Source organism: Columba livia, chromosome 18, assembly GCF_036013475.1.
Source record: "Columba livia isolate bColLiv1 breed racing homer chromosome 18, bColLiv1.pat.W.v2, whole genome shotgun sequence".
NCBI classification, from domain to species: domain Eukaryota; kingdom Metazoa; phylum Chordata; class Aves; order Columbiformes; family Columbidae; genus Columba; species Columba livia.
In genome coordinates, this window is record NC_088619.1 from 12,273,297 (window position 1) to 12,561,654 (window position 288,358).

General features: G+C 47.2%; 1 protein-coding gene and 1 long non-coding RNA gene across 9 annotated transcripts; both read left to right on the forward strand.

Moving 5' to 3' along the window:
• Nucleotides 1–25,011: 25,011 nt before the first annotated feature.
• LOC110365819 (uncharacterized) lies at nucleotides 25,012–183,729 on the forward strand. 8 transcript variants are annotated; one of them, XR_010467091.1, is made up of 11 exons: nucleotides 25,012–25,299; nucleotides 72,312–72,452; nucleotides 173,204–173,318; nucleotides 173,923–174,027; nucleotides 174,513–174,696; nucleotides 176,920–177,657; nucleotides 178,079–178,262; nucleotides 180,258–180,412; nucleotides 180,780–180,931; nucleotides 181,129–181,258; nucleotides 181,657–183,729. It is a non-coding gene; the product is annotated as an uncharacterized LOC110365819 (long non-coding RNA). The 8 variants fall into 8 exon arrangements; XR_010467094.1 differs by having other exon boundaries at nucleotides 176,920–177,216; nucleotides 177,473–178,262; XR_010467090.1 differs by having other exon boundaries at nucleotides 176,920–178,262.
• Nucleotides 183,730–229,502: 45,773 nt separating this feature from the next.
• Nucleotides 229,503–234,638, forward strand: SOX9 (SRY-box transcription factor 9). Its single transcript, XM_065035048.1, has 3 exons — nucleotides 229,503–230,288; nucleotides 231,303–231,556; nucleotides 232,046–234,638. The coding sequence occupies exons 1-3, from the start codon at nucleotides 229,858–229,860 to the stop codon at nucleotides 232,828–232,830; spliced, it is 1,470 nt and encodes a 489-aa protein (XP_064891120.1). The 5' UTR covers nucleotides 229,503–229,857; the 3' UTR covers nucleotides 232,831–234,638.
• Nucleotides 234,639–288,358: the final 53,720 nt, after the last annotated feature.

Here is a 288,358-nt window from a genome sequence, read left to right on the forward strand (position 1 = left end):
TTGCAGGGAGTTGGTTGGTGTTCTTCGAGCCGAGCTCTTGACTAAACTCACCAGCGTGATTCAGATCTGCCAAATGACACATTAGCATAATGCATAAAGAGAGGGAGCCTCCATTCCCCACTAACGCTGATTTAGCTTGGCATTATGTATTCCCTTCCTTAAGCTCCCTTCCCCCAGTACAAGAAATCCATGACTTCTGAATTTCTTTTGGTTTTCACCCTCTGAAATACGTGTGCTCTTCTCATACTGACTCTCCTCTTCTCTATGAATGATGGGGAAGGTCTCACCTCCTCATCTGGTCACACCTGAGTCTCCTTCTCCTGATGCCACAAAGGTGAGAAATAACGAAATAAACAAAAAGGAACTCAAACCAAACCAGAGCACGTTTTGCCTTCTGCATTTGAAGGGGAAAAGAATGGCCTCGAGACAAGAAGACTCCCTTACGGCCAAGACGACCGACAAATTCTTGTGGTTTTCTCCAAAAAGTCAAACCAAAATCCAACTGCCAGCCAAGCCGAGTTCTGGCAATCTTGCATTGCCTGGAAATGAGCGCAATCGTATCCTAATAGCTATTTGGATAATTGTCCGTATGAGTGATCTGCCAACCAGTGTTGGAAACAAGTCTTTATTACAAATATAGCATGAAGTCTAATCTGGAATACATTAAAATGTTATTTCTGTAGCTGCCTTTTCCCGAACTTTAAATAATGGCTAAACCATTTATCAGCTTTTGAGGAGAAAGGTTGTGTGTACTGGACTTTTAGAGCAGAGATGAAAAACAAAAAAAAGTCTTCAATAAAAAAATATTCTCCACACAAACTCTGTAACTTCTGGTCCCTGATACATTGCTAAAAATGATGACAAATCCATTTTAGATTTGCTAAAAGGGGCACGGTATGAACATAATATAACAACCAAACCAGCTTTCCAGGCACCTGCTACAGACCCATACTGGTATCTCCAGAAGGTGCGAGTGGTCAAAGCGGCCAGACCCACTCGGGTTTTGTAGACGATGAGTAAATAGCACACAGCACTTACTAAGACATGCCTGGACAGCCCACTCTATCGGCAATGTAACAGACAACGGCCATCGGATGAGGAGGATCTCCATCGCTTTGGGATCTACTTGGCTTTATGAGATCCCATACACATGCATTTTCTACTTGCGTCCAGTTCAGGAAGCTATTTTATCCTCAGGTTTCATGTGATACCCACAGGAGTTTTCCACCTTGGACAACATGGTTGAGTAGACGATCTTTAAAGGTCCCTTCCAACCCAAACCATTCTATGATTGTATGACCTTTGTCGCCATCTTCAGAGGTCAATACCTGAGATGGGGCTGAGTCACTCTCTGGAAAGACTTGTCTTTCCCCAGGCACAACAGAAATGGTCCAGGTGGCCGAGGTTTTTGTAGCTGGGCTGGATCCACATCCACACAGCCCTGAGTTCGATGAGGTAACTCCAAGTTTTGTAAGCTTAATGTTATGTGATCATAGTTAAGGCACATGGAACATTCCTTAGCATCACAATTTTGAGAAAATATCAAAATATGGGTTTTGTATATAAATCTGAATGGCATCTCAGGCATCAGAACATAACACCATAGCAGGTCTACACTTTATTCAGTTGGTGTGTTCTCCTGTAGCTCAAGAAGAGTATTCTGTGGTTGATGGATGTGCTGAGACTGCCAGATTTCAGTCCCTCCATTTCTCTGCCTTCTTTTTTTGCTTCTTGTTATATCTATTAAAGTGATTTATTCCTTTTTCATTGTTCTGCCTGGAGCTCGGCCAACTCTTGAGATCAAAACCCAAAAAATTCTCCTCAACAAAACATGAGGGTGACCAGGACCTGTGGAAAAGATTCGAATTGCTGGAGAGGAAATAACTCCATCTCTGTGGAAACGCATTCACGTTTTCCAGTTGCTCCTGAACAAATGAAGTTTGTGTTCTCTAATTCCTAGACTTCAATTTCAAGCACACCTTGCCTTAAAGTACCTGGGAAGCCTCTCAAAAGCCCAGGGTTTCTCTGAGCAGCATTGCAGTTTTCCAGGAAATCACCATCCGAGCTCTTCAGAAAATGTCTGCAAAACACACACAACCCACAAGGCACTTATAAGAATTAGCTGCAGCGGCTAAATTTCTACTCTAGAGTTGCAAGGACTCCTAATTCCGTAAGAATCACTATAGTAGCCAGTAATACTTAACGAGCCCCACGTGTGTGACATTATTAACAAAATGGTTAAAGCTTTCAAGCTTCAATTTACATAATACGAGCACCCAGCCAAGTGTTTCACTCCACTTCTCCTTCCCAAGCCGTTCCTGTCTCTCCGCAGGAGGACACCGCGCTCTTTGATTTTTGCATATACAGGAGCACAGATCACTGCAGGCTTGTGACTGTTTCAGCCCCTGCAATATTCCAACAAAACAGGGGGGCGGGATGTCCTCTGTCCCACGCCGTTGCCCACATGGTGATGGGTGTAGACACTCTGAGGCTCCACAACGTTCCCAGTGTATATTGTTGAGCTCCAGGCTGGGATGAGATTGAACTTGCAGGTTGCGTCTGGTAGAATTATTCCTGCCCTTCAGCAGGCCATGGAAATAAATCCAATCTCAGAGCACCTGTGTTGGAGGTTAATTATTTCATTGCGTCATCTGAGAACCAGGATCAATTCCTGTTGGGTTCAGTCTGAAAATTGTCATTATTAGCAGTATGTATTAATTGTAACTGCTCATGGCTTTAAATAAATGGGTCCTGCTTTACTGTATTGCTTTGCTCCTTTTGTGTAAACTAAGAGATCTCACTGGAACATCTTCATTCTCTCATTTAAGAGTCCCCTTTGCACAACTGGTCCACATTCCCCACTTCTCCATTAGCACCTTTCTTTCCCAAACCTGTCACCCTTCCCATGTATCATTTACAGGGGGAAAAGAAAAATTTATGGAAAGAAATAATAAAATACTTCAATTCTGAGAAAATAATGGTTCTGTTCTGCCACAGAATTCTTTTCTGAGCTTCAGGAAAGTACTTTTAGCCTTTTACGTCCTAGTACCAACCTATAAGCCACAAAGAAAGGGAATGGTTCACTTTCCTGATGAGGTTGTGAGTTCCCTGCTCTGCAGCAGGGATCCCACAGCTGGATTTACAGACAAGCAGGTCTAAGAGTCTAAGATGCGAAACCTTTTCTACTTAGTAGATACGATAAGATGCAACTGTGATTAAATCTCTACTGTGGGGCACATTCTGGCCTATGGACGTGACTTTTTAAAATCATGGTCACAACAAAAGAGAGCGTCTAAACAACGTCGTTTTACCAGGAAGATTTTTGGGGATGCTCAGCACGTGCCTTCCCTGTAGATCAGTAGGAAATAAGGTTGCTCAGCACTGTCAGCCACATTATTTGGGGTCACCATACATAGGTGCTCAACGTGAGACATCTAAGCTTGAAATCCTGGCTGCGTCCCGCTGACACTTTTCATTGTCACGGGCCTATCGAATATATTTGTTTTGCAGCACTAGGAATGGTGTAGCTGACACTTCTGCTCTTGCAACGCTTTTTTGGCAGTTCCTGCAAAAGCTTTAAAATGGATTCAACAGCAATGAATTGTCCCTGGCTGCACAAGCGAACAGGTAGAAGGTGTCTGGTCTTCTTTCAGTGTTACACTGCGCTCGCACAGACCCAATAGCTGTGGGGATCAATAACCCCTGTGTTTTCAGGCCGTGCTTATTAAAGGTGGTGCATGGAAAAAAAATAAGAAACTTTCTCTATTTATATCTGGAAGTTAATGAAGTGAAATTATCACAGCCGACAGGCGCTAGTGTTGTAATTCAGAGACATGGCTTGGCTTCGAGGGATCTGCAGGCTGTTTTTATTCCAAATAATAAAAAAAAGAGTGAAACCTAATCCTCTAATCAGTTCCAATTTACATATTCACAGGTCTTATTTCCAGCCTGCTGGAAGAAAAAAAAGATAGTGTTGGAGTCACGAAGCGATTATTTGATTAAGTAATTATTAATCCCAGAGTGCTCTGATTAATTCCGAGCAAGTTAAACAAACGTATTGGAGCTGGGCTGGTCACCTTCACACCATTGTACACGGAGGGGCAGAACTCGTGGCGATGTATTTTTACCTGCTCTACACTGAGGAGTTTTGTTCACTGAAGGTCTCCCATTCGCTTCCCAAGGGGTTAATACTCTGCTAAATGAAGTGTTACAAATTTGAATTTTATCTGTGGCTAACTGCAATACCAAATGTTGATCTTTATTTTCAGGCTGGAAACTCCACCCTGGATCTGTGCACAATTCATTTTTTACATGTTTAAATATTATATTTTTTTTAAAGGAAGAAGAAAAACTCTAAATACATTTTTAGCAACTTTTTGCCAACTGCCCTGAATCTATCACGTAGATAATGTTGTATCTGCGGGTGCCTCAAAGCAGAGTATATCCACTTATTGCAAGAGAGCTGAGACACGCATTGCAAAATATTCATTTTTCTCCTGAAAAAAATCAAAAAACACCCAGAGAAAGTGAGCCTGGAACTTAGGCTTGCCAGTTGCATTGGAGTTTATGTATTTTATTCTAACGCACTGAGATCCCTTGTAGTTGGTTGCTGTATTTCTTCAGACCCACACACACAGCTCCTCCTCAAATCAGCAGGCTGTTCAGCTCAGCTCAAGCTGCCCTTCAAGCCAGGCCTTGCTCAGGCTCTATTTTCCCTTTGCTTACCCCAGATCCAGAAAAAAAAGCTCAGGAGAAAAGAAAGATGATGTGTAACAAACTCACAATACATCGATCTGCAGTATCCTGTGGCAAAGGCCAGAGCGCACTACGGCCCACCAGGCCCAAACCAGCTTCTGAACAGCTTGTTGCTACAACTCAAGTCAATTTATGTCGCAGGGATACGTTGCACTAAAAAGCAGAGTTAAGTAAATGTTGCAGATGTTCTAAAAATGCTGATAAAAGGACCAAGTTACTGACAAGGGACAGAGGAAAGCAATTGGACTTCAACATGGTGGCCGTGTCAGATCATGGAAGGGTATGTGTTATTCGTTGCCCATTATTTTACTGCTTAACGGTGTCTTCTCATCTGATCCTGTGTCCAGATCCATCTGGTTAACCACACCACACAAGTGAAGAATATTTGGAATCAAGAGTTTTGAAGCAATGTGGAGACTGAGATTGGCTTCGGAATGATTTGTTAATGAAATACAATATTCATAACAAACAACTCTTCCCATGGGCATTCTTAACAATGCAAGTCTTTCCATCAGCACGGTCCAGCATAATGTAACCAATCTCAAATCCCCTGGTTAAAATGAGTTTTAAAATTTCCCTTACGATTTGTAAATCAGAAATATGAAAATTATTTTCGCTGAAGATTTTTGTGGGTGGTGGTGATTTTTGGTTTGGTTTGTTTTTTTTTTCACTATTGCTTGTGGATTAGAATAGAGAGATCCCAACTCGGTGTAGTTTGAATATTCATCGTGTCTTTTGGGGGAATCACGCAAACTGTACATTGCTGCAGTGTGAGGAAATGCCTGGTCCCAAGCAATCCTCACGGCTAGAACTTTCTTAATGAGATCAAAAATACTGACCCGAGCCCATTGCCCTCGATCCAGGCTCCTGTATTTCAGCTGAGCACATGGAGGGATGAAAAAGTGTCAGATGCCCCATCTCCTGGGGAATTCAGCACGGGTGGAGCAGCAGAGATGGGAGCAGTGACTCCAGGCTACAACCCAAATAGCTCCTCAGAAGCAATAATGAGCAATAACGTAATTATGGCAAAGGACACTGTGCAATGAGTGGTGCACACAGGCCCAGCTCTTGCCGGTCTCTCATGGTGGGATGTGAGGTTGGAACAGCTCAGCTTTTGAGGGAAGAAAATATTCAGAGGTTGCGTTTGAGAAAGATTAAAGCTTTTGTTTTGAGTGACATGGAAAGTTTTGCTTCTCCTCTGTTCTAGAGACGTCTTTGCCTCAGTCATCCGTGCAGCATTTTAGCATCTTATAGCACAGCATTAACTAAAAGCAACCACAGCCAAAATAATTAGTTCAGACTTATTAATCAAAAAATAGTCTGAAGTGCCTTAGGAATGACAATAAACACACAAGATCAACCTTCTTCCTGGAAAATATTGATTTTGATTTCTCTTCAGAAAATACTTCCTCCAAAATCTTTTGGGCAGCAATCTGCACGGCCACTGCCCCCCAGGCCAGACGGCAGGAGAAGCCGGGAGCCACCGCTGCTGCGGGAATCTGGGCTCCAGGAAGGTTGCAGGGGATGTAATTTAGGGCAGAGTGTGGCCACGACTGTAACGTGCTACAAAATCTGTCTGCAACACCCTGGAGAACGTATGAGCAGGGCTATAAGAATGTAACCAACAACCTCATGCTCTTTCAAAAGTTTCCAAGTTTAAAGGGAACTACTGGTCAACGCAGAGATCTCCAAAAAGAAAATAAGTGCTTAAAATGTGGTTTTATTTTATTTGTTCTGAGATCATGAAATCTTTCTGCTTCTTTGATTTGCAGTCACGCTCATGAGATGCCGTCAAACGCAGTGAAGAAACCTCACTGGCCTCTGGGCTGGTATTTCATCCTCCAAATGTTTGAATGCTCCTGGAAGCAGATGTAGAAGAGCGGAGCTGAGTGTGGCTCCGCTCCAGAGCTGAGGCATCACATCATCCCTGTCACACGTGTCCCACGCGGGGCGGGACCACCCACTGCTTTCCGTAGATCTCCAAACGCAAATCTTCTTTTATTTAGGGTTTGAAAGGATGTTTTTCAGCTCCTGATCTGGCAACAGCTCCCTCAACTTAGTTACCGTGAACCTCTTTGTGTCTGATAAGTGAAGGTGGCCAAGTGACACAGATATTGATTTATAAATATTTTCCTGAAGAAGAACATGGAACACCGTGTATTTTGTTAACCACTGGATCAGATAACTGACTGTTCAGAAACATTTGAAAGCCCCTTGAAAACTCTGCAGTTGAGATAAGCCTTGGAAAAGGCAGGTAGAGCAGCCACTAACCACCTCAGGGAATACAAGAGTAGAAAACTTCAGTAAAACATGGGCACATGCTACCATAAAGTTTCATGTAAGAACATGGCGGCATCCAAAACGTGTGCAAAGGACTTGGACAATACAAGGTGAAATAAATGAGCTTGACCACAGGTACTGCCAATTAGCAGGGTGACATCTCAGCTGACGAGACTGTGGCAGCTTGACACTTAGAGAAATCAGCTGAGAAAAGATTTATATTTGTTTAGTGCTCCATAATAACCAGAACTGGGAGGTTTCTTTCAGCCCAGTCCCGGAGTAATGTGTGTGCTTCTTTAACCTTTTTAGTTTAAAATCACCTCATACCTAATGGACCAAAAAAGAACAACTAATAATCCGAGAGGGCGGAATAGAAAATCTGTCAGCCTGAGTCAGACTATTGGACCATCAAGCCCAGTATCCTGTCTCTGAAATGCTGTCAGTATCTGACACTTCAGGCTTAGTTGGGATAATAAAACATTTTCCTCAACCTTATGTAACATCTTGGGCTGGCAAAGAGAAGATTTAAACATGGATTGCTTTCCACTCCCCTCTGTCCCATGAATGTGAATCTGACTCTTTTCCAAAATGAACAACTCTGATGAGCTGGAATTGGTTTCTGGGCAGGATGGGAAAAGCTCCTCTCTCGTTACTCATTCCTGGATAGATCTGCTAAACCTTTGCCTCCGAAAAGGGGGACTTGAATTACGATACATAAAACTTCATCCGCAAAATTCTGGGTGCCCAAGGACATCTTTTCATGGAAGGTGGAAATGCACGTCGTAAGACTTCATGTCTAGTCACTTTATTTTTCCCCCATCATGTCTACTTCCTTTATTTTTTTATTTGTTTAAGCTCTCCATTAGTTTATTAGCCTGACAGCAGCCCAGTTAATTAGACCGTCTTCCCTCCCACAGCATTAGCGGTATATTAGGCTCCCCAAATGCACACAAAATTTAGTGCTGCTGCTGGGGCACTTCTCAAAACAAATAAAAGATTTGCAAACCAGCCACCAAACATCCAACGTAATTAAACTGCATTTGTTACTTTTTCGGCACTCGCACACAATCGAGGCCTTGTATGAAGCAAGCACTCCCCAATCGGGCTGTTTTTCTTTCAGAGGGACGAGTGCCAGGACTCTTACCACCCCAGGTAACATAAGATCCCAACCAGCAGCAAATGGACAGTTGCAGGCAGAGTGAATGGACTGTGGGGAGATCTACATGAATGTGAATATCTAGAGAGAGAGCTTTAGATACACGCAGACGCACACATACAGGGGAGTATAGTTCTTTAGGGGAAAAACGAAAAAAAAAGCAGTGGAAAGCGTCCTAGAAATTACTGCTCCATGCACAGGTATGTAAATGACTCTGGAGTCTTGCTGTCCACCACCTCAATCAATTACAAGGTTATTCAAGATAAAACAAACACCATTTCAATTAGCTGCATATACAGCAGTGGTTAGAGGCACAGGCAGGGAAAAGGAAGTGGGAGGAATTTTTGGAAAATTGAACTTTTTTTCTTCTTCTGTAGATACACACAAATAGAGGTGGCCTTGAAGTGCTGCGAGTACAGCCATGAATGGCCTTAAATCCCAACCTACAGACGTCATGCTCTAAACTAAACGGAAAATGAGGAGACACAAAAAGCAGAAAGAGCGAGCCTTAAAGCTTCTGTTGGGTTTGTAGTGGTTCAAATCAACTATTTGTGAGAGGCAGTGGGAGCAGAAAGCGGGACAGACGCTCCTGTATCATTGATTCTGTCGGAGTCAGGACCCAGGTAACGTGTTCCTCAGCAATTCCCCGGTGCACTTCTGTGCGAGTCCGGCTTTTTTAGCTTGGATGCATGGGAACACTTGAAGCCTTTTAGGATTAGGACACAGCTGGGTGACAATCTGAAAACAACATGCAAATTTAGCAGAAGTTTGAGAAGATAGAGCGGTGATGAAGACATGGAGACCAAACATGTAGCACCAGGGATCATTTCCCATCTCTGCCACATGCTTGCCTAACACTGAGCAAATAATCTTGCATATTTTCTTCATTTTTTACACTTCTGTGCAATGGGCAACTCTCTCAACCTTTATCTGTCTGATGCATTTACAATATGATCTTTTCAGTCCACCCAGCAGAGTTCCAACTCAACAGAGTCTTCATTCTCACTTGGGTATGTGTCGCTGCACGATAAATCAGGTACTCTGATCACCATACATCACGGTCTACATGAGCAGAGACATCCGTTCGCCAAGGACACGGCTGCTTGAAAACAGGCACAGAATGTCTGGCACGTTATTGATTGAACAGAATTTCGTTCTCTGTCTTTCTGAGCATTGGCCATCATAATATTTTTATTGCTATTTGTCAACTGAAATTATGGACTAAGAATTTCTCATCGAAAGTTTTGTCTTACAGACCATTCACCTGCAAGCACTACAGTATTCAGCATGAGATTTACATGATTTTTTCTACTCTTTTGGCTCATGTAGTAGAACAGTTATGATAACCGGCTTTTTGAAAAAAAAATGATACTTTATTAAACAAATATTGCCTTCTAGATGAAATACACCCAGGCCAGGAGATAGGAATAAAATTTATAGCTGCAACACCATAAATCACCATCCAGTCTCTTGCAGCCATGCTCATGATCATAAGCAATAAATTTATTGCAGTTGAACAGTTTTCATTGATGACTTCAGACACAATAGTTGACTGTGAGCCTGGGCCAGTGCAACAGCACGGTGAAGCAGGTATATTTGAGACACCTTCACATTAGTTTTGTTCACCCCCATATGGAGGGTATGGGAAGTCTGTTAGATTTCCACGCCTCCTTTCACGTCACTTTAATTTATATTTGTGACAGACCAGAAACACCTACTTTCTCACTTCTCGTGGTCCCACCTAATGGGCAGTAATTTCTTAGGAGCAAACTCCAAACTGAAGCCACGTCAACCTCCTTGCCAACTACAAGGAGTAAAGAAAATCTTGCGTTTGAGGAGGAACTGAATCAAATCCAGAGCAGATAACTAGCACTCCTTCTGTAAAGTTTCAAACTTCAAATCCCTGAAATGTAAAGAGGTAGTTGCATGGTAGACATATTTAGGAACAGGAGGTCCAAATCCCGGCCTTGACTTCAGTGCCTAATTCAATACAGAAAAATCAGCTCTTCCTGATCCCTTTTCCCTTTGAAAGATGTTTTTTCCTCTTTCCCAGCAGACTGACTTCCAAGAGCCACCCTACACACCAAGTCAGAGATCCCTGCTGGGGCACACACACAGCTTGGGAGTTTTTGTGTATTTCCCAGGACTATTAACAGAATAATATAATGAGAAATGAACTGAGGTTAAAGAATTCAGTACCTCATGTATTTTCACTAAAAACACTGACTGCATCAGGGGACCTGCCAAGAGGAGAGTTTAATATCGTATGAAAAGGAAGAATTTTCATAATGGTACTTGGCAGCACCTGCATCCCCCCCATGAATGAGAAGCTGCTGGTGCTTTCTCTCCTCCTCACTCTTATTGTCTCTCTCCCCTCAGCCCAATGGCCGGACAAGTTATTTTCATTTTGAAGTAACTGGGAACTGAGGACCTGAGCTTGTTTCCAGCAGCGGCCTGTTGGGCAGCCTTGGGCAACCATTCAAGGGGACGGGGGGACTCTATATTTAAACACCTCAGTTAGGAAGGTACTTTGAGAAAGCAGCTTTCCAGGCTACACAGTTTCTGTGTAATCAAAAGGGAGAAAGTGGATCCAAAAAGTCTATTGGGGTATCTATGTTTTAGTACGCTGTCGGCACTAGTTCTCAATGAAAAAGTACCGACTGCAGCAGAAACTGGGCCCACTCACTAATGATGCACTGACCTGAAATGGTTTTATCATTTTTATTCAGGCAAAACTGTTTTGTCTGATTCCAAAGCCAGCTAAAAACTGACAGGCTGCCCCAGTGTAGCTTTTAGAAGGAACAAGTCATAAAACAAAACTCTTGTATGAAAAATGCCCAGCATCAGTAAAACAATTCCTTGTGGTGACACGAAGAGAAGTGGGCAAATCCTGATTGCTTCAGATAACGTGTGCTAATTAAAACAACCACATCAAGATGTCCTGGGCTTAACAGCCACACTCAGGGAGTCACTCCAATCCTGCGGCAATACAACCGAATGCAGTTCGTTTTCACCGAGACTCCTGGTACAAAGCAAGCAGAAAAGTGCCCTGGAATAGGATTACAGAAGGGAACTCTTTGAGATGACGGTAGGGCCCTCATTTACAAGTGATAAATGTCAGTGCCTTTCCATCTGCAGCCTTTTTAAACCATTTTGAGGGGCTACGCCACGAGCAGGGAGACAGGGGAGACCTGAGCTTGAGAGAGTGTCTCATGGGGCAGTCCTTCTTCTTTTTTAACAAAATGAGGTGCCCCAGGGGAAAGTCAGCAGTTAGAAGCGGCCCCACCTGAGTGTGTCTTGGGAGGAAGCCTACTGCCTCATGTTTTTTAAAAGGAAAAAAAAAGATTATAATAATAGAGCTGAGCCAAAAATACCAAGCAGTTCATAGCTGTTAAAAAGCCAGGGAAAGCTGAGTCGCACCCGTTCAGTGTTGTTCTTCCAAACAAGCTGACCACCCTCCCTTCATAACATTTTATTTATTAAAGGAGAAGTTGCCCCAGTAGCTGCTGTAGTCATATGGATATTCATATGTGTAAATGTATATATGCATAAACACATATACATATTTATGACTGTGCTTCCCTACAGCTTTCAGCCAGAAGCTCCCCCTAGATTTTTTTTTTTTGTGTGCGAACTGCTGAATTTGTTAAAGAGCGAGCAATTAAAATGCTGTGGAAGGGAACGATGCAGCGCAGGCCCGGCAGCCCAGGCCGCCGCAGGCCCCGCCGTTGCCGCGGCAACAGGGAGCCGGCCTCCCATTGGTGCTTGCTCCGCGACGTGACGCATCAGCCAATGAGCTTGCCGGGTTTCGCTTTCCTCAGGAGAGGCGCCACGGCCCCGTTAATGGCGGCGCCGGGGTAATGGCGGCCCCAGGGCTCCTGAGGGAGAACCGGGCGGGAGGCGGCCGCCGGGAGGAGAACCAGCGCTGTGGCTCTGTGTGCGCAGTACAGCGGCTGCCGCTTCTGTTCGTAGCTGCGAGCTCTCTAGCTTATTGGTTTTTATGGAGCTGTTTTAGTAACTTCATCCCTAACCAGCCCTTCAAAGCATCCCGCACTTTCTCACACCGAACAAAACCATGTCATGCCTTTAAATATCTGACCAAATGCTTTAGAGGGTCAGGGCAGCAGAAGCAGTATCTTAGGTATTTTCCTCTGGCTATTTTTTTTTTTTTCTTTTTGCTCTGTGTATTCATTCCCATTTTAAAGTCCTCTGTATTTACCTGCTGGACAGTCTAGACAGCTAATGAAATAGTAAGAGCCCAGTGGGTTTTTACAAGAATGTGAGCACAACACCAGAAGTTGGTGTATGTTTGAATACGGATCGCAAGGTCCGTGTCTGGGCACTGAGTGCCACAGTAAGGCTGTCCCTTTATTATTAGTGTCAATCCTAAAAACCCCCAGAGGAATTGCCCCATTGTTCTAAGGGTTGTACAGGAACAGCAGGTCACATCAGTAAAATGTATTTAAAGATGCAGATAAGATCCCAACGGGATTTTTGCAGACAGTTCATAAAACCAGGTTGTGAGTCACCACTGGGAGCTAATGGGAGTCAGGCCTGGAACTTCTCTAGGTGCTTTTAATAAATCCCACTCTCTCCATATTGACATGCTTAAATGCATAATATGCTTTTATAAAATCTGACCTAGTGTTTATACAGTGCCAAGAGCAGCAGTCTGAGCACTAACATACTCCGTGTTTCTGGAGAATAGTGCCTACCCTGGAGATCTAAAGTATTAATGAACAGGGGAGCGTGCAGTCAGACTCGAGACAGAGAAATGAAGCTGCTTCCTCAGTGTCTCACAGCGGGCTTTTAATCTTATTTTATGGTGATACTTATCTTTAGACCCTAAATTTCAGAACTGTGGAGGCCAGATTTGCATCCCTTGTGTTGACTGAAGGTAATTTCTTATCAATGTCCTGACAACGACAGGTGTTGCCTTGTGACTTTCATCACACAAAGTGTGAGAAAGTGACTGAGGGATCTGCTGGAAAAGCCAGTTCTTACATTCCACCCTCTCACAGAGGACAGAGGTAGAAAAGGATGAATTTCTCCACTGCCATGACCTGTTTCTTTTCTTGCTCATCGCTGACGCTCATCAGTCACCTTGCTGCCCATCAGTTTTTCCAGAGCCGCGCAGGGTGTTGTCGTGCGGTCCTTCCCGGTGTTCCCGCTGCGTGTTGTTTCTGGAGAGCCCTGTACTACTGCTTGGCACGGGCTCTGGCGAGCGGCTCGGAGGGGGCGGCAGGCAAATTGAACCGTGCCCAGCACTTTCCCATGAAGGCCTGGCTTCCTCGCAGGGGAAAATCAGCTCCGCCTAGTGAAGCATGTCTTCCAGTCTATCGAGAAGAAAATAAAAAGTGATTCAGCTTATTTTCATTTCATGCAGCTGTCTTGCAGCTAACATCCCCAGTGAAGTGGAGCTGTTGTGTTTTTATTTGAAATGTGTTCTTCACTTACAGCAGTGATTTTCTTTGAATGTTAATTGTTTATTTATTATTCCCTTCTACATATGTGGCTGAATAAAAAGCCCTTTTCTTTTGAAGCATCCCATTAACTGCCTGAGGAACAGGGGAAGCTCAGTAACTTGTGGTGGGCTGCTGGAATCTGAATAGAACACATTCAGTGATAATGAAATCAAATAAGTTTGGAGCCAGAAGGAAACTAAATAGATCGTGTAGCTGGACTTCCCGCACTGAGCCGGGATGAACGACACCTGGACTTGGCTTTTTGCCTGCCCTATTCTTAAACATTTTTAACATCTCCAGGCAGTTTCCACAACATTGTCAGATGGATCCTCTGATGCATTTCTTCACCTCTATGACAGCTGTTGACTAACTTGGCAAAATTAAGCATGGAGGAAATTGAAATTGCTCTGAAGTGCCTGGAGGATAACTGAGGATCAGGAAGGAAGTGGGTACATCATGAAAACAGTTGAGCAATAGCATGTGATGGAATCCTGGATGACAAGATTATTTCCTCCACATTTCACAAGCCAGATACAGAGGAAGAATTCAGGCCCAAAATCAAGTCTCTCTTACCTGAGCTGAACATTTTTCACTATCAGATGAAAGTTATTGCGTCAGATCTGATTGAGACTCAGTTGATACGCCATAAGTGGCTAGAAGAGGAAATCCCAGTTTATGTGACTCACGATTTTTGTGCAAATATTAACTTTGGCTGATACAGATTTCTCCTTGTATCTCTTTTCCAGATCTGAGCAGAATTGTATCATGTCTCACAGTAAGCTGGCTTGGCTATATTCAACTATAGCCTTTGGTTATTTGAATAGCTCCCATTTTTAACTTTTATCTGTTGATTGTTTCTGAAAGATAAAGAAAGTATAATTTTTTTTCCCATGATTCTGCTTCCTGTGATAGAATCATAAAATCATTTTGGTTGGAAAAGACCTTTAAGATCATTGAGTCCAACCATTAATCAAGCACTGCCAAGTCCACCTCTAAACCATGTCCCTAAGAACCGTATCTACATGATGCAGTATTAAATTCTGCACCATGGAAAATCTTAGAGTTAATGATGGCAAAAAGCACAATGCTGAAGGCTCCTTTTGCTGTGCTAAAACCAGTGGAAAATCCTAGAAGCTGACAGCCTTGGCACAAGAGACGTTGGTGGACACTGGAGTTCGCCTTTCATTTTGACAATTGTTCATCTCCTCTATCATCATGCTTTTTAATGCTACCCCTAACCAGCTTGTTGTTTCTGCTCAAAATTAATGACAGGTGACGAGGAGAGAGCAAACTCATTAAGGATATTGCTTGTGCTTTGATTCCTGGTCATGCAAACCAGATGGTCGGACCTGCAGTAGAGGAACACAGGGCTGCAGAGTTTGAATCTAGAACCCCCGGTGTCTGGGGGTGATGTCTAATTTGGAGCATTGTGGGGAAAAACAACCCATATGAAGTTAGTGAGCCATGGCTATTAAGCATGGTTAATGCATTTGTGCCTCCTGAAAACAGGCTGGAATTGAAATCAGTCTCTTCTTGATTTCTTTTTAAGTATCTTTCAGTCTGGGGGTGTTGAAGTGCTGATGCAAGACAGTAAAGGAAACTATCTTCCCAGCGCTTACCAGCCACGGGGACACGGTTCCGCGGGCATTCCGCGTGCCACCATTGGACCTGAATCATCGCGCGGTTCCGGACAGAAAAGCAAAAATTAACTTTTCCAGTTGCAACTCCAAGCAGTATTTTAGGGAGGCTGCATATAAATAGCCAAGATTGGATTTGGACAGTGTACCAGAGCTAACACCCATACTCTTGCAAAATGCGCCCTGGGATCTCGAATGACCACAAGTGGTCAGGAGCTTGGTTTTGGCATCCTATATTGGGATATTTGCTTCATGACGTCAACAGTCATCCCCTCGCGGGCCTGTCCTGTCTTCCTCTCTCAGCGGCAGCTGCCGACTGATGCCTGTGACTTGGGGAGGCTCTAAATAGCCGACATTTTTTTCACCTATTCTGTAATTCTTTTACAAAATGGATAAAACAAAGTGCCAACCAGATAAGAAACAATAGCTCCAAGCCAGTAAGGAAAGGAACTGGGAAAGGTTCCATGAGCAGAGTTAAGTGAGCAATGCAGAATTTCCAGGGTATCACCTGGTAGCTCTGTCATGTTTTGCTAGTTTGCTCAACATGGTCAAGTTTTGTTTTGTTTTGTTTAATTTTGGGTCCTTATATCTTCTTAATTTTTGACTTCTAGGCTGTTGCAACCTTCATAGTTACCAAGTCCCTTTGCACTTATCTTATCTAGGCTCCCTGATTTCCACCATTAGGTGATGTCTGACACCTTCTTTGCTCAGATCTGGCAGTCTGGACACACAGTGAGTCACTCTGCCCCCACATCCTCCCACCTCCCTCATCCCCACATTGAGGGTGGAACAGTTTGCAGTGTGAGATAGGCAAAAAGCATTGAAGAGAATTTCAGAAGGTGGGTGACATTAGTTCTTCTCTGTGAATACTACAGGCAGCAAACCCCACAGAGAGGACAATCACATAAAAATGTCCCTAGATTTTGAACTGAATTCTAAAATTCAGTTCATAAGCACTCAGAGCCATAAGATATACAAGAGGACAGCTTTCACTTGCAACAAAAATCTGTAGTATTCGATCACTCTAACAGTGAAACAATTAAATAATTATGCCTGTATGATTTTTTATTCAGATTCTTTATCAGCATCTCTAACCAATCCCAGCAGTTGGATTCTGGCTTGAGGGAACTGCCATAATGACAGTGAATTCCTAAGGTGACATTATTCTGTTAAAATGAAGGGCACAGCCACATAGAGACAAGTGGTTAAGATAAAACTGTCATTGCTAGAAGGTATTGTCACTAATTCTTCAGGAGGGAATGAAGTCTGATAATGTAGCTTTGGACATAGAGAATACGCACGAGATGTTTTCAAATTGCTGGAAGGGTGATTCTGTGTTGGAAGGGTGGGTTTGTAGCAAAAACACGCACTCTAGAATGCATGACACTGTCTGCGGAACAAGGTTGCCACTCCAAATACTTGGCAAAAAGCTGTGACAAGGGGGAGGACAGAAATCCTGTGAATCCATCTGTATTTATCTGCTCAGGTGTGACTTCTGGTGGTGGTTTGCTCAGCCCTGGACACGGTGCCACACTCACCTTCCTCTCCACTTGCTGGTGTCCAACATCACACAAAGCAAAGTGACCTGCACCCAGCAACTGCTCGGTCCCAGCTGCTGGAGTCGTGCCTTGTGTTGCTCACCAGTAGCTTTGACATCCCACGAGCTGATCCCACGGGCAGCCTGGGTTTTGTAATTGCATTCCAAGGGGTATCTCTAATTCCCCCAGAGTGGAGAGAACAACCCGCTGCAGTCAGTCGCCGCTTCCTTTGCATTGTAACTACTGGCTGATGACCAGTGTTTACTGACTTCCAGTGAGTCATTTGCAAGTGTGATGCTTGGCTAAAAAAAATTGTTTCCAAGAACCCTATCATCATTAATCAGTAATTCACGCATTGGTATTCTGCTGCTAGATATGATTACCCAGGGTTCGAATTGAGATGGTAATGAGGCACCTACCTCAGGCTGGACCAGAATTGCATGTGGTAGATAGAAGATCTGGGTTGCCCCCGTTCACATCCCTGCCAAGGGATCCAAGTCACTCAACAATGGCAGAATTTGGCATGTTTCCCTGCCCCAAGGAGTTTGCAATTTGAAGAAGTGCTGCTTTATTCATACTGCTTTTATAGCTGTTCCCATGTCAGTCAGTGGGATGAATTCCCATCTTACTTTTATTGAAATGTAAATGAAGTTTGTCAGGACTTTACCTAACCTGTGTGAGTAAAGTTTCATTTACCAGAGCGTGCCAGGTCACTGGGATGTGTTCACGGCTCTGTTCTTCCATCTCTCACCCTGGTTTGGGGGGCTGAGAGGGGAAGAAGAGAGGAGGATGAGGGAGGCTGCCAAATGCCAGCACTGAGATCAGAAGGCACAATGCCAGAGTGGGGACCAGCGCTCAACCAGTCCGGGGGAGAAGCCGGTTTGGAGGGGCAGCGGTGCCTCCGGGCAGAGCTGATCGCACGCTCGGCTCCGGGGATTAAAATTAGAGCTGCACAAATGACTGGAAAAAGTGTAAAAGTGTTCCTCACACACCCGCTGCTCTGAGCACTTGCTGGGGGATTTATGTTGGATTTGAAGAAGCATTTAGTATGTGAATAACAACTACCAGGTTACTTGGTGAAACTTGCAAAGTGGACAATTAAATTATAATTGGTATATTGAGGGGAAGACAATTAGCAGGGACGAACTGATGGATGGTTTGCTGCTTCACTGGAGAGCCCCAGAGACTTTGTGTTCTGAAGCCCCTCTTAACACTTCCCACATAGCTGTTAGACCAGAAGGAAAAATTGTTAATGCATTAAAATGCACTTGGCCTCAGTGTATTTCCTCATACAATTTCCATTTTATTTATTAAGCAAAATAAAATAATACTATCTATATTCACAATTTCAGCCTTTCAGAACATTTTTACTCTGATATCAAGGGTGATGAAAACATCTTCTGGAGAAAGAGGGTGATGGAAGTGTTTAGTTCCCATAAATTTAGTTCCTTTAAAGTCTGGACACCCTGGGCGGATGCCTTGGCTCCAAACTGACCTGGCTCCTCATTTTCATCTTGGTTTTTAATTGGAGCCAGGAGAAGAATCCCGGCATTTGCCAGGTGGATGCGAGCTGTACCCTGGCAGGATGCCTGCAGACCCATTACTGCTTTGTAGATTAAAATAAGGGCAAGCAAAAGGGGCGGAGGACAGCTGGGGGGAGGGAAAGAGAAGAGAGCAAGAGGATAGCAAAACACTTTGTTCTAGTTCAGGTGAAAAAGTTAATCTCCATACAGACACTCTGCCACGTACAGGGTGGAGGAGGGAACATGTTCTTTTAATATATGTGTTATATTCTCTAATTATCCCTGTGTGCCAGCCTCTAGGAACACTTGAAAGCTGCTGCCAGAGCCTGTGGCTGCTCAGCCATGGGTCTGGTGGGGACACTCTGGGGAGGGTCCGGCTGCCCCAGATGAGCCAGCGGCTCCCAGGCCGGATGGGGGGTCAGCGGGGAGGAGGGGGTGGGATTTGGGGGTTCTGTTCACAATGTTGGGGCTGATCCACTGCAGCTTTGGCCCCGACGCTTCATCTCTGGCTCGCTTTCCTCAGCCCTAAAATGTGGAGGATGCTGATAAGAATATTGACTCAGCTACAAGGAGCTTATGCATCAAGTGATTTCAGGTCCTGGGTTACAAAGCAGAAACAAACAGATGCTATGATCCCGTTTTTTACTGTGTGGTCCATCCTAGTTTTGAATGAACAACCTTTTTTTTGCAGTTTTAAATCTAATGGACTTCACAATGAGGACCAAATTTCCTCTTTTAGTAGGCAATGAATTTCTATTCCTAAGCCTCTTGATTCTCAGCTTTACTTGGGCACGATGGGGAAGGCTCGTTCACTCTAATGGCAAAAGCAGCCTTACAACAAGCCTACCTGAAAGACTCTAACTGCCTATTTAATGTTACCGCACACGCTGAATAGGTCTGCTGGGCAATCTTCCATCAGAATAATTTTCTGATCGAAAATGGCTCTTTGGAAAATCAAAATTTGTCCTGGAGAATACTGCAGTTTTGCCAAAAAAATGCAATTCACCAGTGGGGAAATGGACGTGACAGCTGCCTGGCTGCCCACCCTGAGCCTCACAAGGGTTTTCTTGCTCTCTATTGAAGACAAAAACTGAAATCAAATAAATCTTTAAAACAAACAAAAAAAAAAAAGCCTTAACAGTGCTTGGAAATCCCTGCATACAAATTAATTTCTATTAGGTTTGTTGTTGCCATTTTATTCATTGTTTGTCCATGTCAGAATAATCGCCATTGTTATTTTATAATGAAGCTGGGTTTTCTCTAGAAAGAGAATTCCCTTTTCAGCCAGGTTTTGTACTGCGGAATAGAAACTAAGGGGAAAACGAGATAAGAAACAGAGAGAGTGGGGTGGGAGTTGGAGGATATTTTATTATAGGGGTAGTTTACCTATATGTCAAAAATGATCTTTTGGCAAAGACAGAACCATTTGCCCAGGAAACTGAAATGGTTTCTAATTGATTACATGCAAAAGCAACTCAAATGTCTGCAAATCAATGCTGTACATTTTTATAGTTTCTGTTATTGAAGAGTTCCATATTTCAAACTATAACATTCTGGGCGGCTATGTTTCCCATCATCGTGCTCATCAATTACCTTGAATTCTATTCTGGTCCAAATATCTGAGCTGGGAACCTCAGAAGAATTTAAGTTCTTAATAACCATTAGGAAACACTAAACTAGGGTTTCATCTCCTGAAGTGGCTCAGACACTTCAAGCCCTGGGAGGGGAACAGTGTATTTTACCCGTCTTTTGATCCCATCATTATCTCAGCTGTAGGACATCCACCTAAAATATAGCAAATTTCACTTTAATGTCCAATATATTCTATAATTTTATGAATGGCTTTGTCCAATGTCTTATGAGAATTATGCCATCATAAAACCCATCCAAAATTACCTAACAGATGTATCTATATTCTGATATTTATGAAGCTTATTGGAGAAACACTAACTCTCCCAGGGCTGCCGTGTGGTTATGTGACATTGTTTATGCTGGATAAACTCCTTGGAGACAAGGGGCGAATTCCTCTGAGATCTTGTGGTCAGATCAATTTGTAGAGCTGTTCCCATGTTTTCTGATGCAATCGAGTGTAACAATGTTGTATCCCAGTAAACATGGAAATGGAGCAAGGAAAACATTTCTCAATCGACTTCCTAAAAATACTGCTCTGGGTGGGGAGGGGCTCCAGTTTTATTCCGGGAGCTCATTCAAGCCCTCATCGGTTTCCACAATGTCTCAGATTTTACTTAGTCTTATATTTCATGTACTTATAGGTTGGGAACCAGAGTGCTCCGTGGGCCAAATGCCCGTGAGCGTGACATGCTAGAACCATTATGCCTTCAAATGGCCATATGCAGGGGCGGAGGGTTGCCAAGCATGGCTGGAAGCAAATTCAACATTTGGCAAAGGGGGCAGATCATCAAGGGTGATCCTGGGAGGGGCTGGCTCGAATTGCCTTTTTGGTCTTTACATGTTCTAGTGCTTCATTCTATAAGAGGAAAAAAAAAAAAAGTGATGTCTTTATTGTGTTAGTTTGGCATTCTGTGCTTTGTTTTGTCTGGGTTTGTGCTTTGTTTTAATGCTCTTCTTTCCCCTTGTTGCCTGGTGACTAGTGTTAAGCTTTCAGATGCAACCTGGTGAAAATACAAATTCTATTGTGTTCCTGGGGACTAAGGAGAGAACAAGACAGCGTACCCAATTTCAGTGTCCAGCTGAGGGCTGGGAAAGTCATTTGTGCTGTTCCTGTGTCCATCATATTGTAAGACACCATATTTAAAGACTTAGCCTATTTAGGACCCTATTTTCCAAGAAGCTATTCATACAGTGACATTCAGAGAGGAAGACAAGCACGTGTATTCCCTCATCCCCTGCACTCTCCAGAGCTCAGGCCAGGCTCCCAGCCCTCTGCACGGTGCTCTTGGCCTCATCCCATTTCAGCACAGCAGTTGCATCTGTTTTCTGACCCCGACGCTTTTCTTCCTGTTTTCAGGACACTTGAAAGTGAGCGTCTCCGAATGGCCAAGATAAGAGGCCATGTCCTGCGTCTTCCCGCATCCTGTGGCTCTGCATTCGCTCCCACAACAACCACAGCAGGGAGGTGATTTGGACATCTGCGACTGATGCGGCTAATCCAGCTTCACCCTGGGTGATTCTGTGAAGTGACATTCAAATCTGAGTGGTTTCTCTAGACACAGAGATGATTACACGATGAAGAAAGTACACGAGCTGCTTTCCTCCCCACACGGCTGTAGTGCTGTCTAAAAATAGCCCTAAGCAGTTGAAAATGTGCCTTAATCTTTTGACGGGGAAGTGGATGATGTCACGAGACTGGGAAGGGACTCGTTTGCTGTCAGGAGAACCCTAACTTGACACGTCAAACAGAGCTGAGCGCTGCCGAGGGTGAAGAAAGGCAGGGAAACGGGTCCCAGCATGCCCTTTTTCCAGCGTTTTTTGTATCCCTCTTTGGTGCATGTGAAATGCTGAGGGTTAAAAACCCTTTTGATATATAGAGGGCAGGATGCGACAGGATCAGCTGTTCTATTTTCAGTGTAGCAAGCTGCAAGGAGCTGATAAAGAAAAAAGACAAACCAGCATATTCAAGCACAAAAGCCAATGGAGCCGTGTCCAGGGCGCAGCTCTGCTCAGCTCCTGGGACAGCTCACGGTCTGCATTCAGAACTTTGGGATTTCTCCTTCTACACGGTGAACCTGCTCCAGATCAAGTTCATTCTCTTTGTTTTTGGAAAATACGTTTTCTTAGTTGATACTTGACATTATCTCAGATCCTGACCTTCCTTTGTTACTGCAGAGGTGCTCAGGGTCTATGGCCAGGGCAGTAAGCTTATGAGTACAGGGAAGTTAAATGTGAAGACGTCCTGCCTCATGACAGCCAGCTCCATCTGGGCTCTGGGTTCTCATCAGAGTTAATGAAAACAGTATTAAGTATCCTGCCACCCCAACAGAGATCGCATGGGATAAGTATTCTCCGAATTCTCATTTCCTGCTTCTACCAAACAGAGCGGGGCTATCGAAGTCATTCCTGCATGAAACGCTTTCCTACACATTTGCAGCCCAAGAAGAGCAGTTCTATTAGAAGTCTAGTATTTGCATAATTGGGTGCTAACAAAAATAAAGCTAACAAATTGCTGATAATTGCAAAATGTCAACTATATTGGAATAGGTCAGAGGTGAAATATAAGGGTGAAATCTCCAGGTGTGTTGAGGTCAAAAGCAACTTGTTATTGAGGGGAAACTTGTTAGGGGTAATAGCTATCAGAAGAAACTCGACTGAATAATGTTAAAGCCAACTAAATCTCCAGTACCTTGTTGCTGCAATACTCCAGGAGAGAGGGACCATTGCCAACATGAGTCATTGGTTAGTTCTTCAGATGTCACTTGTGGAGGGGCTGAAAAGGGACAATAAAGAGAACTATCAACACTCTGGTTGCATAGCAAGAGGTACAAGACAACGACACAGGACTTTACCCCCAAAATGCTATGAAATAGAATGGAGGTGCCAGCATCAATTTAGTACATGAACAAGTTGAAAGTTGCTTCCCAGAAAAATCCAGGTGGATGCGAAGAGAAATCTCAGTTGCTCACGGTAAGACCTGGGAACCAGGGGGCGAAGGGAATGAACTCGCACTGGTGCTGTGCCCGCGGCACTCAGCTGCCTCTTCCTACCCGAGCTGCAAAGTCCTCTGGTATTTTTCGGAAGATGAAAAATTATGGACAGCCGGAGGAAACGCAATTCTTTATAAAATGGCCTTGGTTTTAACTACCATACTGGATTGTTTCAAAATCCTCTCAAGGACTTCCGTATGTAAGTGAAAAACAGCCTCGCAAATTGCCAGGGTGGTTTAAATCAACTTGCAGTGCAATAAAAGGTGTATGCGCTCCTTAGTCAGGGGAGTTGGAAAAAGAGCCATCAATAACAGTGTGTCAGATCAACACTGAGGGCAAAGAGAGGACTTTGCTGGGACACGACTCTTTTCATTCTCTCAGGGATTCTCTTTCTTTTCTGTCTTCAGTTGCTTTTATATCTTTAACCATGGAGCAGCCAAGGCGGGAGAGGAACTGCCTGACAAAGGTTTCATTGACAAAGGTGTAGCATTTTTGCTAGAAAGCACTTCCTTCTCTGCTGAAGGCTTTGAAGTCTCGTCTTTGTTCTTTCAGGCTTCTTATGTTTTTTTCTCTTTAAAAATGATAGACAAAATACTTGAAAGTCATCTTTTAGTACAGGCAGAGCAACAGGAGCAGCAACAGAAACCCTTAATTTAAAAAGGTGTCATCATGCGAAAATGACATATTTGAAATATCATTTCCAATCCTTGTTAAGAAAACCGTGCCTTATATAATTTAAAGCTGCTTGTTGAATTTTAAAACATGTATAATTTGCTCTTCAAGTTGTCGTCTTCCTTCACTGACTATCTCGGCGTGCCCCGTCTCTGCTGTGATCTTTGGAACTCTTTCATGTGGCTGGTTGTGCTATCTGCGAAATGGATTAATGGCAATGACCTCCTTTGTGAAGTGTATTGGATCAGCATCAAAAAGTGCCATTGTATGCCAAGGGATTATTAGTGTAGTCTGCTTTTTAATATTTGAACAGTGTGATCGATTTTGCTTTCCTAAAACCTGAAATCCTAAACAATTTCTTCTTTTGCTTGTTAGCGCCAGGTAACCCCTTTCAAATCTATACCAACCTACATTCTAGATCCTACATCCCGATACCTAAACCTAAGATCCTGTCATTGCACTCACTGCAGTTTAATAGATAACTTCAATTAACCCAGTGTTGTTCATTCCTTTGTGTGAAGACCTGATTCTCCATTCCTGAGTAAATAGAAATGTCACCCTTGACTTGATTGGTAGCATGGCCAGATGTTTCAGGCACTGCAGGACCAGGTCCTAAGGCAAGTCTGTAAGGATCCAGGTGAGGAAAAGACACACGATAACACTGCCAGTGAAGGGACTGTTCCTGATAATGTCAGCTTAGGGCACAGAGATCAGCAACCACCAGAGCCAGCTTCCAGTGGTTTGACACTGTAATCCTCTACTGAAACATGGCTGGGGGAACAGCTTTTATTTATTTATTTTTCCCTCCTCTCGATTAACTCACTTTCTTAAGGCAAGTTTTAAAGCCCATGATCTCCAGGTTATTACTGTCCACCAAAGGGCTTCCTTGGCGTGGGCTGGGGAATGAAAGTTTCTTGGCACATCGGAATGGCTGATGTGCAGAGCAATTCCTTTTGGTGCTTCCAAAGCGTCCGGATGAAAAGCGATTCGTTGCTCTTAACAGTGTGTCCAAAGCACAGCAAAGCCCCGCGCTAGGGGAGATGATGGGGCTTTTTACTCCCCCACCCCGCGGACGAGCAGCCCTTCGGTGTGCGTTTCTGCAGGAGCGCCGGGTGCTCTGCTCAGCCTGGGGAAACTGGACTGAGCTCAGAGCCGAGTGGAGCAATAGCAGGACACACTGCAGCCGGACAGACTGCAGCACGCTCAGACCCGCGGGTTTAGGAAAGAAACGGCAAGAAAAACACGAGGCCACGTGAAGCCACGAGTGCATTAGCCCGCAGATGCTGTTTTCTGTCTCAGGTGTTTCACATCATTGGGAACCCGCCGGTTTGCGGGGCTGGTGCTGCCCAGCTGCGCACCGCCCCCCCGTGAGCGCAGGTGCAATCAATGAGGTTGATGGCTCGTTAGCAGCTTTTGTGCTCCGTTATCGTCCCATCCCTCCCCCCTTCCGCTCGGGTAAACGGTCACTCCTCGCGGTCACCTCCCCCGGCCACGGAGCTCAGCCCTGGGAGGGGGGGGGCAGGCCTGGAGAAGTTTCTGGAACAGCTCCAGGCGGGTCCCCGCGCTGGAAAAGGGTCTTTGGGGAGCGGAGCCCCCGGTGAACAGGGACTGAGGAGACTCCCCGGGACTGAGAGCCCTCACCTGCCCCTTGGTGAGTGATTTTCTGCTGGAAATACCCCTGAGTATTTGCCTCCCCGCCCCGGGCAAGCGGTTATTTCTGCTGGGTACCCTGGGGTGAAGGGGCCGCCTCGTGTTGTGAGTGCGGGTGGGATTCCTGTGCGGTCGGGCGGCAATAATATCCCCACTGGTACCTCCAACCGGCGCTTTATTAAATGTTGCCAGAGTGTTGAGTAATTTTGGATAAACCCCGTTTCTAGTTGGTTCTCTGCTAAACAGCTCTGGTTAGAATATAGTCTGTTTGGAGCTTATTGCCTGTCTAAATTGATTCCTGGGGTGTCTCCATGACGCCTATCCAGCTTCTTCTGCAACAGGCTTTTTTTCTTTGGCAAGCACAGACCAGAAGCAGGTTGGGCTCTGGGTGCCCCCCCAGCTGTTTTTTCCCCACATCCCTGTAGTGTCACATGCTGCACATCTCTGTGACACCTGCACATGGACCAGCTTGGTGCCCCAAGGGCCGGTGGTGACACCGACCACACCGGCTGTTCCCAGCAAGCCCAGTCGCTGCACACGTTGTACTGTGTGCTCCCCAGTGTGAGCCACCGTTGCCACACCAGCACAGGACTGTTCCTGCGCTGATAAACCCTCTGAATGATAAGGTAGCTTAATTCAGGGAAAATATCACAATAACACCATAAACTGCCCCTGTGAAAATACCTTAAAATCCAGACGGGCCAACTGTGCCTCGACAGCTGTACATATGTGTCTTGTTCCCATCTCCCTGAGCTGAGCAGTGGAGCTGGGAGAAATATTATAAACTGTGAGTTTTCAGCAAAACACTTGCCCAGAATTTCCTAAAAATTTTATAAATATATAAAAGGAGTATTTTTAGTGGCGGCTATTGTGTTGCAAAGTCCATCCCAGTTCTACTGAGCTGAGTTTTCCTTACATTCCATAATTGGGACAGTTCAGGGGTCATTCTGTATGATCCATAAGGAATTGCAGTTACTGGGATTTACAGGAGAAAAAGGCAATTTTTGCCCCCGTCCCTCCTGCAGCTCCTCCGTCTCCTCCAGGTTTGCAGTAGCAGCATCTTAAGACAAAATAAACCCCAATAAACCAGACGAAATGCTGGTTTTTGTTTTATTTTTTCCAAATCCCCATTGTTAGAATAAGCAATGCTCAGCTGGAAGCCTAATAAAACCTTTGAACCGGTAATTTGCACCCATTCTTTTAAAACCTTTTCCCATTTTAAATATTAGTATAAAAAGGGGATTTGAGGAATCGGTATCGCCAAAGCAAACATTTGACACACTGTTATATTTGAGTCGTATTCTATGAAGCTGAGGCACATGAACCCAAGCTGCTGCTGTTCTGTGAATCAGTGCTTATGAGCAATAAGGGCAAAAGTGCTGGAAAAAGCCCCAGTTTCCCTGTTTGTGTGCAGGCTGGTTTGAAACAGTAGCAGGATTGCACCCAGTTGGTATGGCAACAAACTGTAAAAAGAAAATCCCCTTATTTAAGGCTCTGAAGGATATTGACTAATTTCTATCTTTCATCATGAAAACAGTAACGCTGACACACTTTGCTGTGCCCTAAACATTTCTATTTGGATGTTGTCGTGGAAACTAATCGGGCTGAAATGTGACTTTGGGTTCTGTTTCTGAAAGGATGCTGCACCATACCGGATTTCAAACCCAGACCTTGTTAAGCGTGTGCTTAACTTTATGGACCAGAGCATGTAAAACTAAATCCCCATGTGTTTCTAGGACTGAGCTCCTGGATCTTGGAAGCAGAGAGATGCATCTAAAAATTCTCATAGTAATAAACAAGTAGTTTTGCGTGCAGAGGGTTTAACGAAAGCTGCTTTTCAACATCTCTCCCTCTCTTTTCCTCCCTCTAATGTGTTTTCTGATGCCTGTGAGGCGGGGGAGGCTCCTTAGCATTTGGGAGCTGTATCTCCCACACAACTCCTTGTTTCGTGAAATCTGTTATATAAGGTTTGATACTTGTTTGGATACTTGTTTAATAGGTTTGCTTGAAATCAGTCGGTAATTAAAAACGTTTGAAATAGAAGGGAATGGTGAAGAAATCTGTACAGCTCTAGCACACAAGCCTTGTTTCTTCAGGCGTCCAGCTAAAACATGTAACACGTTGAAGGTGAAAAGCAATGCACTGGTCCAGTGCTCTGTATTTGTCATCTGTGCTTGCAAATCCAACACTGCAGCTTTCTGCTCCTGCTGGAAAGAAAAACAAACTGAAAACAATGGGAGAAACCACAGAGCCCTGTCTGGAGCTCTGGGATTTGTGTGGACGGGGCCGGGGCTGCTGCGGGGGATTCGGTGATTTCCCATCACCAGTTTGAAAGGGACGGTCCCGGTGCTGGGCCCGGGGCTGTGTGAGCTGCGGTGATCTGCGGGCTGTGCGTGGGAGCAAAGGGGTGACCTTGGTTTAGTGTCCTCTCTGCAGTGTGCGCAGTCAGGCCAGCCCAAAGTCTGACAGGAAAACAGAGGTGTTTAAACCCTGAATTGAGCTCCCTCAGTCATTTCCAGGCTCCCTAGGCTCCATTCTTAATGCAATCCTAGCAGTGCGGAGTGAAGATGGGGGAAGGTTTAAATGTGTGTTTCTGAAGACAGGTGGCCTGCAGCACCCAAGAGCGAAAAATATACACAGGAACATCTTTGGTTTTCTGACTCTCCAGAACAAGGAACAAGTTTTAAAGTAAAAAGCTGAGTTTAATGAGTGATACCAAAAATTGCTGCATGTGAATCACACCAGGTTCTCATCAGCAGAGGCACAGATTTCCATGGGAATTGAAAAGAAAAAGCAGAAGAGGGTCGAAAAACCTCAGAGCTCCTGTTGATGTGCTTCCCCGTCCCGCTGTCCCAGCCGCGTCTGTCCTGCTGTCCCCTCCCCAGCAGGACACTGGGACTGCAGCACCGAGGGGCCAAACGAAACCCGGACTCACAAGCGTGTTGCTGTTTTTCCTTTGCTTGTGGCATAAATCAAAAAGAAAGAAAAAAATAATCTGTTAGCACAGAGCTCAGGTTTGTGTATTTTTTTGCCAGCTGCAACATGCTACCCTCCGAGGGGATCACGTAAAACCAGCCATGGTTTAGGTTGGAGTGACATGTCAAACCCAAACTGTAGGTCTGGCCCCTCTCAATGAATTACAACTTTGTCAGGAACCTATTATATATATACACATATATACATACATATATGTATTTTTTTAAAATTAAGGTAGGTTTTTTATCAAATCAAATACCTGCACACTAAATTATATTCCTGGTGCCAGCCTGGCTCTCCCTCTCTCTCCCCTGCTCTCTTTTCCTCAGTGTTACGATACAGGGGGTTTTGTTCCGATGGGGTGAATGGCGAGATCCTGGAACGCTGCTTGACCTTGCCACATGGATTGTTTTTTGGGTATTTACCACAACATGTCCCAGTGCTGTTGCCTTAATGATAAAAGTATTCCGAGTCAAAGAGTGGAGGCGGGGGGTTGTGGGTGAAAGGAAGGAAGGTGAATCAGTAATGGAGTCCAGCCATCAAAGATGTTTACTCATCTGTTTTCTGAAACAAGTTTGTTTTGTTTATTAATAGGGCTTGAAATGCCAAGGGGAAAGTTGAATTAAAAATGCCATATGTTGCTCTGGCATGGAGTCTCCTTTGTACTGGCTAAAATTGGTTGGGTGCTGGCTTTTCCCCTTCTTATCCACCTCGTCTCTCTGAGGAATAGATGCTATTGTTATTTTAGAGGAGGCTGCAAAGCCCAGCAAATGGAAGCAGTAAGAGTTCACTGGAGATGTATTTAATCCACAGCCCAGCAGTTTCTATGGTCAGATACTTCAAAATCATACACGCAATAATTAGAATTTAAGATGCTTTCAGCTCTGCCTACAGCCAGGAGGCGCTTCTGCTGTGATTCTGACCTTACAGGGGAAGAAGTAACACACTGGGAAAGATTAGGCAAATTAAATTGATATACAGCATCCCTATGCCTAATAGTTAGATGGAGTGTATCCTAGGGAAAAAAATCTGTACCTGGTTAACAATACATCCAGCTAAATATTGGCATAAAATCCTTCCTTTGTGCGCTTCCCAGGAGCGTTATGGTTTGGTTTTTAGAGAACTGAATTCAGAGCGCCCTTGGGGGTAGAAAAGGTTTCCTCAAGGGGACCTCCCCAAACCACAACCATTTCTGAGGAGAGAGCATAATGGAAAACCCCTACTAATCCTATGTCACACGTGTCTGGGCATTGGGCTCATGCGTGAACTGAAGGAGGCTCGTGCTTGTAGGATCAATTGCAAAGGTAACACGGTGATGGAATACGCCGGTGTCTGAGCACAGCAACGCTGCGGTAACTCCAGCCCGTGTTTAGGCTGCCCTGCACTCCTGCGATTGTTTGTGATGGGAGATGAGAGGCTGCAGGAATGCTCTGGGGGAAAGAGCACATCTCATGGACCGGTCATGGAAGTGCTTGTGCCGATGGACACATTGAGGCAAAGAACGGAGAAGGACCAAAGATCAGACGTTCTCTTTTTTCCTTCAAGCTCAGGAAGGGCCATTTGGATTTTCATTATTAAAAAGCTGCGAAGGAAATATGTGGCATTTCTTGATATTTTAAATTGGCAATGATGAAATAAGTGGAAGATGAGAGTAGAGCTATGAGGTGAGGAGAGAGAACCTAACAGAAAAGACTGGATGTGTTCAGATAGTCTGTACGTAGTTGGAGGGAGGATTCCACCTCAAACATGCAAAGTTCCAATGGGCTGGAGGTGTCAGGGTGTAGAGGTCCATTTCTGATGGTTTGGACACTCAGCAGTGAACCTCAATTTCTTCCTCTGGCTCTGTTGTATGACCAACCCTGCCCTTCTGAACATTGATCTCATGACCCCAAAAGCTGGGCTTAGAGTCACTCTAGTTCAGGCTTTTATCATCTGAGTAGGAGCTGATGAGGTCAGAGTTGAGCACTGTGATTTTAAATGTCCAGGAATATCAAGGCAACTAAATCTAACAGGATTATGATGTTCCTGTAGGTCTTTTCTGACCACCAGTTCACAATTCAAGAAACAGAAACGTTCTTTAACATTCGAGGTCTTACGTGGTCTCCCCAGTAAGCTGATCTTCAGGACAGGGTCACTGAGGGCAGATGAAATAGGTCCAGCCTTACTCCTCTGTTGCCTTGTTGTACCCACAGCTCTGAAGGGACAGAATCAATCACGCGAGGAAACGGCTCAGACAAATGTTAAATGGATGTAGTCATTTAATTGCATTATAGCCTTTATTAAATAAAGGTACAGGAGAACATAAAGGCGGCCTGCTTCTATTTTTGATGCAGATATTATGCAAATGTATGTACCTGATTATGCCAATCTGGTGAACCCCCGCAGGTTTCTGAACGGTTTCCAAGCTGTCCCCCTCACTCGCTGTGCAATACTTGGTCCTTTTGTTCTGGTTCCTAAGCGGTCTCTGCTAGACCTCCGCTGCGTGTCCGTGTGTGCTCCCTCCCGCAAGCCGCGGGCTCAATCTGGCACTGGCTTTTCTGGCTGGTTGAAGAAAAGTGTGTTTCTGAGGTGAAAAATTTGCCTTTTAAATTTCTGTGTAGCTTAGACCAAGATTATAATTCATATCCAGGGCTGAATACCAAATGACCCTGTTATTCATTTCCACAAATATTCTGAAAGGCGAAGAGTGAGGCAAGGGAAAATACTGGCCTGAATCCAGTGCTGTTAGAACCCCAAATCAATGGCATTTATATGAAGGTTGGATTTGGCCTCCTCCATCTTTCACTTATAGCTTTAAGTTTAGCAGAATATAAATATTGCATGATGCCCCAGAGCTGCACCAGCCAATCTGCTCAAAGACGCATCTTTCCTTATTGAACAAGGCAAATATTGTAAAGTGAAGTCTCTGTAACAAAGACCTCATCTTCTGGAAAAACTCTTAGTAGCTGGTCTTGATACTGAGTGTTACAGGGAACTTGTGGAGACTAAAACTGGGAGGATAAACTCTCCAAATGTGGAAAAAAAGCAAAGCTCCTCTTTGGCAATAACGGAACAACCCGCAGTGGCCATTTACATGATAGATCATTAGTGAGAGTTTTCATCAAACTTAGTCCTTCTGGTTCCATGCTGACAGACCCGCGTATTATCCCAAGAATTTTCCAGAATAAAGAGAAGGAAATATGAACCTTATTGTAAAGGAGATGAACTCACTGGAAAATGTGCTAAAGATTTTTCAAGGATCTTGCAGTCGAACAAGATTTACTTTGACGTCTACTGTGAATTATGGTTTATTTCCACTCTGTGCGATGTGGTGGACAGTGTTGTGGAAACAACTCAGTTCTTAATCATGAGCTAATAATCTTTATATGTGACACCAAGAATGCTCCATCTCTGTGCCAGGTCAGACGCTGATGGTGACTCTTGTTGAAATGCTGAGCAATGTGATGCGTCCTTGCAAAACCTCATCCCACCATCAGTGCTTTTCCATGCCCGGAGCATTAACTAATGACCATCAAAATCTTTGCTCGTCTGATACCAATTGTTCACTCAGACATGAGTCCCAGGGAGGCGATGCAGCAAAATAGTGACCAAGCATGTGTTTAATTCCATTTTGGAATCGTTGCACTCTGGGATTTGAAATATTGAGATAAAACATATGGGTTTCAGCTGTGTCTCTGGGGATGCAAAGTTATAGTCCTTAGAATACATATTGTGTATAAAGCGCGGTTGTTATTTCTCCATTAGCACTGCCAGTGCTGGAGTTGGCTGTTAGCGTATCATTCTCCTGACACATCATTAATAAACAGGTAATTTCATACCCGATTTCCAGAGAGTGTCATGCTGAAAACCACCTGGGTTTCAGTTTTCATCAACATTTAAAATAATAATAATTAAAAGAAAAAGACGCGGACTGAAAAGTGGTGGTTGTATTTGAACTGGGACTGGTCTAATCGAATGACGGATCAATTGGATTTGAACAAGCGAACATACATGGTGGAAGGAGAAAAAGCGCAACTGGAACCTGTGTGCCCGGTTGTTCTGAAGGAGTTTTTGCAGCACTGGTGTCACACTTAGGAACCTTTTACTAAACAGCGATCTTACCCAAATCTTTGTTGCTTCAGTAGGATGTGCATTGATCACTTATGTCTTATCCCATGGATATGGAGAGCAATTTGTTCCCTTTCATAGTAGAATTTCTTGTGTTTGAAGACCTGATGTATGTTCCTTCCATCTTTGGCTGAATAACTCCAGTTCCTTCCACTTTCTTGTGTATCATTTCACGAAAACGCAGACTCACTAATCCCAATTAATTCTGCAATTGATCCTTTTCCAGAGGTGGTTACAGGAGTCTGCGTTTGCCAGCAGGTGTCACCAGAAGAGAACAATAACATCGACCTCTGGAACGCAGCCGCCTCTTGCAGGACCTGCAACTTCTGTCGCTGCACTTTTATATTGCACCCCATTGAAACTCATTTAGTCCATAATGATTTGTCACTATTTTAAAAAATAAGTATGTCCTGAAAGTAAGAGACCCCCCCCCAGCCAAAGGAAAACGCAGCAGGTCTGGAAAAGGAGGTTGGCAAAGTTGTGAGGAATTTAGTGCAATGGTTGCTGGCGGGTCGGGGTTGGGGATGGCACAGCCCGGGTCTGGGTGACCCGTCGCTCCCAGCACACGGAGAGTGGGGCAGCTCCTCTCCATCTCCTGCGTGGGGTTTGGAAGTTCTTCCATCTGTGTTCAGCACATCCAAGTGTTTGCACAACAGCGAAGGGAAACACAGATTTGTGTTACAGCCTCTAACTGAAATTTATTATGTTAATATCCATGATGTGAGGATCTCATCGTTTTACTTCTCCTCATCCTTAGCTTGGGGAGGGATTTCAGAGTCAAACCTCTCCCTGTCCCCCCAGTTTGCACACACCAGTGGGGACGAGTGTCCGTTCAAGTGCCGTATTCTGGTTGTCAGAAGGCAACGAAAACGGGGTGTTTTCCTCCCAAAGGTTCACACTGATGTTCCGCTGCGGGGCCGGGGCAGCAGTGCCTATGGGTAGCTCCGCAGAGGTTTTTAAGGCTGGTCACTTTTGTACAACCTGCATTGTATGAATTGGAACACGCTATTGAAAGGGGCTGGGAAAAATGTTTTGATTTTTCTTTTCTTGATTAAACCAGCAACCGCTGCATAAATTTTGGAAAGAAAACCTGCTGCAAACTGAGGGATTAGTATTTAGCTCTTTATCTAAATAGAGTCCATTCCCCCCGCATCCCCTCCCCAAAAGAAAATAACGTTGTTTGAAATTTCCAGGGAAGCTTAAGGCCTAAAGCATTGGGTGAGATGTAAATTTCTTAAAATATTTATCCATCCATAAGTGGCTACATATTTGACATTATTATAGGGTTTCTCAGTGTTCCATTTTATTAAAAAATATTTATTTGGTTTCTAAGATTACTGCTTCTCTAACCACAGAAAATTCAATTACCGAAAACTGCAGCTATCAAATTGGTTGAAAATAAATAGCCTTTTATCCAAACCTGGCATGGGCTGGTTTACTTTTAATACGTAGCCATAAAAAAAGAAGCTCTTTCCACAGAGAGCCGCTTGGTTACAGAGCAAGAAGCCAAGGAATACTTTGCATCATCAGGTTTTATTTAAAATAAGGTAGAGACTGGTTAGAAAATAAGTCATTATGAGACTAATTAGCTGTTCATTTTTCTCTTTTGTGTTAGCAAGTGACAGGTCTCAAGGTGTTTCCCTTGTTGTGATAAATAAGTCTTGTTGTCTGGTTCATCTGGGTGAACAGAAATGCAGGTAACAGTCCCCAATGGTTCTCGAAGTGCCCGTCTCCTACCTGGGGGGTTTACAACAGGGATTGTGTTTGCAAATGACAAATAACAGAAAATAGTGGTGGAAGAGCTGTTAGGGGTCACCCAGTCAACAGGTTCATTAATTGTTTTCCATCTTCTGTGGCATCAATTCCATCACATCTCCAGACACTGGATTGCAGAGGTTTATTAATGAAGTAGGTGTTTGAATGCAGATAAAGGCTTTAACATCCTTTGTGATGTCCGGGAGCTGGTACACCCGCGGGTTGGGTGAATATCTGCCTCAAACCTTCAACCACCATAATCTAATAACAATGCTTTAGCAAAGGGGAAACAGAACGGAGGGAACAAATTTTAAGAATGACTGTCACTTCAGCGCTTTGCAAATGGTCGGGGATAAAACTTCCCCTCTTTTGATTTGCGAAACAGCCACGTTGCTTTTCCAGTCTGTTTCTTTGCCTGCAAAGTCCCTTTCCGTGGTGTCTGAAGGCACCGTGTCTTTCAGCCGAGGTCCGAAGAGCATCAAAGGCTGGAATGTGAAACATCCCTGTCCTGTGGTACGGCCGGGCTGTGTGAACGGGTTCTGTTAGCGCAGCCCCTGCCCTCGCTGAGAGACGGACCTGCCCCCGTGCAGCGACCGCGGGCTCGGGCTGCACCGAGAGCTGCGGCCCAGCGCCACGATGAAAGCTGCCAGATCAAAGCTGGGTCACAAGCGAAGGGAGATAACGCCACGGGCACGTGGGCTCTCAAAAATGCTGCTTTTAAAGGGAGATTTGCCTTTTTGCTTAGAGAATGAATATCCATTGCGCAAAGGTAAACCTGACGGGGAGTTAAAGGGCTGAGGAGGTTTTTCTAAGCGAAACAGAAACATGTCAGTATTTAAAAAGAATCTCAGGTTTTACTGCTTTGGAAAGACGTTCTAAATTCCCTAGAAGATCTGTGGGAAAATTCGTGAAGTGCTGAGATGGGTAAAACTATTTCAGTATCTCCCGCTGGGCGCACTGAGGGCATCACAGTTACAACCGTTTCCTCGAAAACTGGAAGCACTTTGTAGTTCCTATTTACTGAGTTTTCATGCTTGGAAAACGTGTGGGAGGAGGATTTACCTGGACGTCTCAGAGCACACGGGTCAGGACAGCAACCCAGACCTTCCCGAGCTATCCCCTTTCATTTTCCCATCCCTCGGTCTTTGCAGCTGCTAAATAGAGATATTGCGAAGGGTTTTGTTGCAACGTTTAGTAAAATTAAATAATGCTTGGAAAGGGCTTTGAGAAGATTTTGTGAGGAAAGGACTCACTTAGGCTTGAAGAATAGTTGGCTGGTTTTCCGTCTGTGTGGTTTTGCAGGTCTGTACACACATGTCCCGTTGTACACAAAAGCCGCTTATTTTTTCAAGGCAGTTGGTGAGCGTATTAAATGACATCAAGTCATCCAGAGAGATTTCTTCAGCCAAAATGGCAGGAGAGAAAAGAGGCTGGGAACCTGCACTTTAATCTCTCTTCTGATGTGATTTCCCAATTGCATCGGGAGGCAAAGTCTCCAGAGCTTGAAGTCTGATTATGCCATAAGATAACACACCAGCGGTTATGGCACAGTCTGCTCTCCAGGAGACCTTTTTCCAGCTCCTGTTGTCTCCTTCAGAGTCTGCGATGCTGTTGAAATGTATTTTATGGATAAAACGGAGTTCAGGTACCTGTAACGGATCCTGCGCCCAAGGCCCGTAGAGCAGTAGTGTTGCCATCAGTTGTCAGCACGTAAAACCCGGGCTTACCTTCCTTATTTTTTCTGTTGTTTTTTTGACATTGTCCTTTTTTCATCCTTCTTAAAGTGATGGCACGAGGCAAACTAAAGGAGTTGAAATTACAGGAGCAGCTCCGCAGACTTCTTTAGCATACGACAATAAAAGGGTGTTGCAATGTTCTGTTGACCTGTGTTGGTGCGCACAGGGGTGTCCCCGCTGCCGTTTCCTCCCAGCCTGAAAAGCAATAAAATCCAGCACACCCTGCTGTGGTAACTTATCACTTGCAGCAAAAAACTCCCTGGAAGTGTGTTGATCTAAAAGGCTTTGCATATTTACCTATATTTTGAATGTCTGCTTCTAGATAACGTTGCTTTGCTCATTTTAAAAGCTCTGCCTTGAATAAAGAGCTCCTTTGGAAGCTTTTAAACTGTGGGTTAGTACTTAATGTTGCCTCGGTAGCAGATATCCTTCAGGTTGCTGTATTCATTGCGATGCATACAAACACCACATTGACTATGGTCCTGGTTTATATTCTCACTAAATCAAGGTAAAGGTTGTTTTAAAGCCCAATTCATATTAAAACTTTTCCTGTGGGTGCGAAGTGATTTGGACACGGGCACAGAACCCTCCAGCCCGGCAGCGTGGGGTGGGACAGGAGTTAGAAACAGTCGAGAGGACCCTTTGGTGATGGATGCCGGGTTGTAATTCATGTCAGAAGAGCCCAAACTGTCACACCCTGCTTGTCGCAGATTTATGGATCCCCTATGTTGTTAATGCTTATGGATCTCTTGCTGAACACAACCCCTCTTGATTTCTGGTGTTTTTCATGATCAAGGACTGTTACAGTTCTGAATGTCCCTGGGATGTCTTGAGGTTTTCCTCAGAAGGTGCATTGATGGAACAGTTGGTAGGGTGCTCATGAAGTAATATATTTTCTGTGTATATCTTAACAAGTTTCTGAGATGCGCTTTCATTTAATATATACTGAATGATCTATGCTTTAAAATAACCAGCTGATGAATGTGTATCCTGAAGGACCATTTGTTTGTCATCACTATTACCTGAAATGCACAGAACGCTCACTTCAAAATATTTACAACACTGTATCTTGAATTTGCTCACAAGTGAAGTTTTATGGAGTTGTACCTGTATGCCTGCAGCTGTAGAAGATTTAGACTTATATGAAAATAAAGTATAGCAAGATTTTAATCTCCTGTACATCACGATGTGACAACCAGCTCTCCGCTCCTCCTTCCTCTTAATATTTTTCCCAATCTGAAGTGATGATCTTAATGACAGTGAAGGCTGCAGATGTTGGATCAGCAGCTGCCGCGGTGGGTTCAGATCTTTCCTCCCACACCCCATTTGGGCAGCAGCTTCTCTTTTGGGTCTAACTCTGGGGGGATTTGTGTCTGTGGCAGAAAACAGCTAATTTCTGAGTGCTGCCATAAACTGTACTCTTGTAAACATGGCCTGCAAAATGAAGGATTTTCATTATTCCTATAAAATTTCACATGCGATATTGCATTTCTGCATTCTTGGGCTGGACAAAGCCCTGAGGTGTCTGGAGCTGCAGACTTGCCAAAAACATCGACATTACAAATTCAACGTCTCGTTTTTACCTGAATGTCACCCGCTGAAGGGAACGTCGGTAGCTCTAGTTTTCATTTTAGGAGACATCTGAATTGTTTTAACTTTTGACTTCGCCACTGCTGGTGGAAAGATGTGAAAGTCTGGCTGGTCCGTTCAGCTTTGGGATGTGAGCTCTGCCATGGGTGGAGAAGCTCCGTGACCCGTTGGTGGTGAATTGGGCACCTCCCCATGGGAACACCCCTGGTCCTGTGGCCTGGGGAGATGCGCTACAAGATTCTGAGTGATTCTTGTCATTTCTTGAGGAGCACAGAGAGCAAAGAGCCTTCAGAACAAGTGCATCCCGGAGCAGAGACCCGCGAAGGGAACCGATGGTGCCCAAACCACAGCGGGTACAACTTGGCCAGGCTCCAGACCTCAAACATCCCTCATTTAAGGGTTATCCAGATACAGCTTGTTAGGTTTGCTCATTATAGAAATTAGAGGCTAACAACAGTGTTTAGATACTGGTTTGAGTACTGGTAAAGACCATGGCATTCAGAGGTATTTGGACCACAGGTGTTAATTTTAATCTGTTTTTAGAAAGGCATGATTATTGCTGGCACAGCTATTTAGTTTTAAAAGTTTTAATTACTTGAGAACAAACTGTTTTATACAATTCCCATAGCAGCTAAGCTACACTTTCAAAGCCAAATACTCTGGCAAGTGACAAGATTACATAGTCTTTAGTGAAAGCAGAAAAAGGTACATGCACAGAGCACTTGAGGAAAGGCTGAAGTTGTGGTCCGGTGTCCATTCTGTCAGTCACTAGCAACTCATGTAGAATTTCATTTGAAAATCTGTATTTTAGGTACAAATTAGGAGGTTTTATTGCCGCCTTAAAGTGCGTGCAGATTATTTGACTTTCAAGTCACGTCATACCCAGCCAAGTCCAGTGTCGTTTTACAGGCATGAAAACATGGAAACTCTATTCTCTAGTTCCTTATTATAGGATTGAGTCTGTTGTTTATTGATAGTTTTATTTTAATTTACTGAAAGCAGAAATGGGGCTGAATGCATTGCGTGAGCTATTTGTGCAGTATGTTACTTCTTCAGTGTTTGTCTTAGTGTGAAGTTAGATAAAGAACTTGTACTATATGATTTAAATGGATGGATAGATGAGAAACCAGCTGTAGCATCTAAGCTAATAATTCATAATTAATAGGCTTTTCACATTTCTGAGTCTGGCAATATTCTCAGAGCAGCTGAAAATGTTCATCCTAATTTTCTTTGTTCAATATTCAGTTTTATGTTGAATTTGATTAGACCTTCAGAAAAGTTCACTCATTTATGTTAAGACGAGCCTACAGTTTTAATGTTGCCAGAATGATGGGGCGAATCGATTAAAATATGTATGAGGATGAATAATATTTGGATTACATCTTCTGCATTTTTCATGATGCTATCTGCAAAGCTTGGAGTGCAGCATTCAACTGGTTTGGAGTAAATCAAGGGACGTGGGTTGCTCAGAGCACAGATGGAGTTTCCAACCAGCAGTGAGGAGTTTTTGAATGCTAAATGATAGCGTATCGTACACAGAAATCAGCGACTGTAATGATGCTCAGTGCAATGCTATTGTTGGGATAGCACTGGTGTTTCAGCTCACAGGGTTTGTGTGAGACCTTTGTATTTCTGAAAGGTTTGAATGGGCACCAGCCATTGTCTCAAAGTCACAAACATTCCCGGTAGCCAGATCTAGATAATTCCCTTTGCAATAAGGCAAAGCAAGAAAATCAAATGTATATTGAAATCTGGTATTAACGCAACTGTTTCTCCAGGAATCTTACTGGAATGACTTTAAAAAATGACCCCCAAGGTGTGAATTAGCGGTGGGCTATTGCTTTCCTCTTCAAAGAGAAACATGGAGAAAAGGGAAACGAAACAAATGTAGGGATTCAAAAATAAATATCAGACTTAGAGCGAACTCTTAGAATTTGTTCGTCACAGTGCAAACCAGGATGCTTTGGTGTCTGTTTCCAGAGAACCTCACAATCAAATTTTCAGGATTTTTCATGGAAGTTTTCCAGCGCGGTGGTACAGAGGGGTATGTACACACAGGAGAGGAGGGAGCAGGAGTGATAAACTCCCTAATAAATCTGTCACTAGGAAAGACCCTTGAAAATACCACGGTCCTCAGCTTTCTCCAACTGCCACATCTCGTCTTTTAACAGTATAAATACCTGGGTTTAAAACTAGATTTCTCAACTGAAAATGTTAAATTTGCTGGCGTAAGATGCCAGCTTTTGACATCAGAATATAGGAGCATTCTATTAGATTTACAGTCTTGAAGTCCATAGTCCCTTAAAGATTAAACCTTCATTAAGTTTCCCCCCCTTTTTTTCCCCGTTTATTTCCTGCCTTTTGCTCACATCACGCTATAACTTTCATAAGCACTCTTGGTTTTAGTTCTTTAATAAAACCAGCTTTGGTGGAGGTTTCAAGGCACTTGAGATTCTCTAAGAACCTTTTGGAAATTCAGCCCTAACTCGGTAATTCAACCTTCCTTCCCTATCCCCTTGTCTCCCGTCATACATCTCCATTAAGACGCATCTAAAATAAGGCAGTCTATACTTTAAATAATTACATCAAGGGTTTGATTTTTCTTTCTCTCTTTTTTTTTGTCCCTCCATTGTTATGACTAGACAGAGGATCATACTGAGTACATTAGCCAGGCAGTGACTCAGGACACCTACTGCTTGGAATGCCATTGCGCTCTGAAAGGAGAGGGATAAACCCGTCTGTCCTCCAGCCCTGAACTCCACTACACAGTCATATTTCTGCCACAGAAATACTTTGCTGTCAGCTCCAGCAAGGCAGCGGTGGATAGCTGCGGTAGTTTGTTGTCAAAATGAAAAATGGTTCAGTGCAAAAGGTCTCATTGCTGGGATGCTAACAATCAAGGAACACTAAGTCAAGCATTTGACAAGGAACTTTGGTCTTGCTGTTAAATACCACTTAATATTGTCCTGCCCGATAATCCCTGCTGTTTAACAACTCTGCAATCATGGCTCAGCGATGGCATTATGCCTTTTCTGAAGGGAAAAACTAGGCCATATGTCATGCGTTTGCCTGCAGAAGAAAATACATGTCTCTTAATATCCAAGGAAAATATAGATGTTTCAAAAATAAGACAATTGCAAACACATTATGGTCTTGATTCTTTGGAGTGTGTGTCCAGAGCGGAGAGGAGCATGTCGGTTCCAGCTGTGGTTAGTTGTAGGTGAAAAGCTGAGTAACAGTCCTGCCCTCTAAAAAGCTTGTACGGATTGTGTGCAACCGAAGCGCAAATAAACGCGGCCCAGCCTTCATTCAGCAAAGGGAAACGGGAAGGTCTTGCTGTTACCGCCTTGGTCTCAACAGCTTCTGCCTTAGAAAGGGTTCTCTCAATGGATGGGTTGTCTTTTCCCATTAAGATTTGTTGCCTTCAGGCCACGACCCCTCATGTGTCCGTTTTCTACCTGGCCTCCCCGGATAAACCTCTGAGTTCTTTGGGTTTTCTTCTTGCCTTTCAATGCCTGTTCTCAAGTCATCCAGCCACCTCAGAGCCCTTTCTCCCTGTTGATGTGCCCTTTTGATGGTTGAGTTCTTTGTGCAAATAATATCCTTTGCTTTTGTGGGTTTAGTTCTATTTAATGCTGAACTTATAATTATGCATTATTAATTGGGGAGTGTATGATATGACAAGATTCTTCACAAAGGTGACAGCAGGTGTTGCAGACAATAGACCATCGACCTGAAAGCCAATAGGACATTTCTTCCTTTTAGTTTGGCTACAAGCCCAAGCAAGAAAAGTTAAATCGGCACAACTAAGCTTTGGTTTTGGTCATTTTTTTCTAGCAAGGAATTGTGTAGGCTAACGATGTAAATAATTTGCAATAACAACGTAGAAAATAGTGATCATGATTTTCAGGGAGTGAATTCTTGGAAGGGCAAGAAGCCCAAGCAGTTAAGGAAGAGCTTGGGGAAAAGAGCGGAGACCTGAAACAACTCAACCTCTCTTAGTGATGCTTCTGGGGAAAAGGGAGAGGAGCCGCAAGCTGAGCCCGGGGGCTTTTCTGAGTTCTTGCTGTTGCTCTGTCAGCGTGCTGTCAGGGCAGGCCTGCTTTGTATAGCATTCTGTTTACATATAGACCCAAATGGGCTAAATAACCATGTAGAAAGGCAAAGAAATTGTGGAAGAGATGGCTGATGGCAAATATTTTTCTATGCTTGATGTGTCAGCAGGGTTCTGGCAGGTGCCCTTAGAAAAATACAGCCCGCATTTCTGTGCATTCAACACCCCCTTTGGGAGACGCTGTTTCCTCAGGCTGCCCTTTGGGTTATGTTCAACACCTGAGGTGTCCAAAGCAAAATACAACAACTGTTTGAGGGGAGAGAAGGTACAAAGTTTTGTGTAGATGACATTTTGATCTGGGAAAACCAGTAGAGGAACTAGTCGGCGGTTCCAAGCAGCCTTGGAAAAACCAGGAGTTGGGCTAAAAGCTAAACCAACAGTAGAAGTCAGTTCTGTGGAATGGAAATAACATACCTGGGAGAGGAATGTGTAGGGCGAGGGGAAGTGTGGAGCACACCAAGCTGGAGCTGTGTTGGCCCTGCTGGGTGAAGGAGGAGTCGAAGTTTGCTGAAGTGTAGAGAAATCTCTGCCTGACACTCTTCTTGTCACCAGGTGGACATTCCAGAGTGCTGCCCATTGATCAGGATTTTAGACACAGTGAAAATACACCACATAACACCAAATGTATATGTGCAGTTCCTGTGTTAGGAATTAGCAAATCCCTTGACTAGATCGGCCAGGTGTGTATCCCTAATATTCAGCTGCTGTGACCTGCTGTGGAATATACTTGCTTTGAATCTAGAAACCGATTCCCAGAAATGACAGGAGAGATCGTTCTGTTCTGTTTGTTTCTCAGCGTTTATCTTGGTAAAACAGTTTTCAATGGCTTTATTGAGGAGGGGGGAAAAAAATTCAAAGAGCATTTCAAATCTGCGAAGTCTCAGTCTGGAGAAGTGGCTACTTTTAAAATTACCAAAATATTGGGCAAGATTAAGGTCTCGTATAATCCCTTCTGTCTTTGTGAGGTCACTCCCATGTATAAAAAAAATGGGGAGACCTCTGTCATTATTGCTATTTGTAGTTATTGCAGCTCTCCTTATAAAGACATTGCCTATTGTCATCATTTTAGATACATATTCCAAACCTAAGGTAAAGAAAATCATGTACTTATGTCCCTGTAAATGGAAAACTAGGGTGGTTTGACCCAGTTCTGCCACAGTAAAACTCCATTTGTTCTTTTAATCTAAGCTTTGAGCAAAGCAGCCCTTGGGCTTGCAATAGATGCGAACAGGGCTTATATAAAAAGGAAGCAAGTTAAAATAGTTTTCTCTTTGGAATTTGTCATGCTAGAGCATTAGATATCTCTGTTCTGGGAACAGAGTAAGCAGTGAATCACCAATGAGTTCTTTTGCCATAAAAATAAATAAATCATTGAATGAATTTAAAAAAATGAAGGAACTGTCAGAATTTGTGGTTTCACTGTCATCTCTCCTGAAAATTGTTTTTTTCTTTTTTAGTTCTCTTAAGTAGGTGAAAGGGTATCGTATTCAGAGTGAAGAAAAGGCTAATCTTTACTGAACAGCTATTCCTATGCAATGCATACCTGGTTTTATATAGAGTTGGGGCTTGTGTTTGTTTGTTTGGTTTGCTCTTTGCAGTAATGCAATCCAAACCCATCGGCTCCACGGGAGCTCAGTTCTGCTTCAAGTATCCTTAACTTTATGAGTTAGGCAGCGCTTGCCTTGTTCCATAGCCCCTGAGGGATGCCTTTAAATGGCTCTGTCAGTTTATTACTGCAACTCTGCAAGGAAGCGATAGTCTGCCAGACTGAACAAAAGAGCAGATATTGTGTCAGATATGTCATATCTTGTCAAATGGCAAGTACATGGCTACTGGGATTGGGTTTCTGTTTGCTGTGGATATAAGCTGGTCTCAATTCTTAGGCAGGATTACTCACCCTCTTTACATTCAAGAGATGAAATGGAAAAGAAAATTGTTTCAAGATTTCCAGTGCTAGGAGTTGGCTCTTTGTGTTGGAAGCATCTTGGCCAGGTGACAAAAATGGAGGAATTGTCCCCAGGGTCTCACCTGAAAAAGGGTTTTGTCCAGTCTTGGTATTTTGGCATGTATGTATGCGGGAAGGAAATGACTAGAAAAGATAGAGACAGTCTTGAAACTGGACGTAGAGCTGGAAATACTCCGTATCAGCTGAACTGGGAACTGGGCGAGTAGCTGGTGTGTGACTGGAAGGGTTTTTCATGCAGCCTCGTTCTTCAGGTGAAACTCCTTCCAGCCTGGGAACTGGGCGATGATGGGATGGGATGGGGTGTCACAGCTTTAGACGCTACAAGTATTTCTGGTAAATCAGACGGGGCTGCCTGTCCTTTGTAGATCTGGATTCACCAGCCTTCCAATTACAGAGGGGCTGAAAGACAATAGTACAAACAAGACCGGTGGCATTTCTAGTGCTTTTTAGACACTGATTCCCTAAATAGCCACTTTCAACAGACAGGGAAGCACAGAAAAGCTCCGTAAATTGCAAAGTCAAAGCTCCAAAATTGCCTGTATGCCTACAGCTTACCTCGAAATGCCAATCACTGGAGAGCCCTACATTTAGAAGTAAGCCTGTTATTAAAAGGCATGGTGATGTTCTAGGAAAGCATAAATAACCATTACCATATTTTTACCATTTAGTCTCTAGAATGGCTGTTATATTAGGAGATCCAGGTTTATTAATGGAGCATACTTACCAGCCAGTTGAAATGTCTCACTCTGGATTAAAAAATGAAGTTTCCAGGATCACTCTGGATTTAAGCCAAAAGTTTTGCCTTTTGGGTTGGCGAGTCAAAGGCATTTAGAAGCTGTTCTAGTTGTTTCCTTCTCGTTTGTGTCATTAGCTATGGAAACTAATGTTACTTAAGGAGGTCAGAGCGGTGCCCAGCCAGGATGCAGTGGAACTTTGTCCTCAATTATTCTTCATCAGCCTCTAATCTAATATAGCTTGCTCTTGAGGGATGCTTTGCAAAATTCTTGTGGTATAAGAATAAGACTACAAAATAGTTAGTAAATCAGAGATCTGGGCTCCTACCCTTAATTCTTTCATCTCCAACTATTCTGTCTTCTAATTTTCCTCTAAAGAAGCAAAGAAATGCCTTATAATATACCCCATCAATAAAAAAATCAAACCTGATTTCTAGATCATTCTGAATTCCTCTCCTTGGGCAGTTCACTGTACTACTTTACCATCTGGCCAACTGAGTTAAGGAGAAACATTCAGCTCAATTTTAGTAATCAGTTTTTCAACTGCAAGTGATTGGATCTTTCTCAAAAATGATAGGAAAACCCAAAAGTTAGCTGGGATCACATTCACAGCAATGTGGTTGGGAAGGAACAACTTTCTCCTGTCGTCTTTTTAAAGCTGTGGCACTCTAATGGTTGCTCTGAGTTCTGTACCTCAACTATCTCTTCTCAACCAGATATTCAGGACTAGATATGAAATGAAGCACAATGTTTTGGGCCCATTGCAGTTGTGGGAGATTGTAAGAAGGTTGAGTCACCCAAATCACTCTGCACCTTGGGGTTTTCCTTTACTTCACCAACAAATATAAACCTTATTATCCTGAGCTGCTTCCTGAACTGGCTCCTTTCCAGGGTTTTTCCTTGCCAAAATATTTGGCTGACTGTGGAGACATTCTCCATATTTTAACTTCCTAAATGGAAGTTAATGGGACCCACCTGGTCTGGTTTGGAGATGAGTCAGCAGAAGGGTCCAGCGTATTTAGAAAGAGTCCCTGAAAGTCACATCTAATAGAGACCTGAAGCCAATGAAGACCAAAAGCCAGGATTTACATCACTGAGGTTAAAACTGCATTTGCTTCAGTGCTGTGGTAGTGACTGCACTTCAGTATTTTTTCCTGGGTTTTTATTAGAGTATTTGTCCAGAAATATACTATTTCAAGTCTCAATTGCATTTGTGGTGGCAACAACTTGAGTGGGCAGTTTTGTGTCATCTTTCGTGCTTCATCTCCCATGCAACACTTGAGTGAGCAAAGACCCTGAGCTCGAGGCATCTTTGCTGGTCGTGTCACACAATGGTCTGAGCTGTAATGGAAATACAGTTAATACTTATAATTTCTTCCTCTTCTCGTCCTGCCAGATGAAATTGCTGCTGCTGGCAGCAGTTCTTCAAGACAGGTTTTAGCACCTCTTTGGTGGGTTTCAGAGCCTGTTCTAGGCTGGGGATAAGCCAGGCCAGTGTTACCTAAGCCTTGCAGATGCTTCTTTCCACAGTCAGGGTGTTCATCGCTCTCAGTCTTTCTGTCCCACTGATAACAAGGTTATTCCCACCTGTAGGAAAGACATGTAGCTGGCATTTTTTTTTCGTTGCACAGATTGGCTTCACATACAGAGGCAAATATCTGATTTTGAGTCCAAATATATTTCTAAATGTAACTTATTTGTATGTGTGCACCACAGTAGTCAAAAATAAAGGCAAAACAAAGTCAACTTGCCTTTCTTAGCTGATGTTATGGCCAGTAATGACAACTAACTTCTTTGTCTCTTGCCGGAGAAACCAATCTAACCCTTCTCAGTACACATCAGTCATTCTGCTAAGTACCAAGATCCAAAGTGGCAATCTTTCATTTGTGCCCCTTCCTTTCTTCTCTCTGGTAACTGAAATGCTGAGGCTGAGCCAAGGCTGGATGAACCTCTTCAAATGTATATTTGTGGTTTTCAGAGAATTCCCTCCATCAACGTTCAATGTTTCTAAGGGAGAAGAAAAAACTGAGTTAGTAGTAAGATGCTCCCTTGGAGATGGTGATAGTTTCACCCCCAAATGAACTTCCCCAAGAGGATGAATTAAAAACTGTATGAAGTGGTTGATAACAGGTATGAAGGAATTTTCTATTCTACTCTAAAGCCAGTTCCAAAATCTAAACAGTTTGTCAGGGAAATGCGAAACTGAGCAAGAGAGCAGTATGGAATGGGGCTTCCCCGTCTGACCAGCAGGGTAATCTCTGGGTGTGCTGGGAGCGGCTGCCTCTACTATGGAGCCCTTAATTCCATGCAATGTAACCAGCCATCAATTAATTAGACTCAATCCATGTATGTGTAATGAGGCTAATCTTCAGTTTTGTCTTAACTGGAGATTCTCTTATTTTTTTTTTTTAAGGTTTGTGCTGAAATGAAAGATACTTTTGTGACCTTAATTTCAAGCTAGTAACATTTTCATTTTCACCTGGGACTGTTACAAAACTCCCGCCACAGCACGGTTATTGAGGCCAGCGTCACATACGTATTTCCAGACAAATCCTTGTTTCTAATTAAAATAAACAATGGATTCCTCAGAGCTATGAGATCTTCAATAAACCAAAGTTGAAAACGAGAGAGAGAAGATAATAGCTTAATTAATAGAATCTGGCGCCCTTCCAAAGTACACTATGTCAGTTGAAGTATGTGAGGTGGGGAAACTGGCATGTGAAAAACATCTCTCATGATGAGTCTTGCAAGAAAATGCCGGACACGCTTCAGCAAACAATGTCAGGTGTCTGGTCCCCGCCGCTGTGCAGCGTTTCCATTCTGTGTATGTGCACCATCCTGTACGTTGTCTCTTCCAAATGTAGCAGGATTTGAAATGAATTCTGGTAGATGCTCAGTTAAGAGTCTAATTAATCTCTTAGTGCTGCCTGACTGAGATGAAGGGGGAAGGAACCTCTTGAGAGCGTCTTTGGGGAGTGAAAGGGGCTGTGGTTGTGGTGGAGCCACCACCGCTGTCACTGCTTGGGGCACGTCGGGCTGAGCACCCACCAGCAAGGAGATGCTCTTGCCAAGAGGCTCAAAGCAAAAGGTGGCAGATCTACTTCCACCTTGCTTAGGTATCACCAAGGACTTCCAATGAAAATATTTTCCCTGTTAGACCACTTTCCACGTTTCCAAAGGCAAGAGAAGGGTGCGTTGTGCCAACAGCACCAGTGGTACAAGTAGCCAAGATTTTTCCTCTGAGAAGCAGACATGGGTCAAGTGTCAAAATATCCAAAATGCTCCACTTCTCTCTCCCTGCTTCTCCCCATGTAGATCTAATTTTGTTGGTTCTCACTACCCACCCAGGTGTAACTGGTGCTTCAAGAGCCGTATAGCCTGCAGACCTTGTTTCCTAGAAAATCCTTCTTATTCCTTTCTCCACTGTCTGTAGTGGGAAGTCAAGTCAGTCCAGTTTTGTTTCACACAAAGTCATGGCTTAGCTGGAAACTAAAATTGCATTGGTCTGGTTTTCAGTTTGGCCAATAATAGCCAGGTAATGCATTCACATTACAGAACCCTAAATTTAGACGTGGAAGGATCACAAGGCAGAACTTCAGCTGGGGAGAGGCCGTCACTCCCATCTCCCGCGTCAGGGCAGCGCTGGTCTGTCTGGCCCAGCTTGCAGACTGGAGATGTCAGATGGGCAGGTGGGTCCACCAAGGAGGGTGGAAATTTGGGTCATCTTGGAAACCAGAAGAGCCGTGTCTGCTTCTCATTCCACTGAGCTCTGCTTTAAGGAAGGTGTTTGTGAACGGGTATTTTGCTGGCCAAGCAAATGTAAATGAGCTTGTGACTTCCCTTGCATGTCTCTAGATATTGGTTTTTGTGGATGATTGTCACTTGTGCAGTGCAGGACAGTGTGATGGGGACTCAGGACAGTGGTTTTTGTGCTGGGGGTGGAAGGGCTGTGTGGATTTGGGAGTTAATCATTCTTCAATGGCACAACAAGGCACAGCAGAGCCAGGTGCGTCTGATTTCCCCAGGGCCTGATTATCTCATGATAACCACATCCTCTGAAGTTGACTTTCTGCTATGTTTTCCCAGGTTTTTGTACAAAGGAATGATTTAGGTAAACTGAATTGACCATAAAATTTACCAAGTGTATTCCCCTCCTCCTTTTTTTAAGAACATCGAGTAGCCAGTCTGCTCAGGGAGAGAGGTTTTCAAAATGAAATAACCCCATTTATATTTGTAATTTCAACCATCTCCACTGAAGCTTTATGGACGTGCAGCTCTGTGATCAGCCTTGGGTTTGCTGAGATCAAGCAGGGGTGAAGGAGTTGGGAAGGATCATAAAGCAAATGTCAAAATGAACAAAAAATACAGTTTGTACATAGCTTGAGTTGCTGACGCTTATTCCACTGATGTCTTCTTTAGATCACTTATGTAATTCTACAAAGCAAATTTCTGTAGGTGATTTAGATATGCTATTATTAGTAGTAACACTCATAGTCAAGTTATGGATTCCTCAGCTTGTGTAGCCAACCCTCCTTAATTATTAGTTTTACTTCAAAGCAAGTAGAAAAAACCCTCCCCCTGTGTACAGTCTCCATGCTAACAGGAGAGCCCAGACCCCTCTGTCTCGTAGGAAATGTGACATTGCAGCTAATGTGTCTAAAAATAAAAGGGAAGTGGAGGAGAAAGTGCCTGTTACCTGCAAGCTCAGCCGCACCCGGCGCATTCTTTACCTGCTGAGATCTTCTTGTGACGGGGCCAAGCTCCAGATTTCCAGCAGCTAAAGTGTCAGTCAAAAAGGGTAATTTCACCTCCAGTTCTTGCTCACCACCAGTAATGTCTCAGCAGTGACAGGAGCTGGATTGTTTCCCTTGGAAGGAGTTGGACTCAAAGCAGCGAACTGATTTTTTGGGGTTCTAATTCTACCTGTGGACATGAATTTTGGGACAGGTTATCGCTTCTGTTACCTTGAGCCACTTGGGCCACCCTGAGTGTCCAGTGACAGGATCTGCCCCGGCTGAGAAACTAAGAAGAACCTGTATTTCAGTAAACTCTCAACCCCTATAAAGTCACCCCAGTTCCTACATACATACACCGTTTTGCCTGCTAAGACCCTTGCTGGGAAATGGTGTTTTTCAACTGGATTCCACCCTGACAGAGCATGGAGGGCAAACCCCTGCAAATGGACCAGAGCTCTGAATATCCCACCCCATAAATCTCTGCTGCCCATAAACAACGAAGATCCTAATAATTCTAGATGGCATAGCCATACTGGCAGCTCGTGGTCCTTATAGTGCACGAGCCTTTCCAGTCGAAGTAGCAAGTTCTACAATGAGCTGAGAATTTTTGGAGGAAACATTTCCATTGTGAGTCATCAAACCACAACTTTCTACAGGAATGTATCCATCTTGACCAAAGCTTCCCAGGTCCAGGACAGCTCCTGGCGACTGGAACTCGGACACATCTCGAACAGGCAGAGGGAATATTTGAATTGGAATCCCCGAGGCCGCCAGGGAGAACTTTCACCACGGGGCTATTAAATGTTCTTGGGTGGATCTTTTTCTCTAAAAAATGTATTCCTAATGCAGAGCAAAGATGTTTTGAAATCTCAAGCTTTTGTGGGATGGGAAAACTGTCAGGCATCCTTGGATTTTATCCAGAACCTTTTTTCTCTCTTTTTTGCAGGAATATTTTTCTGAAGCGTCACTCTTCTTGCTTTAGACGTATTTTTAGCTAAAACTAAAAGCAGATGGAGGAGATTAGCTTTTGTATTTTTCTGAGGGAAACAGTGAAATCATCAAATTTTGCTTAGAATTAAATTTATGGAAACGGCTGCAAGAATTGATAAGAAGGAACTTGGATAACTTTGCCTGCTTTCAGTCTCCTGGAGCAAAATCAATGTCTTCACCATCAATATATTCTTTAAAAATCTACTCAAACAATTCCACTTGCTCTTGAACAAAACTTTCTCACTTAAAAATAATTGCAGCGCATTTTTCTTTTACCACTCAGCGCAAAAACCTGATCATCAAGGTATTTTAAAAAAAAATCAGTTAAAATTTTGGAATCGGATTTTGTCTTTAATATAACAGTATTAAAGTGCTTCTCTCTGAGGGGCTGTTTTCTGGATAAACAACCTCCAAACTCTAAACCCTGAGCATCCAGATTCTGGACTTGACCAAATTTTAATGCATTTTAATACACCATCTCTCCTCTTCACTGTGCACAAGCAAAATAAACATCAGGTGTCTGGGTATCTCCTTGCACAGGATGCCAACAGATGGCAATATTTTATTGTCATTACACACCGCAGTCCTTTACTCCCATGCATTGCGGAAAGTTTGCTTTTACTACTTTATTGTGTAACAAGGAGCTGATAAAGCTTGTGCCTGCCTAGTCCTAGAAATACCTCTCTGCTGTGATATGTCTATTTTTAATGGCTGTTGCAACTGTGTGTTGTACTATATGCCTCATTTGAGAAATGTACAGAAGTCTGGTACAAAAGCACTTGGATGTGATATGGTTCTGGTGATGATGTCTAAATAACACTGTTCCTATATAACGAAGGGAATCTTTCCCTTAGAAGGGTACGGATGTGCCTCAGGCAGCCCTGGGTTTCCATCCTCAGCATTCCCTTATCACAGTTATCCCCTCTCCTTTTGGATCAGACGTGCACCCATATGCACATTTACCGTGTGCCAGACAGAGACGTACCAGCTCAGCCGTGGTGCAAACCGGACCATTCGTGCAAATGAAACCACCTCTTCTATTTTCTGTTTGGCAAAGATTTTCTTCCTCCTTCCCAGCCTGCCCGTTCTGGGCTTCCCGTGTTCTACAGCTCGGATGCTGGGACAGTTTTCTGCCTCTCTGGGCAGGTTCGCTGGCTTTGGGGAGGCTGTTTGCACCTCGTGAGCCTCGGAGGTCTTTTTGCTGAAAATACGCCTTTTTCAGGCACACCTGGATGACCTTTACATTTGTCAATGCAGAAAGAAGGGTTGTCTCATGTCTCATGTCACACAAGCTGTGGAGGAAGATGGTGGTGGGGAATGAAGAAATGGAGTCCCCGTGCAGGGGATTTCTGAGCTGCTGGGGCACCAGCGTGCCGTCAGTTCTTCATGCAGTAAGAAAGTGGCCAGAAAAGCCACCTAAGAACAATTTTTGTAATACAACAATTGCCAGTTGCCCAGCTCAGGTTCATCGTAGCATGTTTGATGCTCTTGACAGGCTTTCTCCATTAAAGAAGATGAGCTAATGGGCATGATGAATACCTTGTCTGCACCCTCTTCCATTTGTGTATTTTAACAGCCATCATTGGTGCCATAATTTCTGAAATTTCAGCCAGTTTTCTAGTTTTATTTTCAGGTTTCTCTCGCTCTTATTTTTTTTCTTCCCCCCGCCCTTCATATTATCCAGGAAGAAGCAAAAGATCTTTGTACAATATCAAGCCGTGCAGAACACACCGGTGCCCCCGCAGCCCCCGGGCTCGGAGATGTCAGTGCCAGCAAACAGTCCCATGAGACACGGGACAGGAGGGCTGCTATTTCCGATGGATTTTCAGCCAAACATGCCAGTTTTGTCTGAAATGAACCTCCTCAGTCCCCGTTGGTCATTTTTTCCTCCTTGTTGTGAGCAAACGTTTGGCAGGGGAAGGAAAACAGATGGTCCTTAGCATATTGTCCTGTTTACTTGTTCTTAGTTCACTTTCTGAAGTAAATTGGTCTTTCCTTCTTTCTTTTTGGGCTGCGATCCACACATCTTTACAAAACTATAATGAATTTAATGAATATGCCTTTTCCCCTCCCATTATGATGACAATATTTGGAGCAGATATAAGCCGTGTCTTGTATCCTGTAACAATACACATCAGCTTTGACCTCTGCAGTGAAGGCGAGACTCAGCAGCAAATCAACAGGCGATAAAAATGAGACCACCAGAAAACCAACTACCATTTATTTCTTTTTAAAAGTGCTTCTTTCTTTCTTTCTTTCCCCCAGCAGACTTTCCCCGTGTTGAAAGGGATCCCCTGGTCACAAGTCAGCGGGCGAGGTTGTCGAAAGCTTTGACAGTCAGTCAAGTGGAACATTACAACACATGGTAGCAGCACGTACCGATGGAGAGTCCCTGCGCTGCGTGGACCTCCCTCCAAGACCAACCTCAGATTGTTCTTCATCCAGGCCCCCTCTAGGCATTCAGATCCCTAATTCCGCTAGTCCCGACGTTGCCTGGGTCCCTAGGTTGCCCTTTTCCATAGGTATTGCTAAAGCAAATAGCACACATTATTTACTAGGTGCGACGCTTTAAATCATATTAATCTAGCCAATAAAGTATTTATGGCCAATAAAAATTCCACGGTGGCGTAGCTGATTCGTAAGGAGAAGGAAGGACGGACTCAGGCTCTGCCCCAGACAGACTGTCCCAAGGGGCAGCAAGAGGAGACGGCACCATGAGGCTCAGATGGTCCATGCACCATGGATGGCAGGAGACAGGGGCACATTAGAGTGCTCTGACATTTCTGTTTGCCAGTTTTGACTTGTGAGCAGCAAAAACACATCAGTCATTATGTTGAGGATTTGGCTATGGTGGCCAAACCTCAACACCTCTCCTCTGAAGTTTTTCACAGCACTTATCTTTGCATTCTATCGGTGACTCCAGGGAGGACTTACCTCTTTTGTTGCTGGTACTGGCCTCGTATGGCATCTGGTGTGATTCTTCATCTGTTTGGCTGCTAGTGAATATGGCAGGCTGGGTACCACAGCTAGGTCTTGGAGAATAGTGGAAAGCCAGGTTAAATATAATGTGTGTGAGATTCAGACCTTCGCAGGACCTTGATTTTTTGATAGATGTCACTATTGAAGTTCTTCTGGCTGTTATGTATAAGTGATCACCTTAAGCCTAAAGGGCAACTCAGTAGCTTATTGCTTTGAGAATCTCAGACTTTTCAGCAAATTATGGATGAGTCTGATCTTCCTCTTTTATTGAAGTCAGAAATAAAGAATGAGCCAGTTCAAACGGAAGTCACCCCCTTTATGTATTAGCTCACTAGAGTACATAGCAGGAAAATTAGGCGACCTAATTGCCTAGGCTGATTGACATGTGGGAGTCCTGTGAGTCAATGGGTGTTTCTGAGACTTTTTGGAGACTCCTGGTGTTACTGACAGGTATCCGTGGTGCCACTGCCCAGGGATGTGGGTACGCACTTGCTATTTTTAGGTGGAACACAGAGGAAGAGGAGAAGGTAAGAGACATGAACTCATGGAACAGTTTATGAATTGTCTCTGACATTATGTTGCCTAGTCAAATTTATTTCTGAGCCCGTACTAGTTTTGCCAGCATCTTTCCATGTTGCCATCCAAATTAACATTCTCCCTCTTTTGAGGTTAACGAGTTAGTGTTGTTGAATGCCGTTCTACAACAATGACAGCAGAAATGGGAGGAGAGAGGAGAGGCACACTCACTGCAAAGACAAACATATGAGCTTTTTTGTTTGCTTACTTCTGGTTTTTTTCCATGCTAATTCTTTGGTGACTTTCCATTTGACATCTTGTGCAGCTCTGACGGGAGATTGCTCCAGCAGAGCTTGTGCCCGTAACACCACCACCCTTTAGAACAACAAACCCATCGGTACGTGTCATTCTAAAAGCCGTGACATGGCATGACATAAAGCTGAAGGAGGCACCACCCAGAGCCAGCGCAGGCGGGTTGTGGCACTGGTGTTACCGGTGATCCGTAGGTCCGGTCCCTCCACTGGATAAACTGCATCACTTTGAACCAACAGGTTTGACCCTGGGGAAGCCTCGACTCCTCACGCTCTCCTGCCGTACAGACCACTTCAAATGGCAGAAAAACCAGCTAGGTTGATCGGTCAGGTTTCTTTTGAAATGAAAGGGTTTCAGAGCACGCTGGGAATGCAGACGTCCAGCCCTTGGATGGGCAGCGTGTCCAGCTCCTGTTCCCCTGCTCTTTGGAAGAAAGGAAGCCTGGGGCAAAGAGATGAATTTTCCATTCCTTTCTGAAAGAATTAGGATTCGTTGTAGTCGTTCTTGTCAGACCTGGTCTACAATGAGACAGAGACCTGTTCTCTGTCCGGTTGTGCCGTTGGCCTTTTAGCCGGCTGGGTTTGCAGTTCTGGTTTGTGTTCCTGTGCAGAAGCGCTTGCAGCTGATGGCTGAAAGCAAAGAAACAAAACTTCCCGTGAGCACCAAGTATTGCAGAAGTTGGTGTGTGTCTATGTACGTGCGTGCATGCGTTTATCAGCGTCCGCATATATACTTTGTTTTTTTTTAATCATTTTATATGCAGGCAAAGGATCTTATACTTCATATGTTCTTGCATTGTATGATGTGATGGAAATTAACACCTTAATATATATATATATATATATATGAGAACCAGCTCCAATTAGGGTTTTTTTCTTTGACTGTGTTTCCTGCTCCTTATGACTAAGTGTGGGTAATTACCTTGGCTCACTTTTTCCGCTCCACCCATGCTCACAGAAAACCTGGTGCAAGTTTGCTTGATATTTTACTTCTTTTCTCCTTCACTTCTTCTTTTTTTTTTTTTTTTTTTGGTAGCTTTGTTAATTAAAAGGTTTGCAAATTGTTTTATGTGATAATTATTTTTATTCTGGTTTAGCAACATAAAAGTAGAGACTTGAAATGCTTTAAAGGAGAAGTCTAGCTGCCCAGCACTATTTTTTTGCTTAATAAATTACAAAAAATTTATTCTCCTAAAAGCTTATCAAGAACATCCTCATATAAAAAGGATCAGAGCAAATAATAACAGAAAACTGGGTTGTTCGCTTGTGAAAGGGTTCCTTTCTTGCCACTTGTTTTGTTTCGGTTTGGTCCAAACTCTGCAGCATTCTGGACCTTGTCAGCTTTGTTATGATTGAAACACAAGGCCTACAAATCTACATCATTTTCCCAGAACAGCTTTGCTAGAGGGGAAAAACCCTCTCACCAGAGATTTTCCAGATCCCCATTGTATAACGCACCCAAACCACCATCTCTGCGACTCCTTTGTGCTTGGGCAGAACTGCCCTCAGCAGAAAACGGGGCATGCAAAGAGCACTAAAGGTTTTCTTGCTGTACCATCAGGTGGGTGTTTCCCCCGCTCTCCTCGAGGATGCGCTGGGAGCAGAAAACATGGATTAATCATTTCTTCTGCCGTTCTTCCTTCCACAAATGTCACTGTCTTTCAAAGCATCGTCACGATCTTTGCCATTCCTGCTTCCCACACGGTGCCATTGCTCGGGGAGCCACGGCCGGTCGGCAGGTTACAGCTTATTAAACACAGAGCTGGCATCAAATGCATCACTTGGTCCAACTGCTGGCAAATCTTGGCCATCACAGCAAGTGTTTGGGCACAGGGAAAGCATCATCCCCATGTATCTCCTGCTTCAGAAGAACTTGTCTCAAATGCTTCCTTTCTCGTTGGCTCACAGTATCACAGTATGTTTGGGATTGGAAGGGACCTCAAAAGCTCATCCAGTCCAATCCCCCTGCTGGAGCAGGAACGCCCAGTTGAGGTCGCACAGGAACATGTCCAGGCGGGTTTGAATGTCTCCAGAGAAGGAGACTCCACAACCCCCCTGGGCAGCCTGTTCCAGTGTCTGTCACCCTCACTGAGAAGAAGTTTCTTCTCAAATTTAAGTGGAACTTCTTGTGTTTCAGCTTGATCCCATTACCCCTTGTCCTATCATTGTTGGCCACCGAGAAGAGCCTGGCTCACCCTTTATATATTTATAAACATTAATGAGGTCCCCCCTTAGTCTCCTCTTCTCCAAACTAAAGAGCCCCAGCTCCCTCAGCCTTTCTTCATAAGGGAGATGCTCCACTCCCTTAATCATCTTTGTTGCCCTACGCGGGACCCTCTCCAGCAGTTCCCTGTCCTTCTGGAACTGAGGGGCCCAGAACTGGACACAATATTCCAGATGGGGGTCTCACCAGGGCGGAGTAGAGGGGAAGGAGAACCTCTCTCGATCTACTAGCCACCCCCCTTCTAATACACCCCAGGATGCCATTGGCCTTTCTGGCCACAAGGGCCCAGTGCTGGCTCATGGTCATCCTGTTGTCCACCAGGACCTGCAGGTCCCTTTCCTCTACACTGCTCCCTTCTTTTTGTCTTGTTTTCACCCATGGAAATGAACAGAAACTCCCAGGAGGAAACGTGTTCTCAAGGCAAAAGCTTTTTCAATTGATCTCAATGCCATTTTCTTCACTCTAGACCCAGACCTTTGGAATATACATTTTCCCACCTTTTAGAGAAAATCAGGCAAAATGCAGCAGTAAATTATCAGATAATACCCTTCATTCATATAACATTTCACACATAAATAGCAAAAAATATAAACATTGACCTCCATGGATCAAATGAAATGGGTCTCCCAGGCATTTTCACCTCACCTCAGAAACATCCATAACTTTTTTTTTCTCTAATAAATGTATTCTAACTGCTTAAAGGATTTAGTGTTTGGGTCTGAAGAGAGGCTTATTCTCTTCTGCTCAATGCCTAAACAGCTCTTCTTTTGGCTTCTAGAAGACTTAGAGATTTTAAATGTTTTTCAAAGGATGCTGGTGGTATTAAGTTTATAAACTGAATTATCCCTCTCGTGGTAGGAGGCACGCAGGGCTGGCTGCTGCCTGGGGGGCAGGAATATTGTGCTCCAAACGAGCTAATGAGGAAGGACAGAATATTCAGCGAGGTTTTGGGGTTTGGTGCATTTTTTGGTGCGCTATGAGTGAAGAAGCATCTTTATATGATGATTTCTCACTTTCACTGTTTCCAAATGTTTCTTTGTGAGCTTTCTGTCACAGACGTGGTGGCTTTCTACATATGCATGAATGTATGTCTGTATGTATGTCTGTACATACGCGTGCCTTCCTTTCCCTATACGCTTGCCTGTGACCCTGCAGCACAAGTAGGGAACTTACCCAGGGCCAGAAAGAAACGCAGCATCAAAGCAAAATTATGCAGATCCTCACCATGAGTAATTAACAGATGACATTTTTGACAAGTGCAAACGCATAATTTCCAGGAGGAATAGTCTGATGGTTTTCTGCAATTAATTATCAAGCACAAGTTATAACAAAACAAAGAGGAAAAATACCATGTCCCAAACATAACTTGGACTTCCATAGCAGGATTTTTAGACATTTTAATTTGCAAACAATGACTGACTGGAGAAGCAATTTGGTGTTTACCTTCCTTCTTGTTACAAACGTTCATGCTTCTTCAAAGCATAACCCTTTCAACGTCTTTCTTTTGCAACCTTGAAATGCTGGCACCTTTCTTAATTAAAAATTATAACATGCAAATGCGTTAGAGGATTAGCCAGAAAGGAGGAGGCAGCCGGTAGAGTGTTGAGCTGAGATTGCGGGGTTCTGTTCTTCTCCACAGCTTTGCCACCTGGGTGGAGAGAAGAGTGGGGAGTCCTCAGCACCTTGCAGGATCCAACCCCAATGTCTGCAGGCGACGGTGCTTGAGTGAGCTTGTGGGTTTTCCTGAATGACGTTTGGCTGTCAGCTTTTCTGCTGCAGTCAGCAGGGACTTGTTTTGTCTTGCCTTCCGCCAAAATAATTCCCACAGACTGAGCAACCAGTAAGGTTCAGGTACAGGTTACAGACTTCCAGTCATCCAGAAAATCGACAATCGCAACGGGAGATGGGTTTGACCGTGTCTCTTGGAGAATGTTTTTCCTCATGCATGAGGTGTTATGTAGACATCTTCGAGCAAAAATATCAGATGCTTTTGTTGTGCCCCTTCCCTTGCTGTGTCAGAGGAACCTGCCAGATCCAAGGGAGAGCTGACCGGTGCGTTTGGTGCTGCAGATGCCGTGTGCACAATGAGCTGGATGAACGGGGGGACAAGCAAAAGAGCCCGAAAACAGAGGCTTAGGGATGAAAGTGGAAAGAGGATAGATGCTTGTTCTGGTGATCGCAGACAAAACCCTCATATTTCTATCCCCTGTTTTTCTAATGCTTCCCGCCAGTTCCTGGTGGCCGTTCACTGGAGAGAAAAAAAGTGGGGAGAACACAACTGTAGGTTGGAATTCGATTCCATAAAAGAACAGCGATGGCGTTAGTTATGTAAAGGCAAAGTGCTGTTCTGTTTTAGCTTCCACTCACCCAAAGCCTAAAGGAGGAGATCGCCGTTGTCATTCATTATTCATGTCAGTGAAAAGTAGTTTTTCTGAAAGAGAAATGTCACTTCGGAGTTCATCCCTTGCTGCTGCTGCCCGTTGTGTGCAGTGCCTCAGTCCTGTAATAATGGGGAACATATTCTAGGCTCTGCCACTCTATGCCTCAGCGTGTCCTATGTGTTTTCCTTCCTCTTTGTCTGCTCCAAGTTTTGTTGCATTGCAAGGAAAAATACCGATCACCATGAGATACAGAAGTGAATCCCAGGCCTATATCTCATTTGACTGTGTCACTGAGAATTCTCCTGGCACCGTAAGACTCCGTCTTTGCCTGCGTAAGTTCTGGGAACGAGGTTTAGCAAAGAACAGCTTAGAGCATGAGTTGCACCATAAATAATTGTTCAAGCTTTAGTGCTTTGTTGAATCAGGATGTGGAAAGTCATCTGATAGAGGATAAAAACCGGCTTTTAAACAAAGGTTTGTTGAGGGAGGTTCATTCACGAAGAGCAAACACAATTCTTCTGCAGAATGGAGTATGGTTATTCTATTTCTGAATAAATGAGCATCTCTAGGGATAAGTCACCCACAAAGAGCAACGCTGAACATGTAGTCTTCACTACCAAGCTGATTGTGTAACTCAGAGCGGCCTTATCTCCCTGTCCGATCAGTGTATGATGCTGCAAGGTAGCAAATGGGGCTCGTTTTTGCTCATTCTCCTGTCCAGACCTGCCGCTTTTTGCTCTGTGGCGTATAATGAATGTCAGGAGAAAATATTTTTCAGGGAGGAGAATACTTAACCCCAGCAATTGCTGTTGATGCTGTGAACGGCTCCAAAAAGGGGGTCACCTTCAAACACGTTGCCGCTCAGTAGGTGGCCAAGGAAAAGTGCGGTTTGTTGTCAGGGAGAGGAGCAAAGCTGAGCCCTGATCGGGAGCCAAATGTTGCTGCTTTGGAAGCCCTGATGTGTCATTTTTCTATGATGCACATGGCAGAAGAAAAGCAACTCATGCAAGGACTAGAGGGTTTATTCTAAAAGGTCAGGACCCTGCCAGATGGCATCATGTACCAAAGCCAGTGTTACCCCAGGGGGCCTTCCTGTGACATATAATATTGTATCTCATATAATGTTTTCACCTTTAAATGCAAGCCCAGATGAGGGCCGGTCTCCAGAAGAGTCCATGTGGTTTTCCTTGAGCAATTTTCATCTGGCCGGAGCATCTGGCGATTGCTCAGGTCCCTTTTGAGTGACTGGGATCATATCAGGCAGAATACATTGGGGTCATGGTGCCAGGTGACATGGTGAAAAACCAGAATTGTTATTAGGAGAAATCACTAAACATCAGGTTTGCCTCAGTCTGACCAAGATGGCTGGGAGTTTGAAGGACAGCATGGAAATGTCACCTCTGAGCCAAGAGAAGTACTAAAATTAGAGTAGGAGGAATCTAGTAACTCGTGACAGGGTAATATCTGAAGTCAATCATGATTAAGAACTCCTCTTTCTCTGGCAATGGTTGTGCCATTGTTACCCAGGACCGCAGGTGATGCTGTCCCCTGGCCTATGAACTTCACAGTTAGTCAACAGGAGAGCTGTCCAGTGTTAAACTAGTAAACAATAAGGGATAAATAAATAACGCTTCCCCAGCCCTCTACCTAATCTGGACCCATAACTGACAGCACAGTCTATTTTTAATACGGAAGTCCCAAAGCAGGTGGGTTTGTCTATTCTTGAAAGGATTCAGCAGCGTTGCTTTCATTGCACAGACTTCCATTTTTCTGAACTATACATTTTTTGTGGTCAAAATTCAAAGGGGCAGCGAGGGAAAACCCACTATCCAAATAATGCCAAAGATGAGCAAAGAGAAGTATGTGCAAAGCCTGTTGCTGGGCTGTTTGTTTGGAATCCTCACCTTGGGTTTTGCATCTGCTGAAAAAACAGAAGGAAAAAGATCACAGCCACGTTGGAAACCTCAGGAATTGTTTTAAGTGCATCACAATAGTTGTAATATTGGGTCAAGTTTTGGTGATTGGGTCAATTTTTGATTTGTAGGATGGCAATGTGAAGCATCACAAATCTGTGGCAGGAATCTGGGCACTAGCACTTGCTTGTTACGCCACGCTGCCTTCACTGCAGCAAATCCTTCATACCTATTTGCAGTCATTAAGCTAATCTGTGGCAGGAGAGAGAAGGGAATAGACAGAAAATGCAACTGCAGAGAGCTAAGGAAATTACGCAGACACTGTCCACCCCCAGATCTTACTTTTCCCTTCCATGTGGTTTTGGGATACATGTGGGATTTGAGTTGTACTTGGAAAGCGTAATGCATGTACCAACATCTGGAAGGATCATAATGGTTGCTGTAAGAATTATTACAGTAGTTGTGGATGAAATTTAGCGCTTTGCAGCACATGCAGCATAACAGCAGCTTGCTTTAGTTATTGAAAATACCTTAAGGTCCTGAACCATATTTAAACAAAAAAGGGGGGGGGGAAGAAATTATATATACATATATATATATATATTTATATATGTAATCAAGAGAATAGACAAGCAGGATGGACACAGAGCAATTCTGTCCAGACAGCAGGGGCTGTGGGGACTGGAGCTGGGTCATGAAAAAAAACGAGAGCCAGAAACTTTAGCTCATGAATCAATTTAATAATTGGGTTCCCTCTTCAGGTTGAGTCGAGCCACAGGGGCCAAACTTTCCAACTATTTCCACTAATTGGGAGTGCTTCATATTTTGGGTGCCACAACGGGAATGCACTGGTTCTGCTGTTCTGATGGAAATCAGGAGATAAAAATAAGAGAAGTTTAGCCCTTGGAAGCGATGGGTGCTTTGAAATGCTTCTCTTTGCCTTTTTTATGTTTTATTTGGCTCATCTCTGGGATGGCCACAGGACAATAAAACTCTCGTAGGGATGTCAGGCTCGTTTGCTGTTTGCACATTGATTTTAAAGGCTTGGAAAGGAACTACCGAAACGTGTCTATTTCTTAAATTCAGGAGGAGCCAAAGAGTTTCTCATTGTGGCTGCTTTGCTGCAGAATCCTGGCCCGAGCTTGGCATGGCTGCTGAACCCTGCTTGGGTCACAGACACCCATTGCTGACATCCATTAACACTGTCACGTAAAGTGCTAGTAAGTGGTGTGTATTAGGCGTGGATTGCTTGATCTGCCCTGAAAGCACCAACATCTGGACTTAAGGATGTGATTTGTAAATAAGAAACAGCAAGATATTTTGATGTGATATTTAAGGATGCAGATGGAGATCAGCCCACCTTTGGTTTTCTCTTCCCATCCATATGTTGTCCAGTGGTTCTCTGAACCTTGTGGGCATCTGATCTGCGCTGGAATACTGAGCAAATCTGTTGGATTCCTGGTGGGGGAACTGCAGCCCCTCTCTGAAGCAAACCAAGCCCTGAATTAAAAGAACCCAAATTAAACCTGTTGACAAAGCTCATTTCTGGCCACTTGCCACTTCAAACAGGCTGCAGGCTGGGAGGTGGGTGTTGTTTTATCAGAGACACATCTCTTCAGGTTTCATAATAACTGCCTTTCAGGAAGGGCTCTGGTTAAAATAATTCTTGCTGTATCCCATAGTGCCTCCTTGCACCCTGGGCTCTTAAAACCTGATTCTGGGAATCAAAAAATAACCAAAAAAACCCCAAACCTGTTCACTCAGATCAGCTTGAGCCAAGAATGGAAAATTGTCCTAGAGGTGCTTTGGATCCAGCAATAATAAGACCTGTCATTTGTTACATGTTAATTGCACGTTATTATCTTTTGTAGGTTAAGTCAACCAAAGGTTTCTTGTATAGTTGGAAACAAAATTGTAATCTTTCATATGCTTTGCAATGTCAGGTTAGTTTTGTTGTTGTTTTTCTGGTTGTCTTTCGGAATCTTGCAGTTTGGCTGATTATTTGCAAATACATGAGGTACCTGTTTCTCCGTGGAAACATGTTGTCATTTAAGCTCTCTTCCTTATGATAATCTCAAAGAACAGCATTGCAAACTTGGAGTAAGTGAGCCTTATGGTTTCCCATGGGAAAGGTATATCATAACCCTCATTTTTGAAAGACTACCAGAGTAAACCAGTGATGAATGTAGGAAAGGAAACAAGATTTCCAAGTATTGAACTTGTTCTACCACCGCAGATAAAACCATACGCTCTTACCAAGTACTCTGTAATAGTATTATGAAAGTTTTATAAAACTTTGCTGTATTGTTTTGTTCCTTATATGTCTCGAGCAATTCTCCACCCCAGTCTGGGGCTGGTCGGTAACTGGTGCTGCCGCTCGCGGTGATTGATGGAGACGGGGAATCCCCTGTGCTGATTGACGGTTCCTTGACGCTGTTGATCAATCACATCCTGAGACAAGCAAAGGCAGATACCCAGAGACAGAGGGTTTGGCTGGACTGCAACATAATTCAGTCTTGATGGGCTTCTCAATGTTTATGCCCGAATATTATTTGGCTAAAGCCCGGTGTTGATAGATGGAAGAGAATACCCAGGATTTCTTGCATTCAAAGCTAAGGAAAATTGAGCCCAGGGAAATATGTAAAACACATTGTCCATTTGTTTCTTCCACTTAGGAAGATCCTGGCAAGCTGCGTTAGACTGACTAAATGCACCAGCGTTCCTGCAGGTTACTATATCATGTTATACAGAAGCAACACCACAGCAATCATCCCCCAGCCACTGCTCTCCCATCCCATATTTTGTCTGTTTCCATCTTTTCCTGCACAAATAATGGAGAGGCTGAGATTGCTGGCTGCAGAGAGGACAGTTTTAAAAGCTGAGCAGTGCTTTTTCCCCATTGCCCCATGAATGTAATACAAACCTGAAATTGCAGGATTTGCCTTGTTATCACTGTATTTTTTCCTGCACAGACAAATCTGAACATGCTTTTCCAGTCAGAGCTTCCACATTCATCTGTTGATTTACTTTCTCCCAGGAAAAAAGTAAAATCCCAATGCTTTTAAAGTCTTCCCCGAGCGTCATCCTGCTACCAGAAAAACAGATACTGAGCTGAGAGTCCCAGGGAGAGACTTTCTCTAAAGAAGGGAAGCGTATCGAGAGAGCGACTGGAGGCATCTTCAGAATTGTTTCTGATTTATTTGCATTTTTTCTAGGGGGAGGAAGGACAGGACTCGCTGCTGGTTTAAACCACGGGTGTCTCTAACCTGAGCTCATCCCCTTGGCTGCTTCTGCAGTCACAGGGCTGAGGGGCAGAAGCCACCAAGAGGGTGATTCCTCTTGGCTTCCCTAGTTATTGGTTTTAGGTGAACTCTTGGCAAATGCTTCTTGACTTGAGAGGGAGTCAGATGCAAAATTTAAATTGGATGATGAAGTTTCGGGGATTACTAGGAGAGGTGAATTCCAGCCCTGCTTTCTGGTCTGTAGAAGTCAGTTCTAGGTGTAATCTCTGCCCTTCTCTTTGAGCATCTTCTTTTCATAAGGTCATAAAACTGACAGTGGGTTTGTGATCACATGGAGTTAAAAACAAGCAAACAATCACTGTGTTACCATTCCTTCTTACCCCACACAAATATTTTGTATTTAAAACCCAATTTAATTAACCCACCTGTCCCCTTATCTCCTATCCTCTTTGTCCTCACCTGTTCCCCTATCTGTAGTCAATCTATTTTCACATGTGTCTATTTATATAACCATTAATCCAATTTCTTTAATTTCAGCTGAAAAACGAACACAGTTTAACATGTTTCTCATCATGTGTTATGTTCTGCACCTGGAGCGGTTTGGGGGTATTTGGGGGTTCAGTTTTGGGGGGTTTGTTTTGTCTGCATTGCAGTTTGCCTCCAGGCACTGACAGTGTCTGATTAAAGCCTTCCCCCTCCTGAAGGGCAGCAAAGAACTTTGCAAGAAGGAACAAGTGAGCCACGTTTTCTGGTGGCGGCAGGCGGAGAACAGACCACCGCACTAGAACAAAAGGGAGAGAAGCAGGAGCAGCAGCTCTGATTACACCGTGCAGTGCCGGGGTAGCACCCAGCACATCCGTGTTTGCGCACACTCTTCCAGACTCTATAGAAATGAAGCAGTGGGTTGAGTTTAGTGCAGTCACTTGGACGTTCAGGATGTGATGGGGGGGCTGTAATTCAGGGGACATATTTTGGACAGTGACGATGTTGAACACTCCTTGTTTGGACAATGAGCAGCAGTGGACAGTAATAATGTGATTCTGTGTCTCTTTTCTTCCTTTCACACAGAAGCAGAATCCGTCCCCTATGCACAGCTTAGACAGGCAGGGTCATTTTCAACCCTGCCATTGACGTTTTTTGTGCTTGTCCTCTGCAACAACCAGCCAGTCCCAACGTGAGCTGCTGCCGCTCCTGCTGCAACGTTCCATTATAGCAAGATTGCCCGTAAAAGGATGATTAATAATTATTTGTGATAAACGCCTGCAGTGATTTGGTTGTTTTCTTGTTTCATTGATCAATAGGAAAACTTCATGGGAAGCTTCTTTAGGCTCAGAAGACCCTTGTTTTTTGCTCCGTGTCTAGTGACAGATAAGGGACGGTTGCACAGCTCCTGTTTTATTTCCCTCGTGGGAGGGATGGGGAGTGGAAACACGTTGTCTTGCCCACAGTGGGGTCCAAGCTGCCTGCGGGGAACTCCTTCAGCCCTCAGCAATGTAAATAATGTTTTACTGGGGGACATCTAGTGGGAGAATATTATACTGCAATACAGTGCACAGCCCTGAGCGGGGCTGGAGCTGGCTGGGAGATGCCCAGTTCTGCAAGAACAGCCAGTTTATCATGGAAAAATCCCCACTTTCCAAAGGCTCCCATGAGAAGGAACAGAAAGAAATGTGGTGTAAGTCTCCTTAATTTAATTTGAGAAGTCATTATCCAAAATACTTTCCCCTCCCCCTGTTTTGAAGATTGAAAAAAAACAAAGTAAAATGTTTCGCATCATCTGGGGGAAAATAATCCTTTTTACAAAATTGGAGGAAAGTAATTTAAAAATACAAGTTGGAGAATTTTATTTGATTTTATTTTTTTCAGCCAGAGCTCATTTGCAGATTGAAGTGATAATAAAGTAAATAAGGGAAATGATGAAATTGTTTTGGAAACAAGAGCCTACTTTTTGGCTCGCATCTGTGCAGTGTTACTAATAGGGATGCCTGGCATGACGAGGTCTCCTTGGAATCACCAGTAATGATGGGAAAATATCATTTTTTAAGTTGTGTCTTGTGTTCCTGTGCCCAAGTGCTCAGAATGGCCGCAGGTCCCAGAGAAACCTGAGAAACCTGGAGTTCGTGCTGTTCTTTAGCAGCACATTTGTTACATTTCCAAATGAGCAAACACACGTCTTGCTCTTCGCCGTAAAAGCGAAGTAAGGAGGAGTGTTTGTATCTGATTAGGGACCAAAGGCAAGAGAACTGGTGGTGGAAGGCGAAGGAAGGGGAGAAGCCTGGGCTGTGCCACATGCTCCATGATGCAGACAAGGCCATAGCGCAAAGTACTTTGCTTGTTTATTGAAAAAGAATCTGCAAATGTTCCGTTTTACTGTGACCATCCCTGCAGTGGCCACTCTTGGGTCTCTCTCTTGGGCAGCGTGACCATCTCTGCTAAGTTACAGAAGCCTTCAAGGAGCAGAAGTACAACAGTAGCTGAGAAGGCTTTGTGGGTTTTGTGCTCTTTGACGTGTTTGCTGGGTGCGTGTCCCAGGTTCTCCAACACCTTCTCAGTCAGTGGTTTCAGGTCTGAGGTTATAAAGCCTGCCAGAGGAGTTGTTTCCTTTAATAGATATATCTATTTACAACTACAAAATGGGTGAAGTGGGAGCAATTCCTGTCCATATTCCTCAGTGGGGCATTAGCAAGGGCACTTAACTTGAGCAAATGAGTTCCAAAAGCCCTCGTAGCACCTTGTAGGTGCTTTCAGGGACAACAGGCAGGTAGAGCCCGAGCTGCTGAGGAAGCTGCAGCGAGGCCGAGCTGTTCTGGGAGCTCAGCTTAACCAAAGCAGAGCTTAGCAAAACGATTGCACGACTCTGTGAAAGCTGAGGGATCCCAGCATGTGGGTCGTGGATCTGAAAGTTCTTGTATTGGCTCTGAGGCAGGAGTAGCTGATCTAATAATCATTATGTTCCATCTTGAGCTTACAGGAGGCTGACTCCTTCCAGCTTTTCTTTTTCTCCTTTTGGGATAATGAGGTGGATAAAAACCATGAATGTTCTGCAGCAGGATCCTTTCCTGACCCTCTCACATGCTGCTGAGTATGTCATCAGTTGCACTCAGAGTATTGAGTCCTTGCTGCCAGCACACGAGCAAAGGTTTCGGAAAGAGTTGAATTGGAAAAGAGGTGGGATCAGGCTCGCCCACATCATTTTCTTTTGTGCCAGTGCTAACAGACGTTTTGAGTTAAAGTAAGAAACAGCCAGGAAAAATGTGCAGATGCTTAATTCTCTGCAGGATTTATAATATTATACGGTAAGCGTTTGCACCCTATACAATAAAACCAAGTTGGCTTTACTACATATAAAAGAAAACAAAACAAAAAATCACAAGTTTGACAGCAATTAGGGTGAATAGACATTTATTTTATCCTTTTACTAGCAGGACCAATTGTGATTTTATGCTCTGAAAAAGCTCATTTTAAAGTTTTATGTCTGAAGCGGCCCTGCCAAATCTAGCTTAATATTGTTACATTAAATGGATGGTAAAATGTGTTCTTAAAACCCTCCATCCTGTAAAGGACCTGGAACCAGGGAACCACCGCTAATGAGAGGCAGGTCCTGAACCGCAGCCCTTGTGCCTGTTTGGGAGCCCAGGGGAGCTGTTGGCCGGTCCCTCCCAGGACGTGTCGTCCTCGCTTTGCAGGCGACAGACCGTCCAATCTCCTCTTGATTTCCAGCCCCCCAGACCACTGGCCAACCCACGGCCACAGCAGGAACCCCGACATTCCGGAACCCCGCTGGCTGCAGGAGATGTCAAAGAGATCTTGCACATCTTCACAAGCAGATCTCTCCCTTCCTACACCCCTGACCCTTCTTGCTCTCGGCTCTTCTGGCTTTAACCCTGAAGCCAGTGGTTAGAACCAGCTTCACAAAGGTTAGAGGAGTTCTGGTAACTTGTCTTATTTTCTTCGTGCACCTAAAAATTGTGTAATTTTGTAAAATGTCTCCAAGTATGTAGGAGCTTCAAGTATGCGCTGTTTTGATGACTCCTGTCCTTAATGGTCACCCTGCCCTCACAGCAGCCAATGCAACCAGGTGATTCAGCCCTCACAGCACCCCTGATTTACTTGAGCCTCCAAATATTTGCTTTATCCTCGTGAATGTTGACAAAACACACGAATATTGTGCACCAGCAGCTCTTGTTGGTATGCACACATGCACAAAGATAGTACAAGGAGCTGTGTAAAGAGTTGAACTGGGAAGGAAGTGTCATAATTATCCCTGTTCTAAGCATGAGAGACAGGACTGATTAAGTAACGGGGTTTACTCCAGATTAAATGCCCCTCCTTGTGCACAGAGCCTCTCAAACTGGTGAACCAGTTCTCCAGGTTTGTGTGGAGAGAACTGTGCTTTAAACAAACCGTGTTTAATACTGACTTGTGTCATAAACCTCTGGTCGGTTGTTTAGTGAAAGGTCTTAAATGTGCATTTAAATTCAACATTTATAACTTTTTATGTTAACAAATATTTTTAATGTTCCTATTGTGTTTATTGGAAGTTTAAGGCAGTCAGTAATGTGGATAGTACCCTAATTTCTTAGATGGAATTAAAACATGCTGTTAGAAAATTGGACTTCTTGCTTGCTTGATGTTGGTTACTCCAGGAGATAAATATTTTGCTGATGCCGTGCACTGGGTAGATTATTTCTTCCCCGACTGTTTCCTGGAGTGCGGGGTCAGCTTAATTCCCCCTCGCTGCTGGGTTTAAATAGCGCTTTTGCCCAGCAAGTAAATAGAATAATAGAATCATGGAATGGTTTGGGTTGAAGGACCTTCCCAGCTCCCCCAGTGCCCCCCCTGCCATGAGCAGGGACATCTTCACCAGCTCAGGTTGCTCAGAGCCCTGTCCAGCCTGGCCTGGGATGTCTGCAGGGATGGTTCATCCACCACATGCACATACATCTAAGTGCAGAGGTACCAACATGTGCCAAGGCAGAAAGATCCAGCCCTAAATAAACCTGAGAGCCTAGAACTGGGGTGTCCATCCTCTGGGCACTGAGTGCAGAGCTGAGGGTGAATGTGCTTCTGATTTAGGGCATCTTCAGTAGGTGCCTGAAGCTGAGTGGGATGAACCTGTGCCAGGTGTTGTTCTGTGCAGACTTGGTGTCACTGGGAGGGGAAGGTGCTTCAAGGAGAGCATTAATTTGGGAGGGGCCTAAAATAATTAAATAACATAATGTCACAGCGGTTTAGTTTATACAGGAGGAGAAACTCTGGCAACATGAGTCAGGCCCTCGTCTAAGAATGACTAATATTATAAACAAATGTTAAGATAGTGGCATTAAACTCACTTTTCTAACTGCAGTTCTTAAAGGTCATAAAACCAATTCAGTTTTCCAGTTTCAGCTTTTCCCATCTACTTTGCAGAATAGTAATCAGGTCATTGGGCCATTTCCCTTGGAGACTGACCAATACGTCTTCAGCTTTATTCTAAATATAGCAGTCCTTTTTTTAGCTTTGTTAGTTTTCCCACTTTTTTTCACTTCACTCCTTTAAAGCGAATTTAGTGCAGCAGAAGGGTGCCAGATCGACATCACTGGAAAATGCCGTTGCAGAGCTGCTGTTTGCCCGCAGCCCGTGTTTGTCACCCGCATACTGGCACTGCAAACTGATTTTTGCACCGCTCCACCAACGTGCCTTAACCTTGACCTGTGGAAACTAGACTAGTCTAAGTCTCCATGCCTTGCTGTCCAAACCCACCCTGCGTAGGCAGCCAGCAGGCTTACCAGATCCTCTCATCCAGGTTGCTTTGGAACTCAGCAGTCAGCTAAGATTTGACTTGCACTTTTAATGGCATCAGTAACGTCCTTCTTTGCAGTGAGATTCGGCTTGTCCATCTACATCTGTCTAAAGATGAGGCATCTAGTCCGAGCTGGTGTCTCTATAGTGACCTGAAGAGGGGAAGGGACCTGTGCTGAGAACCTTCATGTGAGGGAGGTGGCCCAGCTCCATCTCTAGCATGGCTTTTCTCTCTTCTGCTGCCTTTGAAACGGGCTAGAGAAACAGCTTAAACTAGACAGGTGTCTTACAGTTGGGTAGAGTTTAGTGAGTTGAATCCCACCCAAAGTGATCGGAGGGAAAATGACATATTGAATAGCCTCGTTCTTCTGCTGTGCCAGTTGCTGTATATTTTCTTAGGCCCCAGTCCTACAACTGGATTCCTGGAGACTCAGGCTTTGGCTGATCCCATTCACAGAGCAGAGCTTTATGTTGCAGAGCTTTACATTGCAGAGCTTTACATTGCCAGCCCTCCAGGGTGCTGTCTGCAGGCAGCTTTGTACAAGTGAAGGTCTTTTGATACCTTGACATCTACAGGTTTGCACAACACCCAAAACAATGGGGGAAACGTGGTCCTGTTGGGAGCCTCTGGTTATGATTGAAACATCAGTTTCTAAGTAAATAGTACTTGAATTTTAATAACTTTGCACTGCTGTTTATTGTGTCACCGAGAAGTATTATATATGGTGTAATCGCTACAATTTGCTCCTGTAATTGCAACTTCATGTTTTGCAAAATGCACGATGCTTTTCACTTCCAATCTGGGAAAAAAACTGCAGATTGACCCTGACATCTCCCAAATTTTCCTTTTTCCCCTGTGTGCTTTGATTTCTCTTGATGATTCTTGGCTCTCTGCTTCGGAAGCCGCAGGACTGTTTGCAGCCCACAGGGTGTGCGTATGAAAAGCCAGTGTAGCAAGATGTCCCCAAATATATTTCTACTCATGATGTTCCATAAATGATTCCAATATGTAGCAGCCACCCAGTCCAAGGAAATAAAACTCTCTTCATGCTCTAATGCTCTTTACGTTCCAAATTTTAGAGATGATACAGCTTAGTTTAAATGATACAGATGCTCCACAGTACAGTGGACTTGAGGTGCAATGTTATACGTTACACTTTCTCATACAGTTTAGCCTTTGTTGTTCAATCTAATGTATGTTCTGGCAGAGGGGAAGCTTGAAGAAGTGAGTTACCTGCTTGGCACAGTTGGTCTGTTGGCTCGCTGGGAAATTCAGGGCTTCAGGAAACACTTTCTCCTCATTTGTGAAGTGAATAGAAGATGAAGGTGCTCAGCAATAAGCAAACCTGCCAGTCTACCAGCATCAGTGGCCCAACCGCGAGGAGGGTCCCTGTGCAAATACACTTACGAAAATGTTACAGTTATGACTGGAGACACTTAACACAAGTTTGGCTTGAAAACGGAGACAAGAGACCAGCAGAATTCTGGTTGCTGGAGGACAGTTGTGTGCAGTGATTAGTTCAGTCTGACAGATAATTGCAACGCTAAAAGAAAAAATGCGGATCCCTATACAGTTTGCCTGCCCGTCTTTTTCTTCTCTCCGCTGGCTGCAGCTGCACTGACCTGAGCAGCAGCAATTTGCCGAAGGCAGCGGGAACTTCAGGTCCCTGCAAAGCCCATCTGGAACGGACCCGCCGTGCCATCAATCACCAAGTGTCCACGCAGAGATGTGGGTCTGACAGCAGCATCTGCAGCGCCTCTGCGCTCCATGTGCAAACAGGGAAAATACACGTTTGTCCCAAACATGCTGGCCGGGGAAACTGGCCTTAAGGATGCTCCTGTGGCATGTAATACATGGATTAATGCTGCCCTGAGCCCATTCCCCACTTTCCTGACACGCACAGAAACCGTGGTTAGCAGTGACTTCCCAACAAACAGTACAAACAAAACAACACACAGAAAATGTTTCTAACGTGGTTCTGTAACCTGAGAGAAGATGGAGAAAAGACTATTTTAAAGTATGTTTTCCAATTTATTGTCTCAAAGCAAACCCAGCTAGTGGGTTTGCCTTCAGATAGACAGATATTTGTCACTCTATTATTGTTTTACAGTGTCAGTTCCAGACACTTAAGTATTGTTGGAATGCAGTAGGGGGAAAAAAAAATCATGTTTTAAATCTCCGATGGGGTAATAAACTGCAGCCAGGAGCTAATTGTCCTGAAACTTGATCCTTTGCAATATGTTATTGCTGTAATGGGACTACCCAACTCTACTGCACTGGGGTTTGTTTCACCATTAGTTAGGTAGTACATACACATTCAAAAAAACCCCCAGATCACAGGTTTGCTCCCAGCTGTAGACTTAAGCACAATTCTCAAAGCGATCGATGCATTTTGTACATTAAGCTAGTAAGGGAGGGTATTAATCCTCATCAAGTTTAATGGCTCTCTGTGGATTTGCTTCCTACCAACTTTCTTCCACCCAAGAAGTCCTGAGAATGTTGCACCCCTCCAATCAGGAGAAAATGAATCATTACCCAGAGTCTGGAAGGCCAGAGGTGAATTGGAAGCCGCACTATGGAACACTCACACTACAGTATTATTATTTTCTTTTTACACTGGCATTAAATAATATTTGAGCTCAGGGTGGTCAGCCCAATGGGTGGTTTAACATGCTGAATGCAACCAAAGAAAGAGTATATCCATCATGTACGCAGTTCTTGTTCAACGATCTTTGTCTTGTTTCATTTTGTCCCAAACTAAGTATTAACCAACCACATCTTAAAATGCAAAGTCCGGCTTCTAAATGTTAACCCCCAGTTTGGATGGAATTTTGACTGGAAAATCTCTTGAAGATCCAAAAAAATGTGATGTTCTTTGTCAGTGTTTTTCTCATCTATGTTCTGGGTAAGGCTGATTTGGGGTCACATTTTCATGGAAATTCACTGCATTTTTATTTTCAGAGTTTTCCAGCTGCAGAGTTGAGTGTGAGAAGAGGTTCTTGTAAGACTTTCACCTAATGCTGGGCTCACAGAATCACAGAGGTTGGAAGGAACCCCCGAGCATCATTGAGGTCCCTGAGGACCACGACGCGTCCTTGGCAGGTGAGCAGCGCGGAACCCGCGGCTGTGGAGTTCGGTGGAGATGCGGTGGAGGGGGAGACAGAAATTCAGGTGCACCAGAAAGAAAAAAGGCTCAAAGTCCAAACACAGAACGAACTGGTTTGTCTCGGTTGCCGTCCGCTTTCTGATGGCGTCTTTATGTATGTGAGGTTTTTAAAATCACTCTTCCGGTTTGAAGAGTGGTGCGGTGATTCTTTTGAACCTCTTGAACCTGAGTCATGAACAGGGATCACTTGAATAGCTCAATAATTCTCCAGCAAATCTACTCAGATTCATAACAATCGCTCTGCCTGTGCTGTTTTATCATACCTGTGCTTCATATGCAGCAATCTTATTCTGAAAGTAGATACTGGATCTAACTTAGGTTTCGCAGAGTATCTCTTGATGTCGGTAGAAGAAGCTGCATCTGAAGTGAAGCTGGGAATGCTCTTTGTCAGTGTTGGTACTGATGGGGAAAAAATGCTTTTCTCCCTAAAGCTGAGATATTTATTATTGTTATATAAGACTCGGGTAACTGAGTAGCCCATTAACACCACGTTGCGATACAGGTAGTGAGAAAGACAGTTGCTTCTTTACACAAGTGAGGATCTGACAAGTAGACAAAATAATTGAAGAGGGTGTGATACTTAATCCGAATGTTAAGAGCTTGGCACTCGCGGGACCCAGGAGCGCGGGCAGCACGTGTGAAGTGGGGAAGCGCCTTACACAATCATTTGTCAGACCAGAGCTGCTCGTTGAACAACGGTCAGTGCCTCTTTCAAAGTAAATGCACTCCCTCCTGCCTAAAGAGGGCTGAGATGTACATGTATATACACCCATAAACTCCTATGGTTCAGACACAGCAATTAGAAACTAATTACATTAAAACACTTAATCCCAATACAGAGAGGGGTGGAAAAAACCCAAACTGTTGAAATTTGGAGTTGTTAATCCATCGTTCTAAGGAGCAATTGCCAAAGTGAAGGAACAGAAGCCAGACCAGCATGAGGAGGTTTTGCTGTTCCCCCTCTCTTTAACCATGGAAGTGCACATTTTGTCACGGGGGGTCTTTCTGTGATTCTGCTTATATTGAGCTTTCCAGGGGCATTTCAGAATGCAAGAGGTAAAAATTTATTCTCAACCCTCTCTGTACATCTTAGTTTAGTTCAACCAAGGCAGGAACTAAAGTTAAATTCAGCTTTGGTGTTAACTGATAAGAAAAACTCACACTAATAAAAAGGGGAGCCTTTCACTTTCAGATACTTCCAAAAGAGAGGCTGTAGTTTATATTAAAGTTGATTTAATTACTGTGTGTTGTATTTTAAGAGGCTGTGTGACACAGTCATCTCCCCTTTGCCGCGCAGCAATGTGCAATGCTGAGAACCATGAATTCCCCGAGCATGAAGCATCCCTGACCATTTAATTTCTCAATGAGTGACAGCCCAACAGCAACAGTAGGTGACTATTAGTGAGGCCAGAAAGCAAATGTGATTGTGTGTTAGCAGTCCTGCAGTACGGGCAGCAGCGGAACACTATAAATGTGCATTTTTCATGCTATAACCCACAGAGCCGCCATCTGAGTTATCGTGCGTGTATCTCCGTTATCTGCCATGTGTATAACAACAACTGGAGCAAACGCTCCTGCTGGTTTACCGTTCAGTTTTACATGTGTATGGTTGAAAGGGATGTAAAATTGCTTCTTCATGTTGTGATAGAACAACAGCTTTCTAACCAAATCAGGATTTTTTGTCAGTTCTGGGTAGAGCTGACTAAAATCACAAATTTCCATTCTATGAGAAATTGCCCTTGATAAAATCAAACTTGATTTTTCCTTCTGAGGTATGACATCGTACTATGCGGTAAAAGCTAATAGAAAGCAAAATGTTCTTGCTTCTAGAAATTGGAAACTCTGATAATTTTTGACCAAAGCCACCAGAATTGATACACACCTTCCAAACATCTGAATTTCACAGTAGAAATCCGTGGCGCCGGAAAAACGTCCATCGGCTCTGCATGAAAGATCATGTTGCGTTTGTGGAGGAAAAGCGAGGGGGAGGCCTTGGGGTGATTCACGTCCCTCCTGTTTCTCCCCTGACTTTGTGATGGGCCAAAATAAGCGTGAGGGTCGCGGTCCCGTGTGGGGCCGGGCGGTTTGGCAGGGCCCGCGGATTCCGCAGACACGAGGGGCACCCGCGGCCGGGCGACGTGGAGCCCACGCTCCGCTCTGCGAGAGAGCTTGATTGTTTTGGCCTCTTTCCTTTGCTCTAGGGTAAAATAGAGGCACCCTTCTTGGGATATTATTGGTGCGAAATCGTAAGTTACAGTTTTATTACCAGTTGCTGTGTGCATGTGTGAGGGAGGGAGAGGAGGAGGTGGCGGGTGTAGGAGAGTATAACCACTCTTTTGTAACTATGAATCCATTTTTTTTTTTTCTTCTTTGCAAAATGCAGGTTTAATTTTAAGGAGAGAATATACCAAATAGTGTCAAACATAGATTGTGACAATCATTTTTTTTTTTTAAGTCTGCTTTTCTTCAGACTTGTTGAACTGTTCAGTTTGCATTGCTGGAAAGTTAGAAATAGGCTGCATGGATTTATCCTCTCTTCTTCTAATGTCCACATTACATCCTACAAAATTTTCCATCCTGTGTTGCAGTTTTTACTTGCAGTGTCTTCAAACGCTACATAAAACCCACTGTTGATGGAGCAGCTGAACAATGCGACAATTTTGGTAACACAGGCAAAATCTGACTTATTAGAATTCCTTATGGACCTAGTGCTAAGGCTCTGCCATGGGCGTCTTTCCTGGTGGCACATCTGGACCGTTCTGTAGATGACAAAGATATTCAGAAATTTTAAAAACAACTCTACTTTTCGGGAAATGTTAGACCCAGCAATGTTAGACTGAGAAACTTCTCCACTGAAAACAGTGGTGAATTATTTTAACCCACCTCACATTGATCTAGAGCCTCCTTGTGTTCCGTGCAGAACATCTCTCTGCATCTGAACCCACCTCACATTGATCTGGAGCCTCCATGTGTTCCATGCAGAACATCTCTCTGCATTTCACAGATTTCAAGGATCCCCAGTCTGTGTTGTCAGTTCTATTCAATGTCTTGGTTTGCTTCCCAAAAAACACGCTGAGAAATTTGGATCTGGAATCAGGGTTGTTGGGGGAGATACTTTTCCCCCTATTCATTCCAGGATATTTTCACTGATTGTTTTGTGTAAAGTACAAATTTATTTACTTTTCCCAGTGTCAGAAGCCTCAGCTGAGATATTTATCATAACAACCATTTAAAAGATCTGCATATTGTTCAAGCATGTTTGGCAAGATAGGAGCTGACCTTAAGCAGCATGGGGCAGCAGGGATGGTCTGTTTTACTTTTGTATGTTCATGATCATCCAGTTGTCTTAATTCCACCAGAATAACGGTGTTTGGGAGCAAGAAGCAGGGGTGGCAAATGACCTCTGGCAGAGGCGACCTCGTGCTGATTTCCATCGCAGGGTGAATTCTTTGCGCTTTGAAGAGATATTCTATAAAATTGCTAAATTTAGCAAACATGAAAGCTACTTTGGTATTTTTTTTTTTAAACGATTGTTACAGTATTTTGTAACTTCTGTTCCCCTCTGGCTGGGATTCGAGAACCCTCTCCCTTCACCCCCTCCCCAACTCCTTGACAGCAATCGCTAGTTGTAAAATAATAGACCATCAGCCAGCAATAATTTGCAATCCAAACAGACTTGACGCTCTCTGACATTTATTGAAACCTCAGACCCTGTTCGCTGGTTTCAGTTTTCCTCCCTTTGCTCTGTTTTTACAGACAGACAAGTGCTTAGATTTGGGTTTAATAATGAGGAGAAATTTCTTCTTGGCCCAGCTTTGCTTGTGTTGGCTGCAGCGGGGCCTTGCAGCAGACGGGCGGTTGGAGTTAATTACGCTAAATGGTGAGAACATTATTTGACCCCACTGGTTCGGCACCAGATGTTGTACGTTGCCTCCGAGAAAGCAGCACAGACGTAACGCTTTCGGGGCTGGATGGGGAAGGGAACGCACTCGGAGGTTCGGCACTTTCTTTTGCGACATCAACTATCTCGGGATAAGCCCGTGACAAACAAAGCACTGTGCGTTATTAGGTACAGATGACAGCGTTCGGCTTTGGCCACTTGGGGCAAATTAGGGTATCACTGTATTTTTGGAATTGAATGCATCAAAAGCTCTCCCCCCAAAAAATCATTTTGCTAAATGTACAGTCAACATTCTGCCAGCACAAGGTATCGACTTTGGTAAATCCTTCCTGGAAAGTGAACTTTACATTTATGGGCCAGACATGATGGAATTCAATGTTTGAAAATGATTAAAGGATTTTGTTCTTTCGTAGTAACAACTGCATTTATCAAGGTGACAGACACGGTGGCCTTAGAAGGAGCTGAAATGTAACCGAGCTGCCGAGCTTACACTGGCTTGGGTCTGGGAATCCCTCTGGTCTTTAAGCGTTGGGGTTGGGGAATTACGTTGGTAGATATGGCAGGCAGGGAGTATAAAGTGTTTATTGACCCCAGTCTGTGTTAATAAAGCATTAGAAGTATTACCTGCTTGGGGATTGTCAGGGCAAAGCAAAGTTGTACTGACCCTCGTGGAAAACTGAAACTCCTCTTAGTCTTTGAATAAACTGTTTGGAGTGTGGAAACGACAACACTTCTGCAGACTTATATATTACAGGAAAGCAAGCTGAAAAGTGTTCTTACCACAAAATATGTGTTCCCATTGCCTTTATTTGCTTGCATGGTAGTGATAAGGTTTTTAACATGGACCTGTAGACAAATTTGAGTTATGTCTCCTTTTCCAGTGGATGACATGACTCACATGTTGTTGAACAGGAGCCCTCCATCCCCGCTCCATCTGGGCACAGGGACCTTCCAGTTACCTGTTGCTGGGGTCGTGTTCTCAACTGGAGCAACTGGTTCACCAAAGTCATCAGAATTCAGAATAACTTGATCATTTTAGTAGTCTGAGGTCTCTAGTATTTTTTTTAAACGTCACCATTTACTTGTAGCGTTATTTCAGGAGCCTAACCATAAGAAATTCTTGCTTCAGCCTTGCTATTCCTTCCTCCTTCTCCCACAGGGGGACTGCAGGGGATGTGCTCTGGAAGACCAGACTACATGATAAGGTGATTCAAGCACTATTACATCTAGATGAAACACTGTAAATTGAATCACTTAGAAGATTCTTTTAGAACTCTTTAATTTTCCTGTTTTGCGGGGAGTTTGGCTGCTTTTCAGCGCAGCAGAAAGGGACTGGGGATGTAACACAAAATCCAACACCGAGCGCTGCAATTTGACTGTTTCCATCCTTTCCTGATTCAGTGAGATATTCTCGGCCACCTTACTCTAACCAAGAAGTCCTGCCGATATGTTGTCTCATTTAAAACTTAAGAACAAGTCTTCTGGAATAAGCAGAGCTGTTCTATAATTACCGCAGTACAAGTCTGAACAGAACATCCTCTGGTTTTTGCTGTGCAAAAGCAAAACCCCCTCCACACAACCACGAGCTGCCTCCCGTGCTGGTGAACTTCATGTAAAGTACATCTTTGGGTGCTAAATAGGTAACTTTGGATGAACTGTACAATTTGCTGTATATATTGTATGCAAAATTGTATGCCTAACATCCACCTGAAGAGTCCTTTATGAAGCTTAACAGTCACGGTGATCGTTTCTTGGATGGAGAAGGACTGGTTTTGAGTCACTGGATTTGTCTAAGATTTAGATTCACTTGCAGACTGCAACATCATCTGTAATTTACTGTGAACCATAAGAGACATTAGCTGAAAATTTCAGGAGCAAGATTATGTTGAAAAAATTTATGACAGCATTTAGAAACATTAGACTTGAGACTGCATGCCAGAGCGTGACAAAATAGCAGGTAATAACAGCGCTCGTTAGAACTGTTTATTTAAATTGAACATTATCCTGTCAGGGATGTTTTCACTGCTGTATAGGTCTTATTTTCATCCAGATTAACTTCTACCAAATACAACACCCAGAGGTGTCTTCCTAGGAACTGCTTAGCATATGCATTCATTCCAATGTGCTCACAAAGTTTCATGTTTTTTTATGTTATTTTTGAATTCCAAGGGCAGTGCTACTTTCTATTCTTTTTTATTCACCTTCTCCATATTTAATTATCTTCATGTATCAAAATGCAGTTAGATTTTCAGGAGGATCTAAGTGATTCGGGCCCCAGCTTCACTATTGCTCAGCAAATTCTGGGCAATTGTTTGGGTTTTGCAAGTGTGGATGTGAGAAGTGCTGCACTTGAGTCTGGTCAAAATAATGTTAAAATCACATTCTATCTTTTATTTTATTTCAACAGATCAAACTGTTTCCTCATACATTAGTTATAAGAATTTGGAAAGATTCAGTCCTAGAATAGCTTTTAGGACTTGTTCAGAGGATATTCAGGGGTGCAGAAAATGGCTGTTTGGGAAGGCAGCACTGGAGGAGGCAACAGATGTTCCTGGAGGCTGTTCAACCTAAAGTATCTCCAGGTGAAAAAAGATGTTGTCTAAAACATGTTGGTAGAAAAGGGGCTATTGCACCCAGGTAAGAGAGGCTCCCTCATGTCCCACTACCTTTAATTTCCATTTGCACACCTCTGTGGCTGATGAAAAGCAGGAAAATGCTATTAACTCCAAGGGAGCCATTTTAATAGGGGCTTTAGTATTCACTTCACATGCTTCAACTCCACCTTTTCCTTACCCTCAAAGCTCCAGTAAAACATATTTTAGCCTATCAGGGTTAAAAGGCATCCTTCTGCCAGAAACCCATCAAATCCGTTTACTAATGACGTATATCCAAGACAATATAATGTTTTTGATTCATGTTTTTTGGAAGGCAATTTGAGTTGACTTCCCTGTAAATCTTGCCACATTATTAATCCCCGCTGAGCAGCTGGCAGACAGCTCACTGCTTTCGTTGGCCGATGGCACTGCTGTCGAGATAATGCCCAGCCCTGCCATTCTCATTAGGGCAATAAGCAATGCGAAAAACGCCTTTCAACAGCAGGTGAAATATCAGAACGGAGTCACCTGGTGGGGTCCCCAGGATCAATCACCAGCCGTGGCTGTGGTGACATTAATTCTTGGAGTTGTGGGGATGAAGCGTCCCCGTCGCTTCTCGCTGAAGGTACCAGACCTTTCCCAGGAATTTTGATTGTCCTGCAGAAATTCTCCTCCTGACAGACCTTGGTTTCCCCTTGGACCAACTTCGTGGTCACAACACAAAAACCACAGAAAGTGGGGAAGAACTTCTGAGTTACGAAACTGCGCACTGTTACACAGAAAACCCTCTCCCCAAATGTATTATTCAACCCCGTTCTTCTATCATGGAGCGACTTCCAGACTCTCCTATTACCAGACACATTCTGGTCTCTTTTTGATTGTGCTGGGTAAATAATGTATATGCTGGTTGTTTTTCATTACTTTTCTAGTTTGCTCTGGTTCGTGAGCTTTTCTCATTTGTTAATATTTGGTTCACAGTGTTTTAATAACCTCAAGATTCAAATACACAGAGGAGAATCTGGATTACTAGATGTGAGCATGAAGATAACTCGATGGACTTGGAGTTAAAGAAATTCAGAGGAATTGTCAAACTTTTTGACAGTAGGCAAACAGCCACCAACACAGTTTAACAGAAGCACTGCACTTCACGCCTTAAATCTTTAAACCATTCCTGCTTGTGTTTCTGAACGATATTAACTTGAAGCCACTGAGCTCAGTTATGTCGTTTTTAGGTAACAGAGAAGAATATTTTCCTTACTTCAGGAAACACAGGGTGTAATTCTGCAGCTGATGTTGCGGCGGTGTTCAGACTGGTTTTCCCTTTCTGGCTAAGCTCTGTGAAATTATATTGTATTTTAAATGGGAATTCTCAAGCACCTAAAAGAAACAAACCCATTGGGGTAGTTCTTCAGCTCCCCGGACAGTCCTGTCCGTGTGTCCTTCACCCGCTCCCCAGGATCCATTGACCGTCTTTGCTGAGCCAGCTCGCCAGCTGCGCTCGTTGTTGTGGTGGGTGACGTACATTTTAAACTCAACAGAATTAATGCTGTGGTCTCGGTGGGAAGCTCACCCCCAGCATTTTTGCTACGTTCTCATGTTGCAAACAGCAAAAAGAATGCAATGGATTTCATGCCGGAATGGTAACGGGCATCAGGCAGGGGTATTGTTTTCACTGAGGACAGTGAGGTACCTCCTGACATAAAGCAAATACTTGGAGATACTGTCACCTCATAAATTTGCAGTCTTCGGGGCATATGTGCTGATTTATAATAAATGGCTTTTCCTCCCCTTCCCCACTTGAACCCAAATTGTTGCTGACTTCTCAAAGGATGATGAGAAGTTGTGTCGTGTGATGTGGTGGCTCCGAGTGCTGGTGGGACAGCCCATGGTGGCCATGGCTCTGGTGGGACAGCCCATGGTGGCCACGGCTCTGGTGGGACAGCCCATGGTGGCCAGGGCTCTGGTGGATCAATGTGTCCCACTGTCCGGGCTGGCAAGCTCTGAAACGGGGGATGAGAAGCGCACATGAAAAGGAAATATTGGCTTTATGGTGCTGCTTTAGTCCAGAGCTGTGCAGTGGAAAATACCACACCAGCAAAGTCACATTGTGGTTTTTCTTTCTGGCTAAAACAAATCTTTGGTTTCTGCTGTATCTTGCCGAAGGAGAAGGGGGAAGCATCTGTGTTATTGCTTGTTAAACAACTCGAGTGTGCCCGGCCAAGCCACATGAGCAAATTTTAAACAGGGGAGAAGGTTCACAAAGATATTCAGGCTCCAAACTTGGGCTCCGCATCGTGTGGCAGCGTCTGTTCCACCTCCTGTCCCACACCCCGACTCTCCGTCACCTGCCGGCAAAACCACCAACTGGGTCCTGATTCTACTGCAAATATCAAGGTGCCATTCACCCTATTGATATTTATGCACCAACTCTCTTCATACCATCTCCACATAGCAGTGTGTACCCATGTGTTGTCTTCCCAGTCTGGATAAGAAGAGAATTCATGTGTTGTCCGTAAAACAGGGGCATTTGTCTATGTATTGATTTTTTAATTTATTGTTAGCCAGCCTTGAAGCCAAGGGGTAGAACAAGTGGTGTGTGAACGCATCGTGTAAAGCAGGGTGGAAAAGATTATGTTCCCTTTAAAAACCAAAAGCCAACTGTAAACGTTTTGATAACTGATATAACTGAAATTGAATAAATTTGCAAAATAGCAAAAACCTGCTAGAAAGCAGCTTTGACCTGCAGTCTGGCATTTTATGCTGGGCACTGCTCAGGAATCATAGTACCTAAAGCAGCGTTTTCAAGCTGCCCACTATGAATTTAAGTGAAACTTTTACAGAAAGAACTTCAATATAAACCGCTAAAAAACTGTCCTCCCGTAGCCTTATTTAAGGCAATAAAGGCTCAAAATACGGGAGGTTCAAATGTGCTGTTTTCAGGGATAGCTCAGTCACATCGGTGGGCAGATGTTTCCAAAGTGACCGTGTACGGGATTCTTGTCTCGCAGGGTGATTCTGAGCAGCACAGTGAGGATGGGACTCTTGGGGCATTTTCAGCAAGTCATGGGAACCTTCAGCTTGTTCTCTGTCTGTAGGAGCAGAGTCCGATGGTCCGTACGCTCCTCCACAGCAGATGTGGTTTCATCTGGTCGTAGCCACCGCTGGGACCAGCCCTTCGCAAGTGAAGAAGTGGCCAACTGGCTAAAAAGGTTTATAAGAAAGTCTCTTGGCTCCTCTTTTAATTAATCAATATTGCAGCAGGCAGAAAAATTACTTGGAATAAAATTGCCCGGTTTTCATCTGGTTTGTTTTCATCTCTTTTCCCCAAAAGATGTCCGCTAGCCAAAACACACCACTTGTTCATATTAATTGGTTAGAACTTCTGTGTATCTAGATTTCTCAATACTGAGCATCTCTTTCTACCTATTATTTTATGCTGCTGAAATTCAAGCAGAAGAAAGGGGTTAGAATTAATTTATAGTCTTTGGCTGGGAGGATTAGCCACAGATGTGGGATTATTATTGTACTGTATTTGGGGATGTGTGGGGACTGGGTAACAGTGATAGTGATAACAAACAGACCTGTTTAGAAGATGAATTAACAGCGCTCCATGTTTTCTGTGTAAAACCAGTCCTCTTAAAAAGTCGCTTGGTTGGACACTAACAAACCAAACCAGAGTTTTGAGAATCTCTGCTCAGTTAAAAAACCTCTTGCCCTGTATGTACAAATGATCTTTTCTACAAGCTAATTCCTTTGGTGGTATAAATTGGCCTAATTAGCAGGGAGGCTTGCCACAATTAAGGACATGGCCTGTGTGTTATTAAATTGCTCTTCTGCCCACTGTAATTACCACTGGCCTTGGCCACGTAACCTCGTCCAACACCTGGGCATAATCCATAGCACCGTGACCTCAGAGGTTGTTTTTCTGTTGAATGAGTTCAATTAGTTTTGCATTTAGCTCTGGTAGTGGTTTGCCATTGTTACAACAAGTAGGGATTAAAAGGAAAGCAAAAAAGTCCAATGTAGACAAGGCTAAAGTGAATAACATCAGAAGCCTGATCATTTGTCACCTATGGTCACTCGAAACCATTATTTCTTTTACACACTGTAATTTCAGATAGACTTGTGTAAACAGTGTAAAGATTTATTTTCTCAAAATATCAGAACCACTTAGCCTGAGTCACAAGCTAGATTTCAGGCAGATAATTTTCTTCTAATAGATTTTTGGGTTAACAAGATAAAAATTAACATGAAAATGATTATGTGCTGACTGAAGGAAACCTGGTTTTATTTTGTTCCCTATTTGTTTTACAAGGGAAGTCTTCAAATATCTTGCAGGGGCAAAAATATTTAAAGTGTTTGCACATGTTTCCCATTTCCATTTTATAAGATTCATTCACAGTCAGCCAAATGTATCTCTCCTTTTCTCTCATTTTTCTTTTCTTTTGATACACTTCTTAATTAGTCTTAAAGGCTCCAAAGGTACTTTTTTCTGTCTGTCTTTTCATTCCAGATGTAGAGAGTGGCGAGCAATGCTCACAGTTAAGTCATCGGGCTGTAAAACCGATGCTGGATGCTCCTCAAAGGACTGTTGGGGTGTCCTATGATTTGCTCTTTCTACTCGGTATAAAGGAGCGAAGTGGAGATCTAAGGCCCGTGCGTCATTGTGAACTGAAGTGACTGCACTTGGGTAATGTAGGTTTGGCTTTCGCTGCCAAATTCTGGCCCCTGTGAAGGTTTTGCCACAGGGATCAGCGTGTAGCTCCGTGTTCAAAGGGCTGCAGCCTGAGATGAATGCGCTCGTCGCGACGGTGGGTGCAGGGAGGACGAGGTTTGGGTTCTTCTCCATAGACAGACTCTGCTGGGTCTCTCTTAGGTGATGAGCAGGAGGACGGGCTCTTCCACAGCCCGTTTCTGTCCCCAGAGGAGCTGTGTCCGGGTCACTGGGCCACCAGGGCCAGCAGGAGGTTAGAGATGCTCTGCAAAGCCGCACAGGGCACGTCTCAGCGGGGCCGTTTGCACTCAAGGGCCAGTCTTTAAAAATACTTAAGCACACGTTTTTTTAGGACTTGGGTAATTTTTTCTCTTTTAAAAACCTGAGCCAAAATGGGGACAGAGAGGGATGATACAGCAGAGACTGGGGAAGGAACGACCATCCTTGGGCTGTCCACCCTGGCCGGCCGCCGGGAACTTTGTAACCACCGGTGCTCCCGATAGCAGATGCAAGGCCAAGGTCTGTTCGCTGGTGAGTGTGTCTGCAGCAGGGCTATCAGCACAAAACCGAACAATTTTAAGGAGAATCTTATCATGCTGATTAAAGTTGCTTTGCATTTTGCAAGGTGATCTTTTTTTCCCATCGCCCGAGTTTCAGCACCACAGTGAATTCTCTCCTCCCGTTTTAGCAGTGCAGAGAAAAGAAGGATTGAAATGCGTCAGGGACTGATTAGTCCGTTCCACCTTCTCCCCTTCGCTCAGCGTTATGGTAGCCTCAGAAATCCCTCAAACCACAATCCATTTAATCCCAGATTAAGTTAGCGTCATTTAAGGCTGGTGAATAAATCTTGGTTGATGTTGATGTAAATGAAATAGATATAACTAGTGCTTCACCGGAACAATGCAAATTTATAGACTCATCACAAAAAAAAAGGAAAGATACTGAGTTAGTCCCAACTAGAGAAAGAATTAAAAAAAAAAAAAAAAGATAAAAATAAAGTGCAGCTGTTTGCAGGAGATCTCTGATGTATTAAGACTTGGGCTGTAAAGTTGCCCCTCTCCTGCTGCTGCAAATCAGCAGATCTCTCTTAAAAGTGGCAGCATTTCAGCAATTTCTGTCCAGAGCAAGGGCAGAAGCCTGAAACCTTGCCTGCCTTGATTCTAGCTCATGATTCGCACAAAGTAGTTCAACTAAAGTTCTGTTTGGGTCAATTCGGAAGAGAAATGGGGCTCCGTGTCCCTCACAGCGGAATGGATTTGAGCTTATACCTACGGTTGTTTGCGTTAAAGAGCAGGAAAGAGCACATGGGCATCCTTGGGGTTCCACATAGCAAAACATTTCAGTGACTGGTAGCCAAGTGTCACAGCCTCACCAGCCCAGCACTCAAGAACCACATTCCTTGGTTCGAACCAGTTTCTCCTTGTCCAGTTTGGAGTCCATCCTACCGACTCCACAACAACCTCCAGACGCATCACCTGAGTCTTTCCTCTCCTCCTTTCTTCTCTTGGAACGTTCTCAGCAGTCGCTGCAGAGGTTTTACTAAACATGTCAGATTAAAGGTATAACCAGACGAATAAATGCAGTCCATCTGAGGGCATGTTTCCTCTCACACGTTCGGTGGCTGTCAGCATTTTGAATGGGATTCAGAAACATGTCCTTGAAGCTGGCTGGAATGTAGCTTAATGTATCAGGGGCAGCATTAGGGAAAGGAGAAAAAAGGATGGGGGAAGCTTTCATGGAAACGTACCCCCCCCGCCTTGTCTCTCTAATACTGCATTTGCTGCAAAGCAGAAATAAACAGTCTGTATTAGCAAGGCGAATGGAAACCTCCGGCCGTCTCGCTGCCTGTGGGCTCCGAGGAGCAGTTTGCCTTGTACCCTCTCTATCCTGGGGTTTTTTCACACTCTTTTCAAAGCTTATTCTCTTTTTTATCAACAATTTATTTATAGCGAGAGGTGGTTCCTCTCACGCACTCGTATCTGCCAGATAGGACACAGCTAGTCTATTAATATTCCTGTTTTAGAGGGAAACTGAGGCACGGGGTTACAAAGCTGTTGAGCAAACGGCTGCTCTCGACACCCAGGGGGGTCCCAGAAGGGAGCTGAGCACAACCCATCGCCAGAAAACAACCACAGAATGAGCAGCATTTCACCTCCCAGACTGCGCGTTATCATCACTATGGAAAATCGGTAATTTCACAAGAGGAGGATCTTTCAAACATCGGCTTAAACATGCAAATATTTACCTGCGCAGCATGCAAATATTTATTTGGTGCTTTTATTTATTTTTTTTTAACTTAAAATGTCCACTTGTTTGTTTACCCTCAAGGCTTTAATTCAAGGAAAACAGTTAATTTCAAAGCCTTTTTAAGGGCTTTTTTAATTCTAGAGCTGGACGCTTGATAGTTACATTGCACCGTCCTTCTCTGAAAGCCAGCTGGGTTCAGGTGGGTAACACTAGAAGTTGACTCAGAGAAGCTCAAATAAATGAGCTATATGGGATGCTTAATGACTTCTGTATTTATCTCATTTCATCCACATGCACTTGTAGGAAGACAAAGTGTTGTGTTACAGTGAAAGAAAAACCATCCGGGCTCCTGTGCATTGTAGGGTACTTAAAATATCCCCTTAAAATGTAGATTTTGACTTTCTGCCCAGCGTTGCCTTGAAAGTTTTGCCATTAAAACCTAATTGCTAAGTAAATGTTCGCTCACTATTTCTCAATGGAGGACAGAGGGAAAGTGGTTCAGTGCTTAGTTTTAGTATCATTTTTGCTCCTGGTAATCTGTTCCTTTTATTTTTTATGTCACATTCTTTCGGTTGTAAGCTACTAATCTTCCATCTTGGAATGGGCTGCACTTCTTTGGAACCAAGGGGGGAAGGTAAAATGTGTGAGCTTTCCAAGAGTTATTTACCATTTCCTAACCAAAAGATGGATTTCCCTTCTCTAGGGTTGCTGGCACCATCTTTTTTCCCTAAATATTCCTGACATGTCACAAATCACCGATGGTTACTGACTTGGAAACGCTCTTTGTGCCTCTCCTGAGCAGACTGGGAACCTGGTGGCTCAAATCCAGAAATGAATCCAACACTGGGGTATAAGAAACACTCCATGCTCAGGGATTTTCTCTTATTTTAGAAGATGCATGGGATTAATTAAGCTTTAATATGATAGTCGTGTTCTGTGACCATGCAGACTCCATACCTGCTGACATCTCCCTGCCAGGGCTGGGGGACAGACCTTGTCCCACCACAAGAGGCTTCTCCCACCTGAGAGATGAGAAGCAAAGGCTTGCTTTGTAAAAACAATGGATAAAGAGGCTTTAATTCCATTTCTTGGTTTACCTGGGAAAGGAGCCTGCATCTCCTATGTCTTGCACAGTTCAAGTAGCCGTGATTTGTAAGCACCGAGTCATCAGTTAAAACTAATAATAACAATGAAGCTCTATTATATTTCTAAGTAGATGCTTATCTACATGAAATGCCTAGTACTCCAAAGCTGCAAGATTTATTATTTGCTATTTATTTGATCTTACAGATAATTGTTTAATTAAAGCAATTAGCAGCTGCTTTCAAACCCCCAAATGGTTACTAAGGTAACACCCAGCGAGCAGCCGATCCAACCACGGTCCCGTTGCATAAAGCTCATTCTGCGCCGTTCGTGGCATCCATGTAACTATTGTCGCTGCAATTACAGTCTGATCTGAGTCTGGCAGGAGGTGGGAAACGGGTTTTAAAGGGGAAGACTTAAATATGTAAAACTGTTTCTGGCGTTTGCCAATAGATTCTACCTCTGAGTGACGTTTTGGCTTTTTTTCTGAGATGAATTCTTCATGGCTGTTGTAAATCCATCTGAGTTATTTCATGCTTCTCTTGAGAAAGTACTAATATATATATGCACATATATATATATTTATATATAGTTAGGCCAGAACCAAGACATAATGCTTTGAAAGGACGTTCTGTGATGGAAACCTGTGTTGAGTATCCAGTGGGGATTACAGAAAAATGGCTTAGTCAGTTGGAAAACTTGTCAGCCAGAATGTAAATAAGCAGAGGGTCCGTATCCACAGTCCTGGAGGGGGAAAAGGAAATTGAATTCATTTATGGCTTCATCTTGAACCCTCCCACAGCACAGGAAGCTGTTGGCCGTGTAAAACCTATAAATAGCCTCCAACTTCAGGTTCCCTCTCAGACAGAGAGCAAAATAAAATAAAATAGAAGTGCTCCCCGGGGAAAAACATGATATTTGCTTCATGTTTGAGTTGTCAGTTTTGACAGAAATGATACGAGCTAATTAAATTTTTGTTAATTTATTTTGTCTGATTCAGCGACTGCCTGTCACGCGAGTCACTCGCTAAGGCAAACGTTTCATTGCCATCGACTCTTCTGAAGCACCATTAAGTCAACACAGGCCAAGTGGACTTGTCTAAGGCAAATAAATAGGAAGAACATTCAAATTTGCTTCTCCCTCAGTGCTTCAGTTTCGTGCGTCTGCTCCAAAGGGAACCAAACTTATTCCCCCTCCAAATCTCTAGTACGGGACAATGGCTGCTCTCCTGGTCAGCCCATTACAGTAGAGTAAAATGGGAAGATGCAGCTGGTAAAGGACAAAAACCAAATTCCATTCTGGAGCTGCCCTGGCACTTGGGTTAAGCCAGGAATCACTGAACAGTCGTTACTCTGGTTGGATTTTTCCCAAGCTGCGAACCATTTTGAGATGCAAGAGTGGTCTCATCTCACATTGGGAGAAAACTGAGATTTGTGGAGTGGGTTATCACGAAATAAGTGCAGGAAAAGACTGCAACACCCAATAGTTTGGGAACGGGACAGCAACCCCTCGACTGTATGATATTTGCTTTTAGCCCAGCAGGCACAAGAGTGCTGCAGGCACCGACCTGGGACACTCCCTTACTTCTGTCTGACTTAAATAGCTATTATTTGGGTCAAGCAGAGTCCCATTTCATTTCTATTTAGATTTTTAGCTTCTCAGATGCCTTTTACAGCGCTGTGCACACTGACTGGTCACAGGAAACTTTGATTTTTGTTCAAACCAACATTACTTGACTACTTTGATAAAATTAATATTAAAGGATCGCTCTATTTTTGACCTGTGACATGAAGATCATGGACCCAACATGTTCAGCACGACTGACCCAGAACATCCCCTCTGCCTCAGTGTTAGAATGATGAAGGAGGCGAAGGTGGGTGGCAAAGGGCAGCTCAGATCTCACTTTCCTGTTCTCCCATGAGAAAACCCCTCTGTGTTCCACAGGGAGATCCATTGGGTCAAGTGGTTGCCCGTGTATTTCGGGATATTCAGCTGTGTCTGTGTGATTCCCGTGCGCTGGGAGCGGTACCTGCTCCAACACGCTGCATCCTCTGCATTCTCCTGGAGCTCTGTAAGGGCAAAGCCAGCTCCAAAAAAAGCACCGTGAAGTCTGATTGTTCCGAGATAATCAGTTGAGGAAACAGGTAAAAGACAAACCCCGGAGGTATTTATTCTTTTCTTTTTCTTTTAACCTGTCATCTGTAAGGGGTATGCACTTTGCAGGCCTTTCACAGTTCAGAACGCTTTTAATAAACGTACACAAGAGGCAAAGTGTGGATGGGTTTGAAGCCGGAGGAGATCAGATTAGACAATGAGATAAGCAATTAGCAGAACCGTTCAAAGTACCAGCTGAAAGAAGAAAACCGTGTCTCCATCACACAGGTGCAGACACCAGTGTAACCTACAGATGTTCCCTTGCTCACGTTCAGTCTGTTTACACAAACACTCGTTCCAGCAGGGCTTTGCTTTGTGTTATCTTGTGTAATGGGTAATTTCTGCATTAAGGGATCTGCAGGTTTAAATTAACGCTCTGATTCTTTTTGGCATTAAAATCCCAATGTACGTGACTTCACACTCAGAAAGCACTGGCGGTTCCAAGCCCGTTTTTGTGGAGCAGGAATGTACCCGGAGCACATTCTGCACATCGGCCTGTGGTGCTACAGCTGAGGGCACAAAAACGCCAGAGCTGGTTGAGCCACGTCAGGGAATGATGGTTTTGAGAGAAGCTCCGCAAGCTGAACCAGGAGCAGTGTTGTTAACAACGCTCAAGCGTGCACACAGCAATTACCCATCAATGCAAAGCTTTCTCACATTTCATAACATTTATATTGCAGCAGCAGAAATTCAGGGACAAATTCACTGAAGACCCTTAGGCACCGAAAGGTGACAACTGTGCTTAGTGGCATTCACAAATCTTCCCATGAAGATTAGTTCATAGGAGCTGGAATGTGATTCACTTTGTGTCCGAACACAAAAGTGCATTTATCTGCATTTTTAACATCTAAACATCTATCTAAACATAATCCGTGTTTTCTTCCAGACTTCTCCATTTTATCATTTTATTTATTATATTTACTGAAAGCGCTTAAGGGAGAGCTGAAAACAGCATTTCACTCCGCTGGCTGCGGTGAAAACAGAGAAGAAACTCTGCTCCCATTCTGAGGAGTTTATAACATAAGTAGATGGGTTGAAGTGCCCTCTTTTCAGTGGGAAACAAGAATGTGCTATTTTGTCGCCCCCATCTCCGCCCTCTCTTTGCAGAGGGGGCTGCTGGCTGTGGAGGGAAGGACTTCACCAGCTCCCCATTTCTTCATACGCTATTTCTGTCCCAAACAGGATGAGGAAGAACATGGGTAGATCTTTGAAGCACTAAAGCAGCGCTAACCTTCTCATTCAAACATGCTGCAGTGGAAAACTGCATGTTGCTAACGTGTTTTCAATAAACATTTAATCATATAATCTAATATATTAATATTATATACGCCCCATAGAGCCAAGTATGCATTACAAACATATGGAATAAACATTTATAATCCAACACGCTTCTAGAGCAATTACCAAAAACAGTAAGAGGAGGTTTTTTGTGGAATAATTGACTTCCGGCTTGAAGCAGATGCCTTTGAATTCCCGGTTCCCTGTATTGTGAGATGACTGTCCCTACGCCATGGGCAGCAGGGGTTTGATCTGGCGGTGGTGAGACACAGACTCACAGTGGCAGAAATGGCAGAGAAGACCCTTGGAAGTGTTTTATTCTTGTCTTTTGGACTCAGATGGCTGCTTCGACCTTTTGTATTCCCAAACATTATAGTACTCGCTTTTCTCACGTGCTGCAGAGATCTGGCTGCTGGTCGCAGTCCCAGCGTGATTGATTCGGGTAGACGGGTGATAAATATGTCAAGGAATTCACAGCACTGGGAAGGTATTTATAGTAAATGGTGACCCAAACCTTCCGTGTTTGCCCTATGAAAATCACGGGACAGTGGATGTTCCTCTGGGAAGAAGTATCTCAAAAGAGCCCGTGACACTCTTTGCCCATCTTATGTCTCATAATTCCCCAGAGTTCCCTCTCTATTCATACTATATGATATGCACAAACAGCACAAAATTGGTGTGTTTGAAAACTCAGCCTTTAAAATACTAAAGCAGTGAGCTGAGCTGCGCCTTGTGTTCGTTCAGATCCGGTCCTGGCGCAGGACAAATGTGATTTCTGCTGTCTGCAAAGAGTCCGTGAAGCTGTATGAGCAATAAAACAAGAGTGAGCTGAAAATATTGTTGAACCCTTGCTTTGCATCTTTCTGCCAACATTTGAGATGTTGACAAAAGATAATATTGACGTTTCAAAGCTGGGGAAAAAAATCACACAGCATTTTCATGATGTCAGAGGAAGAAGGAAGCCAGCTTGAAATGAAGGTCTGCTCTCAGGCTCTAATCTTGTAGACACCTACTTAACTTTAAGCCAATTAAATCAATGGACTACTTAACCTTTGCCTACAGGAGAAAGGATTTGCCAGCACAGTTTATATTAGTGCCCCAAACAAAATAAGCAATCCTCAAAAAAGCACTCTTCTTTCAGAAAAACTGGATCTGCCCTTAGTGTCACAAGTATAAAAATATGGCCGTATACTCTTAAAGAAAATCCTTCCTTTATGTGACACCAGTAAAATCATTGTTTCTGTCAGAGTCAGCCCTACATACTTAAAAACGAGCAGCAACCAAAGCATTTGCAGGGTGCAGGCTTGATTTTACAGAGCAAGCCAGCTTGCTCAGAGCTGCTGTTGGAGTCCATTTTGCTCATGGTTCATATAAATCCACCGACATGTCTCGTGAACCGGGTTCCTGGAAGCACAGGGCAGGTCCAGGGCTCTGGGTCTGACCCGGGCAGGTTCCCTGAGCCTCTTGGGGTGCCCATTTCAGCCTCTACCCTGTGCCCGGTGCTGCTTTGGGAGACGTTCCCCTGCAAACAAAGCCACCAAAGTCCCTGCGAGGCCGTTTGAGAAGAGGATGGTGCGAGAGACACTTCTGGCTATTTGCTTTTGTCAGTTTGTTAATACCTGAAAGTGACTTCACATCACTTTGTGTGCGCGGAGGTGTTGTTGTTCTGCAGGGTTAGTTAGAAAGAAATGTTGCGTGCTAGCTTTAATGAAACCCAGGGCTCCCCTGAAACAGCACCAATGGTCTAATAACACGTTACATCATTTGTCACTGGACACGTTGAGAGTATGTCACTGGAAAACCTTTAAAAGCCGAGATGTAAGTGGTGTGGAGACAACCATGGCCTCAGCAGGGTAAAAAAGACAGTATCATTTATAAATGTTTTTATGTATGCTATTTACATTTGGAACATTTAAATGTAAAAAGGAAAAAGAAAGCCTACACTTAACATCTTCCCAGATGTTAACAACATCTGTCTAGATGTCAGCCCAAGGATCTGACATTTTGTGTGTAAAGGGGAGTATTTCAGTATTCTCTTTTTTAATTTTTCTCTTTTGCCCCCCAGATTAATTGTCCTGCACGTTGGGCCTGTCACTCTTTGCTCTGGGCCATATGATCACGTGTCATTAACCCTGGAGACCAACAACCTAGCAAAGTGGAACCATATGTTCTTAGCAGAGATAAATAGTAAATAGGAATGCGTGCATCATTGGTTTGTGAGGATGGGGCTCATGCGTTGGGGCCTTTTAGTTAAAATGGACACAAATGCGTTTTGGTGGCAAAGCGCATGGACAGACATGCTGGGGTGCGCAAAACCCAGCAGCTCTGCCCCCCTAAAGGGCTCAGGGTCTGTGTCCCAGCTCGGCTGAGGAAGAGGAGGGAGAGATGCTCTTTCATTGCCATGTTGAAACGCTGCTGGACACTGCGGGCAAAGTTCCCCGTCTGTCATCGCAGGGTCACCCGGTGCCACCCAGCTGCAGTGGCCTCTGTCCATCTCTGCCTTGTGCCGCTTGATCTCTGTAATTCTTTTAAATATCTCATTTCCCGTCAATTTAATGTGACAAAAAAGGGTGTATTTTTTCTCTGTGCCAGTTCTTTCTTGGCTGTCATCATTTGGAGCCAAATGAGAGATTTCCTTTTCGTTCAAGGATACTATGGCAGCTCTTTCAGAGGAAAGTAATTCCATGGGACGCAAAGGGGCAGGGAGTCAGTAGTTTGTTCATCTGTCTCTTACCCAACAAAGTCCCCCTGACACCGCAGTGTGTCTGAGGAAAAATGGGAAAACATGCACAGACTCATGGCTGGCGGATGAGACATGCTCCATTATTTCTTCCTTGCCAGGTGTCATTCTTATTTTCTGTGTATTGGCAGTAAAGACAGAGCTCTGATTTCCAGACAAGGGCAGTGTTATTGCACACTAAAAAGCTGTTGTATTTTAACAGCAGCACAGAAAGCCAGTGAATAATAAGTGGGTATGTGTGCCAATGAAATACTTTTATAACAAAACATCCACTTGTTTGGATTATTTATCATGAAATTATAACAACAGCACCTGTAGAGATTTATGTCGTGATGCAACACTGGAAAGAATTTGGGCTGAATATCATGCCTTGCAGATTTGCTCTCATCCCTTTGAACCTCATTGCAGACATGTTACTAAATTTATCTGCTAAAGGAAGAAACTTTGTAGTCCCAAATATTCACCTCCTTTCCGTGCTCAAGCCAAAGAAAGGCCCAGAGACCTATATTTAGAGCAGGTCAGGAGGGAGAACGGGATTGATAAGAAGGTGCTTGAATAAAGGCTGTTTTGTCCTGCCCGAGATGCACAGGATTCCTGAGAGCTCGGTCCAAGTATCGCATGGACAGGCCACCACAGCTCCAAATCCTGCTTGCTGTTTGTTTGTTGCCTTTACATCAGCCAGATTAGCTCAGCCCAGCACAACACACGTTTGCGGTGAATATCTACAGCATGTTTGTTTGGATGATCAGCCCGGTGAGGAAGAAGCACGTGCAGCCACGTGTGGTGCCAAGGACCTACAAAAAGGCACAGCCCGTAGAGGTCCCAACCTGTAAAGCTGCTAAAACAAGACCAGGTTTGTGCGGTATCTCAGGATACAACAACACCATCGCCTTTACTAATCCTGTGTGGCCCCTAAAGGTCGACTCTCAGGCTGCTGGTCCAAGCGACTCGTCCCATCCCAGGTTGCCTTGCAGGCAGTTCTTGTTTTATTGCCATAGGGTGTGATGCTTTACTGCCAACAGATTTGCTATGGAAAGGCAAGATGGATAAGGATTTTCTGATCTGGGTATAACCTCAGGCAAGGTGAAGATGCTGTTGTTGAGCCCCTGAAGGACACGCGAGGTCCCTGTGTCCACCCTTGTCCTGGCTGGTCTGTAGGTTCAGGGTGGTCTGGGATACCACCCAAAATGTCCCTCTGCTTTTGGTGGGAAGCGAATCCACATTTGTTTCTTTGCTTTGGGTGTTTCACATTGCAGACCGGCCAGAGAGGTCCGCTCTCACTGAGAACGTGCCTCTCGCTCTCCCCAAAAGTGTCCCCAACCTTCCTATTGTCCCCAGCATGGCCGAGGATGTGTTACCGTGCTTTGAAATGCCACATCTGGGAAGCAGTGGGGACCTGGGCTTATCAGGTTTCTCTGGGCATTCTGGGTTATCCTCTGTCGACTTTGCTGGGCTGCTGGTTGCTTCTCATAACACAGCTAATTTGATCATATTTAGCGTGCATTCTTCACACATGATCTTATTACAGTTCCAGTGCTCTTGTTTTTGCTTATTCAGGCTGACCTTAGGCATCTCCTGCCATCCTCTGCCATGGTCAAGACCTCCCAGCTTGTTGCCTGGTGGCCCCCAAAGGAAGGTGTGAAGATTAACAGCCTAGAGGATGTATTTAATGAATGGCAACAAGGGATTAGTGACACAGTGTCACCTTTCATGGCCTCTTTAAGCAGGCGAGCTGACACGCGTTTATTTTTGTTTGCACTGTTGAGTAAACTCTGGAAACGGACTGGATTTACAGTCGCTGCTCCCCAGCGAGGAGCCTCCTTCTGTCCATCAGCCTTGGCTTGGGGTGATGAGAAAACCAGTAAGATCTCACCCACCTTGCTCCCAGGTGGATCCTGGACCTTCTCCTTCCTACTGAAGGTGCAGAGGGGAAGAGTTGTGCTGAGGGAGGGATGTTTCGAGACTCAGGAAGGTCTGACTGGCAGCTCAGGTTTCCAGCTCTCCGTGTCCATCCAAAGCCAACCCTGTACTCCCCACTCTTTGCGCCAGCTCCTCTGCCCGATGGAGGCTCCGCTGCTCATGCCAGAGCCCACAGCCCCAGCCTCAAAATCCTTTTGAAAGTGAAGGTATTGGCAATGAACTCGAAGGCTGCAGGATGCACATGCAGAAGGTTTTCTTGCTGCAGAGCTCCCTGTGCTGCACTGGGCAGGAGGTGGTCTGACCACAGCCAGTTACATTGATGTAGTTGCTCGTTCCACTGGTTGACATCTAGAGCCAGACTCCCCAGACTGCACTGGGCTCTGATGGAGCCCCCAGGGACCAATGTGATGACCTTGCTCCAGCAAAGTGTTCATACACCTGCTTTATTTCAAGCATTTTCACGAGACCTCTCAGCTGTGCTGGGATTCTGAATGTGCCTCGAGCTCAGGACGTGTTGTGCTTAGTGTTGGGCTGAACTGGGACATGTGGTCCTCACAGAATCATACAGTGATTATGAATCACAGAATCATAGCATGATATTGGATAAGGTTATCCCCCAGTTTGCCTTGCAGTAACTTTTGAGTGATTTCTACAGCCTCTGCTTTCAAATTATTCTTTATGCTATGAAATTCTCGTGCTTAGAAAACGTTTTCTTGGTGGTTGCCTTAAATTCTACTTTTCTTCCTTTCACGCTTACCAATCCTCTCACCCTTTGCTGATCCCTTGAAGGAATCCACAGGGCAAATTTGGCTGTGACACCCTTAGATTACATCTCAGTGCAGCTGCTGCGGATCCAGAAGAAAATACAGGGATGGAAGGAAGGGGGTCTGTGGAGCAGAAGGCCCAGCTGCAGGGCTGGGGGGGTGAGGGATGGGGGGTTAAAGCAAGAGAAAATGTTTGGAACTCCATGTACAGTGATAATTTTTGCTGCTGACAGTAAGTAAATACATTTTATAGTGCTGGGGAAACTGTGAAGTTTATCTTTTCCAAGCAGCTTTCCGTGGCAAATGTTGCAATTGTATCTGAAATGCAATGCAGAATGTAGTGTTTCCAAATAAGAGGCCAATCAAATGGCCTTAATTTCTCTCCAGTTCAGGGAGTCTCCTGCCATCCCATCTCCCCTCACATCAAGGACAGAGGCTGATCTGTGTCCTTTGCGTAGAGAAGAAAACAAACCCTCTAAAATCCTGACGGAGCAGTGTTTCAGAGAAATGCTGGGCTGGTCTGGCAGTGCCGGCTTTGATGCCTTTTTAATGTATTTAATTTGGGCTCCTGAGCTTAGCTGATAATTTGTATACTCTAATTCTTCTTAATGAATAATTTGTGGTACAGTGGAGATCTGAAAGAAAAACAAAGAAAGAAGCAGGAAGAACGCTCTTAAAGATCTTTATTCTATTTTTATGAATTTTATGCCAAACACGTAATAGATGGAGAGATTAAAATCCTGGCCGACAGCTTCTGTTAATGGAAATGCCGGAGGGAGCTGTGCGTGGTTCAGGACCGATCCACGTCAGCAGTGCCACGTCAGTCTGAAACAGCAGGGCCAGGCTGAAGATGCACCACGATGGTCCATACTCAGAGCAGGGCTGGGAGATGCAGGTTAGGACTGAGCTTTGGGAGATGCAGGTTAGGACTGAGCTTTGGGAGATGCAGATTAGGACTGAGGTTTGGCCGTGGGATGTGTGGGTTGGGTTGGGAGATACACATCAGGCCAGATGCAGAGCATGGGAGGTGCAGAAAGCTACTCCCGGACTCACTTTGCCTGGCTCAAGGCAACGCAATCTGCTCCATTGTCTTACAAATTAATTTCCCCTTCACTTCACAAATTTTTGTCTTTTTATTTTTATTTTTTTTTTAAATCATGCTTGCTATTATTTTTAAAGCAATTAAAACATAGAAACAAAACCCAAGGAAACACCCACTGCATTCCTGAGCTGAGCTGTCTGTGCTCCCTGCATTCCAGCCCAGGCGCAGAGGTGGGAGCAGCCGGGTGCCAACACCACCCTCAATTCCCACAGGGGAAAAAGCCATGGATGGAGTAGGATGATACAACCCAGTTGCTTCCAATGAATACAAATCTGCAAAGAGGTCCCTCAGGGCCTTTTTCCAAGTACTGCTTCAAGGAGAGTGCACAAAATGCCTTCCACTAACCAGGACAAATCTACCTTTAAAAAAAAAAATAAAGCCAATTAACATTGCACAGTCTCCGCACCCAGATTCCTGCCGGTTGGCATTTCTGTACCTTGGATGCTGCGTGTCTTTGCAGCTGGATTCCTGAGGCTTAACACCTTAATTCCTGAAATGAGCCCCAGTCCTAATTCCTGATTTTAGGAAAACAACATTCCTCCCATTGAATGAAAACATTTGTACACAGTTCATAAACCATCTTCCTGAGGAGTGGGAGGGGAGGGGGCTGGAAGAGGAAAGCCTGCAAACGCACGGCCGCGCAGCATAGAAGTGCATTGTCTGTCGGGCTCGGACGCTGCTGGCTATAGGAGCCAGCTGCTGTTTGGGTAAGTGCTCTGTTCAAATATTCAAATCCCCCGCTGGACAGAGCTGTGAGCAAAACACTACGCAAATACTAATAAACACATTGCGTAGAAGTCTCTGGATCAGGTCTTTCATTTCTCTGCACCAGTAACAGACCTGGATTCAGCTTCAGCAGCTGAACCCGCCTCGGCATCACCAGCGTTTTGGGGGGCAGAGCGACCCCAAGTTCTTGGACCGACCCTGTCCCAGCACAGCTGAGACGACTCCAGATCTCGGGTCAAACAACTCTTTTGCGAAGAGTAGAACAAACAAAACCTCATTCCCCATCTGCTGTGCCAGTGGATATACATACGAGTGGATATAGTTGCTCTATAGTTGCCGTGTTGCTTATAGTCCTTGCTCCACCGTGATGGGTTGAGGCTGAGAGGAGCCCATGGTGGGATCCAGCACAGTCATTCTTTGATCTTGTGCTCTGTGTTCTCCGTGAGCCTGTATTAGCCAAGCTAAACCCAGGGTTCTCCCTCAGTGAGAACAGGGTCTCCCCCAATTACTGTTTTCATAAGATCCATAGGAACCGCCAGTACTCTGAGAGCCCAGGGTCAACATGGCCAATGAGTCCAAAAAGTAAGATTTTAGAAAAATGATGTGGACACATGCACATGCATGTTTACCAAAGTCACACCGAGGAAAGGCAGGACTTGGCTTGGAGCTGCAGTTTGGTTTTAGGGAAGGTGGGGGACACACACATCAAAAACATTAAACGAAATCAATATATTGGCAGCTTTTGGGTACTACAGCAAAGTTACCACTTCTCTATTACCTCCTGTCTCTATCACAAACTGTATTATGATTCTTTAAGGTGATCTTTTCATTGATCTTCTGGATATGGTGGCCCTGAAAACCAATTAATGGTGTGTGATGGCTCATGAATTGGTCATACGCAATGAAATGCAATTGGGGGAAAAAAGGAAAAGGGGAAAATAACCCAAATAAAAGATCTGGACAGCTAATTTTTGTATCAATTCTCATCTCTAATGTCAGAGAACACTTTTCTTACACCTCAGAAAGCACAGTGACAAAATAGCTGAGATGGTTGATAGAACACATTGAATGGTGGCTCACCCTTGCCCCAAGGGATCTCTGTAGTGCACCCAGGGCTGTCATCATCACTGCTCCTCTTCTTGTTCTGTTTGTTTTATTCACCGGAGAAGAGCAGAAAAGTTCTTCAGCATAATCTTGATGTGAAAGTGCATCATGCCTGAGAGAAAGAGCCACGAAAGACCTGGGGGTCAGCCCTGGTCCCCATGCGTGCTGCCCAGGGGATGCAAAGCTGGATGGTGACTGCAGAAAGGGGAGAAAAACCTTTCTTAATGATTCTTGCTCTGAGAAACACATGGGTTCATCCCACCTGAGCGAGGAGCCCAGGTGCCGTCAGCTCCAGGGGATTCATGACACATTCATTTTGAAAGATGAAGAGGAGTAAGGTTGGCACAAATGAACTGGAAAGATGGTGGAAGCTCCAACACTTGGTGTCCTTGCTGCAGGATTTGGTCTGTTTTGAACAGTTTTGCTCAAACGGAAATTCTTGGGTGAAACCCTTTGGCCTGTGTTCTGCAGGAGGTTTGTCTGGAGGGTTTGGGTGGTTCCTTCAGCCTTGTGTATCTTGAGGACAATGTAGGCGAGAAGCAGGAGTGCTTACAGCTCGGTGTTGTGCTCTGCTGCCCGGTGCGTTCAGGTGCCTTGTCTCTCATGTCTGGAAGCCCATAATCCACTCATCGTCCTGCCAAGAACCTCATCCCAGTCCTACTGTGACAAACAAACAGCCCTTGTCCCCCTCGGGTCTGGGAGAGCAGCAAGAGTTGACGAAAAGCATCAGAGGAGCCGGAGGGAGCTCCTGTGCCTTCCCAGATATACATATATATATATATATATGTATATGTATATTTTCTAGCACACATTGCCTGTCAAATCGCAGGATCCAGTCGATACAGTGAAATTACAGTCCCAGGGAAAAAAAAAAAATAGAGAAGAGAGAGGGAAAAATTTGATTCCGAATTGGAGGGATTAATGGTCAAAAGAATGTTCTTCTGGGAGTAATCTAAGTGTTATATTTACATTTGGCTTGGAATTATTTGCAGTGAGGAATTTCAAATGCAAATATTTTAAAAGCGTAACATGTAGAGAGACACTGTGGGCACTTCTGTTTTCTCTTTCAAAAAAAAAAAGAAGAAGAAGAAGAAGAAAAAATGGTTTTCTTGACTATTTTTTATTGGAATCTTAATGAGACCATAATTGCAGCAGGAAAAAAAGGAAAAAATGCAGCTCTTAAAGGTTTGCTGGTTCTGTACATACGGGCCTTGGGTTTGAAAAAAAGAAAAAAACCTAAATTTTTAAAAACTTTATTTTCCGAAGTGGTGCATGGGAGGCAAAAAAATGACTTAGCTAAGTAAGTCTTGTCCATTTATGTGCTTAGTCTGTGTTTTCTTTTTCTAAAAAAACATATATGCATAAATGTTGAAATGCGTAGGCATGTTCTGTTTGTCTTGGCTCTCTCCTTTATCTCGTTTTATTGTGTTACCCTCACATGGGGTGCTTTGGGAACCGCAGGGTTTTCTGGATTTCTTCGGAGCCGGCAGTGCAGGAGCACTCGGTGTCTTCGGGTTGTTCTCGGGCTCTGTAGGGGCTCGTCTGTGAAACTCTCAGTGGCTCAATGACAGCGAGAGGACTTAAACTTCTTCTTTTTCAATTATTTCCCCCCCATATGCTGATATTATGCAGACATTGCTCTTCTGGGACTTGCATGAGGGTCCTCAGACCAGAATCAGCTGCAGCATGACCACAGGCACAAACATTTCATATCATATGAGTCCTGTATGTTCTTCTATATTCCCTCAACTCATCTGCGGGTTTCCTTTCCTTCATGGGATGGTCACCATTTTAAATCGCTTCTCATCAGCAGGGTTTGGTGTCTGTAGTTCTTCCGTGTGAGATTTCAAGTTCTCCGACTATTTCCCCGCTTTTTAGTCACATTTATTTATCTTTGGTTAATTTTCTTTGCCTTTAATTTTGCTTAAGTTTTCCACGTCTTCCTTTTGCTTCTTTCCACCTTTATTTCTCTCGCTCCCTTCTCACGGATGCCACTTTAAGTGAGGAGCAAACATGTTAAAATAAGTCCCTTTTTTTCCCAAGGAAGAAAGTGTCCATTTAATATCCCATATGCCCATCAAAGCCAATGCAGAGGCAAAGCATGACAGGCATATTCTGTGATTCAGACCTCCTGGGTATTGGCAGGAGAATAAATCTTGTGTCTGACATAAGAGGACATCGGGAACCAGGGGAACTAACCTGAAGCTTTTGGAAAGGCTCCACGTAGCCGTCAGTCAGGAGGAGATAAACTTTACATGAAATAGGACCTTCCAAAGTCATTAGTTACCCACTTCTGCCAGAACCACTGACGCGCAGCTCTGGAGGGAACGACGAGAGGCAGCCAAAGAGAACAGAAAACAAACCTGAATGGCAATATGTCTCTTAAGAAAGTGCCCGGTACAAATGTGGGAATGTGCCCTGCTCTGAGTAAATCAGGTCTCAAAAAGGCTCATGTACAAATAGTATTGATCCAGGGGAAAACTTTGTTGCCTGGAAGTCCTGCAAAAAAGGAGATTAGATCATCCCCAGGCAGATGGATGTAGCTTTAAGCAAAGGGAAAACACGGTGAGTACCAGTTGTTCAATAATCCCTTTAACTGACTCCAGGAAGATCTGTTGCTTGAGGGAAAAAGGAAAAACAGGGGGTGGGGATTGTGGGGAAAGGACATGGAGTGGTGATATTGCTATGTCAGACATACATTTGGTATATATTAAATATGCTACCACCATCTCCCTCCTCCTGTGACTCTGCTCCTACAAAATGTTCTTTAAAAGCCAGTCCTTAAACCTTGCTGCCCTGGACGATGCTCAGCTGGCTCTGCGCGCCGGGCACCCGGCAGCGGTTTGCATGTGGAATTGTTGTCCACGACACTGTCATCCTTTTGTCAGAGGACACTGTTCCATGGACCGAGCTCCTCGCCCGGCAGAGGGGACGTGGAGTGCGGGGCTGACATGGGGCTGGTGCAGAAAACACCAGCCCGGGTGAGCGGAGCTGCTTGTTCCACATGGCAGATAGCAGGGCAGGCTGGGGGAGTCACGCTGATCTACACCAGGTTCTGGCCCCAGCTATTTTCCTTTGTTATAATATAAATAACAAGCAGTAGTTAAAAGGTGACACAAAGGGCTCCTTAATCTTCACAGCATTCTTCCCATCCTGCCTGGATTCATTTGCTCACGCGTTTCTCGTGATAACCACTCCAGGCGAAAGGCTTTATAATGCAGTCTATAAACTTCCAGGCAGTGGAGCTGTGCCAGTGCCAACCCATGACCCAGCAGGCAGCGAGCACGTGTGTCTGTGCTGACTCAGTGATCCAAGTCTGCTTTTAATTTCCTTTCTTTAGTTTTCCTTCATCCTGCAAGAAATAACTGTGAAGTAAATCAAATGGCCTATCTCCGCGGGCTGCCCCTTGGCTTGGCACGGGACAGACCGGGGGGAGAGGCTGCCAACCCTGTGGCCGCCTGACAAAGTGGGTTCTGTTAGCACAGCATCGCTTACTGCAACAACAATCCGCTCCCGAAGCCAGCGGGGCTTTGCCTGCTATCGCTAACACAGCGGCAGCGAGCGCAGCCGGGATCAGGAATCACTGAGACTCATGGAAAATTCTGGAGGGGAAATAAAAGAGCTCGGGGTGTTGGGGGAAGGCTACCTCTGTGTTTAGAGAAGAGTTTCATTTTATCTACAGCCTCGGGCTAAGAGCCGGGGCAGGGAGGGGAAGGAGAAGGGAGCGATGGCACGGGGAAGCGCTCGCAGCGGATGGCACGTGGGGACAAGACGAGGGTGATGTGCCGGGGAGTTGTTAGTTAACACCAGGCTGGCAATTCGGGTGTCGTGTTGCTGTGAGTGCACCTGGAATGGGAGACCCACGTGTCTGCCAAAGAGCAGGGCAGTCTGGCTACCTTCCAGTGTTGGCTAAATTACCTAAAACTCCCCTCAACATTATGAGCTAAATCTGGTACTATCGACGTCTCCTTCCAAAACATTATTTAATGTTCCTGTGCTGAATGGCCATCATGCTCCATCTCGGTGGTGCTTCACCTGTGCCAACAAAGCCCTCCTAGATGCGCTTTAGAGGAGACTCAATGGGCTGAACCATGTGGTCCACGTTCAGCCAAAGCCCCAGCTATTGTTAATGTAGCTAACACAATATTTGACCTGCTGCTCGGAAAGAATTTGAAATTTTCCAGTGAAAGGTGCTGCAAAAATGCAAAACATAATGAAGTGAACAGGCTCGGCAAATGCAATGGCCATGAAATGAAAGACACCTTGCTGCTGGTTGATGCCATCAGAGCAGCCTCCAATATTTGTGATTCCTTTTCCCTTTTGCTCTGAATCCCTTTAGCTGGAATCTCTTTCCCTATCCAATTGCTGCCCTAATTGTTGAAGAGACTTCAGGAAATGGCAAAGCCAGATCCTGAACTCGCCCTTGTGTCTAATGTCATCAAGGGAAGTTTGATTATTACCGCTAATACAACACATGTGTTTAATAGGCGCTTCAGCCGGCATTTCGTGACACGTGTCCTGGCAGAACAATACTCTGCCAGCCGCCGTGTAACACTATCCGCAATTGTGGAGCTGGAAAATCATCTCCAGTATGACAACTGCCATTACCTCAGGTTTACCAGCTCCCTGGAGGATCCTAAGGACCCTTGGCTTGGTGCTTGTTTCAGTTTGTTACTTAGCTGAATTATACAGCGAAATGAGAGTAAGCTGTCTTGTCAAAACCAATGCGGAGCCATGGGAAGGATGGGAGTTTGTTAAAGAATCAACTCGCGCCGCGGAGCGTTTCTAACCCGCCGACTTTCCGCTGCGTTGGCTTTTCCCTGCCCCTCGTATCGCAGCATTTGCAAGTAAAAATACATCAGCAGAGGGGTGTGTGGGGGACATCTGTGGGCACACCTGTGACCTGTGAACCTTTATCTCTACTGTTACACTGCAGCAGATGTTTTATGCTTTGTTTGCAACAGCTCTCGCCCTGAATTTGTTATTGCCCCGGGTAAGTTCATTTTTAACAGCTGCCTGACAGGCTCTTCTCCTTGACTGGCTTATTGCTTCTAATAGAAATACTCAGGAAAGCTCATCCTGAAGGGAGAGTAAGAGGGAAAGAGCCAGGTAGAAATGGAAAAGCTTACTGTGTATCAAGCTTTAAGATGTCTTTACAGGAAGCTGAATTTACACTAATAGCAAAGGCTGAGTTCTCATCCTAATAGCACTCCAGCCTGTCCTGGGGGCAAGGTGCTTCTAGAGAAGGCTTAGCATCACTCCTTGGGTTGTCAGCACTATGGTTTATGGGTGCACTCTGACTGTAAGTCCAGTTGTTCACCCAAAAGTGAACAACAGCAGCAGAAAACAGTAAGGCAGAAATATGAATGCTGAAAATTTTAATCAGCTTTAATGATGGATCATGTTTTAGCATTAGGTAAACTTTCCGGGAAAACTCTAGGTCCAGTGCTACTCCCAACCGCAAGTCCTCCTTAAGAAATAAGCGATAGAAATATATATTCCCTTTCTGTATCTGTATCTTTCCGTATGATTTTGTTTGCTGCATCTCTTCACACTGAAAACTAATGTCTGTCTTTAGTGGTATTGTCCTGTAGAGAGGATGCAGTGATGATCTCAAGTGGAAAGAAGATGATGACGAATTGTTTGAACGATCCCCAGAGCTATGAGAAGGGTGGCTGGAGAGGGGCTGCTTAGTCTCTGCTCTGATTGGGTTTGCTCTGTTTACAGTGGGATGCTCAAAATAAGCTCTCATGGTGTAATATCTCCCCAAGCCATAATATCATTCTAATAATTTAATTTATAGCCCTGTTTGTTTTCATTTATGGTTTAACAGACCAGCTGGCAATTAGGCCCTAATTATGCTGTTATGCAAAATAGCTCCATTTATTTTTATAACATCGACTGCAGCATAAGCTGTATTTGTTTTTAATTGTGAAATCAACCATGGCAACATTCCGTAACGATCCATGTGTCACAGCTGGGAACGCTGCTCGGCTTGGCCGAGTAAGGTGCAGAAGAGCTGGAGAGGTTACAGCACTCGGGTTCCCCGCTCGAGATGAGGAGTCCAACAGGAACGTTTAGGATTTGCCCTGGATCCAGCACCGATCTCTTGCTATTGCTACTTCTTTAACCTTTAGAATTTCTCACCAGAAGAAACCAAACGGTGACATTCCACGAGAGCATTTCTGGCCAGCCGCGCGGGTTGTTGGACTCTCAAGGACGTGCCGTTAGCAGCTCGGTGAGGTAAACGTTCCAACATAGGGAAACCTTCAGAAGGGCTGGAGACCAGCAGACACATCCTGCAAGTCGTCTTTGGCTTTCGGACCAGCAGGTATTCAGTCCTACCGTAGTGCTGGAGGAAATTAATGCAGCCATACAGACACCTGGAGTGACCGGTGCTGCTTGCAGAGCCCAGTACAAGCTGATTGTCCCCGCAGTAGGAGGAGGCTGCAGAAGACAGCTCTTTCTTCCTTCATCCTCCATCAGTCACATCTCCTCTTGGGATTCCACTCACCCTCAGTCCTAACTTCTCTATTAACTTCCAATTTACTTTGTTTTTTGCCACATTCATATGACTCAGAGGGTTTTTTTGCACTTGTTTCCAGAAAGCCAAGTTTGAGAACTCCCTCAGCTCTCCAGCTGTAGGTGGTTGTTGCCCCCCCAGCTCTCCGCTTGCCAAAAGCACACACACGCTTGCATGTAAGAAGGCAGCTTAGGCTTTGTGATCACAAATGTTTGAGAGATAGGGTGTGACTTGCATATGGCTCCAAATGTTTAAATCTGCATTGGCCAGAAGACATTGGGTCTGCAAAACAAGAATCGTAATAAATCACAAGACAAAAGGGGTTGCAAATAACAGAAGAATCTACAAGTGCCTTGCTTTTACATAGCTGTCTTCACCCATTGGACTTTTTCACAGAACGACTTGTCTTATCTCGTTAGACAGGGACCAAACGGACATGAGTTCAGCTTTTGGCACAGCCACAGTCCTCTTGAATGATCTCAGACAAGTTACCGTGCACGCTGCTCTGGAAATCTGCTCCTGCAAAGTAGGGACACGGTCTCTCTGTCCCCTTTCCCATCCCATCTGCTTGAATTATCCTGACTTGGAGAAAAGGTGGTGTCTTGTAAGGGTCTGCACGTCTGGTGCCTCTGAGCAGTACCTGGTTTTAGAAGGAAGTTGGTGCTTGCGCTTACCTGGGATTTGGGGCAATGGGATGTCTTCCCAAGCTCCCGGGTAGGGGGTAATTAATTCAGGACTTGTAATGTACTGACTCAAAATGTAGCTGAGGCTGAGGCCTCCGTTGTCTCTTCCTGAGGCCCATGTTGCAAACAATACCAGGATAAATGACTCCAGGATTGTTATTTTTATCTAATGCACTGGGAAACAGATATAGAAAGGTGGGCTTGTTCCCTCCAGCTGAGCACATGGGCTGCATCTCTGCTGAGCAAAAAATGATGGAGGAAGAAAAGGGAGCTTCCAACCCGAGAGTGCAGAAGCAAATGAAAATAACCATTTTTCTGCAAAAATGAGTAAATATTTTCCCAGAATTGTTTTATAAAACCAAACCAAAAAGAAATCAACCCCTTTTGAGTTTAGCTTGAACGCTGGTTGTGTGTCCCAGTGCCTTTTTTGTTTGTTTGTTTGTTCAGAACCAGCCTGTCAATCCCTAATGGAAATAACTGGAGACGTGTGCGAATTAACACACATGCACACAAAAATGCAGACAGCAAGAAGAAGTCATTCCACAGTCTAGCCTTGTTAAAGAATACAGGCAGCTTCCAGCGGCAAACCTTCCCCCCTCGCTCTCTCTAGCCAGAGGAATTTCTTTCACCTCCTTAGAAGCTGCTTATTAAAGTTAGGCTGGTGCTGGTTCCCAGGTAATAGAACAGCAGCAAAGCTTAACTAATCTATATTTTTACTACAGTAATTAAACTGTGCACTTGCTAATAAAAAGGTAACACTTTAAATTAAGGCCCCGTTTCTAAATGCTGTATTAATATTTATGAAATGATTACTGCATACAGCCACATTCTTTAAGACTTATTAGAACGTGTGTTATAAAACTCAATTGTAATAAACCCTTAATGGTTATGCTCTGGCGAGCTGCAGTTTTTTCAACCCTACAAGTGGCGTCTTCTTAAAATACGAGGAAAACACTCTTCCTTCCCCTAAAACTCCCCGAAAGTTTCATCCCTCTGTGACTGTTGGTCCTGGCCCAAGTACTTTTGCTCAACCATCTGTAAGATGGGGTGGGGTTTGGTTGCTGGGGTCTTTCTCATGTTCTCCGGCCACTTCAGGAAGGTCTGGAGTTTCCTGTGAAATCACAGGGCTCATACGAACCCTAAATCATACCAGCCATCCCACACACGTGTCTGGGTTAGCACAGGGCTCTCAAAGAGTGAGAGGAATCTGTGTTCTGGCAACAGAATCCTGCCCTCAGCATCTAGACCAAGGTGGGTGATGAGGTTCCTTCCACAGTCAACGGAAGGAGATGGGGCTCCTGATGATATAACCATTGATCGCCTCTCTCCAAGGCATTTTGACATCTCTTTGGAACGTGCCTGTGATCTGGGACGTCACTGGGTCTGGAGCTTCAGGGAGCGCTTGCAGAGGGAACAGGGTGAGGTCACTCACAAACAAATTCAGATTCTCATCACCATGGCCACTCCTTGGGCCAGTAGACACAGAAGACTGAGACCAGTGTTCTATGAGCAGCAGGGAAAGTACTTAAATAGATTATTATCTTCATAAATAAATACATCATAGTGCCAAGGTAATCTTGATGCTTCTTTTTAGGCTTCTTTTTGATAAGCTAGAGAGCCAACCCTTCAACTCTTTCACCCTGAGCTGTTATTTTCAACTTGCAACTTTTGCACTGGAATAAATAATCTTAGAATATTTCATCAAAATGCATTTTGCAAGGGGCTGTACTTTAGGTGATAATTTGCAGCAAAACGTTTTTCTCGTATTGCTCTTGTGATTTTTTTCTTCTCTGCAGTTGTGGTGGGTTGTGATGCCGTTTGTCTGATCACGGTATCCCTACCTCCTGCCTTTCCTGTTCCTTTAGCTTCCTCGAAGGCCACACTTGTGGTCCCAAACTTGAAAAGTCTGAATGTCTATAAAATATTTTGCATCGTGAATAGCTCAGTGTAAGCCAGTGGGACTTCTCATGCATAAAAATATTCCCATGCAGAAGTATTTGACAGTTTGAAGCAGAAGTGATTAACCTCTTTAATTCAAGCTTGCATAAAAAATTCAGCACAGCTCACAGGCAGCATAAAAACTGGGATAAACTCAGAGAAAGAAAAGCCATTTTTGTGAAATAGTCCCTCAAAACAAAGGCAAACTCCACCCCAAACATACAACGTCTTTAAGGGCCAAAATGCAAAGAGTTTGTGCTCAAACTGACCTAAGCTAAAGCTTGGACTTTATGGTCTAGTAACATAGCAACATTTGTTATGTGTAATAACAGCATCCAAAATGACACAATAAAAAAAGAATTATCTGTGATTAGAACTAAACTATTGAAATGTGTCCAGCTGGAGCCAAAATTTGGAAGGGGACAAGGGAGGGGGAAAGAGGAGTTTATTATTTCAGTAGCTGCAGTGAAAATCCCCTCTGGGTGCTCTGCAAACCACCCTCCGCTCTTTGAAACCATCCCCCTCATTGACATGGTAATGGTCTTTGTTGAATTCAGAGACGATTACATCAGAAATGTGTGGCCTCTTGTGGGTTTTCCAAGGCTTATAAAGCACACAAATTATATGAAAATATTGGGTTGAAAAATTAGTAAGCCATAGGAGTTTGTGTTGTTTTAGCCACGCTTTACTGCAGGGAAGGAAAACTGTGGCTCCTCCAGACCTTTGCCCAGTCTTTCAAAGCTACTTTCTTTATTATTTTTCTTTTCTGGTGGGCTCACTTCGGATATACAGCCTGTATTTTTAAAGGACTTTCATACTGGAGCAAACTTTGCAGCATGCAGTGTATAAAGACCAGAGACCAATTCTCCTCCTTTCTGTAGTATAACCAAGGAGAAAGTTCTGTCCCACAACGTTTTATCACATGAACTCTTCAGAGAGATCACTCTGTTGTGGATTCTTGCATCCAGATGACAACTGTACATGTGGAGGGGGAAATCATGGTTGGAAATGATGTTTTAAAAATATTTTTAAGGAATAAGAGGCACGTAGACTTGGTAGCATCACCTCAAGTGTACAACACACCCAAGAGGGGAAAAGCACAGGTTCCTTCCAGCCCCAGAAATCAAAACTAAATCACAACTCACCCCACACCAGTTTAGCTGTTCGGGACATCACCTTATGGAGGCTAAAGCCCAGCCTTAGGAAGAGCACCTACCAAAACCAACCAACCCAATGAGTTGTTTGGGCCAACCTGGTGCGGTGGAGCCATGGTCTCCATCGCCTTGGGCTGCTCCATTGCCAGGCCACCGTTGAGGAAAGCAGCTGAGCCAGGAATTAGCTATTCATACACGGTTTATGTAAAACACGGCGTGTTCACCAGAGAACCCGCTACCGCAGACCTAGTGGGACCTTTAGCTCTGCCTGCGTGTAGGGGGCAGATAAATTTAGAAGTGAGATAGTCTGTTTTGACTACCAATTAGGTGGGTCCGAAGACAGGAGGAGACATAGGGGAGATGATTTTTCCCTCAGTGGCTGCTTGGCACTGCTTGGCTGGCCTACGCACGCATGATTAATTGCCCCATCATTCAAGTAGCTCTTTTTATTCTGGCCACTCACAATATTATTATTATGAGCTACTGTTTTTCCAAAGCCAATTATGGTAGGTTTAAAACACAGCATCTGCCCTTGTATGTGTGTAGATGCATAAATAAGGAACCAGTAATCAAATAAAAGAAATAAATTTAATTATTTCTTTCCTTTTTTTTTTTTTATTTTTCCTCTCTCTGCTTCTAACCTTTCCCATTCATATATAAAAGCTCATGAAGGAAAAGCCTTGGATTTGAAAAGGCAATGGGAGAAAAGTTTGTAAGGGGAAAAATCAGTGGGACCCCGTAGAACAAACATGTGTAAAGGCTTTGTTTCAAAGTGGACGAATGCAAAATCCTGTTGGGGATAATTTTTAGGCTTTGGCTATTTTTAAAGGGTTGAGGAGCAGGAGTAAAGTGAGAAAACAATTCTCTGTAGGAAGCTGTAGCAGACTAAATGGAGCTTGTTGTTATTGGCAGAGGCATTGATGCTGAGGGCAGCAGCATCGTTACTGAAGCTGGAGGCAGCGGAGGTTTAAATAAATAAGGAGTGATCCATGAACCAAGATAAAATGTGATCTAGCTGTGCAGGGTCCTCCTGTTCTCTAAAGCAAGGAGGTTTGGCGGGGTGTGAGTAAAAGGAGATGAATGAGGGTTATCAGATAGGAGACGCAGGAGAAAGCAGAGAATTATTTATCCTGGTTGAGGCACGATGAATTAGTCACAGTTCTTCCTGAGGAATAAGGATTTTATCTGTTCATCTCTCCTGCACTGAGGCACATGTGCACATTGTCCCCAAAGGCAGAATTAGGGAATGACAAAATCAGGAAGCTATTGGGCTCTCAACCAGCCCAGTGCCCGAATCTGCAGCTCCCCTTGTTGGGGAAAGTCTTTCCATTTGGTTTCGGTGACTTGAAAACCCAGAGTTTCCCACCTACTTTTTCTCTGGCCTTACTCAGTGGTAAGATCACATAAAATCGATGGGGATTATTGCAGGCTAAGGCCAGCATTAACACAGGATTTGGCCCAACATCTCGCATGCGGCTAAGTCATATTAGTAACAATAAAAAACCCCCATGAAATACTTGCAAAACCAGTAGCTTGCAAGACTGTGCACAAAGTCTCGCCTGGCAATCTGTCCGGGAAGAATTGGAAAGAACAGATTCCCTGCTTCTGCCCCTCACCAAGCAGAGGATGGGAAGCCAAGGCCGGGTGATAAGAGCTCACGCTGCTGCCTAATGCAGCAAGATCAAAACCCAGCCTTGCAAAGAAACATCTTTGCAGAACCCCTCTTGCTGGACCGTCCTCCCACTCGCAGGCAAAACTCACGGGAGGGCTGGTACGAACAAAATTCCCAGCGTAAGGGAGGGCAAAGCAAGAAAACAAGGGCAGGAGCAACCTGTGAGGAAGGACTGTGGATCTTATTGACCTTCTCACTGCTTACTGCTCTGTCTCAGCTTTTCTTAGCAGCATTATCTCATCTTCTGGGCTTAGCTAGCCCAGCTAAGACTCGGGAAATCTTGGTGTTACTCTGATTCTCTTATTCAAGCATGGTCTGACGTTGAGTGATGCTGCTGAGGGGCCTCTGTGATGGGACAGCCCTCCAGCCCCACCGCGCCGCTCCCTCGGGCGCTGGCAGCCAAGCGCTGCAGCGGCTGCGCTGAAATACATCCAGGCAAACACGGAGGAAATTTCCCCGTGATCACACTTTTCCCTGTTCTTAATGAAAATACTGGTGCTTGATTAAGTGTCTGGTTCATAGAGGTGGAGGTTAAGCAGGAAAACAAAATGGGTTTGATGCGCCAGTTTTACAGTTCATTTTGATGAGACGTTTGCTTCGATCTTGCGATTTAGAAATTAACAAAGATGCCTCTACATTTTCAGACTGGGGAGCATTACCTAAATTCTTTTCTCCTGGAGTAAAGTCTGGGAAAAAAATAGTTAAGAAAATAATTCTTCTTATCCTGGTTTCCTCCTCCAGTCTTTTGACATGGAAAATACATTTTGAAACAGCGAGAAACAGAGATAAAATAGCAAAGAATGGCAGTCCTTTCTACTTTTTCTTTTCCATTTTGGTGGAGTTTGGTTTGGTTTGGTTTGGTTTAAGTTTTCTGGCAATATTTCAAGTGGAAACTGTAATGAGATTTTGAGAGTGTAGAAAAGTCAAAGCATCCTCTCGGTTCTTTCTGAAGGGCACCTTTTTGTTTCATGGGTCTCATTCCCAGGGCTCCCTTTGCTGCTCCAGTGGCAGCTCGTGACCATCCAGCCATCCCAGTGCTGTGGCAGGGGCGAAGCTCCCCCGTCAGCACGCAGCCCATTAACCACCCCAGCTCATCTCTGCACGACACATTGACCGAACGGCGGAGCCTGCCGCCCTCTTAACGCTCAGTTGTGACCGCAGGGTTTCCGAGCTGCCTGTGAGCCATTCAATACCGGTATTCAGTGCTCAGTGCCGGGGTTATACCAGTGCCTAAGTGAAATAAACCAGTTACAGGTGAGGTGCATCCCAAAAAAACCCCTTTGCCTCCCAGATCAGCCAAGAAGCCGCGCGGTCCCGCGCCTGACGGCCAGCAGGATCGGATCCATTTCTGCATGCCAAAAAAAGTGAACAATGCTCAGTGTCCCAAGAGCGCTGGAGTAGGTGAGGAACAGAGAGCTTTTCTCCTCCCCAAGGTTTTACGTCCAAATAGGCGCTGCGGCTGTTAAAATCGCAGCTTTTTGCACCATAATAAGGGTAAAACCCACCGCCACGCACCTGATTCCTGTCGCCAGGATCAGCAGAAGCCCGGGGCTGTTTGAATACACAGGATCAAAGAATCGAGAGCCTGTTTGTAATTTCTCCATGTAAATAAGAGCAGCATTTGTGCACTCGAAGGCTGTATAAAGAAGCTTTGGTTTAGCAGTAAAGTTGAACTATTTTAACAGAAGCCAGTGAGAGAGGCTGGAGCCACCGATTTAGGATGATTACAATGAACAAAAAAAGTCGAGCCTGGAACTGTTTATTTTAATTTCAGGCTTTTGGGGGCATGGTGAGCTGGTGGGGTGGGAAGATATTATTTTTATGGATCTAATCAGATGGACGGGATTTGCGGGCGTTGCTAATTGAATGGAGAAAACTGAGAAAGCCGTCTGCTTTGCCTTGGAGTTCTCGCTTTCTTTTCTCTCTGTGTTTGGGAGTCAGAAGAAAAGCAGTTCCATCACCTTGTGTAGACTAGGGAGGGCTAACAGGCCTTGAGAAGAAGTATACAAATAAAAAGGGGCTTCACATTGGAGGGAAGCGTTTAGTCTGTCCTGGGTTGAGCTGCCCATGGGAATCAGCTCTGGATCTGTTTCCCTGCCTGTTTCCAGGCTGGTGGAAGGAGCCGCTCGGGGTTTCCAGAGGATGCTCAGCACATCCTGGTGCCTGGAGCGGTCCTGGAAAAGCGTGTCCTGAGAGTGGGGGAGAACTGTTCAGTGATGCCCGGGACTTGGCCTTTCCCTTGGAATCTCCTTGTGGATGGCAGGTAATGGATCTTGTAATCCTGAACCCTGAAACAGAGAACACCTCGTTGTTTCCACTGCACTGCCAGACTACTAAAGATCACATTCGTGGTGCAAGGCACAGGAAAACGCAGCAGCAGAGTCCCCAAAACCGTCCATCCGAGCTGCACGCTTGGTGAGATGTGAGCTTTACTGAAATACGTCCGCTCCAGGTTGCCGTGTATGCTTTCCCTTGGTGATTTTTGCAACTCCACACACCAGAAAACACAAACGAGGGGAAAAAAACAAAGACCAAACAAAAAACGAACCAACAAACCAAACAAAAAAACCCAAACCAAATCAAAACAAAACAGAACAAAACCTGCATGTGGGTGAGCTGAGGATTTTTAGGGGTGTTTCTTTCCTCGGTGGTTTGTTTTGTTTGTGGCAGAGGGAATTCCAAACAAAGCAGGTGATGAAGAACAGCCCCAAAGCTGCAGCTCCTTGAGCCTGCTCAATGATGTCACCGAAAAGCCATCAGGGTGTAAATATCCCGGTGCGCACCCCGCGGTCCCCATTAGGGCAGACGTGTCAGGCTCACGTAGGAGGCAGGACTCAACAGCACATTAGTTACGGTCCAAAAACACCATCTACAAATATTTTCTATATCATAATTATACAAAATGAGTGGAAATTTCTCCCCCCTTCCCCAAGTCCCAAAAACATAGCCCATTATGAACACAGAACCATGCTGCCAACTCTACAGGAACATAAATATCATTTAAGTCTTTTTGTACTGTGTAGTAGCTGGAAAGTGGAAAAATGATTGAGGGACAAGTGGTTTTTAAAATCCCCCCGAGGCTTATAACTTACCTGTTTATTTCAAGAAGAGCTGCAACTGCCAAAAGGAAAGGAGTTACTTGAGTTGCTATCATGTTCTGTTTCCAGAGATTATTTCAAAATAAACACGGATTGAATCGCTGCTTTTCTCTTTCACTCAGCATTAATGTAGATGGTTAGTACAGGACTAAGGGCACCGGGTACCCCGGCACGGGCTCTCATCGGACTCAGACATGGGCACAAGAAACTCCGGGTCACAGGCACATCACTACCAGGGATTGCAGCAAAGTGGGGTCTTCGGAGCCAGGAACAAACAAGATCCTTCCCCTTGGCCTCAGGAGATGCTCAAAACCAAGAGGATTTGGTGATAAAAGGCCACGTTCAGAAACCCAGTGGGTAGGGAGCACAGCAAAAGCCAGGCTGTAGGAGACAGGACCGGGCGGAAAACCCCACACATCAGTATGGCTTCGGCTCCTAGGTGTAAATTAAAATGATCCTCTTTTTGCTACATAAAGCAACTCCATTGAAAGTTAAATTCTCAGGTTATTCCAAATCGACTTGCCAAATTGGAATGGAAAACTATCATAAAGTCATCAGGGTAATAATAATGCATCTCACGCAGATAAAAGCAAAGTGACATTGGAAAGCGTATTGTAATTCTTTGGTAATCTTTGGGCAAGAAGGAGAAGAGAATTAGCTTAATCTTCATGCTTCACGTTAACCTCCATTGGAGTTTGAATTCAGTGTTGACTGGTGAGAAATTTTCCCCAGGTTAGCAGATGACAGGAGTAAGTTATTTAACAGCCTATTCCCTTTCCTTTATTGGCGCGAGTGCTCCTGATGGAGTTGCGCAACAACACGCAGTGACATCGATCAGCAATAACAGTTAAGGACACAGGTTACAGACCAGGGATTGTGGGAAATACGGCTGAGACCTGATACCACATCTGGCAGCAAGCCAGCGGTTAATGCTCAACTTCAAAGCAAAGATAGGGATTTATCACCGATCTATACCACCCCTAGCAGTTCTATAGCTCTAAGAGGACTCCATATGTGCTTACTCTGCATCGTTTTTTGTCTATTTGCATTTTGATGCCACTCATTGCTATGTTATTGAGCTATTTTTCCACGGTGTTGCCCAATTTACGAAGGGCAGACATATAACAGGGTAATGACCCTCCTGAGGACGTTGCCATCGTCTGTGACAGCCATGGGAAGTCTGAACTCACCGCTAAGACCCGTAACCCAACTGTGATGAGGATTTTGTGTGGACCTTGGTGCAGTGAGGTAGATGTAAAAGAATGAGGAATAAAAGAAAAAGATATTGACTGATTGCATAGAACATATTGAATTATGGTAATGATGCTTAATCTCAAACCACAGGTGGCCAAGGAATTGCCAAATTGAATATCACGTGCCAGCTGAGAGGAGAAAAGACTCAGCAGTGCTATAAATAGCCTTAGAGAATGGCTCCCTGAAAACCCCTTTGCCCAGGGAATCCATAGGTACCCCTGAGACCTCCTTCTTCTCGCAGATGTTCTGCCTTCCATGAGCAAAGCCTAATTCCCATGTGACTCTCCAGCCTTGAGTCCCTGGTTCCACCACGCCAGTCTGAGGACACATCTCCAAGGGTGAGGACAGCGGAGGAATTATCCATTGTTCTTGTGCAGGGCTGTGATAAAAGCGTGATGGGCATGTGGTTCCTTTAAAGCAAAGGAAAATAACTGCCCTGAAATATGTCTGTACACACTAGAGCTGCTATAAAGGTGTAAAAATCCTGGAATCCTCGCTTGCACAATGCAACTGTTCTGCGTAGGCTGGCAGCTCGCTGAGCAGCACTGCCCATGCAGACCGAACTAATAATACAGGTAAAGAAAAGATTTGAAAATGTGAAGGAAAGAAGGTGAATTTGGTTCCCCTCTTCTTCCAGAAAGGGCGGCAGCACCAGATGTGATGGATCCTAATTCCATCCTCTGCTCAGCAACGGCCTTTCCATATGATTTGATTGAAGTGACTGAATCTCTCCGGTCTTTAGTTCATCCTCTCTCCAGTACAGGCAAAACAGTTCCCTTCTTCACAAAGTTAACGCATGGAGAAATGGTTTAAAAGTTGCAAAGTGTTGTTTCAACCTTTTTTTCATAAAAACAAATATGTATTTTAGACCAGACTTGTTTATAGGCGCTGCACGACTGCTATCTGTCACGGAATGCATTGCTGGGAGTATTTGAGCAAATATAAAATTATGTTTTTCAAATATAGTCCAGGTGCCAGGCACAAGTTATGAAATCTATGTAATACAGATCATGATGAGTGACACTGTAATTGCAGAAGATACCTAGTTGTGAAAGAGATATTTGAGTTTTAGCAAAGAAAACATGATACCAGGAAAATAAAACAGAAAAAAAAAAAATGCCAGTCAAATTTAACCACTTTCTTCGTCCTGAAATTACAGAAAAAGGCGTTCCAGGTGAGCTGCCGCAATATTAAGAAAGGAAGAACCTAACTGGACGTTTTAAGTATAATCACGTATTCTTCTAGCCACGCTTTATTGCCATTATAAACCATCACCTGCAGATCTCTGGTGTGTCCAAGTAACTTTCATCTGGCATCAACGGAAGCTGTAAAACAAGTTCATGCATAATTTGTGCAGACCAGGTGTCTGCAATTCCCATTTACTGATCCACTCCAAACCCCCGGCTGGTTTCAACTGACTCGCTTCATACCTGCAGAGATGGCAGTGGTGATATTCCCTTTAATAACCTCCACATCTTTGTGCCAACTGAGTTAAAGAGTCACCAGATTCTCATCTAATGAACAAAACTAATGAACGCTAAAAGATCATTAAGAAAACAGAGGCACCAAGGAGGGGAATCCAGAGCCAGCTGAAGGCTTCTCAACAGCTCAAGGAGGTTTAAATACAGGTTGGAAGGTGCACATCTGTCTGACTCATGTATAGCAAGTTGCAGATGTGTGGTGCAGAGGTTGGGTAGGTGACCGTATCCATGTGAGCTCCGTCTATCTTCCCTGCATCCAGATGGCACTGGAAGCCCGAAGCCTCACGTTGGTGGATCAAAACTGAATTTTGGCCTGCAGACTTGTCTAGGAGCGCATCGCTCGCTCGGGTTCCTCGGGACGCGCCGCCGCCTCGGAGCTCGCATTCCCGCTCAGCGTGGCCCCGTGTTTGTCAAAGCAGTGGAAATTTTGTTTTGGAAACGCCGCCGAGAGCGCAAACAGGAAGCAGGAAGGACTTTTTCAGAAATGCAAGAACCCAAAGGGAGCGCAGTTTCCATTTTTTTGGATCCAACCCATGAATTAGTTTTGCAACAACAGCGAGATATGAGTGGTGAGGTCAAGAGAAAAGCAAACATGTAGCAGCCACAGAGAGTGACTTTCAAAATCGCCTGTTGGAACTCTGAGTCATTTAATGTGCTACACACAGCCAGGATGCCTAGAAAAATAAAGAGCGGTGCTGAGCAGTCCCTGCAGCGCAGCTGTGTTATTGACAGATGGGATTAAGTGGTAGGAGCGCTCAAAGTGGGATATTTTTTTTATAAGCGTATTGCCTTTGTTTATTGTAATTTTGATTTTTAGTTATTTCTGTTAAGGCATTTGGGGACCTCTTGCCCTAAAGCGCACAAATGGACGTTTGTTATTGTTTCTGTCGTTGCTGTTGTTTGATTTGGGCACGTTTCTGTGATTCAGCAGTGCCCTTAGCAGGCTGCGGCGTGACGTGCTGCGACACAACACGGCTCATCGGGAGATCCAGGGGTAGCAAGCAGCAAAAGAGAACTGACTTCTGTCCCTTTGCAAGGCAACAGGTTTGCAGAAGGAACGGTAACATCGAGGCTTTTGTCCTGGTAGCAGTGATGATTGGATCCAAAGAGAGAATGATGCCGGGATGTGTTGAAATTGCTGGTGTGTTGTTGCATCTACATGAACCTTTGGTTTCTCAGTGCAAATCTGACTCTGCAGAGCTCACCACTGAAAAATTGAGCAGTTTGTGTGTGTGCTTGTGCACGTACTCGTTTATCCCTGCACTTTGTTCCAGGCTCTCTGATTTGATAGTCAGCGATGCAATTGGGTGGCTTTAACAGACAAAAATGTCGTTCTTCAGACTGGACTTGGATTTAAAGAAATGATTAGCAGCTAAACAAGAAACTTCTTCATCTCCTCCAATCTTGTTTGTCTTCTTAACAGCTGCGCCAAAACATTCCCTTGACCGGGTTTTTATAGCTGGTAGATTAGGATTTTATCACACACAATTGAGTGGGATTGCTCAACTCTGGGAGGTGTAGCCGAGCCCTTGGGCTGCCCATTGGCCCAGGGACGTCTCACCATCACCAGCCGCCCATCGGTCATGGGCAGCCCGCAGTGTTTGCCTTTCAGGGATGCCGGAAGAAAGGCCGGGAGATTACCGGAGGCACTCCTTGGGTTTTCAGAGTCAGTCAAATCCTTTCCCTTTCTGCCAGTCCTTGGTGATTGGCAAATCACAGCATGAGCTTATCAAACATTGATAAACAATGGATGGCTTCCGCACTCGGGAAAAAAACAAATAACAGGATTAGACAGGTCATTGCATTCCAGGGTGGTTTTTATTCTTTACAGTGAGGATAGGCCTGTGTACCTGGAGGGATTTCTCCAGTGGAACTGAGCGAGTGCGGTTTCACACTCTTTTACACATCTCTACTGGAAAACAGTGTTGATGGAGCAGATCTGGAGGGGATTCTGCCTGACGGAAAGTGTCACTCTGACCTGCTGTCCCACTGCCGTGGGCTCCTCGTGCTGTGACGTGATGCAGAAGACCATGTACTGCACCCAGCAGCACGGTAGGCAGGGAAGAAAGGGCTTTTTCACCCTTTTAGTCCATGAACAGATTGAATTAAAGATTTTTCTAGCACTGGCACTTTACCAAGGCTCCTGAAAAGATGCAGCAATATTTTTTTGTCCCGTTCATAACATACCTGGGGATGGGCTAGTTTTTAATCCTGACAAGGTTTCTTTGTAGCATTCCCAGGCCCCATTTACTCTGGGGTCAGTAAAACCTTTGCTCCAGAGACCATGAGGATCTGAGGTTGCTCCACTGGCATTAGAGCAAGACTGTGGGTTCGTACCCTTAGCAGACCCGCCTCTTTGCACAGGTGGTGAAGATTTTCATTTGCTTTGCTTTCTGGTGAGATGTTCAGTATGAAAGATTTTATCTGCCTGCTTGATATTCCATGACAAGCAGCAAGATGTAAATCTGTTATTGTCCTGGGTCTGCATCCTCATGCATGTGCAGAAGCCGGGGTTCCCCTCTCAATCCCCAGCTTTTCTGCTCTCCCCCTTGGCCCACAGCTCTGCTCTCAGACATTGGTCTCGTTGCTGCAGCAGTGAGGGAGTTTCTTGAACATTTCTCAGAGTATTTCATACTGTGAAGACTGTTCTTGGCTTCTGCCCTCTCTCCCAGGCCCAAACAAAATGTTTCTCCATGGTAAGCTGTCATTAGAGTTCAGAGAGGCAGAGAAAGCAGATCTGATTTCATATCTAATTTGCTGTAAAATGAGAGGCAGGGAAGAGAGGAGTCCTTTTTAATTAGAAAAAGGGTTGCAGGGATGCTTCAGCCAGCGCAGTGTTTCTCTCCAGTGCAAGAGCTTTCATGCGTATAACCCGGCCCTTGCTGTTCCAGAGAACGAAATATTATAAATATCACTCTCTGGTCTGTCTGTATTCCTATTTCTCTTCCGAGTACTTTGGATCACTGCCGTTCTCCTGATTGCCTGACAAGTGAACACTGATGGAAGAGGAGCAAAGGGCCAAAGCCTCTCAGGTGCCAGTTACTGGAAGATGTGAGGACAGAGGGACAGTTGGTTCCTACCAACGTCATCTTTTGCAGCATGTGTACCCGTTCCATACAACAAGCCTGTTAAAGCATGGGCTCCTTTTTCCCCAAATCAGCTCAGGACCATCTCTGCCTCTTGCAAAATTTTGATGAAGCAAAGGAGAAGCCTGTGGCTATTTCTAAGCGTGGAAGGGAAAATTTTAAAAAGGCCAGGAAGAGTCCAGCATAGCCGAGAATGGTCTTTAGGGATTGATGCATTGGATTGAGTGCTTCTCTCATCGGGACAGGGAACACCCAATTTAGATATCTGGGGCATGTCCTATCACATGTGTCACTGAAGGGCATTCATAGGCAGAAAAAAGCAGCGAGGTGGCCAGGGCCAGATGTCCCTGCAGACCATCTTCCTGTGCAAACACTGCAGTGTCACAGGCAGACTAACCCCAGGGCAGGGCCAGTGTCCTTGGTGCCAGAGCAGGGAACCTCCGGGCATCTGGATCTCGTGCTGTGACATCAGTGTGTCTTCAGCTAAGCCTGCACTTCAGGGTCTGTCTACAGAAAAACAAACTCATAAAATGTAGATTTGCAAGAAATTATCGCTGTTAAACCAGGCTACTTTTTCTTCTCGCAAAACTGGGTCTCAATTAATGGAAATATTTATTTGGGTGACTTGCAGATTATGTCTCCAGCCAATTAGCTCCATCTCAATGTTCTGTGTCTTGCCTTTGAATCAATAAACAGTTCAAGATTTCCTGGAGTCAGAAAATGAACGTCAGTGCCAAGAACTGTGGGTGTATTAAAACCATACCTACAACAATAGCCTCGACAAGGGAGCCCTGCTAATCACTCCCTTGTTTGGCTGGGTGTCTGACAGAGGAGCTAGAAAGCTGAAAGTATATAACACCCCCAATAGAGGAAACCACAGCTTACAGAACCCATGAAAAACATTTACTAACCTCCAGGTACCCTTTGTTCTCTATCCCTCCTGACAAGCACTTTTCTTCAGCACTACATACCGTGGATGCCTTTGCAATAAGATTTGATTGTGGGGCTTATAAGGTGGATCAAGATGAGTGAGTCATTATCTGCCATTTATCTTTCATTTAATGAAAGGCAAAAAAAAAAAATCACAAGAAAACAGGACATGGTGTTCTTTTCTATAATTTGGCCAAATTATTCCAGGTTGCTTTCAAAACGGAACAAATCAACCCAAAACTTGTGTGCGTCCATGTGTGCCTGTGCACACAAGCACATTCAGGACTTTGTATGTCTTGTGCGTGGGAGGAAGGACATAAAACCACCCAACATCTCCAGCTGGTGGCAGAGGGTTCTGCAAGGGCAGCACCTTCGCTCCAAGGTAAGGGCGGTTCCTAAGCTGGGAGATCTCCTCCCTCAGCTGAAATTGGATTCCAGCATGAGGAACAGCAACAAAACAGAGGTCTACCCCTCTCTGTGCTGACAGACCCAGACCTAACCGTCAGGCTGTTCCAATCTGGAAGCTTTATGGCCATGTTAACATGGCGTCTCTCCACAGGACTTATTAGTTTGGGCGAGGTGCCACGTTAATGCAGCTACAAGGCAGCTCGAGTGGAGCTGGCTCGGATCTGGCCAGCCTGGAGAGCCTGTAGGCATGGCCTTTCCCTCTGACATTTCCAGATCAATTACCACGCAGGCTGATAAAGCCTGAGATTTACCTACACTGTGGAATGTTATGCACCTAATTTAGACAGTTCAATTAGGAGATTAGTCACGGCAGGTCAGTAGGCTGTTGGGAACAAACACATCAGGGTGATCCAAAAGCAAGGTGGGTTTGGAGATGGTGTTCTCCTTAATCTTTACACGTGCTCCTCTGAAAAGCCCTAGACCAGCATGCTTGGTCAAGGCATCTCATTTTTCTCAGGTCTGTTTAAGGGATAATCAGCAACAGCCTCTGGGTGGGGCAACCTGAGGGTGCTGATGGCAACTTGGGTTGGGATGTGACACCTGCCACGGGACAGGAGTCCAAGATCTCAGCACATCGGGCTGAGAGTGAACGAGAACGTTGTAGGTAAAGATGAGCATGGATTAGCCAAGGTGTACAGATCTTAGCACTGAGCTTCTGCAGGTCAGGGATGGGTGTGTTACTGAGACCTGGGCTGACACTCAAAGTGTGAAATAAGGGTTTTCTTGCAAGGTCCAAGTGACCTCAGAAACACAGCAGCAGGGGAACAGGAGAATTTGGCAACTGAGGAGTTAAGGTGTAGCGCAACAAGTCTGCCATATCACTGACTTGCCATATCACTGCTTTATCGTGCCTAGGAAAATAATATCCTTTAAAATTAAAAAACACAGCAGAAGAGTCAGTGTTGCATGATCCTTCCATCCACAAGCATGTGCAGGCTGGCTCTTGGCCTCATCAGAGGCATTTCTCCATGCAGTACGGTCACCATGTGTCATCTTCTACTTTCCCCTGCCTCTCGCACCTCACTCCGCTCCACGGCCTGAGCCGAGCTGTGTCCGTGGCCAGTTCCATCACTGGCCATTGCCAAGCGCGTCCAGCATCATCCATCTTTGCCGTAACCCCGTGTTGGGGCCGTGCTGCTGGCGGCAAGAGGAGAAGCCTGGGATGGAGAGCAGGGAGGTGACAGATGTGCTGGGACTGGCACATCACCCGTGTGCTGCCTTGGCTGGGCTGTGGTCCTGGGGCTCAGGAGAGCCATGGCTCTGATTGCAGCCAGGCCAGCTGCCTTTGTCCAGATGTGCATCACTTCTGTGTGCCCTATAGAAGTTGCTGTCAGTCACAGAACATTTTGCAGTTCTCAGAATTACTATATTTTAAATTCTTTCTAGGTTTTGTTTTGGTTTGTTTTCTCTGGGACTTGAAACTGAACGCAGTTCTGTAAACGAAGCTGTTTTTTATTTCTTCCCCGGTGACAGCTATACAGCCCCAGGTCGTGATCACATCAAATCATCCAAGCTGAGCAATGTATGAGCTGGTCAGTGCTTGGGTGGGTGGCCTCCAGCTAGAATCCAGATGGCAGTAAGGATTCAATCATCCCCATGAAACTGCACCAAACGAGTGTCCCTTTTTGGCACGCCGGCTCTGGCGGTTGCTCGCAGCCTGCGGACACGATGCTCGGATTGCTCCCGGCCCTGGGGAATCCCGTTGTGCTTCTCACAAACCCAGAGGTCCCAGTGTGGGTCCAGTTCTGCGCTGAAGCATTTTGCATCCCTTAAACAGCAGCGTAGGGGACGAGCCCCAGTGCAGGACAATTCCGGGTCAGGACTATTGTTTTTCATTGGGAGCTGGCAGATCAGCGGAGTCTGGCAAACACAATTTGGATCGCTTTGGAAATTTTTTATTCCTTTTCCTCGCACAAACTCTGTCTCCAGCACAGAGACACACATCCTAGACCTTGTTGTCTAACTCCTGGCAGTTTTGACCAAATCCCCAAAATCAGGAGGGCCCCTTCTTGTGGAGGGAGAGGAGGAGGAGGCGTAGGGGAGCGCTCACACATGCATCAAAATGCAGTTTTGTCCTCTTCCCTGCCGAAGCAAATGGATGAAAACCGGGCAGGCTGGAGCAGCCCGGCCAAATTTTGGAGCATCAGCGCAGAAAGCCGAGCCAAGAAAGAACACATGGTGGTTGTGTGTTGCAGTGACACTTCAAGAAAAATCGCTTTGAGTCGTGAGCCTGATCACTTAACTGCAGCGGGCACCCTCCCAGGTTTCCTGAGTCAAATGTAAATTGCCTGAGGAAACGTCCCCCTCCTGCCCCTCGCCCCGTTCCCCATCGCACACACATCCCTCTGACTGCACACCCTGTGTCTCAAAGCTATTTTACTGTGTTTACAAATTATGAAAATTCTGCTCAGTTAATTATGAAAATATTGGTGAGTCTGTACGGCTGGCTCCTGGATGGAGCCGGAGCAGAAAGCAGGCTGGAAAGCCCTTGAAAAATGAGCCGCTTGCTCTGTGCTCTCATTGCCAATGGATTTTGTTGGTTTAGGGTAGGACTCTTTACAAGCTGCAGCTCCGGAGGCCAGGCCGGCAGCGAGATGGACTCGGCGAGGCTGAGTTAGCGGGGGCAGACGGACAGACAGGAGGGTGCTGGGACGGACGGAGCCTGCTTTCCGTTAGCCCGGTATAAATCTCCACGCATGGGCCACGAGCCAGATCTCGAGCTGCAGAATTCCATGGAAATCCTTCCATTCACTCCACTTCAGTAACCAGTCCTGAATTAACTTCAGGCTCATGTAAATCCGGGTAGCGGTGTGAAGCGCAGAGGGACGGCTCCGATCGCACTGCCCGGGGTTTGCTCTCAGCAGATGAATCGGGCTCTGTGTGTCCATACGAGTGCTGGGGGAACCGGGTCCGGTGTTGTCTGAGCAGTGACTGCGGGTTTCACGTTAATTTGAGAGGAAGAAGGGCAGGTCATGCAGAGCCGACTTCTGAAGCCTATGAAGTCATTTCAGCAGAAAAACTGACCCGTTGCTCTGAACTGATTTTCTCTATTTACCTGATATAAGTAAAAGGAAAAAAATATTTTCCTTCTAGCTCGTTTTCAATACAACGGCATTTTTTTCATCAGCTGAATAGCCAGCTATTGATTTCAAGGGAATTACATCAGGGCACAAAGTTGAGAGAAAGGATCGTTTTCCTGCTTTGCCTCTTTCCTTTTCTCCTCTAAAGAGAACAGGACTTTTTTTCTCAGTATTGGTAGAGTTAAATAAAACATTTCGATTGCTTGGAAACCTTTTGAGTTTCACTTGCTTGTTCTATAGTTTGATTTCTTTTTTAATGGAAAACTAGTTCAGACTTTTAAAGAAATACCAAATTGAAATTTTCCAGGATTTCTCTTTTTTCACAAGGAGAGGTGTATTTAGACGATGTTTCCCATCAACGCTTTCAACCAATGTTAGACTGAAGTGTTTCTGGACCGGTTAAGTCTTTAAATAACCATCCCAACATGAGCAACCTATGAATATTTTTGCCAGAGACTCATGGATCACGTTCTGATAACTAAAATGTTAAACCACTGACTGTCTTTAAGCCTGACAGAGTTAAAAGCAGAGTTCTGGCCTTTTTCTGGTCTTGTCAACAGCTCTTTCAAAGCTCTTTCCATCAGGATTTTATAAGGAAGCATAAGTGGTGTCTTCCTGCAAAACTCCTTCCACATAATGTGTGAGCCTTGCTGGGCTGTGTGTACTATTTGCTGGCAGAATTGCTTATTAGTGGTTGCCTTTTTTTTTATGGTAATATATGTTTTTGCAGTGTTTTTGTAAAAGTGTCCAGATATTTTGTGGGTTATTATTATTATTATTATAAATTATTACACTCGGGCGAATAATATTCATTCCATTCTATGTGCAGTTATCAATTTGCAATTTGTGTGGGATTGAGGGGAATTCTGCCTGCAAAGGCAGTTTAGCAGCGAATAAATCGACCTGGTGCTGTAACCGATGGCCAAACGCTACATGTTCCTGGTGCTGGATTGCAGTGAACACCTCCAGGATTCCTGCTCCTGCGAAAGTACTTGGTGGATGTCGTGTCAAAAATACCAGCTTGGCCCCATTATTCCGCAGCTAAATTGATCCATATGATTGGAGTATTGCCCAGATTTATTTTTTTTTTCCAAACAATCATTTTGAAATTACCATTATCAATACACTAATGCATGTTGAAGGCTTGTTGGGTCTGACATAGGAAGTGATGTAATAAGGGAACCCTTAATACTCGCGGCCCTCAAACAGGAAACATTTTCCTCGAGGAACAGTATACTTGAAAACTGCAGATTACAATTTAATATTAACCAGATTTCTACATTAAACATGATTTCCGAGAACAATTTGATTTCTCCTTTTTTTTTCTTTTCCCCCCCTTTTTTTTTCCTGCTTCTTCTCTAAATGATCCAAACTGCATCCAACCCAAGCGGCTCCTGGAACGCGCTCACGGCTCGTGCAATTTAAATGTCAGCCTCGGCCATTGCAGAGTTGTATTGGATCTCTCTGCAGCTCCTGCCACTCACCACCTCCTGTCAATCTCAATCTGCCTCGATACCCACACGTGTCAGTTTGTCCGCCTTGCCTGGCAATGTCTACTTTGCTCCAGGGGTCTCTGAAGGTGTCCCCAGGGTGTTGGTGGAATTGCCAGTTAATACACAGCCAGGACCAGCTGATAACACAGCAGCAATGAAATCCAGGTGTATTTTCGGAGACAAATGGCAAATTGCATAATCTCCAGAGGAGAATTAACAACTGCACAAATATTTCATTTTCTGGACTGACTGGCTACTTGATTCTTCAGCCGACCGCTGCTGTTGGTGTGTTTGCTCATGGTCTAGGAGTCTGTTCATGAGCGGTCATGGTGGGAAAAAGCGCAGTGAACAGCAAAAGCTGTCTCTGTCTCTAAGAGCTTCCACATCAGGTGCCATCTGCACATCCCAGCACCATCATTGCTGCTGCGGTTGGGTGTCTGTCCCCAGCGGGACGTGTCCCTGCTGCTCCCGCAGAGCTCATTGCCGGGGAGCCCTTCAGGCTGAGCCAAACACAACTCATTGCGCCATCTCTGTCGAAAGTCAACTCAGACCACACCGCTGGTAGCAAGACGTGTTTACCAGGTGTGCAAAAATGACGGGTCTAAATACAGCGCCTGTCGAAACGGTCCTTAAAGATGGGGAAAAAGAGGGATGGTGTGGATGGGAAGAAAGGTCGTGCAGAAGCTCTCCGGCACAAACCTTCTGAACTAATGCAGTTTTTCCCTCAAATTTTGTAATTGATTTCCAGAGGCCTGCTTTCCTGCGAAATAAAACACTTCAAAGAGCAGAAGGTTTCAAAACGAAGGAGATCTCTGCAGTGCAGCCAGCTCCTGAATGTAAAGGTTGTTTATGGAAGCAAAGGCAAAAAACAACAAGGAGGACGTGGCTGCTGCAAGCTGATGGTTTGATGGGCAGCACCAGTTCTGCTGGGTAACGGCTTCTTAAACTCACCTACTGAAAAAAGACCACTTTTTTTTCCAGAAAGGTCTTCAAAGGTCAGAAACCACCAGGTGGCATTTTGCAATCTGTAATCTGCTGCTCTGCAGGCTGAGGAACGAGCTGGAGTGGAATGGAATGGAATGGAATGGAATGGAATGGAATGGAATGGAATGGAATGGAATGGAGAGTCGCACTTTTCTCAAGTGTGGACGGGGAAAGGTCGGTCTCAAAAATGAACTCCCACACTTTGCATTAGGAGTGCACGAAAGGGGTTGGTTCAGCAAAAGATATATAGCAAGGAGCATTCCCTGAGCTGCTGAGGATGGAGAGGATCCACTAGAAACCGTCTCTTGCATGCTTTGAAATGCAAGTGCTTTGTTCCTTGCCTGGTTTGAAATGATCTTCTCTGTTCTCCCACGGAAGAATCAAAAATACGGTGTGCCAGCCAGAACTGAACTGTAAATCAGGATCCCCAAAGAGCAGAGTGACAATGTAACACTAATCCATCCCGTTTCTGCTGAGATGATGCACATGGAGACGGAGGTTAACCGCACTGGAGCCTCCTGCCGTGGGCAATCTCTGTGATGTAAATTGTGACCTTCGCACAATTGCTGGTTGGAAACATTTACATGGAGACGAAATCCCTCCCAGGTTGCATGATAGCATGGGCTTTGTTTTGGGGGCTGTTGTTCGCAGTTTGGCACAGGGTACAAAGCCATGGAGGGCTCTGAAATGCATGGAGCACAAGCTCCGATGACCCACGTGCTGCCAGCAGAATTGACAAGCGTGCAAGAAAGAGGCTCCTTGGGCTGCCAAGTCATGTAGCTGTTGAATGAACCAGCCTCCCCATGAAAGCTCCTCTCTTTCTTGGTCCGCAAGATCCCGATCTGCTGTGAAATTCTCTCACCTACGTTGGTCCTTGGAAGAGGAGCCCACACTGAGGCTCTGTCCCAGCACAGCTGTTGTTCTGTGCCAAATTAAATCCATTCTGGAGCAGTTCTGTGGTGTATGATACCGTGGGCACACACAGCTGGTAGAGGGCAGTGAGAAACCAGAGATTAAAAGACGTGTTGGAAAAGGAAGCCCAAATACAGGTAATGTTTGGTACCTCAGAAAGGTGGTGGCCACTCCGCTGGCTGCTGGCCACAAAACATTGTCAAGGACCTTAAGGCAAGTGACTCCATTCCAAGCCAGTGATGCCAGTGCAGTTGTCAGTCCTACCAGGAATGTACAGGAATAAATTAAAAAGGAAAGAAAAGGGCCATTTTGAAAGTTATATTTTAAATCCCAGCCCTAGCAATCAATTGTTTGAGACAGTATGGTCAGAGCATCAGCTGAGATTCACTGTGGTTTGGGGTTTGCCTATGACACGAGAAATTTGCTTTGGCCAATTACAGTTCAAGATTATTTTGGAATTCTGGTCAAAATCCGTGTTCTAATCCCAAATGATACATGGGAGTGTTCCCTGCCCTCCCCTCTCCAATTTAGTCCCCAGATCTGAAGGCTGTGTGTGTGTTTTGATCCATCTATCCACAGATTTGTTGTTGTCTTATAGATGCAAGAAGGAAACCTGAAATTCATAGAAGGAAATCAGAGTTTTTGTGGCTGCAAGGGACCTACCGAGAATACCTCCAGTATTTTGGGGCAGAAAACAGGCTCCCAAGAAAGCCTGAAAAAGTGGCTGACACCCTTGTTTTTTTCTCTAAACTGGGTGCAATTTCATAATCCCAGTCTGTTCTGTTCTAGTTTTAGGTTTGTGGCTTTGGATAACCACCTATATGTGCCTATTTTCCTTCATTAGGTGTCAGGTAACGAGCTGTTCTGAAACTGTGTGTACCAGCACGGGAACAGCAGGGTTAGAAACCAGTGCCAAAAAGTTAGGACAAATTTCTTTATCCCGATCCTTGCTTTGGCGACAACATATTTGTTAAATGCAGCTAATTAGCGAAGGCTGATAGAACAAGCCCATCAGTGTTGCAGCCTGGCTCGGGGCTGTGTGCTTTCAACATTCAAAAGAGCTTGGGGAGTTGCTGTGTGTATGATATGAGTCTCTCTTTATATTAAGCGTTTCTTAAACAAACATAAACCTCAGGAGGGAAGTGCCTTTTTTTCTAATTTTTATTTTTCCTGTCCCCAGAACCTCAAGATAACATTAAAAGTGCCAGGACATAAAATATCACATTTGGCTCCATTTTACCTAGTTCCCAACAAAAATACTCGTATTGGTTCCTGAGCTGGCACGGACTGGCACAGTTTCAACAACATCCTGTGACCGATGCCAATCCACCAAATGACAATCTGGTTCCATATATGTTTTTAGCCAAAATACTCTATGGCATTTGTTACCGTCTTTCTGGAACCATCTATAGTCTCTGCAGTATCATTTACTACAAGAGAGCTGTAAATGTGCACTTCTGGGCATCAAATAGGAAAGGAAGAAGCAAGGAAGGTCAGACCAGTAGATGAGTCACTATGCAGCAAAAGAGTCAGATGTTTGGGCAATTCCAGAGCTCTCAACATTGGTTGTATTTGGCAACGCAGAACTCGGGCATCCGAAATTATTGTGGATTAAGAAATGACTAGTCATCAACTCACGTGGGGTCACAATCTGTCCGTGCATTGGCTCACACGTGCCGTGTTCCTGTGCGGTGCCTCAGTTCGTGAAGTCGTGAAGATGGGCACAAAAGACAGACAGGGATCCTGGTGTTTCCCTCTGCCACACTACGATAACTCTGCCAAAGTCCATGGAGAAGATTGATTATATAACACAGGGAAGTGATCAAATCACCTCTCTTGTGAGATTTTTCTATTTTCTTGCACAGCATCTTATCTTCCTGATTTCAACATGGGTCTCAAAATGCTGCGAAATGAGAGCAGTACAATTTTGTGACCGCTCTGAACCCAGTTGCTATTGGTATAAATGACTGTGCGAGGGAAGGAGTAACGGAGAACCAACTTCACGAACTTCTTTCAAGGTGACTTATGCTGTGGTTACTTAAATATGGATTTTAGTACACCTTTGTGTGTGTATAGTTTTTCACTGGATAACATGATCACAAAAGCCCAAACAAAAAGGCTTATGGTTGCAATTATCAGAAACACGTTTATGTAATGCAATAGAGAAAAGTTTAATCTTACAGCCTTAAATCTATGTAGTACTTGAAATTCATCAAGAAAACACACTATAAGAGGGGGAAAAAGATACTCCCTTCTCCCTCTTTAAAATCCCTGAAGGAAAAGGAAAGCAAATTTGTGAGGGAAACCTCAACCCTAACACAATCTCCGAGTGATTGGAAAACCATGGCTACAAAATCTGGAGAGTCCGAGGGACTTGCAGGTGGCTGTTGTGTTCTGATCAGCCCGCGTACTCAGAGGAAAAGCACACTGTGTCAATCCCAGACTTCATTATGATGAGCATAATTAGCTTATTTTTGGCAAGTTAGTCGGTTATCACCATTGGAAAGTGCTGAAATACTGATACCCCCAACAATCCTGTCGAGAATGGTGCTGCTAAATCTAATTTCTTGGCCTGGGATTGCTCATTTTGCAAGTGTTGCCGGCAGGAATCCTCCAGCTGTATTTTATTTATGTTTTAATCCCTCCAAGGTATAACATGCGACATTCTGACCGTGTCTGGAGATGCAAGAAATTGTCATAGCTTGCAGGGGCTGAAAAACAAAACAAAGCAAAACAAGAGACTGGTGGATTCTAGCAGCCCCGCAATAACCATCCGTGTCCCAGCTGGCGATGGGTGGAAGATGCTGCTCTGGGCTGGGTCCTCCCACCAGGTGTTTCCAACTAAACAGACTTTGCAGGAAGTCAAATGGGCAAAGGGGGTAGTGCTAAAAGTCAGACTCCAAGGAATTCTCCCTCCTCTCTTAAGATGTGAGTTTGGGTGGTGAAGGGGCAGATTCTTCCCTAGGGCTCTGCAGTTAGTGCCATGGACAGAAGGTAAGAGGTTCCATGTGCTGTTCTGTCTCCATCTCTCCAGTAAGACCAGTTACTCTGTCCCACTGGGAGATGCTCATGCAGATAAAGGTTTTTTAGTTTTGGGGTGTGTTGATCTGCAGCCGTGGGGCAAAGATGAGTTTACTGATACCTGTGGTAAATGTTTTCTGAACCTTATTTCTTAGTAAAATGTTTTGAGGACGTTGCGGGGAAAGTGACTAAATTCTATTTTCATTGGAGCCAGCTGGTTATTATTGTTAACTGAGAAGTCAGGGGATATAATTTTGAATAGCAATGTAACATTGTGACAAAATTATATGTTGTGCAATACCTGCTCTTTCCCATTGTGGGCAGGTGTAATATTTATGTTCTTGTGTTCCTTTGCTCTCACTCTTTCTAAAGGTTAATATCTGTATCTGTGCCTGGTCTGGAAGAATTCTCTTTTTGCTGAAAAACATCTTGGATGGTAAAGGATAATTGTGTTCCTGCTTGTTGCAGAAGGGGAGTGTTTGTCTTGCGGGGCTTGGGCTTACTGCACTTAATTCACACTATGGGTGAAATGTGGATTTTAGGAGGTTTCTCTGGGGCCTCAGCTGTAGGTGATGCTGCCAGTTGTGCACGATGTGGTCCTGTGGAACCGTTTGGAAGGGCTTGTCTGTAGCATCTTGCACTAGTAACTATTTATTTTTACACTTTTATTGTATTTTCTCCTTGTGCAGAGTGTAAATGCTGCTGTTTGCAAAAGCAGGTGGGTGACTGGTTGGTCTGGGTGACCTTACCAAAAGGTGTTATTTGTTCTGCCAAAGTTTCCCATAGTTTTTTCTTCTTTTAATTCCTTTGTGGCTGAGCCTGAAGATTTCACTTTCCTGGAAGCTGGAGGGTGTGACTTGCCATTATTTTCTGTCTTATGATCTCAAAAAGATTAGGAGGACAGGCTGCATTCCACTGGCTTTGCTTAAACCATAGGTGTTTAGCTTGTGTTCTGTAAACACACCATCTGTCTCCAGCTGGAAAAAGGGAAAATAAAGTGCAAATGTGTGTGCAAACTGGTGTTTTTGGTGAGTCCCGGACTCGGACGTGTATGATATTGTCATGGAGGTGGGAAACGGGACTTGCGTTTTGTTATGGAATTGGCACAGGAGGTAGAGTCTGTCCATAAGGTCATTGGATAAGGGACTGGAAAAAGTACAAGAGGGTTTTTTGAGTCTCTCAACCCTTTTTCAGGTTGATTTAGTGGTTGGGGAGTATTGTTGTTTATTGTTGTTTATGAAGTTCCTGGGTGCTGGGCCTCTGCAGTAAATGTTGCTCAAGCAGACCAGATCCTTCATGGGGTTTGTTTTATCATCTCAGATGAGTGGATCTGTCACAGTATGGGATGTTTACGATGTTCAAATTAAACACGTGTTACATATTGATCTCAGTCCCATTAAAACGGAAGAGCTTTTCTTCAGTGATATCCGTGTGTTTTGTGACAGCTCCTCAGATTCACAGGGTAAGGTGTGTATTGACTTTCCCATCAACGTGTCGTGTCTGGAGCGGTTCATAAAGGCTTTATATTCACAGCCAGCCTAAAAGAAACATGACAAGAGGAAAAGCTCCTGTCAAAAGCAACTCGGAGCAGTCCTCCTGTGGCAAATAAAGGAGATCACTACAGGGAGAGAACAGGAAATGTAAATAAGTAGAAAAAATAACTACGAATTTAAATATTTCAGTCTATAGGAGCTTCACTAGATTCTCAAGTTGTGTTCTCCCCAGCACTGTCTTCCCTTTGTGTCAGTGCAGGAGGCTTCTGTACCAGGATTTTGTATAAAAAAGCATTATGATAACCTAAATTTAGCCTCCAAAATGGGCTGTTCTTTATTTAGTAATTTGTTGGGGGAGGATGGCGAAGCAACACGGGGACAAATCCACCCTTTTTGTGTGTGTGGACAGGGCACGTTCCTCTCGCTTGCTCGGAACAGTGAACTGGAATTCTCACCACTTCCGAACCCGGGGATTCCTCCAGACTTTGTTTGAAAGCTGACAAGCGGCTGCCCGGGTACCCGGAGCACAGGTTTGAAACCCCAACGTGTGATAAATTAGACCTTTCACTCCAAGTTTTTCCTGGCAGGAGTACTAGAACAACCCTCTGAATAGCTACTACTGCTGAATTTTAAAATCTCGCTGGCTCCTTGCTCAGCCAAAACTTAAAGTTACAGTCAACTGGAGTTTGGCAAAGTGTAATGTCCTGTAACCGTATCTTCTTATAACAATCGTGTTTATTAGTGTTATATAGTGCATTATAGGGCCCCTCTCTGGAGCTGAGGTGCTGTGGCTGTTGCATCGAGATGTATATTTAGGTAATTGCGACAGTTTTCTAACAGCTGTAAAACCCACCCGGGCAGCTGGTCTGGGGCTGGAGACCCTGCGAGCAGGTCCAGCCCATCCTGCTTGGTCACTGTCTGTAAAGATAACCACACACTCATTAAAGGACCTCAAAGGAGAGCCCAGGTTGTTTTCTTTAGTGGTTTACTCTCATTTTCTTTTTTTATTAAAGTTTAACATCTGCTTAACCCCCTCAGATCATCCTGAGTTTGTGCCTTTTCCCACCGAAGTCCAGTTTGGTTTGATGGCTGAACTTGACCTGATGCATGAAATATAAACTTAAACATGAAGGTGCTTTAAACTGAGCACTGCAATTAGTTTTCTACTCCTTCTACCAGCTGATGCTGAGTTCAAGGCTCTGAGCTGCCACTGAAATGGCTGAGAAGACTTCAAATATCTAAAGTTGCTTGAAATCATTTCAGCATTAACAGCCCAGTTATCAGCTGTCCCAGGAATAAAGCGGGGATCAGATTTGCATCCTGGCAGCACAAACTGCCCAGTCCTGCGCTCTGCCCTTGCTCAGCTCTGTGGAAAGGTCTGTTTTCCCCAACCAGTTGACAGAAGAACCAGTCAAGGTAACATACTGGGGTATTTCTGTAGGATCTTGTCATTTGCACTTTAAACACCTGCAAACACCTTTTAATTTGCTAATTGAGGGTGATTTTGTGGGTGCTCCATAGGAGGAAGGAGATGTTCCTGTTGAGCACGGGTCCAAAGTCTCTAAGTCTGTAGGAAATGATCTGGAGTGGTTCTGGGTTGGCATGAGGTTATTTCTGTTTGGGTTGCACTGATTTTGCTGGGGGGGCTGCTGTAGAGCTGCTTTCTGTTGGAATTGTGATGGGTTGTCCAGGCTGGGCACCTATTCTCCTTGAAATTAAAATGATCATTTTAAGCCCTGGGTTCAGACAGGACAAACCTGCCTTTTTCTGGCCTTCACCTCTTTCAACGAGTTTTCTATCAAGCCAGCGGGTTTGATTGAAGTCTTCCCAAATCCGATCGTCATAATGGGACTCAGTGAATCGCTGTCTTCCTTACTGCTGTGGTCGAACTTGATTCACTATAAGAGCACAAGGACATCATATCTCCATGGGAGGAATGAGGCAGCCCGTAGGTTTTGTGAGGCCTCTTGCCTTGAAAGTGCATCAAGGTATTAGTATCTTCTGAGCCACTAAAACTAAGAAAAAGTTGATCCTTTGGCTTGCCAAGTGAGTTACTTCAGTTTCTTCTTAGAAAATGATACGTCATCACTTCAATGATATTATTTATGAGGGTTTTTTCCTTATTTTTCAAGCACAGAAGAAAAAAATGTCTTGCCATGTTTTAGGAACAAAATGAGTATTTTACACACATACCAATAGCTCTCTGGAAAGCACTTAAATTTACAAGCTGTTCGTAAATTTACTGACAGTTGGCAACACTGCATCCAACACACAGGAACCCTTTTGGAAAATAGATCTATTGTAAATAATATATATTGCAGCTTAATCTGAGCGTGCTTTAGCTCAAAGTAGTTTTAACAAATGTGTTACCTAATATATTTTTTAAAAAACTGTTTGACCTGGGAAGAAGACTTCAGTATCTGAAAAGCTAGATTTAAAAAATGGCATGTAAGCCTCTGAATGCTCCTCAACAGAGCTCTTTTGCAGATGCCTTTTTCTGGGTTTAGAACGGTTTGAATATTTCATCTTCTGCTGTAGTAACATGTAACTGGAATATATAATCTAGCGGTGGTATCACATACAGATGGAGAATCTTGATCTTGTAAGGTCAGTGGTAGTAATTTGCATTTTGATCAGGGGCTGGTTTGTATAGAGGGAAAGGACTTGTGTATGTGACTACTTAGTTGTGCCTTATTACGTGCAGTTGGGATATGAGGTAGTTTGTGTTTATATACATGCTGAGGTGATGCTTTGTCAGGTGTAATAGATGAATTTTGACTGTCTTGATGAAGGTTTGTAACACTTGAACTATGGTGGGTCTGATAGAGAAACCCCGTTGCTGTGATCGCGTGTCCCATTCGAACTTGTGCCGCAGGAGACGCGCTGCCCCTGCATCCCTGCAGCAGAGGGATGCTCTGCCAGCCAAACGCAGCACAGCAAAGACCCTGTGTGCAGAAAGGCTCGGAAATGGTATATTGCTTTTGTCCAGCCGTAATGAAAATAAATGAAGGCTTCAATTTTAAAGTAGTTACTAAAAATTTGTTCTTTCCTCTGCCCTAATTCCAAAACGGACTTGCAGCTAATTAGACTGAGTCAAGCACACTCTTGCTGTGCCGTGTTAGTATAAACAGCAGCCATCTGAGTTCCATTACAATAAGGAAATAAAATAAACATGGGGCCAGCAAACAGTAGTTTGAGCATGGCTCATTACAACACAATGCAGTTAATTTGATTCTGGAGCGGCAGCGGGATTGGACGGGGTGTGAACGGGACTCTCCACGTTTCTGTCCTGAACTTTTCTTCCCCAGAGCATTGCAGCTTTTTTTTCCTCCCATTTCTCTCTTAATGATGATTTTGCATCCGGTGCAGGGAACCCCCTCCGTGCTTCTCGCATGAGATCTTTTGTGTACAGCAGCTGCCGCCTCCTGCGTTTTGTTGCTCTGAGTCCCTGAGCACAGCAGGTTCAGGAGACATTTCCAAGGCAGCATCTTGACCTGCTCCTGGAGTGCCCAAGGGCCAAAATTGGAGCTCCTGGGGATCTCGGGCTGTGGTCCGAGCTCTCAACTCTCCATTCCCATCACCCTTCAGTGGGAGGGGAGGCAGGTCCAAGAGGGACCCTCAGTGCTTTGTCCTCTGCTACATCCCTCCCGCAGCATTTTCCTTGCAGAGGGGCTGGGAATCCTCTGTGCTCCCGTGTGCAAGCTGATGGAGAGCTGGACTGAAAAGCCCCAGGCAGCAGAGCTAATTGTGTCCAAAGCGTTATCCTCCCTTGCATCCATGACCTGCAAGATGTTCTCATCCTCACTGCATTCTGAGTCATGTCTCCAGGGCCCAGCCTGAGCTCATCTGTGCTCAAGCTGTATTGATCTGGCTTTACCCGGATTAGCCCATCGTTAAATACAGATCGGCAAGAGACCGCTAAACCAGATTTTCCAAGGCAAAAGCACTGCTGCTGTTGGGTGAATTAAGTGCTCTCTTTATCTGGCACCACGGCAGGATTTTCTGCTGGCTCTCTGTTCCCGCCGGGCTGTTTGCAGGTGCGCTGGCTCGTGGGGGCTTCTGGTTATCACTAAATGTAGTTCTGTAACTCATTAGAAACTTTTCTTATTGCCAAGGATACAGAGTGGGAGAGATGTTCTGCTTTAAGATACTTGCAGAAAAAACAAAACACAACACCTTTGCATGAGGGAAGGACCTGTCATGACACATGCAGCCTCAGAAATAAGGATGAGCCAACAAGGAATTGATGCTGGTTTGGCTGGTGCGAGCTTAACAACAGGCAAAGGCTGGAGCAGCGTCTGCGCTCTGGAATCATATGGGATCATATGGAATCGTATCTATCATACCCATGGACTCTTCATGTACATGGACATGCAAAAAAAACCACTGGCATTTCTGTATCCAGCGTTCTAGATAAATGCACACAAGGAAAATATTTTGTGACGCATTTCTCCTTCTCTTAGATCCGCTCCAGTGGTATTAGTTCTGCCTCAAGACCCGAATTCATTATAACCCCATTCAGAAAAAAGGTATTCCTGATATTTACGAAGCTTTTACAAGTTTGTTTTCTGTATAGCTGTTGTTTTGAGTGAAGGTTTTTCCCTCGATTCTATGTGCTCTGCAAGAAAACAGTTGACTCAGAAGCATTTAGGAGTGACAAATTTGACACAAGCAAAACAAAACTAAAGGCAACATTGAAACATCTGTCCTGGAATCAGCATTAAAATGAATCTGTAGAAGCAGTCCATAAAAGAAAAAAAGGAGGTGTTTTTCTGCTGCGGAGGTTTATAAACAATCCCTGTGTTTTTAAACAAATGTCTGACAATTATAGTGCCAAACGTGGCCCCTTTGTGTGAGCCGGGCCCAGATTGTGACTTTGAAGCCTTTTTTTTGAAGAATGTCTTGCACGTAACATAGAAAAATAATAAAAAAGCAGCAACATTTGGGAAGGCTGTATACTGGTGTTTGTGAGAGGATTTTAAACCCGCTTTGTAAAACGGGATTAGATGAAAGAAATCAGTGGTCCCTCTATTTTCTCCCATCTAGAGCAGAGGAGAGAGGATGTGCACCAGCATCCCAGAGCTCTGCAGTGACAGAGTGCAGTTTGGACAGTGGGCTCAGACTGGTCGGTGATGCACCAAGCAGAGCCCTGGCTTCCCAGTATTCCCAGCATTTTCCTTTTCAACAGCCGTCAGGAGTTTCCCAGACTGGCCAGTCCCAGCAGGATGCTCTTCCCAGTCAATGCCTGGAGTCCTGTGCTGGTCCCAGTCCCAAAGTCCTCCGGGAAACAGCACTAAGCTCTTCTTGTCCCATCCACCAGCACCGTGTGTGCACACAACCCCATGGGCTGCCTGTGCAGAATCACAAACCCCACCGGCATGAAAATCACCCTTTCCACAGCAATTCTCTTGCGGCCGGCGGTGCCTTTTGCTTCCCCGGCTGCAGCCGTTCACCCGGCACCCGGCGCTGGCACCAAGACCTGGCCCCGGCTCGGGGTGTCAGGGCCAGTTGGCAGCCAGCGTGTGCCGGGAAGGTGTGAGCCAAATCCCCCTCCCATTCTCCAGATCTCCCTCTGACTCTCCCTGGTTTAAATCCAGAGTGGTGCCATGGACCCCACGGTGGGGCCCTCCAGACCCACAGCAACCCAGCGGGGGCTGGTGTGCGAGAGGCAGGTGGGACGATGCTCCCAGCGACGGCCCCTCCAGCTTCATCCTCATCCTCTCAAAGGGAGGAGATCATCGCTTGGGGTTCCTCCAGCAGGGACTGGGATGGAGAAGCCCCTTCTGGTGGGACAGGGCTATGAAAGAGTTATTTGTTGTTGTTGGGAGCTGCTGGTTTATTGTCCTGTGTGTTATATTAATAAGGAGCACCTTGAAACAACAGCTCCAATTTATCCTTATCTCCTTCACCCCCTTTTCCAAAAAAATAAAAAAAAAATTAGTGTTTTTACCACTGTTTGCTTTTCCAGTTTCTTTAATTTGGGTAATTGTTTAATCAATTCTCAAGAATATATTTTCTGTCTTAAAAAAAAAAGCAGAAAAATGACAGATCACCTTCCTTTCCATCCCAGCTTTGGCATGCGGGTCCCAGATTGTGCGTTCTCTCTGCGGCGCCACACCACCCTCCCTGACTTAATTAATTTGCCTTCGTTTGTGCAGTCCTGTGCTTAAAGAGACAGTGTCCCATTTTGATGGTTTGGCTTTGGCAAGATTTCAAAAGTGTCACTTCTTAAATCTTTCCTTTTTTTAAACTTCCCGGTGTGCTGGATGGCAAAGAGTTGGCACTTTTAAATTCCCACCACTCCCACTCTTTGTCCCCGCTCCTGTCTCCCTGTTCTCTCTGGCACCCAAGATCCAGGTCGGGCTGTTTGGAGAAGGACATGTGGCACATGGATTCTTGCCTGGGCTTGTGAAAGGGGAACATGGTTTGGTCTGATTGTGCTTTCAAGTGCTTGAGTGTCCCAGAGCTACAGCAGCTCTTCTGGAGCTGAATCTTCCTGTGACAGTTCACTTCATCAAAAGCTGGTTTATTTTTGCCTTTATGTCAGCACAGTGAGCCCAGGCTCCTGCATTCATCACCTCTGCCATCCTCAATGACAGCAAAGGCTGATCCGAACAGCCCAAAGGATCAGGATGTTTGACTCTGGGAGCAAGACTCGTGCTTGGATCGGCCAGGGTGTTCAGGTTAAAACCCGTTACTTTGGTTCCGCACAAAGGTGATGTTATTCTAGCTCATATCTTTCATTCCAGATTCAGGATTAACACATTTCCTCCCCTTTATTCCATTTCACTCCACACAACTGAAAGGGAAGAACATGCCAGAAGGACTTGGGTTTAAATTATCTTTTTAAAATCAGGTTTATTGTATATTGTCATTCATTGTGCCCTTTTTCAAAAGCTCACTGGGGACTTTACCAAAGGCTGCTGCTGTTGAGCAGCATCCCCCCAAGGCACATTTCCTATTTGTCAACAACTTGCAGGCTCAGCCCTAAATCATTCTCATTCCCTTGCTCTTCCCTTGTTTCTGACTCTCACAGCTCCCACCAACTCTGTTGAACTCTAAATTCATCCAGTAACCCTCTTGTTTTGCTGCAATTGGAAGCAAATGTGACAAAGTTTTCAGATTTTGCTGCTCCTGTGCTATTTCTCTCTGGGGCACTGGATATACAGTTGAATTTTCAGACCTCTGAGATATTCCCCACTTGGACAAGCATCAAACTTACCTCAAGTGAAACTCTTATGGCTTGAGGAGGACTCTTGAAGAACACACTGATGTTTCTTTTTTCAAGCTCAATAAAGAGAACCTGCTGAAACCAAACCAGTTTTCTACTCAGTGGAGCCTCAAGGATTCAGAGATGTCTTCCAGCACCATGTCCAGCTGTCCTGAGCTGCTAGGAAGCCCAGGGATGAAGGCTCCTCTGGACAAACGGACATTACAGCTCCACTGCATGAGCTTTTGGAGTCCCATGGAGACCGGGGACAAGGGTCTGCAAACTCCCACCTCCCACTGTCAGCAGAATGGACCGTCTGCTTCAAAAAGCAAAAGCTGGTGGGATTGAGCCTGGTGCCCAAGGCTCAAAACCCGGTTCAATTCAAACAGTCTCTAGTCAGAACTTATCTCCTCTTGAAATAAAACACACAGTAGAAGAAGAAACAAATTGCTTGACACCTCATTAGCAATTGTGAGCAGACTCCATTTTCACTCCAGGGCCTCGTTGGGGTGATTTGTGAGGCGGCTTTTCCCTCCCTCTGCCTCTCCCCTTAACAACCTACGTTTTGAGGGACTTGGAGGCAACACAAGAACAACAGCGATTATTTGTGTTCCGCTGGGCCGGCCGTCCCGCTGTCTGCTGCCCAGGGCTCCTCTACCTGTGTTGTTTCTGGAACCTGAAGCCCGTTTTGCGTTGCTCCTGTGCGTGTGTGTGGCTGCTTGTTGGGAGGACACAGTTGGCCTGGGAGGAGATAACCAGAGCTCGTGGGTCTTTCCAGAGCTAAAAAGTTGATGAAAGTGAACCAGCTGACTGGATGCTTGATGGAAGAGCCCAGATGTGTGGTGTTGGGTGGATGTTGTTGCTTCAGGGCTTGAAGTGTTATTGGTGGACGGTGTTCTCATGCTGCAGAAGAGCACAGCCCAAAAAGATGAAAGGAATAAAGCCCCCTCCTGTAATGATCAATTTGTTTCTTCTTAATGAAATGTCCAGCCTCATCACAGTTTGATCCCACTGTACTTCCTCCACAGTTTTGCCTTCTCATCTTGGCTTGAAAAGCAGTTTAATTTCAATTTTGGTTTGGTTATTTTCTTCCAAATGCGCCCCCCGCAGCAGGACACGTCTCTCAGGAAACTGCCTCCATGCTCAGTAATAACTTTTGAAATGTAAGCACATCAAAAAGGACTTTGGCAAACACAGGAGCACTTCTGAGGGAACCGTTTGTTGTTGTGTAGGGATTTTTTTACTATATTTTGGTCTGTGTGCCCATTTTTCAATCCACACACAAGCAGATAAGAGGTTGCAATTGTTTTTTCAATTGTCGGGTAGCTGTCCTGCCAGGGGAAAGAATGATGTCACCATATTTAAAAAAGAAATGATAAATTATTCTTCCTACATCAGAAAACAAAAAAGATGTTTTTCTTATTCAGGTAGATACTGACAGTCAAATTAGACTTTATTTTTCAAGCTAATGTAATATTGAAATCAATGTTCGTGATTATAGGTCATCATTCTAATAGAGCCATCAACCTGTAATTCTCAAACCGTGCTCTTACTGCCCTTCAGCAGCTTCGTTAGGTATTTATAAGTTTATTTTTAACAGTGCATCCCAAGAGTCTTCCCTGATAATCTTTTTGTTTCATTGTACTGGATATAATTATTCCTCTCATCAAAATATTCAACTGCTAGGCAGTTTAACTTTGCCAATAGGAATGAATTCTCGCTGTTAAAAAAATAACTAGAAAAAGACCCAGATAAACACCTACCTGTTTGAATTCCTTTTTCCTCATCCCTTCCATGTCCCAGTACTTTGTCTTGGCCGACTACAGCCATGGAACAGGCCCAGGGATCCCTGCAGATCCCTCGTTCTCCCCACTGACTATGGAACAACCGGTGATAACTATTTTAGACTAGACCCACAACTTTTTTAGCAAGCTAGAAATAAGATGGAGCCTGTCTTGTCGGTGTGAGTCTGAAATTAAACTTCACATCTGACAAAATTGTTTGGGGGGAGGGAAATGTTGCTGTCAATTTTCTCTAACATTTTTTTAATGGAGCAGGAGAGTGCGATTGGGTCTGATAAAGGGGATATTGTGTGACTAACGGGCTAAGGGGCAGCGTTGAGCTGAACGAAAACGACTCAAAGGCAGGTACAGTAGCAAAACCAGCACTGCCATGAATATATTATCCAGGGATCTAAGGCAAATGCATGTTGTATTGGATACACGCTGTTGAATGTAAATCCATAGTGCTGAAATACTGTATATTTATTATGCAAGGCAGAGCTGAAGACAGTTTCTGTTTGATGGGCTCCTGGTGATGAATGGATTGTTTCATTCGAGTAAATGAACTGTCAGAAACAATGGCTACACAGTACAATTTCTCTCCTCGTCCCCAAAGGGCAGGAAAGCTCTGCAGCCAAAATAAAGTCAGGGTTTTTTGTTAAGTCTAGTGAGATGGCAGGCTTGGGTAGAAAACGCAGAGGAGTGGATATGGAGAATCTGACCTTAAAAAATCCCCCTTCTCCTGTGCTGCTGAGCGCTGGGTCTCTGCACATCTGGGCAGCCCAGTTGTGTTATGTCTGTGTGTCCTATAGGCACTATATCCTACAGTGGCAAAAATCAGTTTGGGGGTTAAAAACCCCCACACCTCTTGGTTCTATGTGGTTTAAAAGCAATCTGAGGACTGCATGAGTCATCGTTATTACATGCCAATTAGCATTAACGTGATGTTACTCAGAGTTCATCTATTGGTGAGGAATTTTGGCATTGACTGACAGATTTATTTGCAAAATCGGTATCGGGCAGTGCTGCCCTGCAGCACAGAGAGCACGTCCTGGAATTGGACTGTATCCTTCTGGCTGCAAACAGACTCGCACAAACGCTCTCCAGCTCCAGGATGAGCCTAAACATGATCTTCAGCACCAGCATCGCTGGTCCTGCATGTGAACTAACAGCATCCCCATATCCATGCAGGAGATGCAAAGGGTCTGTTAGCTTGAGGGACCTGAGCCACCAGTTGTTGCCTAAGGTACCTTCATTGTGGAGTCCACAGCTGTAAATCAAGGTTGTGAGGTGTGGGCAGGTACAAGCAGAGTGCTTATAAAATACTGAAAAATACGCTTGTCTCCGGGAATGCTTTTTGCTGCCAGCAGCTGGAGTTTCCTGTTTGTGTCAGTCAAGCACCCAGGCCGAGGTGGGACTTTTCGAGCTGCTCCTTTAAATCAAACATCAGGAAAGAGGCATTGAGAAGACAAACGAAGAAAGCAAACAAAAAAGGGCAGTTTCTAAGAAACCCTGGAGATTTATGGCCTCTCCACCTGATCCCATGCCCAGTTTGTTTGATCTTCATCCACTGCTGCCAAAGGGGAGCGTCCGGATGGGGCGCGCTCCCACCTGATGTCAGTCCTATGTGGTTCTTCCAAGCACGGCTTAATCAAACCAGCTCTTCGGGTCACGAGTGAGCTGGTGCTGCCTGTAGACAAGCTGTGTCACTAGTGATGTACTGAGCATTGGGTTTTGCCTGTGGGAAAAGACAAAAAAGCTGCAATGTGTAGCAGGAGGTGAAGTCACCTGGGGTAGGTGTGGAGGGCCGGGGTGCTTGCAGTCCATACCTTCAGAAATGGAGCCTTTGGGTCAAGAGGTCTATCTTAGGTACAAGAGACTGATGCATGAGCAGATGTCACATCACCGACCAAGGGCCTCCTGGAGATGGCTCTCTTTTGGTGGTATGTGCTGCAAGTCATTTCAAACTGAAGTACAGTTGTACAACTTGTTATTTCTAAAGTGGACTTCAACCTGCTGCTCCCTATCCCATGGGAGACACTTTTACTGACCGGCTGGGGCAGCTGAAGCCACATGCTGCATCTCCAGCAGAACAAAAACTGTCACAGGAGACTTTGTCTCAATTACACTTATCACTTCAGTAAGACGCTAACATAACAACAGGCATCCTGTCTCATTTGGGACCCTTCAGAGCTCATAGAGTTTAGAAAAATTATGGAGTTTTGCTTTTGAGATGGGAAGAGACCATTACAGTTGTGTCAGCCGAGGTTTTGTGTAACTGAAGTGGTGACATGGGAAATTTTAGGAAATAAGGAAAGCCCATAAGACCTACATCCAGAAACAGGCTGGAAATGTCTGTGTGATACACACCTGCTTTCCCTCCCAGAGGCAGAAGCCAGTAGAATATTTTATATAATGATTCTTCAATTCAGTGCTACTGTTTTCTGCCCAGGGCTTGATTAAATATTGTATCCCCGTGTGAAAGCGCTGAGAGAATGCCCGTTTGTGTGCACTGGTGTTTAAATATTTGCCTCCATTCATCTTCTCTCGCAGCTCCTGGTAGCTCGAAGGCTTCTGCTGTCCGGTTGCGCTCAGCACAGAGCTGCGGAGCACCCGGGGGGTTTGGATCTGACCCAGGGACCTCGAGGGCTGTTCTGGGTGACACCGAGTCCCGTGGGGCTGTGACCTGTCCCTGCGGGTGGCCCTGGTGCTGCACCCTGGCTGCCGCTGGGAAAGGACGGGGGAGTTGGTGGAAACTGAAGCCGTTTAAATCAGCCCTCCTGCCATATAGCTGGTGGAAATATCCCTTCATCTGACCCTGAAGGACCACCCAGGGGTTACTTAATCTTCCAGTCCATCTTCTGAAAACCCACTGTAACAAGGTGTGTTAACCTCTGAGGTGGATTTGCGATTGCAGCCAAGGCTAATGGCTGCAAACTCATCTCCCTTGTGACCTTCCTCCTCACACATGGAGGCTTTCATCGGGCTCCTTATATATATATTGCAGTTAAATGTCGCTGGCATAAAGAGGAGGGACACCACCTCTCTAAAACAAAATAAATAGGTTGCATTGGCATCGTTTAGGCTTTTCCCCACTCCTTTTTTTTTTTTTTTTAATGTTTTTTTGGAAAGCCTCTACGAGGATAACTCATGTCTTCATCAACAGAGCAAATTTGTCTTTAAGAAAGAGAGCACAGTGAGCAAGAAAAATATTGTGGTCCAGCAAATGACATACGGGTTTGCAGGGTAATTACAGCACCTCTGCTCCTTTGGCTGTTTGAGCGGAAAGGGAGATGCTTGTTGGAGTTCATCAGAACTTAAGGTAGTTCCACTGAAATGCTTGCCCCTTGGTCTCCTTTGCTTGCTGGGACTGGACTTTTGCCTTTTCTCTGTCCTGGAAGAAGCATCCTGAAATGAAGCAAATATCTGATCTTCTCAAAGTGTAGCACTTTGATTAAGAGAGAACCCAAACCGGTTCCTGGTGGTGCATCAAAGGTCTCCTTGGCTGGATATAGTTCAGCTCAGACCTACACAGAAATCATTTGTCTGATAGGAAATCAGCCAGCTCTTGTCTTCCTGGATCAAAATTGCAGCACTGTGGATTGGTATTTAAGTCAGGGTAGATGCAAGTCTGAAATGCTCTTGAACACTATTATTTTTAAAATAAACAAACTAAAGCAACACAAAAACCCCCACCTCATCTTGCTGCTGATTGCAGTATTATGTCCATGTGCAATAACACATACTTCCCATAAACTTTCAGATTTTTTTAAGGCCTGCATTATTTTATCTTTACGATATCAAAAATGTGCTTGTCCTTAAGCCTTTGGGCACATGCACAAATATTACTTCAAGAGCAGTGTATTCAGCTGTGTTCACTCGTTTACACTTTCCTTGAAGTCTAAGCTCAGTAACATTAACTGTAATTGCAGAGGAATAAGAGCAACAATTTCAGCAGACACTGTTGAGGACAGGCGCATGTATCTGTGTTTCAGCTGGGCCTCAGCTCTTTTGGTGCAAATCAAGCTGGCAAAATACAGGTTTAAGCTCCTATGTATGTGTGTGTGTGTGTCCCGCAGTTAATGACACAGGTTCAAATGGCAGAGCTGGAGTTTTGTGAATACAACGTTGTATGCAGAATATGCCTAAGATTTCAGAAGCCACACTCTGTGGGATTTTACAGATCTGCATAACCACCTGAAAACCAACTGGAAACTCATGCAGTGTTAGGATAATAGGAAGAATATGTTCTCTACCATGGACAGCTTTAGAGGAATAGGTGTCTTCTGTTAGCTGGAGGATCTCAGCAGCCTCTATAGCAAACATGCTCCAGTAATTAAACCTTGGCAGGACAAATACCTGGAGGGAGGAGATGTTCTCTTTTGTGTTTCTGGCCAAATTCCAGTGGCCAAGGGCTGTCTACCCGCTGCCTCCAGATACAACTCCAGGATGCATGTGTGATACAGAAGCAAACTGAGGACATCCTGCAGCCCATGGGGTAACAAGGGACGTGAGATGTCAGCTGGGAAGCCAGAAATGCCCATTTTCGAGAAGCAGACTCGATCACACTTCCTTTCTCTGTATTTTAATACATCAGCACTCTCCATGAGGTGACCTTCAGGCACTCTTCTTGACACGGAAGCCTTGAGCCTCACCGTCCACCACCTGGTATCTGCTGCGATCATTTACAATTATGCCAGTGAACTTTAATACACAGCCATTCTCAGCTGGAAGTATTTTGCACAGGTATCTATGACAGAGTTCTGATGGCAGAGATGGGTCAGACCCATTCTCACTGCCAGTGCTATTAGATTTTTAAGAACTGACCTGCTGCTAAGTCTCGTGGAAGGAATGCAGTGGAGCTCGGTTACCTTGAATGGTAGAGTCATCTTCTACTTATGCACAGTGTGTGTCCAAGTATGAAAGGCGTTTCTAAGCCTCCTGCCAGCGGTGGCCCTTTGCTAAACATCCAACCACATTTATGACACCTCTGGCCTGTGGGAATTGCCTGTGTGAGACCTTAAAAGTCCGTTTTGATCCAGCTATGATGCAAGTTTAATGCCTGCCAGAAAAATAAATAATGTTTGGAAGTTAAGGATTGAGGGGTGGAATCTTCAACTGATATAAACCTTATTGACTTCAAGAGAACCACACTGGTCTACACCAGCTCTGCTGGTGGCCCAGGGTTTAAATAAATTGCAAAGGGTAGCTTAAATTCATTTTTATGGAGGAAGGCACTGTTGGCAATATTGTGCTCTTATTTGCATCAATTTTACACTGCTTTGGGGGTTCTGTCCCATCCTTTTGCATCAAAAACTGAAGACTAGCAATGTTGCATTTTAGGGAATAGCAACTCCCCAGCATTTCTGTGCAATCCCCCAAAAAAATGATGATACCTGCTGAATTTCCACCCCCTCCTGCAGCAGAGCCGGCCTGTTGTGGTTACCACCACTTTCCCTGAGCTTTATTCCCATTCTCTTCTGTAACGTGAGGCTGGACCACAAGACGCCATCATGCTGGGAGACACAATGACCAGGGCAAGGAGAACTTCTCTGCATTCTGTAGCGTGGCCTCAGGGTTTGCGATGGACCATCACGCGTGGTCACCCATGGTTACTTAGTCAACTCTTGCAGAGGTTTGTGAGCAACTTGGAGAAATTTGTGGGCAGTTGCCAGCAAAGGGCCTGGATGGCTGAGGAGTCTGTGGCAACACTTGGTGCTGATGTGGAGCTCTCTGGTTTGGTGTCTCACTGTCATAAACCAACAGATCCTATAGACTGCAAGTCAGCAACTGGTTTGGAATGAAGAATGCGAATACTGAGGTTCTGCTTGCTTTAATCTGCTTATTCCTGAGATTGACATGAAACCTTCCTGGAGCAGAATGGACAGGCAGATTTACACAAAACTCCTGCAAAGTAACTGCAAAAAGCTCCCCAGCAGTAGCTGCCCGGTCCCTTCCCCAGAGAAGGAATGGTTTATGCTGGAGTGTTCTAAAGGCACCGCAAAATGCACATGTCCAACCTCCTTAACTTTCCCTGGCTCCGAAGAAGGGTTTAATCAGTGAAATGAAGTGAGGAGTTGTGAGTTCCTTGCAGTAAACAAGTTAAACGTTATTAAACACACACGCGTCTCTTTAAGGAGATGGTTGTGTGTATTTATTTTTATAGCATTATTTAACTGAGTAAGAAAAAAAAGACTCAGAGTTGATGCCAAGATGATATGGCTGAAACAAAGACCAAGAAAAGATTTTTTTCTACTGTGCTCATTTTTTTTTTGTCCTAATAACTGTCTCCCGTATCTGCCAATCTTAGGTCAACAAACACAGGTTGATTGACACGTTAAAATGTTTAGCTTAGCCTGCAACTCATATAAACCAACTTAAAATTTCTAGTGCAGGAGGGAGATGTAAGAGAAACAAACAATATCCTTTCCTTCCTTGCCTCTCCCTCGGGTATAATCTGGAAATGCTTTTGTCATGGGCATTGGGGGGTGGCTGGGGACATCCCCTTGTTCACAGCTCCTCATCCCTCCATGCCCCACACAGCAAAATCATGCGGGTCCTCGTGGGACAGCAAAGTGCTCATGGGCGTGGGAGCGTGGGATGAGGAGGGTGGTTCCAATAGGATGGATTTCCATCCTCACCAGGGGTTGTGCTGTTAAGAAAAGCATTATCTGCTATAATGTGATCCTAAATAATACAACTGATAAGATTTTGCACTGACCGTGTGATGGTCTTGCAATACTTTTGTGGCAAGATTAAGTCTTTAAATAGTATTTTATACGTGAGGAAATTTCAAGAGGAGGAAAGTGTGTTGATCAAAAGCAAAAAGGTTTGAAAGGGTGATAACTCCCAATCTCTATGAAGCAATAGGAAGCATGAGCTGAAGCCAACGACTGGAAACTGCTGCATTTTAGCCATTCCTCTAAAATGAAGAGCCAAACTTCCCTGAAGAAATTCTTTCTTCGCTCTCAAATGTTACCATAGTGAAAGCAAAGCTTCCATATCCCATCCCTTACCTGAAGTAATGTGGATCTTGGTGGCTGAGGAGGTGACCTGGGACATGGACAGTGGCTGCATGTCCATTATCTCCCATCTTCAGTTATTACCTCAGGGAATCATAAATAGATGGAGGAAAATTGAACCTGTCCCAACAGTGATGGGAAACAGAGAATCCGATAAGGACAGGGAAATAGGGATTGGATTTTGAGGTCTTATAGCAGTCACTTGAGCTGTCCCTGCTTTCTTTAGGCTTATGGATACACCTGCAAGGTTCTTGTGCTCCCACATAGAGATGTCAACCACCTCCGCCTCCCACACCAGATGTGGTTGCATATTCTGTGCCTGTTTTCTTATCTTTTGTAAATATTTAGCAGTGAAGTTGTGGGATTCTCAAGATGTTTAAAAGTTAAATCTACGTCATAGTAGCTGTGTCTCACTACTACATTTGCTTAAATTATATGGCAAAACAAATAACCCTTCCAACTTAGCTGGATGGAGAACAATTGCTTGGCTTTGATGGTGGGAGTACAGATGCCTCTGCAGTTGACACCTTTGGTGATTGATGTTTTTTGATGCTATAGGTTTGTTTTGCTCCCTCACTGTTTGTTTTCCCACTGGGCTGACTTGGACGGGGAATGCCGTTCCTCCGCGTGGAAGTGCATATTTGGGCAGCCATGGTCTTCGGGATCAAAGAAGGGAAAGATGCAAACGCAGCGGTTTGTCTGAGAGGTCGAATGCCCTAGAACTAGCCAGGGAAGGCAGATGGGGGTCTCTCCTCCTTGCATATGTTGGTAAAGACATCTCGGAGTTGAAAGAGTAATGTGTCTTGGATCAAAGAAGAGCCCTGATGAGAAAACTAATTAGCTAAGTTGGCTCATTTTTTTTTAATTATTATTTTTATCTATTAGTAAACCTCAGTACTGCCTAATGACTGGCACAGGCACAGTTGGGGATGTCAAGTCAAGCCAGAGACAGTTTTCCTCTTAGACTTACATGCTGCTCTTGCTGATATGAAAGGTGCAAATTGTGGGACTCTGCCTGCAGTAACTGTCTTCTCTGAGATGTTCTGACACTAACCCATCGCTTATCTCATGTTATCTGTGCTTCAGCTGGAGAAAAGTGGTTACATGTATTTATGTGTGTGGGTCTTCTGTGCTTTAGCTTATTAGAACCTTTTATTATGGCTCTGGGTTAGGTGTGGAAGAGCTTCTGGACAGACGCTTTGCTCCATGCTGCCGTCTAACTTGGGAGGTCCATGTAGCAGAAGCTGCTCTGCGTTTGGATGGTTTGAAGCAAGGGAAGGGGGAACTACAGAGCTGAGGGAACCAGCTCATCTCAGCCAACCACCCATGGAACCGCTCTCATCTCTGGTGCTCATGTCGGTAGAGTTTCCAGACCTGGCATAGATTTTTTTGTATCTTCTATTTTTCTAAAATGATATTGTTCTTTGGCTCTAGAGGAGTCCACCCTGACCCAGGGGCCCTTAAAGAAGGTATGTGTGGGAAGAAGGATTTACCGAGGTTTTTTGCCTCTCCTGTAGGCGTGTTGGGCAGGCATCGTGGTTTCTTCAGCCAAGCCAACGCAAGCAAGCGGTGTAGCATGGGTCACTTCACGGTATGCAATGAATCAGCCTTGCAGTGGACTGCGGCACGGCTGGGACGGGTCAGAGCCTCCCCGAGCCCTTCGTGCGCACACCCTGCACCACACACACTGACCACCTTGTTCCTCCCGCTGCCGCCTGCTCGGGATGTACAAGCAATTGTTAAGATGTCACAGGAAAAAATGGTTTAAGCCGAGATGTAGCTGCAGCTGTGTCGTAAGCACCGCTGAACAAAAGTGGACTGTCTCCTCCGGGGTGCATTTCCAGAGAAGGGCTTGCTTTTCATTTCCTTTGGATCTAACTTTTAGAGCTAACTTTTCCTTAACAAAGAGCAGCTTTAAATAAAGATGTATAACTGTAGCATGGATGTTAAAAGGAGAATAAAAATCACTGAACGTATTGACAGCTAGATTTTGGTATTTTTATTAAGATCTGTCTCTGCAGTAAAAATGATCATTGTTGCTTGTGCTGCAGTTGTAAAAAGTCTTTCAAGAACTGCCCCAGGTAGACTTCTTTTATATGGTTTTTGTGTGCCTATAAATCAAAGGTATTATTTGAGTAAAAGCTACAGAAGGCAGATCTGGCTGCAAAGGATAAAATATCTTTAAGGGAAGGGATTTTCGGGGGGAGGCTGAGTGTCAAGGATGAAGATGTCTGCACACCATGGTTCTTTGAGTTGTAGGACACCAAAAAGGAAATGAATTAGCAGTTGAAGAGTTATTGGCTGATGTTCGGTGTAGATTTAATATCCTTAAGAGTGCCATTAAATTGACTGCTGCTGGAAGCCGGAGCAGTCCTTGCCTCCCTGTGCCCGGTTGCTCGCTGTGAACAAGGGGAAAGCCATGGCGGTGTGGCAGCAGCATTGTTTTTGTTGTTTAATTCATTTGGTTTGAGGTTTGGGTCCTACATAACAAACATCTTGTTCGCGGCTTGACAACGAGAGTCGTTTAAAGCCATTTTCTTCTGCCAGCTGCTTTGTGGTCAGCTGGAGGGAACCTGGCCAGACAGCCACCCTGTAATCAGATCGCGTTCCAGTTAGGGCAACCAAGGAGATATCGGCGGGCAGATCCCTCCAGCTGACGTGCCTCAGAAAGCTCTTTGTTAAACAACTGTCTTCTGCCTTCATTCCAAGACGGCTCCATCGCTCTTCATTTCCTCTCCCTATTAAGTGCTTATCCATGGTGAGACATGAGCAGCTGGATGGAGATTGAGTGAAAACTGGACGGGCTGGAGGCGTCGCTCCTGCGCTGGGGGCAGGTGTGTGTTCCTCTCCTTGCAGCTGGGTGATGACCGGGATGGTCAAACAGAGTGTTTGTCCTCTGGCACGGCAGGGACTGACTAGCACGAAAATTAACACTCAGCCTGCAGCTTTCACTCAAAACCCCCAAGCGTGGGCTGCCAGCGGGCAACCTCAGGCTTCGAGTGAAAAATGGGAGAGGAAACGGTCTTGTTTTTCTAACGTTCCACATCAGCAAAAAAATGAGGAGAATCATCAGCTACTGATGACTTCGCCTTGTTTTGTTCCAAGTTCTTTCACTAAACCGCGTTATGAAAATACCCACTCTCTGCCCTAAAGAACGTACCATCTAAATAAGCCAGAGATAACGACTGCTCCAAGGGCCAGTGTTTTTATTAGAGCAACACAGATGATGATTTTCCTGAATCGCACAAGCTGTTTTTATCTTTACCTTGAGTGCCTTGTCTGTAAACAAGAGTCTGCAAAAGGCAAACTCTCACACCAATGTGCTCTTTAGGATTCACATTGATTTTCAAGTTTTTGGGCACATGGGAAAGCCATGAGGTGCGTGGGGACGATTCAGCCATTTCTTGAGCTCACCCAGGAGTTTTAAATTGGATTAATCGCCTTATCTGATCCACACTTTTTTCTTGTGCCAGTAATGGAGCCACAGGGGCTCTCAGCTTTGGAGCTGCCAATCTTTTTTTATGAAATGCAAGTGTTATTTTCAATAATTTGTTACTTTCTGAAGTGGGTTGAATGAGATCAAGCAAAATTAGCATCTTCCAGTTGTGAACTCCAATTTCACAGCAATGATTGCTATTCCCCTTCAGGATTCATTCCTTTCCCAGGTCAAGAGTGCACGGTAGCACTCTGGAAGCAATGGATTAAAGTGCTGATAGGAGATATTTCTCCTTTTATCTTCCTGAGAATGTCTGATGACTATTTTGGCCTGTTTAAATATTGGCTTCAATTTTGTTAGCACAGAGATTGTCCTGAATTGCACACATTTATTCCATTGAGTTTATTGGCATGAGTTGCTCGCAAAGTCTTAGATATTGCACACATTTTTAGCCATGTCTTCCCTTCTCCTTAACTGTGTTGAGGTGAATTTCTGAGAATGACAGCTCTGATTAGAAGATAGATATGAATTTTCAGTCTTGAAGCTGCAGGAAAAACAACCATCTCTGATACTTTCTATTCAATGCAGAAAGCAAAAAGTGATTAAGCAGAGCTTGAAAATAACCAAACCTCTGCAAGACGATTGCAGGGCAGTTGAAATTTCTGTTTTCAAATACGAAATAAAAGCAGAGCTTGGGAAGACATTAGGTGATTTCCTCTCCCTGCCACTGATGGAGACTTAGATGGGATGCTTTGTTCCCAGTGGGAAGGAAAATAATATTCACCGGTGTATTTGTTCAAAGAATGCTACTCTCAGCATTTTCAGAAATCAAATGCAATCCACCAGCTTAAAGGGAGACAGCGACATTGTTTGGAATGTCTCATTATCAATTTGCACTGAAGGAAGTAGCCCCATGCTGTTATCTGCCCCTGTTCTCTTTTGATTCAAGGAGCCTGTTTGTGGATTACGTTGTGTTGCATTTTGGGCTTGCCAGGATACTACCATGGCTTCAGAAAGGTTTTTCTTATAAAAACTGCCCAGTTTCTATTATTGCAGTTTGGTACAAGGCCAGTGGTTGTTAGACATCTGCCTGCTTAGGCTGCTCAGGGGACAAGGTCAGGGCCACGCGAGGGTGCCCAGAGCTGCGGATCAGCCGGTGCCATTGGCAAAGCTTGAGCCCAGCTCAAGTAGCCTGTCTGCTTAGCTTAATTATCATTCAAACTGGGACAGCCGTTGGGTATCAATCGTGGGAATTATCCTCCTTGCAAAGGCAGAGACAAAACATTGACAACAGTGGGCAAAACCCAGCATTATTTCCCCTACAGCACCGGGATCTACCCCTCCTTCCCCAGCTTAGGCTGGGAACTGGAAATCTCTGTTCTGCAGTTATCCTGAGTGAGGACTTGAGTTCCCCTGGACGTGGATATGACCAACCCCAGGCCCTTTGCTAAAGGAACAGTGTGTAACTGGGGAGTTTTAGTTTCACTCAGTCCATCACTGGAGAAAAACAAGCCACATACACTGAGGTTACTGTGTTGAACGTAAGGAAAGTCAAACTTTTTCCAGACACTGGAAAAGATTGAGCATACGTATGGTCCAGCATTTGTCACACAGCAGGCTAAATTGAGAATATGATCGAATATTAGCCTTGTTACCGGGGCTGATCTGCTGAAATATCCTGAAATAATCCAAACTTACAACCGAGCTCATTAAAAATCGATCTTCAGAGACTGCAATTTCTGAGATGTTATCTTTTGGTAATCACAACTAGTGGCCTTTGGTCTTCAATTCCAGCTTTCATTTAATCCCCCAAGCGTTTATGGCTGAGTCTGTTCAGTCCCACCATGCTGAAACCCATGGAGTAATTGGGAATTAGTTCCCTTCCAGCTGAGATCAGACCCCAAGCAAAAAGCGATGCCCACCCTCAGCCTTCGCTCTCTGCAACTCTCTTCCAGGCAGAGTCCTCCATACAGTCTTGCCATTTGCTTCCAGCTTGCTTTACAATATGTCTTTTCACTCGACTGTATTTGATGTAGCCTGGGAGCTTTCCCCACTCATCTCCCTCTTCCACAACATAGAAGTATTTTGAGTCAATGCATTGGTTTTTGCAACAAGCGTCCAATTAACATGTTCAACGTCAAGGAAGAGAACTTAGGCAAGGAATTTTGATCAACAGGTAACGCAAAAAAACCTAAGAAGTGCAAGATGTTGTTCTATCACTATCAGAAGTAAAACATTCGTGCCAGCTGCATGATTCTCTTTCCATCCACCTGGCAAGAAGCATTAAAGTTTCCCTCTAGGGCTGGCAAGGGGCTCTTTTTCCATAGCATCGCTTGACCATGGAACAGTTGGCAGGGGGAATTTGAAGAGTGATGTGGCTGTATCCTCTCCTTCAGACAGTTAAACATGTCTTCTCCAGTGGCAGCTTTGGCAGCGAGTCCCTGAAGATGGGAGCCGCACGAGCAGCCTACCACGGCGCTGAATCCCAGGCAACGAATTCAGGGAATTCCTGTTTATAAACTACACATGCATGCAAATTTGCTGCTTTTTGATATACGTTTCAGTTTGCAAACAGCGAGATCTTAAACAAAATTGCAGCAGACTGGCATTGGCAAGCTCAGCTAATGGAACTGTAAACAGTAGAGTAGCAAAAGGTCCCGTGGGCCGTCGTGTCTGAGCGCTGCCTTGTCCAGAGCAGCTCCGTAATGCTCTGTGTAATCACTTTTGCTGGATCTCTGCAGTGATGAATTCTTGCGCGTGCCCTGGGGGATATTAACCCGTTACCCCAAACTGCTCTTACTGTGAGCATGTGTGTTGTAATTCCCAGCTTTGGCCTGACTCTCTTCTTTGCTCCTTCCTGTCTCACCACCATCTCAGATGACAAACGATTTGCTGTAGCTATTACTATCCTGTAAATTATTTGTAGGAGTTAATGCTGTCTTTGTCAGGCATCTTTTCTTAAATGAGGCAACATCAGTGGCTCCAAAACATCTTGCTGCCCTCTTGAATTGGCAGTAGGAGGGTACTGTTGTTCAAATACAGGGCTCATTCTTAAGGGTTCTGGCTCTGCCACTGATTTACTGGGTGCCTGGGCAAACCACTGCATCTGTCTATGGCTCCAGCCTGGCATGTAAACCACAAATCATTACAGATAATTACAGCACTTTCGTCCTGTCCTGTGTTGTCCTCGGTCACAATGAAACACCAGCAGGAAGGGGGTTAGCTCCTACTGTCAGATGGCCCCATCAGAAACAGCTGGTGCAAGTCGTGTTGAATTTAAACAGCAGTAACAGTTCTGATGTTTCCTATCCTAGAAAGCACAAGCCTAGTCCAGAGCTACGCAGAGGTGGGAAGCAACTGGAGATGAGGGGGAAATATAATGGCGAAACTTCCCTAATACAGTCCAGTACTTCTCAAAATCCCTCAAGATGTGGTTCGAGTTTAACGCAAATGTTGTGAGATGCTTTTATTTTCTTCGCAAGAGAGTTTGCCAGGCCTCTGCAAGAACCGCTCGTGACGGAGACAACGGCACACGAGGCGAAACAGAAGCGTGAATTCCTCCGTCACCCTCGGGTTTGCTGCTTTCCTCTCTCACCCTTCTGTTCTTGCCTCGGGAAGGATGAACGTCTGGTCCGCGGCCGTCGCAGGACACGCTGCTTTGCTGGCTGTCGGGAAGTGCCAACGTGAAGCGGGTGTCACCTTCTCCTCCAGCCTGCCCTCCGCAAGCACATGGAACACATCGGCCCTTGTTGCTTCCATAAGCTGAAAGGAGTTTGTGATTCCAAGTCTACTCGGCTCACAGCACGACATGCCCTGGGTCAGCCCCAGCAATAATGTTTTTAAACAATATTAGGTTATTCTTGGCAATCGATGATGACATTTTCTACCAATCGGGATATGAGAAAAACTTCTAATAATAAGAAGTGATAGAATAACAGAACTGGAGACCGAAATATTCTCAAAAGCAGAGGCTGGTTACACTGTGGGGGTAGAGGGAAGCTGAGACAAGTCCCGACTCTTGATTTGTCTTAAGAGTTTAACCCAAACATACTGTTAATTCCACACTTGGGGAGTCCAAGTCTAATTACTCTGTACTCAAGATCTTCACAGTAGTAGGCAAGGCAAATGCTACATTCGCATTTTTCTGTGCTCCTATGTGTGATCCAGCCATTAGGTACTTAAAATAGAAATTGAAATAATTAGCAAATGTGACACATTAATAACTTACCAGATTCTAAGTCTGGGTTGCTTTTCTGTATCTATGCCTCCACATGGACTAGACTCACTTTTTCCTGGTGAGCCTAAAATAATTTTTGAAGTGTGTGCTAACACAGAAGTTAATTCTTTCCCTCCTTCATATGCTGTTTTAGGCGCTTTGTGCGGTGCATGCAACAAGCCTGGTGATGATGGCAGTTCTCTTTTATGCATAGAGAAATATAGAACCCCCAAAATACACTCAGCCAAAGTGAGGGGAGATTGAAAGCACCCTGGCTTTCTCAGCCATAGGTGTCTTTGAACATGGAGTTACTACTGCCATTGTATAGAGGAGTTAAAGGCAAAATGCAACAGGGCATTTGAAGCTGGAAGTCTTTTAAAGGCATGGATATCTTCATCCTAATAATACAGAGCTCTTCTTTGCACTATGATTTCAATGGCTTTGTCTCATTCGGATTGAACAATAGTAAGTTATTCCTAAGGCACATCTTCAAAGAAGAATTTAGCAGCTCCTAGACAAACAACAAGCCAACTTGGGACTGGGAAAAGGAACTATCTCAACATTCCCTGCTGTGACTGCTCTACCAGCTCGCATGGTTCACTTCCACTACAGTCCTTTCAGGATTATTTTTTATGATGCAAACCGTACCCGACCCTCCCAACGAAAGCATTGTCTGGTTCTTCAGAACCATTTCCAATAGGTTTGTTTTTCTAGGGTTTCACTTTTTTTTGGTATCCATAAATATATTCTGTATGAAATCCAGTTTAGCAGTTGTTTCTGCCCTTGCTCTCAGACTCTTTTATTTCTCTATGAGAGGCCTTTTCTTCCCTGAGTGGTTTAGACACTTCCAGAGGCTTCTTCAGGGAGTGTCCATCACGCCCTTCCAACTCCTCTTTTTCCATCTCTCAGGCTCTGATATGGTTTTTCCAGCCTTTTTCCCACCCCATGATTGATAGTAGCAGTTGATCTTCATGCTTTTTCTCCTCCTCAGCTGGGCGAGCAGCTGTCATTTCCAGAGAGCCAGCGAATGAACTCCTCCTTTCTTTTTTTCTCCCTATCCATCAGCTCAAAAGTAAAGCCGAGAGCAAATGGAGTCTCCCAGCTGGTTTGATTTATTTGGTTTAATGTTCCACCATGACCCCTTGGCTTGGCCTGGCCTTTCATCCAAGCGCCGTAGGGGCCTAAGGCTACTTAACTTCCGTGATTAGATGAGTTCAGCGTATTCCAGCCTGTTTGGCCAAAATCCAAGCAATTCACTTAACTACTGTCTCCATTTTGAAGAAGTTGAACTAAGGCACAGGGAGAGACATCCCAAGAAGTTCCGCGCAGCCCAGAAGCACATGCTGAGTCTGATGGAAGCATGTAATTCCTGAGTTTGCAGAGACTTATGCTGAGTTGCCCTTCATCCTCTCCCAGAAAAAGCCCCTCAGCAGTGCCAGCTGTCCTGAATTTGCCACCCATGGAGGAGCAGCACAGGCAGGTTTTCTTCCTCTTCCATCTCTCATGGCCTTTTCCTCTTTGCACTTGCTCTCAAATGTTTATTCAAAGAAAAACTCTGTTTTCCGTGATGGCTGACATGGTGGTTGACATGCGACACATCAGGCAGAGAAGAACTGGCCCCAGAAACAATAAAAAATGACCCAAGTTTTCAAATGGGTTGGCTTTCCTGCCCTGTGACACCTCTCACTTTCTACTCCCAACCTCCCTCTTGATCAGAATCCTAGATCATAAAGTCATCAACCAGCAAAACGAGAGGGAGACGCTTTCCTCCCATGAAGGGACTGCTCTGTGCCAACTGCCCTGGCTCTGCCTTTCCATGTCAGAAGTATCTGTTGACCCACGTAGACTGGCCAGTTTTTTCTCTGCTGCTTGGGATCCGACAAGGACCCGACTGAATGAAGTGTTTTAATTCGGGTACAACAGGGGCCAAAAGTGGCATATGAAAGTATTAGAAAGTGGCACATGTAGCTCTGGTCTACACACAGTATCTTTTGTACTGGTATAATTATGTTGGCTGAGGCTGTGATATTTTACCCATACAGTTATAGCAGCACATCCTGTAGTGTGGACAGCATAAGGGTGCCTTATACCATCTAAGCTCATTCCCTTTTCTCCTACAGGAATAAGCCATATGAATGTAAGTGTTTTTATATTAGTAGAGCTTCACCCACATCAGGGAAATTAGACAGTTTCAGCCATCTATAGAGAATAAACTTTTACATAGAAAATCCTTAAAGAGGTAGGTGGTGATAACCAAAATACTTCTTGACTCCCCAGGCTGACACAGACAGATGGAGCTTCAACACATTGAAGGAAGGGGTTTCCTAAAAAGTCCAGAAATTGTTTGTGTATTCGGCATCCCCAAACAGTCAAGCTCGCCCTCTTTAAGTCTAGGCCAGTGCTAAAGGATAAATCAAGGCCCAGGTTTGATACCCCAGGATTATGATGAAATAGGGTGTAGCAATTAGAGACACGTCTGATCCCATGAACATGGCCCTGCAGCTTTTCCTGTGCACGGACACATTTCTCTTGCCTCCACTTCAGCGTATTCGCATGGTCAAAGTTAAGCATGTGTGTGTTTGGGTAATGAGAGCCACATGGGGCATGATTTAAATACCAGGAAAGAACATCAATAGGCTATTCAATATTTAATTACACCTACTCCATTTCACACTCCAGTGCAGATTTTGTTGGGGGTCTCAGGAAAAAATGATACTCTGTGTTTTAGGCTTTCTGGATCCTCAGCGAATGCAGTTTGTCCTTCTAAGTGCTACGTGAAGCCTTTTCTACCGGTAAGCGTGAGTTTTGCGTGTGTCTTTAGAACACTTCCTGACCTTATGTGCATTTATGATCTTGCTCCAATGGTTTCTTGAGATATTTAGCACAATTGCAATATAATGAATAAAACCAAAATAACTTATTTGAGGAAATCAGATGAAACCAATGCAGAGCTTTTCAGGGGAAAGATCACCCTCCCCGGAGCAAGGCCAGGTTAAGAAAGCTCGGAAACATGTCTGTGGATGTTAGGAGGGAGCTGGAAGGGCTGTTTTTCATGTGTATCCCTCTTTCTTTGTTTTGTTTTTTTTTATCGGCTCGTTTTTAAAACACCTTCCCAGGACATAAACCCTCAGCACATGTGAGCTGGCTGTTTGGTCAGTCAGAAAACCAGGCATGGCGGCTGGTCGTGGTGATGTGTTTGACTAATGGCGGTTACATTTCTCTACCTCTCTGCATCTTTGTCTTCGGCAAGAAGGGGGAAAAAAGTTCTGACTTCCAGACAGCCATGAAAACTAAATAAACATGCATGTAAATGAGAGGTTATTTGGAAGAGGGATTGTGGATGTTGGCAAGAAGACCAGCACAACTTAGGACTCTTTTTTTCTCCTCTCCCCCTCTCGATTTTTTTCCTCTTTTTTCCCCGCTCTTTTTTTTTTTTAAGGCAAGAGTTTATTTTTAGACCACATTGTTATGGCAAAATGGGGAAATGACCTTTTAATTTAGTCAGGAGGCACCGTGTGATTGGCAAGTGAAAAGATATTGTCATTTGGGACTTGAGCCACCTGTGTCTGAGCTCCTGCAGGGAGGTTTCTGCTCCCCATTGTCTTTGATAAACTTCTAGATGGAGAACCTATAGAACCAAGGCTCGAAGTCTTGATACATAGACAGAATTAATGCCCGTTCTTGTCTTTCATCATCCAACAGTTCTTAGAAAGGCCAAATGTTGATATCAGGCAAAAACTCAATCCGTAGCAGTTTACAATTGGGATTAGAGCCTCCGTTGCCACGGTCAGGAGCCCTTTAAAATGCTCGTTCAGCTGAACTGCTTGATTTCACAGGTGAAATCAATGTTTCTCCTTAAGGAGGTTAAGGTGCCAGTTGTTTGCTTGATACCCAAGTCAAGGTAAGCCGGTGCCTTGCAGAACTGCTGGGGGCATAAAGAAAGTGACATTAAGCAGCTGTGGTCTATAGAGGCTTTTGGAGTGAGGTGCTGACTTGCCTCTGTGGGGTCAGGGCTGCAGGCACATCCACATCACTTCAAACACCGACCATGTATCTGCTTGGAACTAGAAGAAGTCTTTAGTATTAAGCAACAGTTGGTAAGTAGGGTTTTTTTTGTGCTTTTACCTATAATAATCATTTCCCCTTAATCAGGCTCTTTTATTCTTGGTCTTTGGAATAACGTCTGCAAGGATTTAGAACTGGAGTTATTCTCCTGTGAGGGCTGTAGCTGCTGCTTCTAAGCTGTTTATTTTCTTTTAATTTTGTACTTTGACCAACTTTAACTGGCTTTTCTTTCCCATTTGAACATCTGTGTACTTTCTGACTGTGATCTCTAAAACGTTTAATTCTAGCTTTTCTTATAAATATACATCTCCATATACCATCTGGCTCCTGCCCTGTCCCAACTTTCACACAATCTGCGCGCGGTGGGTGCGATCGCCGATGCCTGCGGAGCTTCTGTGGTCTGGAAGGGATCCCTGGATCCCCCTGGCAGGTGACCCACCTCATTTTGTATTGAGTGCTTCTCTCCTTCCTTGTCTATAACTCTTAACTTGCATTTTTCCCCTGCTGTTGAGCATGACTAGTATTTCATCCTTGGAAAGCCTGACAGGATGTTAAGCCAAGGTTTTAAAAGTGTGTGTTTGTATGTGCATCTGTGTGTGTACATGCATGTGAGTAGGTCCCGGAATGGGTGTACATCTGTCATTTCTAAAGGCAGTAAAAAGATACTTGTCAGAGGAGCTGATTTATTGCAACATTTAATGAGATTCTTGTCAGAACCTGGTTTAGTGGTGTAAATGCAAATGTCAGGTTGGTATAAATCACAGGGGTAGGGAACAGGGAAAGAAATATTCCACTTCTCCCTAAGAGATAAACCAGCTCCATGGCTAAAGTGGTCTCCTCCTCGATCTGCCATTTGAGATAAGTTGATATAGAGCACCATTAAGTGCCCTCTCCAGCATTAATTGCCGATTAATGGAGGGGCAGGGCCCCAGCTGTGCAGATGTGAGAGATTCATCCCACGAGGACGTGACAAGTTCCAATCCCTGGTTGTTCGGATCTGGGAGAAGGTGGTGACCCAGTGACAGTGCTTAGGAAGGGGAATGACTTAAAGCCTTATTTCCTCTAAAGAGTCTAAAGATGTGGGGGGAAAGTAGAGACTGCTGGGGGGGACAGGCAGCAGGCAGGAGCAAAACTGCAGTCACATATGGCAAATCTCTGCCCCATTGTGGTTTTTTAGGCTGTTTGCTTTGCTGCCTGGTGCTAAACCCTCACCAGCAGAAAAAGCTCCGAGTCTCAGCAGCTGCTCCCTCTCCATTCCCTCCCTTTCTGAAGGAATTTGGAGATGCACATCCTCAGCTCCATCCCCCCCCCCCGCCAAACCATTCCCAGGAGGACCCTGCAGCAATGCAACGGCTTTTCTGAGCCTCTGGAAGGGACTTTGCCCAGAGGGTCTCAGCCCAGGCTGGTTTGCTGGCTTGAAAGCCTGTGGATTCTTCCTTCCCTCCCTCGTGGCGCTCGGGGCTGTCCTGTCCACATCGCCCCCCAGGCTCCCGCTGGCTTTTCCTTCCTAGGAGGGCTGGGAGCGGGTCAGGGAAGGCCAGATGCTACTTCTCTGCTTTTCTGCCTTAAAGCATGCAGCTTTTTTTCCAAAATCGGCAGCACAAGCAGCTAGTAAAATCCATTAAAGATGCTGTTGGATGTAAAAGCTGGCTCTTTTTTGTCCAGTCGTAAAAGCTCTTAAAGAGATCCAAACCGGAAAAGACAGGCACCTAATGGTGAAAACAAGGAAAAGGGGAATAAAACTGGCACAAGGGTCCTGAATTTTTCCATGACTGATTTGAGCATTGCAAGCCACTGGCACGGAAAAGCAGCACCCGCAGCAGCACAATAGTGGTAAATAAAACGAGGAGAGGAGAGCCTGGGCTGTGCTGTGGTCCAGCAGCCCCGTTATCGACCAGCCTGGCACTGGGTCTTTAGCAACCGGAGCAGCCAGCACAACAATCGAGCCGGGATTGGGAACGGAGAGCAGTAGTTAATTAAGCTTGCATCTTTTATTCTCTGGGGGCGATTCAGCCTGGTTTGAATAAGCTGGAGTGCCAGGACCTGGTGGGAATGTCTCTCCCAGTGCAGGAGAATCCAATCTCATGGGCGGCTTTATTAGCATAACAATCTTGCCCAGGATGCACTTGGCGTGATGTAATGCCAAGAGGGAGCGAGGGGAGATGAAAGTGTTTTGCGGTAGCGTTTGCCACTGACTGCGGCTGTGGCAGCGCATGAAATTTCTTTTCTTTCTCCCTCTCTCTCTCCTTATGGGATGTTTGCTAATTGAAGCGGTTCTGGAAAACAATAAGTTGTTGGAGCCCCCTCCTCCACCTTCTCTCTTAAATTTGCATTATTCTGACTTACTGGCAAAGCTGGAGCCTTTTCTGCTTCTTAGAAAGTGGCCTCTGATTAGTTGCATTTCCATGTGCAAAGTGGGACCAGCGGAGGAGCAGAATTTGTTGGGATGGGCAGCTGGGAGGAGAAGGAACCTCTGCTGCCCATCTCCTGTAGCAGATGTTTTTGACAGCCAAGGTATTTCAATGTGGGGCCAAGAAATCCCATTCCCCAGGTGGAAGCGCCTCCAGCAGTGGACATCCAATTCTCCACCTCCCCATCCAAGGCCTCCACCTCCCCAAGTGTCTGGGGGCTCCTATATGACCCAAGTAAGGATTTCTCTTCCCTAGGATGGTAATTATAACACCAAGTGTGTGCAGTCTCAGTGGGTTTTGCATACGCTGTCCCTACACGCACTGTTCTGGTTGTAAGTGCTTTTGGTCATTGCTTGATCCGGTGGGTTGCGCCCATCACCTGTACAGGAGTGGGGCACCGCTGGCTTGTGTTGGTAGGAATGTGTAATTGGGGAGCTCTAGTGTTGTACTGAATGATTTATTTTGTGTGCCAGTACTGAAAAAGCACTTATCCATGATTTATTTATTTTTTTTTCTGGGTAAGCCATCTATTGTAGCAAAGCAATGAGTTTCAATCAGCCTCCTGCTAATAATGCAGCGTCTCTTGGTCCCCAGCTCATCCTGCTTGTCTGGGTTATTTCAGTGTGATGTCTCATGTGGAGGTGCTGGCCTGGTTCTTGTGGCTTCTGGACACTAGAGGCCTCTAGACGCTCTGGTATGATTAATGCCAGTTGTGGCAGCCCTGGGTAATTAACATTCACTTGGAGCAAAAGAGCAGAACTGGTGTTCAGCTATATGTATATATGTATATTTTTTCCCCCAAATGTTGTCCATTGAAGTGCAATTTCTAACAAGGTACCTGGTGAGCAGGCAGGTTAGAGGAGAATATGAGTGGGGGAAGCTGGCTCAGCAGAGATGAGGATTAATCTCAGCCGTACAAGCACGCCCAGGCAGCAGGCTTCACTGGGGGGTTGCTATGTCTTTGGGCACCTATCAAAAATGCGCTATAAGAAAAAGTGATGCAATGTGAAAATGAGCATTCTTTATCTGTGTTACAGCAAAAAACTAAAGCCCAGCCTGGCCCACCCGGTCTTGCATCTCTATCCTTTAACTCCACCAGCCCACACATCTTGAAGGCCAAGGACCGGAGGGACAGAGCTGGCTGGGGCAGAGCCCCCACCATGGGCTTTGCTTCCATCCCAGCGTTTCTCCTGGACAATTTGGGCTGATTTCCTTATAGCCAAGAAAAGTTTCTGCCCTTTGAACCCCCAGCTCTATTTTGTAGGCAGCCCTTCCTGCTGCTGTCTGCTGGAGTGGGGGATCTGCCCCAAAGGGGAGTTTGCACTCCCAGCATTATCCACTCCCTGCTTTTCTTCTAGATTTTCCTGGTCCCCCCCGCAGCATCTGAGCAGTCTGGCGCTGACATGTGGGCAGCTTTGCTTACGGAGCATTTCTGCAAGGGCTGAGGCTGCTGCTGGGAGCAATCAGTTTGTTAACCTGGATCAATCCAGGCTGCCTGGCAACGATTCCTGTGTTACCCAACTTGCAAGAGGCAACATGTTCTCCAAAAGTGCTGTCTTGCTGAACTTGCATGGGATCTACCCGAGGAGGTTTTGCGCAGCAGCTCTTCCAGTCACAGATGGATTTTTTTTTTTAAGCTTCCACGCAACGTGCTGCCCCAGAACAACCAGTTCTTGATGTGTTAAGAGTTACACAACTGGTGACGATGATTTGGGCAATGTGGGAAGCCCCAGGGGACATCGGATGGTCACTGAGTTACAGTACACAGCTGAGTCTAATGGGGAGCCTGGTAAACTGAGGCACTGATTAAGGACAAGAATTTAATGTTGTTCAGGTGTCTAAAGATGCACCTGAAGAGCATCGCCCAGCCCAGGCGGGGTGTGCGGGGAGCCCTGTCCCTCTGCACAAGGTGGGAGGGAAGGGCAGCCCTGATGGAAACCACATTCTGCAGCCCCAGTGGCCAGAGAGGCTGTAAATGCTGCCTGCTGATAATCACCGCAATTAGTGCGCAACGTGCTCCTGCTAAAGGGGTGTTTCCAGATGCTTTAGCAGATGTTGGGGTACAATTTGGCTCGTGGAACCTTGGGGAGGATAAACTGCAGCACTGAGCTGCTCCTAAAGATACTGCCCTGCTCCTTTAAGTAGTAGCCAGAAGCTTGTTAAATATCATCATCTTACCAAAAGAAGAGGGGGAGGGAAGGAAAAAAAAAAAGTGTTTTGGCATGAGAACAATTTCTCCATTACCTCAATTAGTTCAAATGATCTGGAAAGGTTCTCTGGAGAAATCAAGCTAAATCTCAGCCAGCAAAGGGGCTGGTGGCTGGTTGGTCGCTGTAGGTGTTGATATGAGCATTAGTCAGCAGCACAGATTGCAGTGAAGTCAGTCAATATTGCTGTCGCTGCTGTCTGGCTACAGTCATAAATTAATTAATTATATCACTGCAGTAATTGAAGGCCTTATTCTCTCTAGGATTGTGACTCTGGCACCTCCCTGCCTGTTGCTGAGGCTGTCCGTCAGTTCAGTGAGGTCTGTGTTTTACTGAAATCATTATTTCCTGAAATACTGTAAAGCCTCTCCATAAAAAGGAGAGCTGTTTTTTTTTTAACCCATCTTCATCCTTTTCCCTGTTGCCGGCAGGAGAGGGACAGCAGCAAGTTCATGAAAGATGCAGAAGAGCGAGGCAGGTATTTCCAGTTCCAGCAGTTTGGGGTTGTTCCTTTGCAAATAGGGACTGAAAGTACCCTCGGAGTCCCTGAAATGATGATAGGATCCTATGGAGAGGCAGATTAATCCCTGTCAGTGCTCCAGACTGGCTCTGTTCCTGCAGTAGGGATCAAACACACACTGCGATGGAGTAAGACTGAGATAACCAAATAGGCTGAGAAAATTCATGGGCCGGCTCCCGCGCGGGTGTAAATCAGTGTCCCTGTGCTGGCTCTGCTGGAGCGGGGCCAAGTTCCACCAGCTGAGGGTCTGGATTGCATATTCTACCTATAAAAATGGTGTTTAGGATATCTTGGCAAAAGGAGGTATTTTTGCAACCCACTTCTAACTGGGCAGTGCTGTGTAGGGATGAAATCCAGTTACACTGGTTAAAAAAGAAAACTAATCAGGCTAAAAAAGTTACACTGGGAGCCTGTGGAGCTGAGCTTTTTTAGGTCTGGTCTTGTAAGACGACTTTGTTACAAGGTACCTGCTCAAAGCTGTTAGACACACAGGGATTCACATCGAACAGCAGTGAAGAAGAGGGAGGAACACCCTTACTTCCAGCACTTGGTATTGATCGCGAGCTTCCCAGCATGCAATGTTATGATTGGAAGTCCCTGCTCTGAAGGTAGGCAATAGTGGAAAGATTTTTGGCTTTGCCCATAAAAATAACTTATTTCTGGTCCTCATGATTATTCATAATGGTCCCAAAATATGAATTCCAGGCCCAAGATGCAGACTGCTGAGGAGCATCAGGTGTGCAAGCTCAGAGTTGTGAAAAATATCACTTACACTGTGCTCGTCTTCACAGAAGAGGTGGCATTTTTCAGCTTGCTTCTCAAAGCGTGGAATATTGATCAAGGTTGACATTACCAGTGGTTGCAACTGCTCATTTTTGAGTGTAACCCAAAAAACAAGCAAGCCATTGTTTGAAATCACTGGTCACCTTAGAGACGTTCAAGGAAGCCTCATTTGGGGGCACTGGGGACTGGCTTGAGCACGTTTGGGGCTGGAAGGGAAGGTTTTCATCAGGTCTGGTAGACAAGTACAAAACAAATGAACGTGCTGGATCCTTTTGAGGAGAAGCCCTGCTTGGTCAGGGCTGAGTTGGGACAAGAGACCTGTCCCCTTCCCTTGCTGCTACACCCCACCCCCCATTTTGCTTTGAGTCAGGGCGTGATTGAGTGTTTTCAGACCTTCAAGGTGTGCAGTGCTATAGGAAGCCCTAGGAGCTATGGAATATTATTTTTTGTAGGCCTATAAACCTCTCAATTAGTGCTGTAAAGGAGGAAAACGCTTTTATTCTGGACATCGCCCAAGGTGTAATGTATTTCTGCCTCTGCAGCAAGAAACACTTCTAGTATTTGACTGATTTAGGAGGCAAAGGAAGGGAAGGCATGGGGTTTTGTACCTGAACTCCAGGAAACTGGAACCAGCCATTTCTGTAGATTTCCTACAGAAAGGAGAGGGAAAGATTTTGTTTCTTTCATAGGACTCAGCAAAACCTCCCAAAGCACTTCAGGATAGTGACTGTGTGTTCTGGACCTGGGAGGGCAGACACGAGCTTTCCCGTGGTGATTTGGAAGCTGTTGTTAGGGGCTGTGAGAATGTGTGAGAGATGGTCCCACCAAACCCTGTTTGTGGACAGTGGGGATGTCACCTTGCACGTCCCTGCACATGATGCTGCATCGCCTGTGTGGGGCTTGGAAACCCTGGGTATCGCTGTGCTGGGGGATCAGTGGCCTCGTTTAGTGCTCTAATTAAACCCTGGGTGATTGAGTAGGGCTTTCTGCTGTGCCCAGCCACGTGGTTTTGGAGGGAGCATCCCAGTGACACCGGCCTTTTGAAGTCCCTGGTCCTCCCCTGGGGTCCCTCTGCCGGGTGTCCCCTCAGGCTTCTCCCCAGCCATTTTTCAGCTCATTTTAACTTCTAGGGGTAGCAGGAGGGAGGCAGAGCCAGCAAGGATGACTCCGGGGTATAAGACACATTCCTCCGGGTTAGCCAGCGTTTCCAAGCCTTTCAGTGAAAAGCCTTAATTAACCAATAATCAGCCAAGCATGGCAAACCCAGAAGCAATAAGTGCCGCTTCTGGCTCCGAGGCTAAAGGCTAAAATCTGCTCAAGGAGCTAAATTAGTCATCTAATTGGGATTTCTGTCCATCCTTATCCTGCTCTGGGTACAAGAATGAGATCAGTAACAAGTTTCCAGTTCTTCCCCCACCATCACCTTTCCTTAACAGCCTTGTCTAATTAGCACCATAATGCAGAAGGACCAAAGTCTGACCCTGGGTGTGAGGGTAGAATCTGGGCTTGAACTGTTGTTTCACCCAAAATCCTGCAGTCCCATGAATTTGGGTGAGTTGCACTGATTTACACCAAGAGAAGGTTGAGCTCTTCTCGCCCTGCTCCAGGTGGGACACGCCAAGGGCCGCCCACCACCAAATCCTCCCGTATTTCCCCACTTTGAGCATGTGGAAGGGGTGGCACCGAGGGGCTGTGAAGAGGTGGCAGAGGGTGTGGGACGAGGTGGATGAGGACTTTGTGTCCCAGGGGACCCTCAGTGCAGAACAAATATCCATCCAACACGCGTGGAAAGGTCTCGGTAACCTGCGTGGTCTTAGTTGTGCTCAGTTTTTATGTTGATACTGCATCAAAAGGAGTTGAACCCAGGCAGAGTTTTTAAAATCACCTTTGGCATCTTGACATTTTAGGCAAAGGGATTGCTGTATCTGTGTGAGCTGATAGGAAAGAAAGTCATCGTTCTTGCTGGGTTTACTTTAAAAAGAAAGTGTTTTAACACCTCTTGGACTTTCAGCAATCAAAATATGTCATCCAAAAGCTGAGAGGATTGGAAAAGTTTGGAAGAAACAAATAGGAAAGATGTAATAAAAACATTAATGCGATCAGACACCTAACTTTCCATTTAAAGATTAAATTAATGGGTCAGATTGGAAGTAACAACTCCCTACTTGCTATACAAAAATACATAACACACACTTTTGCTCTAAAAGCACTTAGAATTTTATATTTAAACATATAGAAGCATAAGTAAATACAAACCAGTCCAAAGCAGAGTTACAGGGAGCAGTGGAAGTGCAATGGCTTTTCTTTGAGAGACTGGGGTCATTCCGGGAGTAAAAGAAGAGCCGAGTGCTGGGGATGGGGAGAGGTTCCCACTTCACGCAGTGTCTGGAGAAGCCTCAGGGTTTCCCTGCTCGGCACAGAGCAGCAGGATCGGGGCACAAAGGGCTTTGCACCCCCACGTGGGGCTCTCGGCATCGGCGCCGACCACGGAGACAAATTCCCCAACACTGATATTTGTTAATTAGATTATGAAAATTGTTTTGGGCACTGGATTTGGGGACTGTCCCTGTCTCTGATGCTGTGTTAGTGTGTGCAAAGCCCATCTGTCCATATAAGCTTCATTACTGCAGATGTGGCTTTTGCCACATCTTTTGTGATGGACTTTAAATGTTCCTGTCAGGCTAATAATAATAGAAATAGCATTCGGCGGAAGGGCAGAGGAGATGAACTAGATCCGAGGTGCTTCTCAGAGAGCTGGATTGTATATGATGCAGAGAGATACATTCTAGATGATGTTATATTTTCAAAACCTGATGTCTCGGAGCCGGACGTGGCTCTCCGGTGCATCTTGCTCATCTCTAAAGAGCAGTTTCCTCCTCTGAAATCAGCTGCTTTGCATCAAAGTCCCTCTCAGGTGAGGTCCATTCCTGCATCCCCCAGGCTTAATGCCCCAGGTCCCCTGTCCCCAGCCCAGGACCGATGACCCCGGGGCCGTGGCCAGCGCAGCCCCGTGGGCACGGCTGCTCAAGGGGGGCTTTCTTACCAGTGTTATTTTGTGGTCAAAAGGTTGCATATGCTCTTTTTTCTTTTTTTCTGATGCAGAGGCTTAGAAAGAGTGGAAAGCAAAATATTTTGATAATTATTCAGGCCAGCGGGTTACATAAAAGGTTCCATAGCCCTCTGCATCAAACCTTAACAGTTCAAACCACAAATTCTGTTTTTGCAGCCATAAAGCATTTTGGGGGGGGAAGGTAGGAAAAAAAAAAATCTATTTTCCATTTGCTTGAAACTTATAAAATTTTATGTGGTGAAAAATGACAGTTTACTCCCAGAAGGAAACTGCCCAGAGAGGCTTGTTTCACAGGCACAGTGGGATCAAGAAATAGGCCTGGACTTGTGTCCTTGGTCACATGAAGTAGCTTTTGAAAGATGTCACCGAGCAGCAGGCAAAAGCGGCAGCAGCGTGGGGCGTCCGTGCGGCTGGGAAGGGATGGAGGGGACGGCACACAGGGGATGCTCTGGGTTTTGATAAAGGATGAAATCCTGTCCTGTGTTCAGCACCTTCAGCTTCCTCAGCCCCTTTGATCTCCCAGGCTGCCATACAGCACTCGCCAGCGTGAAGATGCTTGGGGAGATGAGCCAGAGGAACAAGGGCATTGCCTGAAGCATCCCAGCTCATGTGCTGGTCCAAGGTTTAACAGCAGCACTCAGAGCATCTCTGGCTGCCAGGGTTGCTGCTTGCTCACACTGCCATGGTTTAATTCTCTTCTCACAGCAGTGCCCAAAGCAGAAACCTCAGTGGAGTTACTGAGGTTTTCCTGGGCTTTGCTGGGTTAAGAGAACCAGACCCCAGCATCGCAGCGGAGGACGAGATGCTGCAGCGTCGATGGGAAGTACTGGCACAGGAGCTCACGAGCTCCAGCAATTCACTCTGAATTTCTGGTTGCACAAAGTTAAATCCCGTGAGCTGGGAGTCAGGTTCTCAAAGCACAGAGCAGATCTCCCCCTCCAAGTCCAACTCAGCTCCAAATCCTGCTCTGGGCAGGGTCTGATCAGCAGAAGGTGGCATCAAGACGTGGCACAGGCAGGTCCATGTGAGGCTCAGGGTGCCCACATGATGCTCTGAAGTTGCATCTTTTGGAGGATGAAATAAATCTTCCATGCTGCATTTACCAAAAAGAAGCTGCCTTAAGGCTGTGCCTTGATATTCTTTAGTTCACTCATTATTTTCCAGCTCTGTATGAAGGTGCAGGGGCTAATACACTCAAGAGTTTGCTTTGCTGAAAAGGTTAAAACCTCCCCAACCCCCAGCAAAGCCCATGGTCTTCCAAAGTGACCCAACACTGCAAAAATCACACAAAATAACAGGTGCAGTGCATGGAACAGGCTGTAAGTCCCAGGCATTGAAAACGCAACATGGGAATCCAAAGCAAAGTACGCAAGGAGTTGAATTTCATGCAAAAACCTATATCGTCTGGTTTCTGGTTGTTAACGTAAAGATGTATATACAAGCAGTCCCAAGTATGTAATTATTTTTGCTTTCTAAGTAAAAGATATCCTGAACGTTGTTGAGAAAGAGATGCACTTTCTTTCTGGGTTTTCTAGCCTGGCACATGAAGAAGTCATCTCTCACATCTCGTCTGCTGAAAGGGCAGCATGAAGAAATATGTTAAAAATTTCCCAATAGTCAGCCACAAAAACACAGACTATTACCAGCTAAAAAACAACATTATTCCCCCTGCGTGTTAGAATTTGACACTTCTGGGTATTGGCAACGTTTTTTCAAAAGAAAATTAAAAAATAGCTGCATATAAATGAAAAAGGTCTCTTTGCTTTTCCATTTGCAAAGGGGAAAAGAAACAAAACCAAAAAACCTTCTGTTCTTTTTACATAGGAAACATTAAAAAGTCATCTAATGTACTGAAACTGGCACTAATTAATGAGAAAACATGAGATCTGGGAGGAGAAATAAAACCATAACCTGGGCTTTCTGTAGTGCAGTTCACAGTTGTGACACATTTAAAGCCAAAAAATGCGTTTTGCTTGATTCTGTAGGATTTGTAATTAGCAACTTGAGAGGAAACTTATGCAGCAGTGAAATGCAGGCCTTTTTTAAAAAAAATACTTCAGCATTAGTGGTTTTCTTGGTGATGGGGATGTGTTAAACTGCGTGTGGAAGCTGCAGTGATTTCCTTGGTGATGGGGATGCCTTAAACTGTGTGTGGAAGCTGCAGCCCCCGGGTAGAGCCCCATCACAATCTGTGGCCGTGCCTGAAATCCCCAGTCACTCCTGTACCAAAGCTCCTCAACCTCTCTCTTTTATTTTTTTGGGATTTCTCAGCCCCATGAGCCGCCAGCATTTTTGAATACCAACCTTGTACCTGGGGGATTAACGATTGGCACGGCTGCGTGCTGCCTCAGACAAGCAGGCTTTAGAAAAGCCCCGTCCAGCAGATAAGTGGCCAAGGAGCTGGGTTAGGCTGGTTTATTCTTATTGCCACACATCAGAAACTGAGAGCTGTTACCCTGAGCCATGTCCTTCTTTACATTTAGACACCTATGTAGCCTAGGAGGGGTGTGGCATTTGTGACAAACATCCTTCCTGTTGCAAGTTCTCCTGTCCCAAGGGGACATACAGGCATAGTGGAGGTTTCATTGAGCTCTGCAAGGTCACTCCAGCTTATCGGCATTTCCAACACCCTCTTAGAATTTATCAAGTTGGAAGGAGCCCATGAGGGTCATCAAGTCGAACTCCCTGCTCCTCACAGCACCTCCTAGTTAGCATTTACCTGCGGAAACTGTTGGAATGGGATGGCTCCAAGTTCTCTGGCTCAAATTTTCTCTTGAAATGAAAGAGCAGTATTACCGATGGTGTGAAATGGTGGTGGTTTATTTACAGTCTACTGAGGCCCTGGTGCAATAGTGAAAAGGTGCTCTGAAAGGCTTTGCAATGGGGACCAACGTCCTCAAAGAGACTTTGCAACTCGTGGGGAAATCACAGCAGCTGTGTGGTACCTCCCGACACCTGGACTGCTGGAATAAATGCTCCAACTGGAGTTCTGCCTGCTCACGGCATCATCCCCACGTGTGTTTATTGCTGGAGGCCTATAATGTGAAAAATTTTATCCAGATCATTGTCTGCCAGGACGAGATGGAGTTTTCTAGCTGAGCACAGACAGGAAAACTTGTTCTCGGAAACTGGTGAAAGTTTGAACTCAGAAGGGAGTCCAGGAGAACGTCTATGCCATGGACTGAATTGACCGATTGTGGTTGTGTAGCCTCAGCTGAAGGAGTTATTATTTTCACGTCTGGTAATAAATAGAATAATGGACAAAAAGCCTAACTCCCTGCATGAAGTCTGAGTAAATGAGCTTGGTACAGCGGTTCGCTGCAGGATTTGTGGTTTGGGACCTTCTTCCAAGCTGTGAATCAATGCGCAGAACAGAGCCAGGGCCACTCGCATGGCTGTGGTGACTCGTGGGTATCCTTGGTTTCTCTCTTCTGCCTCCACAAATTCCCCTTTGCTGTCTCCCAGATGCCCATAGGACGGTTGTTACCATAGGGTGGTGGTTACCATAGGGTGGTCATTACCATAGGGTGGTCATCACCTCATCCTCCTCTTCCCCCATAGGTGAGAACACACACAGTATGTACGAGCTGGATTCCACCACCAGCTCATCCTTCTGGATTTTACTGTCATCTGATAAAGCCTCTCTGTTCTCAGTTTGCTTTAAACCCTTGTTGGGAAAGCCTCTTGAACAGTAACTCAGCCTCTGACAAGAAGCACTTAGAAGCGCCATCCTCCCGCTGTCAGCCGTAAGTCAGCAGTAGGACCATTAACATAATCCAGGTGTCTTCAGTCTCATTTCCAGACACGAACTGCTGGGCAGGAGTTCTCCCTGCAACACAAAGTAATTGCTTAAAGCAGCGTGATGGTGCTTTTTCAAAAAAAAGAACTTCTTTTGCAACATATCAAAAGAAAAAGTAGTCATCTGTTTGTGGTGTTCCTGATCAGTCTTGTTCAGTCTTGGGGCTATATTGGAATTCTTCTACATATGAGATGGCATTAATATTAGAATATAATACAAAATAATACAAAACATCGTAATACAATATCATATAATAATATAGTAATTAATATAATAATAACAACATTACTGATGCTCTGCACTGTGACTGTTGCACTGAGGGACACTGCCACAGCATCTGAACCCTTTCCCTTGTGTCACAGCTCCTCTGGAAACACAGTGCTCTTTTTGTTGTTGTGTTTTTCATTCTCTCTGCCTTCAATGTGTAGTTAGTCCCTCAAGAAACCAAGGTCCTCTGAGCCAGTCTCCAGCCATGTGTTTTCAGCAGACTTTCCTTTTTTTTTTAATGCTAAGAGCACTTACGGCCCTGGTACTTCCTTCTTGTGACACGTTATTGGTTTTGCCCCATAGGAAACCACAGGTGTTGTTCCAGGCGCTGCCTTCCCCAGCTGCTCCTCGTTCTCCAGCCCCAGTCTCCAGCTGCTTTCAGTTGCCGCAGTTTGGGGAGAAGTTCAAGGTTTGATGGGTAAGTGTCAGTGGAAAACTTGGATTTGTTTCATTTGTTTGGTTGAAGGTTCCCTTGCAGAAGCGGGCGGGTGTTTGGAGGGGGAGCGAGCTGCTCGCTTGGAGGGATCAGCTCTATTAAATTTAGGTTTTACATTTAGCTGTGAATTCCCAATATATGTGCATGCTAAATGACACTGCTAGCCTAATGAGTTCTGGAATTTAATTGAGTGCTATAGATATTACTAAATCTCTGCAGAAATCAGACCGAATGAAGGTTGAGAGAGAGATCGTGAGATCATTCAGAAAATCTGTCCCTTCTAATTACCCAGTGTGGGTTTGTGTGGTTTTTTTCCCGTGGGTTTTAAAATTGTCTGCTTCATTATTGAAGAGAAAATTGAATTATTTGAATCTGCGTATTATTTTAAGGTTTGACTGGCAGTGAAACCACCGTGCTGATCCCTAATCCCTGAATAATCATCGGCCAATTTTAAAATGTGGTCTCAGAGAATTACAGGAGGAGCGAAGAACAAAGCGATCAGAGTCTGCTTATCACAGGACTTTCATTATTGTTAGCATTACCAGCATTATTATTATTTGAAGTACACCCCTGGCATGTCTCACAGAAACCTCGTCCCCATCTGCTCTGCAGAGAGATTGTCAGGAAAGAGGTGAAGTCCATCACCCAAAGCAGAACAACCCAAAGCAGAACAACCAACGCTGAGGGCAAGGTAAATAATACCAAAATAATTCTTCCTTTAAAAAATCACATTGTTTGCCACACGTTTTAAAGCCCAGAAAGTATTGCATAGCTCCTAACTGCCTAGCTAGGAATACTGTATCCCTTTATTCTCTGAGTTTAATAGTTATAATTAGAACCTTTCCTATACGGTTTCTATACCTACGTGTAAGTCTAAAAACGCCCCTCTTGTCTTTCCCAATAAACTGAAGCATTGCTACACAGACTGAGGTGAAACAATTCAAGTGAGAAATGGAGGTGTTGGGATTTGAAGAGGGTGTGTGGTGGTGGTCATTGTTTTGGGGTTGTTTGGTTTGGTTTTTTGTTGTGGCTTTTGTTTTGTTTGTTGGGTTTGGGTTTTTTGTGTCTGTGGGTTTCGTGGTTGGTTTTTTGTTTGGTTGGGCTGTGGTTGGTGTGGTGGTGGTGGTGGTGGTTTTTTTAGGCAGAAAAATTCTCCAACTGAAATGTTCTCCCCAGCATCACTTTTGTCTCGGCAGCGTTGCTGCCCACACTTGGGATGGATGCGGATGGTGACAATGGCAAAATAAGACTAGATTTGAGGGGAAAAGGATGCTCAGCAACCCAAGAGGAACTCGATCTCAGGGGAGCCCGGTGATCAGACTTGAAGAGGAGAAAGAGAGATACGCAGCAGCAGACACAGGTAACGCAGCGGGGTTTGCATCTCCCAAAGAACAGGTTCCACTGGTGGGAAATTGTGTTTAGCTCTGCTTCGAACAGCCTCAGTAGTACCAGTTCCCTGGGGATGAGGCATCTCCCCTTCCTTTCCCTACAAAGGGAACCCCTCTCCTTGTTTAAAACCACAGGGGACAGCAGGAGAAAAAACACATTTCTTGGACTTAAGGCAGGGAAGGTCTCGTTATTAATGCCAAAGTACAAGAGTGTATTCTTCATTTGAGCCATAACTGCAGCGTATGTTTCTACACCCTCATATATACATTAATATTTCGGAATTCTTTCTTTGGGTTTTTTTTTTTTTAATTGCAGCTTATTTTTCTTCCCTCCCGCTCCGCATGTCAAAAGGTGATTGATATGTGTAGAAGTGGGCCTTAAAAACACAAGTCATTGCCCCGGGTTCTTCCTATAATCAAAGCACATGCCCACCCATAGCTAATGAGACATTAGCCTGATGTCAGCTGATTGATTTAGAGCAGTCCTGCCACCCAGCCGAAGAAAGCAGAGCCTCTGATGGTGGGCGAGGGGGGCAAGTGGCACCTGGAGGAGGGGATGTTTTGCCTTTAAAAGTTCATGGTGTAAAACTTGTTTATATTTGTGTAAAGAAGATGCGAAGCAGTTTTTCCTCTTTAGTGTTTGTGTTAAACAAAGGAACCGGTTAACGGGAATAGCGGTGAAATCCCATTCTGGACAAAGTTAGGAGGTTTAAGTTATTGAAAAGCGTAAGCATAGTGGAGTGTGTCACCATGATTAAAGCGAAGGTCTTGCCTCACGCCCATGGTGAGAATTGGCTGTTTTCTTGGTCTAGTTGTGCATTCGCAGTAAGCTGGGAAAATACATTTGGCTATGATTTAGATAAAATTTCTCAAAAATCCTTTGCATTTTCTTCTTTTCCTTTCTTTTTCCCCCTTCTTTTCCCTCCTCCTCCAGCCCCACTGCCCTCCTCACTCTGGATTTATGGGTCAGGAACCCTCCAAGTTGTCCTGATGGATTAAGCAGAGACAAGTTGTATCGAGTAAATTAAAAATGAAATAGTTACAGCTGTCGGAATAGTCTCAGGGCCAGCGGAGGTAAAAGTCTTTCTACCCTTGAGGGGCCTGGAATTAATCTGTGAAGCACCAACTGCTTAAATAGAGGCAGCTCGAGTGAGGGCTGATGTCCCAAAGGATGGAGAGGACATCCAGTGGCGTTGGGCTCCAATGGGGTGTACGGGGAACCAAGGGAGCTGCTGGCCCCAGGTGTCCCCAGAGTCCCACAGCCAGGAGGGGACAGCAGCGGGGACACTGAAGAGGGAGCGGGACAAACAATCCCAGGGATTTGATTTCTGCCCTTGGAGATCTCTGTTATTGCACCATGGGGGTTAAAGTTAGAAGTTATCTGGTGGCGTCCCAGGCACAAAGTGACACTGAGAGCCCTACAGAGCTGAAGATACAGATGGGGGTACAAAACCTGCCTCTCATCCTACCCCGAGCTCCCTGAGAGACAGAGCTGGGGGTGTTTCTTTGCAGGTGGTGATGCTGAGGCTGACTTGGGTGAAAATGCATCTTCGTCCTCGCTTTTGGCAAACTGCTTTGCTCTTTGGACGCCTGTTCTCTCCCCTGTCTGCTGCCTGTGCTGCTGTCTTGCTCTGGTTTTGTGTGTTGGGTTTGGTTTGGTTTGTTGTTTGTTTTTTGAATAGCATCAAGCTGAACAAGACAATTCAATGAACCAGGGGCTGCCACAGTTCCAGTAACACAAGTACCCCGTGCTAAATGCACAGGGCAGGCGATGTCTCATCCCAGGGCTTGGTCCTGCTCGATTCAGCTACCCACAAAAGCACAGTTTCTCCCTACTGATAATAAATCAGAGACAAGCGCATTCATAATTTCCCTTTTGTGAGTTTGAAAGGATGACCCCTTTTAGCCAAAAGAAAGCACTCCAGAGCGTCTCGCTGCTGCGGGTGCTGCTGAGCCCTCCCCAGGCACACGTGTTCGTAGTGAAGATGTTTGGGCCAGTCCCAGAGTTAATGGAGCGGAGACGACGGGGACGGCTGGGAATGACACGTGGAGGAGCTTTTCATCCCAGCTCATCTTCAAGCAGCACCCATGAGGTGTCTGTGCCGCGCACACAGCGATAAACCGGCACCGGCAACAGGTTCTGCCTCTGAATTATTGCTTTCAAACAATGTTTAAGGTGGGATTTATCTCTGCAGACGAGAGGAGCAGCTGGATGTGGCCCATGATGTGATATTCCCCTTAACCCAGTAGCATCTCGGGGAGGAAGAGGAGGAGGACGCATCCCCAGCAGCAGAATCTGTGCAACTTCACGTTTCTGAGCTATAAACCTTTCAATAGCTGGAAGTAAATCCTTCAGCTTTCTCCTAGAGCTCAGCCTCTGCAGCTGCAAATTTATTTGGCGGGCGGAAAATCGGGCCAAAAGAAGTAAATATGAGCGATGTGACTGATAGTGCTAGAACATTACACAAGCTCCCACGTGGCTGTGGTGGAAGGTGAGTCCCTGGCGGATGGTTCAAGAAGCTGGAGCCGTCGTCCTTCCCGGGATGCTGGGCAAGGGAGGGAAAAAACATTTGTGGAGGTGGGGGGTGTGCAGAGCTCAGCTCTGGAGTGACAGTTTTGGGGTACAAGTGCTGCAGGCGAGGACAATACCCTGCTCTGGTTTGTTCATCATGCTACGCATTCACTTGTTTCACATTAGGGACATGGTGGACTTGACAGTGTTGATGGTTGCATTCAATAATCTTAAAGGTTTTTTCCAACCAGAATGACTCAGTGATTCTATAAGGCTGTTTGTGACTACTGGAGTAGGGCTGGAGGTTCAGCTTTTGGGACTAGCATGCACATGGCAGCGGCAACACCGCGGAGGTCCTGCTAATTGTGAGACTGTCAGAGCAAAAAAGGCTTAAAAGCAAAAAGATACCACCGCATAGCAGGTGAGTGTTTTGCCACGTGTGTTACCCCATCACTGTCCCCAATCAGCGCTCGGTGCATTAAGCAACCACTCCGGGACGAGTCTCCTGGCATCGCCGTGCTCGGGCAGCTCTGCTGGGATGCGGGTTTGCCCGCAGGGATTTGGCAGCAGCCACAGTGCAAAGGGTGGGGAGGAACCCCAGGTCACACCTGGAAAATCACAGCGGTTGTCCGGATTCGGAGGCAGAGGGAGAACTTTGAATCTGTCCTCTGGACTCTCTTTGCACAGCAACCAGCGCTTCCCCAGGAGCATCTTGTGCTGCGCATTAAGGGGCTGTAGATTAGGAGATGAACACCCCTGCGAACCCGTTCCAAAGGGTGGGTAAATGTATTTCTTTTCCGTGTAAAAGCAAGTGAGCTAATGTTTTAAATCCTGCTCTCCAGGTTTCTGCATTCGGGGCCGCTCTCTAGCTCTGCCCAGAAACCGAGGGAGCCACGAGAAGGCTGGTTTTTAGGAACTGTCAGGAGTTGCTGCCACTTTTAGTACTCGACACCTCAGAGAGCAGAATCCCCCCCCGGCCTCCTGGTTCACCCCGCGCTGGAGACGAGTTTCCATTAGCGCTGTGAGGTAATGAGTGTCCTGAAACGGGGGTGACCGGGATCCGTGTGTCTGTGTGTGTGTTTTGCTGGTGAACCAAAAACACCAGCTTGAGCTCTTGTGCACACACATGCTCTTAGAAGGGGAGATTATTTCTTCCTTTAACCCTTAGGGTGCCCAGCTCTCAAACTTTACTAAGCTGCAGTTGTCTGATGCCAGCAGGGGCTCTTTCTCTTTAGCATTCGTCATTTTTATATTAAATCGAGAGGGTATAATAATTCATCTCAAGAGGAGAAGGATAGACACCCATCCTTCAGAGCAGCATAGGTGAAGCGACCGGTTGTCTTGTTGCAGCATTTCAGGAAAGCAAGATTATTGTTGTATTTCCAACTGCCATGATGTAAGCTGGAGTGCAGGGATGTTCGTTTGTCTTGCTTTGTAAAACTCCAGCTTTTGGACTCGTGTGAACCTCAGCTTTCATTTAAACTCAAGCTCCTTCTAATGCTCTTGTTACCCGGACACCAGAAACTATGATCTCAAATAGCCTCTAAAGTTCAAAAAAAACCCCAAATATTAAGGCTCCTCATTTTCAAATAAGCCTTTATTATTTTCATTCATTTAGCCAATGTCTTTCTTATGGAAAAACAATTTATGGAAAGACTGTGCTGGTAACATTGAAGATGTTGGACTGGTCCTGGACCCCAAGAAATGCAAGAGCCTTGGTAGGGACGGGCTGTTCCCTCGATCCCTGTGTCAGCGCAGGCTCTGGGGTGAAACAGCCACACCATTCTGTGCTGCCTTGGCCCTTCTGAATTAGCAGATATATTGGGTATATTATATATATACATATATATATATATATATATATATATATACACACCTGTGTAGTCACACCTTAGAGCTGCCCAGGTGAAAATCGATATAGTCTGATAGCCCAGTGATGTGTGTGCTGAGCTGGGTGAGGTGGAGGCCAATATTTCTGCTGGTGATGTTGTTGGTGGCGTTGCTGTTATTACGGTTCTTATTGCATTATCACCTGGGTCCCTGTCAGGGAGCAGGAGCTGGCAGAGATGTGAAACAGGACGGGGAGGGCTGGCCCAAAGCATCTGCAATCTGACTAATGCTTTTCCTCCCCCGCACAAATTGATAGTGGTTAGTACTTGTGGAATCTCGCAGCATTTCAGCCATGGGAGGTTTTTATATCCATTTTTGTACAGGGACTTTGTGGGCTTGTAGGAGGGGACGGGGGTGTTGTTTGGTTTTGTTTTGGCTTTGCTTTGGCTTTGTAATTTAAAGTAATTTCTTGTGTTTACATCAGCACTCAAGCACTTTACGCGCAGAGTGTGCCTTTATCATTTGAAAGGTTACTTCCCTCAGCTGGGGTCTTTTCTGCTAATTTTTCAGTGCAGCAAAGTTAGCTTTGTATGTATTCTGAGTGCTGGGGTACCAAGCTGATGCTGGGCTTGGAAACAAGCTCGCATGGGTCTGCTTTGGTGGGGGATAACAATGTGGAGCATCTGCATCTGGACTTGAGTTATTGTCTCTGCCATAGTCATCACCTGAGAGGCAACGTCCCCCAGAAGGGAACTGTCCCCACAACGGATGGACCGTGGGGGTCCCTTGGCACAGCAGGGCCTGTCCCTCTCCCACCAAAGCCCCAACTGCAGCACACTAAGTGGTTTTTGCAGCAGGACGCCGGCGATGCCACAGACGTTACTCGTGGCTGCATCCTGGAGCCCAGACGAGAACATTCATTTCACACCCCAAACTTATTTTTTCCCCCCTCCGACACTTTCTTTTATCGAGTTTCAATATAATAAACAAAGGGGACGATATTATTTCACTCCAAAAGACTCCAACTAATGCAAAAACAGTTTTCAATACTGGCACAGGGAGGGACTTTTTCACCATATAGTGGCCAGTCAGACCCGTATCATTCCTAATGGCACAGGGAGATGGAAATTTAGATCTTTCACCTCAAAGAATATCTGTGATACATATGCTGCTTTTCTTTTTCTTTTACAGCAAAACGAATCACCACAGTGGTATCAAAGGAAACTTTTCCAAGCTGTTGATGTACAGCAAAGGGCCAGTCTCATTCATATAACTCAGCATTTAACGGTCTCAGACCACGGCGCTGTGTCTGCAGGAGCTCGCTTGGGTTCTCACGATGGCTTTGGGTGAGTTTCTTTGGTCTGTTGGGACAGAAATTCTTCCAGCTGAAAGTCATGAATTTAAGCTTTCTGCTCGGCTTGTGCCAAAGCCATTCCCAATGGACTCCATCTAATTTGGTACCTAATTAAGTGGGACAAAGGGTCAGAGGCAGCCGAGTCCAGCCCCATCACTCTTTCTGTCCTAGTGGCTTTTCCTACAGGTGCCCTTAACCCTGCTGGCCCCTGGGCTCCCACAGACCTTTGACTAGTTGTGGATACAAGCCACGTTTCTTATATTTTATAAGCTTATTCTATATTGATAGCTATTGTTAATCTAATGATAAAGCACCAGAAGTGATTAAAACAGGCTAGCACTTTATTTTTTACTTTTCAGAGTTAGGTTCTTAAGCTGAAACGACACCGCAGCTGTTAAGCAGAGCATCTACACGAGCGGCTGATGGAAGCAGAGCTGTGAGATCCAGAAGTACCTGCTGGCTTTGATAGCAACGACAAACCGGAGTTCCCGTCCCACCAGAATCCCCACAGGTATCAGTGGGACACCAGACTCACGGGGGTAACCAAGAAAACCCAGGGGAAAAGGCAAATCCAGTGCAAAGCAGCTGGGTAACTCTGCCAGGCAAATCCCTCAGAACAAGCCAAATTTGTTTCTGGCAAAAATTCCTGCACTAACACTACCCACTGCTTCATTAAGTGATTTTTGTGTGGTTGGGATCATAATGCAGGTCGTTGTCAGGAAGGGCTTGTGTGAGGCTGCAGCAGCCCCTGGCAGTGATGGAGCCGTTCAGTGATCCACCATCAGCCCCGTCACCTGCACTCAGCTCCCTCCTTGGAAAAACATGCAATTTTCCAAAGGTAAGGGAGTCTTGGGTTACTAGGAACACAAATCATTACGAGTGAAACTGCCTTCCCAATTTATTGTATTTGTTTTATTTATAATTTTATTACTTTTTCCATATTTTCCATAAGTTTAACGTCATTTTTGTCCAATCAGGCCTTCACATGGAAACTTGGGCTCTTCTCCGCTGCCGAACGTGTTGAAGGCTTTACAAACAGCTTGTTTCATTGTTTGCTCTGCAGGTTTCCAGCTCAATGTTCTCTCACCAGGGAACATGATGGGGAGAAAAGGGAACAACTGCAACTAATAATGTGATGATAAAAGAGAAACTTATCAAATTGTTCAACTGGAGTTCTAACAAAGAACAGTTTAAAAACTCCTCTGATTTTTTTTTTTCTTTTTATTTTCATGTTAGGGTTTTAATTTGTTAAAGGTGGAGATTTTTCATGCATTGCAGGTCAAGGCTGAAGACTGGTCAATGAAGACTGGTCAGATTTCCCACCAAACCAAACAAAACACAATGCTGGTAAGTTCCTGCCCTGCACTTCCGCAAGGTAATATCATGTATATGTGTGTGCAATTAATTCACTGTTTTTCCCTCCCCCTGGATGCACAAGCAAGTATTTTTGTTCATATGAGCAGATCAGTTCAGCAATGCTGCTTTTAGCTGCACTTCCAAGGTTTTTTGTGTCAACGGGAACATTGGGTCAAGTTGCAAACAGGCCTGGAAAATCTGGTGCAGCATCTCTAACGCTATTGACAGGGCCTGTTTATATCCGGCATTGCCAAGCTAACAGTTGTCATTCAGCTCTTGAGCACATTTTGCACCATCTCATCTATTTTTCATGTCTTGCACCCTCCGTGACACCCTTATCAGTCCCCGAGTGCGTTCATTCTGCTTCAGCGCAGTCACAAGTAAACCTGCATAATGGCTCAGATAGCAAAAGGATGCTCAATTTCTGCAAAAGAAACCCAAACCCTCACTGTGTTTATTGTAGATTCTATAAGTGACTTCTTCATAGCAGGAACTCAAAAAAACAACCCCAAAACACCACAGTGTTTGATAGCAGAGGAGGGATGAGGAGATTGGATTAAAACATCTGGCGAGGTAATTAGATTCACTAAAAGTTTACACTCCAAACTGCCCCCACATAATTGATGGGACAGCCGTGCTGTGTCACTTCCACTTACGCCCGCGCTCCCCTCCGCGCCTGACCCGCTGCGTCCCCCATTAAACCTGCAATTACGGGGTGACTCTTAATAGCGAGGTCTCGCTTCAGCGTGGGGAAAAATGTTTCTGTAGCTCACACGCAACAATTAAAGATAATTTAAAATGTAAGTAATTGCGGTGGGTTACTGGAAACTACTGTAGAGGTCTTGTCCCAGGCAGCTGACAGGCATGGTTGGTGTATTTTGACAAGTTTTGCACAGATACCCACTAGCAGCTCTATTTTATTTGGAGTCATTGGTCGGGAAATGGAGATTGTGAAAGGTCAGGCCTGGAAGATTTGGGAGGGGATGGAGGTCTTATTCACATTGTGCTCCATGGGGATCTAGTTCCAATCTAAATCTCTCTTGTTTCTGCTTTGAGAAAGGGAAGGACCGATCTGCAGAGAAGAGCTGCTCGAGTTCCTCTCGCCCTTGCAGAGACACCAGGTGAGGTGGGACCTAAAACATCCACCTGCTCTCTGGAAACCCATAGAAACCCGGTGAGTCGGGCTCGAGCGACCCCTCAAACACCAAAATGTTTGGTTGGATCTCCACCCCACCACCAGCATTCCAATAAACCTCTTCGCTTGCAAAACGAGAGTTGAAACCGCAACTATTCGGAGGCATCTGTAAGGTCAGCAACGTGTGAACACCCCACAGAACGCACCCGGGGGCTCGCAGAGGTTCAGCGCTCCCCGAAATGAGTTTTGTGTCATGGGAACAGACTGGCGGATGAGTCTGGATGGTGCCACATGGTCCCAACGATAATGAGCCATCTGTGTGCGTCGTGCTGTGCGACCTTCCCGCTCCCTGCTGGATCTCCATCGCTTTTCTTCCACGTCCTCGCTGCTTTGACCTACAGTGAAGGAACACAACAAATGCCAGCAGAGCACAGGGTTAAATATGGGCTCAGCTACCAACACCCTAACAAAGAGCAAGTCCATCTAAGAGTGAAAAATAAGCGTGTGAAAAATAGGATAATCCATAAAATGGAAAAGAACCCATCAGGAATATAATCACTTTCTGCCGCACGTCACCGATTTAGGCTCCTGTCTCATTTAGTGAGACTTTTGCTCCTAAATCATGTGAGGTGGGGTTTGAAGAGACATTTTAATCACAGGATGCAGAGAGAAACTTGTATAGTTGAAAATTCCACTATTTCTTGTTCTATAGCTGGATTTCTAAATTATGTTCAAAAGCTAGAGCTCACACCTTTGTATTATACAGCTTTTCAGGTTCTGCTGCTGGATAATAAAATTAAATACATTTATAAGCAGTTTCAAGATGTGTGAAAGCGTTACCTTTTGTGTAACTTTATATAGGACAAAATGCATATAGGAAATAAAAGGTAGGACAGACTTACCCTTGTTATTGCTCCCAAGTGGCTGTCTTTCCGCCTGTAATATTTCAGATATATCTCACCACAAAAAACCCCTCACACGGCAGAGCTTCAGAAAAAAGAAACACAGAAAATGAAGTTAAATAGAAAACAGAAAATAAATAAACGGCTCTGGAGCAAGTGCAGTGAAACGCCAACTGAAACTGCATGACCACTAAAAAATTGCATCAAACCTTAAAAACATTCTTCTTCCTTTCTAAAATGAAAGAATCCCCAATAAGAATATGCCTGAGCCCCTGGTCTTTATATTTATTGCAGTGTGGTGTTTTTAATGAGGGACCCAAAGAGAAATTACCCTCCAAATGGGGCGAGAACTGCCCTTGTGATTTTATCATTGCTCCAGCATCACTAACGCGATGGCTGGAACCTTGTGGATGAGCCGGAACCCCAGGAACGGGCTTGGGGTTGCGTTTTTTAGCCCAGAATTGCCGCCTTTGGGTTTTTGTGTCTGGCACATGGCAGCAGTGGAGCCGGGACCCCCCAGCACCTACCCAGGAGATCCTGCTGCCCCTTGTGCCACTGCAGGAGCTGATACCAACATCCACGGCTGGAGGAGCCGCAGGGGCTGCTGGAGACTTTGGTGTGTGTGCTGCATGAGGCTGCATGGGGACAACGCAAAACATACATTTTGTTAAAGGATAAAAAGGGAAAACTACAAAGGGGAAAAAGAGAAAAAGAAAAACAATGTAAAAATTAAAAAAAATAAGGAAAAAGAAAGGAAAAAGACGAAAAAGAAAAAAGGAAAAAAGAAAAAAAAATTTAAAAGAAAAAAGGGAAAATAAAAAAGAAAAAAGGTAAAATAAAAAGAAAAATAAAAAGAAAAAGTAAAAATTAAAAATTAAAAAGTAATAGAAACAGTGGAGAAAATATTTAAAAGGGAAAAGAAAGAGGAAAAATATTTTAAAAAGGAAAAAGGAAAAAAGTAAAAAGGAAAAAAAGAAAAAAAAAAGGAAAAATAGAAATAATAGAGAAAAAAACATTTAAAAAGGAAAAAAATAACATTTAAAAAGGAAAGAGAAAAAAATAAAAAGAGGAAAAAAGGAAAAGGAAAAATAAAAAAGGAAAAAAGGAAAGAACACAAGGCAAGCCCAAGCAAGGCAAACACATCTCGTTTGTTAGCAGCAGCACCCTCAGTGCCAACACGGAGCGGCTCCTCCTCCCCGGGCTGTGTCAAACCTCGGGCCAGCGCTTGGGGGGCAGCTCTTTAAACTGGGTTTTACCACCTAGGACAAGAACACACTATAGGAACCTGGCAACGAGGTTCCCTCCAGTAGCCAAGTCCAGCATGGAAAAAAAATATAGACAATAAAAGGTCATTTCTCGCCAAGTTTTGTGTATACAATACATACCTTTTTTTTCCTGCTCTTTGCCTTAGTTATTGGCCAACTTGGCCAGGAGCTCATGGAAAACACTGGAATGGAATAATTATAATTGGTACAGCTTTTTCTCTTTTCGATCAAGCAAAAGTTCTTATAAGCAATAATTTAATTATGGCAAAAGAGTAACACAGATGCAGTTTTAAGGACGCATCATCACAAAAGAAATAAAATCCCTTTTTCCTATCCCATCTGTTAAACTCGGGCCAACTCCTGAGCACCACTGATCTCATACCGCTGCTATTTATGATTTTTTAAATTATAAAGTGGAAAATTACAGGTGCCAATCACATTTCCAAGCAGGCTCATTTAGAACCAAGCACTGTAAGTCAATTAGGATAATGAACCTGCTGGAACGAGGTGGGGGCACCTTCTTGGAGTCACCGTTTCCATCCACCCCAGTGTGCGGGGACATGGGGAGCGACCCGGGGACGTTCCAAACCCACCTCCCCATGGTGGCTTTATCTGCTGACACGGGCTTTTCTTTAATTGTTTAAGGCTAATAATTTCATTATGGCAAAAGAGCAACACAAACGTGGTTTTAAGGGCACATCATTCATGTAATATGAAAATGTACAAAGTCTGAAATGGCCCATTAAGAAGATTTCTATTTGTTCATCATTTCCAGCCTACGTGTCGGCAGCGTTGCTGGCGCTGTGTTCTCCCCTGGGTTCACAACAAAGGAAAGTGCTGAAATCCCATAGTTTGCAATGTGAGGAACCTGAGATGCAGACAAACACTTCAGGACCAAGAGCTCCCAGCACTTCCAGGTGGATCTCAGCTGCTGCAGGTCCCTCATGTTCCTCCTTCCTAAAAAACAGAGGAAGACAATTAATTCAGCACAGAGCTCAAGTTTTGTCCCCAAATATCACCTCCCAGCACCACCAATGGCATTTTGCTTCATGCATTTATTTATCTACTAATTCACTTGAGCAGATGATGGTCTCGATTTCCAGCCTTCCTGTTGCATTGCACCTGGAGCAGCCCTCGCTGAGCTTGGTTTGCAATGATCCCGCACCGGGCTGGGAAATCTCAGCTAATTCAGTTAGAGAGCAGGTCCTGCTCTTTGAAGCTGCCCCAGAGCAGAGCTTACGAGAAGTGGAGAGTGAAGGAAAATCCACAAAAATACAAAAGAAGAAAAGATACTGAGAGGGAAAGAGATGGCGAATGGTAAGAAGGGAGTTAATGAGAGCCAGAAACACAAGTTGCAGAAATGTTGATTTTATTTAGCATTAATTGCAGGAAAGAGCCTATAAAGTGCAGTAAAAAAATTATTAAGTACCACTATGCAATGCCAGCTTTGTGCCAGCCATCCCTATGAAACAGGTGTATTATTCCTAGTTCCCTAGGTATAAATAAATAATTGCTTTTCCACATCTCTCTTTTTATTTTATGGTGGCATTTCATTATTTTTTACTGCCATATTGTTACGGCTCCAGTTCCCCCCGAACAGAGCTGGAGATCGGCCGGCGGGAGACCACGGGTGCACCGTGCCCGGGTGAACACAGAAATCACTAAGGCCACAGTTACAAGAGGATGCGCATCATGTCTGGGAACCACTCGAAGTCCAGAGGGAAGAGCTGTGACAAACAGGTCACCCAAGGCGGGCATTGCCCTGGAATGGGACGTTTTGGATCATTTCACCCCGGTTCAAGCACTGGTATCATATCAGCCCATTTATTTTGATGCCAGGGACGCAGAGACAGGGTTACCCTGAGAAGTCCCATGCATCTATGCCTCCTGTTTGCATGCATTGAGATTAGAAAAGGAAATAAAACCTGTATTCCACTCTAATTTTCTGCATCCGATCTGCCCATACGCTCTTCCCAGCAGACCCTGAGTTAAGAACGATGAGGGCAGATCACGTTTTTCCTGAGCAATATCTATATCGGAATATTTTGGGCTTGCTTTAGTGAGCCTCTCGCTCCTCAGGAGGACGCTCGGCAGGGAGATGAGCGCTGGGTGCGTTTTCCTGGCAACGTCTCTTGCTTCAGATGAGGCCACCAAAGACGTTTGGGGAAGCGATGATTCCCTGGTAATGCCTCACTCCGAGCTCTGACCTGGAACCGAGGGCTCCGCAAATACGCATAAATCTTCAGCTCACGTCCAAATCACCGCAAGGTTCAGTGAAAATAGCAAAACTGCCAGTGAATCTGACCTAAGCTCTAATGCAACCCCAGCGTGATTTATGGCCTCAGGTGGAAACCATGAGACACGTCGGGTTTGGCCCCAAAGCAGAGGATGGTCGGGTGCCCCAGCCCCACTGTCCGTGTTTGGTGCTGAGGAACTGGGACAGCCAGCAGCAAAAATGGAATGAAACAGCACAAACACATCCCAACAAGGTCTGCAAGCCCTGTTCGTCATGTGCTGAGTAAATGCAGCTGACACACAAATCAAACCGGTGTCCTGCTCCAGTCACAGACAGGAAATTCAACAAATCAAAGAATAATAAGGGCAAGCAAGCAATAAAGTTATTTTTTCTGATTGAAAAGTAGCAATTCACTAGCTCCACTGTTCGTGAACAGCGCTTCCCTAAATGCAGAATTCTGCAATAGTGCTTTGGTATTTCAGGACATTTCTAATGGCTTTTTAATATTTATTCCCCCATCAAAATATTATCACAGACAGTGGGAGACACAATTATTTTTTCCTACCTAAAAAGAAAAGAGGAAAGAAAGAGGGTTTCAACCTCAGTGACCCCATTTTCTAGGGAAGAACAAGTGTCGCATCAGTGGGGAAAGATGCTTTTTGGTTGTTCTCTGCTAGCAAAGCTCCCCCAGCCAGAAGCAGGAATTATTACCTCTACAGAGCATTAACGAGGCCATTTCCTCTCCTTCCTCTGACTCTTGTTTATCTGTCTGCACATTAGCTTGGAACAACCAACCACAATAACAATCAGCATAAGATCCCAGGTGACAGAACCAAGCAGACTTTTGGCCACTCTTGGTGTCCACAGTGGATATCACTAGTAACGATCACTCTCATTCAGCCCTTGAATTCTGAGTCTCTGTAATGGTTTAGCTGAGAAATGGGGGGGCAGGGGAGGGGGTTTCTGCATCGTTAGCGTATTGAAAAGTAGCCACAAAGATTCGCTGGGCTCTGGGCCTGCAGCGAACAGCCCGCGCTGACGTGCGCTCACAGCTGTAACATCTGCATCCCATCCCGGTGCCAAGTTCACCTTTTTTCCAACACTCTGCATCCCCCCCCACTCCACCATGTGCATGTAAACCTCCAAAGGGAAACACTGCATCATGGGTTTTGACCAACAAGGTAATCCCGGGCAGTACGTTATGGCAACACCTGCAGCCCAGACTACGATTATTGTGGCTTCCACCACCCCCCACGACCCCCCGACGACCATGAGCTAATAAGCCACAATGCAGACGATTTACAGCACCCCGCAGGCTTTTGGGTCAGGAGGTGATGAGAAATGGGTCACCCGGTGTGATTTGGAGGATCGGGGAAGGCGATGCCGTGTGTGCACCGTGTCCAAGCATAACCTGACTCTGCACTACCCCATGTCCCTAAGAACCTCATCACACGTCTGTGCAACCACACGGAAAAGACAATAACAAAGGCAGTCTCCTGATTTTTTTCAGAGCTATTTCTCTTCCCTGAGATAACAAGTGTGACATGGACATGGGTGTCACAAAAAAGCCGCCTGAGCCCAGCTCTCTCTGTTAAAGCCTGTCCTAGTCCGATCAAGCTTTGTCTTGAGGTGAATGTCGGCAAACACATCATCCAGAGGCTCATTCACTGCCTCTCTTTATGTGCAAATCCAAAGAGAATCCCAGCTCTTCTCAAAGGAAAGAGCAATCTTGCACTGAAAGGGTTTTTGCAGGACCTACCTTGTAAATTAAATGAGATTAGAAGCAAAGTTTTTGCCTTTTTTTTTTCCTCAAGTGAAAGAAAGTGTGTGACAAGGAACCAGGAGCCTGTGTGCCATGGAATATTCCTGCAGTACTTGACGCTGTGGTTTATTTTACTAGTGGTGACTAGTTCAAGCCACATTTAGTCAATAAATATGAGATATGAGGTCACTCCGCCATTGAGCTGTTACCCTGTCTACATATTTCACAGCTGGGTAGTAACCTTTTAACTAGCGTCTACCTCGGTGGGGAGTCTCCATAAAAAAAGAGCCAGGATCCCTTGGTCGTGGTGGGGGATCGAGGCACAGGAGCACCGGGGAGATTTCTGAGCAGAAGGGGAATGCTCGGGGCTCCGCTTTGCGTTTTGTCCCCCTGGTTCGCAGGACGTAGCACCCAGCCGAGCGCAGGGACCTCCGAGCCAGCCCCCATCTTCACGCCGACAACAGCTGATGCACCAGCACATCCCATATGCTGAGTTGTACAGTGAGCTTCTCCACCTTTCACATGGAAATAGGCCAAAAGACAAATTTCCTCCTGTTTCTAGCTTCACAGAACAAACCTGTGCAAATCGAACAATTCCAGGAGGATAGTTTCTCCTTTTATCCATGTCTTCTTGGATTTAGGAGAAATTCAACTTCTTTAAAAGGTTAATCCTCCTTTTTCTGAGTCCCTAGATCCTCCTCACAGCCTTTGCTTTGGGATGAGGACATTTCCCTGCTTTCTGAGCTGCTAACTCAGCACTAAAGTCTGGTTAAGATGGAGCATCCCCCAGCCCAACGTTAAACCATCACACCAGAGCACGTCACAACCAGAGCAAACTTTCTGTGATGCTCCCAAGTACAACCGGGAAGAGAAGTTGCATCCCCGGCCCTGATTTGAAACCTCCAGGGTTTCAAGTAAGGGTATCTTCTGTAAACCTGCTTTGTGCACGTGCTGCTCCATCGCTGGCACGGTCCCACTGAGGGCTCAGCGGTCCACGAGAAAGCAGCATGAGAAGGGGCCCAAGCAAAGTCCCCCAACCTGGCTACCACGAGGTATTTAGGTATCTAACAAATGAGATGTGTGAGTGGAGGCAGCAAGAAGAGGGCAAGGAAGAGAAAGCAAACCCGTGGGTAAAGACGCCACGTTAGAGAGACCAGCCATGGAACTGCATTGCTTCACACCAGCTCTGCCCATGGTGTTGGTGGACATGTGCTGGAGATGAACAGAGACGCGAGAGCTCAGCCGGCCTCATCCTTCCCTGTAACATCCCCCATACATGCAACACAACCACCAGCAGCAAACCCAGAGAAGGGGGGAAACGTGCCTGTGCTGCAGAGCAAGGGGTTAAAAGGTCCTTTCCCAGCATCGCACGTGGGCTGGGAGAGAAACCAGGACAGCAGCGGCTCAGCGAGCACCCGGCTCCGGCACGTCCCGACTCCCAGGTCTCGTCCCCAGCGTCACGGCCGAGGCGGCTCTGGGAGACGAGGCCAGCTCCTCCCAGCTCAGCTGGAGCCTCCAAAATCAGAACCTCTTCTGTCAGCTGCCTTTTATAGGGCTATAAAACCACGAGCCTGTCAGATGTTGGCTGGCATCAGCCCGTGCCACCTTCATCACCACCTCCCTGCTCCCTCCATCACCTCCAAAACTGCCACCTGAGGACCAGCGTCCCTCAGATGGACAAGTGGCCATGGACAGATGGAACTGCAGCAACACCATCTCAGATGGACGTGCCCAAGCAAAACAGGGTCCAAGCAAGGTGAAGAAATGCCCTTTATTTGCAGCCTCCCCATTTGCATGACCCCCCCCTGCACCATCAGCACAGGGCTGCAATGGGACACCCCTTAACCCCCCAACACCCCCCAGGACCAGCCCGTTATGCCACACGCTATTATCAGACACCACTAATAACGTGTACACTTGTAATGCTGGGCCCAGCGACAAGAATAACATGAAATAACACTGCACCCACCCACTGAGAACACCGAGTGTGTCACACTCCTCTGTGTCATGTGTTTAAAAATATCTCTACTGACGGCCTTTTTTTTTTTTACCCCCCCTTTTCTTTTCAGATTTATTTATATTTTTAAACGCCTAACTTGGCCAGGTGGAAAAAGCTTGCATCAGAGCCGAAGCAGAGGATGGTGACGGGTGTCTGCTTGTTTTATGTTAAATAGGAGGGAGGGGGGAAAAAGAAGTTTGCAATTACATGTTCTGTGCGGAGAGGTGTGGCCGTTGGCACCCAGAGAGGTTCCAGCCTAAACCACACGGACAGATGCTCGGGGAGGCGGCTCTGGCCAGGGCAAACACGACCGGGACAGCCTGCAGCTGGGCTCTGATGGGATCCAGGGGGAGAAGCTCATTGACAGCCTCAGGACTGAACCAGCAGCAGGTCCCATTGGAGGGAAAAGCTGCACGAGCCCCGACTCACCCAACCCGCCAGCACACCAAGGTCCAGCCCTTTCGCTGGCTGCAATCGATTTCTTTTTCTGCCCCCCAACCCCAAAACTAGTCGGGGTTATATTGACATCATCGATACACACAGTTAGCTTTCAATCCAAAGCATCCACAAATGGACACATCTGGGAGCAAGGCATATTTGGAGAACAGACAAAAGCAAATAAGTCAAATAATGGGTCAGATCGCAGGCGTATGGGGAATTTTGGCAGCTCTGAGGCAAGGCTGAAGGGACTGGCAGGCTGGGAAACAATGCAAGAGCAGGTGAGAGGAAAAACAAAACAGAATTTGTTGGTAAAATAAATGCTGAATCCCTCTGTGTTACCCCTGTCTGGCCTACCGTCCTTGCCAAAATGACTTTAATTTAAACTGAGGACAACTGCACTTTTAACAGGTACATCTTCCCACTGAAAACTCGCATCAAACCGCAGGATGTGCTGAGCCAGGGGAGGCACCACCAGCCACGGCTGCAACCGCGAGGAAACCACGGGCAGAAAACTCATCCCAAACCCCCCGGGCCATGAGTTTAGAAACTCTCCCGTAACGTTTTTTCCCTTCTTGCTTTCTTCCACACTAGGAGGCTGAGACACAAATCCGATTACTGGCCTAACACAGGGCTGGTGCAGGGTTTGAAACAAGCAATTGAGTGGTGTCTACAATTGCTGTGCTGTGGCTTTCAGGAGGCTCGGCTGCCGAGCTAATTTGGTGCAGTTTCCTGTTTTTCTGCAGCAAATAGAAGGAGAGAAGGGAGATGCAGCAAATCTGAGCTGCTCAAGCTCAGCTCTTGTGCTCCTGAGCTGCAAAGCTCAGCTCAGCATGCTCAGAGCTCCAGCTCAAGCCTGTGGTTAATACCAAGTCCAAAGCGGCTTGTCTACTGCAAGGCAACAGGTATACAAACTACCAGCTGGCTCTGGCAACTGAAAGCCAAGGGATGGGGTTCGATTCGATTGCTTGGCAGCAAGTTGGTTTTGCAGCAGGGACACGGCTGCTCAGGCAGCTCGGAGCCAGCCCCATGCAGCTCTGCACGGCCACCGGTGACGTCCCTCGGGCTCAGAACCCACCGAGCCTGCAAGGCTTAAACCTGCTACCTGAGCATTAACTTCATCGTTATCCTCCAAACACAACGATAACAAATCTTAACTCCTCAAAATCTCCGCAAAACACACCCTAAACCAAGAATGTATGCACATACACATGTACACACTGCATACACACACATGCATATATATTCTTAATATGAGTATATATGTAACATAGACATATGTTGAATGCACTGTAAGGACAGCAATTTCCACGGCACTATTATATTTTAAGGAGCCAAATACTTGACAGTAACACTCCAAAGACTGGTGCCCAGCTCCTCAGGCAGGCATCGCAGGCTCATGCCAGACTTGGTGACAGTAATTCCCCACCCTGTATTAACACAGGGGCTGCTCATAGTGGCCCCTAAAAACCTCCAAACCAAGGAAATGCCACTTATAAACAACCTCCTTTGGGGCAGCTTGCCTAAAGGGGCCTCGCTGCAATACCTGCCCCCTCCCTTCACCCAGCACATCTGTGCAAATAAACACAAGCCACTTCCAGCAGCAGCCGTAGGGCTGTGCATGTCACAGCCCCTTGTCCCAACATCTGCTGTCCCTAATGGGAACGGCAAAGCGCAGCACACGCCATGGATGGATCTTAAAAATGCATTTCATCATCTGCACCGGGGGGGATTTCACCGCGGTCAGTTGGTCTCATCCCCAGCACAACTTCCCCAGTCTCAAGATTATGTGACGTTGCGACCAGAGACTTCAAAAAAAGGGCAGGATTATTGTCTAATTGGATTTCTGGTCTCAATTAGGGCAGAAGGGAAACCAAATGCAAAGCTGACATGGAAAGCTTCAAACATCTGTAACAACAAGTGGCCAATTTACAACGTACCCACCGAGGAACATGCAGGCAGGACACAGACGTGATCAGGGACTCACCTGCTCCTCAATGAGCCCACGGATTCTCCAGAGCAGTAGGGACTGAATATAATCAAATATCCCGGGAGCATCACGGTGATGGGGACGGTGGGGCCAGCAGTTTGATCTCTGACTCCTTCCTCCATCCAGACACAGGATCAGCTGCAGGAGACAAGCGGGATGGAAGGGGCAGCACCCCTGCAGCTCCTCTGAGAAACATCAGGAAACTCCAATCGGTTTCACCTTGAAATCAAGCAGAGATTAGGGCTTAACAAGCAGCTAAAGCGAAGTAATGGCCTGGGCCACATGTTGCAGATCAGCTGCCATGTGAGGCTCATTACTGCAGCCCAAAGGTTACAACGGCTGCTCAAGCATTTCCACATGGGCTCAGAGAGCCGGCCCTGGCAGCACCAAAAAGCAAATGAGTCGGTACAGAGGCACCAAGAGCTGATGGCCAGTGTGACCCCAGCTGCTCTGTCCACAGGAAACATGTCCCTGTCCCTCCTCCCTCCCAGCGCAGGGGACAGGAGGAGATGACGCTGGAACATGTCCCAAGTCACCCAGTTCACTGGCACTGGGCTCTATCAACCAAACCACTGGTGGTGGCATCAGCATCTCTTGCACGAGATGGCACCCACTGAGCTGAGAGGCAAAGGGCTTCCTGACAACTGTAAAATCCCACAACAACCCAGAGATCCCAAAACCCATCCGTGCTCCTGGGAAATAAACCCTGGGAGCAGCCACTTGTCCTTCCCATGGAAAGAGGCTCCCAGAGCCCGGTGCTCGCTCTGCCAGTGCTGATATAAAACTTGGGTCATGGAATCATAGAACAGTTTGGGTTGGGAGGGACCTTCAAAGGTCATCTAGTCTGAGTCCCAGTAACGCAGTAACCCCAGTGGCTCCGCATAACCCGCCTCCTACCTTGGCATCACAAGACTAAGCGTTGTGCTTAGAAATTAAAGTTCAGGGTGAAAAACTCCTCCATCACACCGCCTACTGTGCTGATGCAATGGAAAAATGCACGGTGCATGTTTATTCTGCCCCAAGAAAAGGCCTATTTCTCTCTGGTCCGTGCACCAGCACCCTCAGATCCAGGGTGCGCGGCTGCGTGCCAGCACGGCGGGGAGAGCCGTGCAACCGCGGCTTATTTATGACACGGGTTATAATGATGGGCTGCAGCCACCAAGGAACTCCCAGCAATTTCCACCCTCTGTAGACACAGGTTTTCAACGCTGGCTATTTTTGCTGCCCACAAGTATTTTCATTCAGCTGTTTCAAAATCGGGGCTGTAAATGCAGCGGGCTGGCTGCTGAGTGGGCGCGAGCGGCTCTCACTCCATCGAAGTCCAAGGGAGACGCTGCCGATCTTACCCGCACGGCGTGAGATTATTGCTTGGCCCCTTTCCAGAGGGGCTTCCAACCTGGTTTTGCCTTTCTGCTGAGCAATCTGGAATCTGACTTTCCTTCGCTGTGCGTTTTCCTCGGCAGCAGATGTGGGGACAGAGGGCTCAGCACAACCTTTTGAATGCTGCTGCTCCACCGGGGCTGGCAGCGAGCCTTGGGTTTTGGAGTGCATCAGCATCAGCACTGAGCAATGAACCCCCAGCGGTCACCAGCTCTTTCCTATATCAAGGCAAAAAAATGAAACGGAATCTCACGGAGATGGCACAAATAGCAAACAGAGTGGAAAGAACAAATACTTAAGAGAGAAAATAAAACAAACCACAAGGGCTGCAAGCAAAGTGGCTGTAGAAAATGGATGCAGCTTAAGGGTGTGATTCAGAGTCCTGTCTGAGTGTCAGAGGTTCAATACTATTGCCTTCAATTTAAATCATTTTTAAAAGAAGTGCAAAAGAAAGGTGATGAAAGGGCCCTAACGTTGTTCCCTGGTTGGAAAAACACAGCCCACTTGTGCACTGTGGTAAAGTTTTGCATTTTGGCTAGACATCGCGTGCAGGGCTGAGCTGGAGCCTCCGCTGCTTTTTAAAATTTGAGGGCACCGGTGATCCATGGAGGGAGAAAATGCTCTTTCCTTTGAGGAGGATGCTGTCAGAGCAGCATCTTCCGGAGGGAGCACAGCCGCCCCCAGGGGATCATCGCACTCACGCGTGCATCCTGCTCCAACAACGCATGGGTGAACACCAGACCTGGCACTGCCACCTCCTCCTGCTCGCTGGCTAGGGCCAGCCATTCCTCATGGGACGGCTGGGGTCGAAGGGACCTTCAAAGACCATCCAGTTCAACCCCGGCCATGAGCAGGGACATCTTCCACCACACCAGGATGCTCAAAGCCCCATCCAACCTGACCTTGACCACTTCCAACGATGGGGCATCCACCACTTCTCTGGGCAACCAATTCCAGTGTCTCAACACCCTCCTCATTAAACATTTCCTTATATTCCGTCTAAATTAAATCATAACCAGGCTTCTCTCTCCACTCCTGCTTTGGAGAGGTGCTTGAGGATATCACAACTGCTCACAAGTTCTCACGACTGAGATCAGGGGGGCGAAGCCGGGTCACCTCGCAGGACCTGGGGACCCCCATCCAGCCCCACAGCCTCCGTTCTCCAGACAGCGACGCAGAACCCATCGCCCTCCAAAGAGGACGGAAAAACTGGGTATGGACACCCACACACAACAGCAGTGTCTGGAAACAGCCACTTCACTGGTGAAAACTGCTTTGCACCCACAAGAAAAATCAAAGAAAATAGTGGGGAGGGGAAACAACTTTTTGTTTTTCTAAATGGCTCATTTCATGCACCAGGCTGGGCTGGACAACCTCACCTGAGAGTGGATCCCTCCTGTTGCCATATGGAATCTCAGCTTCTCAGCTCAGCCTGAGTTACTATCATCATCCCTCTCCTTTGCAACCCCGGCCAGAGACTTTCGCTGCGCTACCAAAACAATAACTTCTGGCTAAACCTGCCAAAAACCTTCTCGTCGATGTTCTCTCTGTGTTTCAAAGGAGAGAAACGCACAATAAACACCTTTTCATTACAGCACCTTTGTGGATTTGGGGTGTCCATGTGTGTGCATAGGCCTGTGCTGAAAGATAAGTTTAACAATTGTGTGATTTCTTCCTTTTTTTTTAACTCCCCTCCTGCTTATGCAGCGAGTTACTAATATCCTGATTGGAACCAGATTTGCATGAATTAGAAGTCGAAATTGGAGCAGCAACTGCTGTGCAGAGGATGTAAAGGGAATAAAATGAATGGGGTATTAACCTTCAACCACTGAATATTAATCAGCGTTTCACAAAAAAGAAAATACAGAGGCTGCCACACTAAATATTTTTAGCATTTATTGACGGGCTTGATTTCCTCTCTCTTTTAGACCTTTTGCTTCCAATCATGGACCATAAAAAATCACACAGAAGATGGGGAGGGTTAAAGGAAAATAATATATCATCCATTTTCTTAAATGCTGGATGATATTTGTGTGTTATGCAACACAGAAACCCACCTAACAAACAGAGAACCTTACCCCACAACTGATGGGTTCAAAGGCTCATTTCTCCAAGTCCCAAAGCAAACAGAAATCTACCCTGAAGTACAGCGAAGCCTTCGGAAATGAATGCTCGATAAAGAAATAAACTTCTTTAAAGCTGAACTTCCCGTGTGCTGAGAAGTAAAATGCAGCTGAAAATCAGCCTAATAAAAGAATCAGCTCGTTAAATGAAGATTGTTTTTTCCCAGTGTGCTCCAGTGCAGTTCATAAAAGAGCTTCATGGAAAGTGAAATACAACATCTTAGCGAAACGGCCCTGAGATGGTGACATGGCCACGGCAGCGCTGCCGCGGCCCCCAGCTCGGCTCATGGGATAATGGCTAAACTGGGGTTTACGGGTGTTAGCAGCGATGGCCGTGGGGGCTATGGGGTGGGCTATGGGGTGGGCAGGGGGTGCGAGGGAGGTCGGGGTGGCTGCAGCCCCTCTGACCCCCATGGAAAACATCTGCCACCCAAACCCCATCAAATCCTACCGACCAAACCGCATCATCCTCACAAACAACATCTAAAATAACAAAAAGCACGCACAAGTGGAAAACTCCAGAGCCTCTTCTTTTGCCATGACCCCCTGCAAAATTTGGCATGCGGGGATTTTGAAGCCAGATGTCCCTCGAAATCTCTTTTCAGCAGAGACAATTCCCTCCCTTCCAAACACTGCTGCCCTTCTCCTCCATGCACCTTTGCAAAACAGAATGCATTTGTTTTCATTAACTTCTTATCAAATTACCTGGATTTGTTTCAATACTCAGAATGTATTAGAGAAAGGGAGAGAGAGAGAGAGAGAGAGAAAACAGTGGTAGGTTTTCAGGAAATAGCAAGTTCTTTTTCACCGAGATAGAAATCACTTGGCAAGGCACAGTGAAATACTTCTAGGTTCCAGAAGAAAGCAAGGGGGGAAAAGCAAGCAAGGGAAGGGAAGATGCTAATGAACTGCAGAGGAGAGAAAAATAAAGTTTAAAAGAAAACGAAAACAAAAGAAAAACAATGAAACCCAATGTTGGTCAGACATCCGCACCCAGCTGATCCGCAGAGGGAAACGGCGGCTTGTCCAAGTCACCAGATAAGGAGCAGCCCTCCTTTCTCAGGGAATGCTTAAGGATAGGTGGCGTTAAAGTCCCAGAAATAATCAGCATTGAGACCCTTTTTGCCAATAAAACCCTAGGCATCAGGTCAGCAAAAATTTTCGAGGCGTGATTCCCTTCTGCCTCGGTCAGACAAGAGCCCAGCAGGTACCGGTGTCGGTGGAAATAGCGATAAACACGCCTACCTTGAGCACACACCTACGTGATTTCTTTTCAAATGGTGATAACTCTGTTGAAGCTGTGCTAGACTCCTTCATTTAGCACTTTAAAATCTCATACCATAAAAACACCGCGTTTGCTTTAATTCCTGTCCTGCAGCTGAGCATTAGACCAACACAATGAAGAATTGGGTCCGACTTAGGCGGGGATCAGCTGCTGCCTGGGCCGGTGTCTCTTTTCCACCTCTAAGCACATCTAAGCAGCAAAGCTGAGTTCATTCCACATTCTCAGGCCTCTGGTGCTCACTCGGCTTCTTTCCTGGGGAAGAAAGAGGGAATATTTTGGGAGGTTTTTTCCTTTCTTCGCATTTTCTCAGAAGCAAGGCTGCATTCTAATTATTTTGCATTTACAGGCTGCAGAATGGAAACACGATCCCTCCTCTAACCTTTATCATCTGTTTCTTATCTTCAGAGCCGCACAGTCCCCTTAACTCTTGGTGCCCAAGGAAACATTTAAAGCCCTTCTGCTCCGAGGAGAGACGCGGTGGGACGGGACAGAGACATGTGTCATCGGGGAACGGGGACAGGGGTCTCTCCTCCCATCCCCATCTCTAATGGCACGTTATCTTTGGGAGATATACGGGAAGATGCTGCTGCGTTAACGGGAGATGCCCTGTGATACCATCAAAGGTATGACGGCACCTCATGCTCATCCTCTCAGTATCCCCCTATACCAAACATGTATATACATATATACATACATACATATATACCTGTGGTGGAAGGACAGGGCGATGTGCATCAGGGCAAGTTTCTGGATGGCAGAGCGGTAAACACAAAGTGGCTGTTGACACCATCTATCAGACATGCTTTGAATTAATCTCTGCCCTGCCCAGACCTTTGCACCAGGGGCCACAGTAGCAGGAAAAGCCAGCAGGATGGAACCCGCAAAGGCGCCCAGTCACCTCGCTTTGCAGCCGCTAACGCTGCTCCAGTGCAGTTTAGCAAGTGATGAGCAGCTCTGCAGAGCTAAATCACTTGTTTAGAACTTAAATAAGCCATACGCCCAGAATAAAACATCTTTCTGCAGCGTCTTCGGTCAGATGTTTGTATATATAGCCCCTTGGAGCCGCACGTTAATTGTAGGTTGCTAAAAAAAGCTTTTTTTCCCCTTGCACGTTTTAAATCTGTCAGTTTGGGTTTCCATCACAGGCTCCTGATGCGAAATGTGCTGGGGACTCTCTCTGCGCGGAGCGGGGCTCATCCCGAGCCGTTCCTCCTGCCTTTGGGAGGGGAGGAAGCTCCTTTGAAGTCCTGGCGGTGATTCATGTCCCCGTCCTTCCTGTCCCCTCCCCAGGAGAGGTTTCCCGGGCTGACCTGACCCCCTCTCGCCTCCACACACTGGGAGGATCGAGTGACCTTCCCAAATCCAGGGTCAAGGAGGAGAACCAGAGACAAACCTTCCCGCCCCACAGAGCCTTGGGCAGCGGGGGGACCCAGCCTATCCAGATCCACACCAGAACTCAACTGGATTTAAACGGACGGGAAGACAACCTGTTTCAGCCTCACAAATACTCTGGTGGGGTTTTGTTCATTTGGGAAGGATCTTTTAGGATCTTTTTCAGCACTAAGTTCCATCAGCAATTATGGTCATGAGACAAACAAAAGCCTTATTCGTTGGCAACCGCGAATCTCCACGCTGCATCTTGCTTTGATAACAGCCAAGTGCCAGCTGGATTCTTTTTTTCCTACTGTTTCTTCTTTTTTCTTTCTAAACAGTGTGCGTTGCTTTCTAACCGCTACGCCGTGCACGTGGTTCAGCCTTTTACAAAAGCAAAACACAACAAAAAATCCCTAGGTGTGAGAAGATTAAAGATTCTGAGATCTGGACATTCTCAAATCAGAAACACATGTTTAAAATAAATCGGGCTGGCAGACAGCCACCGCTTTTAAAAGCCAAAGAGCCGTCGCATTAAAAGGATCACCCGAAAGCCTGAAGAGAACAAGAGCATCAGCGGTTCCCTCCGCCTGCCAGGGGCAAGACAAGTCCCAGAGGTTTATTGTGCATCTCCATGGTCTGTGCTCTCTCCTACCCACACGAATGTCACAACCGTTTTTCGACCACCCCTTGTGACTTCTGTCCATCCATCCCTGAACCTTCAGTACGCTCAGTCTCCTCTGAGGAGACCTCAAAGCCTTTCCTGCGTGGCCCAAATCAGCTCCCACCAAGAAGAAACTGCGAAGAGAAAAGCTGCAAAATTGCCCGTCTCACCCAAATTCATCAGGCAAACAAGGCAATGACTCTGGGAAGGACACGGGAATGGAACAAAGAACACCTCCCTGCAGGGACATCAGGAAGAAGCAGCCGAAGCTGAAGAGCATCGCTGGATCCAGGTCCGCAGCTCAGCCAGGGAGGAGACGGCACAAGGTGCCTCTTCCAGCCCTGCCCAGCTGCTTTCTGCCCACAACATCCCAGCTGTGCATCAGCTCGCCTCCCAGCCCCGACCCAGACCTGAAAAGCATCCATGCTAACCAAAAACCACCTTGATTTAGGTCAAACATGAACCATCTCACCAGCAGCAACTGTACAGCACCAAGGACCCGAGCTACCTTGAATTTTGCTGGCATGAGCACTGAGCAGAACCTTGTGCGGCTCCAACACCTGCCCGAGAAGGTCCATCAGCCCTGGGATGGAGCTGCAACCTGCCAGAGCCTCCAAAACAACCAAGTTTCTACCTACCTGCAAGACCAGGTAGATGCATCTCCATCTGACAAGAGGACATGCTGCAAAGAGCACCACGCACCTCGCTCAGCACCACCTGTTTGCTTCCTCTTGACATTGCCCAGTCATGGGAGCAGAACATCCAGAGCAGGACTTGGGGTTTTGGAGACCTAAAAAGCATAAACATAATTACCTCGCCATGTTGTTCAGAACCTGCTTTGCATGGAATAATATTCTTCATTCTCCAGTTGTTTATAGGGTCTTTAACTCTTCCCTTTTTATGGGGGGGGGGTCTGAAATCTATTTTATTAGGGGAAAAAGATTTGAGTGTATTATGCAAAGTGCCAGTAGCCATGGTAACCTCGGATTTTTCCATCTTCATTACAAGTTCAAGTAAAACCTTCATATAAAATCTAAATGAAAGGGTACATTATAAGTCCATTTTGAAATGTTTGCCTGGAAGTAAAACTTTGGACTGCATCCTTTTTTCTCCGCTGAACATTCTGGTTCTATGCGGAACACATTTTTCAAGTCAGATTTTTGTTTTCTTTCAAATTTTATTCCGTTTGCTCATACAGGGTGGGTCGTCTAGTGGTTAGAGCAAGGCATCGAGGCAACTGGTTTCCAGTCTCAGTCTGTTCCTGATCAGTATGGGAGTGTTCCCAGTTTTATCCAGGTGACTTGGGCAAATGCTGTCAGCTATAAAACCCTTTATTTTTCTCCTTTCCTTCTTTACCAGTACAACCATGGTGATAATTCCTGACCTGAGGTTTCACCAGGATTCACTCATTACCATTGACCAAGGAGTTGCTCCCCACAAGAGCAGTTCTTCTCTTCCACTGTGTTTTCTCCTGGGTCTGGAAGCCAGACTGGAAGGTTAAGGAGAAGTAGCAATTAGAAGATGGCATAAGTGTCTGTTTCATTTTCAAACACCTCATTAGGAAATATGAAATTAGACTGCCTAGTGTAGACACAGACACAATGTTCCAGGAGATACTCAACATACTTAGACAATCCTTTGGTGCCACTTGAGCAGATTAATTCTTGCACTTGTGTCATCTTTAAGTGCTCTGGTTTCATCCAGTCTTGGGAGGAGGCAAATTCTAAGGCCACCTTTGATTTCTGGGCCAGAGAAGCCATGATCATGGTGAGGACTTCCATCCCAACCAGTCCCCTCTGGTGCACAGAGCCCAGCGGCTTCTCTACAGCTCAGTCAGAAGGAGAAACCTCCTCTCCAGGCCCTGTCCAGTCTGTGCAATGTGGTCCAGCCCTGGGGGGCCTGGGGAGCATTTGGGACTTTGATTTTCCCTAGGAAACATCTCAAGACCTTGTCCACAAGCCTACAGAAACACACGGGTTGATGCACTGTAGGGAAGCAGGATTCATAGGAAAGCCCTGTACCAATCTCCTTGTATTTCAGCCCATGGATGGGTGTCACAGAATCATAGAATCTTTTTGGTTGGAAGAGATCCTCAAGATCAAGTCCAACTGTTAACCCAGCCCTGGCACTAACCCATGACCTTAAGAGTCACCAATGGCCAGAGCTGCTTTGGACTCAACCCCAGCGCATTTTATCTGTGTGTGGGTCAAACCGGCATTTCAGGGCTTCATCCTGGCTCCGGTCCAGCTGCAAACGCTGGGCCACGACTTCCACCCACCCACGCAAAAAACAGCATTTTTCTTCTCAAAGGGGGTTTTCCCACAGCAGTGGTCCCTGCATTACACAGGGTGCAGCATCTGATCAGGCTGCGACTGTTCCCCCAAAGGTCCACCCTGCATGGTCCAGAGGGGCTGGAGATTGCGTCCCAGCGTGGTGGCGGGTGCCAGCAGTCCAGGCAGGTAGAGGGATGTGTCCCCTCCTCATCTTGCCTGGACTGCTGGCACCCGCCACCACGCTGGGACGCAATCTCCAGCCCCCCTGGACCATGCAGGGTGGTCCTTTGGGTGACCACAGCCATCCCTGGGCATCCTCACCAGGCAGGGCCGGGAGCCTTTGGAGCTTTTCATCCTTCCTAACGGTGCTGGAACACATTTGCCAACATCTGCATGAGGCTGAAAGGAGACCCTGCTGCTGTTGAAGCTGATTTCCCTTTGCTCCTTTACAGTTAACACTACAACCTGCCGCCTCCTGCCCGGCGCGCTCAGGGAAGGGGAGGAGGGGGGTTACAAACGGCACGATACATCCTTCCTTCCGCTCTTCGCAATCAATTAGTGGGCAAAGACTTCCGAAAAGCTCTTTCCTCCCTAACCTTTCGCAGCCTGTTGCGATAATGACTCTGGAGAGCTCGACCTGGGCCTTTGCGTGGGGTTCGTTACCTTCCCAGGGCAGCGGAAGGCGACCTTCATCCCTCCCTCCTCTTCCTTTCCTACCCCTGCAGCTCGGCCGCTCTCGGGAGGAGGAGGAGGGGTTGGAGCTGCCTCCCTCTTAGCAGATTGAGTTTCTCTCCAGTGTCATTTTTGCAATCAAAAGTCAGAGGGTGGTTCTAGAGACAACATAGACCCTGGGAGGTGGAGGGGGGGGCTGCCCTTAAAAATGATGATTATAATTATGCACACCTTGAATCAAGACATCAAGAGATGGAGGGAAAAGGGGCTTTCTGGTTTTAATTTGACATTTCTTTCTCCCTGTCTCACAAGGCAAGCTGCTTTCCAGAAAACAAGTTCCAAGCTGCGGCAGCTTCCCCGCAAAACACACTTTACAACAGAAGCAGCTTCTTTTGCTCGCAGTAGCGGGTGGTTTTTGGTCCGTCCCTGATGCAAACACACAGGTAGGATGTACAAGCAGAAGATTTCCCTGGCACCTGCAGCCGCTTTCACAGCCCACCTGCCTGGGTTCGGCGCATCACGGGCTTTTCAAGCAGCACCTTGTACAAAAGCATCGCTGCTCCACGGGGCAGCTCCACGCTGGCTCCCACGAGGGCAACGGATGGGGAAAAATGAAATAAAATCATGTTTTGAAGTAACCACCAAACTCAGGTGATGCAGGAGAGGTTTTTCTCCCCGAGCATCATCTGGACCAGCAGCCGCATGTGCTCCAGCTCCCCCGTGTCTCAGCATCGCCCCGGAATGGAAACCATCGCATCCCGACCCAGCTGAGAGCGACTGGAACTGCTTCGAGGCGAGAAGCTTATTGCTGAGTTATAAACCTCTCCCATCCTCCACAGGAGCCTTTCATAGGGCCAGCTAGAGAAATAATAACTCAGACCCATGTGGTGAGAGGCAGAGAATATGGCCTCTCCACATAACAAACATTTGCTTCTTTCGCTATTGTTCCAGCCATAAAATGGATATAGTAAGAAAACCCAGAATTTTATTTCATTTGAATTAAATGTGAACGTGCTTCCCAGAGTGTTGCTTAATATTTAAGCTACAAAGTCCCAGCTGAGTGTGTGTGGCACAGAAGGCCGGGCTCTCGATGGCTAGAACAGCCTGGCTTCATTGGTATCAATGGATTAGCAGTGATTTATGTTAAGATTGGGCATATGGTGGGTATGTGCAGGCAGTGATTTAAATTTAATTGCCTTTTTTTTTTTTAAATCAACATTTTAAATCACAGCTAGTCATTAATAAGCCCATGACAGATCCAAGCAGGGTCATGGATCCATCTGAGACTGCGATAAGAGCTACTGCTCAGGAAAACTTCATCATCTTAGGACAAGGAGTCCATCACTACATGGCCATTTAGGATCATCACTTTTCTGCTGCATCTCCCATGAAATCCCATCTCTGGCCACTAAGAAGCAGAAAAGAAAGTCAAGAGACAAGCAGAGGACACAGTTCCTACTGCTTGGCCCCCTCCTTCGCCCAAAATCTAATAAAGATGATTAAATTACATGTCTTTTCCTCCCACTGAAATCACCGCACGCTGCTGGAATATTAGAGCTCAGGAAATCAGGCACGACAACTTCCCTCGTGAAACTTAAGAAGGCAGAGCAGGGGTCTGGAGCGACCGGCCTGGGAGGCTGGGGCTGCTCTAATTAAGAAATCACCCCGCTGAGCAGAACCTAATCTAAATAAAATAGAAAAAGGAACTCGGTTCAAAACGCCGCCTTGCGCTCGCCCCCTTCCCCCCGTAAGGAGCCCGTTCAAGTCACAGGGAGCTTTTCTCTCCCGCTCGTTCTTGGAGGGCGAGGGAGGCGCACACAGAGCCCTGTGTGTGCCGGGGTGGCCACCTTCCAAGGGAAAAATACACCAGCCATGTATGGCAAAACGCTGCGATGTTTTTTTATTGGTGATTTTTTTTTTAATGATACTTGGGCTGCTGTTTGCTAAGGAGGGGAAAAAAAACACAACAACCCTGACGATGACATCGCTGGTATGGCTGGTGAAAACTGGTTTGGGACAGAAACCTGGAGGTTAGATTACACTTCCCCCTCCTCTGAAAAAGCTTCTGCCTTTCGTGGAAAAGGGTTGAGAAAATGAATACTAAAACTAAGAAAACACTTTTGTTTTTTACTATAGAACTTAAAATATTTAAGCCAAAAATCTCAGCTGATTTGATCATTCACCACTCCTTCTCAGATAATTTGCTCACGTTCCCATTCACCCCAACAGATCAGATTCCCCGGATGAAATAACTCTCCCCTGAAGCAACATCCCCATGTCCCATGTGCCAGGATGATCATCCCACCAGCCCCAGCCTGGACCAGAGACGCGACCATCAGGGGCTGCTTGCCCGGGTCCCCTCCAGCCCTGCTCCCCACACCCCCGTGGGTCTTCTCCTCTCTTCATTTTGGAGATGTCCCACCGTGCCCCATGGCCACTCCATCCATCACCTCCTCGCATTCACGGATTTCACAAGCATGAAGTTACCATGCGAATTGCTGTTTAAAAGCTCAGGCACGGAAAGATTTATAGCGATAAACAGAGGAGCACAGACATTCCCGTGTATGTTTTTAAAAAGCACTTACCTGCTTAAAAGGGAAAGTGCTGCTACTTGAAGGTTTCCTGGCCAGACCTGAAAAATAAATCAAACAAACACTATTTGCATTTATTCATCATTCCCAGCAGATTGTTGTTCTTGGTGCTCTCGACTTCGGCAGAGTTGATCTGACTCTTGCCAGCAGAGGACCACGCTGGATGAAGATATTCTAAAGACATCAGGAACAGGACAAGGACACCAAAACCAAACAGCCCGTGTCTCTTGTGCAGGAAGGCACCAGCTGAATGACCATGTGGACTGAGAAACCTAAACTGGAGGACATCTCCTTCCCTGGATTTGACCAGCCCTAAAAAGGAAAGGGTGAATATTTTGCTGTCTTCAGCTGCATAATTTGAGGGTACAGAGAAGACAGAGACAGGCTGCTCTTGCACAGGACAGGGGACAGTGGTCACAAGCACAAACTGTTTTCACCATCAGGGTGCTTAGACACCAGAACAGGGACCCAGAGAATTTGTGAGACCTCTATCCTCGCAGATATTCAGACCTTGACAGGACATGCCCCAAGCAACCCAGCGTTGGTGGCTCTGGTGGGACTGGAGCCCTGCAGGGTCTTTTCCAGCTCAAATTATCCCTGTTTCTGCATCGCTGCCCACACTCCCCAGGGCTCCCAAGGGTCCTCCCAGCCAGCACGTGCTCCCAGACCCTCCCAGACTTGTTACTCTCACTATTTCTTTCTGAACAGTAAAACCATTTCTCCATAACTCAGCTAAAACATTAACACTCCCATTTCAGTTTCTTTTATGATAACCCCGGGCTACCGCCAGCCAGGTTCCCCTCGCCACCCAGCCCACACCACAGCGGCCCCAGCCCTCCCTGTGCTGCCTGTTCACTGGAACGAAAAAGTAAATAAATATGCTACAGCAGAAGAACATTGGAGTTATTGGCCAACAGAAAATGGCAACGAGCCAGCACGAGTCCCCACGTCCCCACTGGGTCCGCCCCACACACCAGACGTGGGTCCAACCTGTTTCAGCCGCGGAGCGGCTTGGGGTGCGACGAGGATGAGCAGTGGGACAGAAGGGCTCTCCACTGGTTTTCTTCATCCCTCTGGGTATAAAGGGGAAAATAGGGACTGGAGTGGAGCCCGGTGGGTTTTCTCCCTTCCGTGGTCTCTCCCATTTTGCACAAGTCCCACAGCAGCTCCTCTGACTCGGCTTCCCTACAAAACAGAAAAGAGTTGTTTTCACTTCACTAGGTGCTGTGAGAATGAAACCCACCCAGAGAGCGGCAGGTGAGGGATGCCCGCTGTTATATACAGGGAAGAATCAACTCCTTCCAAGGTCTGCTCCCCGGGGAAGGTCACCCCTCCTCCCGCACGGCGGGCAGCCCCTCGCCCCGCCACCCCCGGCCCGTGCTCATCACTACTTCTCCCTGGCCTGACACACTGAGCAGTTGCAACACATTGCGCTCCAGAAGTAGCACCAAACAGAGAACATATTTCTGCCCTGAAGAGCGTATGGCCTGAGTATATTCTAAGTATGGAGAGCACGATGACAGATGATTTCTCAGCTTAGTGCCGCATGTGATATTTTAGCAGACATGGTGTCACAGGCATCCTTTGCAGCTCCTTCTTTCTCCTTTTTTTAAAATAAAACCAAACAGGAGACTTCTCCCTCACATGTAGTTGTTAGGGAAATAATAATTAAAACAGATATATTATTATAATATTATTCTTTTTTGGCTAAGCATTATTTTTTACCTGCACTACCCTGCAAGCATCTCCAGAGAAATTCCACCATGCATCAACAAGGATTTATTCCCCCCCCGCCCCACTTGCAGCTCTTTCTTCTCTCCTTTGCTTTTCCTTTCCCTCCTTCTCCCTCTCTCTTCCCTTTCTCTGGTGGCTGGAACAATTTGGCTGTGTTCCCCGCATTCCTGCAGGTCAGTGCTGGGGCTGCCCTGCCCGGCTCGCTCGGGCACGGGGGCGGCACAAGTTTTGCATTCAGGCTGGGGCGGGCAGGAGAGCGGATCTAATGTACTCGGGGATGGTTGTGCCATCAACTTAATACCTGCGCAGGGAAAACAAAGGCGCTTTAGAGAAGCGACTTCGGTGCTGTGACCCTTCCCCCAGCCCAGAGGAACCGGAGAGATAACAAGGGCTGAAAGAAAAGGCACAAACATAATTAAAACTACCCGAGCAATTTCTGGAGGTATTACAGATGATGATAGCCCAGAGAATAATAGTATTCCTGGTATTATTAACATCCACAGGCACAAAGGGACAAGCGGTTTGTCTGAGTTTTTTAAGTTCTTCAACGTAATTATTTTGGAGGAGGAGGAAGAATTTCCTTTTAGGAAGGGAAAGCTGGGTGCAGCCGGAGCTGGGAGTGGTGCCGAGCCCGGGGCTTTCTGCACTCAGCGGTGGCAATGGGACGGGCAACCCTGGGGACACGGGAACCCCTAGGAACATGGGGACCCCTGGGGACACGGCCACTCTGCCCCCTCCTCCAGTCCACTCCAGCCCATGGGCTCAGGGTGCCAGGGGCATCAAGACTCTCCCGTGCCATCTCCCAAGTTCAAACCCGTCCGGCACAGCTCGGCTCTGCCCGTGAGCGCGTTGAGTGCACAGCGCGGTTCACTCTGCCGCCGCGGCTGGTTTCTTGCCTGCAGTGCTGCGGCTGCTGACGTAACCCGGCCGGGGTAAAGCGAGCTTGAACAAAGCTCAACAGGTGCAAGGGATTAACGTCCCGGACGATCCTTTTGTTCACGTGAAACTATTTCAGGCTCTTGGTTAACCAAGTCCAGGATCAGGCTATTCACCTCTCTTAATCAGGCCAACTGATCCCCAAACCCCAGCTTGCAGGACAAGCGAGCATCCCCTCCACCCCCGGCAGCACGTGCCACAGGACGGGATGTCCCCAAGCACCGCGGCACAGTGGCATGGCAGATGCCAGCCTGCCCCTTCCCTTGGCTTCAGATGCTTTTCCAGCCCCGTTCCCACCACCATCACAGGCACAGAATCATTTCAATTGGAAGGGACCTTCCCAGCTCCCCCAGTGCCACCCCTGCCATGACAGGGACATCTTCACCAGCTCAGGTTGCTCAGAGCCCCGTCCAGCCTGGCCTGGGATGTCTGCAGGGATGGTTCAGCCACCACCTCTCTGGCCAACTTGTTCCAGTATTTTAGCACCCTCATTGTAAAAAATTTCTTCCTCACGTATAGCCTGAGTTAAACCTTCTTCTGTAAGGTTTAACTATTCACCAAAAGAAATACCATCAATTCCCCATCCAGCATTTTTGGCCCATCGTACATGCTCAAACAAGCCAGGACCACGTGCCGTGACCAAGCAGACTGAGCTCTCACAAGCTGGGAGCTGGACTCAATGGTCCTTACGGGTCCCACCCAACCTGAGATGTTCTGTGATTCTAATTTGGAGTTTCTCCCCATTGGTGCTGCCAATACTCCACATCCCTTCGAGTCTGGATGTGCTGGTCCTGCGGTGCTGAGCAGCAGGTTGGGGAACCGGGTGGGAAAAGCACCAGCAAGATCTGGTGGAAAAGGGTCCCTGGGCTGGGCTAAATGGGTTTTTACCTCAGGGTGGCTCGAAGCCAAACAGCCGCAACCGGTCACGGGGAGAAATGGTGTCGGGAGCATCATGGAAGTGGAATTTTCCTGAGAAATCACAGAGATGTTTGCAAAGAGTTTTTCGCCCCAGTCAGTTGCTGGATAGAGCCAAATTCCATCCTATCCCCATTGCATAGTATAATTAATAGTAATACAAGCTCTGCCGTTATGCAAGAAAACTGGGGGCATTTTCTGTTCCAGTTTCATCTCGCCTTAATCACTGGTTTTTTGCACCGGAGTTAACACTGTTTCCTTGCTCTGCACTCAGTGTAACCTCATTAAGCAAAAGCATAAAGTCTGTGTTAATTTATTTATTCCACATGATAAAACCAGGATATTACTCACTGTGATAACACCGGTTAATTTTCAGAGAAGCCTCTCTTGGCAAACTTTTAGTACAAAGAATAACACCCCTATCAGATCTGAGATAAAAGGCTGTCGTATCGTAACCTCATTTCAGTCTTTGGCCCATTAACGCTGCACTTCGAGGTGCTGTGATTAAGTCACGCTGATTTTTTTATTAATTGTTACTCCTAAAAAACAAAGCATAAAATTAAATTAGTTTAATGTTATTTAGCATGAGCTTTGGCCAAAGCCAGAGCTTGTGTTAAACTCCACTTCCAGACGGGAGAAAAAGGGAGGAACAAACCTGACAGCTGTTAATTTGAGCCATTTCTGGTAAAAGCAAAAGAGGAAGAAGCCATTACAATTTGGGGGGAAAAAAAAGAATATATATATATATATATATATATTCCAAATTAGAGTTCCCATTTAGCCCCACTCCAGCCACAGTCTGGTTGCAATCCCAGAGCCCCAAACCCAGCCTATTCTCCCATGTGAGCCTCATTTAGTCCCGGCAGAGCCCAACGGGGCAAACACCAGCAAGATGGGCAACACAGTTGTTACCAACACTTTCTGAACGGCTGGATCTGACCTCAGATCACTTCTCCTGGCTTTATATTCTACCAGTGTCAGCGAGCGGAGAAACGGCCACACGATTAGAGGGCAACGGGGTTATTTTATGATTAGAAGAGGCTTCGAATAAGCTATTCCACAAATTTATTTTGCAAGTTTACCTTTTTCTTTTTGAATATCTAGGACGGCAACGCAGTGAAAAACCTACGCAAGAGATGGCACGAAGCATGCTATTAAACCAGGGAAGCCTTCGCGAGGTGTCAGAGCCATGATAAGTCCTGTTTAAACTTTACCCAGAGCTAAACACCAAGTGTCAACAGGAGCCGCTGCCCAAACCCTCTGATCAGGCCAGGCAAACATCCAATCAGAAGTATAAATCAAAGCCGAGACACATCCAAGGGAGACGGGAGTGTTTAACTCTACAATCCCCGTCTGACCAGGACTTTCCCAGCAGGTTACCCACAGCCAGCTCTCTCCCCAGACATTTATTTAGACAAGAAACCCGTCTGTGTGCATCGTTTTTGTGTTTATTTTCCCCGGGTAGGCACAGACACAAAGCAAATGCTGGGCAGGGTACAGGGCGTCCCGGCCGCGCAGCATCCGCAGGGATGGCTGCTGGATGTCTTATTTGCTTTTCCTCCCCATTTCCCCCGAACCAATCCCGCTGGCCCCGGGAATCAGCTCCTCTCAACCGGCCCAAAAATGCAAATAACAGGAGGGAAAAACCACAGTCCTGATCGCATCGAGTGGGAAAGGAGAGGGAGGGTCACACGGTGGCTTGGGGGCTCATCAGGGTCCCTCCAAGTCACCTTCCTACCCCTAAATCAGGGATTATAGTCCCTATGTGAATGGGCATGGCAGGGAGGTGCTCTCCTTTCAGGAACTCTTTAAAAACCCCAAAATGCCACTTTTTGAAACCTCCAGCACAGCCCACCATTACCGACACGGCCAGACATCCCCTGCCAAGGACGACACGACATCCTGGCTGCCAACAAGCGATGCTCTGGAGCTGCTGGCCGCAGCACTGCCCGACCACCCCCGGCCAGGAGCGGGTTCTGCAGCTTTCCCTGCCCATCCCGGCGCTGGGAGCAGAGGGGAGACCCGCTCCTGAGCCACCCACATTGTCACCCCATGGTCCCAAACCCAGGGACCCGCTCCTGAGCCACCCACATTGTCACCCCACGGTCACAAACCCAGGGACCCGCTCCTGAGCCACCCACATTGTCACCCCATGGTCCCAAACCCAGGGACCCGCTCCCGAGCCACCCACACTGTCACCCCACGGTCACAAACCCAGGGACCCGCTCCTGAGCCACCCACATTGTCACCCCACGGTCCCAAACCCAGGGACCCGCTCCTGAGCCACCCACATTGTCACCCCACGGTTCCAAACCCGGGGACCCGCTCCCGAGCCACCCACACTGTTACCCCACAGTCACAAACCCAGGGACCCACTCCCGAGCCACCCACACTGTCACCCCACAGTCCCAAACCCAGGGACCCGCTCCTGAGCCACCCACATTGTCACCCCACGGTCCCAAACCCAGGGACCCGCTCCTGAGCCACCCACATTGTCACCCCACTGTACCAAACCCCAGCACCCGCTCTGGAGCATCAGCATCGACACACCTTAACATCCAAACGTATTTCGGGCTGGCAATCTGTCCACTGAGCTCACCAAGCTTCAGATTTGGCCTTCAAGCAATGTAACCCATAATTAAAAACCCGCGTCAATATTCTGAGAACTTTTTTTTTCCAGGTTAGGCAAAAGAAAGGGTAAAAACCACCATCTGTGATTGCTATTTTTGTTCATATTTCTCTGTCCTTTCCTCGTTAAAGGCAAGCGGGGAGGGGAGAATGTTCATTTGAAGCTTGCAACATGTTTTATTAATCGATGGCAAATAATCCTAAGATAAAGTGCACAATAAATTTTTTAATGAGAACATATGGCGGGGAAAATTGATAGGACTGAGCCTTTGAAGGTTTCCTTGTGAGCACAGTTACAAGAGGAGCCAGTTTGCATGGGGGAGCCTGAATTCTGCTCAAAGAGAGGGGAAGAAAGGGGCAGGTGGAGGGATCAGGGGGTGGAAATCGCTGCCATCGCCAGCCAGGTACCAAGTGCTCCAAGCGCTCCATGATCCTTAAAACCATGCCCCGAAATGTGATGGTTTACACCCGTCTGAACGCAGAAGTGTCAGAGCACACTAAACCCGCCTGTGACACCGACCCACGTGGGGTGACCTGGTGCCACCAGCTCCGGGGATGCTCTTTCGGCATCACCTGGCTGGGATCAGGCTGAGGCTAAACTGAAATAAGCTGCTCCCAAAGAACAAGTGGCTTGGGAGTTAATGCCCCTTTGGTCACTTTAGTTAAACAAGAATGAGTTTGCACATGGACGCAAGCTTGCTTTGGTCTGCTGTAACGCTAACAGACCCCATCCCGGATTGACTTTGGTGAAAACAGGAGGAGAAAAATCTTGTATTTTCACATGGTTTCCTGCTCATGAATGACCTTTAGCTCCTCCACAACCAATTCTCTGCAAAGCCATGGAACATGGAAACGATGCAGCAGGGACATGGGACACCCCAACCGCGCCCTGCCCAGCGTCCCCTTCAAAATACATGAGATTCACTGCACCTGGTTTGGGAAGGAACTTTACCTTGTACCCCACAGTGGGACACAGCCCTGAGCGATTCAAGACATCGAGCATCCCCTCGTGGGATGCGGATGGACAAACAGAGCCAAGGATTTGGGCTCAGGCTGGTGCTGCAGTGCTGGAGGCGACGCAAACCAAGCAAGAAGAGTCCCCAAACTTCATCAATCAGTCTCTTCAAATGATAATTAAATTACTCATTAAATGGAAGTAAATAAATAAACAATCACAAAGGGCATTGGGCTTTCACGTCGTTCAGTATCGCTAAGGAAAGTGACCCCCTCCACTGAAATTTAGCTTTCAGGTGGGAAACGCCAGGACTGATGCGGTTCCGGGAGCTGGAGTTCTAAGGGAAATCTCAGTGCGGGGAGCCGCTGCTTTTCCAGCCTGTCGATATTTCTTGGCCCTGTTTGATTCGGCCATGAGACCCGGCCGGGTCACCTCGGGTCAGGAGCTGGAAGTGCCAATTTGCATCTGTAACCCATTAACCACAGGCAGATATGAACACTGAAAGAACTTCCATTTAAAAACATATAGCCCCAAAATAAGACGCCTCGCACCTGGACTTCACAGCTTTTTGCCATTCATTTGGGATCCCTGCCTAGTACTTTTAAGACCCTGATGAGATGGACAAACTGTTCTGGACCAAGAACAGAGGGGAGGCTTATAAATAAAGCTATTTTTCAGTAACACACCATAGAGGGTGCTTCCATTTTCAAGCCGCCAGCCCTACAGCCCTTCAGGGAAGTGGTAAAGAACAGGTTTTTTGAAGATGTGACCCCAAAACAACCACCTGTCCTGGGTGCTCCTGCCCATCTCCAGCTCCCCGAACCCGGTGGATCCCGGCACCCAGACCCGCAGGATTCCTCTCATTTTTCACGTGGACTTTCACCGCTGGAAGCAAACAGAGGAGCTGGGGGGTGGCAGTGCTGGGGGGGGACACGGCTGGGTTGACTTTCCCACGCTTTCCGTGATCCTATTTTATCAGTGTTGTGACAAGAGGCGTCAAGGACGTTCTAACAGTGCCAAAGGTGCCTCTCTGGCCTCGTGGGGTGGCACTGGGGAGATTCTGCCATCCTACAGACACAGGGAAAGGTCTTCAAAACCTTCTTCTTTACTCCCTAGGACACAGAGGCCAGGACATCCCAGCCTCAGTGCACCCTTCAGTACAGACATACTATATCATACTATATCAAGTGGAACTTCTCTACTTAAAAATAATATATATATATATTTTTAAGTTGGGCTAAAGATGCTTTTCCTTATTAGCTGATGCATCAAAGAAGGAATCATCAACCTTAGCTGATTTCAAGGAAGTGGGGCTCAGTAAAGACAATGGAAATGCAACATGCAGCCCTGTCATATTGGGTTACTGTCCCCATCAGCAGCCTGTCCAAAGGGAGCCCCGGGACGCCAACAATTCACCCTACGCCACAGAAAGATTAATTTGTGACTTCAGAACCTCGGGCAGACTAGGAAATAGGACGGACCTACAATAACAAACCACTTTCTCTTCACAGTCACAGAGAGAAACCTGCAGAAAACGCTTTGCCCATCTGCTCCTTGCCCACAGAGCGATGTCGTATCTGTGAGTCTTTGTTTTCCTGTCTAGAGACTCGATGGCAGGTCCTTGGGAACCTCGCTGCAACATCGTGTGTGTGAAACAGCACAGGCAACGGCGCCGAAAAGTTCCAGTTTCTAAAGAGATGGATAATAAGGATTCCTGGGATTTCTGAGCACCCTTAATTGGTTTCAAGTCTCACAAGGAGTTGCTTCTCTTTTGTGATTTCCCAAGTTCTCTTCCAAACCGAACTGGGAAAATGATAAACCCTGTGAACTTTGCAGAGAGAAGCTGATCTTGCCCCACCAACGATGCCCATGGTCGGTCACCGGCCAGAGGTGACACCGGCCCAGGCTGACCCTCCATCTCCCCCCAGTTCTGTCCAAGACGGTAGGGCACAGGTTTCAAGTTTAGGCACCAGCCTAAAAGCAAACTGCAAACAAGGCGCTCGGATATCCCTCACCTCCGCACGTCCAGCACCGCTATGTGAGGAACACCCACCAAAACTACGCAAACTTGCAGCACCAACAAGGTTTCCCCAGATACGGCATTTCTGTCACTGGTTTTGCCCTGATGAGCACCAAATGCCAAACTCACTCCTTTACCATGGCTTTTCTGCACAGCACTGGTCCCAAGCAGACGCCAAATTCAGCCACGTGGTCCCATCACCACCCAACGCCCACCTAGCGATTCCCTCTGTACAAATCCTTCCAGTTACAGAAATACGAATCTTAGGGGGAAAAAGCTAAGGAAGGAGCTCAGGAGCTAAACTGGGGCTTTTTCCAGCTTCAAAACCTGGAGGTCTCACCTTTGTGAGGAAAAGCGATGCCCACACCCCCCTCTGCACACAAACCCGGCCCTGTGTGCTCGGCAGCCGTCACTCACCCGTGTTTGGGACAGTAATTACACCGTGTGTCCCCCCTGTCCCTCAAGGAGGTCAGGGGGAGGAGGTGGGACGGGAAAGGAGGGGTGTTCAGAGGGAATTTCAGACGTTCTCGTCCCCTCTCCAGATGTGAGGGGCAAGAGGCCGGGAGTGGAATCTGACTCCGGAGGAAGGGATTTAAGACACGATTTAGCAGTTTACCTCCAACGTTTGCCCTGAATTTTTTATGGAGTGGTTCGAAGTCAAGCTGAGAAGTTTCTCAAGCCCTCGTCCAAGGCGGCGGGGCCGCCACGCCGGTGCCAACCCGCGCCCTGTACCTCCCTGCAGATTCTAGGAACTTCACCCAAGCAAGGCAGGAATTTTTCTGCAACCTCCCTACCTCACCCTGTGCTTTTTGGCCAGGGCTGCTTAATACCGTTTGGCCTGTCCTGGCAGCCAAGTGCCAAGGTATATATGTACGTACCCATCCAAATGAATGGAGCTGCTGAATTAAGTGCTGGACCAAAACCCCGCAGGACAATAAAATCCATTGATGGTGGAGCGGAGTCCAAGTCTCCGCTGCTCCGAGCCAGAGCTCCCACAGCAGAGCCCTCGTGGTCTGACCGTCCCCATGTGGGATGTTCACCGGCTGGATTCCTCCTGGGGAAAAGCCACTTCTCTCTGGAAACATGATGGGCAGATCTCTGCTGCCAGCTCAGGGCGGGTTTAAGTCTTCTTTTAGGGCACCTACCACCTTGTAGTGCTCTCAAGGGCTGCCCAGAACCCTGCTCATTCAAAGATCAAGTCCACACACAGGCAACGTCCTCCCGGTCACTTAGTCCACATAAACTGAGACTAGGCATGGTTGAGTGTGTGCTGGTCTAAGCTGGGTCCAGCTGGAACCTACATGGCTTGGAGCAACACTGGCTGCATGTCCCTTTGCTTTCCAATGCTCTCCAAAGCAAAGACTAAAAGCAGCTTCCAGCTGCCACACTGAATTTGGGAGGGGGAAATCTCACCATGACTCATAAATGGAGCAAATTCGATACGGACAGCCATTGACAGGGGATAAATACGTTAAAAAAAGAGACTAGGATGTCAGTTTTACAGTTGCTCTCTGGCTCTTTTCTGACCACAACCACACTTTAAACGCTAGTTTATGATGCAAACCTACTGCTGGAAGCTTGTGGAACAAACTACCCACTTCGCAGATAGCAACAGCCCAGGTAGACCTGGGCGAGCCAGCTCACCTGGAGGCTGAGCCAGGACAAAACGACTTGCTTGGCTCGGTGGTGCAAACCACAGCTCCCAGCCACCGATGCTGGCCATCTGCATGTGAAAAAAAGCAAACATATAAATAAAACTTACTGCGAATGACAGAAAACGATGGCGGGGAGCGTTCCCGCTGGCTTGGCGTGTCCTCGGCCTGGGAAGCGGAGCTGGAGGGCGGACAGGGCCCGGCCAGCACCAGCCACAGCCACTCGCCCACCTGGGCTGCAAACCCTCTCCCACCCACCCTTGTTGGACAAGGGAGAGGCTGTACCCCTGCAGCTTTAAAAACCATTAATAAAGATGCCAATCTGCTAGTCAGAGCTTTTTTAAAAAAAAAGAATTGGTTTTGCATGGCACAAACCTTCCTGTATTGCAAAAAAGTCACCCAGCACCGGCCAGTTTTGCAAGCAGCGGAGTTTGCTTTCTGCAGGGACTGATCCACGGTCTGCCCGGGTTCTGGGTGAGGATGGAGAACTCGATGCGCTGCCCCCAGGACAGACCTGCTGCATGACCCCAAGAGCCCCCTTCAGCTCTGCCCTGGCCTGCTTCTTCTTAAACAAACCCCAGATGAACCAAGAAGTGCGCTGGATACCCCACCTGAAAGCTGCCACGCACCAAAGTGCAACCTCAGCATCTCTCATTTTTACTTGTTTTTCCTAAAACACAGTTATTAGTTTCCCTCTGTCTATCTGTGGATCTGTCAGTCTGATAGCTTCAAAAGTTATTTAACTAAAGGATGGAACAATGTGGCAGAAGGTGGCCAGGAGAGCAGGGAAGCCTGTGGATGTGGTGACTGTCAGACAGATGCGTTGGGCATCAGAGAATTTACCCAGAGAACACTTCTGTAAATTGAAAAACCTCCACCCATCTGTCCTGCTAACAGAATAAGAGTTTCTCCTACCTTCACCCTACCTTCAGAACAAGATTTATAGGATGGCAGCAATTTATTTCTGGTCCTCATGAGCCAGACATGCACCAGCACCGGAGCACGGTCTGTGCTGCACCCAGCGCTCAGCCCTCCCAAAGAGCCGTAAGCTCTTCCACTGGCCGTTTGCCACTGCAAATCTGGGACTCTGGGACTCTCCAGCAGGCAAAGCATCAAAAACACCCATAAAGACCTTCACACGGACTCAGCAGCCCCTACGGTTTTCTCCACCGCAGCAAACCCAACCCATCGTTCGGCAGCTACTGGCAGAGCTCATTCAGGTAATTCACCCTCCTGAAGATCATAATAAAACAAAAAAGAGAGACAGGTGGCACACCCTGAGCTAGAGAGGCTCTCATAATGGTTGAACGCTGGCCTGGAGCCAGACCGCAGCCCTGGGAGCTCAGGGCCAGGAGGACGAGGATCCCAACTCCGGATTTCACAACCGGTCCCGCACGTGCACGGGGACCAAACCCCCACATCCAGGAGGTTAAACTCAGATCTCGATCTGAGTTTGGTGGCTTGGGCTAGTTTCAAGAATCACAAATTACCTCTACTTATTATTATTAATAATAATAATAAAGTGTTATTTTTATGCGGGAGCTTTGAGGCTCATTGTGATCGGCAGACGAGCAGTTAGACCGGGACGGGACGCGCAGCTGGAGGAGCAGGTGGGATTTGCATTACGTCCAGCGCCAAACTCTGCCTGAACTCCATGGTGGAACACACCACGGCAGGTTTGGCACCACCTGAGCTCCACACCAGCCCCTGGCCCAAGGCTGCAGAAATTCACCTCAAATCCCCTCTCCCGGCTGCACAAAAGCAGCAGCTCAGCCTCCACTTTTCACCACTGTCTGGGGTTGTCCCCTGTGGTGGCCACGAGCCGAGGGCTGGCTTTTGGTCTTCTGCAAGGGAAGAAATTTCACCAGCCAGAAGGTCGGACACCAAATCAATTCAGCTCAGCCCACGCTAGCTCCAGCCTGCGTATGCCGATCTTGTTGGGCTTTGGGGAAAAACTTTAGGAATATGGTTGTTCAGCTCTTCTTACACTGCCCTATTTTTGGAGCTTGTTTAGTAGCAGAAGAACCAAAACTGCACAAAAATAAGACACTGCTTTGGCCTACAAAAGAAAGAAGAAAGGCTGGAGCCCAGAGAGGACCCACTGGAGCTTCTCTTTCCAACCTGACTTCTGACAGACCTCCAAGAGCTCAGCATCATAGAACATTGTAGATGTTCATAGAATTCATTTCATAGAATCATTTTGAATGGAAGAGACCCTCAGGATCATTGAGTCCAATCACAACCTAACTCCATGTCCTAAATGGTTGGAGGCTTTAACCAGGGCAGTAAGTACTTATGCCGTTAACCTTGGCCCCAGCAGGGCAGCACTCTCAGAGCCCGGCCCCAAGCCCTCGCTGGAACGTTTCGCTTCTCCTCTGTCTCTCTTTGCAACGCAAAACCTCCCTTGTGATCTCCAACGTGCACACCCAGGTTGGCGTGAGCAGACCGGCTGCTTCCAGGCCAGAAAAGGTTGGACCAGGTGATCCTTGAGGTCCCTTCCAACCCGGTACTCTAAATTTAAATTTACAATTTAAAAAAGACCATTAAGACATTAAGACCACTGGAAGAGCTGGTCATGTTCCTCAACCACATTTGCAAACGAGCGCTCATCTCCCGCTGGCCGGGCGAGCGCGGGCACTTTGTCCCTTTAAATCCGTGTCTTTGGCCAACGACACCGAACACCGAGCAGCCCCCGCTGCGCCCACCCAACGTCATCAGGTTCAAGGAGAAGGTAATTAATATTGAAAGGTGTGATTGCAGCCAAGCAGCCCGGCTAATCAGCTACTGATTTTGCTCTAACATCCTAGATCATTTAGAAATATAATCTGGAGGTGGTGGGAGGGACAGAGGAGCAGTAAGTGGAGTTACTGTAGAAATAAATGCAAGATCCCTTTCCATATTTGAACACTACACAGTTACGGTAGCGACTCGGTCACCTCCGTATTCACCAGGCCACGGCCAAATTCCCAACCCAAGGAACGTGGATGTATTCTTTCCTCCAGCCCTTTTCTGCACCGGGTTAAACACGGCTCTGCAGCACTCTGATCCTGCATTAGATGCTGCATTAGCAGCTAGATCAGGAAAAAAACACCCTTTTTTCTGCAGACCTGCGAGCCCTTCGCCAGCCATGCTGTGCTGGGACAGAAAACACTCCCCAAGCACAGCCACTGGTCTTGTCCCACCTCGTGCAAAGGAGAAGAGAAACCAGCATCTTTCGCTGCAAACAGCGCGGCTTTCCTTCTGGATTTCAGCAGATTGCGCTCTCCCTCCCCTTTCTAATTAACCGAAACAACCCCTCTGCAAAAAAATGTCCCTGGTTTTTCAACCCATGAGGGTTTCCATGCCTTTCCCCTCCTGCTGTTAGAAGGGGTGACAGCCCAGGGATGTCACCAGGGTGACACAGCGCCCAGACCTGCCCTCTCTCCACACGGGAAGCATCCCCGGCCAGCCCGCATCCCGCCCGCGGCGCCTTGGGTTGGACGTATGTTAAATCAAACTGACCTTTCCTGTCTTCTGAGTCAACGGGCTGAGATCAGGCAAGTCAGGCACAAGACGCTGAAAATTCACCGGCATCTGGGGTTGACAGGGACCTGCTCGATGGGGGAAATGGCATGTGGTGGGAGCAAATGGCCTCGTTCTCTCCACTGAAGTGAGGACCCCGAATGCTCTGCAAAAAACCACTCCCAGGGCCACCAGAACCCACGGCAGAAGCTCCCACGGAGCCCCGAGCAGTCACGACCCACCGCAGCATCGGCCAAAAGCACCCGGCATCCTGCTACCCGAACCCCAAGGGCTAACTGTCACACGAGGTTAATCCTGCCGGTTGCACGGGAGGGACGCACCGGTTCCCACAAGGGCGGCAATGGAGGTGGCAGCAAACAGGGAGTTAACGGGTCAGAGCTTCTTTAGCCCAATTCATCAGATTCCCCTGAAACAATCCAATAATTCCCGATATTAGCCTTAAGAGCCCCGTCCAGGCGGAGGGGTCTCCTCTCCCACACGGACACGCTCCCCGGTCAGCCCAGTTATTGGATTTTTCTTTCACAAATGCTGCCAGACCAGTAAGACTGGATTTGATTTTCTTCAGGGCTTCTTTTCTTTTCCCCTGTCCCAAAATATATCCCTCCTACCCCGGTAATACAGAAAAAATGTGGGTGTTACCTGTGTAGTTTCGGGTATTTTGGAGAGCTCAGATTTGTCACCTTCTCAAGAGAAATAGACCCCTTGGAAATTATTTGTTTTGGACACCAAACCTGGGCTGTTAGACCCCAAAAGATTTAGAATCTGATTCTGGAGCTGAAGGTCAGGCTTTGAGCCAACATGGGACAAATGATAAGGTGACAGACAAGGAAATAACTCAATAAAAACCCGTGAGGAGCCGTATGGGCAGCAGAAGGAACCTGCCTTCCCAGGGGCTGTCCTCAGCATCTGTGCATTCCCCGAGGTCTCGTACAGGGGAAGCTCACGTTGCTGTTCATTTTCTCAGCACTGTTTTACTCCATCTTCACAAATTTCCAAAAACCCCGATTTCTTCAACATCCTCATTGTCGAGTTCGGCTGAAATGGGAGCAGGAGTTCCAAAGGAGGACGCAGGGCGCTGGTGAGGGAGGAGGGGACACGCGTGTACACCCGTGTGTGATGTCTGCTCTGAGTTCAGGCGCACTAAAGGGATGCTGAGCTGTCTGCTCTGAGTTCAGGCACACTAAAGGGATGCTGAGCTGCCTGCTCTGAGTTCGGGCACACTAAAGGGATGCTGAGCTGTTTGCTCCGAGTTCAGGCACACTAAAGGGATGCTGAGCAGCTTCATTAATAGCAGATAGATTGAGAAAAAAGAAAAAAGCGACTGTTTTATGAAGAGCAAACAGTCCCCACTGCCAGGCCCCGGGGCCGGTGGTAGGAGCACCGTCCCATCCCAGAGCAGATCCAACACCCTCCTTTGTTTCTCAACTTGGCTCTTTGAGTTTTCTTTGCTTTGGGATTGTTTGGGGGTTTTTTTGTCTTTTTCCTTTTTCCTTTCTGTCCTTCTTTCCTGTCTCTTTTCCCTCGGTAAGGTAACAATACCTCCTTTCAGGCGCTGCCAAGGTCCCGCTGAGCCCGCTCAGATAAGAGCTGGCAGCAGAGGAACCGCCAGCAGCATTCCGGTGAACGTGAACTACCTGAGGACGGGCCGGGGGGGGATCCCAACAGCCGCTCTGAGCACCTGGGCTACGCTTAAAACCACCCCATTCAAACTCCCCTCCCTCCCCGGATCCCCAGTAGAGTCTCTCCAGCCTAAGTGACTGTAAAAGACAGCGCTTAGCCAGGCGGGACTAAGCCAACACTCATGCTCCACACCAAGGTACGTTTTCATGATGCTTCTTTTGCGGCCGTTTCATTTACTCCACTAAAATATTATTCTTCAGCCAGAGTTTATTTTGGATAAGTGCGGCGAGTAGAATTTGTAGCCCTAAATTCTCAAGTGCGGGTTTCGGAATTAAATGTTAAAAATATCAAATCAAATCAAATCGAATTGGGGATGTCTGGTTTTGCCGGGGTTGCCCAAAGAGCTGCAGGTTCTCGGTCCCGCGCCCGCCTGGGAAAGCGGCCTCTTGCCTCTTTTCTCAAGGCAGCACCTGTTTCTGTCCTTTCCTTCAAAGTCAAAAATCGCCTTGTGTGTTATGAGTAGGAACCCAGGATTACGATAAAGAGTGGTTTCAGACTGACAGCAAATTAAACTGCAAGCCAAGGTATATACACACCATTCGGAGACATATTTATAATACGCTTTTTCCTAAAACCAGAAAATATAATGATATTCTGTCACAGAGTCTGAGACTTTCTGTGTTATTATTAAGATACAGCAAACATTTCTCGGTAAAGAGCTGGGAGCTGGATGGTGTTATTCTCAGAATAAGCTTTTCCCACTTAGCAGCAGGATGATGTTTTTTCTCGTGTTCATGCAAAAAAAGTCTGATTTTTGCCAAGCTAAATGGCCAGTGCATATTTCTAACCTGTCACCGATAGGAGAGGCAGATAGACAGACAGACGCAGGAAAACCAGTACTCCCTGCCCTCCCAGTCCTTGGGTTTCTATCATACTCCGCTTTTCTATATTACTTTTGATGTGATGAGTGTTATGCTATTTTTTCCTTTTAATTGTAAGCACAACCTTCCGGTTTGGTTCATAAATTAGGTAAATGAAAATAAAAGGAAAATTGAAAAAATGACACCCCCTTGCAAAGTTTCATTGTTAAATATAAATAAATAGATAAATAAATAATAGAAAGCAATCCTGTTTATGGAGTAAGCTCGGCTGCCCCGCTGTCCTGCCCATCAGGGGCTCCATACAGAGACCTGGACCTCGGTCCAGCCCCAGGGAAGGGATTTAAAACCAGCCTTTAATTTCAGCACCTTTTGAGGAAGGCTCAGAGGCTTCACCCTGCCCGGGAAAAACCCTTAATTATGAGCATTGGGAAAAAGGGGAGGAAATGTGCGAAGGCACCAAGAGCATCTCAGGGATGCAGGGCTGGCAGGAGCACTGCGCCAGCACTGAGCCCCGGGTACCCAGCAACGCTGACCAGCCACAAACAGGCACTTCAAAATGCTGTTTCCATGGGAAAGATCGGTGCTTCCCGGCACAGAGCACCCTCAGCATCCATTGGGACCAGGAATACCATGTCCTGTGCTCAGCGGCATCCTCGGGGCTGCGAAAAGGCTCAGCGCTCGCTCCCGCGCACATCCTGGATGGATGGAGCCGCATCCCATGGCACAGAGACCACGGCAAAAAGCGCCCACATTTAAGCAAGAAAACCCAGCTCCCTGCAGTCTGAGCGTCCTCCGGGGGTGTCGAGCACACCCTTTGCATTTCCTGCTTCGTATAACCCAGAAAAACAAATATAATGCAAAATGCAGAATACTTTTTATCTACATTTTTAAGACACATCTTAAGATTTATGTTATACATTAAATAAAATATTTATATAGCGCTGGGGCACATAGCTGCGCACTTGGCATAAAAGAGGACCAGCAAGACACAGATATACATATTTTCAGTGTATATGAGCACATGCATACGTGAGTCTGTGTTTAGATATATATATATAACTAAAACAAATCCCTGTTTATTACTCAGTAGAGAAAACTGCAGGTTTTTTACATAAATAATCCCAGTGTAAATAAACTCCCCACCCTGTGCAAACTAAAAGCGATCCCATAGCAGATTTCTCTATTTTTCAAATAAATCATCGTTCCAGCCGAACATGGACCTGGCAGCTCCGGTTTCCAGCTCGCTCAGGAGCAGCGGTGGGACGGGAGCTGGAAACAACCCAAACAAACAGTTTTACAAGTTCCAGAAGCCAAACGCCCCCATCCTACACCCACCGTCCTCTTTCTGTTCAACTGGGAGGGCGGGGGGCGGGCAGCGCTGCGCCCGCTGGCCCAGAGGAGAGCGGTGACCCGGGGACATCTGCAAGCCATTAGGACACAGACTTCAGGTAGCTCCAGCAACACGTGCTGGCCACATTACACCCTCCAAGGATATTTCCACAACTTTACTTCTCCAAATAAACAGTCGGGCTCTCCCTGCCTTAGCGAGGAGCTGCACAAACAGGTAGAGAGAATAGCAGTTTTATTCCCCCTTCCAGTTCTGATGGATTTCTTGTAAGCTGTTGCTGGGCTGTGTAATTTGAACTATTGCTTGGAAAACATAATAGGGCCGGTTTAAAATTACGGCCATTTATTTATGTGTGTGCGGCTATGAAACACCGTGTACGATCCGCACAGCGTGTCAGTTCACTTCCACACCAGAACCAAACTGCTGCTTCTAGGAGCGTCCTGTATGGAACAAACAGATCAAAACAAACAATAGAAAAAATATACCAACTAGAGTCCACCAGGACTTAGAATTGGGTTCAGAGGGGGTTTTTTAATTATTATTTATAAGCAGCTTTTATATCTTCCAAAGCAATTCTACTTCCCTTTAACCTCGCCCAGAGAGCCAGGCTGAGCAATGTGGGGACATGCGGTGGGGGCTGAAGCCGCGGTGACCACAGACAGTGTCACCAACAGCAGAGCAGCCACCCATTTATTACAAAAATGGAAAAAAACCCACAAAAGGTGATGCTGAGCACTTGTTGCCACATTCACTCGAGGGCACCTTTCTGTTTCTGGAGAGCTCGGTGTTGTTACCAATGAAAACTACATCTTCTGTCCTCATTAGCGGAGCTCTGCTGTTGGCTTTGATCGCTTTACCCCGAGAGATTGGAACCAGATTGATTTATACGGAAACAGATTGATTTGTGTCAGTGTGGGATGGAGAACAGCGTCCAGCTCAAGGGGACGCTCAGAAGATGCTGTGAGCAGCAAACACGGCAAATCCACAACCCCGAGCAACAGGTACTGCTGAGCAGGCCGAAAGCAGCACAGGAGCTGGAGCTGCCCCTTGGAAATTCAAAAATGATTCCCTTTTCTCCTGCGAGGAAAAACTCAGCACTTTCAGGAGGGTGTTTCCATTCCACTTTAGCCCAGCCTGATAAATTTTCCGTTTACCCAAGTTTGCAGAGCTTCGGGCCAAACGCTGCGAGCAAATCAATAAATAACCGACCCACAAACGCAGCGCTTTGATCTCCAGCAAAGAGCGCCTGTGGACGACCAGGTTTTGCGCGGCGGTTTCCAACGGTGGGAGCGAGGGCGGCGGAGCCCGGCGAGCTGCGGCCACGCAGAGCCGGGCTGCTCAAACCCCGCTCGGGATCCCCACCCAAAACGGGACAGGATCGCGAACCCACGGCAGCACCTTCCCGCGGGCAAGCAGCTCCGTGAACTGGGGAGCTGCCATCAGCACCGCTATTTCTTATGAGCAACAAATCCCCGTCCTTCCCTCTCCTTTTCACAGATTCTTGGTATTTTTAGCATTTCAGCTCTTTTTCCAGAGGGAAAAAGCTTTTCTCTGATCCAAAAGACCATAACGCCTTTGCTGAGCCTGATCCCCACTGCCCCCGGTGACTTTGTGTTCCCAGGGTTATTTTTTGAGTGGTAAAATCTCAACGCTGTTTAAAGTGATGCTATTTCACCAGCCACAATGAGTGTGCACTTATTTAATAGCTAAAACAGACAGACGTGGTCAAATTAACACCGCTCAGCCCTTGGAAATAATCAGAATAGTTTCACTGAGGCGCTAAGGTTATTCTTCTAAAACTGCTGAATTTCTTTCACTTTATTCTATGTACCCAGTCCAGTGAAATGGTGTTTTCAGGCATGAATTAAAACGCAGTAAAAGCAAATATCTTGAGGCACTCATGTTGGAGTCTCCAAGCTCCCTGTTATCTCACACGCTGAAAAAGGGGGAAACAATGCTTTTCCTCCAGGTTTCTCACCTATTCCCAGCTCAGTATTTGCCAAACTGAAATCAATGCACAGTGTTGTCTCCAGCTCAACCCGCAGCAATTTTGGAGGGCGACACGTTATCACAACAGGCCAGAGAAACAGATCTTTTAAAAATTAATGCAAAGATGGAGATAAACCATATGAAGGAATTCTGAGCTAAATTAACTAAAGCATCAACATCTTGTGCTACGCGGGAAAAACCCGAGAGGCTGCTTGGCTGCTGGAGTTGTTCTGTGCTGGGTGGGATGCAGCATAACTCTCATTTTTAATAACGGGAGAATTTTTATAGAAGGGGAGCGATAATTATACTGCAATTAACTGCTCCGCGCCATCCCCAGGACCTGCCCGCCAAAAGCCACCGTCTGAAAATCACTGGAGCAGACAACACCCGATAAATTCAAAGGCACGATTGTGTCTGGCATTCACGTTTTGTGCCACCAAACAATGATTGATACAGTTTTGATATCAAATTCACAAGATCTGCAGGAATGCCTTTGTTCTTAGAGAATTCCGCTAGAACCCAAATCCCCCAGTTTCGCCCCCATTTTGCACCGTGGCAAACACGAGCAGGAAAGTGTTTCTGTGGATGGGGAATTGGCACCAGCTCCTCCTCGGGTTTGTCACCGAGCAGGGGGACCCATTGGTGCTGGAGCAAGAGGCGCCACCGCCCCGGGGTGGTGTCAGAGGGGATGGGAGACGTCACAGCATCCCTGGTGATGTCACAGCATCCCAGGTGACGTCACACCCAGACTTTAGGATGGCACAAACGTCACCGGACGCAAAGGGGGAGCTGGATCAACCACCCCCAGCTCCCACAGAACACCCGTAGAATACAATGTATTTCAGCACAACCGCTCCGATACACATAAATATTGTATTTGAAAGAAAAATGTCCCCAGATTCGCAACGCGGGTGCTATTCCCTTTGCTACCAAAGCTCCTGCCTCCTTCGCTCTCTGCTCAGAGAGTTGCCTAAAACCCAGTGGTTTGACTTAGCACAAGGCAGAAAAAATCACCGACCGAGGGCTGCAATCCACACGCTGCTCCTAAAAGCCTTCCCTGCTACCCGAGCTTGCTGCTTACCGTAAAACAACGTTAATTCTTTCAAAAGAAAAGAAAACTTCCAATCTGACGTAAAAGCAGCAACAGCTTGTCACTTTAAAGGAAACTTCCAGCCTCGCAAAATGACCGTGATTAATCAACTTGTCCATATTGTTCAAATAGTCTGTAGAGCAGAAATTAGAAATAATAATTCAGAAATTATAAAATTACACATGCTAACGTAACTGGAAAGCTCTTTGCCATTTCTCTTTTGTTTATTGTTCAAACTTGTCAAACCACTTTCTTTTGTTAAAACAGATTCTTGTGCAGTGAAAAGGCAGAGCCCCTTTCAGCAGATGGACCTTCGGAATGAAAAATGTTCTAATTATTACGCTTTTCATTAAATCAATTATCCTCCCAAATTGTTTTTGTGTGGAAAGCCACGGAACAATCTGTTGTCACCAGACTTTTCTCCTCCAGGTACATTTGTTCAGGTTTTTGCTACAGCAGCTCCAGCTGAGATAAGAACAATCTAGTGCCTGAGTTTTCTTTGATGCTCCTATAACAAATACATCTACCAAAAGAGATTTGTTAAGCTAAACTCCGTTTGTGCACCAGCCTCGAGCCGAAATTGCCAAGGGAATATATTTCCAAATCATCTCCTTTAACATTCGCTATACGTTTACCTTTTTCCACTGCAAATAATGATACAAAATTCAGCGTATCTGCTCCTGTTTAGCAAAGTAAAGCTACGTAAGGCTGTGAGAACCCCTGTTCGGTGCCACAGGCACGAGAAACCCCAAATGCTCACCAAAAAAAGTCCCCCCTGCTCTCAGCCCCCTGCTCTGTCAGACAAAGGGAACAGGACACTTACCTTTCAACTCCCCCAAAGAAAACTACTCGCCAAAAGTTTGCAAGTGGAAGAAAAAACCCCAACAAAACAACCAAAGTCTCAGGGCAAGATAGCAAAAGACAAGCAGGGTCTGCCGGGGAGGTTGCTTTCAATCGTATTTATTCAGAGCTCCTTCCCCCGCTGCCTTTTTCCCTTTAACTTTTTCTTTCATGTGCCATTTCCAATACCTTTAAAACACACTTATTAACGGGACGGTGACAATGGCGATAAGGGATCCACGGCTCCCGAGCGGCCGCTGCCCCGCAGACCGTGCGGCAGGACAAGGCAGCAAATAAAGCGTAAAGCACCAACTTTAATGCTGGAGTTGAGATGAAAAATCACCCCGTGCGGGTTTGGTGAAGGCAGAACTGGTGAAACGTCTCCCCCAAAAACCCGCTGGTGGAGCCCGGAGTGCAGAGGAAGGAGAGCGGCTGCAGATTCGGTTCTCCGCGAACACCCCCTCTCCTTTAAACCTTGCACCATGAAATCGGCTTTATTTTCTGATCATGACACCTCTCCCGCCAGCATCCCTGCTATTTAATTCTTACGTGTATGGAAAGCAGTTTGCTGATAAAAAGCAAATACCGTATGATTCGCTACAAAGAGAAATATTTGCGTTTATCTGGGGATAGCCCTGGAAAGCTCCCAGCGCTTATTTGTTTGCTACTTTGTTGTTTTGTTTTGATGATAAGAGTTGGTAAACCCAGCAAAACTTTCTGGGGAGGTGGATGGGGGGGGGGTCGGCTCCTTCCCCTTGCAGAGCTGCAGCACCAGCTTCACCGGCCGCAGCGGAGCCGAAACATAATGTTAGAAAGAGAAATAAATGGGGGGGTTAAGGGGACGGATCTACAGCGCGGCCGGACGGGCGCTGCTGCGCCCCCACCAACAACAAAAAAAAAAGAGTAACTTTGGGGCATTTTGGGTTTCACGCACCCCCCGTGTCCGCCCCCGAACAGCCCAGCGCGGGGGGCGCGGACACCCCTCCCCGCGGGTGCGCAGCGCTCCCCGCCCCCGCGCTCCCCGCGCCGTTCCTGGGCCTTTGGCGCCCCCTCTGGACGGCGGCGCGCACCGCCCGCGGGTCCCGCCGCGCCGCGCTCCGGCCCGCGGGGCCCCCGGGCGCCGCCTCGCTCCTCCATCGCCGCTCCGCACCCGCGGAGGGCAGCCCGCGGGAGCAACTCGCAGCGAACCCCCACCCGCGCTCGCAACGGTTATTCCTTAACTCCCGGGAAAGCAGAAAATGCCGCGGCGGGCGGAACGGCGCCGAGGGGAACGGAGTCTGAGACCCGGCGCCGCTCCGCACCCGCGCAACCGGCTCCGTGCACCGCGCCCCGCCCGCAGCGCCCCGTCCACCCGCCCCCTGCGCGGCGCTGAGCGGCGCTGCGCGCCCGCCGGCCCCGCCCCGCGGCAGCGGCTCAGCCAATGGCGTGCGCGCCAGCCCCCGGGGGCCGCCCTCCCATTGGCGGAGCGCTCCCGAGCCGAAATCGCCGCGCAGGGTATTTATTCCCGCGCCGCGGCGCGGGCCGCAGAGCCGCGCTGGAGACCGGCGGGGCACCTGGGCCCGTCCGCCACCCACGGCCCCGCGCCGCCACCCACGGCCACCCCCCTTGCTCCCGTCCTTTCTCTCCTACAACTTGCAAAAGTTTCTCTCCTCACCTTTTTTTTTTTTGTTTTTACTTCGAAGGGTAGGGTAAAATAATAATAAACTTTTGCAAACTTTTTTCCAGCTTTCTCCTGCTCTCCCCAGCCGGTGGAGACTTCGTCTCTCCTACTTTTACTTTTTTAACTCTTCCCTACCCCTTAGCCACCTGATTTTTTTTTTATTTCTATTTTTTCATCCCCTGTCCCCCCTCTGCCAATTTCTCGCATGAATCTCCTAGACCCCTTCATGAAAATGACAGAAGAACAGGACAAATGTATCTCCGATGCCCCCAGCCCCACCATGTCGGATGACTCTGCCGGGTCCCCCTGCCCCTCTGGATCCGGCTCGGACACGGAGAACACCAGACCCCAAGAAAACACCTTCCCCAAGGGTGACACAGACCTGAAGAAGGAGAGCGACGAGGACAAGTTCCCGGTGTGCATCCGAGAGGCGGTGAGCCAAGTGCTCAAGGGCTACGACTGGACCTTGGTGCCTATGCCGGTCCGGGTGAACGGATCCAGCAAAAACAAGCCCCACGTGAAGAGACCCATGAATGCGTTCATGGTGTGGGCGCAGGCGGCCCGGAGGAAGCTGGCTGACCAGTACCCGCATCTGCACAACGCAGAGCTCAGCAAAACCCTGGGCAAGCTCTGGAGGTGAGTGTGGAGGCCGGGACGGGTCAGCGGGGGATGCTGGGGGGAAGGCTGCAGCCTACAAAGTCCACTCGAGCTTGTACCAGTGCTCAGAGGATGTGGAAGAGGAGGGAGAGGATGGTCTCAAGCCTGGAAAACTCACTGAAAACTTTTGCATGTGCTGGCAAACTTGTTTGGCGTGGGAGAAGACAGAATAATAGGGGAAAAGCAGGGAAAGTAGTTCCCCGAGGCTGCCTTCTAGTCTTGCAAGTAGTTTCTCAAGCAATGCCCTGGGTGGCAACTGGACCCGACAGGTTGGGGGGGGGACTAGCAGAGCCCCCCGGCTGGGCGAGCGGGGCCTGCCTTGGCGTTTGTTTGTTTGTGCTCTTGTCCAGAGGAAATGATGGTTTTCTGGATTGCATCAGCTTGGCCCGGGAGGAGAAGCGATGCGAGGGGAGGGGGCGGCAGGAGCCGGCGCAGGGCGAGCGCTGGCCACGCTGTGCCAAGCCCGGCTTTGGGGTGGGTGCGATGAGTGCTGCGTGGCCGGGTGCCCTCCGACTGCCAAAATGAGGCAGGGAGGGGAGAAAAACAGAAGGCAAGTGAGTCACCTGGCTGCCTCTGTGACTGCAGGAGGAGTGGGGGATGAATCCTAAATTTGTGGCTGCTCTTAGGGCAGGAGGAGAAAGCAGTGAGCAAACCTGGCCCTGGCAGGCAGGGACGGGGCCGTCACCTGTAGCACCCCGGGCACAGGACGTACCCCCTTGCAGGGGTGGCTGGGGAGGGACAAGGGCCAGACCTTGTTACCAGTTTCTCACCTCCTGTTCAGCCGCCATAGCAATCCAGCTATTTGGGCTGGAGGGGACAGCAAGGGGATGACAACCAGTGTGTGCCCCAGATGAGGGGTTAAACATCATGGGGGGCTTTGCATGCCGATTCAGGGGGCGGAGACGAGGTTTGTGCTGCTGTTAATGCCATAGTGGGGGCAGCCGGTATTGCCTCCCAGGAGCTGCAGCCCCTCAACCCTCACATCCCCCCCAGGCTGCTGAACGAGAGTGAGAAGCGTCCCTTCGTGGAGGAGGCCGAGCGGCTGCGGGTGCAGCACAAGAAGGACCATCCCGACTACAAGTACCAGCCGCGGAGGAGAAAGTCGGTGAAGAACGGGCAGTCGGAGCAGGAGGAGGGCTCCGAGCAAACCCACATCTCCCCCAACGCCATCTTCAAGGCGCTGCAGGCGGACTCCCCGCAGTCATCCTCCAGCATCAGCGAGGTGCACTCCCCCGGGGAGCACTCGGGTAGGTACCCACAGCCCCACCAGCTGTTACAGGGCGGGGGGGGGGGGGGTTAAGTCACAACCACCTAAGAAAAGTTGCATCCCGAACTAGTCTGACACTGGGATTCGGTAAGGGGGGGGGAAACAGGAGAGAGACCCAGAAATGCAGTGAGAAGGGGTCGGCTGCACCCGGGGAGCTGCTCGCAAATGCTGTGGCCACTTGCACCCCGTGAGAAACGCTAATCCATACTTTTTAAGAAAATAAACCAAAAGACAGCCCCGGTCTCGCAGCTCCCGTCTGAACGCTCGGTTACGTTACCTGGTGCGATAGACGGGCACCGATAGGGCTCGTCCATGTTCCTCGCACCTGGCAATGTTTGTGTTGCCCTACGCAACCGCGTTCAGAAGCGACGCGCTGCTCTGCGCCCGCGGGTTATCCATTAACCGCCGTATCGCACCGTCCCACGAGAGACACCCCCTTCACGCCCGTGCCTCTCTCTTCCTTCTGCAGGGCAATCGCAGGGCCCCCCCACGCCCCCCACCACCCCCAAGACGGACACGCAGCCGGGCAAGCAGGACCTGAAGCGCGAGGGGGGTCGCCCCCTGCAAGAAGGCGGCCGGCAGCCGCCCCACATCGACTTCCGAGACGTGGACATCGGTGAGCTCAGCAGCGACGTCATCTCCAACATCGAGACCTTCGACGTCAACGAGTTCGACCAGTACCTGCCCCCCAACGGCCACCCGGGGGTCCCGGCCACCCACGGCCAGCCCGGCCAGGTCACCTACACCGGCAGCTACGGCATCAGCAGCACGTCGGGTTCGCCGAGTGGCGCCGGCCACGTCTGGATGTCGAAGCAGCAGCCGCAGCCGCCGCCGCAGCCACCGCCGCAGCCGCAGCACGGGCTGGCGGCGCTGAGCGGCGAGCAGGGCCCCGCGCAGCAGCAGCGGCCGCACATCAAGACGGAGCAGCTCAGCCCCAGCCACTACAGCGAGCAGCAGCAGCACTCCCCGCAGCAGCTCAGCTACGGCTCCTTCAACCTCCAGCACTACGGCTCGTCCTACCCCCCCATCACCCGCTCCCAGTACGACTACAGCGACCACCAGAACTCCGGCTCCTACTACAGCCACGCCGGGGGGCAGAGCGGTGGCCTCTACTCCACCTTCAGCTACATGAGCCCCACGCAGCGCCCCATGTACACCCCCATTGCAGACACTTCGGGGGTGCCCTCCATCCCCCAGACCCACAGCCCGCAGCACTGGGAACAGCCCGTCTACACGCAGCTCACCAGGCCCTAAAGCCGTTTAAAAAGAATAATAAAAAATAAATCTAAAAAAAAAAATCAACATCGAAAAAATAAATCACAGAAGCAGCAGCAAGAACGGAGAACTCCCTCAGACTATTGTCTTTCTTTGAAATTAAATAATAATTAATAAAGACGCTACATTTGAAGCTGGCAGGGAGGAGAGGGCGCCTGGACCCTCCTGCGCTGGGGCAGCCTCCGGAGCACCCAGAACTCGGGCCGGGCTTTGCCAAGGACTGGACTTTAATCCGCTTCCAAGGCGCGGCGTGGAAACGACACTTGTAACCAACCGGCTCCTTGACTTGTTCTCTGGACTTCTGTAATGATTTGAGGGGTTTTTTAGCAGTAATTAAAAAAGAAAAAAAATGGGGGGTGGGGAAGAGAAAACTCAAGAGTCCTCTGTGAGGAACATTCTCTATTTTAAATATTTTTTAGTATGTACTGTGTATGATCCGTCACCAATTTGAGGGGATTTATACATATTTTTTAGAGATTTTTTTAAAACGCTCTTATTTTTCCAACAGCTAAAAAAACAAAACAATGACGCTTAGCGGAGCAGTCCGAGGGTTTCTTGCAGAGATATTTTTGTATAGATAAGTGTCTCTTTCTCTACAAATAAAGCAGCAACCCGGCGTGGTTGTAACGCTCGGTTAGCGGCCGGCGTCAGGTCGGCTCCGCAGTGCGGGATTGAGCGGGGAACGAGTGCGGGAGAGGCTTTATTTTTCTAACTAAGAGCAAAACCAGCCGGGAGGAGATTTTTAACTGTATTTTTTCATAACCTTGGGCCTTAAGAAAGAAAAACAAAGAGATTTTTTTTAAAAAAATAAGAAGAACAGCCCAAAGTGCTGTTGAGAAGCCTTAAGAGCAGCCCTGTGCTGATCACCTGTCCCCAGCTCTGGGGCTGGGGGGCCAGGTCGACCCCCTCCGATCAACCCCCCACCCACCCCAGGCCTGATGCAAAGCCCACCCAGCGGCTCCTTCTGCTCGCAGGACATCACCGATACTTTACATTATTTATTTTGTGAGAAGAGCAGTTTTTAATCACATTTATTTTGTTTTTTGAGTCTCCCTTCTATTCTAAGTCGTTTCAAAAGCATTTGCATTTGGAGCATTATTTGGAAGGTAACCGTGCCTGTTAAATTATGGTCTAAACTGTAACCAGTCCTTTATTTATCTCTTTAATTCTTTGTTATTATTATTATTATTATTCTTTTTGGAATCTGTGTCCTGGGTTTGTACAAACTTGTGCTCTTCCTTTGTTTTTTTTTTTTTCTTTTGTCTTAAGGATAAACTGGAAAAAAAGAAGAAACTGTACAAACTGCAGATTGCAAATGTAGCGCATCACTGAACCATTCGCCTTGTTTTGTGCCTCAGCCCTCGGGGCCACGCGAGCTGGTGCGAGGACGAGACCCGGCGCCCTGGCAGCGCTTTCAGGCTCCCCCCACGGGCGCGGGGGAGGCTGTGGCTGAACAGCTAAGGATTGCTTTTTAAAAAAGACAAACTTTTTTTATTTAAAAAAAAATGATATATTTGTTAACATTTTTTTTTTTTTTAGGGATTCAGTAGAAAAAAAAAATCTTAAAGCACTCTTATAATATGGCATCTTCCTATTTCTGTATAAAAGCAGATCTTTTTAAAGTATTTCTGTAACTTAAAAGACCTGTCATTTAAATCATATTTTGTCTCTAGGTAAGTTTTTGGTTTGTTTTGTTTGCAAGATCCTTCTCTTTGTGAAACTTACCTTTTTTTTTTTTTTTTTGTATATTATTGTTTGCAATAAATACACATTGTATTAAAAGTTAACCCCCTCCCCACCGGTCTCTGATTCATGAAGAGCCTCCACGCCAGGTCACGCCGAAGCCCCGGGTGGTTTTGGTTTCACTGGTGGGGTTTGGGGTGTCCCCACAAAGAGACAGCGGAGCTGGGGACACGACGGGATTCAGAGATAGGACCAAACCAGGTGACACTCAGGGTGTGAACCCTGCGCTGTCACCCGTGCGTCGGCTGCCCCAAGTCTTTGGGGACAACAAGAGGAGCTGCCCAGGTAGTTTGGGCTTTCAGGTCATTCTCCCCAAACCACTGAAATTCTCCCAAAAGAGCTGAAATCTCCCAAACAACCAAGCAGGACACGTGTCATCCCCAAAAAGCCGTGTCACTGCTCGCCCCCTGCTCTCCCACCGCCCCAGAGACGCAGCACGAGCACCTTGGCAAGGACAGACCCACCGGCCCGGCACCGCTTTTCCTATCGAACCCATCCCGGGGTGAATCTCTGCTCCAAACTCATGGTTTCTAAACCCACAGTTGCCAGGAGCAGCTCCCAGTGCTCCGGGCAATCCCAGCTCACCCTGGCACAGCTGCAATGAGCTGTGTGCGTTCTCTGCCCCGCTGGTTCCTGACACCGGGAAGCGCACACCCACTGCTGGCATCACCGCAGGGGCTGCGGGTCCCCTCCCCTCCAAAGGCACAGTTATTCACACAGGAAAACAACTGCAAAAACATCACAACTTGACCCAGACTCAGCAGCAAGCAGCCCCATGCTGCGAGCCCAGAGCATCGCGGTTCAGCTCAGGGTGCCCCCCGGGCACAGCACAGACACTTATCTGATAAAACATTATTTTGCCAACAGTTTCTTCTCTCCAGACTCCTTCCCCGACCAAAAAACCCACCTCTGACCCCCAGAGGTGCACCCAGCACGGGCACCTCGGGGCAGGGACGCTGCAGCCCCAGACAGAGCCCAAAGAGCTCACCACTGCCCTGCAAAGCCTCCACACGGCTGTAAAATATTTACTCTCACTACAAGTAACACTTAAGCCAATTAACTGAAAGGGATTCATTTACTTTGTGCATTACTTAGGGTCACTGTCACTATTTCCCCGTGCAATCAGCCACCGCGGCTGGTGGGAACGCTTCGGTCCCAGCCATCTTCCCGCAGCACGTGGTGGGTTTCCCCTGCCCAGTCGGACTTTGCACGCTGCAAGTTTGGGCTTTGCTGCTCCTTAGGAGAGAAGAACAAACGCAGCTACCGGCGTTATGGCGAGGAAGCGCCCGGCAGCCCCGGCGAGCGCTCGGCCCAGGGCTGGCTCGGCACCGCCGAGAGCCGCGGACAAACAGTTCGATAAACCACTTCATGTCTTCCTGATGCTCATGTGCGTGGGTTGGGCTGCTACCCAGCAACAAGCTGGAAAACATCCCAAAAATGGGACGGCCTTTGCCCGCCTGCCTCTCCGGGGGTCTGGGCTGGGAGGGACCCTCTGCATACCCCCCAGTTCACACTGGGTGCAGCGAGAAGCGGCGGGTGGGATGATCCCGATAAAGCAGTAATGCCATGAACCAGGGCTCAGCCCGGCTGCTCCCAGGCTCTGCGGTGCCATTTCTATCCCAACAAAGCCATGCTCGGATCCCAACGGCTCCACCTTCCAGCCGGAAGCATCTCGGGGATATCTTCCCCGCAAGAAACCAAAAGAGCAAACCTCATGACCCAACCCTGGACCTATAACTTCTGCACTGTTTACTTATGGTGTGGGCTTTAATGCTCTTGGCCTCCATTCGGGAAAAGCAAGCTGGACGTGGGTCCCTGGGCAGCTCTGAGATTCCTGCTCTGTGCGCTCTGCTTGGGGAGGAAAAGGAGACACGGAGAGAGAGAAAACATGCTGAAAAGTCTGCAAAGCTCCAGGGCACCTTGTGCCAGAAAGCAGAGCAGGAGGGGTGGGGAAAATCAAAAAGAATTGAAGGGAACTCTGACAATGCTGCAGGGCAGGTTTGAGGTGGTGCAGATAAGCGCGGGCACAGGGACAGATGTGCACCAGGGCTTCCGCGACACAGTTTGGAAAAAAAAAACCACCCCTTTTTTATTTATTCATTTTTTAAAGGAACGTGTGAGAAATTTGCAAAGCAGCCGTGGGGAGCCAGCACTGCAGCCCCTCTCCCACCCAGGTCCCCGTAACGCCCCGCCGTGCGGGGCTCCGCGCCCGGCTCCAGCCACACACGGCTCTGCGCACCGGCCGCCTGCAGCGGTGGCAGCTGCTCCGAAATTTAGCTTCAATTTGCATTTCCTCAGCCAGCTGTTCATGTTGACATCTTATTAAAGCCGGGGCTTTCTCCAAGAGAGGCGGCAAGATCGCAGCCAGCTGTGCGCCGGGATCCTGGGATCGGCTGCGGCTCCTGCCCAGCTGCAGCGCTTGGGACGTGTAACAACAATATATCACAGCGGAGCCGGGCTCGCTGCGAGTCAAGGGAGATTTGCTAGGGTTTCTCTTTTCCTTTTTCAGGGCCCAGTTCCAGGAGTCAGGTGGTTAAACGAAATGGAGATTTATATGTCAAAGTGAAAAGAGCAAGCTGGGCTCCCCCCCGCACCCCAGCGCTGGGCTCCCGCCCAGACCACGCTCAGCGGGGACACCCTGGCCCCCGGCAGGGAAGCGCTGCCACCCCAAGAGAGGCGTCTCAGGAACGGGGGGATGAACACGAGTCCCCCTTTCTCTGCTGACACCAGCAAAATTTCACTAAGATGCTTGGATTCGATGCTGTACAGATAAACCCATCCGGACAAGGTGGGGAGAGAGGAGAACTTAGAGACGCAAACACCAACAGGTCCAAGAAATCAGAGAAGATTTGAGAAATGCCTTAAACATCTGTCTAGCACAAGCCTTCTGCCTCTCGCAGGATTAGAACAAGGCTGGATGGGGATATGCAGGTGGGATCAGAGCAGCTCACGGCTCGGGATGCAGGTGCCAAAGATGCACCGTGCGATGCTGCAGGTCACCGAGCCACCGCTGTCCCTGGCCAGCCTGCTCCCCCTCCCCCAGGGGCTGCACCACCCTCAGGGTTGCTGCTCCTGCACACACACCCTGGGTTTGCAGCACCAGCTCCAACAGTGCAAGGGCAGACAGCTGGATGCAGCATCCATGGCACAGGATGGGGAGGATAAAGGGTCCCGCAGGACCCCCTGCTCCCCAGCAATCTGCCTCCAGAGGGGAAGGCAAAGCCACCCCCATTGCAGAATTAAAGGCAAAGCCACCCCCGTTGCAGAATTAACCCTCCAGAGCAGGAACAAGTCATCATCAAGTGGCCATTCATGGCTCCAGCAGCCAAGCCCGGTGTCACCCACCCGTCCCGCAGACCCCAGAATTCCCGACAACAGACCACAGCCACCACAGCCACCCACATCAGCGTGGGCACAGACATGCCGTAAGTGCTACTGTAATATAAATAATTGATCCTAAGGTGCCTCGGGGCCCATAAAGACCTCGATTGTTAGTTCTTTGGGTCAGAGCCCACCTCTTTACAACGTGTTTGTACAAGGACTATTCTAATGGGGCGCTGAGCTGCAACTGGGGTCCTGAAGCGCTATTGTAATACAAACAGTAATCACGCAATAGCCGTTATACAAGCAGCCCCTGCTCAGGGCTGCGCTCGCAAGGCTCATAAACCAGGCAAGACTCTCCCGAAGCCAACGGGAGCTCGGCCCACGCACGGGGAGCAGGATCAGATCTGCTCGGCCAACCCTGCGGCTGGGAAATTCCCCTTTAATTCTGCATGCGTGTGTGTTTGAGTGCTCCTGCGTGTGTATGTGTGTGCACAGAGAGGCTGAGACCATCCATGGCGAGCAGCTTGAGCTTTGAGACGCGTTATTTGTCGAGCTGGGGCAGGGAGCTATTTGTTCATTAAAACAGAGTCATGTTCATAAGAGGCTCAATAAAAATCTCCTGAAATAAGAAATAACAGCAACTATACACAGGGAAGGGAAACAAGCCTCCAAATTCACATTTCTAATTAATTACCTGCCTGGGAGCTGCTCTCAGTTTTCAGTGATTAAAGCATTTTATGGGGAGAAGGTCTGAGCTGGGTCTGTGCAGCTCACGAGCACCACGACCGCCGTGTCCGGGCGCGGAGACGCAATAACAGCCCCACAGCCCGACAGCGACGGGCGGCCCCGGGTCCAAGGGCTGCCCAGCCCAGACAGACCCAGCTATTAAGCCTGGAAATAAGTCAATTTTTAACAAGGTCTGAGCTGCAACTTGAGGAAACCCACGGGGTGAATAGCGTGCAGCCGTCCCAAGACAACCACGTGCAGAAAACACCCGCACGGAGCCAAAGCTGCAGAGGTACCGGTGAAAGCAACCCGGGCCCATCCTCTGCATCCAGCATCGCCTCCATCATCCTCCTTAAAAATCCCATTGGGATCTCCAGCCGCAGACTCCCGATCCGTGGTGCAATTCCCTGGCGTTTCAGGGCACTGGTTCAGACCCCAGCCCGGAGTTTCCTTCAAGACAAAGTGAAGTTTCTCACTACTGGAAAGGATTTAACCCTCGGTGCTCAAGGTGACAACTCAGATGTCACCGTCCAGCTCAGCGCGGGTAGGACAGCGTTTCTGCGCAGCCACCCCCAGGTCCCCTGCACACCCTGACATGGGGCAGAGGGAAAGGGAGAGAAAAAGCTTTACATTTGATCATTTGATTTTCTTTCCCCCACCGTGGGGATTAATTACACACGTCGTCTGGGCACAAACCAACTATCACCAAGCAAAGTCTCACTCCATAAATTTTAAACTGCTAATAATAAGGCTGGACAGGAGTTTTAAAGCTTCAGTAGACAGTTTACAATTAACCTACTCCTGTCAGCTGGAAAATCACCTTACAATGTGATTCCAGTTCATGTCTGACTCACTTCGAGTTAGAAACGGCTTCTGAAACCCAGTAAACGCGCTGTGCAGAGCCGGGAGGAGGGTCCGAGGGACAGTGGCAGCACAGACCTGACCCGCATTTCTCCCAATGTCGGGGCAGCCCTTAGGAGCTGGAAACCAACCTCCCCAAGTTCTGAAACTCTTTGGGCTCATCTCAGTCAAGTTTTTATCATCTGCTCCAAGAGCACAAAAACTTGGCTCAGCACACCTTTGGTTTTGCACTAGGTGAGCGAGAAGACGACGTACCTGTTGAAGCCCCAAGCTACCAGAGATGCATAAGGGAAGATGACCCAACGTCATCGTGCCATGGAGCACCTGACGTGCCCACCACACCAGCCCTGGCACCTCCTCGTTCTCCAGGGGCTTTTTCCAAGGTGTCCAACCTGGGAGGTGAAATCCATGAGCTGGAGCCACCATCCTCGTGGTGACCTCCCAAGAGAGCCAAGCTAACCAGGTCCACACGGACATCCCAACTGCGCAACGACGGGTCACGTCCCTGTAACCCACTTGTGTCTGGTACCCTCTTCTCCCTGTTTTAACAGCTCACTTACAACTTTTTAAAGATAAAAAGTACTATGAACAAAGTACAGAGTGTCTTTGGTGAACAGCATTTAGTGAAGCACTGGCATCCAAACAACCTACTTGGAACCTACAGCCTCACAGCCCGAGACACAGACCCCTTGTCTTTGGCCACAGCCACAAGGTGAAGTTGTTTCAAAAAGGTCCCATCTGAAATATCTTTTAAACCCCCCCAATAGTGAATTGCATTAGTAAGGAGTAAGTTAGGGGGGTAGGGAGACACCCAGTCATTTTCTGTGATTAAAAGGCAAATTTTATTCCTCTAGAAACTTGGAAGCAAATGTGGCGTTGCTATGGTTTCACACCCACTGGCTGGAAATGACAATATTAGCAGGGTGACCTGGTAATTAGAAACTGTGCCCCCAGGTCAGACTGCGGAGAAAATAAAGAGAGATTACGGAGTCCTAAAGACACAGCATAATGCTGCGGGCTCCTGGGCTCCCTACCTTTTATAACCGGCCCATTTAAATGCAGATTATGACTTTCCACCTGGGGCTGCTAATCTGTCTCACAGCCAGATCAAACAATAAGGCATCTCTCCGCACTGTGGGGCCAGGGTGCTTTCGGGCCCGGTCTGTCATCAGGTCTGTCAGTCTGTCTATCCCCCTTTTTCTCAGGGTAAAACCCAGAGTTTTTCATTCGCGGGTGATTCTTTTTCCACCCTGGATGATTACGACCTCCTCTCCCTCCCCCAAAACCCCAACGATTTGGAGCAAACCAGGCTCAGATTTTCCTCTGGGTAATGCAATGTAAAACAAGGGGGAGCAATTAAGCTCATTAGCATTGGGCTGGCATGCACTCAATTTAGGGGGGGGAAGGATTATGCGCTGGATTATGCAGGAGGGTGATTTGGAAGAAGCAGGTGGCTCCTCTCAGCCCAGCATCCCTGTGATGGCACGGGGAACACTTGATGGCCCAGAGTCCCTCCCAGCCAGCAGATCCTACTGGTCTGAACTGGGCGAGGGTGGGCAGATGTTTGTCATCCCCACAGGAGTTACCTGTCCCAGCACCTGGACAATCCATCGCTCCAGCCCTTCCCCAGTGACACGTCTCATGGGAACAAGCAGCACCAGTGTCAACAGCGTTTGGAGACCATGCTGAAGGACAGGGAAGCCAAACTCCATGTGTCTGAAGCAAGGAGGGACACCTGCACGTCAAAGCAGGGGAAAAACCTCCAGATCCAGCTCGGATGGCCTGAGCCATTGGCACGATAAGCAGAAACACCCAGGTGGTCCTTCCCTGGCAGAGTCAGTGTGGTTCATGCTGGTCCATCCCCGCCACGCTCAGCAGACACAGACAGTTGCTTGGCCCAGGTTATAAAGAAACAACGCAGAAGTAATTCCTGCAAGCTGGATATTAAAAATACATCCCCTGTTCTAAACACCAACAGAGCGGGTAACGCCAGCATCACTAAAGCCAGGTGAGTACATCAACACCAGCAGGGAGGGAAAGGTTTAAGCTCCTCAAGCTCCTGTACCTTGCTCTTTAATGTTCTTCATTTCCTCTAAGTCGGGGAGCATTTTAGTGAGGGTTAATAAGGACACCGAGCAGCCTCTGTCCCTGTGTCTATCGTATATTCTCTCACAACCCCAAGGAATCATGTCTGCTTTTCTGAAAATGCCAAACCAAATGCCTCATGACACAGTTGGTCCTGCCACGACCCGGCAACAGACCCCGTTGTAAAACATAGGTTTCTAGGTCCCACACTCCCTTGAATGGACACTTACCATCTATGTCGCTTTATGGACCTGGAAACCCAATGTTTCAAACATCCCCCATTGCAAAGCCACCTCATCCTTCTCAAAGTAGGACAGAAAAGTAGAAAATTATGCTGTCTTCTTCCCATGTCCCCTCTTCACAAAATGCTCTCAGCAGACATAGGAAGGAAAAGCCAACACAGCAACCCAGAAAAGAACCCAACTACACTTGGCAAGATCAGCCTCTGGATGCAGATGTGGGCAAAACCCTTCATTTCCAGCTGCTTTTTCTTCAGCTGTGAAATAGCAATTGCTCCTTGTAGCTGTGCTAGAGCAATAAAACAAGGACAAGTGAGTGCTGGAGCACACGGCCCTGGGAACACAAGAAAAGCAAGACTGGGTCCCCCAAACCTTCCCATGCACACATGTGGCATCCAGGCAAACCCAACCTCTTCTGTGCCTCAGTTTCCCCCCACTTGCCCGCCCAAGATCCAGCTGCAGAGAACTGCTCTCATTTTCCGCTTGGAAATCAGAGAGATGTGATTTTGCACCAGGTCATTGCAGATATTGGCACTGCAGAAAACATTTCAGTCACCAGAACGCACCGAGGTTCAGCACAGGCATGTCTCTCACCACTGAGGAAAGACCCCAGTAAAAAGCCAAAACTGAACCTTATTTACTTCACACTTGCCTTCCTCAACCCCTCTGCTGCCTCCCGCCCTCTTTCCTCGCCCCCAAGTCCTCCTCCCTTCCCAAACTGTCATGGTTTATTTTGTTTGGGTGGATTTGCTTTCTCTTTTCTCCCCCCGCCCCTCACAAACAGATAGTTTTCCCATGGAGATCCAGCCCGCTCCGTGCCCATTAGCATCCTTGTGCATAATTAGAGCCCACGGCATTGTCATGCAAAGCGGCCTCGGATGACAACACTTCAGCCCGGACGACGCAGAAATGCGGCGAGGAAGTTTCTCACACTGGTTTTAGCCAAGGCAAACCCGACTGCGGACGGGTTTGAGATTTTAATTAACCGATGGGTGCTGGGCTCCCGCTGCCGCACGAGGAAAGCGCCCCAGCCACCCATGGGTGCACCCGTCCAGCCCAGGGCTTCACGTGGCTGCGCAATACTGTCAGCTCGTTAAAATAAATTAAAAGCCCCACCCCAGGCAGCCGCAGAATAATTTCCCACCAGCCACCAGGGACGACTCAATCAGTGTTTCCACCACAGCAACGTGTCTGACGGGCTCTGTCCTCACTGCTCTCCCTGTGCAGCCAAAAAGGCTCCAAAAGCTTTTCTGCTGCTGTATCACCCTCTTTGGGGGGTCATCTTCTGGCTCCATGGGTCAACCTGCTCTAGCTGGACACTGGGGGGTCCCTTGGGTGAGTTCATGCAGCATAATGATGGTTGGGGGAAGGTGGGTGAGCTGGTCCAGGACAACTCGGCGGAGGAGACGGGATGATGCTGAGCCTTGCTCAGCCAAACCTGCCCCTGCTCCTTGGGCAGCAGATGTGAAATGCATGAGGACAGAGGAGCCACATGTTCCCAAGGGTCAGAAATGCTATAAAATATGAGCAGGTTTTCAAATACCTTCAGCAGAGCAAGGGGAAAACATCCCTATCCACCTACGCCATTGAGAGCTGCCACATTCACTATATGAGCACAAGATCAGCTCATAAAGGGAGAATAAAGGTAAAATTATAAGCAGGCTCTAAGAAATACCTAAGTCCCATTTTTCAGAAGGGATTTAACTTCCTAACGGGCAAAGTCCCATTCACTCGCAGCAGGATTTGCACGCCACGTGCAGCAGTCACTTTTGCAAAGAGTTTAAGAGCCTCCAGTTGGAGGACTTTGCTCCAAGGGAGAACATTTAGAAGCATTTAATCATCCCCCCCCAAAACGTTCACTGCAAAAACACCTCCTGCCACACAGGCCACGTCTGCAGCCAGGAATCCCTTGTTTCTGTTTGCACAGGACAGCACCCGCGGTCCCAAACTGCTCATCCCCCTGCCAGATCAACAGCCACCAAAGTGGCAGAGGGGCTCCTCCAGACCCACCAAACGGAGCAAAGCAAACCCAAAATCCTGGCTCTGCACCCGCTCCCGAAGCATCAGCAATTTGTCCTAGAGCGTCCACACCTCCAGCAAGCACCTTGTCGTAACAGGGGCTGATCAGAAGCACGTAAACTCATCCCAAATTGGGTTTCCTTCTGCTTCCTTGAGATCTCACTAAAAAAAAATGCAACAAAGAGCCACCAAAAAGGTGAAGCAGCAGCTGAGCAGTTCTGGGCAGCACAGCCGGGTAATTGAAATGTGTTGAAACAATTTGGGACGCTCCTGGGAAGGTCAGAGATTAACGTGCCTGGCAGGTCTAATCCTTGCTGGGAGCAGCACCCTGCGAGCGCCTTCCAGCTCCTCCACCGCCTGACCCGCGATTTGGCACCGAGGCCTCAACGTCTTTTCATATCCCTTGACGTGCTTTGCCAACATCTTCTGTAACAGTAACAAAAATGCTTTAGATACAGAAATTTCAGAGAAAACCTGTGGGAAACGGGGGCTGCAGGGAAGGCCAGCGTCTGCTGCAAACCGCTTCTGGTTATTATTGTTGCTGTTCTTTGCCCTCCCTGACACTAAGCACAGCTCAGTGAAGGACAGGATTGCAAGGCTCATACATACACACCCCAGGAGGCTTCCCAAGACATGGCAGACAGGACCTTGCTCTACCAGCTTCCCTCGCAATGCCAAGGACCCTCCAGCCCTGGCTCAGCATCCCCCTGCACCAGGTTGACTCCCAGCAGTTGTGGTCCTGGGGGAGGTATCGGGGACATTTCTGAGGTGTCCTGGGTTAAACCATTAAACTCCAAGCTCTGCTCTTTGGTTTCACCCTGGGAACTCACCCTCCTCTAAAGCAGAGCCCAAAGCAGCGGCATTTCAAATGCAGCTGCAGGAGGAAGACGGGGATGTCTCCCAACCGCATCCCCTGGGGATGCCAACACCCCCAACAGTGGCTGGCTGATCCAGTCACAAAACTAGTGATTTCAACCAAAAAATACATCTGAGGGCCACCCTGTACATCAGTGGGTCATTAAAGGATCTGGTTCTCATTAACAGTCCTGCAGGGCTGTGTGTGTGTCCGTGTAACCACCCCCTGCGTGACCCTGACAGGGAACTGAGGGAAAACTGCAGTGCAGGAGCAGAGGGTGGTACAAACACCCGTGTGTCCCTCCCCATGTCCTCTCCTGCTCCCACCCGCCCTAAACCAACCAGAGCTCAGCCGAGGGGACACTGTGACCAGCCTAATGCTGATTGACTGGTGAATGGCGGGGCCGACAGCGGAGCCGCTGAGCTGATGCACTCGTTGGACACGGTACTAGAGCAGCAGCACGGAAACCGCTTCAGCCACAATGCACCAACAAAACAGAAAGAGACAGACCAGCTTTGAAGGTGGCATCATTTGGCAGCCGTCTCCAGCAGCTTTGTGCTCCGCTCGCCACACACAGGCACCACCGCGGTGCCCACGGCGCCGCAGGAACCCCCAGCTCGGCGATGCCGGGGGTCGGGCAGCGCTCCCGGCCCAGCTCCCGGCGTGTTTGCTTTGCCTGCCCCCAAACCTGCCCCAACCGGGCCGGCAGAGCCGCGGCTGACCTGGCCGCTGACCCAGAACCAGCCCGACCATGATTGCAACCGTCTGGAGGGGCAGCAGGTTTCACACCCTCCTCAGGGATGGGGGGTACGCCAAGAGGAGCTGCCAGCGGCGCTTCTCCTCTGGGTTTGGGGGGTTGGTTGACAAGATCCTTCTGCAAAGCCACAGAAAGAACGGCAGAGCAGAGGGAACAGGGCACGGTGTCCAGGTGCAAATCTCAGAGCGTTTTCTAGGTGTGAATTCAGCCAACACGGCAGCCCCACTGCTGGGGGGGCAGGACGAGGGCATTGCCAACAGCTGGGAAGGGGCGCAGGGTGACAATGGAGGGGACAAGGCCATGCTGGGGACCCGGGTCACACACACCTCTCTGGGGATGGAGACTAAAGACAAATCAGCAGCAAAGCCAGGTCTGCTGCCCAGATGCGCTCCTGCAGATCCCAGTTTCCCAGGGGAGGTGGGAACTGGGGAAGTGTCCTGGAAATGTCTCCAGTTCACCCGGACGCTTCCCAGCTCCCTGACAGGCGAAGAGGTCGCTGATCCCGTCCACAACTCGTGCTGTTTTAGCAGCAGTTCACCAGCAAAACCTTTGTCTTTTCTTCCTGCACGGTTTCTCTGCAGCAGGACATGGGCTCACTGGGGTGGGTCACACACACTCATCCCAGCACAGGACTGAGCAGAACACCACAAATTCCCCATATCCCCCCAGCCAGCTGCTCTCCACTCATTTTGGTTAAGTGAAAAAAAATAACCCAAAGAAATGAAATATTCCCTACAGTTAAACCTCCATCACACTTTAACTTCCAGCAGTTCAGAAAATGACAACTCTTTGTTTAGACTTTCTCCTAATTCATATTTCATACAGGCCTCTCATAATCCATACCCAATCCATCTTTCTTCTTATTTGTTTTCTCTCCCCCCTCCTTTTTTTCTTTTAACCTGTTTAATCCTTTTAAGTTCAAGGATTTGAAAAGTAAATACTATAAAAGATGAAAGGTGCGTTGGAGGAAATCAACTTTGATAAGAGGCTTTTATGGCTTGTAAACCTTATTCCGGCCCTTTGGCTTGAAAGGCAGCACTAATTTTAAGAGCCTTATGCAAGCCTCACGTTGAGCTTAAAAAAAGTTGTGCTGGCCTAGAAGTGATGGGCACCTGACTAAGGGTGTTCTCATCACAGCGTGCCAAAGGCTTGCTGCAAGTTGGACAACCAAAAAAAAGGATAGTTTGGGGCTTTTAACATCATCGTTTGCAAGAAACCAAGCGACCGTCAAAGGAATAACTTGAAGAGGAAAAAAACAAACCTCAATATTAAGATTAGTAGCAAAAGCCCAAACAAATGCCACTGTGATACTGTCCCTGGCTACAAGGCTGCAGCAACGCAACGTTTCAGCTCCAACCCCCCAGTCTCCAGGACCTGGGTTAGTTAGGTCAGGCTTGGCAGAGCTGCTCCTGCCCAGGGCGGAAACACGGAGAACCCGCATTGCGTAAGAGAAGTGTTTGGAGACGGAGATGGGCAAACACGCGACTGCATCACCGGATTGAACCTGGGCCACGAGACTCGAAGGGAAACGTCCAAGCAGACGGATCCGAGCTCAGGCCAACCCCTCCAGGCATTGGATGTCCCATTGCAGGTACCCAGCGCTCAGGCTGGGACCCAAGAGCCACCACCTCTTCCTCTGGCAAGCCCCTGGCACTGGGTACCACACTGATGCCGTTACCCCCTCTATCGATGGGTGACCTGGAGCCGTTCCCACCCCAGCTCTGGAGGTGAGCAGCCACCACACAAGTCAAGCGCCCAACATCAGCCCACGCTTGTACAGTCACTCTCACAACTTGATCTTGAGTGTCTCTTCCAAGCAAAATGACTCTATGATTCCATAACTTGCTCCTGCACAAGGTCCCAGCTGTGAGTCGCTCCAAAATAAATCACTGCTGGGAGCTGAATAATTACACCGAGAGACTGAGTGGTTGCAATCATCATTACCTATAATGCTGCTTGTACGGAGACAGGCTTGGCGCTAATTAGCATCACGTGGGAGGCTCATGCAAAGCATTATTATAAATTAGCTGCAATCCCCCAGAGGAACATCCACCGGGAGACCTCGGGACACTGCTCGTTCCTGGAGAAAGAGCAGCCCATAAGGACCCTCCAAGCTCCTCTTTGGTGCACAAAATCATTTGCTACCGATGGCATTTTGCACAAGCAGCGCACCCAGCACGGACAAGCTGAAATCTGGGCTCTGGGAAGCAACAATCAGTTTTTAACTATTATGCAGTCTAAATAAGCAAAATGGATAAAGGGTGTGAAAAATCCGACAGGCGGAGAACACAGACTTGGAGAGCTTAAGGGATTTACTCCAGCCATGGAAGGGGACCGAAGGACAGATTTTTTTTGCATTTATTTCTGCCTCTTTTTTTTGGTACTGAATAGTGAAAATGTTTGTAAACACTGTAACCAAGTAGTTTTCACAACTGAGAAACACTTCCAGCCCATCTAACCAGCAGAAACTGTTTTCACTACCAATCCTGCATCTCCTGCAGATCTGCAAAGCCATGAAGCATCTTGTCAGCAGGCTGGACCAAACCAGCACAGCGGGCTACAAATTACAACAGCAAAATCAGCTTTTTCCCATTATCCTGGCTGAAAAAGCGCCAGTAAATAATAACAAGAATGAAAATAACCAGGGGGGAATGGCTAAGGACTTTTTCATAACCACATGTAGCAGAGTTATCTTGGGAAAGACTTTCCATCTCAACCCAGATGTCAGGTGTTACACCAAGAATCCTTCTGAGACCCAGGCTCATTTGCAAACTTTGGTGGGGATTTTATTCTCTTTTGAGTGCAGCAGCAAACAGAGGATTGTTTCATAGCAGCAGTGAGCAATGCTCAAACTCTGGCCGGGAAGAACTTGATGTGAGCAGGGAGCTGCAGCTCAGAGTGATGCTCAGGCAGGTGAGGAGACGAGACATGGTGCAGCTGTCCCTGTGTCACCTTCAGCATGGGGACTGGGACGGGACGCAGACACTGCGCTGCCACTCGCCAGATGCAGAAACCCCAGGAGCCATCGAGCTGCATGAAGATGAGGTGGGAGCAAAGCAGCCTCCGCTTGTGGGATGCAAAACCTCGGACCTTTAGCATTAAAGAACACGGTGGCCAACACGATGTCTTTGTACCGCAAGCGTCACCCTGCTCCGCAATAGTCCCTGCTCAGCACCAACTGATGGGACACAGGAGGAGAATCAAACCCAGCAGCTGTTTTGCTCAGCAGCCCCAGGCTGCAAACACAATTTGCCAACAGTCATTACAACGTGCCTGCAACATTTGGCCACCAGACTTGCTCCTTATTTGTTTTTAGAGGACGAACGATTGCTCAACAGCTGTTGTGTAGGCCTGGTTAGCCAAAAAAAAGTACCCTACCCTAAGCACATCTCCAGGGAGACCAAGTGGTTTTTCCACTTATTTATACACCGCCAGTAGCACCAAGGGATTTTTACCAAGATCAGGCCCTGGACATACCAGCCCCACATGGAGGGAGAGGAGCCACCTGGGAACACAGGGAGGAGGAAGGACTGGGAGGTGCAGCACAGAGCAGCCAAACAAGCCGCCTGCTGCCATAATGGGTGGCCGTGGCTCAGCTGGACCTAAATTTCCAAGTCTGAATGCTCAAAGCAGGAGAACACGCTTCCCCGGCTCAAAGGGCTGTTTCCAATCAGCAGGAGCATCCTGGGGGAGCGGCCCCGGTGCCTCCCCGGCTGTGGTTCCCGGCCCCATCCACCCAGCCATGCGCTACAGCCAAACCAAGGAATGAGGTAAGGAGCCCAGCAGCCCAGGAACGGCAGCCCCGGCACACGGGCCACACGTGCACCCTGCACGAGTCCTCGGCTGGAACCGGGCCCAAGGTCCAAGAACTGGATGGGACCCAGGAGCAGGGGAGCACACACAAGCTGGATGAAAGGGCAGACAAAGCTCCTCCAGACCTCGCTAGCCCTCAAAATGTTCTGCTACAAATATTGGGGAGAATAACTTAATTATAACAATTTTTGTTATACCCGAAGCAGTTGACATGCGCTTCCTACTTAAAAATTAGGTTGGAGAAACACAGCTACCTACACAGCTGCCTTCCGAGGGTCTCCACGCCCCACAGTCCCACCAAGCCAACCCTGGACCAGGAGCCATTTCACCCAGCACATCTGCACCTCTTTGGATAGGAAAAGTATCAGAAACAGGTCTCTGGGTTTGCACCTTTTGACGTGGGTGGCACAACAAGCATCCCCACTCTTCTGCAAGAGCATCATGTCCTGGTAGTGTCACGGTTGTCACCTTGGTCAATAAACCCAAATAAGGTTCTGAATACCTCCAGAATTAATACAGTGAGCTACCAAATGGTTCTGACCTGGCTTCAGGGAACAGACCCGAATCCTCTGCAGATAAGATGCAAAGACACTTGAAAAATCCTCTCGCAAGAGTTTCCACTGACAGAGTCACATCTGACACCTTCCTCCTCAGGTCCTCTGCACAGAAAGGCTGGAGCTGCCCCATCCTGTCCCCAGGTCATCACCTGCAGCCCCTGCTCATCCCTTGGACTGGGGCACGTTGGCACATCTGGCCCTGGTTTTGTCCCAAAAGCCGTCACTGTGGCACCCGCACCCTGCAGTGATCCAGCTCCTCCGCTCACCTTGAAAACAGCCTGAGCCAAAGTCCTTCCTATCAACATTAACACCATTTGATGGCAAAAAAACGTACAAAGAAACTTCAAAGATTTTATGAAGGCAATAATGAGCCTTTTCCTCCTACATTAAAGTCCCTTCTCCCCTTTTCCAACACAGCAGGGCTTACACCATCCAAGTCTGATATATAAAAAGAGCTTTCATGTCAAAAAAAACACCCCTGTGTATTTATGCAGGTATCTTGAGCAACCTTTAAAAAGTTCTTTTAATTAGCAAAAGTTTCCAAAGGCTGCAGTTACACCCGAGTTTCCTTCACGTGGGTGCACCGCTGCCAAATCAGCAGCGATACCATCCTGATTTCTTACAGCACATCCCAGGGCTGAGCACCCCTCAGTCCACACGGGCTCCCACTGCAGACCAGGGCTGTGAGTGGCAAGAAAGACCAAGGTGACGGAGAAAGCAGCCCCAGGTTGTCACAACCTTCTCTTCCCACCCGTGAACCCCGTCCTGCCAGCACAGCCCTCCCCAAGTCTGGTCCACAAACACGTCAAACGCTCTTCCCTCCTCCAAACGCTTGTTAAGAGCCTTTAACCTCTTTGCTCCCAAGTCCTGAAGAAGTCTGCTGAGCAGGGAAGAGGCTGGAGAAGAGGCTCTGGCGCTCGGAGGTCACCACCAACGTGAACCCCAAGTGCTCAACTTCCTTCTCTTGCAAATAAAAACAAAATGGAGAGGGGAAGGGGCAGATGCCTCTGCTGGGATGAAGAGCGGTGGGAACCCACTCCTGCTTCTCAGCTTGGGGAGGATATGGGCCCGGTTGGGGGTCGTCTAAGATGAAAGAGTGTTTGACATTTTCAGACCAAAGGGTCTTATTTTTATTTTATTTTTGAGGGCCACATGCAGTCAAATGCCTTTAATGGTGCTAGAAACAGATGGGCCACCGTTTTCTCTGCTCATACACGGCGCCAGACATAAAAATACCAATGAAAAATGAAAAGTAAAAGCTTTCTCTATTTCATTTACTATTTTTCCTCCTTTCTTGCTCCTGGAGATCGACACTGGACAAGGAAAGTGGCTGGAGGGGTCAGCAGCCAGCTAAGCCCAGCCCAAGGAGTCTCCAAGGGAGGAATGATGCCACGGAGGAGTCCAGAGATTGGAAATCAAGACAACAAACTGGGTTCAACTCCCAGTTTTAAGACTTTTGCAATGTGCAGACTCCCTGGACCAGGCTTAGCCCAGGCTGGGCTTGCTTCAGCCCACTTTCCCAGGTCCACCAGACTGTTGAGCAAAACTGGGAGCAGCAATAGGTTGGGGATGTTCTGCGCAGGAATCAAACTCTGCCAGATCTTCAAGTGAAGGAATATTTCTCATCTTCGATAAGAAACCACATAAAAAATGTCAACCCTTCCCAGCTTCTTGGCTTTCGCTTTTCAGTTCTTGGGATTATTTTTCCCCTTTTAACTTTACTGAGCCGACAGAAGGGAAAAGGAACGAAGAAGTGAAAGGGAAACCACAAGGAAGGGGGAAGGATGGAGGAGGAACCATTTTCACAGCGGAAAAATCAGAAAATGAAAAAAAAAAGTAATTAGTTAGGTTTTGGGAAAGAAATAATTAACATGCAAGCCTTTTGCTCAAGGATGGTCCCCAAACCCTAATATTACCTCCTCCTCCACTTCGTGCTCTGTAATGGGCAGAAAACATCTGCGTTCTGTCCCAAAGGTCAATATATTTCAGGGTAACACACTTGTGGCATAAAAGTGACACCCAGACCTCTGGCCCAGCCGCTTGCCCAGCTCCCCAAACAGACATCGCTCCACCAGCCCCCATCTCAGGATGTTGTAGAGCTGGGACTGGGGTCACTCAGAGCTTCAGCCTCCCCTGAACCAGCCCATCCCGAGAAGCCTTTCTGTGAGCCGGCTGCGCTTTTCTGCCATTGCGGGAAACCAACTCATTTTCACCCAAAAAGCAAGGCAGAACCGAGCATTTCCAGGTTCCAGCCCTGCTGTGACAGCACCTGCAGAAAACAGTCATGACAAGCCCTCCTTCCCGGGAACTGAAATAGATTTGGGTCCAAGAGCTATTTTTATTCCCTTCGAAAATATTTTGACAAAAATCCATTTGCATCATCTCCGACGCTTCCCCTCGCAGACGAGGTATTGTGAGAACAGACCCGCGCGCGCTCGGAGGGGGAGTCGGACAAACAGCCGTCTTTGGCAGAACAAGCCAGCCCTGGGGACGGAGAGCCACGCTGGCCAGGGGACAGGGACAGGCGTCACCCAGCGCTTGGGGATCCTGGAGAGCAGCGGGAGCCAGGTACCGTGGGGAAGGGAGCACCAAGTGTCCCAGTTCTGCACCTGGGAGAAAAAAGGGCTGAAAAAGAAGAGCTGCCTGCTAGAAATTCCAGCCCGGGTTGGCAGGCTGGCACAGCTCACCATCAGCATTGGTTCCGTCATTAAAATAGTAATAATAACTTTTAAAAGCCCACATAAATGCTGTTGACTCCCTGTTGAACCAGATCACAGCCAAACTCCTCTTGCCCCAAACTGTCCAAAATATTAAGGAAAAAAGCCCCAAGTCACATTTGCAATATGGCAGAGGACAAAGCGGTGGGGAGCAGAGGGTCCTTCCATCCCGAGCAACCAGAGGACACCCCAAAGTATGCGATTAATACAACACCCACACTGTAACTCAGAGATCTGGTGACCTCCCAAACACCCTGGAGACACTAATGCACTTACTGACAGGTCACACTTCTCAGCTCCACTTTCCGCTTGCAGAGCTGTTCCCATTCAGTGATGGTTCAGATAGGGAGATGAAGCCTGGTTTTCTCCTGCCCCGCACCTTGCTCACCCCAGAGCAAAAGGGAGATAAACCTCCCCTGGGGCAGAGGGTTACGTGCTCTTTCCCCTTCCACCACAGCCGGGTGCAGGAAGGGAGCAGCTCCCCGTGAAACAACCACCTGGAGATGGTGCGTGCACCAGGGTCCACGGTTTGCGCTCTGAAGGAGAAGCTCTGCTGTGCAGGGGTGAATTTTGGGGTGCGGGGATGGGGTGAGGGTGGGTACATCAGCAAGAGAAATGGATGTGGGGACAGTCACTGCACAGCAGGCTGATAAAACCCCTCCCATGCAAGTATCAACCTCCCAAAAACCTCTTCCTGGGGAGAAATTCCATCCCAGTTCCTTTAGGGAAAAGCCCAGGACTGAAGAAATACAGTTGCTTGGGGCTCTGATGCTCCCTGCTTGGACATCCTTCCCTTACTTGCTCTGCTGCTTCGTGCAGTTACAACACGAAAGAGAAAATACTCATTTTCTGAAGAAGCTCCTGGACCGTTGTGCCCGTTGCCGGCGCAGGGACCCAGCAGCTCTGCGGTGAGGGGCTGCCCCGCAGTGCTCTCACCACTCTGCCGTGGTGTTGGAGGCCAGAGGGATCCCTCAAAATCTCACAAGCCTCCCCCCAATCCTTCAGCCACCCTCACCTTAGCCTCCTAACCCTTCCCCGCGTATCCTCTCCTCTGTCAGCAGCACTGGCACCAACTTTCCAGGCCAGAACCTGCTCCTCTGGCCACGTTTCAGCTGAATCCAACCACCACAAAGGGCTGCTCAAGCAGCAGCGTCCAGCCAGGCTTAGAGACGACAAAAGCTGGGTGGGCGACTGGCACAAAACCCCCCAAAAAGCAGCGCAGGGATCCATGGTACCACCGTACAGTCATCCCCAAGTCTCCCCTGACTCGTGCAGCCAAGTGAGCTGAACCACGCGGTGGTTTGGAGACATGGAGCGATGGACACCAGGGAGCAAGGAGAGAAACCTGCCAAGCACCACGGGCTGGAAAAGCTCCACAGTTGCAGTCGCCTCACTGACGCTTGGCCAGGACACCCCCTCTCTTCCCTTCCCTTTGTGGTATTTCAGTTCGAGTTCCAGGCCTGGAAGCCAAACTGGAACTGCCTCAGCTTGCCTGGTTTGGGGTTAAGTTTTTCCAACCTCCTCGTGGCTGTGCTGAACAGCTTCTCTGAATTCCCATAAAAGTTCTGGTCAGTCTGGTCTGAATTAAGGGGTTAGAGAGAAACCCGAGTGTGGGTGCTGAGGCCTGGGCTTGGCTGTGGCTCCGCTTTGGGCTTGTCCTGGTGGCTCTTGAAGTTGGAAGACTAAAAAGAAAAAAAGGGGGCTGATGGAGCCAAGTAGGGAGAGATGAATCATGTCACTTCGAGTAGGTTGGGGATGATGGGGCAGAGAAAAATAAATGTATATGGTTTAGTATGAGGTCACTTCTTCAGCCAAAAACTGACATAGGCTAATGGAGGTATACCAAAATTCATAATATATCAAATCCCTTTCAGCAAATGCACTTGGGGGAAGTAAGGATTGCTCAGAAGCTGGGTCTGAATGAGGTATTACTGGATCTGAATCACACCAGAGCCTCACCTGGGAAGCCAGACCCCCCAGGCACTGCAGCTCCCAAGCCTTACTGGTTGGGCTACCTTTGGGTGGGTCTGTCCCGGAGGAAACCCAACGCCTTCTGGATGAGGAGAGACCCAGGGAGAGCAAACCCCATCCCAAAACCATGCACAGGTGTGGCAGGGGGTGAACGTCCCCGTGGCAGGTGACGGGGCGCATTGGGCTGCCCTGGTAGCACTATAAGGAGAAGGGGAGCTGACACCCCCTTTGCAGGGATACAACCACACTGAAAAGAAAACAAGTTTATCCTTGACCTAAATTCTCACCTAATGGATCCAGGGATCTCTGCCTGCCCTGCAGCCATCCCGGTGGTACCTGGGATGCTCCTGGCAGCGTCCGCCTCTCCCTGTCCCGTCCCCTTCTCCCTGTCCTGTCCCCTTCCCTTCCCTCGGCCGGCAGGGCCTCGGCTTTTCCCCCAGCGGGAGCCCACAGCCCATTAGACAAGGCCTGATTGCTCCTCCTCACCTCCCCTGTGACACAATCTAGCGCGCATACAAGGCAGAACAAAACAGTGACAATTGGTGACAAATGGACTGCACAGCATCCCGTGGCCCCGTTGCCAGGGAGACCCTGGCCAAGCATGGGCAGCCGCGATTCAGGGACAGCAGAGGGGACACAGGTGCTGGGAAACCAGTCCGGACCCATCTGCTAATTGCACCTGCTGATGAGGGCAGAGCCACCCTGGGCTCACCCAGCCCTGACTGCCACCCATCAGCTCTGCCCCTCCCAGGTCGTCCCCCTTTAATAAAGGTCATTTTTCCAGAAGTATTTTCCCAAGTCTGAGCAGTGGTTTGACAACAACCAGAGACAGGGGGAAAGGGTTTAGCTGTTGCTAGCACTGGCCCAACAAGCATCACCAAGGACATTTCCAATGCTAAATAACACAGCTCTGTGCTGGACATTGTATCACGAGCCCCGCTTCGCCAAGGAAGAAACCGAGGCCAAGAGAGGGAGAATGATGTTTGCTCGAGAGTCCTTTGCTGGCAGAGCCAGAAATCTCTTCCGGGAACATCTTGGAGTGACTCAATGCCTTTTACTTTCAATGCGAGTGATGTAAATGCCCCGCAGCCAGCGTGGAAGAGCTTCACGGTCACCTGGGGCTGCAGACATTCTCCAACACTTAATGCATTAAGAGAACTGGATGTGCAGTTTCTGAAGTTCAGCCTCTAAGGCAGTGGCAAACAGTGCCCTGGCTTGGGTTTGAGTTGTTTCCCAATTAATACCTGCAGCAGACACCCCAAATAGCCACGCAGCAGCAACAACCCCTGGAAAATGACTTTGGTTCCTCCTCCCCACCTGCAGCTTCATTCTCTCCAGTCCCCCTTCCCTCTCAGAGAGATGTCAGAGATGAACCTGAGCATCCTTGCACTGGTTATGTTCATTTTGGCTGCACATCCTCCCCAGACCCCCTGTCCTGCGGTGCCATGCAGGTGGGCAAGAAAGAGTTAATGCCGCAGCTGCCAGCCCGGCGGTGCAGAGTTATGCTCAAACTGTTCCCACTGCTGCATGAAGTCAGCTGTCATTAGGGAACAAAGGCACCCCGAGCAGCTCGAGTTGTGTCACACTCGGGAGGCGCGGAGACTGCTCCCTGATTAGGATTTCTAAATCAGTCCCATCGAGGCCCGGAGAATAAAGCCGCAGAACAATGAGCGGGGGCACATTCACACAAGCAGCAGCCCCCTCCATCCCCCACCACTCGCACGCTTCTCCTCCCGCCCCAGCCTGCAGCACGTCACCTCTGCGCCCCGCTGGGGACCGCAGCATCCCCGGCGTGGAGGTGGCGAGCACATAGAATCATTTGCTTGGAAGAGACCCTAAAAATCATCAACTCCAACCATTCCCCCACCCCTTGCACTACCCCATGTCCTGGGAACCTCGTCTCCACATCTGTCCAACCCTTCCAGGGATGGTGACTCCACCACTGCCCTGGGCAGCCTGTTCCAATGCCCAACAACCTCTAGAGCAAACCTCACCTGCAGCAAGACCAAAGCACCTGGGAGGAGGGGCCACCAAGTTCTTGCACCATTGCCCTTTAGTTACAGAGGCACTGACACTTGCTGGATCCCCCTGCACTGACCCTGAGCATCCTCAGCCCTGTGCTCGCCCCACAGAGGTTTTGCTTTCCTACTTAAGCCAGACTTTGTGCACACAGAGACAGATTAGAGGCTGTAAACCCAGTTGCTAAATTCCGCTCAAGCAAGGCAGGTTTCCTCCACGAGCACACGAGTTGTCACGCTGCGGGCGGGATGGAGATGTTGGTTTGGCTGCTGGGGTCTGTAAAAAACTTGTTTCTTGGAAAAAAGCAGGAATTCCAGCACAAAGTGACGCAGCGCAAGTCAAAAAACCTGAAGGGAAACCAAGACGGTTGTGGATTTGGGACATGAAAAACGCAGAGGCAGGAATTAAATGGTAGTAAATGCTGTTCTTGGCTCTGAATCTGACTTCGCTCATGACATTGGCTTTGTCAATTAAGAGCTCGCTGCCTCAGTTCCTCCCGTGCGGGAGGAGGAGGTGACCCTGTGAGTGGTCACTTCCCACAAGCACAAATCCTTCCCATCAGGGTTCCCACAAGGAATGACGAACACGATGGGACCGTCCTCCCACTGCACCCGGCTCATCTGGAGCTGTGACCGGCTGGGGGGCCCGGGGGGTTGGGGGCCAGGCGGTGCTCCTGCTCCTGCAGAGCCTCCAGGTAGAGCACAACAAGCCCCAGCCCAAGCCCCAACACCTGCCCATGGGCTGTGCCATCACTGAATCATTTGATTGGAAAAGACCCTCAAAATCATGGAGACCAAGTGTTAACCCAACCCTGGCACTGACCTGTGTCCCTGAGAACATCATCTCTGTGTCTGTTCAACCCTCCAGGGATGGTGACTCCAGCACTGCCCTGGGCAGCCTGTTCCAATGCCCCACAGCCCTTTGGGGAAGAAACTGTTCCTAATATCCACCCAGCACCAAGCCCATTCCCCCAGCCCCACCACCCTCCCTCGGAGAGGTCCCATCCCTTCACACAAAAACCCTTCCATTGCACAGAGCCAAAGCAATGGCTCCTCCATCCCACCCCCAGCTTCAGATCTGGGAAAACACAAGGGGATATGAGATGGGAAAAGGGTCAAGAATTTAACTTTGCTCCCCTACCCCAAAGCTGGATGCTCAGAACCGCAGCGAAATGCCGCGGGAGGCCGGCAGCCAGCAGGTGCAATGAATAAATATGCCAGCAAAAATCAGGATAGGGAAGGGGGGGAAGGGAAGGAATATAGATATCGGGCATCCCGCCCCCCGCCTCCAGCCCCGGCGGGACACGCACGCAGATACACACACACACTAATCCGGGGGATTTGGCCGTCATATGACATGGCCCGTCCGTCCGAGGGAGGGGATTTAAGGCACGCCTCTCCTTTCACGCCAGGAAAGGATTTTCATCTCTCGAGAGCACAATGAGGGGGGAGGAAGGAGGAAAAGAAAAAAAAAAAAAAAAAAAAGAAAGAAAAAAATTAAAAAAGGAAAAAAAAAAGCCAATCAAGGCGGGATCAGCTGTGGGCCGGGCTGCTGCAGGTCTGCCTGTCCCAGAGGGGGGTGCGGGGAGACATATTGGGCCGTGTGGGAAACCCACAGTCTCAGCTTCTCACACATTGTTCTCCTCCCCGGCTCCCCCCAGCCCCCGCCAAAGCCGTTAATGCCACAAAAGATACTTTGCCCATTGTGCCGGGGACAGCTGAGAGGATAGAGTTAGCCTTACACAGCTTTCCTGCCTCCCTCTCCCGCTGGAGAGGGGAAGAGGGGACAGAGCAACCAAAATGGAGAGTTTGATGCTCGCCATACAAAAGAATTAAATCCACTTAGGCCCCTTTCTCGCTAATCTCGGACTGTGGGGGGTTAAATATGGTTACATTTTCATTAGGTACTAATAGCAAAAGGGCAGCTAATGGTAGCACAGACCGGCGCATTGTCATGCAGATGGCTCCGAAAAGGGCTACCCAGCCCAGCAGAGCGACAGCATGATCGGAGCGGGAAATGGTGTCACTTGGCATTGTCAGGGCTGAATTCCATCAATGGGAAAAGTCATGTTTCCTCTGCCGAAAGGAAACAAGTTAAAACGCGTGGGGAGGTGGTGGAGAGACACCTGGGCTGTGCCGGGACCCTCCCACGAAGCGCGACCACTCCGGCACCGAGCGATGCCCGGGGCCACCGGTTTTAGGTGACCACAAGATCTGAAATGGCAGTGGGTCAACCACCCGGCACGGCCACTGCTGCCTGGGTCTCCAGAAGATGTCCCATTCCCTTTGATTTGGGACTTGGGGACACAGGGCAGGTCCCCCGCTCAGGGCCATGGCGAGCGGCACCACCTGCTGCGCACTCGCTGTGAACTTGGACAAGGCGACAGGAAACCAAAAAGCCACGTTCACCCTTTCTCTTTTTAAGAGTTATTCTTCTCCCTTCATCCCCGTCCCGACACGAGCAGCATCAAAGGACAGGGCTCAGATGGGCGCTTGGGGGTTGTGCACACACATGCTGGGGGTGCATCTCCAGCTTTTCCAGCACAGCGCTCTGCTGTCAGCGTGATGGGTGCCATCCCTTTGGGAGGTGCACCGGCACCCACAGGGTCACAGCATCCCAAAACCTGGCCTTGCTGCAAGGCCAGTCCCTGCCATCCCTGAGCTCCAGGTGCTTAATGGTGTCTCAGCTGAAGGATCAACCCTCAGAGATGAGCAGCTCCAAATGGATCCCAGAGCACCCAGGACTGCGCTGCCTTGGGAGCACCCACCAGAAACAGAGGAAAACCACTTGTTTGGGTGCCTTGGCTAAATGGCCACACCAAAAAAGAAGTCAGGACCCCTGCTGCCCTCGTATGGAATCCCAGCTTATTTATTGCTGGCTCACTAACACAATATGGATAGAAAATATGTGACAGCTATATTTTATAGGGTGAGAGCACTCTGGGATCTGGGTTTTCTTTTTCAAGGCTTATAAGAGAGACCCACAACACATACAAGTCTGGGAAGTGATGTCTTTTCCCCCAAACCAACTGGCACGAAGGTAAAAATCCATCAGTCGGGAACAGGCAGCAGCCGCAGCGAAAGCCAAGTTAAACAAGAACGAGGTCAGCACCGAGATGGCCCTGCCAATAACTGCAAAGAGGATGAAATTGGTAACGCGGTCGGGAGCACAGGCACCTACAGACTCAGCCCTTGTGGCACCCAGGATCTCAGAAGGTGGAACCCCAGAGACCTGAACTTCTTGTCCCAGTTGTCCCACGGAGCAGCACTGTAACTGTGACAATGTCCCATCACCTTCCTGCACCTTCTTTCCCTCCCCATCTGCACAGACCCTCTGGTCCTTGGGGCAGGCACCACCGGCTTCTGTCCATTTGCAATAATGCACCTTGGGGAAGAGGCTGGAGGACCGTCAGCATCTCTGCCAGGAGCTCGAAACCCCACTGAGAGGAACAATCAGGAAAGGACATATTTCAATTAACAGAGAATTATTTCACCCGCCCCATACAGCACCATCAGAAGCCACTTGCTTGATGTGATTCGCTTTGCACAGTGCCTGTCCTGTCACAATCTCATACGGACCAAGGACAGACAAATTATCCATCTGCAAAACACTCAAGCGCCAATTTCCTAACAAACTCCACCAGCACGTCTGTATCGCCTGACTGCCAGAGGCCAAATTTCAGCCAAATTTCCTGCAAGCGTTGCTGAGTTTTGCAAGCTTCAAGTCCTCAGAGAGTCACATTTCCATGCTTCTCTCTGTAACCTTGAGAGTGAGCTTGGGTTTTTCTGAAAGCCGAGATTCTCAGTGATTTGGAGCCAAAGCTTTCAGGGAGAAAGCAGAAAGCGAGAGCAGGGGAACCCATGAAGACTGGCTTTCTGCTACTGCACATCACACTTAGACTTCAGCTGAAATAAGGTTGCGCCTTCCCCTTCAGCAAGAATCCAGACAAGACCTTCTCTTCTACCTTCATCTATCTACACACGATTTGCTGGAATTGGGCGTATTTTGTATCTCTGACATACAGGCAAATTTTGTTGACGCTGTCCAGAAAGACTTAAAGTTTCTGGATGGTGAGACAGACGGATGGATGGACAGCACGTCTCAAACCCGCTTCCCCAGGAAAGCCCTCTATGGAATAGTACGTTGTGCAACAACCACGATAACATCTTGACAGCTCACACCGATATTTTTCGGGGTGGGGGTGGGGGGGTGAAAGCCGTGGTGTTGCAATCCAGGCTCAGGGTTAAAAGCTGGAAAGCTCATCTCTACCAGGAGCGTCATGGGGAGGCATCACGTCCAAGGGCACCCAGGAGCCTCGGCTGGACGCCCTCCAGCGCCTTACGCAGCGCATGAGCTGTTCTGGCCCAAATGTTTATTGTTTCCCAGCAAAGTTGTACTAGAAGCACAACAACAATATATAATACAACAACACTCTAAGGGTAACACATGCTATTTTTCACCATTGTGCCTCAGGACTTCCCAGCACTAACATTACTCGGAGCCGCTCGTTTGCTTGGTTCAACCTGATGATAGAGCAGAAAGAGCGAGGGGACAGAAATCAAACCTCACCAGCAATGGGAACCACTTTGGAGGGGAAGCTGCTTTCAGAAACCCAGCCACGTCCAAAAATTACAACCGGTCTCGGCAATTACGAGAAGTAAAACATTAAAAAGCATGAGGCAAAGTGCATTTGCATGCTAAAAGCTCCCTTCAGCAAGGCTGAGAGGCTGCATCCAGCAACAAAGCAGAGAACTTCCCTCTCCAAAAAATACATTAACCCTGGTGTCACAGCCCCCAGGGCCGTGGGGTGCAGAGCTGGTAACGGGCACCGTCACCGCACCCTGTGCCGGGCACCTGGGACATGGACACACGCAGGTGCCTAAACCGGCCAGCTGAGTGAGGCTGGAAGGGTTAATCCGTGCTCAGCCATCCCTGTCGCAGCGCAGCCCCCGGAGGTTTCCTTGGAGCGGGTGGGTTTGCTGGAAAGCGGGTGTTCCTGCAAACCCAGCCCAGTTCCGCACTCGCTGCTGCAAAAACAGGTTTTTGAGTTGGATTCAGAGGCCGCAGGTGGGCAAGTTACCTGAAGGCCACGAGGAGGAAACTCCTACATCCGCCCTGAAAGCACCAGGCTGGGGCTGGCCAAGGAGGGAGGGGAGCGCCCCAGCCTCCTGGGTAGGGTTTCACCTGAAAAACACAGCTTCATGCTCCAAACATGAGCTGACGGGAGGCACCGAGCCAAAGCCCTGGGCTGGGTGCTGGTAGAAGCAAACTGAAAACCTCAATTAGAGCTTTCTGAACCTCTAACGAGGGGGGGCTGGAGAGCGGGGCTGTACATGGGGGTTGTCTGCAGGGATCAGGAGTCCATCCCACCACCATTTCCCCATTGCAACCCCACCCATCGACACACTGTGCGTCCTCAATATTTTGGATTGGATGCAAAAGAAGGGCTTTCCCAGAGGAAAGCTCATTATAAGTCCTCACCAGTCCGGTACCTTTCGCCTCAATTAAAAAAAAAAAAAGAAGAAGAAGAAAGAAAAAGCAGGGCATGTTCTTTTGAAGGTCGCTTTCTTTCATCCCTTCTCCGCCCCCCGTTGATCTCCTCCTCGGCATTTGTGCTGCCCCGTTACCTCCGGCTGAGAGCGCGGGCTGCACGCCAGGACAGCCTGGCCCAGCCCCGCATCCCCCCGGCCCGTGTCACCCCAGCCCTGCTCCGTCACCTGCAGCCCCCGCCAGGCCAGGGGCCCTGGGAAATCAAACCCACCCCAACTAGAGCCCATATCTACTGCATGGCCACGGGGAGTGGCAGTGCTGGGACAGCTTCCCATGGGGAAGGCTTGGTAGGGACAGAGCTTTCTGTCCAGGGAACAAAAAGAACAAGAATTAGGAGGGTTTAGAGGTCTTTTTGTTGGTGTTGGGATTTTTATTTTTATTTAATTCTTTTCAGGCAGTAGCTGTTGGTCCCCTACAAGGCACATGGTGCCTCATCATAACCTAAACTCCCTCTGACCCTCACAGATGAGGAATGAGCTGGCCTGGATGCTTAGTGTGGGTATTGTGGAAATCTCTGTCAACGCAGAGGTACAGAGAGCCTTTGCCTGCTTGCCAGTCTGAATTTTTGCCCAGCCAGGCTTATCTGACAAGAGATAACATCACAGAGCCACATCCTGGAGCTGGGCACCAATGTGGAGATGCTAGAGGTGGATACACCAAAGAGGTGATGTGGTCTACAAAGCCTCTTCCACCCCACCTGCCCAGGTGACCCTGCCAGCAGCTGTGCCTTGGTCCAGGGCACTTCCAGCCCTGATGCAACTGTTCCCCAGCTCCAGGTGAGCACATGCAGCCCCAGGTGAGCACATCCAGCCCTAGGAATCAGAGGCCACCAGGGCTGATGAATGACATAACATTTTATCCTTGCAAGAGTTCGTCACTTAAAAGTCCCAGCACCAGCCCAGAGAGGGCATCCTTCATTTATATCACAGCAACACCAGCAAGACACAGCCAGGCTCAGGATCTCAAAGGAGGCTCTGAAAAACAACACGGGAACTAGTTCTGCTCTGCTCAGCCTTTCCTACCTTCTCTGCATTGAAAGCAGGAGTGGGCAAAGCTCCTGCTCCAAACTCATCGTGTCCTCCGTGTGTTTTCCTGCTTGGAATGATGGAGCAAGGCAGCTCAGAGCCAGGACAAGAGCGAACGACAATCCCTGCCCCCAGAGCACTCATAAACCTCAGAGACAAGATGGAACATGAGGAGGAAACAGGCTGGAGGCCATACCATAAAAATAGGATGTTTTAGAACATCTTTGCTGTGGGGCATAAATCACCGAAGATCTCTCCACTGATCTCTGGAGTGCAGAGCAAGTCCTCTCCCAAACCAAACCCACCTCCCCATGGCGTGTACAAGAGCAAACCCCATCCCTGGTGTAAATGAGATGGGCAAAAAAAGGAAGTCTGAGCTCCAAGTACCAGATGGGCTGGAGGCAAAGGGACTTGACCATGCCCAGCCAGAGAGCTCAGTGGCAGAGCCGGGGATGGACTTGCAGTCTCCCAAAGCTTGGATGAAAAGACCCTTCCTCTCCTCTGCCCGCTGCAGAGGGCAAAATCCTCCTTACCCCAGCGAGGCTTAAATAAACCCAACCACTCCCCACCAAACGCGTTCACTGCCTCTCCTTCCTCACTCTCCATCCCACCTTCCCCGCTCCGCACTCACGTCTATGATGGCAAAGCATGGAATTTTTTCCGCCCCCCATCCCAAGAAGGAAAGAGAGGAAGGGTTGGGGGGAAGGGGTATCTTATTTCAAATAAACAAACAAAATTTATTGCCGGACACATCCCTCAACCCTCGGCCCAGGCCAGCAAACTGCAGCTGCGATGTAATAAGCACATAAATAAAGTTTACAGCTAAACTGGCCTGACCCAGTATTGCCCCGAGGTGCAGAAGCAGTATCTTGTCATTAGTATGCAGAACACATTGCCTTAATGTCTGCTCATTTGTTCTCAGCCCACTCGGCTCTATAAATCTCTACAAAAGGGCAAGGCAGGGCTGCTGGGGGACGGCAGGGCCAGGGGGATGGGAACCACCTCCTGTCCCGCTTCCAGCCCCACGGGCTCACCACCCAGAGCAACGCGGGCTCCACGTCAGCTCCGTCCTTCCTTCCACGCAGGAACCACCAGAGCCTGTTTGAGGAACGGGCAGCTGGGAACTGCCCACACTTGCCTACCAGAGCAGAGGAAAATGGAATAAAACTGGTATTTCTGTGGTTTGGGGAGGATGCTGCCTTGATGGTAGCATCAGGATCAGCACCAACATCTCCCTGTCCTCCGGCACCCCGATCCAAAGGCAGATGTGATCTCTCTCCTATGCCGCAGCCCCACAGGTTGTGAGAAGCAGCAGCTCTGATTTACCGCCCCACATAATCCTGCAGAAAGTAGCTGCATCGCTTCATGCTTTGCACTGCACAAAACTGTTTTCTGCACAGGGAAATATAAGACACCCTTATCTGTCATCAGTCTTGTTGGGATCTCCCCCACATGTCTGAAGGAAGCAAACCAGGATTTATTGTCCCTGCTCATGGCAGGGGGGTTGGACTAGATGAGCTTTGAAGGTCCCTTCAAGCCAAGCTGCTCTGTGATTCCCTGCCTTGCAGCAGACGCTGCAGGGAGGGCTTTGTGCTATCCCCTGCCAACGAGCAGGAAACGAAGGTGTGGGATCCACTCCCGACATGGGAACGATCCACCACAGCCCTGATTAAAAACACGCCCCAAACCGAAAACCAATTATCTACTTAAAAGAAAGCAAAGAGACTTCCCTTCCCAGCTGGCCCTTCAGCCTGGGATTGGCGGCGGGGAAGCTCAGCGTGATGTTGTGAAATAGAAAAGCAGCTTAAGAGCCACCGGAGCAGAGGCTGGGCTGGCTCAAGCGTTGACCTGTCCCACCTCCGCTGGCACATCTCCTTGCCAGCTCTGCGCAATCCGGAGATTATCTCACAGACGAGCAGATTTCCTGGTCAGAAAGGTGAGGCCGACAACCAGCTCAACCTCCGATTTCCCCTCAGCTCAGCCCCCGCTCATTTCCAGCGCAAACAGCACCAGTGAGCTAAAGCCATCGGTAAGTCAGGCGGACAAACCTCCCCAGATGACCGCATGGCCAGCAAATGCTTAGCACAGCGGCCCGTTATTCATTCAAAAGGCAAGATTCCAATTCAGACCATGCGCTTGGTCTCATCACACAAGGTCTGTCGAGCAACCACCAGGCTCTGCAGAGAGCTGGAGCAGCTGCTCCCCAAGCCAGCGTGCTCGTCACCCCAAAAACCAGCCCATCCACACCACACTCCTCCTCTCCCGCTGCTGGGAGGTCTCTGAGCAGAGACACCAGGTCAGTTCAGGAGGTATCACATCTCTGTTCAGTTTTTGCCAGACTGAGCAAACCGAGTTATCGCAGATACAGGAAAAAGGCAAAACCAAAGGCATGTTCCCTGGTACTCTTCTGCATGCACACACTTAAACCTGAGCTTGAGAAACCATAGTTTTCCTAGTATGCACCAAGACAGTCAAAGCTATGTGCTCTTATAGATTCCAAATACTTAATTCTTCCTTTTTAAATAATTACGTTTACAGACGCACTAACTTTACGCATTTCGGAATTTTTTCAAACATTTGAACATAGATGAGGTGCGGAGCTTGGGGAACACACGAGCACCTCAGCTCTGCAACAGCCTCCAAAATAAGACACATCCTGGAATGGCATATCGAAGGGCAGAGTCTAAATGGAAGAATAAGACTTGAACTGCAACTCAACGCTATAGATGACTTGCAAATTTAAGGTGGTGTAATCCTCCTCCCTGGCTACCAGGGTGCCTTCAGATTTCCTTTTTAAGCAGCTGAATCAGCAAACTGCATCAGTTCCCACAGCCTGAACTGCGGGTCAGCAACAGAGCTCGAATCAGCGCAGCATTTACACGGTGCTGTTCTGGATCAGGGTGGAAGGGCGAAGCTTGAGAACATTCCTGATGTCAGAAGCAGTCAGGAGACACTAGAAGGTTCCACAGAGACAACAAAAAGCGGTGATGAAACAGCTAGATATTTTGCATCTCGTTACACTGGAGGGCTTCCCTTGGAAACCTCATAGCCCGGTGGTGTTCAACACATTCTTGTGCATGAGTGAGATTCTATTTGAGATCCCTTGAAGCTCCACTGGTGGCAAGGCAGGTGACCTCTCTTACCTGAGGTGGGAAACCAGCACATCCGCCTCTGATGCATCTCTCAGATATGCCAACTTGTTAGGTGACAATTGACATGCAATAAATCTGGGGTTTAACTCAGTTAATTACCAGTATTGCATTCATGAGTAATACGATAGCATTTAAGGTGTGGCAGATTTTCCATTACAGAGCCCGGGTTGCATGAATTCCATGAGAAGTGTTTGCTGCTGGATGCAGCTTAGACAGAGCTCAGCCACGCTCCAACCTGTGCTTTCTAACCCCAAAGCACCCCTCAAACCCCGACAGCCTCCACCTTCTGCAGGATAATGCTCCAGGTCACCCCGATATTCACTAATGAACTAATTTCATGCCTCTCCAAGCCTTCCCTTTCTACAACACTACGGCGCTTGCGTCAATATTGGCAATATCAGATGGATTGGATGGTGCTATGCCTAAAAAAATAAAGAAGGAAATCATGCAAACCAGCCAAAAAAGACTTAAGAAAAATGAAGTTTGAGGAAGCAGACACTCTGAACGGGTGGTTCGGTTCAAAGCAGCAGCAAACCAGAGGGTCTGGTAAAGGGAAAAACAGCCCCAATGGGGGAAACACTAGGAGAGAAGACAACGTGGCTTTGAGAACACTTCTCTGATCCAACAGCAAACTCAAAACAACCTCTGTAATCCAGACCCCGCACAACACCTTGTATTTTCAGTGGAGCAGAACCCACCGACACAAACCTGTTTCTCCTCTGAAGGGGCTGCTTTTCCAAAATAGCCTTTTGCAGAAGCAGGTTTAGTGGAGCCTGCACCAAGGCTCAGTACAGGGAAGCTCTTTCTCAACAAAAAGCTAGAGGAACAAAGCCCATATGCCCAAAAACGTTCATGAGGATTTTGCACAAACACCCAACCAGCATAAGGAACAACAGGAAAGTCCCACAGCCCTTGGCCTGGGAGCCCGAGCTCAGCTCCCTGGTCCAGCCCAAGGGGATGGGAACAGCAGCAGAGCAGCCCTGGTCCTACGAGAAGAGCAGCAGCACCTGGGACTGCAGGTGTGAACCAGCCAGGGTCAGAGAAAGGCCTGACCTGTCCCCGAGGAGCCCAAGAAGCTCAGCAGCTCCCAGCACAGTCCAAAAACCCCATTTTCAGCCCAATCTGGAAACATCTCTGGGTTGCTGAGAGCTCCACAGGTAGGAGTATGACACAGTGAGCAGCTCTTCACTCATCACATTTGGACCCTTCACCTCCAGGACAACTTGGTGCAGCCGCTACCATGCAATTTTAGCCTGGGCTGCCTGAAACCAGGCTGGTTCCTATTTCCTAAAAGAGGAGCCCAACACATCGCTACCCATGCACCCAGCCCCGGGCTCCTCCTTGCCGCCCGCTTTCCAGCTGACGGCTTTCAGGCACAAAAAGAAGATAGAAGGGGAAAAAAAAATATATATATCTAAAAAAATCCCTGCAGATTCTCATTTTCCTTCTCTAGTCTCCTCAAGTCATTGTTTTGCAGTACAAGTATTTCTGCTCTCGCTGTACCAGGGAACAGGATTAGACAGGTCACTGCGGAATCAGATTACAGACTTTTACCTTTTTAACTTTTCTTCTCAGCACGTAGGCTGGAGAACTGACACCCGGCGAGGGCCAAATGTCAGCCATGCCGCCATGTGCCAAGCCATGGGAAGTTCTCGCCATTCCAGGGCCTAAAACAAAACAAAACAAACAGATGGGTTAAAATTAAAGGCTGCAGAAGGTAAGAATTTTATCCAACCCGCACAACAAAGGGAGTAAAAGTATCAAAAAGCGTCCTGCTAGAATTTTGTCCTAAAGGGCTTAATGTTCCTTGCATTTCAGAATGGCATTGCGTGAGTCCTATGGTTTCGGTGGTGCAAATTTGCTCCTACCGTGGCATTCCTACAGCCAGGGAGGGTGTCCGTCCTGCCACAGGCTCTTGTCCTGCAGTGTCCGCACCCAGCCCAGCAACAAGGATGGAACCACATACAAGAAAACAGTCCCAGGCCTCATTGGAGACATTGAGAAATGGAGGACACGAAGAGCCCATTCCAAAAGATAATCATTCTGATAAAATACATTGAACTTATTATGTCTGAATTAGAGCCATTAATGCCCATTACAATGTTTTGTGATAACACAAGATGGCTTGTGTTCACTTAGTCTATTGCAAACTGAAAACAAGGCTGTGTGTCCCCACACCACCTGCACAGGAGCATCACACAAATTAATTAATAAATGCTTGAAGCATCTTAAGTATTATTGTTCAAAACACCTACTTAAACTGAAGCTTTTCACTGTAGTTAGCGCCACTCCTGCTATACATTCACTATTAATATGAACAACATATTTTTTCCCCATGAGATGCAGAAGTTACTGAATTTATAACAAGTAGACTCAAAACACAAGGAGCAGAAAGATGAGATGACTTGCCCAAATTTACACGAGACGCCTAGGAAAGGGAACAACACAGAGTCTCTGCCCAAAGAACTAGACCAGAACCCTAATCAATGAACCATCCTTCCTCTATTAATCCCTTTTCCTTGTTCACCAATTACCTATACATTTATTAACCATGTTACCTACCACTTCTTGGTAGAGCACCAAGAAGTCTCCAGCCAGCCATGGACTCAAAAGGCAGGCAAGGTTGTGATGTGAAACAGCACCCATGAAATGCCCAAGACTTTGGTGTTCCAATCATAAGAATAATTCTAGATGACCCCAAATTACCTCTAGCAAATACCAAGAAGCCAAAACATAAAATTCAATATCCCTTTTCTCTGTTGCAGGGTGTTGCTCATGAGGAACACCAGAGCATCCAGGGTGCAGGGGTTACAAGCTCGAGGGAAAACACTCTCAAACCACCGGCTACAGAGACCAAAATCAGGGCAGATTTCCCTCAGACAAATCAACCTCCAATGTCAATTCAGGGTCTAGTCCCTGGGACACATGGTGTGATTTTATTTGTTGCAAAACTTCTGAAGAAAGCTCCGACATATGATTTCAGCTCTGAGTCATCCCCACTTGACCAGCTCAGTGTTTCCCAGTCAGCGGGTAACAAACTGATGCGAGTTGCACACACACACACACACACACACACACACACAATATAGTCACTAAGCTCCCTCCCGCACTGAGGGAACCATGAGCCAAAATCCACATTTCTTTAGTAGCATTATTACAGTAGGTGCAATGGACATACACTGAGCTGGTGATGGTTCCATCCCATTCAAACAGGAGAAGCATCAGTCTCCAGAGCACCGGGGCTCTGCAGAGCTCGAGCCCACTTCGGACATCCCAGCATCTCCCACTACGGCCCAGAACATCTTTGTTAATAAAGTTCCCAAGATAAAGACTAACGCAATCCTTTTCACAGGCTTCTGCTGGGTAATTACAAGCCTATCACTTCGGAGTTAATTACACACAGCTAAAGACGTTATTACTTGTAGATGGAAAAAAAACATCGTACTGGAAACAAGTTCCTTCTGCCCTTAGCTGGCTGATAGGTAAATATTTCCAGAGGAGAGGAAAGGTGGGAAGTCTCCGTTTAACCGGCGAGGATGCTGTTGCGCAACGCTTCTGGAAAAGGGAGCTGGGATCAAACATCTCGGAGGCAAAGTACCACCTGAACCAGGAGACCTCAGACTTTGCTGTTTGCGTTTTTACGCTCCTGTGTGAGTTTGCAGGCAGGCAGGGCACAGGCAAAGCCAGCAGGGACGAGCTTGGAGATAAACCCGTGGTGCTCCGCTGTGCCAGCCCCGAGGAGCAGAGCCAGGCAGGTCCCAGCATCACTGTCCCTAGAGCTTCACACACTGGGCACTGGGGTGTCCCAAATGGTCACCTGAGGGCAATCAGTGGAAAAACTGATTTTTTTGCTTAACGTTACAGGAAATGGGAGTATGCACAGCAAGCTGTTAAGCAGTATCAACCCTCAGCCTCTAATAATCTTAACCTCATTTTCGACCGATAAACAAAAAGATACCATCATATGAATCCTACAAGCAGCCCACCCTGTTCTTGTTTCACAAGGGTGGGCAGCACCTGCATCCCCGGGAATTCCCGAAGGCAGAAAGTCTCCAAGCAGCACATTTAGTACATGCACCCAAAAAGCCCACACAAGGGCACGAGGAACAGCATCTCCAGTCACCGCTCTGTTATTTTAAGCGGATAATTTTGGACAAGAAAACGCAGAAGCTCTGCGGGGCTGCAATGATTAATAAATGCCAAACAGATGCACAACCACCCTCTGCGGGATGATGTACGCGACAGGCCAGGGCAAACCCCAGCGAATGCATTTCCAGGCTCAGAGCCCGAGGCTGGGACAGGTAACAACAGAGGCAGGGGGAAAAACACACTATTATAAAAAGCAACTGTTGGAGAAAACACTGAAAACAAGCAGGTGAGAAAAGCGACAGTGCAGCTAAACTACGGAGGTGGGGAAAGTCGCTGGAGATGCTGTCGGGAGGCTGGGAAGGGCCATGTGTCTTTTCCTGGGGAACAGCAGCCCCAATAATGGTCCAACGCGGTGATTTGGCTCCAGGATGGACCCACAGCTTCCCTGGAAGCTGCTTTTCCAAGAGCTGCCATGGCCAGGAGGGCTCAGCTCAGCAGCAAATTGGGAGCTCACACCACGGTGGCAACGGGTCCTTCAGCAAGCTGCTCCCCCTCATTAAAGACTCTAAGGGATGGAGAATTTACTCCCCCCTCCTCACAAGCTGATCCAGCATTTAATTAAAGCTCCAAATAAAGCCCACAGATGCTGTATTTTCCAGTGTGAGGTGGCTGTTTGCAGCCCTGGGTGTCTCTGTGTCTCCCAGGGTTGGGAGTATTCATGTATCAAACGCCTTCTTGGAAAGATGCATCACCTCATCTCCTACCACTCACCCCGTTCAGGTGCTGCTTCTGTACTGAGTCAATCCTTAAAATATTTGCCATCAATACGTCAGGTATGTATATTAGTACGTAAGTTCTGAGGCCTTGTACCCAATTAAAGACTTAGTCTCCGGCTTTGTAGCCAAGACAAAAGAACCAAGGAGGAGCCGTCCCCAGACTCCAATTCACGGTTGGTCCCTGTTACACAAAAAGTCGCCTTGTTCCAATAATTCCTACTGAAAATCAGAGCTGCTCCCTACATGTGGCCACAGGCAAATCCCAAATTTCGGCACTTCGAGCCGGTCCTGAGGGACGGCAGCATCAGCCGGTCCATCCACCACCATGGCCGCGGGTCTGACCCAGGGCTCTCCCTCCACCGCCTCATCTCTCCAGCAGGGAAAAGCTTCTTCAGCAGCTCCGGGACATTTCTGCCTCCGCCTGCCCACCCTGGGGGAGGAATGCAGCCCGGGCAGTCCCGTGTGCGCATGGAAACGGCTGCTCCGCTAGCAAACGCACAACTGAAACCATTTTCAAGACACTTGCTGGCCCTCCACACCCATCCTGCAGTGCAGGAGGCCAATAATTATTTACTCAGCAATATATTCAATAAAGAGTCAAAAGAAAAAAAAAGTGCTTTTAGGACAAGCAGAATTACTTATCGTTTCCTTCAATCTTGGGCTGGGTTTCTGAGAGTCATTCGCCTACAGGTGATTGACAGCAGAGTTTTATGATGAAATACTGTTCGCGAAAACATCTTGCCTAAAAATGGCACCACCAGAGCGAACAAATTCCATCGGCTAATCTGACGTTGCCACCCACAAAACACGTTGCTCATGGATACAGATGTGCAAGCCCCAAGGTGCAGCATCAGCGCTCGGGATGGGGGAGAAGCCGATTTCACAGATATTCTCCAAAATTCTGCACCTTTGCAATGCGAAAAACCAAACACCCATTTTAATACAATCTGCCCTTTGAGAGTCAGGGATCTCACCACGAATTCCAGCGCCCTTTGGTCTGTTCTGTTTCTCAAGCACCTTCCCATGGCCCGGCCACCAGCCCTCCTGGTGCCGCTGGCACCAGACAAGATCGAACACGTTGTTTCCTCTTTGGAACGTGTTAGGACTCCAACAAGCACTTCTTCGCAGAATGCCTTTATTAAACTTCCCAAGACAACACTAACACAAATTCACAGAGGTGTTTACTCATTTCCCAAGTGGAGAAGTAACATTAAATGTATTTTGCAACCTGTGCTGGCAAGAGGGAGGCAATACTGCTGTTCTGCAAGGCAACAGGGATCAAGTGATCATCCCTCTCTGCATTGCGGTGCACTGCTGAGGTCTAGTATGGCATCATATTTTTAAAACAGAAGCCCAAGAATGTTTCAAAACTAACACTAGTTTCAGAAAGTAGTACACAAGGGCATCCGTGAAATTAATGGCACACTCAGATTAAAGTTTAAGAGATTATTTGGGAAGCCTCAGATAACAGCAGGTCAGTAAAACACTCTTTAGCCCAAGAGATGTGCTCCATAAGCTCAACCTTGCTACACGCAACATTTACTACATTTGATATCGTCCTCTTTGCTCTTTAAAAAGCCCCTGGAATATTCAGAAACCACATCGGCCAAGGCAGAGCTTTTCAAAGACATGATGCAGGGAAGGTGATTAAACCAGCTCTGGTGTCCTCTGCACCTCGGGCTGGCGTTGGGAACAAACCCCATACACACAGAAGGCGGCAATAGCCCATAATATGCAGCACCCCCATGCTTCTCAGAGGTTTTTACCTAAACATTGTCAGGGTGACATGTACATAAGTCCGTCCTTGCTCTGAACCGCAATCACCAGCTTGACAGAAAACACCCAACTGGGATCGGGGGGCAGGTAACGGTGGGAGAAGCAGAAGGAGCCCCCTGTTTGTTAAAAAACAAATACATTTGTCTTTTAAAAGGAGAATTTCCTCAAACATGATTCACAAAATCAAACCCTCTAGGAGGTGCAGAATCCCCCCAGGTGGCACCAGCAGGGACCTTAACCCCAGCGAGACGTGGGGCTCGGAGCCTCCTGCTAGAAGAAAGGTTTGTGGGGTGGAATTACACCCACAAAGAACGAGCACCCGCCAGCTGCTAAAGGAGCAACAGACCCTTTCCCGTGAACGGGATGAGTTTGGGGCAGGACTCTAAAGAAAACCTCGAGGAGCACAGCCAAGTTTAGAAGATGCTCAAGTTAACAGCATTAACCCAGCCTGTGGACTCCGGCACGCTGAGCTCCCCGGACTGTCACACAAACCTGCTCACACCTCGGCATGTGAGCAAGGACAGCAGGTCTGAGCTGTGCAGACCCCTTTGAACCCCCTGGACAACCTGCCCCCGTTTTGCAGTGACTCTGGCTGGAGGACGCGGATTGAGGGGCCCCACAAGGGCAGCCCCACACCTCCAGGATCCTCTCAAGCAGTTTTGTTAAAACCGGCAACCTAATTAGAAAAAAAAAAAAAGTCCTCTGGTACGATTTCGGAAGAAACATTATTTCCAAGTTAATGAGAAAAATATTTTAATTACAGTATTTAACAAGTTATGACTATGCCAAAATGTTCTCCTGGGAAGGCTGCGCATATTTTCCCTGAACTTCAAGCAAGGGAGAGCGGAAGAGGGAAGGGGAGAAAACACAGGAGGAAAACCGCAGGGAGGAAGACAAGCAGCAAAAAAAGGCTTTTGTAAAAGCAACAGCAAACTTTCCAAGCCCTGATTGCTGATGTAAAACGAAGATGGACGAGGTAACAGCGTTCCGGTGGCTCTGGAACACAGACCCCTCGAGCTCGGAGCACAAGTGTGATGGAGCGGCTGAGGGACCTGGGGGGCTCACTGGAGAGCAGAGCTGGGGGGAGACCTTCTGATCTCTGAACTGCCTGAAAGGAGCTTGGAGCCAGGGAGCGTCGGGCTCTGCTCCCCAGGAACAAGCGCCAGGAGCAGAGGAAACGGCCTCAAGTTGCACCAGGGGAGGTTGAGGTTGGATGTGGGAACAATTTCTTCCCCAAAGGGCTGTGGGGCATTGGAACAGGCTGCCCAGGGCAGTGCTGGAGTCACCAGCCCTGGGGGGCTGGACAGACAGAGATGAGGTTCTCACAGACATGGGGCAGGGACAGGGGTGAGTTATGGTTGGACTCAATCTTGAGGGTCTTTTCCAACCAACAGGATTCTATGGCCATTACCAGAGCCACGGGGATGCTGGCACAGGGTGGCTCTGCACACAACGGCAGATGCTGCCCAGCACCCTTCTCCCGCAGGTCCCTCCCATGGACCCGGGCAAAGAGCACATTTTCTCCAGGTTCTCACCACTCCATCAATCCCACAGACACGTGGGTGCTCTGTGAACCACTCAATGGCTGCCAAAAACCAAGGGGTAGGAAGCTTTTCCTTTCAAGGCAGCTGATGGGGGTGATATTTGTTTTCTCTGCACGGCTCAACAGAAATATAAATTTCCTCATCAAAGCTGCAGACAGAAATAAGCGGTGGCTCCTGTCGGCTCAGGTTTCTTTGCTGGTGAAGTTCCTCTAAAGCAGCCAGGTCTCTCTCCCTTCTGGGGACACTTCGGACTTGCTCAGTGACCAGAAATGCCACCGGACACCACAAAACCAGCAACGGTTTCAGGTGGGGAGCGTGATACGCAGAATTGCCATATCTGGCAGATGATTCATTGATCCACAAGATCTCATGACAGGTTCTCAGGTCTTTATTATTCCTGAATCACATCTGCTCATAAATACCAGAAGGTTTTTCACACCTAGTAACATTACAGCAAACAGCCAAACGAGGACTCATTTCAGCTGCCTTAGAAAAATATTTCCTCCTCTTTTCGGGTTTTAGAGGATTACAGGAAGGAACCAGCAACAGAGGCTCCCCACCAAACAAATCATTCCATCTGTTAGGACTTTGGTTTCAGCTACTCTTGAAGTAATTAACAGGTTAAATAATGAATGGGAGAAAGAAAAAGTGGACTAAAATAAAACCAGAGTCATTGTTTACTTCCCTGTGTTGGTTTTTAGATGATATCAAGCTCCTAACCAGGAACTCAAACAGCAGGGACTCACTTTGATAAAACATATCCTTCCTCCCTGCTCGGGCAGCAGCTCCTGCCACTTCTGATCCCCATTGCCCCACAATGCAACAAACTGGGATTTTCCAGTCACACAGAGATGCCGAACACCCCCCGGCTGGCAGACCCCAGGACGGACCAGCAGCGCTTGGGAAGTCGTTGGCTGTTGGCTCATTCACAGAGCTCAGACAATTCCCTTTTCTCCTCGTGAAGCCCAAAACCACCAGAGCTTGGGGAAAATCGGAGCTGTGTTTGGAATGAGGGGGACAGACCCAGAACCGCCTCCAGGGGGGCATCTGGAGCCCAAGTTTTCAATGCATTTGATCAGAACAGTTGCAGAAAACGTGAAAGCCAATTTTGCCGTGAATCAAGTATTTCTCCAGCCCTTACTTAATGGTGAAGGCCCAGTAACAGCCCATAAAAATTTCTACCTTCATTTCTTTGCAGGAAGCAATCGAGTGATTTCTGCCAGGCATCCACTGCCTGGGGGAATAACAGCAGCGAGCCAGGCTGGGAAACGGAGCATCACAGGTCACGTCCATCCGACACGGCAACTCCACCCGCGGGCAGAGCCAGCTGCAAGGCCGGGGTCACCCCAACCTCCGAGAGCTGCAGCCCCGACCTCCTGACCGAGACCCACCCTGAGCAAGCTGTCGCGATGACTGATGCCATCGACACGTGGGGTGAGCGCCAGCTGCACACTAAGCCACCTGTGTCACCTGTCAGTCCTCGAGAAGACACTGCTAACCACAGCTTCAAATTTCCTGAAACTGGAGATAATTGTTGGTTTTGGCCCAGCTCTGAAACGTGCCCAGCGCGCCAGGTTCAAAGGCTCCTTGGGAATGTGTGATTTAATAGGAGACAAAATACCCTGACTCCAGCAAGACTCCAGGCCAGAAGGAGGCTTCAATATACTTCAACAAGCTGCATTATTGCTTTTTAATATTCCTCCTAAACCACCTTTCCCTTCTGCTTCAAACACCCGCTGCCGTTAGACCAGAGCGCACATGAAGAGCTGTGATAACATGAAGCCATTGCTGCTGTTTGCGAAGTCGCACATCACCCTGTGCCTGCACGGCCCTGCCGGCTTCTTCCAGCTCCCACGCAGCCCAAGCAAACCCTGAGTTTTAGAAACCAGCATCCATATGCATGGCAAACCTTGAGAACGGGAGCAGGGCAGAACTTAGCATCACTGAACACGCATTTGGCGAAACCTCCCAGACAGAATCCAAATGCCCAAAGGACGGGGACCAGGTTACTCGAGTTTGAGGGTGTTTTTTCCCCACTCTAAGTAGAGATGGAAAAAGCTTTGATTTTTTTAAGAAACCCCAAGGCCCCCAGCAATTGTGTGGTCACCTCAACACTGGGTACACATGGTGACAAGCAAGATGTCCAGTGCAGGTGGGTGCCCAAGCAGCAGAGCTCGAAGCCATAATGTAGAATGAGCCTCAGAGCTGGCAGGAGCCAGGTCTGCCTCAAGCGGGGATTACAGCACAGCTCTGGCCTCTTCTTTTAATGTATTTTGTATTTACCAGGGAGCATGTCCCCATTTTGCAGGCTGGGTAGGCACAGCTCCTTGGGCAGCTGGACCCCGATGGGCTGGGATGAAGCAAGCACGGTGTTTCCCAGAAGAAAGGGGGTTATCCCACTGCACTGCACAGAGCTCTCCTCATGGGACAGTGTTTGTTTCCACCCCTTCACTCACCCCTCCTTGGCAAAACAGTGACTCTAAGCCTCCCTCTTCATTACTGGACATGATCCTGCTTTTGTTACATGCTGCATCCAAGGAAAATATTTAGACATCACTTTCCCTGGACAGGTTGCACATCCCCAGCAAGGTCTGCAGGACATTTCCACCCCGGCACTGGGACACGGAGGTACCGTCTGTGCCATCGCTACCGACACCGTCTGTGGATGCAGCCCCCGGGAAGGTGGCCCAGGGACACAGAGCACATCCCTTTGCCAGGACCGGGCTCCAGGGATGGCCCCAAGCTCCCTACAAAAGCCCCACAGAGCGCGAAGGAGTTAAAGCAGCCCCATTGCTGAGGGATTTCTCCGTAATCTGTACACATGTCATGGGGATCAGGGCTGTGGGTGGTAGTGCTAGCCTGTGGCAGTCGTTCAGGCCCATGGCCCAGCACCTGACTCCTTCAGAAAGCCCGCTTATCCCAGCGGTTTTCAAATTTAATTAAGAGGGACCTATGACAGGCTTAACGCCGCCGCTGTGCCAGCCCAAAAGCTCTCTCAGGAGTTGTGCACAAAGGCAGGAGGGAGCGGCGACGCAGCCCCAAGAGGGATCGCTTGGCCGGCACCAGGAGACTCGGGAGGGTTTTGCAGAGTTTCCCCCAAACCACAAAGCGACAGCAGGGAGGAGAAGGGAAAAAGAAAAAATGAAGGTGATGCTGAGAGCAAAGGGTCAGATTCTTTTCTGCAGAGGTAATTGTGGCACCAGAAGGAAATGCAGGTTAATAAAAAACGGGCTCTGTTAGTTAAAGTTTGCCAGCCCCAGAGTGCGGAGCATCAGGGATGCAGCCGGGTCCTGCAGGGCAAAGCTGCGGGATCGCCCGCCCGGGGACAGAGGGACAGGGGCACACACTGTGCTCTCCTGGTGGGAACGCTGCTGGGTATCACAGCTCGGGTGCATCAGCCCTCAAGAGCTGTGTTCACCCTCCTCCCTCGGAAGTGCATCCATCCTGGGTGCTGCCCGGGGAGGAGACAACCACGGGGCACGTCAACAGGCACTAATTTTAATGGGGCTTTAGGACAGTTTGTCCCAGGAATGGTAGGTCCACTCAAGGCAGGGACCATCATTTTGGCAGCATAATGGTGAGAACATCAGAGCGCTGGTCCAGGAGGAAGATCCCAAATTAACACCAACAGAATAGAGACTCATTTCCTAAAAATCAGACCTAGGCCAACGTCCCAGGTGGAAGTTATGTCATTAACTGTTAATACAATTACCTGGATGACAGTAGCTATATGCCCTGACTTGAAATTCGAGGTCTTGGTTTGAGGTTGGGATTGAAGGGTTTGGTTTCCCCCCTCCCTCTATTTTTGGCTACTTGGAAAACTCACCCAGAGCAGGAAATTAGGAAGAGAAACAGTCTCAGTGTCAATACTTCACCGAGTCTATTTACCATGGGCTATTTGCACTAGATAATCACTCAGAAGTGTCTCACCTCCTCCACTCTTCAAGAGCCAAATGATGTCATGGAAGTGGCATCCAGAGCAGGAGCCAAGATGAACCAGCGTAACCTGGGACCAGCAGGAAATCGCTCCCCAGCACCCACAGACACATCAACTACAATTCCCCTTCTCCCCCAGGGCTGCCCACGGGCACAGAGAGAGAACACGTCCCCTTGCCCACCCTGGAAAGATGCCCAGGGCTGAAGTGCCACCCCATCACTGCCTGAGCAAGCCCAGTGCTCACAAACACAACTGCACACAGGGAACTTGGTGAGTTCAGACCTTTGCCTTTAAATGAGCCCAACTACAGTCATTAAACAGCAAGTTTGCCAAATCTGCGAAGTAGCCATGGCTCCAGCTGAGCTCTGTCTCCCTTTAAGTCCTCTTGGACAGCAACAGCCACAGGAGCCATCAGCATCCAAAAAGCCAAAATCACCAGATTCCTCCTGGCTGAGTCCCAGCCTTTTGCTCCAGGGGGGACTGTCAAACCCTGCCTGGCTCTAATGACATTTTCTCTGTGTTATGCTGCAGTGGTGGCGAGACCCCTGGGATGCCCTTGTGGGGCTCCTCAATCCCCACCAAGAGCATCCTCACAGCCCCAGCAGAGCCAAAACGCAACCACGTTCCCAATACCCGCAGCCCTGTCTTACACCTTAACCCACCCTTCCCATTTCTGAGCACGAAGCCCCAGCTAAAACCCACTGATTCGAGCAGGTGAATGAGCATCATGACACAGCAGCACGTGAGCAGGGGGCTGAGCCACATGCGGGTAACTGCCTGCTGGCCACCTCCAAACCACGACAGAGCCACAGCATCACACCCACGGCCATGCAGTTCTATGAGCTTTTACTCCCAAAGGAAAAAAAATAGATCCCCACACAAACAAACAAAAAATCACATGCTCCTTGCTGCTGGGAGCAGCCGAGGGGTTGACATGAAGGTGAAGACACCCCCAGAAATGTGGGTCCTCCGGGGTGGCTTCCGCCGCAGCCGGTCCCACACCCACCGGGGTCACCCCCATGGACTCCCACCGACCCTCCGCATTCCTGCGCCCTGGGAGCTGCTCCAGTAGAGCCAGACACGCCAGCACTGCCAAATCCCTTAATCGGGGCGAGCAGCGGGAAACCGGGACCGAGCATCAAGCGCCTGTCGCTGGACAACCAGGGCTGCCACCCACCCACGTCCTGCACCAGCCCCACAGGAGCCCCGCAGGGTTCCAGCTTCTCCCAACAGCACCCAAACCCGAGCCCAGACCTGGGGGGCTCCACATCAACACCCCCAGCCCCATGGCGAGCGGCCACCCCCATCGCGGTGAGGGAGGGGGGACGGCGGCAGGAATGCTAATATACCACATGAGTCCAAACACATTTTCTCCGGGTGCCTTGGGGGCCAGGGAGCCACTGCCCAGCTGGGGAGCATTGATGAGGAGCATTTTGGGGAAGAGCTCCCAAATCCCACCCCAACCACCCCATGGGGCTGCAGCCAGTGGGCAGGATGGGGGCCCAGGCCTCTCCTTAGAGGGGACCCCCATGGGACCCCCTTCACCTGGATGGACACCCAGGTGCTTGCAGGGGAAGGGACCCACACGAACTGGGGACAATGCACAAGCCAGAGCTCCCTGCAGCTCTCTGCGAGCGCACTCCAAAGTGCACACACCGGGACAGACCCGCGGGATCTTTCCTTGGCAGGGCTCAAAAAGAAGCATCTCGCCATGTTATCCCACCATTTAAAAAAAATAAAAGCAAAGAGAAAAGTGGGGGGGGATGTATCAGACTATTAAGTATCCACAGCAGCTGAGAGAAAGAAGAGGACTGGAACACAGGAACCAAGGGGGAAAAAAAAAAATCTGCTTTTTATTATTAAACTATTATCTCAAATTTCTAATAAGCAGGTTGAAGTTTAAATTACAAGATCTCTAACAAAGTCAGGATCCAAACAGTTCAGGAGCCTTCAGATAACAATCGCCTTTCCCCAGATCGGTTTCAAGCCATTTCTTCACAGACAAAGGTCCCATTCAGCACGGGACAGAGGGACCTCGGGGCTTTTATTACCCTCAGCGCTGGAGCCCTGAGGACGCAGCGGATGGGAGAGCAGCGGGTGCTGGCACACCTGTGGTGGGACAGCACGGCGAGGCCACCGCAACGGGGACCGCTGGAGATCGGGGGCTCGATGGCAGCCCAGCCCCTGGGACATGCAACCTGAGCCCCCCATCAATGCGGCCTTGCAAGTGTCCCAGATTTGGGGCCAAAAAAGGAGGAGTGGGGAGCCCTGAGGGCTCAGAAGGGGCTGCCAGACCTGGTCTGCACTGGGAGAAAAACCACTGGAGAAACCAGCTCCGGTCCCCATGGTGGCGACCAAGTCTGGATGCTGTGAATCACAGAATCGTTTTGGTTGGAAAAGACCTTCACGATCATCAAGTCCAGTTATTACCCAGCACTGCCAAGTCCACCACTGCCCCATGTCCCCGAGAACCTCATCTCCATCTGTCCAACCCTCCAGGGCTGGTGACTCCAGCACTGCCCTGGGCAGCCTGTTCCAATGCCCCACAGCCCTTTGGGGAAGAAATTGTTCCCCAGATCCAACCTCAACCTCCCCTGGTGCAATTTGAGGCTGTTTCCTCTCACCCTATTGCAAAGGATGTGATGCAAAGGGTATCGTGAAGGATAAGGCCAGAGCCAAGTGATGTGCCACTGTTTCTTAGAGATGGGACTGAACCTTGAGGTGTCCCTTTTACTGGCAATCTGGCAGGAAGGATATACCCAACCTCTGATAAATAAAAGCTCTGCTGAAATTTAAGGGGAAAAAGACATTTTGTAATCATTTGGGAAGGTGAAGTTAGGTTAGGAGAGCAAACCCTTGCCAGGTGATAAGCAGAGAGCTCCCAGGACACACAGCAGAGCCGTCTCCCTTTCCAGCACCACAGATCATTCCTTCCATAAGGCGCTGGATTCAGCATCCTTGGCTGCTTCAAAAGTATCCTGAACTGGAAAAGCCAGCACTAAACAAACCCTCTCAGGGCAGGGTCCTAAATGGGCTGGAGGACTGGCAGACGGCTGATCTACCACAGGACCTCTGAGGTCTGTGTGCACGGCTGACACAGACACACAAGGGTGCCTTGCAAATTTAGATACCCCAGTCCCACTTTTAGCTGTACATTTGAAGACACCAAACACATTTTCAAATCCAACACGCTGGAAATATCCCCAGAGGAGCCTTCAGCAGCTCCCGCCTGGGTCCCAGCAGCTGCTGGCGAGGTCTCTGCTGCTCCTCCCTTCAGCCTGTGCCCCCAGGAGGTGCCGTTTCCCGAAGAGAAAGCAGCACTTGGACTAATTGGGGTTAATTAAACAGGTGCAATAGCACATTGCACCACTGCATGACCACCAGCTTGTCAGGAGCTGGCTGGGGATCCCCAACACGGAGACACAGGCTCCGGGGTTGCATCCCCAAGGAGCAGCATGGCACTGGCAGGAGACAAGGAGAGACACGGCATCTGCCCCATCCCCAGCGAGGGGCGGGGGAGATGTCACCCCTTCCATCCCTCCCCTCGCCCCCATCTACTCCCCACGCTGCCTTTCCCCATGGGTCTTCCCCTCTCTCCCAGCTCCCCCTCCCGTCCTTCCCCTCGCTCCGTATTGAGGCTGATAATTATCACTGAATAGCCTTCCAGATTCCCATGCTCGTCCGCCTGCCCTCCCCTCCCACCCGGGCCGGGAAGGAAGGAAGGAAGGATTACCCAGCACTGAGCGCCCAGCGGCTGCCCCCCAGCAGGTGATGGACACCCCCCCAGCCCCAGAATCCCACCACCTGGCACCAGCGCAGGGTTGGATGCGGGAAAGCAAGGTGGGGATGATGCTGGAGAGCTTTCTGCTGAGCACAGGGACCCCGAGACACAGGCCCTCTATTCCAACATCCTCTCGTGTGCAAGCGATCATGCACTAAAGGCTCGTGACATCACTAACTACTGCTCTGTTTCTGAGCAGGGTTGAGGCAGCAATTCCACCTATAGTATGCAGCAAAACCACAAAAAAGCTGAGAACAAACCAGCTGGGGCCAGAAGCCAAGGGACTGAACCTTCTCCTCTGCTTTTGGTTCCTTTGGCCCATTTGATGAGGAGCGTGTCCTGGGGCAGCACCTGGAGATGACGGTCCCTCACACAGCTCAGCACCCCATCCATCCCACTCCAACACTGCTTGTGCCAGCAGCACACACACAAAACAGGGTAAGTACCCTAAATGGGCACTCGGGATGGTGTCACCAGGGCCATGCTGCACACAGGACCTGCACCCATCCCCACACACCGGCCACGGCCAAGAGCAGCTCCAGCCAGCAGCCCGGGAAGGGGGAGGAAGGCGATTTAATTCTTGTCCTGCCAACAACCTATATATCACCCTGAAAAACTTCCCCTGCGCCTTCCCAGCCCGGCTTCCCTTCACAATTCCTCTAATTAATTCAGGAGAAAATTAATTACAGCGGGATTTTCAGAAGCACGGCATCTAATGATCGACTCCTTCTGCTCTAAACCAGATAATCTCAGGCTCCTATTTGCGCTGCCAAACCTGGCTCTCCCGCCTCCCCCTTCCCACCCCAACACAATACCGTGCTCTAAATTAGGCAGGGAAAGAGTCGCTTGGCAAAAGCGAACCAGAGCACTAAGGTCAGGCTCTGAAAAACAACAAAACTGCCTAAAGAAACCCCGGCGTTAATCCCGTCATGCTTCCGCCAAAGATTCCCCTTTTCAAGTGTTTTCTTCCTGGTAAACAAAGTTCTCTCCATTGGGCTGTGAATTTCAGGACACGGTTGCTTAGTAATATCAGGCTGAAAACCAGGAGGCTGGTCCTCACCCTTCGCCCTCCCCAGTCCTCAGAAGATACCACAGGGTTTATTTAAAAAAAACAAAGTGTGATTGAAATCCAAAGGCAGGACAGAGCTGATTTACACCCCAGTTACTCCTGCCTCAAGTGGAGTTTTGCTCCTGATAATTTGAATTTGTGCACAGTGGGGATGCTCTCCCCATCCCTCCCCTGCTCCCCATGCACCTGGGGATGCTCCCAAAAACTCCTGATGCTCCTCCACACCCACGGTGGCACTGCGGTCACCCTTCCCCAAAAGCCACATGCTCTGAACCGTGCCAGCCACAACACACCAGCAGGGCTCCACTCTTCCCCTTCCCATGAAGCGGCTCCTCCCCGAGCATCCTCCACAAGCTGGGGCATCAGACCAGGGTGGGAGACAAAGGAAAAGCACAACATAGAAGTGCTGGAGCCACCCCTCTGCGTCCCTGAGCATCTTCTTGCAAGAAAACACAGGTGAGAGGGTCACTGAGGGCAATGCAGTAAACACAGGTTTGCACAAGCCTTGCTTTCCCAGTGGTGCAATTAGTGAGTAAAATACTCTCTGCCTGCCCTACTTAAATCTCAGGGACGGTTTGAGCAGTGCAGAGGGACGCATCGATGCTCTTGGCCTGGGTACCACAAACGAGAGGCTCCCAGCAGCACCGGTGAGGACAGGGCTGGTGCAGGCGCCGCATCCGAAGTGGCTCCTGGCAGCCTGTTTGTAGGCAAACAATAAGCCTCAGCTTGGCCTTAAGCAGGTCAGGAGCCTTTCAGTCCCTGCTCTGGCACAGCCTGGGCTCCCAAAGCCCAGATCCTGCTGCCTTCAATAGGAGTCAGGCGCCTGAGTGCATCTGGCCCCAACTTCACAGCATCCCCCGAGACGCCCAGTCTGCACAGCTCTGGTGATGCTCCCGGCCGGGCTGGAGATCATGCATCTGCTTTCACTTAAGCCTGAGCCCTGCAAAGAGCATCCTGGGCGCCCGCTCTCCTGAACCCCCACATCGCTGCTTCTTAGCTGGGAACAGCCTGAGTTTGGCAGAGAGACGGGAATCAGCATGGCCCTCCCTCTCGGGGAGCTTGGAGGAGCCTTTCAGTCAAAGATTTGTTCTGACTCCTGACTAGTGTGTCAGTCACACCCATTATATAATAAATGAAAAATGCATTTGTCTGGGTGACAAGAGAGGGCACTGCCAGCAGCCGGGGCTCGCGAGAGGCAAAGCTGCACCCTCACCTTCCCGCTAAGGGTAAGACACCACCACAGCAAAGGTACATTTTTCACCCCCATCTATTAGCTGACAGGTGGCTGCCTCACAGCACAGACAAGATTTGAGGAGATCAAAGCAGGCTTGCACTTATTTCAGCCTCTTACACCTCCATTTAAAAATCTGACTACGTGGTGCTTTGCCCAGGGTAAGGGGACATCTTTCTCCCAAAACTGGCCAGCACTTAGCTCCATTGCAAAGGTGTTCAAAGCATCTTCTGCACCGACCATCCTCCCTCCGCCAGAGCAGGGACAGGAGCTGCCATACGGAGCAAACTCCAAGCCCACCAGGACTCAGGCATCTCGTCGATAACCCAACACTATGAGCTGCACCAGCACTCAGCTGGAAATCAGCACAGGGAAGCCCAAACAAAGTTTTCATTTGAAAAAGAGACCAGGAGATCCATACAAAGCTACCATTAAAGTCACTTCACATTTTGCAAAGTGATTTTTTCATTAAAAATAAAAGACAAAGCAATTTAACTCTTACAAAACTCAGCCTTGCTCCAGAACTATTTGTAAACCTAGATTTGAGTACAAAAGATAATAAGAGAACAAACTTTCTTGGGTTTTTTTTTTAGATTATAGTAGGGAAAAACCTTTCTCCCCCGAGCAAATGAACATTAATGGTGTTTCCACAGCAGTCCCTTTAACTGGCAGCAGGATGGGGACCCCCACCCCGCCATCTTCTGCCTGCACATGCATAAAGTCTCTCTTCTGCTAAGAGAAACAAGCAAGAATTGCAAACAGGAGATGGAAACCCATGCAGGGCAGGCACAAGGAGGTGCCCCCAATCAAGCAGTTGGTGCTGGAGGTGCAGCCCTTTTCAAAACACACCCAGGTGCCCCAATACATGGGGAAAATCAGGGTTCAGTGCCAGTGACTGCCAGTGCAGACAGCCACAGGATGCACAGCCCGCACCAGCGATGCTTTTCATCTCCACACTCAAACAGCCCCTCGAGAGATGCTCCAAACCCAGGAAACAAACCCCAACCGCAACGTGCGGGGCCACAGATGTAAGAGGGAGAAGATAAAGCCCCAATTGTGCATCCATCCCTGGCGCTGGGCTGCCTGCGTCATCCTCCAGACAGCAGCACCCACAAGGCCGAGGTCTATTTGCTGTTTGTTTTCCCAATTTCTCAGCAGCAAACCAGGCCAGTTGGAAAGAAAAGGAGTAAAAAACAGAGGGAGGAGAAGGGAGGGGGGAGGGAATTAACTCTTTGCAATCGAGTTGTCCATCTCCATGAGATTTCAATCCTGCCACAGCAAGGTCAAAGTTGAACTCTGGGGTAAAGGGCTTTGTTCTGTCCTTGACAGCAGCGCAGGGCCAACGTGGGACAGTGACCGTGGCTGGAGGAGGCGGCAGCGCAGCCCCCGCTCCCCTGGAACCAGCTGCTTTTAACACACTTTTCAAACAGACATTTCCAACCACCTCATCCTTGAAACTTCTGGACTACTTTTTTGTTTTTAACGTTTCTTTTGCAATGTTTTAAAGTTTCTTTTTAACTTTATCCTTCCAGTGAGACAGCAGCCAGGTCCTTAAGTATTATTTCTAGGCTGGTGAAAGATTAAGTCTTTAGCTATTCGAGACAAATGCAGCTTTTTTTGACTCTATAAAAGCACAGAGCACTGGAAAACCAGCTCCCACTGATCTGACCAAAGGCTCAGAATTTTGGTTCCCAGACCAGCATCCCTCCCGTCCTGCACTGGGTGCCAGCGCGTTGAGATTTTACTTTAATTAAAATAAGCAAACTCCCTGAAGTGTCATAATTCACCGCACACAAGTTATTCGACTCTGCGCGTTCAAAAGCGAGCTCTGGGTTTTATCCCCCGCCCTGCCCGGCCGCACATCGCGTTTCCATGGCAACGCCGAGGATGGGCAGGACATCAAGCAGGGGCGGCGATGACATCACCAGCGGGGCAGCCAATGGGAAGCGGCGGCAGTGATGTCATGGCCTCGCCCCCGGTGGGGACCGCGGGGTGACCCCGGCGGGGATGTCACCGACCCGGGGGAGGGGACACAAAGCCACCAAAACTGCGCGACCGTGTCCCACCCGCTCAGCCGGGGCTCCTGCAGCAAAGGAGCTTCAGCATGTGGAGATTTTGGGGAGGGTCAATGCCAAAATTGTTATCTTTACTGCTTGGGATTTTACCCCGAGCTGGGATTGAGGCTTTGAGCATCCCTGGTCAGCCCCCCCACCCGGCTGGACACCCGGCACAGCCCGGACACCGCAGCGAGTTCACCAAATGTGACTTTGTAAAAGCATCAAACAGGGACGGTCCCAGCCAGCGCTGCCACCGCGGAGCTGCGGGAGCATCCGCACCGAGGCGCGGGCATCGCCAGCCAAGTCACTGCTGGAAAAGCAGATTGAGGGAGGGGAAGAAGAGGGGACAGAGAGTGCATGTCCAGCACTCGGAGCACACCAGGGAGGAGATCAGCACAACAGCAGTGTCAAGAGAGTCCTGGACCCTGCAGCTTGGTCACATCTGAGCACAGGCTGTGTCCCCTCTCGTGTCCCCCACCTGGCATGGGAACAGCGTGACTCACTGGGTGACTCACGCATCTCAAACCAAGCCAGTGATGAAGCACTTCATTCAATTAATATTTAGATCAACCCAAGCTCTTAAAAACCCATGCACCCTACCCTGCACTGGGCTCAGCACCCCATTGCACCCCCCCCCAGCCCTGGGTGGCCCTGGCACGGTGCCGGCAGCACCCGGATGCACCCGAGCCAGGGCCAGCACTTGCTCCAGCTTCACCTGCTCAAACACTCGTCATTCCCCACAAGATGCTGTTGCCAAAACTGTGGCTCAGCCGCTCCCAAGAGGTGGGAGGAAAACCCAGCTGGGCACAGAGGATGGATGCAGGGGGGCCAAGACAGCCACACTCACATCACCCACCCCATGGGGACAGAAAGGCGGCACTTGTAGCCATCCTCATGGGGTACACGGCATCGCCATGGGGAGCTCAGAGGAGGGAGAGGCCCAGAGCCAAACCCAGCGTCATCTCACACAAAGCCGCGCTGATCAGTGCACTCAAGCAGCACAGGAATTTTATCACCTTAAGACAACTCCAGGCAGGTTTCTCCTCGTTAGTCCCACTGTTTATCAAACACCCGGGCAGGCCACCCCGCCTGGCCAGCAAAGCACGGGTGAGCCCGCTCTCCTCTGGCTCCCGGGGGGGCTTGGGCAATGGGCTTTTGTCCATCCCACCTACAAGATGCCAGCAGCACCCAGCTGAACCGCGGCTGTCTTCAGGCCAAAACCACTCCCTCAGCTCCTTGTCCAAGGAAATCGTTACCACATTTTCCTAAGCTCTACTATTTCCAGGCTAGTGCCTTCCACAGACTGATAAGCACCAGATGCCCAGCACTAAGAATCGGTCCCAAGTTGGGCACTTACTGTTGGCAGCAACCAGAGAGGGAAAAACCCATTTAGAGCCAAGAACAGAGTTTTGTGGGCTGGACAGCCAAGGTCCCAGGCTGCAGAGTCCTCGACACCTCCTGCAGCAGCCCGGTCAGGCAGCACTGGGCTCTCCCCGTCAGCCAAGACACAAGTCACAGTTCCTGCAGTTTGGTGTATTTAACATCCTGTAGCCTTGTGAAACACCAAGAGGTCTCTCCAGGGAACATCTCATTTTCATGGTAGCCCATGGCTTTGTGTCACCACAGTCACCCAAGGGCCAGCCCCTGGGAACTCAAACATCCCGCTTTCCAAAGCGAGACCTGCGGGTCTGCTCCAGTGCATCTCCCCTGCTGATCCTTCACAGATGGTTTTGCCACAATTGCTAATTTAGTGAGAGACTGGGGCTTGCTAGCAAGTTGGATTACAGGGGGATTAACAACGATAACATTTCTGATAGCATGGCTGTTCAGCAG

What these genes read in the sequence shown, in the direction of transcription:
- SOX9 (XM_065035048.1), top strand. Translation starts at nt 229,858, where the DNA reads ATGAATCTCCTAGACCCCTTCATGAAAATGACAGAAGAACAGGACAAA. An exon ending in ACCCTGGGCAAGCTCTGGAG is followed by an intron (nt 230,289 to 231,302) that starts GTGAGTGTGGAG and finishes CATCCCCCCCAG; the next exon opens with GCTGCTGAACGAGAGTGAGA. An exon ending in CTCCCCCGGGGAGCACTCGG is followed by an intron (nt 231,557 to 232,045) that starts GTAGGTACCCAC and finishes TTCCTTCTGCAG; the next exon opens with GGCAATCGCAGGGCCCCCCC.